The 214,236-nt window shown below is 42.0% G+C and overlaps 5 protein-coding genes and 2 pseudogenes across 16 annotated transcripts; 4 read left to right on the top strand and 3 right to left on the bottom strand.

Moving 5' to 3' along the window:
- Nucleotides 1-404: 404 nt before the first annotated feature.
- SEC23B (SEC23 homolog B, COPII coat complex component) lies at nt 405-50,002 on the bottom strand. Of its 3 annotated transcripts, none has more exons than XM_007961169.3 (20): nt 49,531-50,002; nt 46,237-46,471; nt 45,007-45,064; nt 41,224-41,310; nt 39,224-39,460; nt 38,846-38,931; nt 37,937-38,081; nt 37,342-37,500; nt 36,259-36,374; nt 32,714-32,837; nt 30,701-30,781; nt 27,682-27,771; nt 21,711-21,817; nt 20,950-21,103; nt 17,798-17,875; nt 15,065-15,226; nt 12,427-12,513; nt 8,447-8,602; nt 8,010-8,075; nt 405-880 (listed from the first exon to the last, which is right to left on the bottom strand). In XM_007961169.3, the coding sequence occupies exons 2-20, from the start codon at nt 46,455-46,457 to the stop codon at nt 791-793; spliced, it is 2,304 nt and encodes a 767-aa protein (XP_007959360.2). In that variant the 5' UTR covers nt 46,458-46,471; nt 49,531-50,002; the 3' UTR covers nt 405-790. The 3 variants fall into 3 exon arrangements, with proteins under 3 accessions (XP_007959360.2, XP_007959355.2, XP_007959356.2); XM_007961164.3 differs by having other exon boundaries at nt 49,513-49,991; XM_007961165.3 differs by having other exon boundaries at nt 49,474-49,582.
- A 2,889-nt stretch (nt 50,003-52,891) lies between these two features.
- LOC103214974 (small ribosomal subunit protein eS19 pseudogene) lies at nt 52,892-53,760 on the bottom strand (annotated as a pseudogene).
- Nucleotides 53,761-60,213: 6,453 nt separating this feature from the next.
- RBBP9 (RB binding protein 9, serine hydrolase) lies at nt 60,214-70,562 on the top strand. Its single transcript, XM_007961159.3, has 5 exons — nt 60,214-60,402; nt 61,586-61,628; nt 62,740-62,845; nt 66,933-67,018; nt 67,422-70,562. Exons 1-5 carry the CDS (start codon nt 60,304-60,306, stop codon nt 67,646-67,648), a joined length of 561 nt encoding a protein of 186 aa, XP_007959350.1. The 5' UTR covers nt 60,214-60,303; the 3' UTR covers nt 67,649-70,562.
- Nucleotides 70,563-73,022: 2,460 nt separating this feature from the next.
- Nucleotides 73,023-91,797, bottom strand: POLR3F (RNA polymerase III subunit F). Of its 4 annotated transcripts, XM_037993975.2 has the most exons (10): nt 91,190-91,797; nt 89,677-89,794; nt 85,804-85,871; nt 85,248-85,315; nt 83,169-83,281; nt 77,842-77,985; nt 77,518-77,625; nt 76,219-76,410; nt 75,057-75,112; nt 73,023-74,189 (listed from the first exon to the last, which is right to left on the bottom strand). In XM_037993975.2, the coding sequence occupies exons 2-10, from the start codon at nt 89,731-89,733 to the stop codon at nt 74,132-74,134; spliced, it is 864 nt and encodes a 287-aa protein (XP_037849903.1). In that variant the 5' UTR covers nt 89,734-89,794; nt 91,190-91,797; the 3' UTR covers nt 73,023-74,131. The 4 variants fall into 4 exon arrangements, with proteins under 4 accessions (XP_037849903.1, XP_007959289.1, XP_037849902.1 ...); XM_007961098.3 differs by lacking the exon at nt 75,057-75,112 and having other exon boundaries at nt 91,203-91,797; XM_037993974.2 differs by lacking the exon at nt 73,023-74,189 and having other exon boundaries at nt 74,245-75,112; nt 91,203-91,797.
- DZANK1 (double zinc ribbon and ankyrin repeat domains 1) lies at nt 91,656-193,199 on the top strand. Of its 7 annotated transcripts, none has more exons than XM_007961145.3 (22): nt 91,684-91,763; nt 93,182-93,357; nt 93,721-93,837; nt 99,438-99,591; nt 105,497-105,611; nt 107,051-107,147; nt 108,126-108,250; nt 112,901-112,986; nt 121,406-121,523; nt 129,333-129,446; nt 135,642-135,734; nt 154,749-154,871; nt 155,677-155,841; nt 157,387-157,594; nt 178,211-178,314; nt 180,293-180,367; nt 182,482-182,578; nt 183,022-183,122; nt 186,399-186,479; nt 187,028-187,155; nt 191,469-191,543; nt 191,994-193,199. In XM_007961145.3, the coding sequence occupies exons 3-22, from the start codon at nt 93,729-93,731 to the stop codon at nt 192,157-192,159; spliced, it is 2,334 nt and encodes a 777-aa protein (XP_007959336.3). In that variant the 5' UTR covers nt 91,684-91,763; nt 93,182-93,357; nt 93,721-93,728; the 3' UTR covers nt 192,160-193,199. The 7 variants fall into 7 exon arrangements, with proteins under 7 accessions (XP_037849899.2, XP_007959336.3, XP_037849898.2 ...); XM_037993970.2 differs by having other exon boundaries at nt 91,693-91,763; nt 93,293-93,357; XM_037993971.2 differs by lacking the exon at nt 93,182-93,357 and having other exon boundaries at nt 91,656-91,763.
- On the top strand, nt 141,330-142,949 carry LOC103214914 (beta-1,3-galactosyl-O-glycosyl-glycoprotein beta-1,6-N-acetylglucosaminyltransferase-like; annotated as a pseudogene).
- Nucleotides 148,041-154,394, top strand: LOC140709504 (endogenous retrovirus group K member 21 Rec protein-like). Its single transcript, XM_073008629.1, has 2 exons — nt 148,041-152,427; nt 154,043-154,394. Exons 1-2 carry the CDS (start codon nt 152,206-152,208, stop codon nt 154,097-154,099), a joined length of 279 nt encoding a protein of 92 aa, XP_072864730.1. The 5' UTR covers nt 148,041-152,205; the 3' UTR covers nt 154,100-154,394.
- Nucleotides 193,200-214,236: the final 21,037 nt, after the last annotated feature.

The following is a 214,236-nucleotide window of genomic DNA, read 5'->3' as shown; positions in this document are numbered from 1 at the left end:
GTGAGCCACTGTACCTGACCCAGAATATAAATTTTACCAATCTTGATAATATAAAAATAAATAATATATATAAAAATAAAAATACAAAAATGACCAAAGGTATAGCTGGAGGGTAGAGAGAAAGGTCTTACTATCTTGATTCTTTGAAAATGGGAATTGAGATATGGGCTAAAATTAAATACATCAAGAACAAAAATCTTGTAAGGAGAGGTTAAAAGCAGTTATCTTCAAAAAGTAGGTCTGAGTTTATAGAGTGGAGGTAACTTATTTGTTATAAGTTCTTTAGGATAAGGTATTTGTTTCATTTTGATCCTGCGTATGTATTGCTTTAATTATGAGGATTAAGTTCAGGAAACACCTCTTAAGGAAGTCACTTAAAACACATACACACTCACACAGAGACCTCAGGAAATAACATTTGTATTAGCAATATTTTAGCCAGTACTTTCTGCATCTGGATTTATTTTCTTACGATCATTAAGATTCTCACTTAAACAAGTTGCCAAAATACATTACCTCTGATTTTATTTAGATTCTAAAAGTTAGGATACAAAAAGCACATAAACATCTACAAGTACCAAAACATTTATGACCTTATAATTTTATAGTGCAAGAAAAAGGACAAAGACAGGAATACAAATAAATTATAATCTAAAGAGTTACATACAAAATTTCCTTGATTATTTGTTAAAATCTGCTAGAAAAGTAACAGGAATGTTATTAAGCCTTTCTAGACATTTTGAACACGATCTGACACCGTTCTCTTCAATTTCCTGGTTGCATCCTCAGCTTAGCAGGCACTGGAGACAGCCAGCTTCTTCAAATGGTCCATGAACACCTGCAGGCTAACATCATCAGTTAGGATGGGTGCTCCAGTTTCCTGAAATGTAATGATAAAGATTAGTTGGCAGATATCTTAGAAGCTGGTTAGAATTCATGAGCTGTCAAGCACCTTACCTCAGAGTATTCACAGGTGTTGTCCCCTCTGCTAGGAGTACTCCCATCACCCCATCCTCTGCCTCACTAACGACTTCTTTTGACTAAAGCACAGTTTCCTCACAAAATCCTTTCCTGGTATGCTGAGATCAGGCCGCCACCACCTGCTAGTTTTGAACATCAGGACTTCTACTTTACCCTCTTCTCCACAGTCCTGATGAAGTACCCAGGGTCTAGCTCCCCACCAATGTGAGCTCACGGAGTCCCACATGCCTGCCCTTCCTCTTAAATGCTCTGCTTACTACAGAAGCTGGATAATGGTGTACCCATGAACAAGTGAACTGGTATCTCCACTGAACAGATAGATACTTCAAATATCAGAAAAAGCTTATAATTTTATTAATGTTATGGGAAAAAATTGAATAGAAACCTCAATTTGTAGTAAGATTCCAATTTTGTAAAGACATTAAAAATATATATATACATACACACACACACACAATAATATACTTTATATTATGTAGAAAAAAGCTGGAAATAGTTAACTCTTTAGAAAATGATTCTAGGTAATTTAAATTTTATTTTTTAAAACATATTCACATTTTCTAAAATGAAACCGTGCTGTTCTAATTAGAAAAGTGTAAGCATGATCAAAATGTTTTCAGAGGATTTTGAGGAAGAAGGAGTAGAAGACATACTTTTCTCTATTCCTCCCACTAAGTACAACTGAAAACCTTGGGCATCTTATATAAACCAAGCCTAAGACGATGTTTAAAGGTGGAGAGAAGACAGAAGACACACTGAAGACCTCGGGATGCAAGTAACAACATGACAGCGAGTCCTCGGGCTTTCTTTTATTTTATTTTTTTTTTGAGACGGAGTCTCGCTTTGTCGCCCAGACTGGAGTGCAGTGGCCGGATCTCAGCTCACTGCAAGCTCCGCCTCCCGGGTTTACACCATTCTCCTGCCTCAGCCTCCCGAGTAGCTGGGACTACAGGGCCCGCCACCTCGCCCGGCTAGTTTTCTTTGTATTTTTTTAGTAGAGACAGGGTTAGCCAGGATGGTCTCGATCTCCTGACCTCGTAATCCGCCCGTCTCGGCCTCCCAAAGTGCTGGGATTACAGGCTTGAGCCACCGCGCCCGGCCTTCCTCGGGCTTTCTTATGCCTCATACACTCCGAGTTTGGAGCTGAGGAAGCTGGCAAATTGTCACTGAGCGCAGACTCAAACAAAACAAAACAAAACAAAACAACAAAAAGCACCCACTTTCTCTAGCCAAAGGACTAAAGCAGCCTAGCAAGACAGAACAATCTTAGATAATAACCCCTGTACTCCGGGCAAAAATGAGAGGAAAAACTGTGGCCCTGACCCACCTGAACCAGCAAAGGCTGGGTGGGCAGCCAAAATTTCTACCCTCACAAGGCAGTAACAAGGCACCTCAACACTCCCACCAAGATGGTGGCAGAGAAGGCTAAGTATGGAACCAGGAAGTTCATCCCCAATGGCCAACTAAGAAATTGTCCTACCCCTGTGGTGTCAGTAGAGGCCGTGTGGGGAGCCTGGACTTCCACCCCAACCTGGCCAAAATATATGCCCCTCCCCCTGCTTACTGGGGTGGCATCAGAGGCCTGGTGGAGGGTCAGGACTTTCACCTTCACCCAAATGTAACAAGGCCAGCTCCACAGCGGTGTCATTGGAGGCTATGGGGGAGCTGGAACTCCCATTCCCACTAAGCAGTAACAAGATATCACTAGGCGCCCCCAGGTGTCAACTGAGGCCAGTGGAAAACCTGGACTTCTCCACCTCCACCTGGCAGTAATGGAGCCCACCAGCACCCCCCACACCCCCACTACCACCTTCCCTATCAGAGTAGTGTAAGAAAACATCAGTGAAAAGTAGCAGGTTTAAGTAAGATCCAGGGTCTCATACAAACACTCAAGTGTCCAAGTTTCAATAAAAAAAAATCACTTATACAAAGTGATTACCAAGACCTCCAAATGAATTTACAAAGACAATTGACAGGTGTTAACACTAAGTTGACAACAATGTTAAAATCACCTGACAAAGATTTTAAAATAGCCGTGATAAAAATGCTTCATGAGCAATTACAAACACACTTGAAACAAATGAAAAAACAGGAAGCCTCAGCAAAGAAACAACAAGGTCCCAGGAAAGAAGTGGAAGACAGGGAGAACCAAAAGGAAATTTTGTAACTGAAAAATACAGTGACAAACAAAAAGCTCAGCGCATAGGTTCAATGCAGAAAGGGAACAGAAAAAAGAATCAATAAACTGGAAGACAAAATAATAGAAGTTACCCAAATGAACAAAAGAAAGAAAATACATGGAAATGTAGTACCTGGGGTACTGCAACAGATCTAACATTCATGTCACTGGATGTCAAAAAAGAAAGAAAAGAGAGCAGGTGACAAGGCATTCAAAGAAATAATGACCGAAAACTTTCCTATTTGGCAAGAGATACAAACCTACAGAAGCAAAAAGCTGAGTAAACCAAAACAGGATAAACCCACAGAAATCCATGCCAAGACATGTCGTAATTACACTTTCTTCTCTGCCCCTGCCCATCCACCCTGAAAACTAACAACAGAAAAAGACTACTGGAAGCAGCCAGAGGAAAATGACACCTTCTCTACAGGGGAAAACACAGACTGACAGTGAACTTTTCATAAGAAACCATAAAGGCCAGAGGAAGCGGCACAATATTTTTCAACTGCTTAAAGAAAAGAGCTGTTAGTCAGAATCCTATACGCAGAGAAAATATTCTTCAGAAAAGAAAGGGATATCAAGACATTCTCAAATAAAAGAAAACTAAAAATCTATCACCAGCAGACCTATGCTAAAAAGACTGGCTAAAAGTAGGCTGGGTGTGGTGGCTCATGCCTGTAATCCCAGCACTTTGGGAGGCTGAGGCAGGCGGATCACCTGAGGTCAGGAGTTCGAGACCAGCCTGACCAACAAGGAGAAACCCTGTCTCTACTAAAAATACAAAATTAGCCAGGCATGGTGGTGCATGCCTGTAATCCCAGCTACTCGGGAGGCTGAGGCAGGAGAATTGCTTGAACCCGGAGGCCGAGGTTGTGGTGAGCTGAGATCCCGTCATTACACTCCAGCCTGGGCAACAAGTACAAAACTCCGTCTCAAAAAAACAAACAAAAAAAAAAAAAAAAGAAAAAAGAAAAAAAGAATGGCCAAAAGATCTTTAAAAATAAAGAAAACATAAAAGCAACCATATAGAGAAATATAATAGGTTTTCCTTTTTAAGACTTATCAATTACGTTTGATGCTTGAAACAAAAACTATAACATTGTCTGATGTGATACTAAATGTATGCAGAGGAAATATTTAACATAATTATATTACTGATGGGGGAGAGGAAAGTGATGGAAGAGGGAGGGAAGGTCTCTAGACTTCACTTGAACTGATAAAAAACACCAGTAGACTGTGATAAGTTACGCATATATGATGTAATACCTAGGGTCTGACCAGGTGTAGTGGCTCATGCCTATAATCCCAGCACTTTGGCAGGCTGAGGTGGGAGGATCGCTTGACCTCAGGAGTTTAGGACCAGCCTAGGCAACATAACAAGACCTCATCTTAATTAAAATTAAAAAAACCTAGGGAACTTAGGAGCGACCACTTAAAAAAGCTAAATAAGGAGATACACTCAAAAACATTACAAACAAGTCAGAAGGGAATCCTAAAACATGTTCAAATAACTCATGGGAAGACAGGAAAAAAGTACACACAACGAAGGCAGGAAAAAAGTATACAAAACGAAATGAAAAAAGAAAAGCAGAAAACAAAAAATAAAATGGCACACTTAAGCCCTAACATATCATTAATTACATTTTATATATAAATGGTCTAAATATACCAAGTAAGAGAGCTCAGCAGACTGCATTAAAAACCATGACCCAACTATACACTGTCTATAATAAATTCACTTCTTTTTTTTATTTTGTTTTTCAAGATAGAGTCTTGCTCTGTCACCTAGGCTGGAGTGCAGTGGCGCGATCTCGGCTCACTACAACCTCCGCCTCCTGGGTTCAGGCAATTCTCCTGCCTCAGCCACCCGAGTAGCTGGGACTACAGGCATGTGCCAGCACGCCAGCTAATTTTTATATTTTCAGTAGAGACAGCGTTTCACCGTGTTGGCTAGGCTGGTCTCGAACTCCTGACCTCGTGATCTGCCTACCTTCGCCTCCCAAAGTGCTGGGATTACAGGTGTGAGCCACCACACCCAGCTGGAAGAGTTTTTAAAAACCTATTGCAACCAGGAGAGAGGAAATAATAATGACTAGAGCAGCAACCAATGAAATTGAAAATAAAAAGATAATAAAGTCAATGAAATGAAGAGCTGATTCTTTGAGAAGATCAATAAAATTACCAAACTCTAGCAAGACTGACAAAGAAAAGAAAAAACAGAGATGACATAAATTTATCAATATCAGGTATAAAACGGGTATCGCTGCAGACTCTACGGACATCTAAAGGATAATGAGGGAATCCTACAAGCAACTTTATATGCGTAAGTTTGACAGTGTAAACAAAATGGAACAATTCCTCAAAAAAAAAAAAAAACAACTGCCATAACTCATCCAATATGAAATCAATAATTTTAAGAGCCCTATAACTATTAAGGAAGTTGAGTCAGTAATCTAAAAACTCTCAAAAAAGAAATCTCTAGGCCCAGATGTCTTCATAGAGAAATCAACCAAATGTTTGAAGTATCCCCAATTCTACACAATCTTCCCCAGAAATTGGAGAGAAGGAAATACTTCCCAATTCATTTTATGAAGCTAGTATTATCCTGATACCAAACCAAACAAAAACAGGAGAAAAAAAATGAAAACTACAAACCAATATTCCTCATAAATATAGATGGAAAAATTCTCGAAAAAATATTAACCAATAGAATTCAGCCATATATACAAATAATTATATGCTAGGAGTAAGTGAGGTTTATTCCAGGAATGGAAGTCTGGTTTAATATTCAAAGAATCAATGCAATTCACCATATTAAAAGGCTTACAAAAAAAAATCACATGATTGGCCGGGTGCGGTGGCTCACGCCTGTAATCCCAGCACTTTGGGACGCTGAGGCGGGTGAATCACAACATCAGGAGATTGAGACCATCCTGGCTAACATGGTGAAACACCATCTCTACTAAAAATACAAAAGAATTAGCCGGGTGTGCTGGCAGGTGCCTGTAGTCCCAGCTACTTGGGAGGCTAAGGCAGGAGAATTGCTTGAACCCGGGAGGCAGAGGTTGCAATGAGCCGAGATCCCGCCACTTCACTCTAGCCTGGACAATAGAGTGAGACGTCTTCTCAAAAAAAAAAAAAAAAAAAAAAAAAAAAAAAAAAAAAAATCACATGATTATACCAATGGGTACATAAAAAACATGACAACAGTAAAAACTTATTCATGATTTTAATACTCTCAGAAAAATAGCAGTAGTGGGGATCTTCCTCAACTTGATAAAAGAGCTACAAAAAGCCCACAGCTCCTGTTATACTTAATGGTGGAAGACTGAACACTTTTCCCCAAAGCAGGGAACTAGGCAAGGGTGTCCAGTCTCGCCACTCTTATGCAATATAGTGCTAGAAGTAACCATCAGTAAAACAGGCCAAGAAAATAAAGTAAAAGTAATTCAGATTGAAAAGGAGAAATAAAACTGTCCCTGGCTTGCAGATGACATGATTGTCTAAGTAGAAATTTTGGAGAAATTTACAAAAAACTCCTAAGAGTTGTGACTCAGGAAGGTCACGGAATCAAGATAAACATACCAAACTCAATTGTATTTCTATATACAGCCATCCCTCAGTATCTGTGGGGGAATGGTTCTGCGACCTCCTGTGGATCCCCAAATCCATAAATGCTCAAGTCCCTAATACAAAATGGTATAGCATTTGCATATAACCTATGCATACCCTCCCATATACTTTAAATCGGGGTCCCCAACTGCAGGCCACGGACAGTACTGGTCCATGGCCTGTTAGGAGCCAGGCCACACACCAGGTAAGCAGCAGGTGAGTGAAGCTTCATTTGTATTTACAGCTGCTCCCCATCACTCGCATTACCGCCTAAGCTCCACCTCCCATCAGATCAGTAGCAGTACTAGATTCTAATATGAATGCAAACCTTATTGTGAACAACGCATGTGAGGGATCTAGGTTGCGTGCTCCTTATGAGAATCTAATGCCTGATGATCTGTCACCATCTCTCGTCACCCCCAGCTGGGACCATCTAGCTGCAGGAAAACAAGCTCAGGGCTCCCACTGATTCTACATTATGGTGAGTTGTACAATTATTTCATTATATGTTACAATGTAACATTCATAGAAATAAAGTGCATAATAAATGTGGTGATGGAAATGCCGCACATCTTGACCTTATCAATCTCAGTATCCTGGCTGTGATACTGTATTATAGTTTTTGCAAGATGTTAACACTAAGGGAAAATGGGTAAAAGATACAGGTGATCCCTCTGTATTATTTCTTATAACTATATGTAAATTTACAATTATCTCAAAAAAGTTTAATTTTAAAAATGTTATAAGAAAACAGAATGAAAGGAAAGACTCATCTGAGAGAGACATAAATGCTGGGAACAGTTAGATAAAGTAGTAATTGGTGGGGGGCGGGGCGGGGTGGGAGAAAAGGGAAGGAATTAGGCTGGAAAGTGAGGAGGCGGCAAAATCGATGGTGAGAAGTTGCCCTGTGTTCTTGGCAGAGAGAGGACTAGGGGCCACGCTGCTGTGTGACGAACGAGACCCCCATGGAGGCCACAGTACAGTGCTCTGTCCCCTGGCCTGAACCTGGTATGTTATGCTGTATATTGTGGAAGGGGACCCGCCCAGGGAGCCCCCTCAAGCTCCGGCCCAGCCATGTTATTCAAGTTGATTCGCTGCCTGCTACTCCCCAGCAAAATACCCAAGTTATGCAGTTATTCTGTCTCCAGGCCAAAAGAGATCCAATTGGTAGAATTTTAAAACAAGTTTAAAAAAAAACTAGCTTGGCATCCTCCCCAAATACCTGAAAATTTCTTACCTGGCCCCAAGCATAGAGGTTATTGTGTGTCTGAGATGGGTTCACTTTGGACAAAAGGAATCGAGCCTTTAACAACAAAAAGGTTTAAAGATTAAAAAGTGACATTAATATTAACGTAACAGAAAAAAGATAATTTTTTACAACATTTCTTTGGTTAAATTAGAATTGTTTTACTGCACAGTAATCTATTTCTTTAGCTTAAGCCCAGTGGCTCTCCATTTAAGGATCCTAAAACATAAAATGTATATTTTATCTTGGCAATCCCTTTACACAAGTGTATTTTGACCACTCATTTAAAAAGAAGTCATATTTGGAAGATTACCTGTGTGTCAACTTATGTCATCACATAAAATATTAACCATCCTGTTTGGATGTATAGCAATAACAATCTATCATAAAACGAACAAACCACTGGAGCTAGAACTCAGCTCGCTCACCTGACTGCCTCCATGCTCCGTGTTAATGTAACGTGGCATCGGGAAGCGTGCTTGCAGAATTTCTTGAGCATCATCCAGTGGTGCCTGCAGAAGGTGCTTGAAGTTTTCGTACTCGGGCATGTCCTGGTAGCCAGCTTTACGCCATTGGGCTATGGTCTACACAGAAACAAACCAACCAAAAACTATTGTGGAAACTGTAACAACAGCCTTCACTGACACTGACATTCTACCATGGCCACCCAGAGCTTGTTTCCAGTGAAGAAGTGTAATGTCAAAAATGACAAGCTTCAGAGGGAGAGCAAAGCAGAGCTACCAGCAGGAGGAGAAGCAGGAGTAAGAAAAATGGGTGCATCCAGGACACCCCTGCCTGCACATTACCCCAGGAATGTCAGGCATCACTCATGCCTCCTCTCTTCTATATCAACTAGTTAACAAAGCCTGTGGATTACTCATCCCAAGGAGCGGCGGCCTCCCTCCTTTTCCACTTCCACTGTTTTCACTCAGTCTAGCCTCTCATCTCCACATATCTGGTAAGGAAAGGGCTTTGTTGGCTGCCCACACAGACTCCACTCCCCTGTCTCCTTTCCTAATGGCACACATATTACACTCCTCCTCCAGTAAGCAGTAGTCATACAGACTTGGGTGCAACAGACTCATCCCTATCCTCTGCTCCCCCTGGGCCCTGAATTGAGGTACCTTTGGCAAAGGAGACAAGAGCTGTAAGAATCAAAGTATGAGTGTTGATCAGGCAGTGAAGAGAAGCCATATGCTAAACTGTAGAAAGCAGACGATCTGTCTCCCTGACTAAGCTACACATTTTATCACCCTTCCTTCTTTTATACTCATCAGCAACTGCTCTAGAAAATATCTTGTATCGCCGGGCGCGGTGGCTCAAGCCTGTAATCCCAGCACTTTGGGAGGCCGAGACGGGCGGATCACGAGGTCAGGAGATCGAGACCATCCTGGCCAACACGGTGAAACCCCGTCTCTACTAATAAATAAAAAAACTAGCCGGGCGAGGTGGCGGGCGCCTGTAGTCCCAGCTACTCGGGAGGCTGAGGCAGGAGAATGGCGTGAACCGGGGAGGCAGAGCTTGCAGTGAGCCGAGATCCGGCCACTGCACTCCAGCCTGGGTGACACAGCAAGACTTCGTCTCAAAAAAAAAAAAAAAAAAAAAAAAAGAAAATATCTTGTATCACAGGAAATCAAGAAACATTCATTAACTGATTCATATACCTTTATAAATAAAGTGAAGTGCTTTTGCATGTTATTTAGGGGAACAAGAAGACAATGGACAGGAAAAATGGAGGAAGGCTACAGCAAGTGTGCAATGTGTCTTAACAGAGCCATTAACATGGCTCCAGGCAGAGGATTCTCATCAGATGCCTCCTTCTGTAGCCTGCTCGCTTCCTCTCAGAGTGGCAGTTACCGTTTTCCAGGTCTAAATGCTGTGATTGACAGTTGGCCTATGGGAAATGCCCACAAGCTCACTAGGGGCCAGGGGTTCCTAAGAACACTTGCATTCAGCACACTCGGGGCTTTGGGAAGGTGACAGCAGTGTCACTGTCTTTATCCTTAGAACCCCTCACTTGCACAAGAAGGTGCTCAATAAACAAGTGAATGAACAGCATCAGGGGTTACAGAAGAAATGTCGATAAGGGGTGAGCTTAGGGCAAAGAATGTTTCATCATCAGTACAGTCGGCCCTCGGTATCCACGAGATTGGTTCCAGGACTACTCCTCCCAATACCAAAGTCCATAGATCCTCAAGTCCCTCATACAAAATGGCATAGTATTTGCATATAACTGACGTACATCTTCCCATATACTTTAAATCATCTTTAGATTACTTATAATACCTACTACAATGTAAAGAGTATAAATAGTTCTTGTGTGTTTCTTTTTTTTTTTTTTTTTTTTTTTTTTTTGAGACAGAGTCTCACTCTGTCGTCCAGGCTGGAGTGCAGTGGTGCAATCTAGGCTCACTGAAACCTTCACTCCCCGAGTTCAAGTGATTCTCCTGCCTCAGCCTCCCAAGCAGCTGGGATTACCGGCGTCTGCCACCACGCTTGTATTTTTGTATTTTTAGTAGAGACAGGGTTTTGCTATGTTGGCCAGGCTAGTCTTGAACTCCTGACCTCAGATGATCCGTCTGCCTCGGCCACCCAAAGTGCTGGAATTACAGGTGTGAGCTACCACACCTGGCCTGTGCTATACATTTTATTTGTATTATTTTTTATCATTATTTCAAAATTATTTTTAACCTGCCATTGGCTGAATCTGCAGAGGTGGAACCTGTGGATACGGAGGGCCGACTATACTGATACCAAAGGACCCAGTGGGAAGAGCAGCTGGTCATCCGGCTCTCAGTCTAGGACTATTACTGACAGCCTAGCACTTGTGTGCAAGTGGCTAGCAGACTGGGTGTTAATATGCTGAAAAAAGTTTACAGTTATAAAATACTTAGGAGTATTAGAAAACAAATACTTCCTAAGTTACTAAAGGAATCCCGAAACACAATTTATATCTTTTCACGATATCAGAAATCATTTCTAATGGTTGGCCAGTAGGAAACCAAATCAATAGCCAATATTATGAAGGTAGAGAACATACAATAGAAGAAAAAGCATCACTGAATATAAATATCACCATCATCTCCATTAAAGGATTTTTCCATAAAGATGCAAATAATTCAGAGAAGCTATTCCCTTTCTCAGGGCATGAGCCCCACTGAGAAACCCCACAGAGTCTCAGAATTTCTTTCTGAGAAAGAAATGGACTGAAAGCTATCCACAGCCATCCTAGGGATCCACAGACATAGTGTGAAGTTCCCTGGGCCATGTCATTTCATCAAAGCACAACTTTAGCTCTAAACGCTAACTCTGAAAGAACAGTAGTATGTATAAAATATTTACTGAGGAGAATAAGCTAGTTTTGCCTAACTTTGAAGGTAATGATTTACAGTGATTTAAAAGAACCGGCCAGGCGCAGTGGCTCACGCCTGTGATCCCAGCACTTTGGGAGGCTGAGGCGGGTGGATCACGAGGTCAGGAGATTGAGACCATCCTGGCTAACACGGTGAAACCCCGTCTCTACTAAAAATACAAAAAAAATTAGCTGGGCGTGGTGGCGGGCACCTGTGGTCCCAGTTACTCGGGAGGCTGAGGCAGGAGAATGGTGTGAACCCGGGAGGTGGAGCTTGCAGTGAGCCGAGATCCGTGCCACTGCACTCCAGCCTGGGCAACAAAGCGAGACTCCGTCTCAAAATAAATAAATAAATAAAAATAAAAAAAGAACCACCTGAGATTTTTTTTTTTTTTTTTGAGACGGAGTCTCGCTGTGTCTCCCAGGCTGGAGTGCAGTGGCGTGATCTTGGCTCACTGCAAGCTCCGCCTCCCGGACACCTGAGATTTTTTTACGGCATATATTATTATTTATTATTTTTTGAGACGGGGTTTCACTCTGTTGACCAAGCTGGAGTGCAGTGGCGTGATCTCAGCTCACTACAAGCTTCACCTCCCGGGTTTAAGTGATTCTCCCACCTCAGCCCCCCAAGTAGCTGGGACTACAGGTGTGTGCCACCGCACCTGGCTAACTTTTGTATTTTTAGTAGAGATGGGGTTTTGCCTGTGGTCAGGCTGGTTTTGAACTCCTGACCTCAGGTGATCTGTCCACCTTAGCGTCCCAAAGTGCTGGGATCACAGGCATGAGCCACTGTGCCTGGCCCATATTTACAGCAAATATTATTAAAATTAATAAATATACAAATACTCCAGAGACATAAGAAAAGGTTCTATTCACTAGAATAAAAGCCACTGCGCTTTCTAAGCCCAAACTGTTGTTACAAATGTCATTAAAAACCTAAATTAATAAATAAGAAGAAAACAAAAACCAGTTAAGGACAATAATTCTCCTTGTGTGCACAATTAAATAAATGTGTATGCCTTTTCCCCAATTTAAAAACAAAAAATATCATCTTACCTCACCAAGATAAATGACAATTTGAAAGAAAGTATCCATCAGCAAAATTCTGTCAGCTAGAATGCTGCTGCTATCCAAGAGTACTGGCTGAAGAAAAAGAGAAAGATGGCATTGGTTTTCCCTGCTCCCCACACAGCCACCACTTCCACCCAACCCTGACCCATGCCTGGTATCCACAGCAAAGGCTATTTACAAATGGTGCCCAGCACAGTGGCTCCCCACTTTTCTTCCTCACACACTTCCACTTTCTGCTCCTGACTCATTCTTGACTTTGTAGGAAAAAGAGACTCCAAATAATTCCTCATCAACTGAGAAGGGAAATTAATACCTTTTTTTTTTTTAAATTAAGAGTCGGGGTGTTGCTCTGTTGCCCAGGCTGGAGTCAAGTGATGTGACCCTGGCTCACTGCAGCTTCGACCTCCTGGGCTCAAGTGACCCTCCCACCTCAACCTCTAGAGTAGCTGAGGCATGCCACCATGCCCAACTAATTTTTTATTTTTTGTAAAGACAGGGTCTGACACTATGTTGACCAGGCTTAGTAATATCTTTTGATCTTAGAACGAAAAATAATTCTGAATATTCTCAGTTTTGTATGTATTTTAGCAATCAGAGACACTCTCTGTAGATGAGACAGAATACAGATGCCTATATGAAAAATAGCATTTAACACAAATTTTGAAGTTTACTACAAATTATATATTATGGCTGGGCATGGTGGCTCACGCCTGTAAACCTAGCACTTTGGGAGGCCAAGGCAGGCAGATCACTTGAGCCCAGGAGTTCAAGACCAGTCTGGGCAACATGGCAAAACCCTGTCTCTACCAAAAACACAAGAAATTAGCTGGGCTGTGGTGGCACGTGCCTGTGGTCCCAGCTATTCAGGAGGCTGAAGTGGGACGATCACCTGAACCTGGGAGGTGGAGGTTGCCGTGAGCCAAGATTGCACCACTGTACTCCACCCTGGGTGACAGAGTGAGACTCCATCTCAAAATATATATATGTTTATTATTTATTTATAAGTAATATTTTATATATTATATAAATAATTATATAATTTTTATATCAGTAATTATTATCATTATTTTTCTTTTTGAGAGGGAGTGTTGCTCTGTTCCCAGGCTGGAAAGCAGTGGTGCAATCTCAACTCATTGCAGCCTCTGCTTCCTGGGTTCAGGCGATTCTCCAGCCTCAGCCTCCTGAGTAGCTGGGATTACTGGTGCCATGCCCAGCTAATTTTTGTATTTTTAGTAGAGATGGGGTTTCACCATGCTGACCAGGCTGGTCTCAAACTCCTGATGTCAGGTGATCCACCTGCTATCTTAGTAATTATTTCTTTCTTCTTTTTCTATTTTTTTTTTTGAGACGGAGTCTTGCTCTGTCTCCCAGGCTGGAGTGCAGTGGCCGGATCTCGGCTCACTGCAAGCTCCGCCTCCCGGGTTCACATCATTCTCCTGCCTCAGCCTCCCGAGTAGGTGGGACTACAGGTGCCCGCCACCTCGCCCGGCTAGTTTTTTTTGTATTTTTTTTAGTAGAGAAGGGGTTTCACCGTGTTAGCCAGGATGGTCTCGATCTCCTGACCTCATGATCCACCTGTCTCAGCCTCCCAAAGTGCTGGGATTACAGGCTTGAGCCACCGCGCCCAGCCAGTAATTATTTCAATAATAAAAGTAAGTTGTACTCAATAAAGAAAATTTGAAAATGTGTACCCAAGTATAACAAATATTGATATTTTGGTTTTTTTCTACATAGTTCTTTATTTTTGCAGGGAATATTTTAAAAAGTTTCTATTTTGACTTTTTTTCATGTAACATTTTTACGTAAGGACTTTGTATTTTATTATGTTACATACATTTTGTGAATACTGTTGGCCCTCCATATCGGTGGGTTCCACATCTGAAAATTCAACCAACCTTGGATTGAAAATATATGAAAAAAATATGCATCTGCACTACACATGTACAGACTTGTTTTCTTGTCATTATTCCCTAAACCATAGAGTATGACAATTATTTACATAGCACTTACATAATAGGTATTATAACTAATCTAGAGATGACTTAAAGTATATAGGAGGATGTGTCCAGGTTACATGCAAATATTACACAATTTTATATTAGTAACTTGAGTATCTAAGAATTCTGGTATCTGAGGGAGGTCCTGGAACCAATCCTCCATGAATACTGAGGGTCAATTGCATTTCTCAGGTTACTTATTTATTTTCCTATATTAAACATTCGGATTGTTATTTGATTCTCTATTATAGTAGTTCCTTTACTTTTTTTTTTTTTTTTTTTTTTTTGCACAAAGTCTGTTCTGTATCTAGGAGTCTTTCTTTCAGTTACAAGACATGGAATTGCTGGATGTAAGTATACGAGCACAAGGAAAAAGAAAGCAACCATGTTATTTCTTAGAGTTTTTTACATTTATTCCTGCCTTCCACAAATAATAGTTTTATATGTCTTTGACATTTTCCTAAAGGTATTTTTTAATAGAAATTTAAATTAAATTTAATTTAATAATTTAAATTACTATAAAAACTCAAAGTTTTATTTTTTTACAGTTCTGCTCTCTAAGTAAATTTGCTTAAAAAAGCATAGGTGATTCCAATCCTCAGGAAAGCACTCAGGTAGAGCCTTACCTCTGGTGGCCCATGAAAGGAGTAAGAGTAGAGAATGGGCTGGATCATGATGAGGGACTGGGTCAGGTCTTGCCGGGCAAAATGATGTCTGTAATATGACGACTCATCAGGACTATTGTTAAACACTTGAAGAAATGGAGATCTCCTCAGATGGAACATGAACTGCATTCACAAAGAATGAAAGAGAAATGCATATAGTTGTAACCTTCTTAGATACCCACAGAGTAGATCTACCTCAGGGGTCTGAAATAGGAGAACCCAGGAAAGGGCTCTCTGGGTTCACAGAACAGAAAGCATAAGGTGGTACCAGGGGCTGGGGAAAGAGGAAAACTGGGAGTTGTTGCTTAATGAGCACAGAGTTTCAACTCTGCAAAGTGAAAAACTCTAGACATCAGTTGCTCAATAATGTGAATACACCTAACACTACTCAACTGTATGCTTAAAAATGGTTAAGATGGTAAATTTTGTTATGTGTGTTTTACCACAATTAAAAATTAAATTATTTTATTTATTTATTTTTAAAAAGGGCCTCTGGCTGGGCGTGGTGGCTCATGCCTGCAATCCCAGCACTTTGGGAGGCCAAAGCAGGCAGATTACCTGAGGTCAGAAGTTCGAGACCAGCCTGACCAACATGGAGAAACCCCGTCTCTACTAAAAATACACAATTAGTGGGGCATGGTGGCAGGCACCTGTAGTCCCAGCTACTCAGGAGGCTGAGGCAGGAGAATGCTTGAACCCAGGAGGTGGAGGCTGTGGTGAGCCAAGATTGCGCCATTGCACTCCAGCCTGGGCAACAAGAGCAAAACTCCGTCTCAAAAAAAAAATTAAAAATTTATATATTTTTTTTTTTTAAAAAGGGCCTCTGGGTATGTCAGAGCTTCCACAGTTAAAAAAAACGCCAAAGAAACATTTCCAGAGTCACTGTGCCAGGCAGTGGAGACAGAATATCTGCTCTCAGAGAAGTCAGACGCAGTGAGAAAGGCACACTTGGGGCTACGAGTTATGAGCCAGAGTACAGGATAGCACTGGGGAGGTGGGGGTGGAGGGCCAGGAGGAGACCTCCTAGAGCTCTGGGGACTGACGGTGCACCCTGAGAGACATGGCTGAGGCGGCCACAGCGCCAGGGGGAAGGGGATTCCAGGCACAGGAACAGCAGGTGACGGCTCAGGACACAAGCTGGGATGGTGAAGTACGGGTGCAGGGGAGAAAGGGACAAGGGATGACATTGCAGCCATAGGTTCTCACCCTCGAGGATGAGAAGGGGTGGGGACAGACTTTCAGCTCACGTTAAAGAGTTGCCAGAACATGAAAATGAGCTGTCTTGTGAAGTATAAAGCTTCCTGAGACTCCAAATATTGAATCATAGGTTCCTAAATAATAATCAAGGCTGACATTCAATACATCCTATATGCAAGGCACAAAGCACTTGACAAGAACTACTTAATCCTTCCAATAAGCCCATGAGGTAAGTTATCTTACCATCCCTAGTTTACAGGTGAGGAAACTAAGGCACAGAGGGGCGAGCAACTTGTCCAAGGTCACCCCACTACTGAGTGTCGCAGCTGGACTCTACACCAGGCCGCCTGGCTCTAGAGACTGGGCTCTTGGCCTCTTTCCTAGAATGCCTTGACAGAAGGAATCTGAGAAAGCATTTCATCTGGTTTTCAAGCTGTGCTCTTAGAGTCTTCATCAAGTCCTCAGGGGCCCAGGGATGAGGGCTCTGGTGGGACCCACCATAGGGGTGGTACATGGGCACAACCGGAGAAGCACCAACTCTATCTGCTTTATGTGCTGGCTTTTAAGGGCAGCTCCTCAAAGAAAGGATTCCATGACTTAAAAAAAAAACAACCCTGCAAACCACTTCACCAGAGCAACTCCCTACTGCTAGAGGTGGGAAACCAAATTCTACAGGGCTCTGGAACTTCCTCTAAAGTCAGCCCAGCGGGGCCAGCACTGGAACCTCACCCTGACTCTGGCCGGTCCAGGACTCTTCCCACAACACAACACAACTTTAACCTCTCACACATGGGCACCTTAGAGTCCCAGGCACCTGCTATGGAGCTAGGTCACATTTAGTGCTGAACAGGTGACTGGCATTGTGCTAAATATTTAATACTCAATTGGCCTCAGCTCCTGCAATCCTTATAGACACCTATGAGTTACACTCTATTTGCTAAATTACAATGGAGATGGAAATTCATCTACTCTTCCCGCTCCTCTCTCTTGTCCAATGGCTTCCAAAGGCTTTGTTTAGGCTTTGTTCATGCAGAGTGCAGTTACTTTCAGGAGCTGCTTATTGCTCACTCCTGGTTATGATGCACATAATAACCACAGACATATTATTAAATATTTGTTGCACTAACTGTGGTTTTGTTTTGTTATATTCATCTCCATGTGTGCTCATTTTCTTGGTTTGTTGCTGAGGTAGCTGACTGTTTCCCCAGAACTTCTACACATCAGAGATATTTTTTATGGCCTTATATCAGTGATCCTATTTTGCCTGTTCATGAAAATGTATGCATGAGTTTCCTCCCCTCTGCATGTCATCTTTATCTTCTATAGGGCTTAGGGTGCGTCTTGCCTCGACACACATTCGACTCGGGTTGAACAATCTCTGTCACCTATAGACTGAGTCTCAAAACATTAAAAAGGCTTCAGTTTACCCTGAGAATAAAGTTAATTTCTATCAAAATGTACTGTTCTGTAGTTATTTTAGAAACATATATTACTTACCTGAGGATACAGAGAAAAGGAATCTGATAACCTAAAAGAAGTGGGGTCTTCTTTGTTATACTGTCCAAACTTTTGACACTATGGAAAGAAAATACCAAAAAATACACACACACACACAAAGAGAGAGAGAAAAATCTAAGTTAGCATTACCTGGAAATATTCTTGGACTAAGTTACATCCAGTCTGAACTCTGCCACTTACTGTAAGTCCTAGACTAGTACTTCTCAAGCAGGCAAATGACCAGGGGGGTCTTGTTAAAATGCAGGCTCTGGCCAGGTGTGGTGGCTCACACCTGTAATCCCAGCACTTTGGGAGGCTGAGGTGGGCGGATCACGAGGTCAGGAGATCGAGACCATCCTGGCTAACAAGGTGACACCCCGTCTCTACTAAAAATACAAAAAAAATTAGCCGGACATGGTGGCGGGCGCCTGTAGTCCCAGCTACTCGGGAAGCTGAGGCAGGAGAATGGCGTGAACCTGGAAGGCGGAGCTTGCAGTAAGCCGAGACTGCACCACTGCACTACAGCCTGGGCAACAGAGCGAGCCTCCTTCTCAAAAATAATAAGAAGAAGAATAAATTTTTTAAAAAATGCAGGCTCTTGGGAGAAATTGAAAATTCTGCATCTCTAATCAGCTCCCAGGCAGTCCTGGCCTGAGGACCGCCCTGACCAGAGAAGCTAGGTGAACTCTTCCAGGCAACCGTTCCACATGAAAACCCTCTAACACCATGAAAACTAACAATTACAGTTACGCTTTGATGTTCTCTCACACTAAAACTCAAATTTATTTCTCCCAATGGCAGATTTCTGAACCACAATGTTTTATCTTCCTGCCTTTATTTCTGCTCACACATTTCTGGTCACTAAAGAATTGGGTTATTCACCATTTAAAGAAACCACATTTCTAACAATAACTTTCTTCCCACAAAATCTGGGGTCCTTCCACAGTTCTCATCTTCTTGAATTTCCTAGCAGCGTGAGCCAGGTGACTGCCCAAACGTCTTGAAACTTTCTCCTTCAGCTGCTAATACATCACTTTCCTACTTCTCATAATCTCTCCAACCAACCCTTTTCTGCCTTCTCCAATGGTTTTGTTTTCATCCTCCCCCTAACTGTGGACTCCTTGGGGGTTAGTTCTTGGCCCCCTCCTCCTATCCTCACTGCTTTGGGTACAAATGAACACTACAGCCAGATGGATGTCATCCAAATCCACCCTCCAGTGTCCAGTGCTGACCTCTAGCCTGAGCCCCAGTCAGGACATCCACCCAAATATGGGAGTTTTCGTGAGACATACTTCTGCAAGTTCACATTCAATTATCAAAAATAAACTATTACATTAAAAAAAAGAGATTCACCTTCTCGCACCCTAAAATTGCACTCCTTTCCCATCTTCTGCCTCACCACCACTTATGCAGCTACCCACGTGTGAAATATCACTCAATGCTGACTCTTTGGTTTTTGACTTTACAAAGAATCATTTCATCAAGTTTTATCAATTCTTTCAGTTTACATCCTGATTTCAAACCTGCTTCCTCCATCTCTACTGCCACTACGCTGGTCTCCGCACCATTGAGCCTGAAAAATCCTCCAATCACAACAATAGCCTTTTCTCCTTGCAATGTACCTCACATGGTGATATTAAACGTAAACACAAGCATCATGCCGATGTCACACCCCTGCTTAACAATCACACCCAAGTCTCCCTTGCTCCCTAAAGTTAAGGAGCTCCCCAGTCAAGGTGTACCTTCCCTGACTCTGTTCCCCACTGCACAACCTGGCCTCATGTGACACTGGTTTCTTCAAAGTCCTCAGCATAAGCTAAAAGACCCAGCTAGCTCCCGCGGGCTCGTTGCTGCTAGCCCTCCACTCAGCAGGCCTTGCCTTCTCCTCTCCAATGAAGCTATTCTTTAATAAAAAACCTGACTCAAGGCTCATTTCCACAGGAAGTCCTTGTTAACCACCTGGGCCCTCTGCCCTTTGAAATCTTAAAGCAGCACTTTTCAAATTATGTTTGAAATGTTGACACTTCCTGAAAAATGGTTCCATGAGATAGCAAGGGCAAACAGAGGGCTGAACAAAATGAAACAGTTTCCTTACTGGGCCTTTCCATGGTGCCTTTGATCACAAACACAAGCTGTGACTCTCCAGGAAGGTAAGATTATCGTGTGCCAATTATTGATTTATTGCCTTGTGCTGGCTCCACACACACCCCCTTTGCCTGCTGTGCAATGGACATGGGCCCTTTCACTACCTCTCGTTTGCCAGCTGGCACGATATCAAGCTTTGTCAGTAGAGTGCGCTGGAGGTGTCAGCTTCGGGCACCTGAGTGCTCACTCAGCAGCTTCCTGGGCGCCAGGTCCTGCTGCACCGTGGCTTCCCCAGTGCCGAGTTCTTGAAGAACACGGCAGCCAGCAGTTAAAGCAGCATCCCTGCATGCCTCCAATGAGACATTTTCCGGTACACAGCTTTCCCTGGCACCCTGGAGGGTGGATTTTCTTCAAATTCTAGAGAGTGAATTTCTAGCAAGTTCCCCTGGCACAGCACCAGTCTCTGCAAAAGACTCACCAAGGCATGGCCATGCCATCACAACTAAGTCTGGAACAGCCCTGGGGAGAGGGAGCACTTCTTTGGGTGCTCTATCTCAGCCCCAGAAGTAGTGGCTGCCCAATTCTCTATACTTCCTTCTAGCCAGTCTCTCTTCTACTCCCTTATTGTATTCTTTATAAAAGACTTTCCCTGTTTAAATTACAGTGTTACTTCTCTCATCTTATTAAACCCAGACTGATACAAGACATCTCCCTAAACTCACCAGGCCTGGATCCCTATTTCTAAAACTACTTTCCAGATTTAGAAGAAAAATACAAGACCAGAGCATTCACAAAACGACTCATCTAAGTCAACTCAACCCACACAGATTTGTATCACTCCCCAAATGCTCCATGTGTGTTGTTTCCTCCCCAACTATAATGTAAATCTCTGAGGGGAAAATGCACATTTAACACGTCTTTACCAGAATGTCCAGTGTGTGGCATAAGGTAGGCAACTGATAAATTCTTGCTGATTCACTATATAATAATAATTAAGTGACAATTTTCTTCTCTCGAAAGTAAAGCAGAAACCAAGACTGAACCTAATGCCACTGTCCCCAATTTACCAGTCGGATGAGTTGTCGGTCCAGCCACCGGAGCACATCAGGTCCCTCCTCTGACTCCGCTCGGAACACCCCAAGCCGTGCCATCAAGACTGCTGCAGCCTCCTGGTCAAATGCTGCTTCTATGTGCCTGAGCTGACTCTGTACATCTGCCCAACTGACAATTCCAGAGTTAGTGCCATGCTTATGGTTAGGAGAGAACAGAAAGCCAGACATCCATTCAGATAAAGAAACATAGGCTAGGTGCAGTGGCTCATTCCTGAAATCCCAACACTTTGGGAGGGCGAGGTGGCAGGATTGCTTGAACCTAGAAGTTCAAGACCAGCCTGGGCAACATTGTGAGATTCCCATCTTGCTACAAAAAGTAAAAAAATTAGCCAGTTTTGGTGGCAGGTGCCTAGGGTCCCAGCTACTTGGGAGGCTGAAGTGGGAGGATCACTTGAGCATGGGAGGTTGAGGCTGCAGTGAGCTGTGATTGTGCCACTGTACTCCAGCTTAGGCAACAGAGCAAGACTGTCTCCAAATGATAATAAATAATAAGTTTTAATCTATATTTCCTACAGAGAGATGATGCTTCTAGGCAAGTATTCATAGACCCAACTGGGTTAGCCAAAAATGCCTCCTCTTCTGATCAAATAAGCCAATGAGGTCTGGTGAGAACCATTCAATGGAATCAAAAAGGCAGACTAGCAAATGTTAAAGTATCTCTTCAAGGGAAAAATGTCAGTCAGTTGCTCAACAGAAAGGAAACCGGGGCTGCTTACTTTCGGGCGATGGTGGTCACGCGGATGCGTCTCTGGGTGCTGGAGTGCTGATAATGCGTGACAAACTGGATGGCTCCTCTGCCTCCCTGGGGGATCGGGGCATTGTGCTGCAGGATGAGAGGCCATAACCTTGTCTGTTATGGGCACGACTCAAACACGGTGACAGAGCCCACTGTACTCTTCTAAAATGACTGACACAGCAATGATGGGAAGGTTCCTGACACATTTTGAAGGGCACACTTAGGATTTGCACATTTCACTGCATATAACCTTTATCTCCAAAAAAGATGAAGAACTACATTCAACACTGAACTTTAAGTTAATGATATACCTGCTGAAGCGTTTAGGCATGAAATACGTGGATGACTGAGGCTTGTTTTGAAATGCATCAAAACGAAGATGGATTGATGGATCACAAACTGGACAAGTTATTACTAATGAATTGTCCAGTCTGTGATGGACTGTTAATCATTAAACAAACACAGGCATCCCTCACTTATTTGCAGATTTTTTAACAAATTGAAGATTTGTGGCAATCATGCATCAAGCAAGTCTATCAGCGCCAGTTTTCCAATATGTGCTCACTTCATGTCTCTGTGTCGCAGTTCAGTAATTCTCACAATATTTCAAACTTTTTCATTATTATTATATATCTGCTGTGGTGATCTATGATCAGTGATCAGTTACCATTTTAATTGTTTTGGGGTGCTACAAACTGCACCCATATAAGATGGCAAACTTAACTGATAAATGTCGTGTGTATTCTGGTCACTCCACTGACTGACCTTTCTCTCATCTCTCTCCTCCTCCTTGGGCCTCCCCTATTTCCTGAGATACAACAATATTGAAATGTGGCCAACTAATAACCCTACAATGCCCTCTAAATGTTCAAGTGAAAGGAAGAGTCACCCGTTTCTCACTTTAAATCAAAAGCTAAAAATCATTAATCTTAGTAGGGAAGGTACGTTGAAAGCTAAGATAGCTGAAAGCTAGGCCTCTTGCCCCAAACTGCCAAGCTGTGAATGCAAAGAAAAAGTTGTAAATTAAAAGTGAACACATGAATGATAAGAAAGTGAAACAGCCTTATTGCTGATGGGGAGAACATTTTACAAGTCTGAATAGAAAATCAAACCAGACACAACATTCCCTTAAGCCAGGGCTTAATCCAGAGCAAGGTCCTAACTCTCTTCAATTTATGAAGGCAGAGAGAGGTAAGTAAGGAAGCTGCAGGAGAAAAGTTGGAAGCTGGCAGAGGTTGGTTCCTGAGGTTTAGGGAAAGAAGCCATCTTCGGCCGGGCGCGGTGGCTCAAGCCTGTAATCCCAGCACTTTGGGAGGCCGAGACGGGCGGATCACGAGGTCAGGAGATCGAGACCATCCTGGCTAGCATGGTGAAACCCCGTCTCTACTAAAAAATACAAAAAACTAGCCAGGCGAGGTGGTGGGCGCCTGTAGTCCCAGCTACTTGGGAGGCTGAGGCAGGAGAATGGCGTAAACCTGGGAGGCGGAGCTTGCAGTGAGCTGAGATCCGGCCACTGCACTCCAGCCTGGGCAACAGAGCGAGACTCCATCTCAAAAAAAAAAAAAAAAAAAAAAAAAAAGAAGCCATCTTCATAGCATAATGGCACAAGGTGAAGCAGTATGTGCTGATGTAGAAACTGCTGCAAGTTATTCAGATTAGCTAAGATCACTGATGACGGTAGCTATACTAAACAATAGATTTTCAATGTAAAGGAAGTAACTCTTCTGTTAGAAGAAAATATCATCTAGGATTTTCACAGCTAGAGAGAAGTCAATGCCTGGCTTTAAAGCTTCAAAGGGCAGGTTGACCCTCTCGTTAGGAATTAATGCAACTGGTGACTTTATTTTGTTTTTCTAAGAAGGGGTCTTGCTCTGTCACCCAGGCTGGAGTGGAGTGGCATGATCTCAGCTCACAGCAACCTCGGCCTCCCAGGCTTAAGAGATTCTCCCACCTTAGCCTCCCAAGTAGTTGGGACGACAGGCTTACACCACATCTGGCTATTTTTTGTATTTCTGGTAGAGGTGAGGCCTCACCACATTGCCCAGACTGGTCTTGAACTCCTGAGCTCAAGCAGTCCACCCACCTGGCCTCCCAAAGTGCTGGGATTACAGGTGTGAGTCACCGCACCCAGCCGGCTGGCGACTTTAAGTTGAAGCCAATGCTCATTTACCATTCCAAGTATCCTAGGACTCTTAAGAATTGTGCTCAATCTATACTTCCTGTGCTCTACAAAAGGAACAACAAAGCCTGGATGACAGCACATCTGTTTACAGCATGGCTTACTAAATATTTAAAGCCCACTGTTGAGACCTGCTGCTCAGAAAAAAAAAGACTCCTTTCAAAATACTACTGCTCATTGACAATGCACCTGGTCACTCAAGAGCTCTGAGGGAGATATAAAGGAGATCAACGTTTTCATGCCTACTAACACAACACCCATCCTGCCTCCCATGAATCAAGGAGAAATTTCGACTTTCAAGTCTTATTACTTAAGAAACACATTTTATAAGACTATAGCTGCCATACATAGTGATTCCTGGGATGGTTCCAGGCAAAGAAAATGAAGAATCTTCTGAGAAAGAGTCACCATTCTAGATGTCATTGAAACACTCATCATTCATGGGAAGAGGTCAAAATATCAACTTTCACAGGAGTTTGGAATTTTACTCCAATTCTCATAGACAATTTTGAGGGGTTTGAGACTTCAGTGGAGGAAGTCACTGAAGATGTGGTGGAAGCAGCAAGATAACTAGAATTAGAGGTGGATCCTCAGCTGGGCGCGGTGGCTTACGCCTGTAATCCCAGCACCTTCGAGGCCGAGGCAGGTGGATCATCCGAGGCCAGGAGTTCGAGACCAGCTGGGACAACATTGTGAAACCCCGTCTCTAATAAAAATACAAAAATTAGGTGGGTATGGTGGCAGGCACCTGTAATCCCAGCTACTCGGGAGGCTGAGGCAGCAGAATTGCTTGACCCTGGGAGGCAGAGGTTGCAGTGAGCTGAGATGGCACCACTGCACTCCAGTCTGAGCAACACAGCAAGACTCCGTTTCAAAAAAAAAAAAAAAAAAAAGTGGATCCTGGTCAGGTGTGGTGGCTCACACCTGTAATCCCAGCACTTTGAGAGACTGAGGTGGGAGGATCACTTGAGCCCAGGAGTTTGAGACCAGTCTGGGCAACAGAGAGAGACCCCATCTCTATTTTTTTTTTTTTTTTTTGAGACGGAGTCTCACTCTGTTGCCCAGGCTGGAGTACAGTGGCGCAATCTTGGCTCACAGCAAGCTCCGCCTCCTGGGTTCACACCATTCTCCTGCCTCAGCCTCCCAAGTGGCTGGGGATACAGGCACCCGCCACCATGCCTGGCTAATTTTGCTTTGTATTTTTAGTAGAGATGGGGTTTCACTGTGTTAGCCAGGATGGTCTCGATCTTCTGACCTCGTGATCTGCCCGCCTTCGCCTCCCAAAGTGTTGAGATTACAGGCATGAGCCACTGCACCCAGCCTTTTTTTTTTTTAGACAGAATCTCCCTGTCTCCCAGGCTGGAGTGCAGTGGCGCAATCTCGGCTCACTGCAACCTCCACCTCTCGATTTAAGCGATTCTCCTGTCTCAGGCTCCTGAGTAGCTGGGATTACAGGCGCGCGCCACCATGCCCAGCTAATTTTTCTCGTATTTTTAGTAGAGACGGGGTTTCACCATTGTTGTTTACGCTGGTCTCGAATTCCTGACTTCATGATCCGCCCGCCTCAGCCTCCCAAAGTGCTGGGATTACAGGCGTGAGCCACTGCGCCTGGCCTATTTTTTTTTATTAAAAAGATAAAGAAGTGGATCCTGAAGATGGGCCTGAATTGCTACAATTTCATGATAAAACTTTAATGGATTCAGAGTTGTTTCTTATGGATAAGCAAAGAAAGTGGTTTGTTGAGATGTAATCTACTCCTCATGAAGATGCTGTGACATTGTTGAAATGATAAGAAAAGACTTACAATATTACATACACTTAGCTGATAAAGCAGCAGCAAGGTTTAAGAGCATTGATTACATTTTTGAAAGAAGTTCTACTGTGGGTAAAAAGCTATCAAACAACACTGCATGCTACAAAGAAATCTCTCCTGGAAGGAAGAGTTGACCAAAAATTTCATTGTTGCCTTATTTTAAGAAATTCCCAGGCCGGGTGCAGTGGCTCACACCTGTAATTCCAACACTTTGGGAGGCTGAGGCAGGTGGATCACTTGATATCAGGAGTTCAAGACCAGCCTGGCCCATGTGGCAAAAACCTGTCTTTACTAAAAATACAAAAACTAGCCAGGCATGGTGGCAGACACCTGTAATCGTAGCTACTTGGGAGGCTGGGGTGGGAGAATGGCTTGAACCTGGGACGTGGAGGTTGCAGTGAGCCGGGATCACACCACTGCACTCCAGCCTGGGTGATAGAACGAGACTTCGTCTTAATTTAAAAAAAAAAAAAAAGAAGAAGAAAAGAAACTGCCACAGCCACTCGCCCTACAGAACTACCAACCTGATCAGTCAGCAGCCAACAACATCAATGTAAGACCTTCCACCAGCAAAAGATTATGACTCGCTGAAGGATCAGATGATCATTAGCATTTTTTAGCAATACAGTTGACCCTTGAGCAACACAGGTTTGAACTGTACGGGTCCACTTGCATGTGGATTTTCTTCTGCCTCTGCCACCCGAGACTACAAGACCAAGCCCTCCTCTTCCTCCTCCTCCTCAGCCTACTGAACATGAAGACGAGAGTATGAAGACTTCGCGACGTCCATTTCCACTTAACAAACAGTAAATATACTTTCCCTCCCTTATGATTTTCTGAATAACATTCTCTTTTCTCTAGCTTACTTTATCATAAGAATATAGGATATAATATATATTACTTACAAAATATGTGTTAATCAATGGTTATCAGTCAGGTTTCCAGTGAACAGTGGACTACCAGTAGTTAAGTTTTGGGGGAGTTACGGTTGTATGTGAATTTTTAACTGTGCAGTGTTGGCACCCCAACACTACTCAACAGTCAACTGTAAAGTAGTTTTTTAATTAAAGAATGAACAGGCCGGACGTGATGGCTCATGCCTGTAATCCCAGCACTTTGGGAGGCCAAAGTGGGCGGATCACGAGGTCAGATTGAGACCATTCCGGCTAACATGGTGAAACCCCGTCTCTACTAAAAATACAAAAACAATTAGCCAGGCGTGGTGGCGGGCACCTGTAGTCCCAGCTACTTGGGAGGCTGAGGCAGGAGAATGGTGTGAACCCGGCAGGCGGAGCTTGCAGTGAGCTGAGATGCGCCACTGCACTCCAGCCTGGGCAACAGGGCGAGACTCTGTCTCAAAAAAAAAAAGAAAAAAAGAATGAACAATGTTTTCAAAGACATAACACTATTTAACACTTAACACACTATAGTGTAAACATTACTTTTATATGCAGTAGGAAACCAAAATATTCACGTGACTTGCTTTATTGCAATATTCACTTTATTGTAGTAGTCTGGAATTGAACCCACAGTATTTCCAAGGTATGCCAGTACAGTAAAATGCTAATTACAGAATCAAGTTGATGGGTGCACCTAGGTACTACGTGTTCACTGCAGAATTCTTTCAATTTTTCTGTATGTTTGGCATTTTTCATAATAAAATATTAGAGAAAGAATCGATGCACTCAAAAATTCACCAACATGATGATGACTAGTAAAATCCATTACACTTCTAATGACCTTATCAATTCAACAATCTAGGGACAAAAGTAATTTGCTGCCTGACTCCGAATAAACCCTTGAAGGAATAAATAAGAGGTCATGCCAGACTATCATCAGGCCTAATACAATACCCAAGGAATATCGGTTTGTGAAGAAAGTAACCAGAGACCACTGGTTTGAGATAAATCACAGAACAGGACACTAAGACATGAAGACATGTGAAGAAATCCAACTCACCTGATTGACAACTTCAAAATAGATGCCAAGTGTAGATGTTGGATCTAGGCCACAGATTTTCCACTGACTCGTGCCACCAACACCAAGCTCCTAGGGGTGGGAAGAGGAATGTAAAAAACAAAACCAGAAAACCATCCCTATGGTTAATCGCTAATGAAAAGTACTGACTGAGTAGGGCAGGCTACTTAGAGTATCTTCTTTTAGGACAACATTTCAGTTGAAATGAAATCTTCTACTGAAAAGAGAACAACTGCAGACCAGACGAAGGCTTAATATTTGCATTTATACTTTAAAATTAAGCTTTTTATATTGACATTCTGACTAATTTTTATTATATCACGTATACTACACATATATGTTGTTTATATTTATTTATTTTGAGATGGTCTCTCCCTCTGTTGCCCAGACTGGAGTGCCGTAATACAATCACAGCTCACTGTAGCCTCGACCTCCTGGGTTCAAGCAATCCTCCTGCCTCAGCCTCCCAAAGTGCTGGGATTACAGGTGTGACCCATCGTTCCGGGTTTACACATACATTGTGTGTGTGTGTGTGCACGCGTGTGCTGGGGGGGGGTGTCTCCGCATGATACATAACACTGAAATCCACAAATAATCAAGTCAGACTCTTAAGAAAGACTCAAAGTGAAATCACACAGCAGCTCTAAGGTGGAGAGCGGAGAGGGTGTGCTCTGTTCTGTCAGTACTTCCTAAGCTAGATAATGAGCTAGATGGATTCACGGGAGTTCACCTTCCTTGTAGTGGCCTTTTCTAAAGGAAGCAGGTGTTTATTATCTGCTGGAAGGTAAAGAGCTGTGCTCAGGAAAAAGGCCAAGAAGTCAAAGGAGCATTCATGCCTCCTCTTCTTGCCTTGCTAACCCCATTCTAAGCACCAGACAGATGACGGCTCCTCCAGAGCTCCAAAATATCAATGTCTTACTGATACACAAATTCCTTACTTAAGCATTTGCTCTTTAGATGCCTTTATTGGAGAAACAATAAAGACAATTAGGAAACAACCCTTTTATAACCCTCAAAGAAATAAACTGATTTGCGTGAAGATCAATGGATGCTAAAAACCATTAGGCTATTGGCAAACAAGATTTTCATATTGTGCTACACACTCTCATTCAAAAGACTGCCCGCTCATGGCAAAGGGGGAAAGTCTTCCCTTGCAGTAGAAAGGCAGTGGGGCAGTCACCACCATCACCGTGCGATCTAACTCAGCACATCTCACATGGGACAGCAGACATAGTGCCTCTGGAGGTGACACAGCATGAAGTACACACTGCCAAGGAAGAATGCTTGGCAAAAAGGCTTCACCTGAATCTAAACACACCTTTAACCATAACTCTCACTTTACAAAGGCTATAGTATCAAATGCAATGCCGGCTGGGGGAAAAACAGCTACAAAGGGCATCTGGGGGGAAATTAGGGAAAAATATGACTTAGATATTAGGAAATTATTATTTTCTTAAGTTTGATAATGACATCGTGGTAGGAGAACATCCTTGTTTTTAGAAGATGCATACTGAAGTGCTTAAGGACTGTCATGATATCTGCAAATTATTTTCAAAGGTCAGTAAAAAAAAAGTTGATAAGTCAAATGTGGCAAATAAATGACAATCAGATAAAGCAAATGTGGCAAACAAGACAATAGAGCAATTATGGCAAAATGTTAACAATCAATGACTAAATGGTAGGTATACAGAAATTCATCATACTCTTCTTCAAACTTCTCAGTATGTCTGAAAATTGTATTTTCCTATTCTCTGCATCCTCATTCCCCAAACAAAACTTTCATGGCTGAATTCTACTAGAAAAATTAATTAGCTTGTACTAATTCATAAAAATGCCTTCTAAAACTATTTCAGGAAGTCTTCAGCAGGCAGATTTTAAGTCCATGAAAAATATTTTATAACAAGGAAGTCTTCCAAAGCCTTGCCAGGAAATAGGGGTACAAGCCCCTTAGTACTCTGGGAGTAACAAATGACTCATCAGATGGGCTTTAGGGCAGCAATCTGCCTCACTCAGAAGACTACAGGAATATGCTCTCAAATCGCCTTGCCTCTGCCAAGCTCAATAAAAGTTGAATCTAAGTGGTCACTCAGGAATGTTTGTTGCTGACAACATGAAAGAAGACCCACACTTCCAGTGTGCCAGGCATGAACTTCTTCACCTGAACCAACTCACTTAAACCTCCTAACAATGCTGTAGAGTAGGCACTGTTATTATCCCCATTTGCCACATAAGGATACTGAATCACACAGTAAATAAGTCCTTTGCTCGGGTCAGGTGTGGGGTGTAAACCTGCACCCTGGATCCACATCTGTTTCTATGGTCTACCCTCCCACTAATGATGACAGTGAGGGAAGAACATGACTGTGTAACCTCAGCCCAGGACCACCCTAGAGAGGCCTTGCCAAACCCAATGGTTTGCCTCCTAGCAAGTAAAGTGTAATCAGAGGAAGTGGACAATAAGCAAAGCCACTCATTCCAAATGGTAACTAAACTGTTCTCAAAGTCTATTACAAGAGAAAACAGACGTCTGCACACACAGCAGTGTCACCCACTTCCACACCAACTCATGGTGGTCTCTGTTGTAAAAGGCTTGTTATTAGCTGAGTGAGACAAAGGTATCACCTCTAAGGGCAATGAGCAATAGGCTTACTCTGGAAGGACTGTGCTGAATGTTTGCCTTGTGCTGAACAGCATGGCATGGCTTCGGCACAATAACCACGGGCAGTGGAGTCACGGACGATTGGGCTCTAGCTCCTGCATGTCAGTTCTGACCCTGAGCAAGATACTGAACCTTTCTGAGCCTCAGTTTCCTTCTCTCTAACCCTTTAGACGAACAGATGGAAGAACAACACCTCTCCGAGAAAAGTCATCAATGAGGGTTAGCCCTTCTGTCACTGCAGACACATCCGACAGGTGACACATGTGAGATCATCATGCTCTGACACTTCTGACAGGTTAAATCCAGGGCAGGAGGTGAGGGTGATGGGGTTGTTTTCCTTACATTTTCCGACACACATGGTCCTTTCACATTCAGAGATACACATGGACCAATGGCTCCTGCAATCTTCAGTTCCCGAGAGGTCTATAATAAATACATGATAGTGTAAAGTTAAAGATCACTTCAATCTACCCTGCTCTCATCATGGCCACAATGAAAGCTTAGAGGAAAAATATAACACTACTATTCTGCCAAGAGAAAACCCCACATGGATCATAACTACTTAGACCTACAAACTTCCCCTCAGCCACTGAGATTAGAACTTTAATAAAATCCGCCCTTAGACACACGTGAAACATGAGCTTTTTCAACTCTCACAACTTACTTTTTAAACTTTGAAATTACTGTACATGTAGATAACAATTCTAACAATACTACATTCTTTTCCAATCCCTTGTATAAATATATTCACATTCATGTATATCCATAATTATTTGCATATTCCTAATCAGAGAACATACTATTTTGTGTTGCTTTAAAAATACTTAATTCATGAACTCCAATATAATGACAAGGCCAACATACCTAGATTTTTTAAATGTGAATTCATTTCAAAAGTCCATCTTTAAAAGAAAACCCTTAAACATTTAAGATTATGGTTTAAAGTTTAACCTAGATGATTTAATAATTATCTCTAATTCTCCAAGTAATAATTCCAATTATATCTTCTAATGGTGGCCCCCTACCTGCCCGCCAACCTGCGACTCTGTTACCCACACTGAGTGCAGTGGCACAATCATAGCTCGTTGCAGCCTCAAACTCCTGGGCATACGTGATTTTCCCGCCTCAGCCTCCTGAGTAGCTGGAACCACAGGTGTGCACCACTGCATGTGGTTAATTTTTTTTTTGTAATCATTTATAGAGACAGGGTCTTGCTATGTTGCCCAGGCTGGTCTGTAATTCCAGAGCTCATGCAGTCACCCCACCTTGGCCTCCCAAAGTGCTGGGATTACAGACATGAGCCACCGACATGAGGTCTAACACCCTCTTCTAATGTTTTCTCAATGACTTAGAATCAGCTGTATCGGGGCCAGGAGTCCCTACATGGGGGGAAAAAAATCTCGCTATGCTGTCTTTTTTTTTTTTCTGAGACAAAGTTTCACTCTTGTTGCCCAGGTTGGAGTGCAATGGCACGATCTTGGCTCACCGTAATCTCTGCCTCCTGCATAAGAGCAATTCTCCTGCCTCAGCCTCCCAAGTAGCTGGGACTACAGGCACGCACCACCACGCCGACTAGTTTTGTATTTTTAGTAGAGACGGGGTTTCTCCCTTTTGGTCAGACTGGTCTCAAACTCCCAACCCCAGGTGATCCGCCTGCCTCAGCCTCCCAAAGTGCTGTGATTACAGGCATGAGCCACTGTGCCCAGCCCAATGCTGTCTATTTTAGGGCACTCTGGCTATTCTTCAGGAAGGCATTAAACATAACCACTCTGTTATGGCATTAAACATTGCACTCTGTGCAACGCACTGAGCCATGCTGATGGCTGAGTGGATGCAGACCACTGTGTGGCTGCCCCTGTCCTCAGGCCACAGTGCTGCTCATAACACCCACCCTACTTCCTCTTCTATCTCCTACTGCCTTGAAGCAGGGTGGAGCAGAGCCTGCAGGGGAATCAGGCAGGCTCTGATTCCCCTGCAGGCTCTGAAACATAATTTATTTACGTTACTTAGAACATAAATAAATATATAGGTCATACTCAAGAAGAAAAGTGATAAAGTGAATAACATGCTTTGTAACAGCCATTTGGTTGAGATCCTCTTAATTGGCTTTTACACACCCGTGTCCAGCAGGTAGGGGTTGCCAGAAGTCTGGATGCTGATTGAAAATGTAAGAACACTATAATTCCATTGAAGTTTTAAAAGTATGGCCAGGTACAGTGGCTCATGCCTGTAATTCCAGCACTTTGGGACACTGAGGTGAGAAAATTGCCTGAAGCCAGGAGTTTGAGACCAGCCTGGGCAGTACAGTGAGTCTACATCAAAAAAAAAAAAAAAAAAAAAAAAGGTCTACTGTACCTTTACGTCCAAAGTAGCACCAAATGCCATTCGGAAATCTCCATTAAAATCTTTAGTAAAGATTCTTTGGAATGTCTGCTTGAAGAGAGAAGTGTTGAAAGAATCTCCCATTACCATGTAGCCTCTAGGTAAGAAGAAAACAATCAAGTGAATATTAGGAAGATTGAAAGCCATTCAGATGCTCACTCAGTATTTACAAAAATAATTTAAAGAAAAAAAGAAACCAGGTCCCCAAAGGTGCTACTGATTAATTTAAATATAAAAAACAGGCTGGGCACAGTGGCTCATGCCTGTAATCCCAGCACTTTGGGAGGCCGAGGAGGGCGGATCACTTGCGAGGAGGGCGGATCACTTGCGGTCAGGAATTCAAGACCAGCCTAGACAACATCGTGAAACCCTATCTCTACTAAAAACACAAAAATTAGTAGCCATAATCCCAGCTACTCAGGAGGCTGAGGCAGGAGAATCACTTGAACCCAGGAGGCAGAGGTTGTAGTGAGCCAAGATCGCACCACTACACTCCAGCCTGGGTGACAGAGCAAGACTGCTTCTCAAAAAAAAAATAAATAAATAAATAATAACAACAATAAATAAGTAAATAATAAAATAAAATAAATTAAAAAAATAAAAAACAGCATGTTCAATTCACACTTAGGAAAGAAACTACTTTTAAAGCATTAAACAGAATAAGAACAAGGCTAGTTCCTCTCAGTTCTTTGGTATGGGAAAATACCCAGCCCTGTGGGATATCCTTTTCAGGTTAATTTACTGCCTCAAAACACTGAATTCTTGACTTACAAGAATTATTTTTTCCAACTCATGAGTATTAACACTAATCCCTTAATGAAGTTAGAGGAAAACATTGTGTAAAATGTCAGCATTTCATGCATTTGCACAGAGAAGTACAGCTTGATGCAAGTTATGCCTCTAAATGTCATTCATAAAACAAGATCTCAGAATCTGGAAGAACACAAGAAAGATCATCTGGTCCGGCCATCTCAGAGCATCTGAACCGTCTAGTGAGGAGTCAGCTATTTGGCAACAAATATCTACCTCTTCCTTAGTTTCCTGGAGCAATGACATTTTCCATCCTGCCTTGTCTGTGGCCATGTGCCTCTGTTGGCGTGTGAGTTCTGCCTGTTACTGTGTCCTTTACGTGTGGAGTGTGCTCCTCCAGGAAGAGCAATCCTTCTCTGATCTTTCCTCCTGCCTGCTGCTGTAAATGGCTAGAGCTCCAGCAACTGTCTTGAGCCATCAATGGCATATGAATGCGGCAGAGCAGCTGAGTAGGAGCCTCAGCCCCTAATGACGATGAAAGCAACATACTAGCCCCGGGCTGCCCACCTCCAGAGAAATAAACTTATTTTGGGTTTTCTGTGACATTCACACAATTCTAATACTAACTCTCAACCAACCCCTCTACAAAATACCTGCCAAGTTACATCCAGACTAGGTGTGAACTCCTCCAGCATCGGGAGCTTCCTCCCTGAGCTGTCCATTCTGTGTTTGAACAGCTCTGTTAAGGCCCTTCTTGATATTGAGTGAAATTTCTTTTGCCAGCAGCTTCCACCCACTGGTTTGGTTCTAGTTCTACCCTTTGGTCACATACAGAACAAATCAGATTCCTTCACAGGAAAGTCCCTCAACTATTGAATACAGTTCTCACACCCCACGTGTCTTCAGCTTAATCTTTTCCAGCTCCTTCAATCATTCCTCACATGACAGTTTCCAGGACTTTCCACCACTGCTCTTCTTCAAACATCTCCAGTTCATCTCCTATCGCCCCTTGAAATTGCAATGCTCAGAAAAGAAAACAATATATTTGGATAAGGTGTGACTAGCACCAAAGAAACCAAGAATATGGTCTTCCCTGAAGATAATCTCCTCCTATAGCGCAGCCTAGGAGGTTTAGCCTCCTAAACCTTGCCTTTGCTGGAAGTCATCCCACACTGTTGGCTCACCTTGAGCTGTACTAACACATGTATGCACCAGATGGTAATTCTTCACAGAAAAAGTTCACACAAACTCTAGTACACAATCTAAGGGTGTTCACAAATACACTAAAGCTTTTCTATGGACATTCTTGAGTCAGAACTCCTGGAAGGCCCTGGTAGGAGTTCATACTATTAAATGTGGATTACTGAGATAGCTATATCAGTATCATTTGGGACCCTAATTCTATCACCTAACTCATCTCTAGGACAATTCCAGCTGATTCTGGTTCTACCTTCTATTCCCTTTACTCACTGGGGACCAGCAGCATCACCCGGGAGCTTGTTAGAGAGGCAGAATCTGGCCGGGCGCGGTGGCTCAAGCCTGTAATCCCAGCACTTTGGGAGGCTGAGACGGGCGGATCACGAGGTCAAGAGATCGAGACCATCCTGGTTAACACGGTGAAACCCCGTCTCTACTAAAAAATACAAAAAACTAGCCGGGCGAGGAGGCGGGCGCCTGTAGTCCCAGCTACTCGGGAGGCTGAGGCCGGAGAATGGCGTGAACCCGGGAGGCGGAGCTTGCAGTGAGCTGAGATCCAGCCACTGCACTCCAGCCTGGGCGACAGAGCTACACTCCGCCTCAAAAAAAAAAAAAAAAAAAAGAGAGGCAGAATCTCAGGCCCATTCCACAGCTCTATGATGCTTCTCAAACTTCTGTGCATGCAAATCACCTGGGATACTGTTCAAATGCAGGTTCTGATTCAGGTCTAGAGTGAGGCTCAAGATGCTGCATGGTTCTCAAACTCGGCTCTATGTTAGAATCATGGGAGAAACTTTCAAAATGCTGATGCCCAGGCTACACCTCATGCTAACTAAATCAGAATCTCTGAGGACAAGACCTAAAGAAAGAGTAGTTTTTAAAGCTTCCCTGAAGATAACAATCGGTAGCCAGCTTCAGACCACTGCTCATCAGCGGTTCCTACACTTTCATGTGCCCCAGAATCTCCTGGAGAGCCATATTCCTGGGGTTTCCGGTTCAGAAGGTCTGGGTAAGGCCTAGAAATATACAGTTCCAATCAGTTCCCAGGAGCCCCTAAGGCTGCAGGTCTGGACACCACCACCTGTTGAGAACTACTGCTCCTCACTCTGGCCTGTGAATGTAATACTGAATTAGGCTCTGTGTCAGTACAGCCTCTAGGTTGAGTGCACTTGGAATTAGCCACGAAGTATGGCCACTTAGCCAGGTCAAGTTTCTCCTAGTTGCTGCAGCATTCAGACCCTGTTTTCCCCACTTCTCAAAAGGAAGTGCCCTGATGAGGGCCAGATAGTCCATACTGCTTGCTTTCCTGGCCTGGTCTCTGTAAAAGTGTTAACAACTCTAAGGAAGAAATGAAGTTACTCTGAAATGACTTGTTTGTAGTGAACCCTTAAGCCCTCCTACTAATCACTGCTTCCTTCTCCAAGGAGCCCTCCCCAGTCACTGAAACCACAGCCCAGAGCTACCTGAAAGCTTCTCCAAGTTGGCCATGCCCATTCCTATGGCTCCATCACTAATTTCTCTTTCCTTAAAATAACACTCTCACTCTGCCCAGGTTTTTGCTGTCAACATACCCAGTAAGATTTGCACAACATTTCATCTCCAAAAGTCCAGTTTGATCAAGGGCACAAGCATAAATATCAATGCAGTGACCATTTGCAGCTGTTCGATTAGCAAGCATCTCATAGTGCTGTGAAGAGAGGAAAGCTATCATTAGGAAACACTGACATTATTCCCAAGGTATACCTGAATACACCAAAGGAGGTAATCAAATATAAAAATATGTAAATCATTTTCTTTTCTCTTTTTGTGATGGTCTCTCTCTGTTGCCCAGGCTGGAGTGCAGTGGTGCGATCTCCACTTCACAGGTACAAGTGATCCTCCTGCCTCAGCCTCCCAAATAGCTGGGATTAAAAGCATGCGCCACCATCCCCAGCAAATTTTTGTAATTTTATTTTTATTTATTTATTTTTTGAGACAGAGTCTCATGCCGTCACCCAGGCTGGAGTGCAGTGGCACGATCTCAGCTCACTGCAACCTCTGCCTCCCAGGTTCAACGGATTCTCATGCCTCAGCCTCCTGAGTAGCTGAAATTATAGGAACATGTCACCACACCCAGCTAATTTTTGTATTTTTAGTACAGACGGGGCTTTCACCATGTTGGCAAGACTGGTCTCAAACTCCTCTCCTGACCTCAAGTGATCCGCCTGCCTGGGCATCCCAAAGTGCTGGGACTATAGGCGTGAGCCACCACACCTGGCTTAATTTTTGTACTTTTAGTAGAGATAGGGTTTCACCATGTTGGTTAGGCTGGTCTTGAACTCCTGACCTGAAGTGATCCACCCCCCTTCCAAAGTGCTGGGATTACAGCCGTGAGCCACGGCCCAGCCTGGAAATCATTTTCAAAAATATCTGAATAAAATAAAAATATAATTTTCAATCTCAAAACCCTTTGAGTAGTTTTAAGGCCACTCACTCTAATTAAGGTCTGAAAGTAGGAGCAATAATTCAATAGCAGCTAGGATCAGAAAACAGCTAGGATCTGAAACAGCGTCTTGCTGACCATGACACAGGACAGCAAAGTAGCTGTCACTCCAGAGCAGCCCAAACCTGACAATGGGCTTTCAGAATTACAGCCCGTACCCAAGAGCACCTACCTTGGTTGCCTTTTTCATGAATCGTGCATTATCTTTCTCAATATCATGCCAAGAACGAATAGGAATCTTTAATTCATCTCCAACCACCATGCCAGGCCCTTGGGTAGGAGGACCTCCAGTAAACAGCATGATCCTGGCTCCCGTGTTTGGAAAAGTGCCCTAAAATAGCAAATGGCAACATGTTAGAAGTATACAGCCCCACCTCAGAGTATGGTTTCAATTTCCCAATAGAAATACTCTGAAGATGCATTCTCTCCAGCTGTTCTAAAAAGTGATGATACTGCAGAATACAGATGATAATGCAGAAAAGCAGCACTTACCTTCTTCCAACCTGATGGGTTTGCACGCTTTTATGAACTCGCTGTGAGTGCTCCCCACTGCTCTAATTATCTTAGTTTTTCACAAAAACTTTTGGCATTTTCAAAATGTTGAGGGGCTCCCTCAACATGAATGATAATGATGCCTGAAATGCTTTCTGATACATTAACACACATAGTTGACTTAGATCACAAGTGATTTTCAAACAAAGCCAACGAATATATTTTCTGAGAGCAAGTTTGTATGATTTGAGAGGTCCTGGTAAATTCCAAATTACCTCCAGCAAGCCAACAGCAATGGACAAAGCAATGCCAGTGGATCGCAAAGGTCTCTTCCCCTGAGTTACTGGCCATGGGTCCCTCTGTAGCTCCCCAAGAAGATCAGTGAGGTTCATATCAATCTTGTGAACAGGTTGCAGAAATCTGCAAGATTTTGAACAGACACATCAACGCAGATTGAATAAAGTACTATGGTCTTCAACACTAGATGCCACACAATTACTGCTCTCCAAGATAATTATTCGGAGTAGTAAATGACTGGTAATTTTTTGTTCAAAGCTATCTCTCTACTAACACAAAACAATTTAAAGCAGTTTTATTGAGGGATATAAAGCCCAATACTTAGCAATTTATATATGTTGCATGGAAAAAAAATTGTCTTGAAAAGGAGCAATTCAGTTTAATTAATTTTTAGGCAGCAAAGAAATCCTAAGGACGTGCCTAACACAAGTTCAGTCTATGTGAGGTCCATTTAGGTGGACAATCGTCATCATTCCTCATCATTCTAATCTGTGCTTCTCTTAAGCCTTGAGAGTAAGAGGTTGTCTTCAGCATGTCGGGCAATGCATTTTATCGAGCCTGTTAGCCCAGTCTAGGGCAGCCCCAGGCGCTCAATGGGCTGAGTGAAGTGAATACCCGGTCTTAAGTATGTTTGAGGACACATGAAAGAAGTCTTTTCAGTTTTTCCAGTTTTACTTAAGCATCAAAAAGGACATCAGATGTGGAATGTCTAAGCACAGCGGTCTCAAAACCTTTTTGACAAAACACTGAATACTGATTAGGCTTAATCATTTATCTTTTTCTTTAATAATAAGAAAATAAAAGTTCTAATATTTTTCTTTCCTTACTTCCGTGGATCATCTGCCTGTCCATCATAGTACATGTAACACTTCATGTTGGGATCTCACCTGGTTGAAGCAAAAGGGTGCTCCTGTGGTTGCACAGGTCGTGCTTGCTGCATGGGCATGGCTGGCTTGGTCAGGCCCAACATATCCTTAAAAAAAAAGGCCAGAAAGATTCATTTCCAATGACACTAAAAGTGAATGACTAATTTTTAAGAAATGTCCTCAGTTGGGTGTGGTGGCACGTGCCTCTAGTCCCATCTACTCAGGAGGCTGAGGTGGGCCGACGGCTTGAGCCCAGGAATTCAAGGCTACAGTGAGCCATGATCACACCACTGAACTCCAGCCTGGGCTACAGGCTCTTTTAAAGAGACCCTAGTCTCTTTAAAAGAAAAGGAAAGAAAAAAGTCCTTGTCCCTGCTCCTGTAAAAGTAAGGTACAAACCTGTATTTGCTTTGCAGTTAAATCTTTGGTCCCTCGGAAGACATAACTTTTGGAGATTCCTTCACAGCTTAGTTCATGAACCTGCACCATCCTTCCAAATGTGATCAGACCCACCAGAGCATCTGGAGGAAGAAGACTCAGGGACATCTGCAGGGACTCTTTGAGTGCTTGAAGGTCATCTTCCTCCAGGCATGTGTCAACCACATAGAGAAAGATCAGAGGGGACTGAGCACCTCGCTTTGGGCAAAGAAAAACAGTATAATGATCAGTATACAAATAGATTTAACCAGCACTTTTTAAGGCAAATTAGGTAGGAAAATCGTAAGTCTTCATCTATATTTAGTTTTAGGAGACAAGGACATCTACACAAAGCTCTAATTAACTCATTAAATGACTTAGATTCTATTAAATCAAACTAAACATAAAAACTATTTGTATCCAACAACTTACTCAACATTTTTTAATACTTCCTACATGCCAGACATTGTTCCAGGTCCTGGGACACACAGTGAACAGAAAGAACAAAGACTTCTACTTGCCTCAAGGAGCAAGCTTTCTGGAATGGAGAGGTTAAGGGAGACTGCAAACACCAGGAGGAGAGGCAGAGGGCAGAGTCAACTGTTCAACAGAGAAGTCAGGGCAGACTCATTTAGAAAGTAGCATGTGAGCTGGGTTCATGCCTGTAATGCCAGCACTTTGGGAGGCTAAGATGGGAGGATTGCTTAAGCCCAGGAGTTCAAGACCAGCCTGGCAACATGGCGAGACCCCGTCTCTAACAACAACAAAAAGTATAAAAATTTAAAAATTAGTTGAGCATGATGGCACATGCCTGTGGTCCCAGCTACTCGGGAGGCGGAGGCAGGAGGATCCCTTGATCCCTTGAGCCCAATTTGAGGCTGCAGTAAACTATGGTTGCGCCACTACGTACCAGCCTGGGCAACAGAGCAAGACCCCATCATAAAAAAAAGAAAAAGAGGGCCAGGTGCAGTGGTTCATGCCTGTAATCCCAGCACTTTGGGAGGCCAAGGTGGGTAGATCACGAGGTCAGGAGTTCAAGACTAGCCTGGCCAACATGGTGAAACCTCGTCTCTACTAAAAATACAAAAATTAGCCAGGCATAGTGGGGTTCACCTTGTAATCCCAGAAACTTGGGAGGCTGAAGCAGGAGAATTGCTTGAACCCAGAAGGCGGAGGTTGCAGTGAGCTGAGATCATGCCACTGCACTCCAGCCTGGGCTACAGCACGAGACTCTTAAAAAAAAAAAAAAAGAAAAAAAAGAAAAAAATGTTTGAGCAAAGCCTGAGGGAGGAGAGGGAAGGAGCACTACAGATACAGGCGAGAGCTCCAGCCTCAGGGAAAAGCTAGAGCAGAGGTCCTCAAGCAGGAGTGTTAGCACATTTGAGGAGAGTCAAGGAGGCCCACTGGGCTCAATGAGGACACTAGCAGATACTGGGGTTGGAGTGGTAACACACAGGGTTTTGAAAACTGTCTTTTATCCTGGGTAAAGGAAAGCCATTTTCACCACTGAGGTTTTCTGAACAGAGAAGTAACATGATTTGTTTTTAAAGAGTTACTCTGGCTGCTGGGTGAAGAATAATGTATAAACAGGCAATGGTAACATTAGGGAGAACAATTAGGAGATTCAAGTAAGAAGCAGTGACTGGCCCAGGGCAGCTGGTAGTAGGGAGGGGGAAGTGGGTGGATTCTGGATAAATTTCTAATAGAGTCAATGGGATTTTCCAGTGAATTAGATATGGAACATGAAAGACAGAGGTCAAGGATAAGTCTAAGGTTTTGAAGCTAAACAACTAGATGATGGGGTATAATATCAGGACTTGAAAACAATGCCAGTAAATGCACACACATCAAACCTAAGGGTTAGGATCCTGCTGTCCTCACAGCTTTAAGTCCTTGGTCAGGTAAGAGACATGGTAGACAAAGGATTTCAAGAGAAATTCAATATTTAACATTGCTCATTAAATGCACAACAAAGAAATTACCTGTATCATGTACTCAATTGTAGAAAATTGGGGCATCAATTCAGCAGGCTGATTCACCTCAGATATGCCTCCATAAGCTGGAGGAAACTGAAAAGAAGGAAACAATTTTATTAGGGCTGGCATATCTATATCACACTTTTGATTTTCCATGTGTAAAAATGATGATGCCAAGACGAGGGGAACACTGTAGCCCAGGAGCTTGAGACTAGCTTGGGTAACACTGTGAGACCCTGTCTCTATACAAGAAATAAAATAATTAGTTAGGCACAGTGGTTCGTGCCTGTAGTTCCAGCTACTTGGAAGGCTGAGGTGGGAAGATCACTTGAGCCCAGGAGGTTTAGGCTGCAGTGAGTCATGATTGCGCTACTGCACTCCACCCTAGGAAAGAGAGCGAGACCCTGTCTCAAAAAAGAAGAAAAAAACGGTAATGACCACATATTTATTCTGAAAGCACAAAATACAGGACATGTTACAAAAATATAAAAATCAGCATTTAAAACTTCTAACTCTGCCTTATATTTATATCATTTTCTATCTTCTTTAAAAAATATTTTTTAGAGCAGTTTTAAGTCATTGTTACAACTTCCAAATGTTTAAAAACACACTTTATGTTGCCCAAGCTGGTCTTGAACTCCTGGCTTCAAGTGATTTTCTCGCCTCAGCCTCCCAAAGGGCTGGGATTACAGGCATGAGCCACCATGCCTAGTCAAAAACACACAAATGAACACCATTTCTTAAGTTTTGCCCTGCAAATTAAAGGTTGAGATTTCACCTATTTCATCAATAGTCAATAGTCTAAATAAAGCCAAAGACTTTATTTAGGTTTATTATTTTGGCTATTATCAATAAAGTAATACATATGCAATGTAGAAAAATTGGCAAGTCCAGGAAAATAGAAGCAAACAAGGGAGGAAATTCCCAAAATCCTATCGCCTAGAGGCAGCTACTGTCAATCTCCTGGCATATTTCCTTCCATACTTAAGCACAGTTGAGAACATCCCATATATACAATGTGGAACTTGTTTTATCCAGTCAACATAATGCCACAGGCATTTCCTTTTGTTTTTAAAACTCTCTGCAAATGTTTTAAATTCACAGCTTGTGGGTTGGTTTATAATCCAAATAGTCTTTAGCTTTACATTAAAAACACAAGTTTAGGTCCATCTCCCCAAGTTGAGCAGATGATCATGCCAGGCCAGTGACCTCAGAGTGACCAAATATAAGTGCTGCTGAGGAGCTGACAGGCAGCTTTAAGGGGCCTCTGGTTGGGAGAGAGGGGTACAACTAGGCATGCGAGCCCCAGCAGGAATCTCAGTCAGAGCCAGCAGAAGACTCTAGCCCCATCCTGGCCATGACTGCCCACTGGCTGCAGCTCCCAGCAGGGTAAAGCTCGATCGATGATCGATGACTACAGACACACCAGCCACCTTCCAGCAACCTAGAGAGGCCCTATTCACCCACCCAGTCAGCCAGTTGCACAGAAGGGAGCAAAGGAGACCGAGATCACTCTGATCCTTCCATCTTCCAGCTCTATATTCATTTAGAGCTAGAAAACCCCCATACTGTCCAGCTAGGAAGGTTACAAAAGATTATTTCCACTGAGGACACATAGATTTGCAGATCATACTTGTAAATTGGCAGGTGACGATCTCAGGTAAGCATAATAATATCAAATATTTATATGGCACTTAACCATGTGTCAAGCACTGTTCTAAGTCCTTTATACTCACTCAGTTTAATTCTCACAATAATCTCGTGAAGTGACTATAGGTATACTAAACTATCATCCTAATTTTAAAGACAAGGAAATGAAGGCACAGGCAGTTAAGTGACTTGCCCAAAGTTACACAGGAAATAAGTGGTAGATCTGAGAGTCAAACCCATGCAGTCTAGCTACAAATCTCTGGCTCTTTAGCCACTATGCTACCCTGCCTTAGAATTTTTATAATAAATTATACTAAACAGAGACATTAATCCCAAATGTAATAGGGAGCAGATATGCTTTTCAGATTTGTACAACTTCTTTTTTTTTTTTTTTTTTTTGAGACGGAGTCTCGCTCTGTCAGCAGGCCGGAGTGCAGTGGCGCAATCTCAGCTCACTGCAAGCTCTGCCTCTTGGGTTCACGCCATTCTCCTGCCTCAGCCTCCCGAGTAGCTGGGACTACAGGCGCCCACCACTACGCCTGGCTAACTTTTTGTATTTTTAGTAGAGACGGGGTTTCACCATGTTAGCCAGGATGGTCTCGATCTCCTGACCTCGTGATCCGCCTGCCTCGGCCTCCCAAAGTGCTAAGATTACAGGCGTGAGACACCGCGCCCGGCCAAGATTTGTATATACTTCTGAATCTCTCATGAAGATACATTTTGAATGACATTTGCTTATAGTTTCTGAACCTATAGTCAGTCATCAATTGCACACTGTTCTCTTCATCACTAGACTTAAGTGCTGCATCTGAGAATGAGTAATTGTAATGATGATCAAATATATGAACAAATGCATGTGAAGAGCTTAAGATCTGTTAGAACAGTGTACACTACACTAGACACAATTTTTTTCTAACAACTTTATTAAGGTAGAGTTTACATAAAATTTCACTCGTTTTAAGTGCACAAGTCAAAGATTTTTAGGAAATGTACAGTTGTGCAATAATTACCACAATCCAGTCTTAGAACACTTCCACTACAGGCAGTTACTTTTTTTTTTTTCTTTTTTTGAGACAGAGTCTCACCCTGTCGCCAGGCTGGAGTGCAGTGGCGCAATCTCGGCTGACTGCAACCTCCACCTTCCAGGTTCAAGCAATTCTCCTGCCTCAGCCTCCCAAGCAGCTGGGATTACAGGGATGTGCCACCACGCCCAGCTAATTTTCTTTCTTTCTTTTTTTTTTTTTTGAGATGGAGTCTTGCTTTGTCACCAGGCTGGAGTGCAGTGGCGCAGATCTCGGCTCACTGCAACCTCTGCCTCCCAGGTTCAAGTGATTCTCCTGCCTCGGCCTCCCAAGTAGCTTGGAGTATAGGCGCCCACCATGCCAGGCTAATTTTTGTATTTTTAGTAGAGAGGGGGTTTCACCATGTTGGCCGGGATGGTCTCGATCTCTTCACCTCGTGATCTACCTGCCTCAGCCTCCCAAAGCGCTGGGATTACAGGCATAAGCTACTGTGTCTGGCCTAATTTTTGTATTTTTAGTAGAGATGGGGTTTCACCATGTTGGCTAAGATGATCTTGATCTCTTGACTTCGTGATCCACCCACCTCAGCCTCCCAAAATGCTGGGATTACGGGCATGAGCCACCGCGCCTGGCCGCACAGTTATTTTTATGGACAAATCTCTCCTGTGACTTGTGAGCTCCTTCTAGTTTGGTACTTTAAAAATTTTTAAATCAAAAGCAGCTCAGCACTGATACCTGGACCCTAAAACTTAGAAAGATCAGAAAATGAAAATTTAGTGATGTACACTATCCAATTAGAATACACTGAAGTCAAGAGAAATATGAACAACAGGTGCTTTCTTAGGGTCACAGATTCACTGCCTACAGAAAATGTGTAAAAGGGAATTCAATGAGCGCCCTGCCCCCAGTCCCAAGCAAATGACAAGGACTCAAGAAAACCATTCAACAGAATAAACCACAAATGTTCAAATTCAATATTGTGCTTACCAAAAGCTAGCACCCTGAGTTCAGCAGAAACTGCTCACTGCCAGTGTAAACACAAATTCAATCTAACAACTTTTTTCATAATACAACTAAAATAAAACATATAACATATTTTGTTAAATAATTCACATACCTGATTTCTCTGAAAACAGAAATTACAGGCCCAAAGTTTTGCTCGATAATCAACCTGACTGTGAGAAAGATAAATATTGTAAGTAGGTACCACTTTTATTTTTAAGGTAGAAAGCGTTTATTTATAAATTTCAAGTTCAGTAAATCACACAAATAAGTGTTTCTATGTGTATGCTAAGTAAGTACAAGTACGCAATGTTCATGGCAGTTAGAATTCTGGCTAAGTACACCAAAATTTCCATCAAATAGCCACAGTGAAGAAATACTAAATCTCTTTTTCTGTTTCTCAATTTCCTAATTTTTTAAATGTCATGATTTATATAAATTATAGGTTATTTCCCTTTTGCCTTTTATCTTAACATACTCTTCATGATTTTTTTCTAACATCTTTATTGTCCAGCTATGTGAAACTACTAAATCCCAACATTAAGAGCATATTTCACACACAGGAAAATGTTTCTAGATTTTAACCTGACTTAGACCACTTGAAGAAAAGTTGGGCAAGCACATTTCACTTCCTCGAACTGGTTCAAGATAACGCTTCAGTTACTTTTCCCCTTCTTTCTACATGGAGAAAATTAATAACCAGTGGCTACAATTTTACATCAGAGCAGCACTCATATATTGGCACATTAAATAAAAGCAATGGGAATGAAGTAAAAAATGTTCCCTCATATAAAAATGTTATGACACTCTCCACCTGTTTAAAAATCATTTCAAATAATGTCCACATTTAAAAGAAATAGGTCACTATATCAGGCACACACACACACAAGAATTACACTTAACAAATTGTTAAGAGCTAAAATTTCTTCTGCCTGCTACTTCTCCCTGCCATATGGCATCACTGTACCAGGGAAGCATGACAAGACAGTCTAAGCTTTTGAATTCTTTTGGGAAATTAAGAGGAATCAATAAAGTCTACAGTTAAGCCAAAAGCAAACTGATTATCAGCAAAAAAAAAAAAAAAAAAGTGAATTACAAATCCTCTCCCTCTACCTCTACCTCTACCTCATTCCTGTAAGATTCCAATTTTATCTGGAATTATCAGGCCAGGGAGATTTCTACAAATATTCACCACTTACTACTCACCACAAGAATCATTAAGAGTTTCACTACTGCTCATCACAAATTTGATGACTTGCCCAAATTTAATGACTTTTATGAGCATCACATAAAAGTCATAATATATTGTATTTATCATTTTTACCAGTTTCAAAAGAATCCATACCAAAGTGGGTTGAGAACAGCTTTACAAGTTGGCCTGCTGCAAAGCACAGGTTCATATTGTACAGGAGGTAGGTCTGGACGTTCTTTCAAAGGAGTAAGGAGACAAGCTAGGGGTACAACCATTCTTGTAGCCTCCAGCCGGCTGGAAGGCCACACATTCCAACTAAAACGCACACCATCCCGTTCTTCATTCTGCTGGATGAACTCCAGGTATGTCGCCATAGTCTAAAAGGGAACTGAAGATAAAACGTTAATAACCTTAATGGTATGTGAAATTCTGAACTAAATGTCAAAAAAAGAAGATGGGCCACGTAACACAGTGTTACAGTGCTTCTTTTTTTTTTTAATCCCAGCTTGGCTCACTGCAGCCTCCACCTCCCGGGTTCAACCAATTCTCCTGCCTCAGCCTCCCAATTAGCTGGGATTACAGGCATGTGCCACCATGGCCGGCTAATTTTTTGTATTTTTCATAGAGGTGGGGTTTCACCATGTTGGCCAGGCTGCTCTCAAACTCCTGACCTCAGGTGATCCACCCACCTCAGTCTTCCAAAGTGCTGGGATTACAGGCGTGAGCCACTGTGCCTGGCCCATCAAACACAGTGTTTCTTAAATACTCTGGAAGAAACTGTTGCTGTAGAGTGACAGCATTTTTTTTCCTTCTGATACCCAAAAGTTGGTTAACCACACAGTTATTGCTGACCACTGCTCCTTTCTCAACTCTCAAGCACTTAAAAATCAATCAGTGGGAGGTTTACAATCACCTGATCATCCCCAAACTACATGTAGTTAAATACTACGACTTCAAACCTCCTCACAGATCACATATCCTATCACATATCCCCTCGCTCAAGGAGAGAGTCTTGAACCCTGTTCAGCACCCAGCTATCTTCCTCTCTAATCTCCTTCCTTTCCTTCTCCATTAAATTTTACATTCCAAGTGATTTTTTTTTCGGTAGCGGGGCGGAGTGCTTGTTCCCTTCCGTACTTGGTTAACTTTGGAGAAAAGAGCTGGATACTGATCTTTGAGTTTAATTAATAATGGGAACCAGTTTTGAGCTAAATTATTTCTACTTGGTATTACCAAAATTACTATTATGCTGAGTCTCACCAGAAGCTCTTTCCTCGCCACGGTTGCTCACGTTCATGCCTTGAAAGGCTGTGGTCAAGGCCAGGTGCCGTAGCTCATGCCTATAATCACAGCACTTTGGGAGGCCAAGACGGGTGGATCACGAGGTCAGGAGTTCAAAACCAGCCTGGCCAACACAGTGAAGCCCCATCTCTACTAAAAATACAAAAATTAGCCAGGTGTGGTAGCACGTGCCCACAGTCCCAGTTACTCGGGAGGCTGAGGCAGGAGAATTGTCTGAACTCGGGAGGCGGAGGTTGCAGTGAGGCGAGACGGTGCCATTGCACAGCCTGGGCGACAGAGCCAGACTCTGTTTCAAAAAAATAAAAATAATCAAGACCATCCTGGCTAACACGGTGAAACCCCGTCTCTACTAAAAAATACAAAAAACTAGCCGGGCGAGGTGGCGGGCACCTGTAGTCCCAGCTACACGGGAGGCTGAGGCAGGAGAATGGCGTGAACCCGGGAGGCGGAGCTTGCAGTGAGCCAAGATCCGGCCACTGCACTCCAGCCCAGGCGACAGAGCAACACTCCGTCTCAAAAATAATAAAATAATAAATAAAAATAAAAAAAAAAAAGACTGTGGTCAATAAAACTGTCTTACAGGCTGAACTCTCAAACCCAGATGATCCCAACTTCATCGGGTGCTTATACATCCTGTTCATATACTAAGATCTAGGGTAACACACAACTCAGCTATTGGGGTTCAAGGGAACAAGCCCCTCAAGAAAAGTAGTAAAAAGGCAAAATAAAGAGTTTATCACATTAAAGTGGCCTCTCGTGCTCACTTCCTTCAATATGGATAACAACCATCTCTGTTATTTTGGGAAGTACCAAACTGTAAATAATTTTGATTAAGGCAATAATATTGCATGGCTAGAAAAGCAAATGAATTAGTCTACTACATGGACCCCAGAACACAAGAATTCCAGTGTTTGCTCCAACTGAAACGCTAAGAAATCTGCTATTTCTAGCAACGGCAAGAACCTGAAGCACTGTGTCAGCACTCTGGAGCTTCATGGGAAGCAAAGGGATAACTAAAGTCGGAATGAAAGCAAGTTCTAATATCACAACTCTCAGCAAATATGTCAGCAGATTTCATTAAATAACCGTCTCTCTCTCAAAACGTTCTTTTAAGGTACTGGCCGCCAGGCGCAGTGGCTCATGCCTGTAATCCCAGCACTTTGGGAGACCGAGGCCTGTGGATCACCTGAAGTCAGGAATTCAAAACTAGCCTGGCCAACAAGGCAAAACCCCGTCTCTATTAAAAATACAAAAATTAGTTGGGCGTGGTGGCAGGCGCCTGTAATCCCAGCTACTCGGGAGGCTGCGGCAGGGAAGATTGCTTGACCTCGGGAGGCAGAGAGGTTGCAGTGAGCCGAGATCGCGGCACTGCACTCCAGCCTCGGCGAAAAAAAGAAACTACTGGCTCCCTCTAATGGTTTCCAAGTATGTACAGCCTAAGACCTGCTGCTCCCTCCTTTTCCCACTGCCTGTTTCCCTCACCCTTGTAGGGTCTGGATTCTTAGCACTGGACACACAATCCAAGGGGACTACAGAAGGTCCACGAATCCTCTGAAGTTATGCGCATGAGGGAATGTGCCTTTCTTCTAGGGAGATGGGTCCACAGCTTTTAACAAAGTATCAACGGGGAAGCTATCTGAAGAGCTAAATAACTGAAAGTATGAATTAGTGAATGAATGAAAGGCCTGGAAAGATAACAGGAGAATATGCCAAAAAATCTGAACCACCCTTATCTCGCCAACTCGTAACTTCTCAGGACACAGCGACCATGTGTATACAAGAAAAAATGAGGTTTAATCCTTGAAGGCAGTCCAAGGACCTGGGTTCCAGTTCCAGCTGTCATGAAGCAAAAGTCGTTTCACTTGTCTAAGTCTTGAGTTTCTCAACTATCAAACGGGGGTTGGGTCCTTCCAGCTGTGCGCACCCCGCAATTCTGGGGAACCTGGAGCCAGAAATCGGTGCCAGCCTGGTGCGGGATGACACCCTCAGGGGACTCCTGGATCATCGATTCCCCCCGCTACCCCAAACTGTCAAGAAAAGGCCTCATCCCAGAAGCCGCCCACCTTCGCCCCCGGCAGAAACTCATACCCGTGCCCTCGGACTCCGTCACCTGGGCGCCACGCTCACCTGGCCGGAACCGCTCACCTAGCTAGAGCCGTCCTCACCCACAGCTGCTACAGCCAGGCCCCGGCTCCCACCGCCAAGTCCAGCTCAGCTCTCAACCGATTGGCCAGCGCCCCAGCGCGTCATGCCACGACGCTATCCACTGGCCAATCAAAGAGCGCTTCTCCAACGGACTGGCGGAAGAGAGAGACTCAGAGAAGCCCTGCCACCATCTTGGAACAGGGCAAGACAGGTGTATCGCACTTCAAAACCACAGTTCCTCGGAACACGTTTCCACACCCCTAAACGTTTCTGTTTCGGAAAACCCCGGCGCCTGCCGCACCGTGGCCTAAGCGCAGCCAGCGCTCCTCAGAGGTTCGCCCTGATACAATATAACATCCGCCCGTCTCAGTGGGAAGTCCCGCTGATCGCCTTAGCTACCGGAAAGCGAGAACGATGACGTACGCTCGGGGAACAGGGCGCTGCACCGGTTGGAAGAAACTAAGGCTGCCGGAAGAAGGCGTCAGCGGGCGGAAGGGGCGGGGCGGAGGGGCGTGGCGGGTGGTGTGCGTGGCGGCGCTTAGACACTTGCTGGTTTTGGGATTCCGTCTCTGTGGCCAGTTGAATTTGAAGTACAGCGGTGTGGTGGTGCTTCACGTTACAAGCTCTCCTCCCTCGCTTGCTGCAATGTCTTGGCGCTCTCAGCGAGTCCCTATTATTCTTCTACATGGAGATGAATAATTGAGAACTGTAATATTCAAGCATTTTTAGAGAGTAAGCTTATAACTACGTAGAACATAACTTTCTTTTTTAAAATAATTCCAACTTTTAGATTCAGGGGGTACACTGCATATTTGTTACCTGGCTATGAGGTTTCGGATTCGAATGATCTGGTCACCCAGATATTGAGCATAGTACTCAATCTTTTCAGCCTCTGTCTGCCTCCCTCCCCGCCTCCCTCCCCACTCTAGTAGTCCCCAGCGTCTATTAATGTCACCTTTGTGTCCATGTGTGCCCAATACTTAGCTCCCACTTACAAGTGAGAACATGTATTTGGTTTTTGTCATGCGCATCCATGTGAAGAGACCAGCAAACAGGCTTTGTGTGAGCAACATGGCTGTTTATTTCACCTGGGTGCAGGCGGCCTGAGTCCGAAGAGTCAGCGAAGGGAGATAAGGGTGGGGCCGTTTTATAGGATTTGGGTAGGTAAAGGAAAATTACAGTCAAAGGGGGGTTGTTCTCTAGCAGGCAGGAGTGGGGGTCACAAGGTGCTCATTGGGGGAGCTTTTTGAGCCAGGATGAGCCAGGAAAAGAAATTTCACAAGATAATGTCATCACTTAAGGCAAGGACCGGCCATTTTCACTTCTTTTGGGGTGGAATGTCATCAGTTAAGGCGGGGCAGGACATTTGCACTTCTTTTGTGATTCTTCAGTTACTTCAGGCCATCTGGGCGTATACGTGCAAGTCACAGGAGATGCGATGACTTGGCTTGGGCTCAGAGGCCTGACAGTTTTCTGTTTCTGCATTCTTTTAGGATTATGGCCTCCAGGTATCCATGTTACATCCAAGTTGCTGCAAAAGGCATGATAGAACACAACTTTATACAGCCACCACAACCGTTTTTACACACTGCCAAGTGGCAAACATGAAGACATTCATTACTGTGACTCAGAGTTGTAGTTTCTGCAGCATATAAAAATAAGCAAAACAATGTAGACGTAAAATTATGCAAGAACACATCTAGGCATCCAAGAAGTATCCATTAATTAGCTCAGTTTAATACTAAGTTTTAAGTTATCTACAGATCAAATAAATTATTAATAGTTTAAGGCACACAGAAACAATTATTGTTAAATGTGAGAATGATTCAGTTTTGTTGAACATATTTACATTTTTCAGGATCTTAAACATGTAATGTTAATATTAGCTTATCAATAGCTTTTATACATTTTATACATATTAGCTTTTATACATTTAGGAAGTTCAGATTAATTATTCTCTCTGTAAGGAAACAAACTCAAGTAAAATGTACACATGTATAATACTTAACACTGAGAAAAGACATAGCTGGGATTTTTTTTAACCAAAAATTAATATTATTTGCCAAAGATTTGCCTTGATTATTTGAACCTGGATTCTTTCTGTACTAGCAAATTCTGTAAGGATTGTTATAGGACCATCAGGTTCAATTGCCCATTGTGCGGTAAAAGAAAGAATAGGAGTTGCAGCAGATAAAGAGTTCTGTAATCAAGTGGCAGCCAAATGAAGAGACAAGAGGACTCCTCATATCTACCTCCCCAAGAGATTAGAGATGGCATTTTTAAGAAGTCTGGAGGGTCAATGGGCTAAAGTGTGGGGATTTCTGATTGTTCAGGAAGTGAGAGGTGAAGTCATGGGGCAGGGAGATGAAGAAACTTCATTCCAGTACTGTTCCTTGGTGGAGGTCTTTATTTATTTAAAAAAATTTGTTTTTGTAAAGCCGGGTCTCACTTTGTTGCCCAGGCTAGTCTCAAACTCCTGGCTTCAGGCGATCCTCCCGCCTTGGCCTCCCAAAGTGCTGAGATTACAGGTGTGAGCCACTGTGCCCTTCCTGGTGGGGATCCCTAACCAGTTTGGCATCAGCTGTTCTGCGGGAATTCAGGATCTGAAAAACACCTTAAGCAATTCCTGGGTACGAAGATCTAGTGTCAGAGATTCTGTGGATAGGAGCAATCAGGGAGCAGGTGATCGGTGTGCTGCAAGGCTTTTGGTTAGTTAGCAGCTGCAGGGAAGTGAATTGAAGTGCACCAATGCACCCTGGTCAGTGCCTAACTAACCTGCCTAAAGCCTGACTTGTAATCTTGTTAACCCTGTGAGGATGGTTTCAGCATTTTTAAGAAATTTTGCATGCATAAAGTATTAGAAGTTTAATTTACTTATTTTCTGGAATTTTAGGAATAGTTGATTTACATGTGTTTATTTCCATAAGTGAATTATAACAGAGCTCCTTTAAGACATGAAATAATCTAACTTATTAAAACTTTACAAAGGTAGCAAGATATTTTTTACCCCCACAACAAGAGGGGAAGGCCTTTGTTGATTACAGCCGTGAAAACACATAGACACATAGCATATTGCTTTGGTTCTACGACTTTGGCCACAGGTCAAAATAAATTCAGAAACATAAAAATTCAGTGGGCTAGATAACAAAAAGCTGTTCTCCTTCCCAGTGGGCATGGAAGTCTTAAGTGATTTGAACTCATAAATAGACAAAAAGGCAAACAAACAAAGAGACTAACAAACCAGATTTTTCGTCATCTCTTATCCAAAAGAGAACAGATCTCTAAAAACTATTAATTCACTTAAAGAGATCACCAGATGTTCAGAATGTTTAAACCTAGTTCCTTTTTTTTTTTTTTCCCCCGAATGAGGCAATATATTAACCCAGCATGGTTTGTTCTAATGCTTCTTGTTGGCAGCTTCCACTTGTCCGGCAATTCTGTCCAGATCTCTCTGTCCCTGAGGTGTCAGTTTGCGGTCCCCATCTTGGTCCTTTTCCACTATTTTCAGCCCCTCCAGGGCTTGGAGGACCTGGCGGAGGACGCTGTTGAAGCCTCGGCTGAAGTGGCTGGGCATGATGCCGTTTCTCTGACGTCCCCCGTAGATCTTGGTCATGAAGCCAACCCCAGCGCCACCACGGAGGTACAGGTGCCGCGCTGTGGAACCAGCTCCTATGTAGAACCAGTTCTCAACGTAGGGAGCAAGCTCTTTGTGCTTGACCAGCTTGACGGTGTCCACCCACTCAGGGACTTTCAGCTTCCCGGACTTTTTGAGAAAGGCTGCCAGAGCTCTGACGAAGTCCCGCTGGTTCACGTCTTTTAGAGGAACTCCAGGCATCGTGCGGCTTCTGCTCTGCCAGCTAGAGGAAAGGGAGCCACGGGGTTTCCCGCAAGTTCCTAACTGTTGTTGCCATTCATGGGGAAAAATCCACCAGCTGTGGGCGAATCACAAATAAAACCCAAAAGCAGTAAGGAGGAGAAAGAAACCTAGGGAGAAAGTCAGCAATGCTGTAGTACTATTGCTACTTGGTGTTCACTCAGAGAGCCAGGAAAAAGTGTGCTTGGACTTAGAGCCCCATGGGGTGTTCTTCAGTAATGTGGTTTACCTGGTTCTGTCAGGTGAATCCATTGGGATGTTGGTGAAAGCTTCAAAACTGTTAAAGTGTTTCAAAAGGTAAAGTTATGGCCTTCATGCAAATATCAAATGAACATGTTCCAAAGATCTTACTTAACTCATTCATTGACTTTAATTAATCCCTACAACCAGGAGGGATGTTCAAACTGGTTCCAAGACGAATTTGGTTTATAGTGACATATTTTCTATCACACAAAATAATGATTTGTATTGCTGTGGACAGGAATAGTTTACATTGTTATGGGCAGGGAATATTTGCATTACCACTTCCTGTAAGTTAATTTCTATCTCTACAGAGTTGTAAAAGAGCATACTCAAAGGCAGAGGTACATGGCCCCTACAGCAAATGACCCAGGGATGTTTTGTTTTTTTGTTTGTTTTTGAGACGGAGTCTCGCTCTGTCGCCAGACTGCAGTGCAGTGGTGCCATCTCAGTTCACTGCAACCTCCACATCCCGGCTTCAAGCGATTCTCCTGCCTCAGCCTCCCGAGTAGCTGGGACTATAGGTGCACCACCATGCCCAGCTAATTTTTGTAATTTTAGTACAGACAGGGTTTCACCATGTTGGCCAGGATGGTCTCAATCTCTTGACCTCATGATCCGCCTGCCACAGCCTCCCAAAGTGCTGGGATTACAGGCGAGAGCCACCATGCCCGGCCCCCAGAGAGTCTTTTAAAAATGCACAGCATTCCATGGGAAGTTCACCCAGTAACTTCTTTTGACTATTGCAAAATCTTTCATAATTTTTCTGACATATTATCATCATCTATAGCCTGACTCTAAATTCTTTTATTTATTTATTTTATTATTATTATTATTATTTTGAGATGGAGTCTCACTCTGTCGCCCAGGCTGGAGTGCAGTGGTGCGATCTCGGCTCACTGCAACCTCTGCCTCCTGGGTTCAAGCAATTCTCCCATCTCAGTCTCCTGAGTGGCTGGGATTACAGGTGCCCGCCACCACACCCGGGTAATTTTTGTGTTTTTAATAGGGGTTTCGCCATGTTGGCCAGGCTGGTGTCAAACTCCTGACCTCAGGTGATCCGCCCACCTTGGCCTCCCAAAGTGCTGGCATTATAGGTGTGAGCCACCACGCTCGGCCTAAATTCTGTATTTCTGGGTCAGACTTTTCTACCTAACATTCAGATTCATATATTCAGCAACCTGCTGGGTTCTGCAAAGCGTGTTTAGTGTGCACTGGTTACCAGTTCAGTTCACTGCATCTTGGACTGTACTTCTACTACCTGCCCGAGCCTGGTGAGCCAGAACACTCACATACACAAGTTACATGAAGTGGATTTATTACTCACAGAGAAGCAGCAAGGGACAGCAGAAGCCTAGGATTTATGATGAGCTGGTCTCTCAAGACTCAGGAAAGCCGCACAGTGCAGATCGAGTCTCGTCTGTGCATGTCCACTTGTACTCCAGCTGGGAAAAGCCGTAAAAGCATTGAAGGACATCTTGTTTTTGGGGAGGCTAGAACAGAGCCTGAGCTGTTCTGGCTATTTCCTCCTTATCTCAGAATATTATATTCCCAGCACATCGGAATTATTCTTCAGAACTACAAGCAAGAAAGTGGGGAGAACTGGGCCAGTCCAAGACCGCCTGGAGAAATATCCTGCAGACATCACTGGGTGTTCTTGCACATCTCGATCTTAATATGTCCTAAACTGAATCCATCATTTCCCTGGCTCCCAGTGAATCTTCTGCCTCTTGTACTTTGTTTCACTTGAAGATGCCATTCTTTTCTCAGTTACTGAGTCTAGAAAGTAGGAAGTTATCCTTGGCTCTTCCTTATTTCTAACCCCTCCACCTCGAAGGTGACACTGAATCACTTGGTCTTGTTAATTTGTTACTCTAAATATTTCTCAATTTCATCTACTTGCTTAGTTCAGGCACTCATCCTCTGATTGGATTACTGCAACAGTCTCTCAAATGATTGCTTTGCCCAAATTTGCCAGATCCAAAAATCACATTGGTTGCTGGATATTTTTCTCTAAATCACACATCTGACCCTACTATTCTCTTGCTTAAAACCCTACATAGTTTTTCCATCACTCACAGTAATGAACTACTGTCCTTCTCAGCCCACATGTACTGTTCGTTGTTTTGGTGCCCATGTGCATGCCTTCCTCTCTGCCAAGAACAGCCACTTCACCCCTGCTTTCTTTCCCAGGAGCTCCCATGTGTTCTTCAAGACTTTGAAGAAGGCTTCCATTGACCTCCTTTCTCCTCAAGGTGGCAAAACCAAAAATCAAAAAAACAAGTAAACAAAAGCAGTGGCAGAAAGGAAAAGTAACCACAGAAGAGAGGAGAATAGGTTTAGACCGTGAGTTTGAAGACTTAGAGACAAACTTCCCACAGAAAAGATCCTGACCTGAAAAGAAAAATCCAGGCAGAGGAAGATTATTCAGCAGGAGTGCCTTAGTGGAGGATGAATGATCCCTTTAGAAAGAGTGAAACTGTCTCAGCAAGTTCTTGAGACTAACTTCTTCAATATTAGCAAGTGAGGTACCAAATATAAAGGTGCATTTTCAGATTTTTAAAAATTCACAAAAATATTGGCTTTCAGCTTTGAAACCAAAGCTATTTCTTCTTTGATAATGATAAGCTCAGAAATTGTTTGTATAAGAGATTAAAAAGTAGAAAACGCCGGGCGCGGTGGCTCAAGCCTGTAATCCCAGCACTTTGGGAGGCCGAGATGGGCGGATCACGAGGTCAAGAGATCGAGACCATCCTGCCTAACACGGTGAAACCCCGTCTCTACTAAAAAAAATACAAAAAACTAGCCAGGCGAGGTGGCGGGCGCCTGTAGTTGCAGCTACTAGGAAGGCTGAGGCAGGAGAATGGCGTGAACCCGGGAGGCGGAGCTTGCAGTGAGCCCAGATCGCGCCACTGCACTCCAGCCTGGGTGACAGAGCGAGACTCTGTCTCAAAAAAAAAAAAAGTAGAAAACAAAACGGATGTATGTAATTATAATCTTCTCAATTATTTTCGGCATAAACCTAAGATGAGAGTTAATGTCACTGCCTTTTTTCTCCTTCTAGAAGAAAGAGGTAATAAATCTTCAGGAAAGCTAGATTGCTAGATCCTTTTTCAACCCCCAGTTCCTGATTAGGGAGTATCATTGCTTCTCGAACTAAAAACTACTAAGCAAACAATTAGTTGGTTACAGGAATGTCTCTGCTTGTTTTATGTTGAAATTGTATTCCTTTTTTTTTTTTTTTGAGGCATAGTCTCACTGTGTCACCCACACTAGAGTGCAGTGGCATGATCATAGCTCACTGCAGCCTCCCATGCTCAAGCGATCATTCTACCTTAGCCTGCGGAGTAGCTGGGACTACGGGTGTACACCACCATGCCTGGCTAATTTTTAAAATTTCTGAAGACATGAGTTTTGCCATGTTGCCCAGGCTAGTCTCAAACTCCTGGGCTCAAGGAGTCCTCCTGCTTTAGACTCCCAAAGTTCTGGGATTACTATCTTTAAATTTGAAAGAGCTATATTAAGGTATAATTGATGTACCTTAAGCTGCACATATTTAAAATGTACAATTTGTTAAGTTTTGACACCCATCACCACAATCGAGATAATTAACATATATATCACCCCCAAAAGTTTCCTCATGACCCTTTGTTAATGGTGGAGGGTGTCCAGTTTCTTGGCGTCTTGAACAAACAATTGGACAAAACGCACAAAGAAAGGAAGGAATGAAGGGTTTCATTGAAAATGAAAGTACAGTCTACATTATGGGAGCGCGCCTGAGCATAAGGGCTCAAAGTTCCCATTATGGAATTTTTGGGCATTTAAATACCCTCTACTTGGGGTACACCCTATGTAAATGAAGAGGATGAAGTAAAGTTAAGTCATTTACGTAGCCTACGCCATGTGGAGAGGATATTTCCTGTCATAACTGAAGTGTGAATCGGCCTTCTATTCCCTGCCTCCAGACCCTATTGTCCTGCCTCATCTCCCCCTTGAGAGATGTGATCCCCATAAATCTCCACAGGAGGCAGAGGGACTGATGGTCTTTTTTCTGTAACTGCTTCATGCTGGCTTGGGGTGTAGTTCCTACCTATTGGTGATCACGGAACTCGCCCTGCTTTATCTAGTGGAGGCAGGGTAGTTTCTTGACGGCTGGGGTGGTGTCTTCACCTGGAACTGGATGGAACCTTTGTTGCATGATCATCTGAAGCTTGATGGTCTCTAGATGAGAGGAAATGAATTTGGTTAAAAGATTTAATGGGGACTTTAGCGGGTGGATACCTACGCTGTCGGAGATGTTTGTTATAGAGACTTGCAGAAGAAAAAACAAAACCTAGTCTGTTCTAGAATCTATGTTTCCTTGAAGTCTTAGCACAAGCAACTCCATTTTGGTTTGGTTTGGTTTGTTGGGGCCTAGTGCATGAGCTTAGTCCAAAACAATGGCCTCCCAAAATTTTGTGGAAAAAATTCCCCCTTTTTGGTCAGGTTCTCACTTAGGTGACAGTGTGACCAAAACTTAGGGCCTTAGCGCCACTCTCAGTTACCATCATTTTGGGTTTCTGGTCTCAGCACATCATTTATAGGTTTTGGTGTTTTCATGGTTGCACATTTCTTTCAGCGTTTGTCATTCCAGTTGAAGAAAGAACATCTGATATTCTAGAGATGGCTGCATGCAAACATTTAAAACCTTTGAGAGAATACAGCGCACCAGGGAGACTATTATTATAACTGTTGGGAGGATAACAGCAAGAGTTTGGAGTATGCTCCTAAACCCAAGGCCCCCATAAACCAAACCTCCTAAAATCAAATGAGCTAAACAGTTTACTCACTTGACTAAGCAATTTCTTCATTAATCCCCTACCACTGAATTTCTTTTTTTTTTTTTTTTTTTTTTTTTTTTTTTGAGATGGAGTCTCACTCTGTTGCCCAGGTTGGAGTGCAATGGGACGGTCTCGGTTCACTGCAACCTCTGCCTCCTGGTTCCAGCGATTCTCCTGCCTCAGCTTCCTGAGTAGCTGGGATTATAGGCACCCGCCACCATGCCCAGCTAGTTTTTGTATTTTTAGTAGAGACGGGGTTTCGCCATGTTGGCCAGGCTGGTGTCAAACTCCTGACCTCAGGTGATCTGCCTGCCTCGGACTCCTAAAGTGCTGGGATTACAAGCGTGAGCCACGGCGCCCAGCGAATGTGGGATACATTTCTAATCATTGCTTCTTTTACTTCAAACCATGGTAAAAGGACCTAACAAATGATGCCTTTCTAGAAGAGTGAAGGCCTCCTGGCAATGTTGGCAATGTTTTCTTTAACCCATGATGTGGGTTAGAGGAGTGAACCAATGTTTTGTTTTTGACTGATTATGAAACAACGTGGGTACCATTAAAGTTTCTTACCTACATTGGGACTTCATTTTTTATCTATCAAAGCATAAGGTTATCCATGTATAAGGCTGGCTGCAAACTCCTTCACAAATAAAACTATATCCCATAAGTGCACATAACAGACCCCTTTTCCACTTCCATTGTTTGTAGAGGCATAAGCAAAAAAAAAAAAAAAAAAAAAAAAAAAAAAAAAAAAAAAAAATCAAAGCTGAGAGTTTTATGATAGTAGAAGTCTTAAGCTGTGAACTTGGGAAAAGCTGTTCACATCAAGCATGCCATTTTCTTCTTGGGAGAAATTTCCCAGGGTAGCTTTACCTCAAAAGTTCCAATGCAGGCACAGTTCCAAAAGTGTGGAGGGACCAATCTCAGTTGCCAGACCATGAACCCAAAGCCCAAGGTCCTTAAGTTTTGTTGTGTCGATGACAAGGACAGTCTTCTCCATGTTTCCAGAAAATTCAAACCATACAAAGCTTTCTTTACCTGGTTAAAATACACTGTAGCATAATAATCTACTGTTATAACATCAGCCCCTTGTATGGGAAAGTTTTTATACAACCAGAATGACAAATTGGAATTCAAATAACAATTAAATGAAATCCTTTACAAAATGTTTAAATGGCCCACCAGGTGACCAAATGTACATGAAGCTTTAATTGTCTTTCCAGGAATATGGGACTAAACATTGGTTATAAACTATTTTAAACAATTTTAGTATAGCCGGTTTAATATGAAAATCTGACGAAGTATTTTCTTGGTATTTAATTAAAATTTTTTTTGGTTTTACTTGGGTTAGTAGCTTTACACAAGGAAACTTCATTCAAAGCAATGAAAAACAACAACCAGGACTGATACTGACTACTAAAAATTGTTTTAAAATCAGAAGGAAAAATAATATGGATTTCAGGCGTTCCCAAGTTATAAATGGGTTTTCTGCATGTTTGAAACCAAAAACAAACTTTCCTATAGAAATATCAGTAAATCTAGCAAAGAAATAACACACCCCAAGCATGTCATAGCCTGTCTTAAATAAGGGGAAAACATGAGAGCACTAGTAAGAGGCAAGTAAACGGTGCTTTGCTTTACAATTGAGGGACGCTCGCAGGCTCTGTTCTTGGCTGCCCCACGCAGGCAGTGGAAGGCAGGCCAAGAAGGAAAGAGCCCGGCCTCCCGGGTCCCCGCAACTACAACTCCCAGGATGCCGCGGCGCAGGCTCCCGGCCGGTGCAGGCTGGGCTCAGCTCTGCTGGAACCGCGCTGAGGGGACTCTGGCCTCGCTGCACTCATGGCTTCTCCTAGCAAGGCAGTGATTGTTCCCGGGAATGGAGGCGGGGATGTGACCACCCACGGCTGGTATGGCTGGGTGAAAAAGGAGCTGGAGAAGGTAAGCGCCTAATGCCTCGCTGCTCGGTGAAGTCAGCCTGCAGCGAGGGACGGCGGGAGGGGACTGAGAGTTGAAGTTTGAACATGCGTCTAATCCCCTCCAGGAAAGCCCTGTGTGTTTTCCTTCCTCTCCCCCGCTGCCTTCTCTTAAACTCTAGAGCTAGTGGTCGAATTTTGGTTGGTAAAACTGCCTGGAAGACTTCTTTGAGGGCTCAGCCGTTAGAGTTGAAGGAACCCCCCTTCTTAGAACTACCCAGACTGAGCCCCGAGCCCCGCCCCCCGTATCTGCTGCTGGTTCAGATTTGGGACTTCCCAGATAATTTTACATCTTCACTGCTCCTCGCTTCAGCTTAAAAAAAATTAAATATTCTATACTTAATATATACAAGGGATATATGTAACATGCGTCTACATTATGAGGCATAATGTAATGAATTACTAAACTAAAATCTGGGACATTGCCTATACATCGTCTTCCAAACGACCCGTATGGCTACCCATCTCAGACCCGTGCCATCCTGAAGTTTTTTCGTCTGCTTCTCTTTTTAAAATTAAAGTACTTTTCAACCTATGAATATACCCTTTAAACAATAGACCGTTCAATTTGGCTTCTTGGTGAGCTTTATAAAAATGGCATCTTACTGTAGGCTGCCCTGTGCCGTTTGATTTTTATTTTTTAACCCTCTTCTGTAACCAGGGGGTAGGTCGGCTCCCTGGGTTGCCATCCTCCAGAGTAGATTGCAGGGCTGTGGCTGAAAACCCTGGTCAGAGCTACAACCCCAAAGTTCAGGGCTGGAGCTTCTGAGAGGATGCTGTCTCCAACTTTCTGTATCACGTTCCTATGCCACGTTTTACCTACTGCCTGGCCCACGGTCTGTTTGGCTCCAAGTCAGTCTGTCTAGAACATATTTGTTCATGCCTCTCTATAGATGGAGGGCTGTAGAGGCAAATATGGGTGTACAAATGCAGATATAGGTCTCTCTATAGAGGTCAGCAGAGCTGCCTAGATACAGAACTACAGATGGAGTTCATGGGAAAGGATGGTCACTTAACCTACTTCATTTCTTAACACAAGTTAATACTGAATTGGTAACGATCATATCAGGTGCTTCATTTCTTATTAGCAAAGTATTAGTTGTAATTAAGCTCTTTATTATAGCTTTTTCTCCCCCCTCATATCATAGATACCTGGTTTCCAGTGTTTGGCTAAAAACATGCCCGACCCAAGTAAGTTTTAAACTTGTTTTTAAACAGCCTCATCTTGTTGGGTTTTGATATTACCATGTTTGTGGTAGAGAACAAGAATATCGTAGTGGAGAAACCAAAGATGCCTATATACCTAAGAAAGAATAAGGCAAGTAGCTTGGGGAGGAGGGTGTGAACCAAAAGCCATAGAAAATTCTAGTAAGGATCAGGAAAGCACCTGGGCATGGTAAAATTTAATTTTCAACTTTGCACCAACTTGATCTTTCCCTTCTGTAAGTCTACAAATATTTTCAGGCAGAATTTGTGGGTATTACATTTGAGGCATACGTATAAAACTTTACAGCATGTGTTTGAGATCCTAATGTTTAAACATGTCATATTGCTACTTTTGTTCTGGGTATGCCTATGACTTGTCTCAGGAATCCCCTATTTGGAAAGAATGAATAAATGTGTGTGAATTTTAGAATGTTCCAAGAGTTTTTTTTTTGTTTTTTCTGAGATAGAGTCTTACTCTGTTGCCCAGGCTGGAGTGCTGTGGCGTGATCTCAACTCACTGCAACCTCTGCTTCCTAGGTTCAAGTGACTCTTCCTGCCTCCTGAGTTCAAGTCAGCCTCATGAGTAGCTGGGATTACAGGCACACGCCACCATGCCTGGCTAATTTTTTTTTTGTATTTTTAGCAAAAATGGGGTTTCACCATTTGGTCAGGCTGTTCTTGAACTACTGACCTCAACTGATCTGTCCACCTCGGTCTCCCAAAGTGTTGGGATTACAGGTGTGAGCCACTGCACCTGACCAATAGCTTTTTTTTTTTTTTAAGTTTGAAAGTTTACATTAAAATTTCAGAGTTATATTTTATTATTTCCTTAGTATTTTCTTACAAGAACATGGTAAACAAAAAAAAAAAAAAGAGAGAGAAAAGAAAAACTATTTGTCAGAACTGTGGACTTGGGTCTTTCAAGTAGTAATATGTAAGCCTTTGGCTCTGTTAACACAGTCCTGTCTCCTGCTGTGGTCCTGCAATTTTAAAAGTTGTGAATTGCTGAATAGTCGTCTGTTAGAAAGGTGGGGCAGCATTGGATTCAGACTGCCACTATCAAATGACAGACTTTTTCTTTACCCTGAACCTTAAGTTACAGCACGAGAGAGCATCTGGCTGCCCTTCATGGAGACAGAGCTTCACTGTGATGAGAAGACCATCATTATCGGCCACAGTTCTGGGGCCATCGCAGCCATGAGGTGCGATCTTTGTTAAACTGTATCCCCTTTGTGGGCTCCAGCCATGCTTGCTTGAGATATACCTTGTGTATATCTTAAGTTTCTATTGCAGAGGAAACAGTGCTGACCTCTAAAGTGGTAACGTAATCTGTCCTAATTCCTTCCTGGTTTTGCTAGTGGATTGAAAAAAAAAAATCTGCTCTTATTTGGATGCAGTGATCCTTTTAAAGCGTAAGTGGCTGCAAACCCCAGTGGCTTCCCATCAGTCAGCTCTGATTCTGTCTTTACAGACTCTCCTTCTCTCCTCCCAGCCAGGTTTACTGACCTCATTGCGGTTCCTGGAACATGCTAAGTACACACACATCTTAGCCTGCTCTCATCTTTCTACCTGGGACACTCTGTCCCTAGACATCTGCATGGCTTTCTATTCCCCTTGAATCTCTGCTCAAATGTCCCCTTTAGGTGAGGCCTTCTCTAATCACTCCATGTGAAACGGCTTCCTCACTCTACTGGCTCCTATCCCTTTTATATCTTATTATCTGCAGCACATTTTTTTGTTGTTGTTGTTGAGACGGAGTTTCGCTCTTGTTGCCCAGGCTGGAGTGCAATGGTGCCATCTCAACTCACTGCAACCTCCGCCTCCCAGCTTCAAGCAATTCTCCTGCCTCAGTCTCCCGAGTAGCTGGGATTACAGGCATTCACCACTATGCCTGGCTAATTTTGCATTTTTAGTAGAGACGGGGTTTCTCCATGTTGAGGCTGGTCTCGAACTCCTGACCTCAGATGATCCACCCGCCTTGGCCTCCCAAAGTGCTGGGATTACAGGCGTGAGCCACCGCGCCCGGTCTATCTGCAGCACTTTTTATCATCTGACATCCGGTTTATTTCTTGTCTGTCTCCTGCCAATAGAATGTAGACTCCAGGAAGGCAGGGCTTTGTTCATTCTGGCACTGAAACCCCATTGCCTAGAAGAGAGCCTGGCATATGGTAGATTGTGTCTGCAGTGCCACTCACCTGCGAATCCCCGGTCCTTAGGTTCATGGGCACATCCCTACTGCTCATTAAGAATATTATATCTCCCCTTTTAGCCTTATAAGGCCTAGTGGGTAGGGACTTAGCTGGCTGACTAAGCTAAGTTTAGCCTATAAGGGTTGCGTTTCTTTCATATTTGCTAGGCAAAATGACAAAGGATAATAGTTTTTATTTGTCCCAAGCAGTCACTTAGGATGTCACATGAATTGCATGTCAGGGAATCTTGCCAAATTTCATAACCTTTCAGCCACACTGATTAAAGTTACAAGAGTATTTCAGGATGGAGCTACAAAATTATGGTACACTCCTAGTGTGAGGATGTTTATATGCTGCCAGGGGTTGTCTGGAAAACGAAGAGCTCCTTGTATTATTGAATTCTATCCCAGCTCAAGGCAAACTGCATTTTTCTCAAGCCATTGATTAGTAAAGATGTGCCTGCTTTTAAAGATGCTTGAACTCACTGCAGGATTATTAGCAGCCTTCTAAGAATTGACTTCTAAAGTTAAGGGAGACAAGCAGAAAAATGGATGCCAGAATGATTGGGTTAAGGTTGTAGAATTTCCTATTGACCCAATCATAGAGGACTACCCTACAGATGATTGTAATCATGAAAGGGAAGTTGTGCCTTTACAATGGAGAGATCACGTGGATGTCACCTTAAGCAAATGATCAAACTTAATCTCACCAATAATAGACTGGCATCATTTGTCCCCTGATGTGATGGTGTGGGAAAGACATAGCATCACCTATGTAGTATCCTTGCCAGAAATGTTTACCTCAGTCTAGTTAGGAGGAAACAGACGATCCCATTTAGAGGATAATGTACAAGACAGGCCTAAACTCTTAAACAATGTTAATGTCATTTAAAAGAAAAAATTTAAAAGTGACTGAAGAGCCATGAAAATAAAATGCAATGCATAATCCTTGACTAGATCTAGGATTGTAGAATGTTTTAAAGGACGTTTTTGGTATAGTTGGGGAAAAATAAATACAGATAATGTTGCTGTATCAATGTGAAATTTATTCGGTGTAATAGTGGTACCATGGTTAAGGGAGTGGCCTTCTCAAGAGATACATGCTAAAGTAAGGGTGAAATGTGACAAAATTAATGAATCTAGGTGGTGCTTGTTCTTTTTTTTTTTTTGAGACGGAGCCTCGCTCTGTTGTCCAGGCTGGAGTGCAGTGGCACAATATCGGCTCACTGCAACCTCTGTCTCCCAGGTTCAAGCAATTCTCCTGTCTCAGCTTCCCGAGTAGCTGAGACTACAAGTGCCATCCACCACACCTGGCTAATTTTTGTGTTTTTAGTAGAGAGGGGCTTCACCATATTGGTCGGGGTGGTCTTGAACTCCTGACCTCAGGTGATCTGCCTGCCTTGTGCTGCCTCCCAAAGTGCCGGGACTACAGGCATGAGCCACCACGCCCAGCCTAGGTGCTTGTTCTTTAAACGTTTCTGTAGGTTTGATATTTTTCAAAGTAAACGGGGAAAAAAGTTTAGACCCAAGAACAAAATACCAATGCTAACTCTTTCTTGGCACAAAGGTCTCTTGAAATTATTACTATGTGTCTTTCCTTATCCCAGTCTTTGCTGAGGGATACTGCTGTCTGCAAATATTATAATTCTGGTTTTTGCCAATAAAGGAGCCTCACTCTACTTGCTCCTATCCTCTTTGTATCTTATTATCTGCAGTACTTTTCACCTACATCTAATCAATCCTAGATCTAGTCAAGGATTAGGCATGGCATCTGACATCCTATTTATTTCTTGTCTGTCTTCTGCTTACTTTTAATGGCAAAAACTGCAATGACTTTTGTACCAACCTAATAGTTAGCTGGGTGTCTACTTGCCAGGCACTGTAATGGGCACCAGGAACGCAAAGATAATAGGACTCATATCTGCCCTTAAGGAGCTGACAGTTTATTGAGAGAAATTTACATAAGACGACACAAATGAATAATACAAGGCAATGTGGAGTGTGTGGTACCAAAGGTACATTTCTGGTATTGTACAGTGTTTCTTAAAATACAGTTCACAGAACACTTGCATTAGAGTCATCTGGGTTGAAGGAGGGATCATGCCTTAAAATGCAGATTCTAGGCCTTAATCCCAACTTTCTGAATCAGAGGCTCTGGGTCTGAGCCTGAGAATCTGCATGTTCACCAACCAAGTGACACTGAAGCATACTAAACGTGGGTGGATTACACATTTTTTTGTTCATTGGGAAAGGTTTGCACAAGTTTGAACTACCTTGAGAAATGAGTAGGGGCTGGGTGCGGTGGCTCACACCTGTAATCCCAGCACTTTAGGAGGCCGGGGTGGGCGGATTATTTGAGGTCAGGAGTTCAAGACCAGCCTGGCCAACATGGTGAAACCCTGTCTCTACTAAAAATACAAACTTAGCTGGGCATGGTGGTGCATGCCTGTAATCCCAGCTACCCAGGAGGCTAAAACAGGAGAATCGTTTGAACCCAGGAGGTGGAGGTTGCAGTGAGTCAAGACTGTGCCACTGCACTCCAGCCTGGGTGACAGAGTGAGACTCTGTCTCAGAAAAAAAAAAAAAGGAAAGAAAAATGAGTAGAAGCTCATCCAGTAGCCAGGGTTGGGCTTGTAGTTCTGCAGTTTCCTTGCTATTTTTCACATCGACCTCAACAGCAGATAGCACATGCTTTCTGTAGCCTACCACAAATGAGTTTTTAAGTAGTTTATTGACTTTTTTTTTTTTTTGAGACAGAGTCTCGCTCTGTCGCCCAGGCTGGAGTGCAGTGGCCGGATCTCAGCTCACTGCAAGCTCCGCCTCCCGGGTTTACGCCATTCTCCTGCCTCAGCCTCCCGAATAGCTGGGACTACAGGCACCCGCCACCTCGCCCAGCTAGTTTTTTTTGTCTTTTTTAGTAGAGACGGGGTTTCACCGTGTTAGCCAGGATGGTCTCGATCTCCTGACCTCGTGATCCGCCTGTCTCGGCCTCCCAAAGTGTTGGGATTACAGGCTTGAGCCACCGCGCCCGGCCGGTTTATTGACTTTTTGGTGATCACAGGTAACATTTATATTAGCTGACATCGTTTTTCTTTCTCCAGGTATGCAGAAACACATCGAGTATATGCTATTGTATTAGTGTCTGCGTACACATCGGACTTGGGGGATGAAAATGAGCGTGCAAGCGGTAAGTCCGAAGGTAGAAATCTGAGCAAAGCCCTCTCGAGACATGGGGCTGTCTGTTCAGGTTGTAAAAACAGTGCTGTCTTTCAGATATGCCAAAACATTCTAATAGCATAGGAGAAAGATTTACCACCTATCTTTGGATATAAGTTCACACTTTGATTTCTTCCCAAGCCGTAAGTCTAGAATTGAACCGTAGAGGCCTGGTTTTAGTTGAACCATGTACCACCTCTTCATGAGTAACTGTGGTATCAAGCCCTACAGATTTGAAAACAAAAGAATTACTTCTAACTCACACGTAGGCTCTGCTCCTTTGTGTCTCTATGTGGGTCGCCAGTAGGTATTTTAGAATATCTAGAGGGAGATTATCCATGGGCACTGAAAGACTGTTTTTTTTTTCCCCATAGGATACTTCACCCGCCCCTGGCAGTGGGAGAAGATCAAGGCCAACTGCCCTTACATTGTGCAGTTTGGCTCCACTGACGACCCATTCCTTCCCTGGAAGGAACAACAAGAAGTGGCCGATAGGTTGGAAACCAAATTGCACAAATTCACTGACCGTGGCCACTTTCAGAACACAGAGTTTCATGAACTGATTACTGTGGTAAAGTCTTTGCTGAAAGTACCAGCATAGACTATGATTTCTGCTATTTCACATCCCAATACAGGGGTAGAATAATATCTACTATCAGCCGATTACTAGACACATAAAACATCCAGTTAAGTTCCAAAAGTGCCTGAAAAACAAACACAAGTTTCAACGTTCAATCTAAGTTACCAATAGCGTTTCCGTTTTCCATAGACTCTAAAACTCCCCAAATTGCTATGAGCTACCGCAGTATTTTCCTCATTTGGTAAGAAACATAAGGACAGCTTAACTGCCCTTCTCTAACCAAAGTGAGTCAGAAATAGCACCCAGGTTTCCTGATTCCCACTCCTGAGTAAAACTAAACAGGTTTTATGTATGTTGCAGGCGTCACACACTTTGCCTCTTTAAAATCAAACTTTTCCGTTTCATTGGGGAAAGAAAACATGACTGAAAGTCCAGAGTGTTAGCTTAGAGCTCAAATCAAGCTGGCCCCGGACATTAAACCCAGACTAGGGCCTACACCTCTGACACTTGCCCCTGAGTCCTTCAGACATGTTGAGAGAGACTGAGACAGGAGTCTTCCAGAGTCAGGAAGGAAGGAGAAGCACAGCAATATACATACATAATATATGTACAACTGACTAGATTTGTTTGAGACAAGAGTGGTGGGATCAGGGCCATGTGGAGAGCTCATGGCTGTCTAAATTGTTGCCATGTGGAAATGGGGCAGAGTGTTACCAATTTTCTGATTTTTTGTGTGGAAAAAAATGTCCAAATTATGGTTTTTAAATTTGGGGACTATATATATATATACACACACACACACACACACACACACACACACAATCCATATACATATGAGTATGTAAGTTGGCAATAAGAGTATACATCAAGAAATTTACGAACACTGCAAGACAAATAAAATCCAAGCCATCCATTTGTGACCACAGTGATAAGCATTAACTTAGCCAGGGGCTTTTAGATAATTATCTGTGAAGTCTGAGAAAAGACTAAGATAACCGAAATGAACATAATGTCAAAGGACGATATCACGGGGACAATTTGGATTTTGTTCCGAAGTCAAGTGTGTTTAAAAAGAACCTGTCCATACTTCGTGTTCTGTTTTATAGAGAACAGAACTTCCGTGGCCCTTTAGAGCTCTTTCAGGCACATTCCATTTTCTTCTGATCATACTTCCTCAAAAAGCCTTTCTTTGGCTGGGTGTGGTGGCTCATGCCTGTAATCCCAGCACTATGGGAGGCTGAGGTGGGTGTATTGCTTGAGGCCAGATGTTTGAGGCCACTCAGGGCACATAGCAAGACCCCATCTCTACAAAATATTAAAAAATTAGCTGGGCATGGTGGTGCACACCTGTAGTCCTAGCTACTTGGGAGGCTGAGGCAGGATTGCTTGAGCCCAGGAGTTTGAGCCTTCAGTGAGCTACGATCCCATCACTGTACTCCATCCTGGGTGATGGAGCAAAGAACCTGTCTCTAAAAAAAAAAAAAATTTAAATAAAGAAACCTACCCTTTTTCATTTCCCACCATTTTTTGGCTATTATGATCTCTAAGTGTTACTTCAAATAATCTCCAGTGAATCCACACTTGATGTTGCAGAGCCTGAGTTTGCTGCAGAAATATAATTTCCTATACTTCATGCCTAAAGGAGATTCAGAGCTATCACTTAAAACTAAAAGTCTTGGTTTTTAAATGTGCTTAGACAAAAAAAAAAAAAAAAAAAAAAATCAGGAAAGGTACCCTAATCGTTTAACAGCAGTCGTCTTTGGGGAATGGGCATTTTGGTAGGTACAGTGTGGTGGACGTCCTTCTTCTTCTTTTTTTTTTTTTTGAGACAGTGTCTTGCTCTGTCACCCAAGCTGGAGTTCAGTGGCACAAATCTCAGCTCACTCTAACCTCCGCCTCCCGGGTTCAAGTGATTCTCACGTCTCAGCCTCCCAAGTAGCATGAACTAAAGGCATGCTCCACCACGCCTGGCTAATTTTTGTATTTTTAGTAGAGATGGGGTTTCACCATGTTGGCTAGGCTGGTCTCGAACTCCTGGCCTTAGGTTATCCACCCACCTTGGCCGCCCAAAGTGCTGGGATCACAGGCATGAGCCACCATGCCTGGCCCCTTATTTTACTTTATCTTCCTAAGAGATTATTTGAATTTGTTACACTAAACATGTATTTTATAATAAAAAATAATTAAGATTTAAAACAATGTATTTGACTACTAAAAAGCAAATTATATAAGTCAGTTGAATAATAATGTTGTTAAAGAGGCTGTTTAGCACGAATTTGACCAAATCTGTAGTCAAAGTTTGATTCTACTTGAATTTTTTGGAAATTTGCTGTTGTGTTTCTTACTCTTTGTCTTGTTCTCTGTGAAGTCCTTTCGTAAAAAAACAAACTTACACAATTGAGTTCACAAAACTTTGTTGACCTCTCTGTAGAAATGAAAACTAAATATATGTAATTGAGAAATAATTCTGATACTCTTCATTCCTATAAAAGTAATCTTAAGATAGACCTATAGGATTGTTGATCTTTGCTGCCAAATATAACCAGTAACCACAGCTAGCTGTAAAATTGAAAATTCAGTTCAGTCAAAATAGCCATATTTCAAGTACTCAGCAGCCACTGCGGGCTATTGGTTACCTTACTGACCAGCCGATGTAGGCTATTTCTGTCATTATAGAAAGCTCTATTGGACAGCATTGGTCTAGGACACATATTTTGTATTTTCCCCTCATCTACCATCCAATACTGAGTAATAGTTCAAAGTACAAGTGACTTAATTTGAAATGACTTCTGTTTGGCTATTTCTGTTTTGCTCAGCTGATCACCACCACCATCATAGGTCTATACAATTTACTAAATCACCTAACTAAGATCGAGGGTGTTTCATGGGAAAATCCACACAAACTATCATTAAAAACCAGAGTCATGGACTGGCATGATTTCTGTTTGATTTTTTGTGGTCACCATTGAATATACAGGGGTCTCTGTACACTCTGGGGAGTATCCATTCTCAGGTGAGCAAAATACCGAATACTGAATGGAAATCAACTGTAAGTATTAGGACTTCATATGCAACTTGAGTTTTTGATGCTGTCAGGAGTCTAGAGCCCCACAGTAAGTTTTGGTTACAGTTTATCCCTGTAGGATAAATGATCCCTTTAACTATTCATCAGAGGTGCTGTATTTTTAAATAGTCTCTTATTTCCTAAAGTTAATTTTCAGAATTGAAAACATGCCGTGAGAAAAAAGTTTGAAGGTTCTCTTTATTGGTGAGGTAAGGAATACTTTTGTTTTACCCATTGAATGTTAAGCTCTAAAAACCAATCTTTAGCTATAGAGACATAAGACAAAGCCTATATTTAAAACATAAGCTGGTTTCTTCTCATTTCTAGCTCTCTTCCAAGTTCATTTTTCTTACTACATAAAACTAGTGCCTTTTTGATAGGCCAAGTCCCAGGAAGGACAGACATTGTTCTTACCATTCCAACTCTCACTGAGGGTAGAAGAGAAACCCTCTGTAGTTCCAGATTCCCAAATCCTTCATATATATACGTGTGTGTGTGTATATATATATGTATGTGTGTATATATATATGTGTGTGTATGTATGTGTGTGTATATATATATATTTTACAGTCCAGAGGTCTTTTATTAACACCTATTATGCCATGAATTCATAGGGAATAGGTTCCAGCAGCTCAGGTTCCTTCCCATTGGTTCTCACAAAGTGTGCTTCTCTGGGTGGAGCAGGCTGGCGCTTCAGTTGAACCCAGGTAACTTTCTATTTTTTTCTGGAGGCGGAGTCTTGCTCTGTTACCAGGCTGGAGTGCAGGGGTGTGATCTCAGCTTACTGCAACCTCTGCCTCCCAGGTTCAAGCGATTCTCCTGCCTCAGCCTCCCGAGTAGTTGGGACTATAGGCGCGTGCCACCATGCCCAGATAATTTTTGTATTTTTAGTAGACACAGGTTTTCACCATGTTGGCCAGGATGGTCTCCATCTCCTGACCTCATGATCCGCCTGCCTCAGCCTCCCAAAGTGTTGGGACTACAGGCGTGAGCCACTGTGCCCGGCGAACCCAGGTATCTTTCTCCTGGGCTTCTTTCTTTTTCTGATCATTTTCCTTCACGCATTTCAGGAAGCTATCTCGGCTCTTAGAGTGCTTAATGTGCTCAATACACGCATTCTCTTGGCAAGAATCTTGCCCTTGCTTGTTTACAATAGTGCGAACAGCATGCTGGCAAACATTGTAGACTCTTCCAGTTTTGCCATGCTAACACCTGTGGGGCATTCCTTTCTGAACAGTACCCATTCCTTGGATGTCTTCAATATCACCTTTCTTTTTTTTTTTTTTTTGAGACGGAGTCTTGCTCTGTCGCCCAGGGTGGAGTGCAGTGGCCGGATCTCAGCTCACTGCAAGCTCCGCCTCCTGGGTTTACGCCATTCTCCTGCCTCAGCCTCCTGAGTAGCTGGGACTACAGGCGCCCGCCACTATGCCCGGCTAGTTTTTTGTATTTTTAGTAGAGACGGGGTTTCACCGTGTTAGCCAGGATGGTCTCAATCTCCTGACCTCGTGATCCGCCCGTCTCGGCCTCCCAAAGTGCTGGGATTACAGGCTTGAGCCACCGCGCCCAGCCAATATCACCTTTCTTATAGATTCGCATATACATGGCCAAAGGAACAACTGCATGTTTTCTAAAAGTCCTAGAGAACATATATCAGGTGCCACTCCTCTTTCCCTTTATGTTCATCATTTTGGCGAATTACTGGAAGATGGGAGTTCTGGCCAAAAGGCTATATATCTTATATAGGTATATATATCCAATACTTGAAATAATTTTTGTTACAAACAGCTAGTGTCATCAAATGCTAATTTGTAGAGTTGGCCAAAGAATATATTGGACAAAAATTGGTTACTGAGCTGAATTTTATTTTACTGATACCATTTATCTTAAAATAACTCTTCTGATGTCCACTTAGAGCATCTCCAAACTGGTGTTAGAACCCAACCGTCAGTACTAGCAGAGCTTGAATTCCTTTCCATTGGGTCCCATGTTTTTGGCTTGGATACAGAAACTTCTAACTGGAGCTACAAAGTGAAAATATGAAGCTAAAATTCTAAAAAGTCCTACAGTCAACTTCTGTGCAACAATACATCAAATAACCTAGTGTTTGCTATGTGGCTGATGATAGGAACTGAAAGTGCTATTAGAACTGAGGACAATTACGGCTTTCTGCTTAGACATATCACACTATAATTTTCAGAACAGAGTAAGGAAGGGAAATAAATCTAAAACAGAACAAGACAAGAATGTTATCCCCTCCCCCAAAATAAAGTGTGAATGGAGGGCATGGAGTATTTTTAGTTTTAGTTAATGCTAGAACAGAATACCATAGACTGGTTTATCAACAATAGAAATTTATTTCTCATAATTCTGGAGGCTGGGAAGTCCAAGATCAAGGTGCTTACAGATTTGTTTTCTGGTGAGGACCCACTTCCTCATTTGTAGATGGCTGTCTTCTCCGTTTCACATGGCAGAAGGGGTGATGGAGCTCTCTGGGTCTCTTTTTATAAGGGCACTAATCCCATTCATGAGGGCTCTTACTCTCCTGACCTATCACTTCCCAAAGGCCTCACCTCCAAATACTATCACATTGGAAATGAGATTTCAACATTAGAATTTCGGGGGCACACACAACATTCAGTCTACCGCAGACATTAAATAAGAATCTAGGGTAAATTCTAAGAAAGAATACATTTGAGTTACAGAGTGAAACATACGACTTTAAGAAAGAAGGAACAGTGAAAATATTCTCTTTAGGATGAAAATGATAATATTTATGTACTGAAAATATATCCTTGACAGTAGCCATTGGGTTTGAAGTAAGTATGGTAGCACAGTCTCCTAAAAGAACATTTCTGATATAAAAAGGAATAGTGTGTGGAACAGGCATGTTCCACTCTCCCCCAGTCATACCCCAAGTTTGCATACACTCCTTTGCTATTCCTGTCTTTAACCACTTCTAATTTCTTTTCAATGAAACCACTGAGAAAGCAGAAAACAGAAATGGTGGTAGTGAACCAGATATGAAAAAAACTTCCAATGAAGAACTTAATAAATAACTTTAAAAAGAACATTTTTATACTCTAGCCCTTATCATAGTACTTGGTAAATATGGGTATGTTAGCATCTTTTTCCTTGGCCCATCAGGAGTCTTGAAAGATGTGGTCCTCCAGAGTTTCAAAGTGTTTTTTTTCTTGAAGAATGAATTTCACTACTAACCTTATTTCTTTCATATTCTACTGGCTATTTTACTAATATAAATTTAGTCTTCATAAATAAAAACATATGTTTTCATAGCAGCAAGTCTATATCCATTATTATGAAGTTTGCTTTCAAGGAGATTTGATGTTCCATCATGAATTAAATTATCTGCTCCCAAAGTAACTTCATTTGCAAAATGTCCATTAAGTTCATAGCTCTCTATTAAAATTCGAGCCACTCTGTCATGTAAATACAGTTAGATGGTGAAATCTCACCACCTTCATGGCAGTCATCAAAAACCTTTCAAAAAGAAAAAAAATTATATTCAAATTAAAGTTTTAAAATATCTAAGACCCAACCACTTATTTAAAGCAAGATTAAAAACAAAACTTTCTTTTTTTTTTTTTTTTTTTGAGACGGAGTCTTGCTCTGTCACCCAGGCTGGAGTGCAGTGGCCGGATCTCAGCTCCCTGCAAGCTCCGCCTCCCGGGTTTACGCCATTCTCCTGCCTCAGCCTCCCAAGTAGCTGGGACTACAGGCGCCCGCCACCTCACCCGGCTAGCTTTTTTTTGTATTTTTTAGTAGAGAGGGGGTTTCACCGTGTTAGCCAGGATGGTCTCGATCTCCTGACCTCGTGATCCGCCTGTCTCGGCCTCCCAAAGTGCTAGGATTACAGGCTTGAGCCACCGCGCCCGGCAAAAACAAAACTTTCAAACTGAAAGGGATTAGGACTGTATTTAAGAACACACTATGGCCGGGCATGGTGGCTCACGCCTGTAATCCCAGTACATTGGGAGTCCAAGGTGGGCAGATCACAAGGTCAAGAGATCGAGAGCATCCTGGCCAACATGGTGAAACCCCATCAGTATCTACTAAGAATACAAAAATTAGCCAAGCGTGGTGGCAGGCACCTGTAATCCCAGCTAGTTGGGAGGGTGAGGCAGGAGAACTGCTTGAACCCGGGAGGCGGAGGTTGTAGTGAGCCAAGATCACGCCACTGCACTCCAGCTTGGGTGACAGAGCAAGACTCCATCTCTGCAAAAACAAAAACAAAAACAAAAAAAAACAAAAAAAAAAGAGCATACTATAATAGGGCCCACTTTGTGATCATCAAGTTAGGAGTAGAAGAGAGGCCTTTTACTGTGGCATTAAGATAACCATGCTCACCTGTCTGCTGGGCAAAAGGTCATCACCAGGTAACACAGGAAAACAGGCAGGGAGACCTATACATATGAATGACTTGATTTTGATTAACCGAATGTTTCATGTTTAGCTACCTTTTTGTGAAGGGTGCAAAATAGAATTCCTAATATGTTAGCCTTTTGTCTACAGATTGAAACCAGGGCAGAGAGAGCTTAGGCTTATAGACAAAGGCTGATATAATGAAATAAAACACACACAGGCTCATGACTATAAATGCCATGAGGACTGGGACAGTGTCTCATACTTTCTCTTGGATCCTTAGTGACTAGAGCATAGAGCTGGCACTTATAAAATTTGGGAACGAATGAAGGAGGAGTGCTGGGGCATGCTGCAGGGTAAAGACATGATCTCTGGGTTTGAATCCCGGTTACTTCTAAGCTGTAGGCCCCTAGGTCTTCCTAAGCCTAAGCTCCCTCACTTTTAAGGGGAAATAACACCACGAGCTTCAAGAAGGTAAGGAGGATTAAATGAGACCACCTATGGAAATTATCAAGGACACACCTGGCCCAAGGTAGGTTCTCAACAAATCTCATTTTCTGCCCTATTTAGGTGAAATGATTAGCCCTCATCAAAAAGTGTCCATTTCAAGGCCAAGAGCAGAAAACGCAAATATCCTTAATGTGGTTATTCCAAGAAAGAATGTAAAGCAGGAGGCTGGATGTGGTGGCACATGCCTGTAATCTCAGCACTTTGGGAGGCCGAGGGGATCACCTGAGGTCAGGAGTTCAAAACCAGTCTGGCCAATATGGTGAAACCCCATCTCTGCTAAAAATACAAAAAATTAGTTGGGCATGGTGGCGGGTGCCTATAATCCCAGGTACTCGGGAGGCAGGAGAGTCGCTTGAACCTGGGAGGTGGAGGTTGCAGTGAGTCAAGATTGTGCCACTGCACTGCAGCCTAGGCGATAGAGTGAGACTCCATCTCAAAAAAAAAAAAAAAAAAAAAAAAAGAATGTAAAGCAATGATTTGTTCATTAAAGGTCTGTTCATCAAGGTTTCATGGAGGTTTGAATAGCTCTTGGTCAACCCTAAGAGTCTGAGAAAACTGGGGTGTGCTTGCTCTGTTTCTTAATGTGGCACTTGCACCCAGGGGCAGTCAAGTGTAAAGTGAAGCCACTGTAACTCACCGGGCAGAGTCCACAGGGTGCCCGGACCAAACCCGTGGGAGGGATGATTGGACTGACTGCCCTGTACAGTTTCATGTGTCCGTCTACACTGCCAACTGTGCCTTCTTTTGCAGCGATGATCGTCATCTCCACTTTTCCATCATAAATGAGTGTATTCAGGATGGTTTCGATGTCCTCCATGGATAACTCTACCTAAAAAAGGGATACATCAGAAAGGACACAAATAGGACAGGGAGATATCCACTTGGAGGGTGTTAAAACAGTAAACGGTTGCTGGGCGCGGTGGCTCACGCCTGTAATCCCAGCACTTTAGGAGGCCGAGGCAGGTGGATCACCTGAGGTCAGGAGTTTGAGACCAGCCTAGCCAACGTGGCAAAACCCCATCTTTACTAAAAATACAAAAATTAGCTAGGTGTGGTGGCGGGCATTTGTAATCCCACCTACTCGGGAGGCTGAGGCAAGAGAATGGCTTAAACATGGGAGGCGGAGGTTGCAGTGAGCTGAGATTACACCACTGCACTCCAGCCTGGGCAACAAGAGCGAAACTCCATCTCAAATAAATAAATAAAACAGTAAAGGGTCACAATTCTTCTGTGAAATGGAAGAAACATTATGCTGGGGTGGAGTAATTTGAAGCACAAAGAGGAGGAACAATAGTCCAAGTTAGCACAAACCACTGAAATGCCAGGGACAGAACTCTAAGCACATGCTGAGTTTGACACTTTCTGGTATTTTTTACTTCTTAAGTAAAATCTAGAAATCTTATAAAAAAGTAGCATTTCTTTAGCAGGAATTTATTGGAGATTTATAAAATGCTTGAGCAGAAAGGCACTTTAAACATCAAATAGTCCAAGTTCCTAGTTTTTATAAATGAGAAATCTGAGGCCCAGGAAATTAAAATGAAATGTCCAAATGGCCACTTCTTCACTGTGAAAAGCATCAGTGTCCTTAAAAAAAGAATTTCAAAAGGCTAAGGTACAGTGGCACTTTGGGAGGCCAACGCAGGAGGATCACTTGAGTCCAGTAGTTTAAAACCAGCCTGGGAAACAAAATGAGACCCTATTTCCAAAAAAAATTTAAAAAGCATCAGTGTCCCAAGCTTAGTGTCAGTTCAGACAATGCCCAATGGCAGCGACTGCCTTTGCTTCAGATACAGGACAGTATTTTCCCAAAGTGGATTCTGCAGAATGTTCATAGCTATCATCCCCCAAAAAACAGTCTGGGTCAAATACATGTTTGGAATACACTGTATGTGATGAAGAATATGTTTTAAAAAATAAGATGAAATTCAGTTCTGACCTTACTGATTCCCAATTCACAGATATATTTCCACACTTCATGTGATGAGGCAAATGAACTATTTCTTTGTATCATTGGGTTCTGTTTGCTTTCTCGTGCAGTTTCTGCCTATAAGGATTGAAACATAAGAAATCTAAGCAAGAATATTGGTGTGTTTTCTGAATACACTTTATACTGAGTCAAACCAACAGCAGAACATATTTAGTTTAGTAAAAATTACCAATTTCAGGTTTTTAATTCCTATAAAACATGACAGATTAAAATCCTCTATGAAAAACTTTTTACAAGAGGGTTTGCGGTGATGTTTCTCCAATCATACCTCACCTTGGATTGTAGGAATTTAAAACACTGTTGGTTCAGCACCTCTACAAACTCAGATTCAAAATCCTGGTCACTATACCAGGCTCCGCCAGTCACAGACCGGTCCGGCTGCAGGTTATAGAGCATGTATACCTTCTTTTTTGAGGCCTAGGAAAGAACACGCACAGTTCATGTGTTTATAACAATTTCCAAAAACGAAAAGAAAAACACCTATATTTTGGAACAGTTTAAGACGTACAGAATTATTGCAAAGATAGTACAATGAGCTCCTATATGCTCCACATTGTCTCACCTATTTTTAACGTCTTGGATTAGTGTGGTACACTTGTCACAATTAATGAACTAATATTGATAAATCATTACTAACTAAATGCCGGACTTTATTCAGATTGCATTAGTCCTAATGTTCCTTTTCTGCTCCAGGATTCCATCCAGGACATCATACTACATTTAATCATCTCACTCAGGCTCCTTTTAGTTGTGACAATTTCTCTTTTTTTTTTTTTTTTTTGAGACGGAGTCTCGCTCTGTCGCCCAGGCTGGAGTGCAGTGGCGCAATCTCGGCTCACTGCAAGCTCCGCCTCCCGGGTTCACGCCATTCTCCTGCCTCAGCCTCCCGAGTAGCTGGGACTACAGGCGCCCGCCACTGCGCCCGGCTAATTTTTTCTATTTTTAGTAGAGACGGGGTTTCACCGTGTTAGCCAGGATGGTCTCGATCTCCTGACCTTGTGATCCGCCCGCCTCGGCCTCCCAAAGTGCTGGGATTACAGGCGTGAGCCACCGCGCCCGGCCAGTTGTGACAATTTCTCAAACACCATATTTCTATCACTGTGGACTCATGAGTATTTTTCTTATACTTTGAGTTACATTCAAATACTTCATTGTTATTCCCATATTGGAAGCTTTGGAATGCTTTGGGCATTGGAAGCTTTTCACTTGGTTCCTGTATCCCTTTGATATGCTCCCATCATTGTGTTTGTGTGTGTGTGTGTGTGTGTATGTGTATTTTAGCACTTTCTTTTTTTTTCTTTTTTGAGACAGGTCTTGCTCTGTCGCCCAGGCTGGAGTGCAGTAGTGCGATCTCCATTCACTGCAACCTCTGCTTCCTGGGTTCGAGTGATTCTCCTGCCTCAGCCTCCCAAGTAGCTGGGATTACATGCATGTGCCACCATGCCCAGCTAATTTTTGTATTTTTAGTAGAGACGGGGTTTCACCATGTTGGCCAGGATGGTCTCGATCTCTTGACCTCGTGATCCTCCTGCCTCGGCCTCCCAAAGTGCTGAGATTACAGGCGTGAGCCACCATGTCCAGCTATTTTAGCATTTTCTTACTTTCTAGCACTACAAGATGTCAAGAGCATTTCCTTTTTTTTTTTTTTTTTTTTTTTTTGTGACAGAGTTTCGCTCTCATTGCCCAGGCTGGAGCCAGGTTCAAGTGATTCTCCTATCTCAGCCTCCCGAGTAGCTGAGATTACAGGCGCCTGTCACCATGCCCAGCCAGTTTTTTGTATTTTTAGTAGAAATGGGGTTTCACCATGTTGGTCAAGCTGGTTTCATTCCTGACCTCAGGTGATCCACCTGCGTTGGCCTCCCAAAGTGCTGGGATTACAGGCATGAACCACCATGCCCAGCGTCAGGAGCATTTTCAGTATGTTCATTTTATTGCATGATAGTATTAGAAACCAAGACTTGGGCACTAGATGTGTTCATTGCCATCGGGATGTCATCACTTCTAGGACTTCTCAGTTGGCAGCACAAGATTTATGTGTGCATATTAACCCTTGTATATATACATAGCTATACTCAATATTTCTAAATTAACCATCTATATTATTTATATTAAATTACCCAAGAGTCCATACTGATGTTTTCAAGTCTAATCCATTGCTACATGGATCATTCTAACTTCCTTTGTTTGTCTGTAACTGCTCACTCCAACACTGAGGAACCCAAATTTCACTGGGTTGTAAACATGAAGAATTTGGGCCAGGCACGGTGGCTTATGCCTGTAATCCCAGCACTTTGGGAGTCTGAAGTGAGTAGATGTTTAAGTCGAGGAGTTCAAGACAGGCCTGGGCAACATAGTAAAACCCTGTCTCTACAAAAATACAAAAATTAGCTGAGCATGGTGGCATGTGCCTATAGTCCCAGCTACTTCGAAGGCTGTGGTGGGGGGATGGCTTAAGCCCAGAAGGTTGATGCTGCAGTGACCTATGATCGTGCTACTGCACTCCAGTCCGGGTGACAAAGCCAGACCATGTCTCAAAAAAAAAAAAAAAATTTGGCTAGACTATGTCCCTTTTTCCTAGGAAGTAACTTCTACATTGGAATTTCCCAATAGGCCTTGTTATTCATGGTGAATCCCTTAGATCACACCTGGGTTTATGCTAACAAGGTGACTCCTGATAGGACCCTAAATAGTTTCAGGATAGGAGGTGTCCATGCTGGAAAGACCAACCACATGATTAGAGGGTTGGGGCTTTGGGCCACGTGACATCAGTCCAATCTCTTGGGAGGGGAGAGGAGCTGGAGACTGAATTCACTCACATGACCAAGGATTCAATCAATCATGCCTGTATAATGAAACCCTAATAAAAACTTTGGACAGCAAAGCTTGGGTGGGTTTCCAAATTTGGTTAATGCTTCTGTCATATAAAATAATTTCACCACCCTAAAAATATTTCTCATGCTTCACCTATTCAACTTTCCCTACCATCCCTGGCCTCACCCCTGATCTTTTTAGTTTGTATAGTTTTGCTTTTCCAGTATGTCATATAGTTGTAATCATATAGTATGTAGCCTTTTTGGACTGGCTTCTTTTACTTAGCAATATGCATTTAAGATTTACTCATATCTTTTCATGACAGCTTATTTCTTTTTATAACTGAATAATATTCTGGTTTGTTTATCCATTTATAACTGAATAATATTCTGGTTTGTTTATCCATTCACCTATTAAAGAATACCTTGGTTGCTTTTGATTATGAATAAAGTTGCTGATTGCAAATAAGGCTGCTATAAATATTCATGTAGTTATGTGGACATAAGTTTTCAAATCAGTTGGGTAAATACTTAAGAGCTTGACCTTTGGACAATGTGGTAAGACTGTGTTTAGTTTTGTAAAAAACTGCCCAGCTTTTTTACAAAGGGGCTGTACCATTTTGCATTCTTAGCAATGTATAAGTGTTCGTCTTGGTTTGTATCTTGTCAGCATATGGTATTACCGATTTTTAGGTTTTAGCTATTCTAATAGGTGTGTAGTGGCATCTCACTACACTAAATTTTATTTTAATTTGCAGTTCTCTAATGAAAAATAATGTAGAGCATCTTTTCATATGCTTATCTGTCATCTGACGTGAGGTTCAGATCTTTTGCTCATTTTTAGTTGGATTATTTGTTTTCTTTGTTTTTTGTTTGTTTGTTTGTTTTGAGATGGAGTTTTGCTTTTGTTGCCTAGGCTGGAGTGCAGTGGTGTAATCTCGGCTCACTGCAACCTCTGCCTCCTGGGTTCAAGCAATTCTCCTGCCTCAGCCTCCCAAGTAGCTGGGATTACAGACACGTGCCACCACGCCTGGATAATTTTGTATTTTTAGTAGAGACAGGGTTTCACCATGTTGGTCAGGCTGGTCTTGAACTCCTGACCTCAGCTGATCCACCTGCCTTGGGCTCCCAAAGTGTTGTTTTCTTATTGTTGAATTTTGGGAGTTCTTTGTATATTTTAGAGACAAGTGCTTTATCAAATATGTGATTTGCAAATATCTTTTAGTATGTAACTTGTCTTTTCATTCTCTTAGCAATGTCTTGCAAAGTTGAGATTTTCAAAAAATTTTGATAAACTCCAACTTATCAACATTTTTTTTCATAGGCTACTATTGGAGTTGTAGTCCAACAATTCATTAATAAAGCCAAGGTCATGTAGATTTTCTGTGTTTTCTTCTAAAAGTTTTATAGTTTTGCACTTTACACTTAGATCTAAGATTATTTTAACCCTTAAAAGGACACGGAACTTCAGCAACGGATGAATGAACAAAAGGTGATATACATCTGTACAATGCAATTTTAATTGGCAATAAGAAGGAATGAAGTACAATATGGATAAACCTTGAAAACATCATGTTAAGTCAAAGTAGTCATACATAAAAGACTACATCTTCTATTATTAAATAGGCAAATCTATAATAAAGACAGAAAATAAACTACTCGTTGTTAGGGACTGTGGAAAGAGGGGCTGGGAAACAAATACTAGTGGCCACATTTGGGGGTGACAAAAATGTTCTAAAATTAGGACACTGGTGATGGTTGCACAACTCTAAGATTATAGTAAAAACCAGTGACTGTAAATCCAAAGATTTTATACTTTAAAAGGATGAATGAATCCTGTGGTATGAATGATGAATTATATTTCAGCAAAGCTATTATTAAACATAAAGATGTAGAAGGAAGACTGGCAAAATGAGGCTAGGTGATGGATACACAGGGATTTATTATATGATTTTTTTCTACCTTTATGCATATTTGAAATTATCCATTAAACAATGTGGAAGGGAAATGTTATTCTAAATGAGAAGTGGTACAGCATAAATATTTGATAAATAAAATCACTAATAAGCATCAAATTCTTATAACTGATGTTACAGTTCTTACAATTCTTGTTTTATTCAAAAATAAAAACTTGAAGCAACATATGTAAGTGGATATTTGAGGAAAGGTCTACTCACTGCCACAGACTTAACAGCTTGGAAATTATAAAATTTGAATTATAGCTTTAATTCTTATGAAATGTGTATTGAAGCAAACTTTATTCTAGGGGAATCTCAGCTCCTCTGATGTCTAAATCAGTGAGATTAGGGGCAGATGTCCCTGAGGGAGCCAGCTCTGGAGCAGGGGTGGGACAGGACGAGGAGCAGGAAAAACACACGTGTACTAGAAGAGAAGCTCCACCAAGGCAGGGATCTTTCTACGACTTGTTCATTAACGTATCCCAAGCACTCAGAACAGTGTCTGGCACACAGAAAATACTCTTTGTTGAATGAGAAAGTTAATATGTTGGGATAAAGTAAATTATCTTACACACCACAAAATCTAGGAAAAATGTTCACAGTTCCAAAGATTCTTCACTGAAGACAGTAAAGTAGTTTTAGATCTTTGAGTGGGTGAGATACCAAGAACTAACTGTGTAGGGATAAGTCTAAGCAGTATCTCCAAACCAATCCAACATGAGCTAAATTTTTAAGTCTTTTTGGACCAGCTGTTCTAAACCATGACATAACTTCAAGAATTAAAACTTGAAGCAACATATGTAAGTGGATATTTGAGGAAAGGACTACTCACTGCCACAGACTTAACAGCTTTGATAAGCTTTTTACTTTCCAAATTCTTCAGGATTTTGTTGATTTCTGTTAATGGCAAATTACTTTTATAGCGGATATCTCTGCTCCATATTCCTATGAGAAAGTAAAGTAAAATAAGTTGAGCTATGTTTTCATGGATTTTTAATTTTATTCCTCTAACTCGTATCTCATTCCAAAGCTAGCAGTATAAAGCTAACGGTAAAAATGAAATGACTTAGAGGTAAGAACCTTGGCTAAAGTAGCAAAAGTATGCCAAACAATAAATAAGTCTAATGCTTTATAATATTTATTATAATGACTTATAATTTCTAACCAGAAATTTCTTGGAATCCCAGTGTGGCATACTTTTAAAAATTTTATGGAAAGGGCCAGGCACAGTGGCTCATGCCTGTAATCCCAGCAATTAGGGAGGCCGAGGCAGGTGGATGACTTGAGCTCAGGAGTTTGAGACCAGCCTGGCCAACATGGTGAAACTCTGTCCCTATTAAAAATACAAAAATAATTAGTCGGGCCTGGTGGCGTGCACCTGTACTCCTAGCTACTTGGGAGGCTGAGGCACGAGAATTGTTTGAACCCGGGAGGCGGAGGTTGCAGTGAGCCAAGGTCACGCCATTGTACTCCAGTCTGGGCAACAGAGCGAGACTCCGTCTCAAAAAACAAACGAACAAAAATTATGAAAAGGACATTTTTATAATGGAAGGAAAAATCAAGGATGCAACAGAATTAACTTATATCATCCGTACCCTTAATTCTGTTTTCTGATATTTTCATTTTAGATTGTAAATGTGAAATACAAACTTAAATTTGGGTCAAGGTCAACTGCCATCCTCAAGTGGGACAAAAACACTTTAGATGAGTGTCTGCATGCATGTAATCCATTATTTATACAACATTGTATTTGTGAGATGGAAAAAGGAAGCCTAGGGTTCCTATAGGTGCTAAAAGCCCTGTGTGAGAAGCAATGATTTCTTTTTTTTTTTTTTTTTTTTTTGAGACGGAGTCTCGCTCTGTCGCCCAGGCTGGAGTGCAGTGGCCGGATCTCAGCTCACTGCAAGCTCCACCTCCCAGGTTTACACCATTCTCCTGCCTCAGCCTCCCAAGTAGCTGGGACTATAGGCGCCTGCCACCTCGCCCGGCTAGTTTTTTGTATTTTTTAGTAGAGACGGGGTTTCATCGTGTTAGCCAGGATGGTCTCGATCTCCTGACCTTGTGATCCGCCCGTCTTGGCCTCCCAAAGTGCTGGGATTACAGGCTTGAGCCACCGCGCCCGGCCGAGAAGCAATGATTTCTTTTTCAAAGAAGGAAATAAGTGTTATATATGGAAAGAGAATGTATGTAAATATTTTGCTTTATTTTCTTCCCAATGTAGTGGCATAATGAGACAGGAAGATAAAAAAAATATGCAGAATGGCTTTCTCATAGGACTATTTTTAAAAATGTTAATTTTAATAAATATAAGAATTAGTTATATAATTTCAGATTACATCTCAATTTTTCAAGCTACTATCAATGACTCAAATAGATCCTGAATTATTGTAATTGAGGATTGCAATCTAGATACAGTTCTTCAAGATGGGGTAGAAGAGGAACTATAGCGCTGAGGGACGTCCATTAAGACACTGCTACACAACACCGGCTTTCCTTTAGCTCCTTGCAAAAACGAGAGGTGTCAGCATCCACAATTTATAGGTAGATGAAGAGACCAAAGCTTACAAAATTTAAGTAACTTGTCCATGGTCATATAGCTAGAAGGTACAGATTTTTTTTTAAAAAAAACTTAAATTTGATTTATTTTGAATAGATAATACATTCATGTGACTCAGAATTCAGAAGTCTTTTTCCATCCCTGGCCATAGCCCTCTAGTTCTTGTCTCTTTCAAGGCAACAATGGTCTTACTCTTGGGTGTCCTTCAAGCACATGCATGTTATATTTGTATGTTCTATTCCCTTCCTCAATATACTCTGTTCACCGAGCTCTACCCTGGGAAGCTGAGATCTGGGTCCCTATATTTAGCTCCAAAGACAATGTTTTTTTCTGCTTCATCCTTCACATGCTTACCTTTATTTCCTGCATCCTCTATGATTTGATATACTAGTTTTTCTTGGTTATCTGACCCCTTCATTTTACTGCAGGGGAATAAAGTAAAATTAATAAGGTAAAGACTATAGGATAATCTAATAATCTACATCACTACTTAAAATTAACAGACAAGTCATCACAGTGACATATTTACCAAAAGAAAGGCTTACCTTAAAAAGAATGAGACAGAGCTGAGTGTACCAACATGAAAAGATGTCCAAGATATAGTAAGTGAAAAAAACAAGTTGCAAAACAGAATGGATAGCATGATTTCATTTTTGTTAAAAAAAAAAAAAAAAAGAAAGATTATATATAAATATATAATCATCTACGTGTATTTATATATAGCTAGAAGAAAGGATATATATACTAAATTATTAAGAGCAGTTACCTCTGGGAAATGGAATATATCATAGGAGGTGGGGATGATACACAGGACAGGTTTATGTAATTTTGTATTAGCTTTATTCCGAACACATACATTACTTTTGCGATAATAAAAATTTTCTTAAAATTAAAAAAAACTAGTACTTACCCAGCATTCTGAGAGTCCTTTATTCTATATAAAAGGCCTGTATTGCTCCTTAAGAGATCCAACTGACCCTAGTTTTTAAGACAATAGAAAACAGGAGTCAATTATTTTGGAGATATGTCAAATGACAAATGTTGATATATTATTTAACATTCTTAATTTTTCAAAATCTCTTTAATCTCAAAATTTTTCAAAATATCAATACTAACAATTTCCTGTATGCTAGATCTTGGCTTGGTTATATGACCAATGCATAAAGAATTTTTAAAAAGCAGCTTGAGAATAAAAATCTATATTCAAAATCAAATAAATCCAAATTACATATATAAAATAAATACAATAAAAATATAACTTATATAAAGAAAAAATTTAAATAAAGACTAAATAGGGATATTCTGTTGCACAGTAAAAAATAAAATTTATAAAGTTAATGGCTGGGCATGGTGGCTCACACCTGTAATCCCAGCACTTTGGGAGGCCGAGGTGGGTGGATCATTTGAGGTCAGGAGTTTGAGATCAGCCTGGCTAACATGGCGAAACCCTGTCTCTACTAAAAACACAAAAATTAGCCCAGTGCAGTGGCAAGTGCCTGTAATCCCAGCTCCTTGGGAGGCTGAGCTGAGATCGCACCACTACACTCCAGCCTGGGTGACAGAGCAAGACTCCATCTTGAGAAAAAAAAAAAAAAAAACCCAAAAAAAGTTAATACTGGCATTTACTGATGTCAGCCAATGAATAAAAGGACTAGAGTAGTGTTGTTTTTACATAGCAATTCAGAAGTAAAATAAAGTATGTTTGTCATGCTCCTGAATTTCCTTGGGTCCGAACTTAAGAGAACCCAGATAGTTATAGCACTAGGCTCTGGCAGTACTGGAAAGCCATAGTTGAGAGAAAGGCCATTCCCTTGTTTTATTTATTTATTTATTTAGAGACAGAGTCTCACTCTGTCACCTAGGCTGGTGTGCCGTGGCATGATCTTGGCTCACTGCAACCTCTGCCTCCTGGGTTCATGCGATTCTCGTGCCTCAACCACCCAAGTAGGTAGGATTACAGGTGTATGCCACCATGCCAGGCTGATTTTTGTCTTTTAGTAGAGACAGGGTTATGCCATGTTGGCCAGGCTGGTCTTGAACTCCTGGCCTCAAGTGATCTGCCTGCCTCAGCCTCCCAAAGTGCTGGGATTACTGGCATGAGCCACTGTGCCCGGCCCATTCCCTTGTTTTAAAACAGACACTCATGACTTGGAAATGGATTTACATACTGAATGAATGGTGACACACTCCCTCTGTTCCCTGACCCCATGAAGTGGCAAAGTAGGACTACAAGGCCCAATCCAGAGGCTCTATTTGGTCATTTATCCAGCTTATGAATATTTACTGAATACTTGTACTGTGCCAGGTGTTATGATAGGTGTTTGGGGGAACAACATGAATTCTAAAAGAGAAACATACAGCTGACTTCAGTACCCATCTGGTTGGCATTAAGATAGAGCTAAGTAAAGCCACCCTGAACTCCCAGGTTGGGTACTCGGAGAACAGGCTGTGGCCCAACCTGGGGATAGGGGGGAGTTCAGTGACTTCCTGGAGACAATGGCAGAGCTGAATCTTAAAGAATAAAGAGTTAGTCATCTGTAAAGAGTAAGAAGAACCGTCTAAGCAGGGGGAACAACATGAGTCCCAAGGCATGAAACAGCATGATGTGGCAGGAAACCAAAAACAGTCTGCTCCTCCTGAAACCTAACTTTTGAGGTACAGTGGTGGAGATGAGGCTGGTGAGCAATGCAGGGACTCAGTGTGGTAAACCCAGGAGTTTGAACTTCAATCTCCAGTATAAACAAATTGTAGGTGGTAGAGTGCCTTGGTCAGACCTGCATTTAAGACGGATCGGGGGCAAGGGGCAGTGGCTCACGACTGTTATCCCAAATCAGGCTGGCTTCTCTGAGACTGATGGAGTCATGGAAGCCAGTTAAGATACTACTGCAGCTGTCGAGGTAAAAGCCATGAGCCTGAACATAGTGTGGTACCAGGGACAGAAATGGAGGGGGTGTGAAGAGCAAATTTAAGAACTGTTTTTAAGGGCTAAAATCAGAAACACTACATGATTTATTAATTATCACTTCATTTCTTAATATCCTTTGATAGCTCTACTACTGCCTACATACAACCTATAGCCAATAGGACTCGCAGTGGGTGGGTGGTAGCAGAGGTGGTAAAACAGAGGTGCTGAAGATGATTTTCAGTCAGAAGGAAAGAGCTGAAAGGGCGATCAGAGGAAAAAAGGAATTTTTCCACTGCTACAACCTCCCAGAATCCCTTCCTCTATGCTTCCTAGAGCTGAAGACCTTCGCCACAGTGAAATAACTAGAAATCAGCAACATTCCTTTGTCCTTGGGCTAGAACAGGGGTCAGCAATCTGCTCCACAGCTTGTTTTTATAACTAAAGTTTTGCTGGAACATGGCTGTAGCCATTTGTTTATGTATCATCATCCATGGCTGCTTCTTGCTAAAATGACAGAGTAGTTGTGAAAGAAATCATATGGCTCACAAAGCCTACAACATATACTCTCTGGCACTTTATAGAAAAAGCTTGCAAACTCCTGAGCTAGAAAATTGATGGGAAAGGTTTAAGAAAAGATTCATCTGACCCCAAATCTCCACATCCAGAGTCCTTGGAGATCCAATAAGGCTAGTGGATTTAAAAAACAAATCAGTCATTCAGATGATGCCTTGGCGTAGAACTCTTTAACCTAACTGCTACTAAAGCCAAACTGAAATGCTCTCAGGAAAAGTATGTTTTAATGATGAGGGAAAGTAAAGAGAGATTTAGAGTATCCGGCACCACTAGGGGATTTTTAGACAGTCTTGCTTGTTTGTTTCTGGACAGTTAGAGAATAGCTTCAATGATATATTCCATTGCGATGTCACTGGGGCCTAAGGCTGCACTTCCTCCCCAAGGCCCAGCATTCTTCGTTCAACTGGACTCATTCTTGCTTCCTGAAATGCTCAGTGACAATGTGGAGAATGAAACCCTGATGACTGGGCTCTGTGACAACTCACAGAAAAGTCGGGGGTTGGAAGGGGGTGGTATATTTTATAGGAAATGGTCCAACACCAGTAGTAGGAAGTGAACAGAAGGTGAGAACAGACTAGACCTATGTACGGCAGTGGCAATTAATAATACAACAGTTATAACATAATACATTTATTTCATTTGTCTTATAACACATAATTATTTCTTTTTTCAATTCAGGCAGTTTGAGGTATTTCCTGGTTTAGAGTCTTATCAGTCAAACCTAACATACTTTCTCGTTTTATGACTGCTGTATTAGGGTTCTCCAGAGAAACAGAACCAATAGGATACATCTCTCTCTTGAAAGATTCCTCAGAAGGTATTTGCTCTGTGATTATGGAGGCTGAGGAGTCCCATAATCTGCCCTCTGCTAGCTGGAGACCCAGGAAAGTTAGTGTTGGAGATCAAAGGGCTGACAGAAGAGAGCTCAGAGTGTAGATGCCAGTCCAAGTCTGAAGGTCTGAGAACCAGGAGTGCTGAGGGCACAAGATCCATAGCCCAGATCAAGATTGAATTCAAAGAGTGAATTCAATCTTCTTCTGCCACTTTGTTCTATTTAGGCCCTGAATGGATTGGATGATGCTCACCCACACTGGACCCACATCTACTTTACTGGGTTCACCAATTCAAAATGCTAACCTCTTCCAGAAACACCCTCACAGACACTCCAATAAAATGTTTAACTAGATATCTAGGAATCCTGTATCTTAGTCAAGTTGACATGAAATTAACCATCACAACTACATAATAACAACCAATGATAATCAGCATATCAGTAATTATGCAAAATAGTTAGATTCACCTTACCATAGACAACAACCTATTGATGGCTACTGCCCGCTGCTGGGCCTCTATATGGGGCATTTCATTCTGAATTACTTGGTCTGTGATTCCATGAGGGAACTGGTGACATAATTCTATAATCCTAGAAACAAGGGTATTAATGTTATCCTTCATGGTTACCTGTTTCAAGAGACAGTAGGGGTAAAAACACAAGTAAAATAGTTTGAAATTATGCCTTTTTCACATTTGGAAGACAATCTGGGTTTCTGCGATGGTTTTGGATCAAAGCATTTTAAACACTGAAGAAGATGATTTCTAAATACATGATTACAGTATTATTGTTATTTAGGAAGAATATTTCTTTTCCTCACTAATAACTTTAAATTAGAGCAAAAGTCTAATGAAATCACAGAAATAATATTAAAGCTGAGACTTCAATTTTCTCAGGTGTAATAAGTATGACAAAGTTAAGCCATAAATCTGCAAGCAGGAGGCAAATGCAGACGTTTCTGGTGGGAAGCCAAAATTTATGACAATTCACCAAAATGGGGCCTGTTTTGGGAATTATATCTACCAAACGAAATAGGTCAAAATCTTCACCTAGTCAACATCAACAAATGTATTATTCCTAACAGTTTGAGAAAGTTACGTCTTTTAAAAGTACGTGATAATCTAAGAGTGGCAGTGCCTCGGTAAAAAATATAAAAGGCGGTGGTGGCTCACGCCTGTAATCCCAGCACTTTGGAAGGCCGAGGCGGGCGGATCACGAGGTCAGGAGATCGAGACCATCCTGGACAACATGGTGAAACACCGTCTCTACTAAACTACAAAAAATTAGCTGGGCGTGGTGGTGCGCGCCTGTAGTCCCAGCTACTCGGGAAGCTGAGGCAGGGGAATCGCTTGAACCCAGGAGGCGGACGTTGCAGGGAGGCGGAGCTTACAGTGAGCCGAGATCCTGCCACTGCACTCCAGCCTGGCGACAGAGCGAGACTCTGTCTCAAAAACAAACAAACAAATAAACAAATAAAAATAAGACTGGCAGAGGCTTTGGGTATCCTAAAAGTCTTGAGTTCAATACTGCACTGAAACTACCTGACTTAATGTTGCTTCGTAATCACCAACTGCGCCCTAACTCCGCCTAAACGTTTTGACATAGACGTTCCCTTCGTGACAAGAGCGATCCTGGATCAGAACAAGCATTCACAAGTGTTCTAAAGGGAAGGAAAGCCGAGGGTCTCCTCTCAAAGCACTGATCACGTCAAAGTAGGAAGGCAGCGCATCATCACAACTTCCCCAAAAGTATCAGGGCAAAGCCAGTCAGCTACACAAAGTTGCAAGCTGTCAAGCCCATTTTGAACTACTTGAGTTCTGCTCTCCCAGGATGGGAGGTTAGAAGTGGATCCAGAACCTCGCAATCGTTTTCCCGCGTGCTCACCCAACCCGCTCCGGCCACTCCCGAGGGATCCGGGTGAAGGGGTCCGGCTGCCCAAATGCTGGCCGCCTGATGGAGTCCGAAGCCGGAGCCTCACTGGTTTACCTGTTTGGTTTACCTGTTTTCTATTTCGACCGGATCCGCGTCGGGCGGCTGCACCTTCACCTTCACCTCCGCCATGAGGGAGCAGTTCCTGACGCCTGGGGGAAAGATGCACGGAGCGGCCGGGTAGTAAGCGGGAGAACCCTGGGAACCAGTGGAGGATAGAGCATAGCGGAGAACGAGGGGCTTTTTTCCTCGTGTCGCAGAGGTCCTTCCTTGCCTTTCGGCGGGAGGTGGCCAAGTCACGCCTGCTCCGGTCCACTAACAGGCGCCGCTACAGCTTCTTATCCTTGTTTTTCAGAATGTCAATGCCCATCGGACGCACAAGCTTGGTTCCTTCATTCTGAGTTGGGAAGCCAACTTTTAGCACTTTGCAACTCTGTAAAGGAATATTCTTAGATGCCTATGGGAAAGCCCTGGGAAAGGAGCTCAAGGCGGGTACCAGGCTCCCTGCGGTGCGGCAGGGGCGGGGCTAGTTGCTAAAGAAGCTGCGTTGCCGCCAATCATCTGCCCGGCGGGGCGCGGCTCGCAGCGTCTGTGGTAACCCGGGCGGCGGCGAAGGAGGAGGCAAGAGGCGGTGAGAGGCCGGCGACTGGGTTGGGAGCTGCAGAGATGCATTAGGGGTCCCTATCCCAGGTCCCCCGGTTAGAGGAAGAGGAGGGCGGCTAGAGGAGGGGAAGAGCTTGCCTTACTCCAGCCGAAAGGATGCAGGTGTCCTTGGCAGCCCCTGACGGGCGGGGACAACCAAACGGGGTTCCGGATCCGGGTTGCGAGGGGACGGTCCACTTTGGGAGAGTTGAGGGGTCTGGGGATCCTGTTGACTGCTGCACGTTGCCATTTGGGCCTGGCGGATCCGCCTTTTTCTTGATTCCCTTTGCGTGGGGCCCACTGGCCACCCCAGCTTCGTAAGGGCAGCTGCTAGTTGATGCTCGCGAATTACCTCCTCTCCTACATATTTTTTATTTAGAATTAATTTTTCAACTATTTTTATTTTATCTGCCTTTCACTTGAATGGAAGTGCGACTATAGGCAAGTCTCAAGTCCAGCTACACTCCTGTAGGAGCTATTGCTGTGCTGTAATATCTGCAGTTTATATTCTTGGCCCTCGATCTGGAACTATCCAACGAGGCATTAAGTTCACCCCTTAAATTAGTTACCCCACTTTTGAAAATACAGTCTGTGACAAAGCTCAAACTGCAGAGATGTTCAGATCAGCATTATTAGAACTGCAGCAGGCGGCCGGGCACGGTGGCTCACGCCTGTAATCCCAGCACTTTGGGAAGCCGAGGCGGGCGGATCACGAGGTCGGGAAATCGAGACCATCCTGGCTAGCACGGTGAAACCCCGTCTATACTAAAAATACAAAAAAAAAAAAAAAAAATTAGCCGGGCGTAGTGGCGGGCGCCTGTAGTCCCAGCTACTCGGGAGGCTGAGGCAGGAGAATGGCGTGAACCCGGGAGGCGGAGCTTGCAGTGAGTCGAGATCGCGCCCCTGCACTCCAGCCTGGGCGACAAAGAGAGACTCTGTCTCAAAAAAAAAAAAAAGGAACAGCAGCAGGCAAAACTAAAAAGAAACTAGAAATAGCCTAAAAGGCCAGCCCCAAATGGATAAATAAGTACATGAAAAACGAAATAATACAGTGAGAATGCAAGAAGTAGACTATAAAAATGGAATGAATATGTAGATTATAATTGAGCAAAATCTGTGGATTCTTAATGAAATTTGAAAAGACAATACAGAGGTGTAAATGGTTGCTGTGTTAAGGAGAGCGTTTTTTCTCCCTGAAACCTTCTGTGCATTAAAAATTATGACGGCCTTCCTCCCCACCCTCACCTCCAAAAAGACTAGTAAGGCTTTCATACTGGTAGTTAATTATTAATACCAGGATTTATAAATACAGTAGATGGAATGGGAGGCTTGTGTTTATTGGTCACTGTTTATATTCTTGCAAACGTCCTTTTCACTAACAACTAATACTCTGCAGTCCTTCTAAAGTGTCTTTGCAGCTTTCAAGTACTAGAACTGCTCTGGTGAAAGTGGCAAGGCTGTGAACTTGGAGCTTTCCCAAAAAAGTTAGCTCTGACTAACGTTTTGTGGTACACACAGAGTTACTTTGGTTCCCCTTGTATGACGACTTGCCCTGAAGCCAAGAGAGGTGACACACACCAAAGGTAGGAAAAGGCGAGAATGATTTAGAGGGAACTCAAGTAAAAGCATTAGTGATAGTCTCTGTTTTCCTTACTCATTTAATTTACCCTTTTAAAGTAACTTCTTTCCCCGGTCTCCTGATTCATGCTCCTTTCTTGGAAGTGAGGTATTTAGATAATCGAAACCCCACACAAGACTTCAACAGCAAATACAGCCATAATGTAAATATTATTTCAATTAAAAAGGGAATAATATTTGTAGTGCCATGTTAACAGTATTCTCTTTTGTTTGAACTAGTTTTGCTGCATTTAAATTAAGTGCTTCTCTTCAACTTTTGTGTACAGCTATAAGTGCACAGTGGAATTTATTTTTTTTCTATGTATAAGGAGAGAAAATGACTGCTGGTTCAGTGTGTGTCCCTCAGATCATACCACTACGAGTGCCTCAGCCTGGAAAAGCTAACCATGAAATTGATAACAATACACTTTTAGAAATGAAATCAGGTAAGCATCACATATGTTTGAAATTGTTTAAAATAACATTGTCATATTTCTTGTGTTTATCTGGTTGCTGGTTTATCTCATTGCATGCTTTCTCACTCTTTGCTCAGCTCTTTGGGAAATTTGTAAAACTTCTAAAATTTGAAACAGTGCTGTACATTGATGGTTTATAGAGTGGTATACATTTAGATTAAAATGGTTAGCTTTGACCAACCTTTCATTTGTATAGTTTCAGCAATGTCTTGACTTACCTTAGCCAAAGTAAGATATCCTGGTACTGGCCAGGGACAGTGGTTCATGCCTGTAATCTCAGCACTTTGGCAGGCCGAGGCAGGTGGATCACCTGAGGTCAGGAGTTCAAGACCAGCCTGGCCAACATGGCAAAACTCTGTCTCACTAAAAATACAAAAATTAGCCAGATATGGTGGTAGGCTCCTGTAATCCCAGCAACTCAGGAGGCAGAGGCAGGAGAATCACTTGCACCTGGGCGGTGGAGGTTGCAGTGAGCCAAGATCGCACCAGTGCACTCCAGCCTGGTCAACAGAGCGAGACGAGACTCCGTCTCAAATAAAAAAAAAAAAAGAAAAATTTCCCGGTGCTTCCCCAAAGTTTTCCAACATGCTCATTATTTAGCTGGCATAATAAATTTGACCTGCTAATACAGGCTTTCCAGTCAGACAGGTTGGAGACTTAATCCCTGCCTTGACAACTTCTAGTGACCTTGGGTACATTACTTAGTCTTTTCGAGTCTCAGTTTCCTCACTGTAAGACACGAATAATAATACATACTTCTTAGAGCCATTGTGAGGATAAATAGGTTTGTGTATGTATGAGGTGCACAGGGTTTGGCATGTAGTAATGCCAGAATAAATCTCAACTGTAATTACAGAAATAAAGCAGTGAGGGCCAGGCGAGGCGGCTCATGCCTGTAATCCCAGCACTTTGGGAGGCCAAGGCGAGTGGATCACCTGAGGTCAGGAGCTCGAGACTAGTCTGACCAAAATGCTGAAACCCTGTCTCTACTAAAAATACAAAATTAGCCAGGCATGGTGGCCAATGCCTGTAATCCCAGCTACTCGGGAGGCTGAGGCAGGAAAATCGCTTGAACCCAGGAGGCGGAGGTTGCAGTGAGCCGAGATTGCGCCACTATACTCTAGCCTAGGTGACAGAGCAAGACTCCATCTGAAAGAAGAAAGAAAGAGAGAAAGAAAGAAAGAAATGAATGTATATCCTGCCAACATTTATTCTTCAAATTCTTAAATATGTGTGTATATGTACACATATACATATATACACATACACATATATAATTATCATAAGGAAGGAAAGTTTTATAGGTAAAACATATGCACAAATATTTGTGTAAAAAAGACTTTGAAATTACAATTTTTGCCTTTTAACCAATTATGTATTTTAATAACTGAAATATATAGAAACTATCTGCATTTATGGTATGGCCCCATGCTGCTTAGACCAAGAGTTCTGACTAAGAATATGTATTATTTTCTGTGTTCTCCTTTAGCTTAAAAACTGATACAATTTTTTAAACTGTCAAACCAAATTAAACATTTTAATATATGTGCTCATAATTCTTAGGAGAAGTTGGGTGATTATTGACAAAAGATGATATGAATGATAGGGTATCAAAATTCCCTGATACGTAAATATCAAATAAATAGTTTTCACAATTCAGTAACAAAAAGAACAATAACCCAAAAGAAAAATGGGCAAAGGACATGAAAAGACCTTGTTTTGTTTTTCCTTTTACAACTTTTATTTTAGTACCGGGGGTACATGTGCAGGTTTCCTACCTGGGTATATTGTGTGGTGCTGAGGTTTGGGGTATGATTGAGCCCATGACCCAGGCAGTGAGCATCGTTGTAGGTTTTCAGCCCTCCCCACCCTCTAGTAGTCCCCAGTGTCTATTGTTACCATCTTTTTTTGTTTTTTTTTTTTTTTGAGACAGACTCTCACTCTGTTGCCCAGGCTAGAGTGCAGTGGCGCGATCTCGGCTCACTGCAAGCTCCGCCTCCCGGGTTCACGCCATTCTCCTGCCTCAGCCTCCCCAGTAGCTGGGACTACAGGCGCCCACCACCACGCCCGGCTAATTTTTTGTATTTTTAGTAGAGACAGGGTTTCACTGTGTTAGCCAGGATGGTCTCGATCTCCTGACCTCCTGATCCGCCCGCCTCGGCCTCCCAAAGTGCTGGAATTACAGGCATGAGCCACCGCGCCCAGCCTATTGTTACCATCTTCATGTCCATTTGTACCTAATGTTTAGCTCCCATTTATAAGTGAGAACACATGGTATTTTGTTTTCTGTTCCTGTGTTAATTCACTTAGGATTATGACCTCCAACGGCATCCATGTTGCTGCAAACGACATGATTTCATTATTTTTTGTCACTGCATAGCATTCCATGGTGTGTATGTACCACATTTTCTTTCTCCATTTCACCATTCGTGGGCACCTAGGTTGGTTTCATGTCTTTGCTATTGTGAATAGTGCTGTGACGAACATATGGGTGCATGTGTCCTTTTGGTAGAACAATTTATTTTCCTTTGGGTACATACCCAGTAATGGGATTGCTAGGTTGAATGGTATTTCAACTCTTCTTTTTTTTATTTTTTATTTTTTATTTTGAGACCGAGTCTTACTCTGTCACCCAGGCTTGAGTACAGTGATGCAATCTTGGATCACTGAAACCTCTGCCTCCCGGGTTCAAGTGATTTTCATGCCTCAGTCTTCAGAGCAGCTGGGATTACAGTCGTGTGCCACTACGCCCAGCTAATTTGTGTATGTTTAATCTGCCTGCCTGGGCCTCCCAAAGTACTGAGATTACAGGTGTGAACCACAGCACCCAGCCTCAACTCTTATTTCTTTGAGAAATTTCCAAGCTGCTTTCCACAGTTGCTGAATTAATTTACATTTGCACCAACAGCATGTAAGTGTCTGTTTTCTCTGCAACCTCACCAACATCTGTTAGTTTTTGACTTTTTAACAAAAACCATTCTGACCGGTGTGAGATAGTGTCTCATGGTGGTTTTGATTTGCATCTCTTTGATGATTAGTGATGACGAGCATTTTTTCATGAGTGTGTTGGCCACTCGTGTATCTTCTTTTGAGTAGTGATTAAAAGACATTTTGTAGGAAAGGAAATATAAAGGTCTCTTAAACGTAGGAAAATGTTTCTTCTCCTCACCCTTCTCCCTACCCCTTCAGCTGCTTGCTGAGCAGACCTTATCCCTGCTTCACCTATTCCAAGCTCTTAATCACCACCTGATAAACTGTATTTCCTTGTTTATTTACTGTTTCAGTGTCCTTCCTGAAACATAATCTCCATGAGAACAGGGACCATTCTAGGTACAGGGGATATGCAAGGAGACCCTCGAATATACTTTTGCATATCCCCTATACCTAGCACCATGTCTGGTACATAATAGGTACTCAGCAAACATTTGTTGCAATGAATTAGTGAGTTTTACTCAAAATGCAAGAAAGATGAGTTACAGGATAGTATTTTTTTAACCTAGGAAATTAGGAAAACTAAAAGAAAACTGGGTAACACACTATATGAGGAAGATTGTGGTCAAATAAGTACTTTCATGCATTGCTGATGGCAGTGTAAATTGCTTAACCATCCACGGAGGGCAGTTTGGAAATATTAATCAAGATTACAAATGCGACCAGGCATGATGGCTCACGCCTGTAATCCCAGCACTTTGGGAGGCCAAGACAGGCGGATCATGAGGTCAGGAGATCGAGACCATCCTGGCTAACACGGTGAAACCCCGTCTCTACTAAAAATACAAAAAATTAGCTGGGCGTGTTGGCGGGCACCTGTAGTCCCAGCTACTTGGGAGACTGAGGCAGGAGAATAGAGTGAAACTGGGAGGCAGAGCTTGCAGAGAGCCGAGATTGCACCACTGCATTCCAGTCTGGGTGACAGAGCGAGACTCCATCTCAAAAAAGAAAGAAAGGAAAAAAAGATTACAAATGCTGGCAGAGCACAGTGGCTGATGCCTGTAATCCCAGCACTTTGGGAGGCCGAGACAGACAGATCACCTGAAGTCAAGAATTCGAGACCACCCTGGCCAACATGGCAAAACCCTGTCTCTACTAAAAATACAAAAATTAGCTGGGCATGGTGGTGGGCACCTGTAATCCCAGCTACTCAGGAGGCTCAGGCAGGACAATCGCTTGAACTCAGGAGGCAGAGATTGCAGTGAGCTGAAATCGCACCACTGCACTCCAGCCCGGGCAACAAGAGTGAAACTCTGTCTCAAAAAAAAAAAAAAAAAAAAAAGATTACAAATGCATATATTTTTGACTCAGCAGTATTCGTTTTACATATTTGTCTTACCCATATATTTACAGAAATAATTCTTTACAAAATTATTCTTACAGTGCTTATAACTGCAAAAGAAACAAAGAAAAGGAAAAAAGAAGGCAGCCTAAAGATCCATCTGTAGGGAATTGGTTAAATTATTGTTTATCTATATAAGAGAATGTGGTGCAGCCATAACAAAGAATGCAGAAGCTCTTTTTTTAAAAAAATTGCTGTTTATTTCCTAGGAAGCTCTTTATGTACCAATAGCAGACATATTGATAAATGAAAAAAGAACTGTGTAGAACAGGGTATAGTATGCCATCATTTGTGGCAAAAGAGGGGAAAATAAGAATATGTACATAAATGCTTGTATGGATATAAAATATTTTTGAAGGTTACTCAAGATCCCATTGATAGTCTCTGGGAAGCTGGTGTCACAGGTCAGGCGAGACTTTTCACTGTATACCCTTTTTGACCTGTTGAATCTTGAATCCTTGTTTGTATCAGTGCCCTGTTGGAGAGGCAAAAGAGCACAGTGGTTCAACAGCATGGGCTGTGTATCCAACCTAGCAGAAGTCAAATCACAACTCCTCTATTATTTAGCAACTTTATTAATCTCTCTGGGACTCAGTTACCTCATCTATAAAATGGGTGTAAAATAGGATCTACCTCATAGGGTTGTACAGATGAAATGAGCTCATTCATGTAAAGCACAGTTCTGGTACAGAGAAAGAACTGCATTATTGCTATTACTATTCATTTCCATTATGTGTATATAATAACCTATAGGTCAGTTATTTAAGTTGATTAATGCAATCTTAAATCATAACTTTAAATCTGAACTTAAATCACAACTTTAAATCTTAAATCACACACTTAAATTTTTTTTTTTTTTTTTTTTTTGAGACAGAGTCTCGCTCTGTCCCCCAGGCTGGAGTGCAGTAGCAGGATCTCGGCTCACTGCAAGCTCCGACCCCCGGGTTCACCCCATTCTCCTGCCTCAGTCTCCCCAGTAGCTGGGACTACAGACGCCTGCCAGCATGCCTGGCTAACTTTTTGTATTTTTAGTAGAGATGGGGTTTCACCATGTTAGCCAGGATGGTTTTGATCTCCTGACCTCGTGATCTGCTCGCCTCGGCCTCCCAAAGTGCTGGGGTTACAGGTGTGAGCCACCGCGCCCGGCAAATCTCAAATCTTAAACTGACCTGTAGGCATTATTCAGGGACTTGCTACTTTGGTGTTAATTATAGTTATCCTGTTTTGGATTTTTCAGACACTCCAGATGTCAACATATATTATACTCTGGATGGCAGCAAACCTGAATTTCTAAAGAGAACTGGCTATGGGGAAAATAACACATTTAAGTATATAAAACCTATTACTCTGCCTGATGGAAAAACACAAATTAAAGCTATTGCTGTCTCCAAGTAAGTTAAGAGCATGGTGATTAAATTAATTTATGATATAATAACATTATATTCTAATTTTATTCATTTTTTCCTATCAGAATCAGTGCTGCATTAGAAGGACACTACTGAAATGTTATTTTAATTTCGGCTTACATACGTAATATTTGTGTTTTACTTGCGTTTCCTTGAGGCATACTGTAAGATGCAGAAATCATAAGTAGACAGCTCAGCGAAGCGTTATGTATATGAATACTGTTTTTATTTTAAATTCCACATTGAGGTTTCAGGAAGGAAGATCCTTTCCAGGACTGGGGGCCTCTGAAGAGCTCCATGTGGCTCTGAAGGAAATACTGTGTTCACAGAGTGCGTCTTTCATTCCCCAGGATGCAGCCTACAACCACCGCCATCATTCTCAATTTCATTTTGTATCGACTTAATTGGCCTTCAAAGCTACTGTCATTTCAACTTGTTGGATATTAGCTACCATACTTTTTTCTTTATCCTTTTTTTCTTAATGACTTTTTCCCATTTTCAAATATAGAAACACTATTTAATTTGGAAACCTTCACCATGTGTGATAGGAAAAAAAAAAAAAAAACTCAAATGCTTGGCAATTCTGTGTGGCTGTGATATAGGAATTATTTTTCTAGCAATGCAGGTTTGACCATATTTTGGGAACATTTAAAAGCCCCAAACTGGCCGGGCATAGTGGCTCACCCCTGTAATCCCAGCACTTTGGGAGGCCGAGGCGGGCGGATCACGAGGTCAGGAGATCGAGACCATCCTGGCTAACATGGTGAAACCCCGTCTCTACTAAAAATACAAAAAAATTAGCTGGGCGTGGTGGCGGGCGCCTGTAGTCCCAGCTACTTGGGAGGCTGAGGCAGGAGAATGGCATGAACCCAGGAGGCAGAGGTTGCAGTGAGCTGAGATCGCACCACTGCATCCAGCCTGGGTGACAGAGTGACACTCTGTCTCAAAAAAAAAAAAAAAAGCCCCAAACTAAATACAGTACCGGGCTAGCCCTGTTACTTTGAAAGGACTCTAGCCCCAGACCCCACTGACTGAATTACTGCATGGCTTTTTGAGGAGAGCTACACATTCCACAGCAAACATGATTGCTTTGGCATCTGAAAATTAAAACAAATACAATGAAACAAAACAATCCCTTTATGCACATTATTATTGTTTTTAAATGGGTTCTGCAAATGGAGTATGTGCACGTTATTATTCTTTATAAAATGTTGGAACATGTAGCTTTTTCTCACTTGCCAAGCCACTTCTATCAAGGTAAGTCATCTCAATTATTAAAAATTAAGAAGCTTTTTAATGATTGCCATTCTAACTGGTGTGAGGTGGTATCTCATTGTGGTTTTGATTTGCATTTCTCTGATGATGAGCATGAAACAACAGGTGCTGGAGTGGATGTGGAGAAATAGGAACACTTTTACACCGTTGGTGGGAATGTAAACTAGTTCAACCATTGTGGAAAACAGTGTGGCGATTCCTCAAGGATCTAGAACTAGAAATACCATTTGACCCAGCCATCCCATTACTGGGTATATACCCAAAGGATTATAAATCATGCTGCTATAAAGACACATGAACACGTATGTTTATTGCAGCACTATTCACAATAGCAAAGATTTGGAATCAACCCGAATGTCCATCAGTGACAGACTGGATTAAGAAAATGTGGCACATATACACCATGGAATATTATGCAGCCATAAAAAAGGATGAGTTCGTGTCCTTTGTAGGGACATGGATGCAGCTGGAAACCATCATTCTCAGCAAACTATCGCAAGAACAGAAAACCAAACACTGCATGTTCTCACTCATAGGTGGGAACTGAACAATGAGATTACTTGGACACGGGAAGGGGAGCATCACACACCGGGGCCTATTGTGGGGAGGGGGGAGGGGGCAGGGATAGCATTAGGAGATATACCTAATGTAAATGACGAGTTAATGGGTACAGCACACCAACATGGCACATATATACATATGTAACAAACCTGCACGTTGTGCCCATGTACCCTAGAACTTAAAAGTATAATAATAATAATAAAAAAATTAAGAAGCTAAACACTCTGGTGGCCAAATGCTGTAAGGCAGGCCTCCTTAGAAGCTACAAGTAGTAGTAAAATGAAGAAGCAATTTAATGACTGACTATGCAGTTTGAAGGAGTTAATAAGGCTTTCGAGAGAGAGTAAAAAATAAGGTCATTCTTTATGCCTCTCACCGTTCTGCTCTGTGCCCTCTAAGTGTCTATTCTGAAAGGTACTTAACAGTACTAACGTATTTCAGATGTGCTCAGCTTAGGGAAAATATTTATATATTTATATAAAAAATTTATATATTTATATAAAAAACATTTGAATTTTCAGCTCAAAAGGTGAATGCCTTAGCTGGTTCCCCAAGGAAGGGCCAGCTGGGGTGGGGGAAACAGCCTGGATCTTAGAGGGTGGAATAAGTGGATAAGAGCCAGGCCTCTACTCATGTGACCTCATGTGGGGTTGTAAGTGTGCATTCTGGGAGCCTCCCGACCATCCAAGATTCAAGTGATTCCTGGATGGAGAGGCTTGTGATGTCTGCGAAGTGTGTGCTAACAGGAAGGACAATTGGATCTTGGATGACAGGCCTGGGGCCGAAGGTTAACATGCAGACGAGATGGATGCCGAGGCGAATGAGTTAAGCAAGTGATTCATGTAAAAGATCATCTATATCTGTAACCAGATTTGTGAATCTCTTTAACATTAAACAACGTAGAAGTTTTAAGCTACCTTTCTAGAAGATGGAGAAAAAAATTCTAAGAAATATACAATTCGTCTAAATAGTCACTACCTATCTGTGAGTGACAGTATTTAGAAATAATGTCTCAGCTTTCTGTGATCAGAAGACACTCGCATGTTCACTGGCTGGAGTGACTCATAGGTGGCTAAATTTCCCTGTTTAAATCTCTTCTTTAAAAAAAAAATAATAAAACCAGATTTACAGATTCATAAATCTTCCCCTCTAAGATCCAGGGATACTTATTTACTTAAAGGTTCAAAAATTTTAAGAAATATAAAAATTGAGCATGTAAGAAATCTGAGCAGTTGCTGAAGAAATGCTAATGAAACAGACAATATGTATTAAAGATCAGTATGAAAATGAGTAAGGGCAAAGCAGACAAAAAACCCTGAAGAAAAAAGATAATTGGAAATATAAAAAGTATCAAGAGTCTGGCCAGAGCAAATAGAAACACGGGCTGTGGTAACCAGTGAGCCGTAATCACAGAGAAAGGATAACACGGGAAAGGTGAGCTTTCAATGCAAATGAGGAGGGGTGAGAGTTAAAAACATCAAATAAATATGCCAAGTGTGGTCATGATGATGTGGGAGAGGCTGCTGGATGTCCCCCAATATCTGTTTTTCCCTTTAATAATAGGGCCCATGATTTTTAGCCAGGCACGTGGTTGCCTTGAAGATACTTCCCAATCCCTGTTGCCCTAGTTAGAGATGTGTACCGGGCTGTGGCCAGTGGATACACGTACAAGTGATGTGTTCAACTTTAAGATTGTACCTTTAAAGAGAAAGGGTGAGCTTTGCTTCCAATTGGCTGGAATGTAGATGTGGTTGGTCAGTCAGGTTGGGCCATGAGGATAAATGCAATGTCATAGAAATGATGGAGTAACAAGGTAGAAACTTGATATCATGTTCCTGTCACCATGACACCCCTATACCAGCTCTAGACTGCTTATACCCTATGACTTCTGTCTTGTTTAAACCTCTATTTGTTAGTTTGTTTGTTCGTTCGTTTATTTTTTGAGACAGGGTCTTGCTGTGTCACCCAGACTGGAGTGGAGTGGTGTGGTCTTGGGTCACTGCAACCTCCGCCCCCTGGGTTCAAGCAATTCTTGTGCCTCAGCTTCCTGAGTAGCTGGGATTACAGGTGTGTGCCACCACAGCCAGCTAAATTTTTGTACTTTTGGTAGAGACAGGGTTTTGCTCTGTTGGCCAGACTGGTCCTGAACTCCTGGCCTCAAGTGATTCACCTGCCTTGGCCTCCCAAAGTGCTGGGATTACAGGAGTGAGCCACCGTGTCCTGCCTTAAAGACACTATTGTTTTGATTCTGTGTTACAGCAGCCAAGCCTATATCTTGATAGACAAGGGACACATATCAAGCAAATACCTACAGAGAACATGATTGAGAGTACAGGTCATCAACAAGGCTGACAATATCAAGTGTCAGCAAGTATGTGGAGAAGCTGGAACCCTCAGCTAATGTTGGTGGGAATGTAAAATGGAACAGCCACAGTTTGGCAGTTTCTGAAAATTAAACACATACCTGCCATGTGACCCAGCAATTCCACTCCTCGGTATCTATTGAAGAGAAATGAGAACATGTCCACATAAAGACTTATGTGTGAATGTTCATAGCAGCATTATCCATAATAACCCAAACCCAGAAATAATCCAAATGACCATCAACTGGGAAATGGACATAAAAATCGTGATATATCTATAAAATGGAATACTACTCAACAATAACAATGAGTGAGTTACAACAACATGGATGAGCCTCCAAAAAAAGAGATAAATAAAAAATCCAGACACGTAAGATGACTGCATATGTATGATTACATTTATGTTAAATTTCTAGAAAAGACAAAACTATAGAGATAGGAAACAGATCAGTGGTTGCCTAAGATAGGTGGTGGTAGCGAGGAGTGACTGCACACAGGCACAAGGGAATTATTTTGGATAATGGAAATGTCCTAAACATTTCCACTGTGCTGATATTCGCACAGTTGTCTACACTGACTGAGTCCCATTGAACCAGTTGCTTAAAATAGATGAATTTTGTGTCATGTAAATTATACCTCAATAAAGCTGTTAAAAAGTAGAGTATAGGTGAGCTACTGGTACTGAAATAAAATCACCACTAGTTTTTAGTCATGGGCACTGCTACATTGTCTTCTCATGAAATTCTTATTGCATCAGAGAACAAGATGAATTGTGAAATATTATGAATGAATGGAAAACATGATAGTATTTAAGTTACAGAATCTACCAGCGCAGCATATATTACACTGCTTACAGCTGAGACAGGGAAAATGCTCTTGATTCATGTGGGATGACCTAGGTAACACATTTTTTGTTTTAGAATAGTTTGAGGCTTATGGTCTGATATCTTTATGATGAATGTGGTAGATAGCCTTCAAAAATGGCCCATGATGAACTATGCCTCCCAGTATTTATGCCCTTTTGTAGCCTTTGCTGGCATTGTGACTTACTTTTGACCAATAGAATGTTTCAGAAATGATGCCAAGCACTTCTGAGATCACAAGAAGTATTGTAGTTTCTGCTTTGGTTTCTCAGGACAAAAACACTAGCAGGGGATTGGGGTAGCCAGGTACTGTGGAGGAAATCTGACTACGTGAGTCTTCCATACTGTGAGGAAGCCCGAGCTAACCACGTGGGAGAGAGAGGGAGGGACAGAGAGATGGAGATTGAGTGAGAGCGATGAGTGGTGAGCCCCTAGCTCTTCCAGTTACCCCAGCCCAGGCTTTGCATATTTGAGAGAAGTCGTTTTGGACACCCAGCCCAGTTGAGCCTTCAGTTGACTCCAGCCCTTGCTAATGTCTGATGGCAGCCACATGAAAGAGTTCAGATGAGACCTACTCAGTGGAGACCGTGAATCCATAGATCCATGTTTTAAGGCACTACCTTTGGGGTGGTTTGTTACACAGCAGTAAATAACCCAAAAGGATGTAAGTAAGGAAAGACTATAGAAATTACATTTGATTTCTTCAATTTGAAATGCAATAAATTTAGTAGCTAGACTAAGGTACTTTAATAAAATCATCTTAATAGCCACTTTTTTTTGAATCTTTGTGTAACACAGACTTTTTTCTTTTTTAATAATAATTTTCAGAGACTGCAGACAGAGTGGCATTGTGACAAAGGTGTTTCAGGTAGGCTATGAACCACCGAATGTAGTCTCTCCTGAAGACAATGTTGAAAATGTTCTCAAAGATTCTTCAAGGCAGGCAAGTAATGAAACCATCATCCATTCAGATTGTCACTGTATTTTGGTTCCTTCTTTCTCAGTGAGCAGATCTTGCCTTTTGTTACCTTACCTCTGCTGATAGTCAGATCCTTATAATTGAAGTCATTATCAACCATTGCAAAGCATCTTCACTGATTTCTCAGCCTTTCGTCAGTCTTCTATCTACCCTGAAGATGAGAATACCTGCTGAGCACTGGGGTCCATGCTCCAGCGTCTTCAGTGGCTCTCTCTTACCTACTGAAAAAACCAGAAACCTTTAGCCTTCCATCCAAGTCATCACTTTCTGCCCTTGGTCGGCCTTTCCTGCTTTGTCTGTGAACCCCCTACATATACTCCAACGAAACTGAACTGTGTATGCTATGCCCTATCACTGCTATCCTGGCACCCAGGCCTTCTTTTATAAACTGCTTTGTGCATGTGATTACTTTGTTCCTTGTTTATCTTGCCTATGCATTATAAGCTCCAAGGTGGCATGATTGCTATACTCATTGCCTTGCACAGGGCAGGTAGGAGAGGGTGGTGATTGTGTAGCTGTTGAATAGATGCATTGGGTAAGTAGAAGTCCTCAGTGGGCATAGAATTCTTTTATGTTGAAATCTTTATTCCCAAATATCTGCAAAGCCTCCCCACTGTGAAAAGTCAATTAGATCCATCTGAGAAGGATGTGTGAAGCTTCAGGCACTGGGTGTGAGTATCAATGAGAAACATTCAAGGAGCTAGGCCAGAGAATGGGCTAGCCTACAGTAAGGCAGCCAACCCAGAGGTCTTGGTCACAGGGATGTTGTTGGGATTGACAGAGGAAGTTTATAGGGGTTTCGCTTAAGCTTGACCATAAACCTGAGGCTGGAGAGGAGGTTGTAGGACCAAGCAGTGGATGCAGGCATGGGTTGGGCTCAAGTGTGATCAAGGCAAGGATCTACACTGGGCAGGGGCTACCTGCGGGGGCTGAGCCCACATATATCAGCAGGTGCTTAGGCTTGAATCAGGTGTGAGGGACCAAGTCCGTGGAGAAAGTCCAGAGAGAAGAGTGTTTAAGGACTGTGTGTGCGCAGGTCGTGTACAGAAGTCTGATTTTGGTCTGACCCTACCCTGCCTTTGCCACTCTGGACTTGGTGGTCCCTCTGTTGTTACCCAGACTCCTACAGTTGTAGTATCCTGCCTGCATGTGCTGCTCCCTGCCTCCTGCCTTGGCCGCTTCACCTGGTGAGGCCTACATCCAGACGTGCTGCCAACTGAGCAGCCCAGCCCAGATACAAAGCTGCGTGTTTCCAGAATAAAGTGAAACAGGGATTACTTCGTGAAAACAACCATAAACTCTTTCAAATAAGAAATGCACACCATGACCCTGTCTCTATCGTGCAGCTTTAATTCTCACATGGGAATAACCAAGTGAGTGATATGCAGTCTCTTCATTCTTAGGAATTCAAAAATGGATTTGTTGGATCAAAACTAAAGAAGAAATATCAGAACTCTGAAAATCAACGCAGCTGGAATGTTAACCTCAGAAAGTTTCCAGGTATGATGTGACAGAACAAAAACAAGGTTTTGTATTCTGAACCCACCAAAGAGGTTCGTGGCATGTTCACTGCATGTTTTCTTGTCTGGAGAAGTGCTGGAATAAGAAACACTGGGGCAGGAAAATATGCTGTACTTTGAGTTTTTATACCGTCCTTGCTAACAGCTTAAGATCATGAAGGAGGATCAAGCAGTCCAACCAAGTCAGATTTCTTGACCCACCACAGGGAGCCATGGGGGCATCTCACCAAAACAGAGGAGACACTGGAGTTATAGAGTTTGGGGGAAGGGTGGAGTTTGGGTGAAATATAAATGAAAGCAGAGTTTTGATAGGCTCAAAGCGAAGCTGGTCTGGGTGTGAAGGGATCAGCATCAGGTATTGACTGGGAAGGGAACCCAGGGTTCTGTTGCCTTGGAAATTACAAAGATACACGGGGAATACTGTGTTCAGAAATGATTATCTTTGCACCAGGGTTGGACATGGAGGCTGCTTCTCTATGGCAAAGTGGCCTAGATTCCTCAGGCAAGAGTTAGATGTTTCATTCTTACTGAGAATTTCAAACAGCGAAGTTTCTGATAATCTGTGATTTTAGAGAACAGGGTTTCTCAGTGAGTAAGAAAGACTAGTCATGCAAAGAGGGGGCTGTTAACGACATTTTACAGCTGCAGTGTGTTCTTGGGAGATATACTATTTCCTGCTAACTTTGCAACTGGATTGATCTGTCCGTTTTCCAAGCCTGATGTGGACTATTATAGAATGCAGCGGGGAAGACAATCTTCTCAGTCTGGGCTTGTTTTTTCTTTCTCACTTCTAATACATTGAGTGTGTGGCGGGAGCTCTTTACATAATTATTACTTCTAGGAAAGCAATGTGGTAACAGTGGTTCTTTATTAAAAGGTTTCCCACTGTGAAGACATCTTTGCATGATTATGTATAATTACAGATGCTCAAAGAGTGATGTTTTTAATATCATTGTAGACCTCCAGGGAGGTGAAAGAACTGACCCTAAAACTTTGAAAGATCTTCGCTTTTCAGAGAGTCCACTGGAAATCCCAGCTCACAGTGGAGGATCAGGTTCGAGACCACCCACCCGCCAGTCCCAGGTAACTTCTAAGGACAATCTTTAGGGTATTCAAATACCTCTTATATTTTTAATGCTTCCCATGAAATACTTTAAGACTGCACCTCCCCCTCTTTTGACCATGTGCTAGGCACTGTTATAGTGCTGGGAATACTGTGTTTGACAAGAAAAGTCCCTGTATTCATGGAGCTTACCTTTTATTGGGCTTGGGGGCAGACAGATAATAAATAAGTAAATAAACAGAAAATTTAAAATGGTGGTAAGTGTCATGAAGAAGATAAAATGGTAATGAGATACAGCAGTGGTTCTCAGAGGCGATCCCCAGACCTGCAGCATCAGCATCACATGGGAACTTATTTGAAATCCACATTCTCAGGCCTGATGAGCAAAGTGGGAGATGAGGCAGAAGATGGCTGGGGCCAGAGTGTCTAGAGCTGTGGTTCTCAAACATGGCTGCACCTTAGAATCACCTGAGGAGGTTCAAACCAATCCCCAAGGTTTAGCGTCAGAAATTCTGATTTAATTGGTCTGAAGTGGAGTTTGAGCATCATTAAAAAAAAAAAAAAAAAAAAAAAAAACCCTAAATGATTCTAATGGTCAGGCATGGTTGAGAGTCATAGACACTAGTCTGACCGTAAGAAGTTTGAATTATATTCTAATTGTAAAGGGAATCTGTTTGGCAGACAAGACACAGTCCCATTTACATTTAAAAGTTTTCTCTTTGGCCACAGTATGGAGATTAGGCCATGGAAGAGGAAAGAGAGAACATTATTTAGGGGGCTTTTGTTCCAGGTGAGAAATGACAGTGGCTTGGACCAAGGTTGTAGAGGTAGTCAGGATAGGAGGTAGGCTTGGCTGAGGGATCCAATAGCTGGAAGGGAAGGCGAGGAGCCAAGGATGCCTCTCAGGGTTTGTCCTGAGTATCTGGAGATGATGGTGCCATTGACAAAGCTGGAAAAGATGAGAGAGGAGCAGGTGTCCAAGGACACATTAGACATCCAAGTAGAGGTGTTGAGTAGACTGTTGGATATGCAAGTTCACACTCAGGAAAGGTCAGGGCTGGAGATACGTACTTAGAAATATGGAAATATTCAATATGTTGATGGTATTTGAAGCTTAGGTCTGAATGAGATCACTAGTCAAGGCTGTACAGAAAATGAAGAGAAGGAAAATGAAGAAAGTCCTCAACTTAGAGGTTGAGCAGGGGAGGAGGAGCCTGAAAGTAGAAAGAAAGCCAAAAGAATATGTTGCCATGGAGACCAAGAAATGGAAGAATTTCAAGGAGAAGGTCCTCTATGTCATATGTTACTGCAGGTTCTAATTAGATAAAGACAGACAATTGGAAATTCCCATTGGCTTTGCCAAGATAGAGGTGACTTATGACCTTAATAAAAGGCATATCAGCTGGGTGCGGTGGCTCACACCTGTAATCCCAGCACTTTGGGAGGCCGAGGTGGGCAGATCATGAGATCAGGAGTTCAAGACCAGCCTGGCCAATATGGTGAAACCCCGTCTCTACTAAAAGTACAAAAATTAGCCGGGCCTAGTGTTGCATACCTGTAGTCCCAGCTACTCAGGAGGCTGAGGCAGAAGAATCGCTTGAACCAGGGAGGCAGAGGTTGCAGTGAGCCAAGATCGTGCCATTGCACTCCAGCCTTGGCAACAAAGTGAGACTTCATCTCAAAAATAAATAAATAAATAAATAAATAAATGGCATATCAATGCATTCTTACTACTATAACACAAGAAAGATGCTCTTACACTAGTTGCCTACTATTATAGTGCTTTGATTTTTCAATGTTTATAAAATCCAATTTGGACTTTTGGCATCTAAGGGCAACCCAGGAGCCCTTGTTCTCTTCCTCCTATTTGAGTGCCAAGTTTAATGTACCTGGAGTCACATTTTCTGTGTAACCACAACTGCTTCTTGTGTGCCCATGATTTAATGGCTGCTCACACTTACCATCAAGTATAAAGGAGGCAAAAAGCATGGTTTCCAAACCCAGTTGCATATCACAATCACCCAGGGGAAACTTTAAATATGTATCAAGTCCCAGCTATGCTCCCTGCAATCCTTCTAGATAGTCAGAGTCCATAAGCCTGGGATGGAGTCCACAGATGACTTTGTTGATCAGCCCACACTGAGAATCACTGGCCTAGAAGACCAGTTATCCCAAGGTCAAGCTCTTTCCTTCACTTCTAGACTCTAAGGCCAAGGTATAACTCAGCCTGACCTCCTAGGTTCTTTCATCTGCCCATTCACTATATTTTTTGGAGAACCACAAAGCCCAGGCAAGAGGACCAGACCTGGGAAGGCCCGCTTGCAAGGCCCACTAAACAAAAGGGCAGCCCCCCTACATGGAAGATTGCCTCTCCCAATCTTCTGGAAAGAAGGGTTCTCTGGTTATCAGATGGGCGGATGAGCACACTCAGAATCCGTGGGCAGTGCACACCGGCATGACCCAAATAAGAATACTGCTTGTGAGGTAAAACATACCATTTTGAAGAATGAATGACCATATATGATAAAACACAGGAGCTATTTTAGAAAAGCAGTCTCATGTGGCCATAACTATTTGTAATGTGCCTAGAAATATTTTCTTTGTGCATAAAATATTTGGATTACCTTGCCCACTTGGTTGTTTGAGTTGTTTACAAGGGAAAGATAAAATAATATTTAAAGATTCCAAAATTTAGAATCCCCAAAAACTAGGAACAGCAGGACAAAGACAAAGTTTAGGGAATTTGACCAGAGTTCAGAAAGCCAGGAAGGCCAGGAGAAGACCACAAAACTTTTTTCTTCCACTCTTTTCCTTCATATTGGTAAGAGTCTTCTCAGTATTTCAGCTGAATCCCATCTGAAGCATACTTTAGCATATATCCAAATTAATGACACTGGTGGGTATCACCACATTTCAACAATCCCAGGGAGACAAGATGTCTCTGAGCTCAGCATCTGGCCTGAGGGAACCTGCAGGGGTCAGGCAGCAGAGTAAATGCATGATGCAGCCTGGGGTAGAGGATAAATGACAGCTGACATCTGGCCATAGTGTAGGAGCATGAGAGCTGCAGGTTCTCTGACAATGTGAAGTGCCCCAGCCAGTTAAAGGAATCACTTTACCCAGCCTCAGGCAACCATTAGCAAGAAGGACTGAAGGCTCAGTGTTGCTACATCCAATGAATTTGCATGAGAAGCCAGAAACTTACATCTTTATGTGTAATAACATAATTTAAAGTTTTGACAATTAGTTCAAATTTTGAAACACTATGGGAGCCAATGCCAAATAAAACTCAATGGCAGGCCAAATTTGGCTAATAGACTACCACTTTGAGACTCAGGGTCTAGGTCATGTTATGTTTTTATTTATTTCTTTTTCTTTTTGTAGCGATGGGGATTTACTATGTTGCCCAGACTGTTTTTGAACTCCTGGCCTCAAGCGATCCTCCTGCCTCAGCTTCCCAAAGTATTGGGATTACAAACGTGAGCCACTACACCCAGCCTAGGCCATGTTAGATGTGGCACAAAAGCAATGAGAAACCTCTGACTGCTCCCCATTGCCTATAGGATAAAGCCTGAAGTCTTAAGTTCAGTCCTTTGAGTTTCCTAGAGATACAATTTTTGAGAAAAATAGAGACTAAAGTTTATTTATGTATTTGTTTGAGATGGAGTTTCACTCTATTGCCCAGGCTAGAGTGCAATGGTGTAAGCTTGGCTCACCGCAACCTCTGCCTCCCGGGTTCAAGCGATTCTCCTGCCTCAACCTTCTGAGTAGCTGGGATTACAGGCATGCGCCACCACGCCCAGCTAATTTTGTGTTTTTAGTGGAGATGGGGTTTCTCCATGTTGGTCAGGCTGGTCCCAAACTCCTGACCTCAGTTGATCTGCCTGCCTCTGCCTCCCAAAGTGCTGGGATTACAGGCGTGAGGCACTGCACCTGGCAGAGTTTATTTACTTGTTTATTTTTCCTTTTTTTGTATGTTGTGTGTGTGACAGGGTCTCACTCTCACCCAGGCTGGAGTGCAATGGTGCAATCTCGGCTCACCACAACTTCTGCCACCTGGGTTCAAGCGATTCTCCTGCTTCAGCCTCCCTAGTAGCTGGGATTACAGGCACCCGCCACCACACCCGTCTAATTTTTTTATTTTTTTATTTTTAGTAGAGATGGGGTTTTGCCATGTTGGCCAGCCTGGGATACTAAAGTTTTTAAATCCTAAAATCTGGTCTGATGGAAAATTCAGGTATCTTTTATTGTAAACTCTCATTTTTAATGAAATATACATATATGATTGTGAATAGCACTTTAATTTAGAAATGTTAGATACTAGAATAATAATTACATTACTCCTCATAATGATTTTTTATTTTTATAATTTTTTGTTTTTATAGATTTAGGGGATGCAGGTTTGTTACATGTATTGTGTAATGATGAGGTCTGGGCTTCTAGGGTACCCTTCACCTGAATAATGAACACTGCACACAATAGGTAATTTTTCAGCCCTCGCCTTTTCCCACCCTTCCCACTTTTAGAGTCTATAGTGTCTACTATTCCTCTTTGTATGTCTATGTGTATTCACCCGTAATGATTTTTAATGGAATTTTACTATACCATAGCCTTTACTATGTTATTTTGACTATATGACTCTCTCTATATAACTATATTCTTAATTTTAGTCTCCCGGTTTTGCACATATAAGTGGCCTGAAGTGTTTGACAAGCACGGAGATAATGAGAATTCAAAGGGAGACAGACTTTCTCAAGTAAGTATCACATTCTCTTTACTCTGTCTTAAATTCTACGAAGATACATCATGGTCAAAGAGAATTTAAAGGTAGGACATTTTTGCCCACCTCCAGCTTTTTTTTTTTTTTTGAGACAGAGTCTTGCTCTGTTGCCCAGGCTGGAGTGCAGTGGTGCAATCTCAGCTCACTGCAATCTCTGCCTCCTGGGTTCAGGTGATTCTCCTGCTCCAGCCTCCCAAGTAGCTGAGATTACAGGCATGTGCCACCACACCCAGCTAATTTTTGTATTTTAAGTAGGGACAGGGTTTCACCATGTTGGCCAGGGTGGTCTTGATCTCTTGACCTCGTGGTCTGCCCACCTCGGTCTCCCAAAGTGCTGGGATTACAGGTGTGAGCCACCGCACCCGGCCCCAACTTTTTAAATTAAATATTTACAGTCTATTAAAAAGTATAATTGACATACAACAAACTGCATATGTATTTAGAGTTCGTTTGACTCTGTATGTATGTATGTAACCATGACACTATCACAATCAAGAAAGTGAATAAGTTCATCCCCGCCAAAAATTTCCTACATTGTACACTATTTGGTAACCCCTTCCTTTCACCCCCGCATCACAGGCAATTATCGATCTGCTTCTTGTCACTATAGCTTAACTTGCATGTGATTCCATATGTCAATGACATGATTTAGTCTCTACTCTTTTCTGGGGGGGTTTCTTTCACTCAGCATAACTATTTTGAGATTCATCCATGTTGTTCCTTGTAACAACATCCATTTCTCTTTATTGCTGAAAAACAGTTCATTTTATGGATATACCACAGTTTGTTCATCCATTCACTTATTGATGGGAATTTTGAGCTATTACAGATAAAGTTGCTATGAACGTTTGTACAAAAGTTATTGTATATACAAAAGTGAGCCAGTCTCATACCTAGTGTCTAAATAAATAAATAAATTTATAAAAATTAACAAGTATAATAAAATAATTTTTAAAACCCCGAAGTCATTATGTATACACATGTTTTCATTTCCCTTGGGGCAAATACCTTGAAGAGGAATATAATCGGTATTTTTTTTTAAGAAACTGCCAAACTGCTTTCCAAAGTGATTGTTCTATTTTACATTCTCACCAGCAGTGGATGAGAATTCTCTATATCCTTACTAACTTTTATTTTTAGTTTGTTCATTTTAATGAGATTGTAACAGTATCTCATTGTGGTTTTTATTTGCATTTCCCTAGTGACTAATGATGTTGAGCCTCTTTTCATGTGCTTATTTCCATCCATTCATCTTCTTTGGTAAAGTGTCTGTTCAAACATTTTGCCTTTAAAAAAATGCATTATAGGTCAGGTGCAGTGGCTCACACCTGTAATCCCAGCACTTTGGGAGGCCGAGGCGGGCAGATCACCTGAGGTCAGGAGTTCAAGACCAGCCTGGCCAACATGGTGAAACCCTGTCTCTACTAAAAATACAAAAAATTAGTTGTGCATGGTGGTGGTCGCCTGTCATCCCAGCTACTTGGGAGGCTGAGGCAGGAGAATTGCTTGAACCCGGGAAGTGGAGGTTGCAGTGAGCCAAGATCATGCCACTGCACTCCAGCCTGGGTGACAGAGCAAGACTCTGTCTCAAAAAAACAAAACAAAACAAAAATTTAAAATGTGTTATACACCTTCTTCTTATAGAGTTTTTTTTTTTTTTTTAAAGGATAGCTGTTTGTCCTGATATAGAGTTGTACATGTTCTCCTTTGTTAGACGTTTCATGGGTACATTTTTGCAAATATTTTCTCCCAGTCTTTGGCTTTTCATTTTCTTAACAGTGTTTTCAAAGAGCTAAAGTTTTTTTAATTTTGATGAAGTCCAATTTATTTGCTTTTCTTTTACATTTTATTTTTAGTTTGTCATACTTCAGAAATCTTTCCCAAACCCAAGATGTATTCTATTCACTCAGATTTCCTCCTATGTTCTCTTCTAGAAGTTTTTCAGTTTCATCTCTTATACTTAGGTATACAATCCATTTTTAATTAATTTTTTCATATGGCATAAGGTAAGGATTGAGGTTCATATTTTTACATATGAATATTTAATTATTCCAGTACAAATGTTTGAAAAAATTATCTTTCCTCATTGATTACTTTTGGAATATTTGAACATTAATTGATGGTATTTGTGTGGATCTAGTCATGGACTTTGTATTCTATTCCATCAATGTTTCTCTATATTTATTCACTACCGTACTGCCTTGATTATTGCAACTTTATAATAAGTTTTAAAACCAAGTAAGTTGTAAATTCCTCAGCTTAGTTGCTCCTATCAAAGGTATTTTGGCTATTCTAGGTCCTTTATGTTTTCAGATTTAAAAATCAGCCTCTCAGCTTTTACAAAATATCTGCTGTGGTTTTAATTGAGATTGTATTGAATCTATATATCAGTTTAGGGAATATTGACATATTAACAATATTGAGCTTTACAATCCATAAGGATACTATATCTCACCATTTATTTAGGTCTTCTTTAATTTCTTTCGTTAATGTTTGTAGTTTTCAGTTCACAAGCTTTACACATCTTTTTTCAAGTTTATCCTGTTGTAAATGCTTTTAAAATTTCACTTTCTCACAAAAAGATAAATACTGCATGATTCCACTTAAAGGAAGTATCTAAAGTAATGAAACTCACAGAAAGTAGAATGGTACTTGCCAGGGGCTGATGGCACGAGGAAACAGGCAGTTGTTGGATTAGTATAGAGTTACATTCAGGCAAGGTGAAAAAGTTCCAGAGATCTTTTTACGACAATGTGTATGTAGTTAACAATACTGTAATGTACAATTAAAAACTGTTGAGAGGAATTTATATTATATATTGTAACATTATAGATACTTTTTTGCTACAATAAAGCATTTCAATTTCTGATTATTCATTACTAAAATATGAAACACAATTGATTTTTGTTTAGTGGCCTTATATCTTCAAGTCTTATGAAATTCACTTATTCCACTAGCTTTTTATAGATTCCATAGGATGATCTCTGTAGGAGACTGGGCAGCCTGCAAATGAAGAGTTACCTTTCTTCCTTTCCAATTTGGGTCCCTTTTCCTTCTTTTTCTTGACTTGTCGCCTTGGCTACAATTTTGAATGTAATAGTTTCGAATAGAAATGGTGAAAGTAGACACCCTTGTCTTACTCTTCTTTAAAATTAGTTTTATTTAAAATTTTTTTTTGTAGGCCAGGCGCGGTGGCTCAAGCCTGTAATCCCAGCACTTTGGGAGGCCGAGGTGGGTGGATCACGAGGTCAGGAGATCGAGACCATCCTGGCTAACACGGTGAAACCCCATCTCTACTAAAAAATACAAAAAACTAGCCGGGCAAGGTGGCGGGCGCCTGTAGTCCCAGCTACTCGGGAGGCTGAGGCAGGAGAATGGCATAAACCCGGGAGGCGGAGCTTGCAGTGAGCTGAGATCCGGCCACTGCACCCCAGCCTGGGCGACAGAGCAAGACTCTGTCTCAAAAAAAAAAAAAAAAAAAAAAAAAAAATTTTTTTTTGTAGAGGTGGGGATCTCACTGTGTTGCCCAGGCTAGTCTTGAACTCTTGTCTTGAAGTGATCCCCCTACCTCAGCCTCCCACAGCGCTGGGATTACAGGCATGAGCCACTGCACATGGGCCCTTGTCTTATTTTTGACCCCAGTGGGACAGCATTTATCTTTCAGCATTACATATGGTATCAGCTGTAGGTTTTCCACTGATGAGCTTTGTCAGGTTGAGGACATTTTCTTTTCCTTTTTTTGAGATGGAGTCTTGCTCTATTGCCCGGGCTGGAGTGCAGTAGTGCAATCTTGGCTCACTGCAACCTCCACCTCCCAGGTTCAAGTGATTCTCCTCCCTCAGCCTCCCAAAAGCTGAGACTAGAGGCATGCACCACCACGTGTGGCAAATTTTGAGGTTTATTTTTTTTTTTTTTTAGTATAGACGGGGTTTCACCATGTTGGCCAGGCTGGTCTTGAACTTCTGACCTCAGGTGATCCACCCGCCTCAGCCTCCCAAAGTGGTGGGATTATAGGGGTAAGCTACCACGCCCAGCCAAATTGAGGAAATTTTTACCTGTTTCTAATTTGTTGAGAGTTTCTTTTTTATTTTATTTATTTTATTTTATTTTTATTTTATTTTATTTATTTATTTATTTTTGAGACGGAGTCTCGCTCTGTCGCCCGGGCTGGAGTGCAGTGGCCGGATCTCAGCTCACTGCAAGCTCCGCCTCCCGGGTTCACGCCATTCTCCTGCCTCAGCCTCCCGAGTAGCTGGGACTACAGGCGCCCGCCACCTCGCCCGGCTAGTGTTTTTGTATTCTTTAGTAGAGACGGGGTTTCACCGTGTTAGCCAGGATGGTCTCGATCTACTGACCTCGTGATCTGCCCGTCTCGGCTTCCCAAAGCGTTGGGATTACATGCGTGAGCCACCGCGCCCGGCCGAGAATGTCTTTTTTAAAATCAGGAATAGATGTTAGATTTTGTCCAAAGCATTTTTTCTATTTATTGAGAGGATAATTTAGGTTTTTTTTTTTTTTTTTTCTGTTCATGCGGTGAATTACAATGATTGGTTTTCAAATGTTAAATCATCCTTTCATTCCCGAAATATATCCACTTGAAGTGTCATCTATTTTATATAATGTTGAATTTGATTTGCTAAAAGGGTTTAAAGAATTTTTTTGCCAGCTTTTGCATAAGGGATGTTGGGGGATTTTCTTTTCTTGTTAAATGTCTTTGTCTGGTTTTAGTATCGGCATAATTCTAGATTCACAGAGTAAGTTGGGAAGTATTCTCACGCCTTCGACTTCTGAAAAAGTTTATGTGAAATTGGTGTTATTTCTTCCTTACATTTTACACAAGTGAAATGATTAGATCTGGATTGTTCCTTCAGGAAGATTTTTTTTTTCAGGAATTTTTTTTTTTTTTCTTTTGAGACGGAGACTTGCTCTGTCTCCAGGCTGGAGTGCAGTGTCGCAATCTTGGCTCACTGCAACCTCCACCTCCCGGATTCAAGCAATTCTCCTACCTCAGCCTCCCAAGTAGGCATGCACCACCACGCCCAGCTAATTTTTTTGTATTTTAGTAGAGATGAGGTTTCACCATGTTGACTAGGATGGTTTCGATCTCCTGACCTCGTGATCCGCCCACCTCAGCCTCCCAAAGTGCTGGGATTACAGGCGTGAGCCACCATGCCCGGCTCAGGGAGATTTTTAACTACATGTTAGATTTCTTTAATAGATATACATTTATATTTATTAATATTTCTTTTGGAGTAAATTTTAGGTTTCATTTGTTTTGTTTTTAGTTTCTTTAATGGGAACATGAAGTTACTGATTTGAAGCCTTTCTTCTTTTCTAGCATAGGCGTTTAGAACTATACATTTCCCCCAAATACTTTTTTCTTTTTTTTTTTTTTTTTTTTTTTTTTTTTGAGACGGAGTCTCGGTCTGCCGCCCAGGCTGGAGTACAGTGGCCGGATCTCAGCTCACTGCAAGCTCCGCCTCCCGGGTTCCCGCCATTCTCCTGTCTCAGCCTCCCGAGTAGCTGGGACTACAGGCGCCCGCCGCCTCGCCCGGCTAGTTTTTTGTATTTTTAGTAGAGACGGGGTTTCACCGTGTTAGCCAGGATGGCCTCGATCTCCTGACCTCGTGATCCGCCCGTCTCGGCCTCCCAAAGTGCTGGGATTACAGGCTTGAGCCACCGCGCCCGGCCCCAAATACTGTTTTACTTGCAGTCTCGGAATTTTGATATACTGTGTTTTCATTTTCATTCAGTTCAAACAGTTTCTAATTATCCTTGTTATTTTGTGGGGAGGACAATGAGTTAGTTAGAAGTGTTTAATTTCCAAATACTGGAGGATTTTCCTTGTATCTTTTGGGCCTGTCTGCCTTCTTTCCTTCCTTCCTGCCCTCCCGCCCTCTCTCCCTTCCTTCTTTCCTTTCCTCCTTTCTTCTTTCTTTCTTTCTTAGGGTCTTACTCTGTCACCCAGGCTGAAGTGCAGAGGCCCAATCATAGCTCACTGCAGCCTCAAACTCCTGGGTTCAAGGCATCCTCCTGCCTCAGCCTCAGCTCAGTCCCTACAGCTGGGACTATAGGCATGTGCCACTACACCGGCTAATTAAAAAACTTTTTTTTTTTTTTTTTTGGCGGGGCTGGGCGTGGTGGCTCATGCCTGTAATCCCAGCACTTTGGGAAGCCGAGATGGGAGGATCACTTGAGGCCAGGAGTTTGAGACCAGCCTGGCCAACATGGCAAAATCCTGTCTCTACTAAAAATATACACACAGAAAAAAAAATTAGGCATGGTGGTGCACTCCTGTAATCCCAGCTACTCGGGAGGCTGAGACACAGTGATACCTTGAACCCAGGAGGTGGAGGCTGCTATGAGCCGAGATCATGCCACTGCACTCCAGTCTGAGCGACAGACCAAGACTCTGTCTCAAAACAAAACAAAAAACCTTACTTTTTTTTTTTTCTGGTGGGGGTAGGGGGGAGTTCTCACAAATTTGCCCAGGCTGATCTTGAACTCCTGGCCTCAAGTGATCCTCCCACCCCAGTCTCGCAAATTGTTGGGATTACAGGTATGAGCCAGTGCGCCTGGCCTGGTCCTTATGTCATATTTATTTACTTTTGGTCAGAAAAGATATATGATTTGATTGGTAAATATTCTATGTGCACTTTAAAAGAATGTGTATTCTGCCAGAATGAGTGTACTGTAAATATCAATTAGGTTAAGTTAGTTGATGGTATTGTTTAAGTCTTCTCTATCTTTACTGATTTTCTCTTTATCATGTAATCAATTATTGAAAAAGTAATATTGAAATATATGACTGTAATTACGAATTTGCCTATTTATTCCTGCATTTCATTTCTATCAGTTTTTCTTCATGTACTTTGACACTCTGCTATTAAGTACATAAACATTTTGGATTCTTATGTCCTCTTCCTGAGTTGACCCTTTTATCATTATGAAATAAACCTCTTTAACTCTGGTAATATTCTTTGCTCAGAAACCTACTTGTTCTGATGTTAATGTTGTCACTCCTGCTTTCTTTTGATGTGTGTGTACCTCCCTTTATTGAATCTATTTATGTCTCTATTTAAAGTTGGTTTCTTTTGAGCAGCATAATTAGGTCTAGCTTTTTAAAAAAACATACCTGACAACTCCTATGTTCTAATTGGAGTATTTAGAGTATATATAGAGTATTCTAACTGATACCTCAGTAAATATGAATTTTTTTCCACTTTGGTTGGTGTAAGCATGAGCTTCCCAGCCCTATGTGGATCCTGAAGATTGTTTTCTCTGTTCCCCTTTGGTGTTTACTTTCTAACCTTGAGTGGTTTCTTCCATCACATGCACTTATCAGTATACCCAGGTAAAGACTTGAGGGTGACCCTCTGCAAAATTCTGAAGCTCTCCCTGCAGCTCTTCTCTGGTATTCTTTCCTAAAAACTCCAGTTACCTTGACCTTCTGAGATCCCAGCTCTATGCCCTCAATTCAAATCAGAGGAATGAGATAGTCAGATTACACTTCATGAGCTTTGGGTATAGAAAAGAGGGAACTGTTGTTGCCCTGGCGGGTGGGCCCATGCTAGAGACATGGTGAAAACTTGGTGTCATGGTACAGTAATGAAGGACTACATAGGATAAGAGTGTGGGAATGAGCTCAGCTCCAACGTGGAGACTAGTGCGGGCAACCAGGCAGTCCAGTGCACAGTATCCAAGCCTTCTAGCTGCTGAGGAGCTGTTCAGATCGATAGGTTACAGGATCAGGAGCCAACTTGTCTGGAAAGGCATGGTAGTAGCAGGAAAGGAATTAGGGCAGCTGAATTCCAAGAATGCTCTCACTTTGGCAGATAGCCAGAACCCATTTAGATGAGTGGGAGCTAAATGATGGGTCCAGCTGAGCTGCCTAAGAAATGGGGTGAGATGTTGCTGGGGCAGGGCCTGAGGACTCTAAGCTAAAGTGGGCAAAGAGAAAGGATGGGTCTGATGCACGAGCAAGAAGGCCTGTCCCTCAGACTGGGCTCAATGGCAGAAAGTCAGAGAAGCATAATGTAAAAATTACTGGAATACCCAGGGCTCACCCTCATACACATCAAATCCAATGTGACAGGACAAGCCAGAGCCTGAGCAAGAAGTGGGGTCAAGGCTGCTGATAAACTTCTTGCTACAATCATGAAGTTAAATGGACTTGGCCTACGTGGAAAGGGCACCAGAGGGTCCAGTTGCAAGGCCACTATTCAAGTAAAATGACCTAGAGAAGTATTTCCTGTCTTGAACTTGTTCCATGGCCGTTGAGAGCAGTCTGCTTTTGTTTTGTGTTTAAAAGTGTTTGAACGCTTTTAGATTTTTGTCAGTCTTCCTAATGTGGACCCAGCAGAACATGGCCAATCGGGAACCTGTTTTGTTGTAGGTGTGCCCACTGCCTTGCCCCCCGCCCATCAGATCCCTTTGCTCGCTTCTGTCAAGAATGTGGCTCTCCTGTCCCACCCATATTTGGCTGTCGTCTCCCACCCCCGGAAGGAGCTCAGGTGAGCAGCAGAATTATCAAAAACATCTTTCATTGGCCAATCTGATCTTTATTTGCAGTAGTAACACAGTGCTTGGTACACATGAACCGCACATATACATACTTGTTGAAGAATTACTGGCTGATTGAACTCTTACACGCTCCTACTTACGCATGGAAAAACTTATTTGCAATGCTGTGTCTTTTGTGTGGCCTGCCAGAGGCACAGGCTCAAAAAAGATTAGAATCTTATTGTTTTAATGAGGCATGCACGGATAAATAAATATTTCCTACTCATTTGATAGCTCTGCTCATATTCTGGGTATAATAAGGAAATATATTCTAGAAATAAATGAAGAGAAGTACCAATTACTTTGTGTCTCTATATATCTGTAAGATGCATCATTCTGTCCAAAGAATCTATAGATTGATCTATGTATTGAAATGTAAAAGCTTTGGCTGGTTAAGGGTAGATAATAATTGATATTATCTCACTACTAATTTTGTAGATAGTTAAAAAACATACTTGGCTTGCTAAAAATTAAAACCTTCACCAAAATGTGTTCATCTTTTAAGCACTTGATATTTTGGGGATTTTTTTTTGGACTCAGAATAAAGGGATGAAAATGAAATAAAGAGATCTGTGATATTGAGTGAAAAATTACAATTTTTAAAAAGATAGTTACTAAGAAAAAGTTACTAATTGAGTGAGTTCCAAGTCCAGAGTTTTAGATTCGAGTTATGCCTCAAGCAAGGGGTCAGGTATTAAATGGCTGTTTTAATATTCTTCTAATATATTGCTCAAGATTTTTGTAGAAGTTAATTTAATTTACTTCAGTGATACATTTTAAACTCCTTAAAGATTTTGCTAATATATAATGGCAGAATCTTAGGGAATAAGTGTGGGAGTCGATTTTAAATAAAAACAGACTCTAACACCAAATTGGGCCAGATTCATTGATATGTGTGCAGCTTGTAGAGATTCTGGACTAAACGTGTTAGTGAAACAGGACGATACAGAAAACAAAATATGAACAAGTCCCGTTGGTCTGATTTTTTCTCTGTTTATACTAATTGGTGTAATACCCAAAATTATTTTCTACTTGCTTGGAAAGGGATTTTCACAACTAATTTCATTTTTACAGGGAGGAAAGGTTATTGGTGATTATAAATGTTTAACATTATGAACTTTAAAACATCTAGATTGCCCCCCAATTATATTTCTATTAGTGCAACAATAGGCTATAATGTATAACAGCTTTGTAATTTAAACTAACAACCATTTATGGAGTACTTACTGTATCCTGCTCTGAGCTGCACTTCTAGGATTCAAAGGGGCAGGATCCTACTTAGACCCAAGACTCTCAGAGAGTCTCAGTAAAGAGATGCAGAGGTACGTGCTTTCTCGTCTCTTTGCCCTTGCAATGTGAGCTAACGTGTAGGACACGCTGAACCCTGTGAATTTCAGTGTTGTCCCATGGACGCTTCTCAGTGAGTTCCACTGGCACCCCAACCAGCTTCCCAGATAGTCTCTGGGGCATCCCAGTAGCAACTTTCCAGCAAGTTCCAGCAGCATCTCTGTATCTGACTTCCCAACATGTTCTGCCAGTTCCCTGGATGGGGAGTTCCTAATGAGTTTCACTGGATCCCAGCGGGCGACTTTTTCCTTGCGGGCTCTGATCTGTGTCACCTCAGTGAACTTCTCTGCCATCCAGTGGGTGACAACCACACTCAATTCAATGAAGTCTGATTTCAGCCTTGGGTATGGGGCAAAGTAAGTGCCTCTTCCAAATTTGTTCCTCCTTAGGCTGTCTGTCTCAGCCACAGAGGTAGGGGATCCTTCCTATGTTTGGAATTTCTGTATATGTAGAATCTGCTTTACCTATTAGTATTTAATCCCTGGCTACCAGTTAAAAATTATTTATATGAATTTTTCCTGTTCAAATTACTTGTGGTTTCTATCTCCTGGTTGGACTCTGATACAGAATTGGTACTGGGATTGGTCCCAGGAAATAAACCTGCAAAAGGATTTTGGAAGTGGTTTGGTCTTGTCCTTTGCTTGGGAACAGTGCCGAGCTCCTTGCCAATGGGAAATGGGACACTGGTGATCCATAGCATGCGGGGGCATCACAGTTAATCAGGCTGTCACCTGTGGCTGATTGTGATGAAGTGCCAGCTGAAGCAAGTGTCTTGAGTGGCTAAGTAGCTGCTTCACTTGACTCTATGGCAGTGACAATGACTACAAAAACTGTGGCGGAGGATGTATTCTCCTGAGTCCATGGGAGCTTTCCAGAAAGAAAACGATAAGCTCAGGACCATTAAGTCATGGTGCAGGAACCAGAGAGCTCCTATGACAGCCCAAAATAATATATTTCTTGTAGCTCTGGGGTTATATTGATGAAAATCAAACAAAAATTAGATTGTATATGTTGGGGACTTATAATGTCTGTTAAATTCACATGATCACCAGATTTCTTATGTGAAAGTTAGGCCATTGATTGGGAAAGGATGGGATCCTGAAGCTCAGAGATGGCAGGTGGGACCCAGATGAAACTGACAGTCTGGTATCCTTGTCACTCTGTGCCTCTTGGCCAATGGATGTAGTTTGCCCTTATGTCTGAGGATGCTCTTCTGTCTGAGGATACCAGCCTTCATTTGCTTGAAATGTTTGTGATAACCTCACCTGGGCAGATGGCTTGAAAGGGGATGTTTATTTTTGATGCAAAATTCATATGTTGAAATCCTGACTCCCAAGGTGATGGTGTTAGAAGGTTGGGTTTTTGGGAGGTAATTAGATCATGATGATGAATGCCTTATGAATGGGATTTGTGCCCTTATAAGAGAGGACCAAAGGAGCTTGTTTGCCTTCCACCATGTGAAGACACAGCTAGAAGGCACCATCTGTGAAGCAGAGGGCAAGCCCTCACCTGATACTGAATTTGCTGGCACCTTGATCTTGGACTTCTCAGCCTTCAAAACTCTGAGAAATAAATTTCTGTTGTTTACAAGCCACCCACTTTATGGTGTTTTGTTACTGCAGCCTGAACAGACTAATACATTCATATACACTTACAATTGCTCTATCTTCCTGACTATTGACCTTCTTATCATCAAGAAATGTCTCTCTTTGTCTATGCTAATGTTTCTTGTCTTAAAATCCTTTATTCTCTGATATTTATGTAGCTACTCTCTTTTATGGTTACTGTTTGCATTGTAAGGCCTTTTCTATGCTTTTACTTTCAATCTGTTTGTGTCTTTGAATTTAAGGTGTGTTTCTAGTAGACAGCATGTAACTGGGCCTTGCTTTTTTATCCATTCTGAGTAACCTTGCCTTTTGAATGTGATGTTTAGTCCATTTCTATTTAATATCATTACTCATGTGGTTAAATTTACATACACCATTTTGCTATTTGCTATTTGTATCATGTCTTTTTTGTTCCCTTTTCCCTCCTTTACTACTTTCTTTTGTGTTGTTTCTTTGTTTGTTTTTTTTTTCTTTTGAGACAGAGTCTTGCTCTGTTTCCCAGGCTGGAGTGCAGTGGCACGATCTCAGCTCACTGCAAGCTCCGCCTCCCTGGTTCACGCCATTCTCCTGCCTCAGCCTCCTGAGTAGCTGGGACTAGAAGCACCAGCCACCACGCCCAGCCAATTTTTTTGTATTTTCAGTAGAGACGGGGTTTCACCGTGTTAGCCAGGATGGTCTGGATCTCCTGACCTCATGATCCAGCCGCTTCGGCCTCCCAAAATGCTGGGATTATAGGCATGAGCCACCACGCCCGACCTGTTGTGTTATTTCTTTTGTGTTGCTTTTAGTGTACCATTTTAATGCTTCTGTTGACTTTTTTGTTATTTTTAAAGTTATCTTAAGCTCTACAAATTACAATATGGACCTCAATATATCACATTCTATTTTATTTAATTTTGATTTTTAATTTTTGTGGATACATAGTCGGTGTATATATTTATGGGTACATGAGATGTTTGATATAGTCATGTAATACATAATAACCACATCATGGAAGATGGGGTGTATCACAGTCCAGTTTAGAATAATTTAACTCAATTCTACTAAAATATAGAAACTTCACTCCTTTCCCCTTCCTTCCTTTCTTTCTTATTCTTTTCTTTTCCTTTTTTTTTTTTTTTTTTTTTTTGAGACAGAGTCTCCTTCTGTCATCCAGGCTGGAGTGAGTGCAGTGGCACAATCTCGGTTCACTGCAACCTCTGCCTCCTGGGTTCAAGTGATTCTCCTGTCTCAGCCTCCTGAGTTGCTGGGATTACAGGTGTGCACTACCATGCCCAGCTAATTTTTGTATTTTTCATAGAGATGGGGTTTTGCCATATTGGCCAGGCTGGTCTTGAACTCCTGACCTCAAGTGATCCGCCCGCCTCGGCCTCCGAAAGTGCTGGGATTACAAGTGTGAGCCATCGTGCCCGGCCCCTTTCTTTCTTAACATTGCTTAAGTATCCTCTTCCTTTCTTTATCTTTTATGTAATAACCGTAAATATTGCAACTATATTTGTTATGAACTGAAAAATGCAGTGTTATACAATCTAATGTCATTTAAAGAAGATGAGATAAAAGGTGTATGGAGTCATTTATATCTGCTCTCATATTTATTATATCTGGTCTTGTCACTTATTCCTGGGAACTCAAGTGATCATCTTGTGTCATTTCCTTTCAGCCTGAAGAACTTCCTTCAGCTCTTCTTGTAAGGCATGTCTGCTAGCCATTTCTCTCTGTTAGCCATTTCTCTCTGTCTTTGTATACGTCAGAATGTTTATTTTGCCTTCGTTTTTGAAGGATGATTTGCTATAGGTGTAATTCTGGTTTAGCAATTATTTTCTCTTTCAGCCCTTTGAATTTGTCATTCTACTGCCTTGTGCCCGCCATTGTTTTTGATGCATAGTTTTTTTCTCTTGCTACTTTCAATATTTTCTCTGTCTTTGACCTTCAACAGTCTGATTATAATGTGTTTAGGTGTGGGTTTCTTTGTGTTTGTCTTTCTTGGGATTGATTGAGCTTATTGGATCTGCTGAGTATTGGTTTTCCTCCAATGTGGGAAATACTGGCCATTGTTTCTTCCATTGTTTTTCTGTTCCTTTCTCTCTCTCCCTTATACATATGTTGCTGTGCTTGATTTTGCCCCATAGGTTTTTGATGTTCTGCTTATTTTCTTCAGTCTTTTTTCTCTTTTCTTCAGATTAGATAATTTCTGTTGAGCTATTTGTTCAAGTTCACTGATTCTTTCTTCTGTTTTCCAATCTGCTGTTGAGTCCTTCTGGCAATTTTTAAAATTTCAGTTACTTTACTTTTCAACCCCAGGCTTTGACTTAATTCTTTTTTTTAAAAAAATAATAATTTCTGTCTCTCTATTGAGCTTCCCTACCAGTCAGATCATTGTCATCATACTTTAATTTTTATCAAGTGCAGTTTCCTTTAGTTCTTTGAAGAGTTTTAAAAAAATAGCTGTTTTGAAATCTTTGTCCACTAAATCCAGCATCTAAAGGCACTCAGAGATAATTTCTGTGGACTATTGACTATTTTTCCCCTGAGTGTAGGTCACTTTATTTTTTGCATGTCTCATAATTTTTTTCTTGACTACTTCAGGTAGTATATTCTAGCAACTCTGGATTCTGACTTTCTTCCCCGAGGGTTGTTGTTTTGTGTTTTGTTTACTTGGATTAAATCTTTAATGTCTGTCTCCCCTGCAATGCATGGCCACTAGTGTCAGGCTTTTTGTTTGTTTGTTTGTTTATTTGTTTCTTAGAGAAGTAAAGAAACAAAAGAATGGCTACTCCATAGACAGAGCAACAGCTTTTTTTTTTTTTTTTTTAATGAGATACATGTACAGAACATGCAGGTTTGTACACAGGTATGCATGTGCCGTGGTGGTTTGCTGCACCCATCAACCCATCGTCTAGATTTTAAGCCCCGCATGCATTAGATATTTGTCCTAATGCTCTTCCTCCTCTTGCCCCCCACCCCCCAACAGACCCCAGTGTGTGATGTTCCCCTCCCTGTGTCCATGTGTTCTCATTGTTCAACTCCCACTTATGAGTGAAAACATGCAGTGTTTGGTTTTCTGTTCCTGTGTTAGTTTGCTGAGAATGATGGCTTCCAGCTTCATCCATGTCCCTGCAATGGACATGAACTCATTCTTTTTTTATGGCTGCATAGTGTTCCATGGTGCATATGTGCCACATTTTCTTTATCCAGTCTATCATTGATGGGCATTTGGGTTGGTTCCAAGACTTTGCTATTGTAAATAGTAGAGCAGCAGCTTTTTCTTTCTCTTATAGTTAAGCCTGATGTCACCTTTGGGTCAGATATCTTAGTGTTCAATTGGCCAGAGATTGTACGCAGGCAGCTCCATCCAGGAAGGCCTCCACTCCCTGCTGATGGATCTGTATGTTGGCTGGGTACATTCAAACTTGAGGCTGTTTTCCAGTCCCAGCTTTTACTCTATGCCGAGCTCTCTTGCAGTTCTCTATGTGCAATTCCCATCAGCCAGGGCTGTGTGGGTGACTTGGGCCTACTCTGGTTTATACTGCTTATGTGCATAGCCTCCAGTTGGCTAAGGCTATATGGAGAGCTATCAAGCCCCTATCATTGAATTACATCCTGGAACTCCATGTTAAATCCTTGGCCAGTTTGCCAGTCGGTGCATCGATTACCCCAAACAGGCTCATTATCTCAGACTAGGGCACCACTCGTCTTCCTTGTTTGCTTGCCACCAAAATCGTCACCTTAACAGTGCTCCAAATCAAGTGATCCCTGCCCATCAGCAGCCACAAAACTTGTTTTCACAGCCTGCCCTGCCCTGGTGGAGCTACCATACTGACAGAATTGGCGGGGGGGGGGGGGGGGGGGGGGCAGCCCACGCAACAGCCACCCAGAGCTTTGTGTTCTTTTCTGCAGTTCAGTCATTTTCAGGAACTTCTTAGTTTGTTATCTGCCTTTCAATGACTTTTAGGGTGCTGAAGTGGTTGCTTTTTGACAGCATTGTCTGACTGTGTGATTTTTTTTTTTTTTTTTTTTTTTGAGCAGGAGCCTCACTCTTGTCACCCAGGCTGGAGTGCAGTGACGCGATCTCGGCTCACTGCAACCTCTGCCTCCCGGCTTCAAGCGATTCTCTTGCCTCAGCTTCCCAAGTAGCTGGGATCATAGGCGCCCACCACTACGCCTGGCTAATTTTTGTATTTTTAGTAGAGCTGGGGTTTCACTATGTTGGCCAGGCTGGTCTCGAACTCCTGACCTCAGATGACCCACCCACCTCGGCCTCCCAAAGTGTTGGGATTACAGGCGTGAGCCACCATGCCTGGCCTGTGATTCCTTTTGGGGAAGAGTATTTATAGACCTCCTAATTCCATCATGCTATAAATTAATTTCCTATGGATATTTTTCTTTTTTTTCAACATCTCTCTTTTCTACACTGAACATGTTTTTACTCTTATTAGGAATAAAATAATAAGAAATGTAATTATTGTTATTTTGCTTTCTATTATTTACTTTTTAATCAACACATAATAATTGTACATATTTATGAGTTACATAGTGTTATTTGATACAAATCATGTGTAGTGGTCAAATCAGAGTAATTGGCATATCTATCATAAAGGTAATTATTTAAAAATTGTTTTACAAAAACAAATCAAACTTTACATTCTTCCACCAAGTACTAACCAAGGCTGACCTGCCTAGGTTTTGAGATCAGATGAGATTGGGAATGTTCAGGGTGGTATGGCCGTAGACAAACCTTACATTCTAAGATCTATTCATACCTTCGGTTTTTACATGCAAGATAAACCGGACCTTTTCCTTATGCAGATGGGCTTATGTGCAGAATGCAGAAGCTTGGTGCCCATGAACACTCCCATCTGTGTGGTGTGTGAGGCCCCTCTTGCTCTACAGCTGCAGCCACAGGCAAGCCTCCACTTGAAGGTAATGAAGTGTGATTCTGTAAAAACATGAATGAAATACATAGTAATGTTTGAACAGGTATATGTCCTTTTTCAGCTGGTGGGATGGGGTAACAATTTTTTTTTTTTTTTTTTTTTTGAGACAGAGTCTTGCTCTGTCACCCAGGCTGGAGTGCAGTAGCATGATCTCAGCTCACTGCAACCTCTGCCTCCTCGGTTCAAGTGATTCTCCTGCCTTAGCCTCCTGAGTACCTGAGACTATAGGCATGCACCACCACGCCTGGCTAATTTTTATATTTTTAGTAGACACGGGGTTTCTTCATCTTGGCCAGGCTGGTCTCAAACTCCTGACCTCAGGTGATCCACCCACCTCAGCCTCCCAAAGTGCTGGATTGAGCCACCGTGCCCACCAGGATGGGGTAACACTTGATAAGCTAATATACGTGAACAAAATCCATTCTCATTTTTGGTAAGGTATGCTGTCCAGGAGTTTAACTTGCCAATAGGATCTATAATATTAAGAGAGATACGTAGGATTGTATTCCCTGAATAAGGATTTGGAGGGCAAATTGCACTACAGCTAATGTAGACAATTTTTTACTTCATATATTTAAACTCCAACATTGCAATTAGTATTGATTTATAATTTTGTCCTTAAAGTGACTTCAGACTTTTGTTTGCTTTATTTAATTATAGGTTCTTATTATGGAGAAAAAGAATGACTGGAACTAGTCACATGGAGGAAAAAGTTATGTATCATCACTTACATCCAAAAACTTTGCTAGAAAGATGATATCATACTGTGAAAAATTTTTTCATATAATCATTAAACATACAACTAAATCTTTTCTCCATCCTTCAATTTACAGTCCCATTTACCTCCTCTTTAATCCCAAGTAAAGGTCACTGGAGGATAAAATAGATTTAATAAAGGGAATTTGGGGGATTAAAAAACCAAGAATTTTTAGCAATAAGGGAAATGCATGGCATTATATACAGGCCATAACACTCCTAAAATGGCCTGTGGGTTGTATATGGGCAAAATGTATTCAGAGAAAAGATAAGTCCACTTTTTCTTCCACCTTCAAGCTGCCTTTAGCATGAAGAGTTCACAAGTGTCCAAGACTGTGTGAGCCTTCAGAAATGAGATTTTTGAAAAACTGGCCAGGCCAAAGTCAGGTAGAGGAAAATTTACCAATCTTTTTGTTCAATGACTATTTTCAACCTTAAGATGCTTTAAGATGCTGCAGGAAGCCACTATACAGCCCTGGAAGTCTGTCTCCAGACCTCTTATATATGGGAGAGAGAAATCTATTTTTCTCTTGTTTATTTAAGCCTGTGTTATTTTGGGTGTTCTGTCAATCACAGCAAATCTATTCTTATTAATACATTTATTCAGGATGTTTGAAGATAATATCACTGCAAACTCTTTGGACTATTCAGAACAGGAAGAATAGGGGTAAGTGTTAGTTGTGACCCAAACTCAATATATATAATATCATCTTCAGTATTTGAAATCTAGAGTTCTTCCCATTTTATGGGAAGGCAGAGAGACACAAAGGTACATGTAAGTAATTTTTCCCGTCAATTTGTTGTAAATCCTATACTGAGAATAAACACAGGACTTCTGCAGTGATAGGTAGCATCAAATCCAGGAACAGCCTCTTTCTTGCAGGGCAATTTTTATAAGAGAGATTTTTATAACTTATAATAAGTTATAATAGGAATAATTTTATAACTTATTTCTACTCCATAGGTGGGCCAAAGTTAGAACATATAATGAGGAAATCAATAATGAATTCAAAGATGAGATTTAGAAAATGTGCCTCAAAACTTTGCAAGGAGTTTGGTTTTGCTGGGCTGCAACAATGCTGGGGTGCTGTGGGTTATGGGAGATGGCACCTTCTCTACCAGACTTAGTAGCTCAGATTTCTCCCTGTGGGCCCTGAAGGTTGAAAGTGGGGACAGGTTTTAACCAGACTTGATTTGTAGAGAGACTTTCATCACCATAACCTCTGATCCTGGAGAGAAGTGTGTGACTTTTTATGCCAATCACTATTACTGCTTCTACTCACAGAAGGACATCTGTTTGGAAACCCCGGCCTGACAATCTTCATTCCAGTGCCTCTCCCAGATGTCATAAGGGTGACAGGTTTTGAGATAACATTCTCACCCAGACAGCCACCTCTGAAGTTGGTGGGAATACTCATGTGAACTGCTCAGGGAAGCCAGCAAGCCTTACCTCCCGGCAGGTGGCAGCATGCCATTGACAGCTCCCGTCCCCTTTCTTCGTTGGTCTCTAGCTCACTCCACTGAGCACACAAGCACAATTGGCGCTCTTCCTTCTGTGATGAAGACAGATTCCATGGCAGTTGCAGTTGCAGTCTTGTCTTGTGTGCATTTAAGGCGCTGTCAATGCTGAAGAATTTTGCTCTATCAGAATTTTTTTTTTTTTTTTTCTGCCAGGATTAGAACATACAGTAGCAGAAGTTTCTGTATTTGACCTCTGGCAAAGACACCTATTTCAGAAGAAGAGAGGATTTTACAACTTACTTCTTTAAAATAATTAATACCTAATTTTTGGTAACAAATAATCCAAAGATATACCAAAAAGTGTATAATTTCTTCACTCTACCTCCATTTCTATTTCTCTGAAATAACCAGCGTTAGCAGCTTAGAGTGTCCTTTTATGTATTTTTCTAGATTCACAGAAACATGTTTATGTATATTCATACATTTAGATTTGGTTTGGTTTTGTTTTCTAAACAAAATGAAATCATGTTATATACTTTTCCTCGCAACTTATTTATTTCACTTAACAAATGCATCTATTGGCCATTTTCTTTTTTTATTTTTATTATTATTATTTTTTGAGACAAGGTCTCACTCTGTCGTCTAGGCTGGAGTGCAGTGGCACGATCATGGCTCATTGCAGCCTGACCTCCTGGGATCAAGTGATCCTCTTACCTCAGGCCCCCAAGTAGCTGGGACCACAGGCATATGCCACCACACCAGGCTAATTTTTTTATTTTTTGTAGAGATGGGGTTTCGCCTTGTTGCCCAGGCTGGTCTGGAACTCCTGGGCTCACATGATCCTCCCACCTTGGCCTCCCAAGGTTCTGGGATTACAGGCGTGAGCCACCGCACCTGGCCTCCATTGGCCGTTTTCTAAAGTTGAAACTAATTTTTGCATCCCTGTTCACCAGAAGATGTTAACTCAAGGCATTTATCAAGAAGAGCTACTACAGTTTCCTTTGGGATTTTATGAGCAACATACAATGTACCTCCAGGACTTCAGTCATGTTTGTGGTTCTTAGAATTTGTGAGGCTTAGGTCTGGGATCATCCTGAAAAGATCTGATGATTCCTGTGCCTGAGGCACAGGTGCCTTCAGTGAGTGCCAGCCTCTCACACTGTGATTTGGGGTTAAGGCCAGTGTAACCACAGCTCCACATCAAGCAGAACTTCAGTGTAGTCAGTTTTGAGATTAAGTTTGCAATGACCTACTAGTTCGTTTTCAATATTCTTCCTTTTTAATTGTGTCAATTAAAGCTTATCACTTGGGAGTCTGAAAATTGTTCTCCTCTTCCAACTACTTTAAAAGGAAAAGTTTTATTCCAGTGACTAAGCGGCTCTGTTAAATAGCTTAGAATCTTTCAACTAGACAGTATGTTGCAAAGTCTGTGGATGAAATGGCAAATGAGGATATTGACTTTTTAAAAGTGCTCATCATAGGTGTTTGCCATCCCCATTAAGGCCATCTGATGGTGGCCTCAATTCCAAATCACCTCCACAGACATCTGTGAATTTATGAGTGTAGTGGATTGTGATATAAAATGATTTCTAACTGTGGGTCATGGTCACTGCTCTAGAAAGAAGTGAGCCATGGCACGGTGTCAAAAGTCTCCACAAAAAAAAAAACAACAACAAAAAAACCAACACATAGAAAAACCCATCAACCAAGAAAACTATGTTTAATAGACCTGATGCAGTAAGGTAGACCATCACTTAGACAAGTTCGTAGTAGTATCTCAGAAGAAGGAAGTCAGGACAAGGTATTTGAAGGGAGTTAGTGCTGGACCCTAATGTCAACCATAGGCTGTGGGTGATAATGATGTGTCAATGATGTTCATTGATTGTGAAAAATGTACCACTTGGGTGTGGGATGTCCATAGCGTGGGGGAGACCGTGTCTGTGGAATGGGACAGGGTATACGAGAATCTTCTGTAATTTCCACTCAATTTTGCTGTGAACCTTAAACTGTTCTAAAAATAAAGTTTAAAGTTTATTAAAATTTTAAAAAACAGAGTTTTGCAAGGCGGGGCGGGGATTGGACAGAGTATGCACTGGGCAAAGTTGTGATAAGCAGTTTTGGATTATGAGCCCCCCAAGGTGAGGTCTTGAAGGAAGCTGTTGGACTTGAGAAGTAAGCAGTTTTCGTTGTTCTCCAGTTTTCTCTTCCTAGAGGAAGTATTTTCTGCAGCACACAGCAAGACTACTTTTATTTGATCTCAGTGTTTTTTAACATGGAGACAGGAAATTTGTCTCATTTCTCAATGGGTTTCACCAGATCTTTCCTGAGGCAACATCTTCAGGAAAGTCACAGCACTAAATCTCATAGATAAATGCTGGCCAATTGCTGATTATGCTGTGGCAACTTTAAGTAACTTTGAAGAATGTTGGCCCCCAGGGAGTGTCAGGAACCATTGAGAGCAAGACTGTGATTCTCTACCATTTCGAATAGCAGTCAGTTGGCCTCTGCCCTTTAGGAGTCGTTTAGATTGGCAACTGTGGTACATTGGCTCAGTTCCTAGGAAAACTTTGGAATCCTCCACTAAAATGGAGTTAACCAGACTTTGACAGGCTGGGACTCCATAGAGCTACCTGGTGGTATTGGAAATAAACCCCCTGGAGTTGGGCTTTCTTTTTCTTGATCATCCACTTTACCTATGCCAGCTTCTGAACACACTGTTGGATATACTAGTTTCGGGACACCTAGGGACCACAGCGCTGGACTAGAAAGGAACACTTGAGCACCACTGGTCATTGACAATGGAAAAAGATTGTATCCTGAGAGAATAGAGTGGTCAGTAACGTGTTAGAAAACCTCTGAAAGCTGAGCTGTAGACTATTTTTACCATCATTTCTTTGTCTTTTGTTTTTCTCTGTGTTGCAACTTAACCCCAAGGTCCTGTCTTAGAAAGTTGTACTTACGGCCAGGCATGGTGGCTCACGCCTGTAATCCCAGCGCTTTGGGAGGCTGAGGTGGGCAGAACACAAGGTCAGGAGTTCGAGACCAGCCTGATCAATATGGTAAAACCTCGTCTCTACTAAAAATTCAAAAATTAGCCAGGCATGGTGGCATGCGCCTGTAGTCCCAGCTACTTGGGAGGCTGAGGCAGAGGAATCACTTGAACCCGGGAGGTAGAGGTTGCAGTGAGCTGAGATCACGCCACTGCACACCAGCCTGGGCAACAGAGTGAGACTCTGTCTCAAAAAAAAAAAAAAAAAAAAGGAAGTTGTACTTACCACTGTCTGTCTTTGGCAGTCTTTTCACTTCTTCCATTTCTAAGTAAAAACTACAGAGCAAACCTAAAATTCATATTTAACATGAAGCCCCAGAAGGTAAACCCCAGTCCAAGAACCAGATTACTTGTAAACACACAGATAATCCCTTGCTGGTCTAGGGTCTTTCTGTTTACTGTTTAAGCTGTGAAATGGAACGTCTACTCAGTGTCATGGTTTTCACACTGGAGAAACACACACACACACACCCAACCTTACATATAACCAGTGCAGAATTTCCAACTTACCTTTTGAAGACCAAACGAATACTCTTTTCAGTATTTCCTTGTTGGTAGTTTTGTTTCTTTTAAAACTACATTCAGGCTGGGCATGGTGGCTCACACCTATAATTCCAGCACTTTAGGGGGCTAAAGTGGGAGGATCACTTGAGGCCAGGAGCTGGACACCAGACTGGGCAACACAGTCAGATCCTATCTCTACAAAAACAAATGAAAGAAAACAAACAAACAAAAAAACCCTACAGATATTTGTCTGACACTATTTACAGTAACTCCTAAACCAATCTAATGTTCAGGGCCTGGGTGCAATAATAGGGCCTGTAGCTGAATGACTGACAGAAAAGACTGCTTGATGATTTCTTTGCACAGTTGTTTGCTCAGAGGAACATGTATTTCTTATGTTTTGTTGTTAAGGAGAAGGTAATTTGCCAGGCCTGTGGTACAGGAAATCCTGCTCACCTGAGATACTGTGTCACCTGTGAGGGGGCCCTGCCTTCATCACAAGAGGTAGGTTGATTGCATGTGCCAATCCTATATTTAGTGGCTACTATGTCAATGTTAATGATAATAGAGAAACAGAATCTGCTGAGGGGGTTGGGGAGACAGACGCAAAAAAGCTTCTCTTGGTAAACTGAAAGCAAGATTTCCATATGTAGGGAGAACTTTATATCAACACAAAATTATTTTCAAAGTCTTAACTTCAAGAGGATTGAGTAAAATCAATAATTTTGTATGATTTTGTTTAATAACTTTGCATGGGAGGCTGGCATTAGCCTGTGGGGAAGTGAACTCATTCCCATTTCATTACAGACAGGTATGTCTTTGTCGTCCCCTCCACCTTCCCACACCCCATAGTCCATTGTTTTCATTGACTCTGTATGCACACTGCTTTTTGCAATTGAGAACATTGTAGCCACCTATTTCTTGGGTTTCCTGCCAGCCTATTTTGAATGTTGGAGTGAAGGAATAGGAGTATATGCACTTTAAATACAGTGATGATCTATTTATGTTTATAAAATGTTTCTGATGAAAATTAAAATTACTTCCAGGTGACTCTTGCTTTGTGCCAGGAAGAAGCTGGCATTTACTAGCCAACTTAGAAGAAAAAACTTGCTTCTTCTGGGTTGCTGTGTATGTTTTTGATTGTTTGTAGTGTTTGTTCTCATCTCAGAGAGATTCCTCATGAAACTGGACATTGTGGTTAGTTGGTCTACAGCAGCGGTCCCCAACCTTTTTGGCATCATGGACTGGTTTTGTAGAAGACAATTTTTCCATGGACCTGGTTGGGGGATGGATTCAGGATGAAACTGCTCCTCCTCAGATCATCAGTCATGAGTTAGATTCTCATAACCTAGATCTGTCACGTGCGCGGTTCACATTTGGGTTCGCGCTCCTATGAGAATCGAATGCTGCCGCTGATCTGATAGGAGGTGGAGCACTCACCTCCTGCTGTCCGGCCCAGTTCCTAACAAGCCGTGGTTCCATACAGGTCTGTGGCCCGGGGCTTGGGGACCCCTGGTCTGCCTGATTAGTATCAAATGGGTGTGTACTAGTTTCCTAAGCACCATCAACTAGGTGGCTAACAATGACCGAAATCTATTGTCTTACAGCTCTGGAGGCTAGAAGTCTAAAATCAAGGTATTGGCAAGGCCATACTCCCTCTGAAGGTGCTGAGGAATGAACTGTTCCATCTCCTCCCCCAGCTTCTGATAGCCTCAAGCTTCCCTTGGCCTCTAGATGCAGCACTCCAGTCTCTGCTTTTGCCATCCCGTGGAGCTCTCCCTCTGTGTCTGCCTGTGTGTGTATGCCACTGTGTCCAGGTTTCCCTTTTTCATAAGGACACCAGTCACACTGGATTAGGGCCCACCCTAATGACCACATTTTAACTTGATTACTTCTGTACAGACCTTTTTCCAAATAAGGTCCCATTCTGAGGTACTGGGAGTTAGGACTTCAACTTATCTTTTTCTGGGCAGACAGAATTCAACCTGTAACAGTGGAGTTGGACAAGATACCTTTTTTTCTTTTGAGGTGGAGTCTCGCTCTGTCACCCAGGCTGGAGTGCAGTGGTGCAGTCTCGGCTCACTGCAACCTCTGCCTCCCGGGTTCAAGCGATTCTCCTGCCTCAGCCTCCTGAGTAGCTGGGATTACAGGTGCATGCCACCACACCTGGCTAATTTTTGTATTTTTAGTAGAGACGGGGTTTCACCATGTTGGCCAGGCAGGTCTTAAACGCGTGACCTCATGATCCGCCCACCTTGGTCCCCCAAAGTGCTGGGATTACAGGCTTGAGTCACTGTGTCCTCTGACAAGATACCTTTTAATGTCATCTAATCACGGACAGTCTAAGAGTAGTTGATTTGAAGGCACTTCTTTTGTTTCCAGCTTTATTGAGATATAATTTATATGCAATAAAATTCACCTATTTTAATTGTACAGTTTGATGAATGTTGGTAATTATATAGCCATTTTAACCACCACCACAATGAAGATATTTAGCAGTTCCATTTACCCTGAAAAGTTTTCTCATTCTTCTTTCTAGTTGAGCCACTTCCCTGGTCACCAGACCCAAAAATTACAGATCTGTTTTGACACTATCATTTTGTCTTTTATAGAAGTATGTAGTTTTTTGTGAGTGCTTCATTTCCTTCACTTAGCAGAATGTTTTTGGGGTTCATTCATGTTGTTGCATGTATTAATTTTTTTTTTTCATTTTGATTGTTGAGTAGTATTCCTCAGTATGGATATACTGGTTGATTCATCCACAGGTACTCATGCTGTTTCCAGTGCTGGCACATTATGAATAATGCTGCATTACATGCAAATCTCTGTGTGGGCGTAGTTTTCATTTTCCTTAGGTAAATACCTAGGGGTAGGATTGCTGGGTCCTATTTAAGCGCATGTTTAATTTTATAAGATACTGACCTATATGAAACTGGAACCTTCATATATTGCTGGTAGGAACACAAGTGGTATACCTTCATATATTGCTGGCCTATCACTTGTATTTCTACTAGCAATATATAAAGGTTCCAGTTTCTCTACATCATCTTCAACACTTACTATCACCTGTCTTTTATTTTTCCTTCCTTCCTTCCTTCCTTCCTTCCTTCCTTCCTTCCTTCCTTCCTTCCTTCCTTCCTTCCTTCCTTCCTTCCTCCTTTTCTTTCTTTCTTTCTTTTTTGTCGTTGTTGAGACGGAGTCTCACTCTGTCGCCCAGGCTGGAGTGCAGTGGCACAGTCTTGGGTTACTGCAACCTCCACTTTCCGGGTTCAAGCCATTCTCCTGCCTCAGCCTCCCAAGTAGCTGGGACTATAGGTGCCTGCCACCATGCCTGGCTGATTTTTTTCTTGTATTTTTAGTAGAGAGGGGGTTCCGCCATATTGGCCAGGCTGGTTTCAAACTCCTGACCTCAGGCGATCCGCCCGCCTTGGCCTCCCAAAGTGCTGGGATTACAGGTGCCCAGCCAGCGCCTGGCTGGTATCACCAATCATTTTAATCATGATATTCCCTTTTTACCATTTTAATGTATGTAGGATCTATAGTGATATTATTCCCCTCTTTCATGCCTGATACTTGTAATATGTGTGTTCTTTCTTTATCATTCCCTCTCTCTCTGTCTGGCTTATAAATTTTATTGATCTTTTCAAAGAACTAGCTTCTGGTTCATTCATTTGCTCTATTTTTTTGAATCCTATTTTTTTTTTTATTTTGCTCCTCATTATTTTATTATTTTTTCTTTGGATTTAATCTGATTTTCTCATTTTTAAGGTGAGAACTCAAATTATTAATTTCAAATTTTTCTTATTTTCTAACACAAACTATAAATTTCTAAGAACTTATTTAGCAGCATCCTTATGTATTTTCATTATAATTCAGTTTAAAACGTTTTCTCATTTATCAATGATTTCTTTTTTGACCTATGACTTATTTATTTAGTTCCAAAACATATGAGCTTTCTCTGTTTATCTTACTCTTATTGAGGTCAAATTTAATTCCATTAATGGTCAGAGAGCACACTCTGTATAATTTTCGTTATTTTAAATTAATGAGGTTTATTTTATGGCCCAGCCTCTAACTTGCAAAACATACCAGGTGCATTTGAAAAGAATGTGTGAGTGGAGTATTCTATAAATATCAAATCAATGTGGAGTGTTGCACAGATATTACATATATTTGCTTATTTTTGTCTAGTTTTTCTAGCAAATAATGAAAAAGAGGTATTGGAAAACTCCAACTATAGGAGGTGAAAGACTTGTACATTAAAAACTAAAAAACATTGATGGAGGGAATTGAAGAAGACACAAGTACAGTCATGCATCACTTAATGACAGGGAAACATTCTGAGAAATGCATTGTTAGGTTGTTTCATTGTTGTGCGAACATCGTGGCATGTACAGTACTTCACAAGCCTAGATGGTATAGCCTACTACATACCTAGGCTATCTGGTATACCCTATTGCTCCTAGGTTGCAAACTTTACTCAATACTCTAGGCAATTGTAATACACATCGCAAGGTGATAGAGGTTTTTGGCTTCTGTAAAGTGTGATGGGGCCCACTGTCATATGTGCAGTTTTTCGTTGACCAAAATGTCATTATGTGGTGCATGACTGTAAATGGAAAGATATCCCATGTTCATGGACTGGATGAATTAATATTGTTAAAATGTCCATACTCTATCAAAATTTTGCTGACACTTTTCACAGAAATAGAAAAAAATCTTAAAATTTGTTTGGAACCACAAAAGACCCTGAATAGCCAAAGGAATTTTGAGAGGAAAAAAAAAAGAAAACCAGAGATATCACACTTCCTGAGCTACTATAAAGCTATACTGGCTGAGTATCTCTTATCTGAAATGGTTGGAACCAGAAGTATTTGGATTTTAGGTTTTCCGTACTTTGAAATATTTGTGTATTTATAATGAGATATCTTGTTGATGGGACCCAAGTCTAAACATGAAATTCTTTGTTTCTTATACAAGTTATACAAATGGCCTGAAGGTAATTTTATATAATATTTTAAATAATATTGTGCATGAAACAAAGTTTTGACTGCATTTCAACTGTGACCCATCACATAGGTCAGTTTGGGTTTAGGAGTATTTTAGATTTTAGATTTTCAGATTAGAGATGTTCAGCATATAGTAATCAGAACAGCATGGTACTAGCATAAAAACAGACATGTAGACCAATGGACCAGAACAGAGAGCCCAGAAATAAATTCATGCAGCTACCATCAATTGATTTTTCAACTAAAGTGCCGAGAACACACAATGGGGAAAGGATAGTCTCTTCAGTAAGTGGTGTTGGGAAAACTGGATATTTACACACAGAAGAATGAAATTAGATCCTTATCTCACACCATATACTAAAATCAACACAACATGGATTAAACTGAAAAACTTCTACCAGAAAACATAGGAGAAAAGCTCATGACATTAGTCTGGGCAATGATTTTTTTGGATATGACCCCCAAAGCACCGGCAACAAAAGCAAAAAATAGACAAATAGAATGACAACAAACTAAAAAGCTTCTGCACCGCAAAGGAAACAATCAACCTACAGAATGGAAGAAAATATGTTCAAACCATACGTCTGATAAGGGATTAATATCCAATACATATAAGGAACACAAACAACTCAATAGTAAGTAAACAAATAACCTTATTTTAAAATGGGCAAAGGGAGCAGTCCTGCATGGCTTCTGCTAGCAGAAGCTGCATGGTAGGGCAATCTCCTGTGCCCTGGGGCCAGATGACACTCTAAGGTGGATGAGGCACCTGTAAATCCAGCTGAGCATTGCAGGCCACCCAGGGAGAGATTTTTTTAAAGCCTATTATTCCTGGATGCCTGGTACATTTAAGATGCCTGACAGCATGAAAAGTACTTGGAATAAGTGCAGGATGTCACCTGGAATCAGAGCCCTAAGTGATCTGGACTTTCCTTAATTCTAAATGCAGCATTCTTCATTTCAAGATGCCTTTGCGCTTCTGATAAATGCAAACTGACAACCCTCAAAGCCACAACGGAGGGGAAATAGTTGGTGCTTATAGCCTAGAAGACTGCCCTTAACAAAGCAAAGTCCCTGATTGGCATTTGAAATGCTGAGGTAGTTGCTGTGGAGGAGACATTTTTCTTATCCCACTAAGTATGACTTTGTGGTTCTTATTTTTTCCCTAGTCACCACTGTTTTAAGGATTCATCAAAAGTCCAAATCTGTAAGCATCACATACATGGAGCTTGTTGGAGAGAATCCTAATAGTCATATTAATTGCACCAAAATTTTATAAGAGGAGGTAGATGAAATCCAAAAGGTAAAACTTGAGATGCTAACAGTGAAATTTACAAAGTGCCCTCCGTGTATACCTGACGACTGTATCAACATGACCGGTTATGTACTTCTTCATGTACTTCTTTCATCAAGAGATGCAGATATATTGTAGAACCCCTTAAGAAGGAAGAGTTCTATATTGTAGAACCCCTTAAGAAGGAATATGCTATTGGGCCAATAGCATATTCTATACTGGTTCATTACAAAATTGAAATGCTTGACAGGCTCCGAAGAGCCATGTATATGTCTCAGAATTTCTATTGCATTCATGTGGACAAAAAAATCAGAGGATTGCTTTTTAGCTCCAGTGATGGGCATTGTGTCATTTCAGTCACATCTTTGTGGTCTGTCAGTTGAAGAGTCTGGTTTATGCCTTGTGGAGTCGGGTTCTGGCTGACCTCAACTGCGTGAGGGACCTCTGCACAGTGAGTGCAGACTGGAAGTACTTAATGCATCTTTGTAGTATGGATTTTACTGTTAAAACCAACCTAAAATTGTTAGGAAGCTCAGGTTGTTAATGGGTGAAGACAATCTCAAAGCCAAGAGTATGCCATCCAATAAAGAAGAAAGGTGGAAAAAGTGGTATGCAGATGTTAATGGAAAGCTGACACACATGGCGACTGTCAAAGGGCATCCTCCGCTTGAAGCACCCTTTTTTTCAGGCAGTGTCTATTTTGTGGTCAGTAAGGGAGTATGTGGGGCATGTGCTAGAGGATGAAAAAACCCAAAAGTTTATGGAGTGGGTGTGAGGCACAGACAGCCCAGGTAAGTATCTCTAGGCCATCATCCAAAGGATCACTGAAGTCCCTGGCTCATTCACTTTAAACCATAAGTATGAGTTGTCTGGCGTGCATGCGGTTGCTAGGTTTGTCAACTGGCAGTACTCTGAGGATGATGTTTCCAAGGGTGCTCCTTACCCACCTGTACTGGGGTCTCCATGTACTCAGCATGCATTTTCAGAGCCAGCAACTTGAATTGGATGCTGTATAAGCACCTATGGGTGCAAGCCCATACGTTTGATATGGATGTTGACCTCCTTGCCACTCAGTGTTTGGATGAGCATCTGAGGCATAAAGCTTTGGAGACTTTAAAACACTGACCATTATTAGCAATTTTGGGAATAAGAAGAAGGATGCACAAAATGCCGACTATCTCATTCCTCTTCCTTGTCAATAAGCATCAGAAAAGTTGTTTGGGGTCCTGTTTGGGCCAGGGACTCTGAGTCTTCATGTCAGAGAAGCTGCATGTTTTCTGCAGAGCACAATTAGCTAGAAAGGTGTTATAATTTCTACTTTAAACAATTATAAGGGCTTGAAAGGGAATTAAGAGGAAAAAACCAAAAAGATAAGGCTTTTTTTTTTTGTATTTACACCAATATTTATTTTTACCATTTCTGATGTTCTTTTTTTTTTTTTTTTTTTTTTTTTGAGATAGAGTCTCGCTCTGTCGCCTGGGCTGGAGTGCAGTGGCCAGATCTCAGCTCACTGCAAGCTCTGCCTCCTGGGATTACGCCATTCTCCTGCCTCAGCCTCCCGAGTAGCTGGGACTACAGGTGCCTGCCACCTCGTCCGGCTAGTTTTTTGTATTTTTCAGTAGAGACGGGGTTTCACCGTGTTAGCCAGGATGGTCTCCATCTCCTGACCTCATGATCCGCCCGTCTCCGCCTCCCAAAGTGCTGGGATTACAGGCTTGAGCCACCGCGCCTGGCCTCTGATGTTCTTTACTCTTCTCTGTGGACCTGAGATTCTCTTTGGTTTCATATCCCTTCACACAGAGGAGCTCCCTTTATCACTTCTTAGAGTGCGGGTCTGCTGGCAGTGATTTCTCTTTGTTCTCTTTTACCTGAAAATGTCTTTATTTCAACTTCATTCTCAAAGAGTATTTTTGATGGATATATAATTCTGGGCTGACAGTTATTTTCTTTCCAAACTTTAAAGGTGTTCCACACTCTTCTGGCCTCCATGCTTTCTGCTCAAAACTCAGATGTAAATCAAATTGACATTTTCACATATGAGATGTGTCATTTTTCTCTTGCTGCTTTTAAGGTTTGCTCTTTATTGTTGGTTTTCAGCAGTTTGGCTTTAATGTGCTTTAGTGTGAACTTACTCTGGTGGTGTTCATTTAGAATCTTGTAGCTATAAATTTCTGTCTTTCATCAGATTTGGCAATTGTTTGGCCATGACTTCTTTAGTTTTCCACTCCACTCATTTTCTACTTTCCATCTGGAAGCCCATGTACACACCTGTTGAATTGTTTGAGATTATCTAATAGGTCCCCAAGGTTCTGTTCTTTTTCGTTGTTGTTTTTTTTTTTTTGAGATGGAGTCTCGCTCTGTCATCCAGGCTGGAGTGCAGTGGTGCGATCTCAGCTCACTGCAACCTCTGCCTGCATAACATTCCTCAACATACTAAATACCAAGAAAAAAATTTGAGGGGAGGAGGGACAGAAAGTTTGGTCTCCATTCAGATATTTTGTCTTTAGCTGAGCTGCTTCAAGCCTGTTCTGTACATATGTTGTTCAGGGATTGGTAAGAGATCTGAATACACAGAAAAGATCTCCTCTCTGTCTTGTTTCTTTCTGGGAACTCCTTGCCTCTTTAGCAGCCAAATATTCCCCAGCTTCAGTTTTCTGGTTCTCCTGGCCAGAAATATTGACTTGTGTCCACCACTTCACATGTGCTATGTAGACCACCCTTAGCTCCAGGCTGAAAACCATGACAATGGGAACTGACTTTGTGTAACTCCCCTCCTGCTTGTATGTACTTGCTGCAACTTAACCTGCTTCTGTTCATTCTCCACTGCCTTCATGTATTATCAGCAGAATTTTTTTTTTTTTTTTTTTTTTTTTTTTTTTTTTTTTTTTTTTTTGAGACAGAGTCATGCTCTGTCGCCCAGGCTGGAGTACAGTGGTGTGATCTCAGCTCACTGCAACCTCTGCCTCCTGGGTTCAAGTGATTCTCCTGCCTCAGCCTCCCAAGTAGCTGGGATTACAGGCATGGGCCACACCCAGTTAATGTTTGTATTTTTAGTACAGATGGTGTTTCACCATGTTGGCCAGGCTGGTCTCAAACTCCTGACCTCCAGTGATCCACTCACCTCGGCCTCCCACAGTGCTGGGATTGCAGGTGTGAGCCACTGCACCCAGCCTATTATCAGCAGATTTTATAGTTATTTTCTGTGTGGGAGTCATTTGTTATGGTCTTATGCTATCATTACCAGAAGGAAAAATCTGTAGCTTTTTTTTTTTTAAAGACGATTTTTATTATATACGATGTGTTTCTTCTTCAGAACTGAGACTAAAAACCAACTAATGAGATGGTGAATTTCATCAGAAAACACATCCATTTCCAAATCAAAGCTGGTGTAATTTTAGGGTTGTCTTTTGTTGAGAGTTGTTTGTCTATTAATGTGATTTTAGACTTGATATCACTCTCTCATCATAAAATGACACTCTATAATTTTTTTCCAAGGCACCAGAAGAAATAGTGAGATTGGGACAGCATAAAAATGGGAAACAGTGGAACTTCTGGAATTCTTGGAATATTCTTACAGATAGATTTCAGTAAATTGCAAGCAAAAGATTTTCTCAGACATCCTTTCCTCAGGCATTCAGGACTTCTTATGTAAATAATAAAACCATTTAAATTGATTTTATTAACTGTCAGTGATGTAACTGTTTCAGAACAATCCCAAAATTGAATTTGTTCTAAAACTTGTATTTCTATCTGAATGGCATATCAGAGCTTAGATGTCACAGGATAATACTTATCTCTGTAGTCCATAGAAGTCACAATGCATGTTCATTCTGATAGCTTTATGTCTTTTCTTTGTTTAGCAGCATTAATATGATGGGGTAAGGTAACTTTTCTTTCTCTTCATTTTTTTGTTTTGTTTTTTGATCAGTAAGACTACCAGAAAGATAACTTTTCTTTCTTTAAAGGAATGTTGTATTTAAAAGCCACTAGAACAGTCAGTACATTTCCATGAAAAGTCTGAAGGCTTTGTATTTAGAAATCCAGGCCGGTAAGCTTTATGCCAAAATCCTGTCTTAAGGATAGGACAATTGAAACGTAAGTTCTGAAGCAAAAGTTTGCAGAGAATTTCTCTTTGATTTACCTGAAGGAGTTTCCCTCTAATTGCACAGAAATGAAGGCAAGTGCACACAAAGAGGGCCTCTGTTCTCGGGTATCTGTGGATGCTGGGGGTTGATGTGGCCTCTCTTGGATAGGTTTCTATTCTAGAAAACAGAGCAGTCCCTGAAGAAAAACAGGATATAGCTGGGCAGATAGAGTGAACTAAAGTGTGTGTCTTTAGGGAAAAGTGCCCTTAGCAAATAGTGTCCCTGGTGTGCGCAGTCTTAGTATTGTGGCAATACACATATCCAGTTACCAATTGAATCAATCATTCATTGACTCAGTAAAACCATTTGAATGACTCCCATGTGCCAAGATATCAGGACTGTCCTAGTGGGGGGAATAAAAGTGAAATTATAGTCCTTTCTCCTGAAGAAATCAAGTTCTAGTGGAAAGCAAGGTGGGACAGAAAGGAAGCTGGCTGGTGGAACTTGGCCCAGTGCTAAGCATTCCTATCCCCTTAACTGTGGGTAATTGTCTGAAACTCCCTACAGACCTGGGAAGAAGCTATTGTATTGAAGGGGCTGTATGGAATTAGGGAGAGAAGCCAGGCTTTAGAGTCAGATGACCCTAATCGTGCTTCTCACCCTCTCTGTGTCCCCGTGCTCTCCCTCTGTAAGATGGGGACAGTGATGGCTCCACCTCCCAGGTCTGCCTGCCGGGACTGCCGGGACTGCTGTGAGGGTGCAGGGCAGTGTGGGAACAGAGCCTGCACATGGTGGGTGGTCAGGTAGCAGCCACTGTGCTGTCACTCCCGTTTGGGAAGTGAGCAAGTCTCTTACCAGGCAATAGTGAGGAAGCAGCAGGAAGAGATTCTAATCTAGGTTTACCTAACATAGGCCCAGGAATTCTCACGAAACAATTCTGCCTCTGTCCCCAATATAAAATAATTGTTCTCATGTGTCAAGAGTGGGAAATCAAGTCACACTTTTCTATGGAAACCAAAACTCCAAAGGGTAGAAGATAAGCCTCAATCGTGGCCCCTCAGGTAGTTTAGCTCTCTTCTTCCTTCATTAATATTGTTCTGTTAAATCAACAGTAGGGCTTGCTATCCCTTGTAGAGGACTACGTGCTCACAAAGGAGATGTTCCCGATAAGTCCTGCTCTTGCAAACAAAGCAGGACGTTCCTTCCCTGCAAACAGGGAGGACAAAGGAGTCAGCTGCAAACAGCAGACCCTGGGGACTGGTTTATGTGTAAACATCTTGAAAAACCAGAAAGTCAGGGAAAGGTCAGAAAAACAACATGTGTCTTGTGACTTGGCAACATTCCACAAATGACTGTATAAAATAAATCAGAGCATGCCGTTTGGGGCGGCCGCCATGTTTGTCTCGTCTTGTTTTGTCTTGTGTGTTCATTCCTTTGTCTAGGAAACACGTGGACCCCAACATCTGGCACAGTGAGCAGGGTCCGTGGCTCCACGAGAGCAAGGAACTGGAGGGGGAACACCCCAGGTAAGTAAATAAAGAAGGGAGACCCACGGGAAAATTATGGGGAATTCCACCTCTCTGGCCTCTGAATACTTGCGGTTGCTCCAGGGACTGTGGATGTCTATAGGAGTAGAAGTAAAAGAAAAGACTTTGAAGTGATTGTTTGCCCATGTTGAGTAACATTGTTATTGGTTTCAATATGAAACTAAAGTGCAGCTAAATTGAAAGGAATGGTTACAAGTAGTTAAAGTCCTGCCTCGAGCTCATCAGCAAGGGCAAACGATGCCTCTGACTTTGTGGACTTTGTGTAGTTCCATTACTCAAGCATTAGAATTACTTGAAACTGACTCAGAACATGGCAATACTGCCACATGAGGTGAGGCATCTGAAGCTTTGGAGAGGAATGATCTTAGAGAGGAACATATTTACGCCCCGGTTGCTGAGGATAAAGAATTGGAAGAAAAGCTAATGCCTCCTTCATCTGAAGGAAATTCTGACTTGCAGCGCATTTTAGATATGTTACAACAGTTGTTAAAATTACAAGGTGCTGCTGCTCCTGTTTCTCCTATTCCTCCACCACAAACCTTCCCTGTTACTTTCCCTTCTGCTCCTTTGGAGGAAGATTTCCCCTTGCCGCCACCTCCAACTTCTTTGCCTATGTCAGGTCAGGTTTTTTCTGTACCGTTTCCTCCTGTAGGAGAAAAGTAAGAATCGAAGGTAAAACATGATTTTGAAGAATTAGATTTGTTCCCAATAACACGAGCTGCTTTTGGCCCCAGTGCTCAGTTTCCAAACGGTGGCCATAATGTGACTTTTACAGCACTACAATTTAAATTTTTGAAAGAAATGAAAGCTGCAATTTCCAATTATGGACCTCAGTCACCGTTTGTTCTCGGCCTTCTCGATTCCTTTTCTTCAGAACATATGATGATTCCTATTGACTGGGAAACGCTGGGAAAGGCTGTCCTTGACTGCTCTCAATGGCTTCAATTAAAAAGTTGGTGGTAGGAGGAGGCAAGAGTACAAGCTAGAACAAATGCTACCGGAAATACCCCAGGACCTACTGAAGAACAGCTTATGGGTACTGGACAATATGCCACTCTTAATGCTCAAGCAGGCCTAGATGATATTGCCCTCACTCAGATTAAAACTTTGTTTTTAAAAGCGTGGACTAAAGTTGAGATAACAGGTAAAACTTCTTTATCATTTGTAAAAATCCTGCAAGGAGCCAATGAGCCGTATCCAGATTTTGTAGCCCGTCTTCAAGATGCTGTATTGAAGACTGTAGACGGGGATCCTGCTTCTAAAATTCTTCTGGATACGCTGGCCTTTGAAAATGCTAATCTTGAGTGTCAAAAGTTATTAAGACCTTTAAAAGCCAGTGGAGCTAATTTAGATGAGTATATTCGGGCTTGTGCAGGCGTTGGAGGAGCTATTTACAATGCTCATTGTTCGCTGGAGCACTTTCTAAGGCCTTAAAGAGTAATTCTAAACAAAGTGTATGTTTTCAATGTGGGAAACCCGGCCATTTTAAGAAAGAATGTCAGGAAAAACTGGGCTTCCCGACCGCAAAAGAGAAAAAGTTACCCTCTGGGGAGTGCAAATGATGTGGAAAAGGTCGACATTGGACAAATGAATGCCGTTCAAAAACTAATAAGAGTGGAAATTTATTGTCACCCCTCCCAGGAAACGGGAACCAGGGCCCGCAGGCTTGGGGCCCCAACAATTACAATGCAGGTCTATCACAATACCCAGTGAGCGATGGCTTACAACATCAACGAGTGACTTCGAGTCATCCTTAAGGATATCACCCCTTACCCCCATTTCTCAGCTTTATGCTGCCACTAAGCAGAGTGCTGCTGCTGACTTGGCTATTACTCAACCTTATACTTTTTCTCCTAATGGAGGAATATATAAGTTAGCTACTGGAGTGTGTGGCCCTTTGCCAAAGGGACATGTAGGACTTTTGTTAGGTCGAAGCAGCAGTGCTATGCGGGGGTTAATGGTGGTTCCAGGAATCATTGATCCTGATTTTACTGATGAAATCCTTATTATGGTACAGGTTTCACAATTTATGCACCTAGAGGCAGGGGAATGTATTGCACAATTGCTTTTCTTGCCTTTTTTTCCCTTTCTGTCTAGAGACGTGTCTCGTCAAGGAGGTTTCCGTAGTACTGGGAAAACTGTTTTCTGGGAAACTTTAGTTTCTGATCAAAAACCTTTATGTTCATTGCAAATTAATGGGATACTTTTTGAGGGATTTGTCGATACAGGAGCAGATATATAAACTATTTGCTTGGCTCAATGGCCTGCTCATTGGAAAAAGAAACAAGTATCGGTTACTCTATCTGGCCTAGGTACTGCTTCTATAGTCTACCAAAGTGCTGAGCCCCTGAGCTGCATAGGACCTGAAGGATAACAGGGAAAAGTATCATTTTGTATAGTTCCCATTAACATTAACCTTTGGGGCCGTGATCTTTTACAACAATTTGGTGCCTTTCTAAGCATTCCTCATATTTCTCTGGCTGCCAAAAATATGATGTTCATGATGGGCTACAATCCTCTAAACTCTTAGCCACTGTCCACAAGCCTCAAGCTTTACAATTGAAGTGGAAAACTACAACTCCTGTTTGGGTGGAACAGTGGCCATTACCTAAAGAAAAACTTGAGGGTTTAAAGAATTTAGTTAAGGAACAACTGGCCGAGGGGCATATTGAACCAAGTACTTCTGCATGGAATTCCCCTGTGTTTGTCATTAAAAAGAAAAGTGGAAAATGGTGCTTATTAACTGATCTTAGAGCTGTAAATGCCTGTATTCAACCTATGGGGACTTTACAACCTGGTCTTCCTAATCCAGCCCTCATCCCACAGGATTGGAAATTAATGGTCATAGATCTTAAAGATTGTTTTTTTACTATTCCATTATCACCCCAAGATTGTGAAAAATTTGCCTTTACTGTTCCTGAATATAATAATAGACAGTCTACTCCAAGATATCAATGGAAAGTTCTCCCTCAAGGTATGCTTAATAGTCCTACTCTTTGTCAAGAATTTGTTCATAGAGCTTTAAATCCTGTTAGATGTCAATTTCCTACTGTATTGATATATCATTATATGGATGATATTCTATTAGCAACTCCAGATGAAGTCCTGCAAAGTCAAGTTTTTCATGCTTTACAACAGCAATTAACTCAATATAATTTACAAATTTCTCCTGAGAAAATACAAACTCAATTTCCCATTCAATATTCAGGATACCTTTTAGCAGAAAAGCAGATTCGGCCACAAAAAGTTCAAATTCGAAGAGATCAACTTTTGACTCTTAATGATTTTCAAAAATTGCTAGGAGACATAAATTGGCTTCGCCCCATCTTAGACATACCTACTTACAAATTGCAACATTTATTTGCTACCTTAGAAGGGGATTCAGATTTAAATAGTTCCTGTCAACTATCCCCTGCAGCAGCAGAAGAGTTGTCGTAGAAAATAGAATTAGTGAAGCTCAACTTAATTATATTGCACCCAATCTTCCACTCTCTTTATGTCTTTTTCATACTCCTCACTTGCCAACGGCCATTTTACATCAAGATAATAACATTCTGGAGTGGCTATTTTTGGCTAATAAAACCATTAAAAAAATTCACCCATACATTGATAAATTGGCTGAATTAATTATCAAAGGACGACATCGAGTTCGTCAATTGCTTGGTACTGACCCTATTAAAATTATTACTTGATTATCTAATCAATACATTGAGTCTCTATTGGAAACTCATGAAGGTTGGCAAGTGGTTTGTGCTGAGTATACTGGCTCTTTTTCTCAGCACTACCCTAGCAATAAATTATTTGCTTTTCTACAACAATATCCTTTATTGCCATATAATCCCATCTCTTACACCCCAGTTAAAGGTCCCACCTTTTTCACTGACGCATCTAGTAACGGAAAAGCTGGATATTGGACTCAGGATAACTTTAAAATTTCTCACTATCCATTTGAATCAGTGCAACAGGGAGAACTTTTTGCCATTCTTATGGTACTGCAGGACTGGCCTCAAACCCCTTGTAATACAGTTAGTAATTCTCAATACGCTGTATACGTAACTAAATATATTTCTCAAACTTCTTTGCCATTATTTCCCAAAACTCCTTTATAAAAATTATTTTCTTTATTATTTATGGCTCTTACTTCTCGCACTGCCCCCCTTTTTATCACTCATATTCGTTCTCACTGTACCTTGCCAGGACCTTTGACTTTTGGCAATAGTCAAATTGATTCCTTACTTATTGGCAGTGTCCAACGTGCTCAGGATGAGCACCAATTGCATCATACTAGTAGTTTAGGATTACAACGGCAGTTTTCTATAACATGCCGACAAGCCCGAGCTATTGTCAGAGCCTGTCCATCTTGTGCTCCTATTATTGCACCTTTTCTAAGTCCAGGTACTAATCCTGAAGGCACTCAACAAAATCACATTTGGCAAATGGATGTCACTTATGTCTCTTCTTTTGGTCGTCTAAAATATGTTCATCATACAGTTGATACCTGGTCACATTTCCAATGGGCTACTCCATTACCCTCCGAAAAGGCTGACTCTGTTATCACTCATTTACTTACTTGCTTTGCGGTTATGGGAGTTCCTGCTGAATTAAAAACTGATAATGCCCCTGCTTATCGCTCTTGTAAATTGGCTGCCTTCCTTTCTTTATATCATATTCACCATTCCACCAGTATTCCATTTAACAGTCAAGGCCAAGCAATTATTGAAAGAGCCAATGCTACTTTAAAATTACAACTTTCAAAACAAACAGGGGGAAATGGGCGAGATTCCCGAAAACATCAAATTCTGAAAGCCCTTTTTACTTTAAATTTTCTCAACCACTGGTGCCAATTACAGCAGTCGGCAGCAGTGAAACATTTTCAACAGCCTTTAGAAAAGCTGCAAAACAGTAATCTGTGGGTGTATTATCCTTCATTACTAGGGCAATATTTAAAAGGAAAAGTTTTACAGTAGGGCCGAGGCTATGCTGTTGTCCGTACAGGTGCCGGAGACGAGTGGTTTCCATCTCGACAGTTGAAACAGTGCCATGGCGAAGAGGAGTCGATCCGAAGAGTTCCTTAAGGAATTTCAGGAGCTGAATCTGAGTGTTCAGAGAACATTCACCTTCGGGACTCGACATGCGGAGCCCCCGACATGGGGTCTACTGAAAAAGCTTACTCAGGAAGCTGAAGGGGTTGTTCAACAAGCCAGGCAGCCCAAAACCCCACTGACTTTATTCCTGGCTATGCTGGCTGTAGTGAATTGCCAGGTAACGACTGGAGAATTTACATACTGTGCTTATATTCCCTTTCCACTCTTATATCAAGGTGTGGCCTGGGGAGACAAAGAAGTCCCAGTATTTACTAATGATACTGCTTGGATGCCATCACCTTTTTTAAACCAGGATCCTGAACTAGACACTGGCACAGTAAATAATTCATATCCATTTGGAGTTGAAGGGTTACCCATATATCTTGGGAGTAGCCCACATTGTCTGCATCCTTTTCATGAGGCTTGGGCTGTTCACTATAACCATAGTCATATATCTGCCTTTACTATGATTATTGTGGCTCAAAGTTTTAAGTATAATCATACTGCATTACTTAATGAAACTCTGCCAAGTACATTATCTTTATGCCCTGTCCCTGATGTGTCCGGAGGTGTTTCCCAACTAGAGTGGACTGGATGTAGAGGTAGTGGGCCACGATTGTTGTTAGAAGTAAAAGGGAAGAGTTGTAAATACCTTGTTACAGATTGGAGTGTACATGGAGATTTTCAAACTAAATTCAGCCATGTCAACCTGTGTTGGCATAAAGGTAATCACAGCATTTCTGCGGATGGCAATGAAACTATTATTTGGCATGATGGTGGTCTATCACCCCCTATGCCACATTTGGCTAATACCTCACAAATACAAAGTCATATTTGGAAGTTGCTAGCTGCTGGTAAACCAATGTTCACTTTCACGGGAAACATGTCCTTAAATCTTACTAATATTGCTAACCCTTTCCATATATCTTTGCATCAAAATACTTCTAGATATGTTATTGCATGTGTAAGAAAGCCTTACTTGTTGTTGACAGGAATTATTAAATAGGATAATAATACAGGGGTAGTTAACTGTACAAACAATTGTACATTCTTAAGTTGTATAAATACTACTTGGTGGAATAATAATTGGAATGAGTCTCATTCCGATTTATATATACTAAGAGCCAGAAAAGAAACCTGGCTACCCATGAACTTAACACATGCCTGGAGTGAATCTGCTGGGGTTACTCAAATTTACAAAGTAATGCAAGATCTTGTCCACCACAGCTGGAGAATGGTTGGAGTCGTCGAAGCAGCAGTGGTGGGACTTGTAGCAATTGCTTCCACCACCACTGTTGCTGGATTAGCTCTACACCAGAGTATACAAAATGCAGAATTTATGCAACAATGGCATGAACAATCACATTTGTTGTGGCAGCAGCAATGAGACATAGATGCTCATTTGACTGAACGAGTGGATAATCTGGAGCAAGTGGTTTCTTGGTTAGGAGATCAGCTAACAGTGTTGAATACTCAAGCTTTGTTAAAATGTGATTGGAATACTACCCAATTTTGTATTACTCCTGTTCCTTTTAACAGCACTGTACATAATTGGACTGAGATAAAGAGACTTTTAATTGGCCATAATAATCTTTCCTTAGAAATACAAGAATTAACACAAAACATTTCTGAAACATTTCACAATCAGTTACTGTTGCTGACCGGAGCAGATTTGATGACTGGTATTGCAAAAAGCTTGACGTCTTTAAACCCTATGAGCCCTGTAAAAACTTTACTGACTTCTGTTTCTAGTAATGTATTGATTGTTGTTCTTGCCTTTGTCATTTTCACAGTCTGCTGGAGACAGTGCCAAAGGGCAAACACCGAATCCCAGCGAGCTCAACATGTGATGATGGTTTTGAAAGAAATTCAAACTTGTAAATAAAGAAAGGGGAAATGTAGAGGACTACGTGCTCGCAAATGAGATGTTCCCGATAAGTCCTGCTCTTGCAAACAAAGCAGGACGTTCCTTCCCTGCAAACAGGGAGGACAAAGGAGTCAGCTGCAAACAGCAGACCCTGGGGACTGGTTTATGTGTAAACATCTTGAAAAACCAGAAAGTCAGGGAAAGGTCAGAAAAACAACATGTGTCTTGTGACTTGGCAACATTCCACAAATGACTGTATAAAATAAATCAGAGCGTGCCATTCAGGGCAGCGCCTCATTTGTCTCGTCTTGTGTTGTCTTGTGTGTTCATTCCTTTGTCTAGGAAACATGCGAACCCCAACAATCCCTGATATTGAGAAATATTAAGATGTGCAAGGCATCAGTTTCATTGACTTTCTGTGATCTCCATGAAGGAATGTGTGCTCTGTGTACTAATTTATTAACTGGTGAAACCTATCATAGCTGTACTCCTTTGGGCAAAAAAAAGAAAAAAAGAAAAAAATTGTATTTCCAGGGCTCATATTGTCTGGGGGCTTTTTATCTTTTTTGAATTGGGAGAGGGATTAGAGAATTAGTACTGATCCTGCCTTTAAATGCTGTTTCATTCACCAGTCGATATGCAGTGGGGATAAAGCTGGTCCTCCGCCCACTCAGAAAGGGGGGACCATCTCCTGCTCCAGATGTGGTCGTTGGAATCTCTGGGAGGCGTCCTTCTGTGGCTGGTGTGGAGCCATGGTGGGTATTTTAAAACAGATTCTGTATACTGAGCACCTGGAGAGAGCCAGGCACTTCTCCCATGGCCTTGCAGAAATCACTTCTTGTGATTTTGCCACTGGTACCTACAACCTAAGAATCTGGAGATAGGGATAATTAATTATCTTACATTGAGAGCCATCTCTGGTGATGGTTTTGATTTCCTTTTCTTTGAGGTTAAACCTTTTCACTAATTTATTGACTGCTGGCATTTTAAAAAATGAATTCTGTCTGCTTGCCTGTATAATAAAACACTCAAGACTATGTATTTATTCATTTTTCTAAGTATCACATGCAAATAATAAGAAAGTTTTAGAGCGAAGGGTTAATCTCCTTTCTAAGTCCCACAGTTCTCCTCTCAGAAGCAATTGCTCATATCCAGTTCTTGAGATGTTCTTTCAGCTATTCAAGGCATGTATAAGTAAACTGGTGCTATGAACACTGATCCAATTATTTTCACCTAGCAATATGTCTTGTTAATAACCTCTTCATTCTTTCCAGTGGCTTCATAATCCATAGTTTGTATGTATGTACTGTAATATATTTAGACCATTCCTATTGCTGGACATGCCTGTTGTTTTCAGTGATTTCTTTTAAAACCACAGTGCTTTAGGGGTTGACCTGAAGTACACTTCTTTCTGTACTTGACCATCTGTAGGATAAATTCTGGAAGGTAGAATGGCTGGGCCAGAGAGTGTGGGCATATGTTAATTTGTATGGGTATGACAATAATTTACATGGGGAAATTATAACTCTAATATTCATCAAGGTATTTTCTATCCTCTAGCTTGGCATTCCTGCTGGCTGCTCTGTTTGCCCTAAATGTGGGGCCAGCAATCACCTGTCTGCCCGATTCTGTGGCTCCTGTGGTATTTGTGTGAAGTCCTTGGTGAAGCTTAGCTTGGATAGAAGCCTGGCTCTAGCTGCTCAGGAACCTCGCCCTTTTTCTGAGGTGAGGCCTCCCCTGTAGTAAGAACTGGTACCCAGGAAGAGGCTGTAACTCTGAATGTGTGTGCTCTACCCTGTGAATCAACCCGGGGAAGAGACCCAAAACTTTTAGAACTTTCACATGGAATTTCAACTAGGTGTGTAAATAAATGCAGTCAATTTAGATTTTAAACACTCAAATGATTTCTTCAGAAATCAAAGATCTAAGTGGGCATATTTATGTGTAGTAAACTGAGGTCTATGCCGTTGCATTTGTGGACATAATGCCACTTTAGTGGCTTTAAAACACATGAGATAGAATGCACTTCTCTTGAATTTCTTATGTAGCATTCTGAGAACTTTTCCTTCCCCTTGTTTATATTTTAGAAAACTTAGGTATATAAGATTGCTTTTGTAATTTATAACAGCTGGGCATAGTTTGAGGAAAATCTCACCAGGTTATTTTCAGAAGTACTTAAGCTTTAACAATTGGCTTTGTGTTAGATTTTTATAATTATTTTATAAATTTCTCTAAGCTGGATAAAGACTTTTCATGTTTCCTCTTATCTCTTTATTATAAGAAGTTAAAGATTGATAATTATTAGAGGATGCACTCAGCACTTTGTATGCAGTTTTAGGGAGTTCATGACCTTCTTTTGTGAGATGGAGTCTTGCTCTGTTGCTCAGGCTGGAGTGCAATGGTGCAATTTTGGCTCACTGCAACCTCTGCCTCCCAGGTTCAAGCGATTCTGCTGCCTCAGTCTCCTGAGTAGCTAGGATTACAGGCACATGCCACCATGCCCTACTAATTTTTGTATTTTTAGTAGAGATGGGGTTTCACCATGTTGGTTGGGCTGATCTCGAACTCCTGACCTCATGATCTACCCACTTTGGCCTCCCAAAGTGCTGAGATTACAGGCATGAGCCACTGCACCCAACCGTTCATGGCTTTCTTAACCTAGTTTGAAAGATTTAAATCCTAGACTGCCACTAGCTCTTACTCCTTTGTGCAAATGAAACAAAGGTGTTCTTTTCTCAAGACACTTGACTGCCATCTATTGGAAATTGCTTGTAATATACTGCTTTTTCTACTAGAAAAATTATCCTAATATTCAAATATATGATGTTCACCATGTGAATGGTACTACTTTGAATGCAGTGATGTTGTGCAGTGCACAACCTTTCATGGTAGTCCTCTCAGGTCCCCAGGAGAGTATGTTAGAGAAAATGTTGGTGACCAGTGGCCGAGTGTGGATGAGTAGTGAAGTCTATGCTCTATTGCATTATAGAGCTGAAAAGGATAGATATCTTCCAGGCATCAAGCAGGCCAGCGAACACCCCTGGATTTGTTGAATTTTAGGTAATAAATGGCTAATCATGGATCAGGCTGGAAGTTGCTGGGAAAGACAGGAGCAAGGAAGATGAGCCAAAGACTGGAAAACTCTTTTAGTTCAAAGTACAGTTTTTTTTGAGATACTTTTTATTCTGATTAAAAATGTTTTCTATAAGTAAATGCAAGATTGATTAAATCATATTCTAATTTAAAAAATGTTTTCTGCCTCACTTATAGCCCCAATGTGCCTGGCAGTCACTGAATATTCCTTTGCCCAGATCTGATGCTGGGACTAAGAGGGACATAGGCACACAGACTGTTGGCCTGTTCTACCCATCCGGCAAGCTGCTGGCAAAAAAGGAACTGGAAATAGCCTCTCAAAAGCAGAGGCAGGAGAAAATGAGTGACCATAAACCGCTTCTCACAGCCATCAGCCCAGGAAGAGGTAAGGGGGAGATGTCCTTTCTTCTGGTCAGGAGGGAATTCACTCTTTCTCGGAAAGAACATTTCATTTTCTCTTCGTTTTAATTTATTTGTATATGTAAGAAGTAAGTTTCTTTCTTTTCCTCTTTTTCAAGGAATTTTCTTTGTATGGGAAAAAAGAAGCTCTTCTGTAAGCTCTTTCTTAAACTGTCAGTACTCTGATGTTTTAGCTCATAGCCCTGTTGTCTGGCTCCTTAGTCACATGGTGCATGTGGGTTTCTTTTGTCGTGGTAGTGTGTTGTTAGTGTACAGTGTTATTGCTATCTGCCATTATCCTTTTTTTTTTATTGTGGTAAAATTTATGTAACATAAACTTTACCATTTTGACTATTTTTAAGTCTATAATTTGGGCCAGTTGTGGTGACTCATGCCTGCAATCCCAGCACTTTGGGAGGCCAAGGCTGGAGGATCTCTTGAGTCTAGGAGTTTGAGACCAGTCTGGGCAACAAAGTGAGACCCTGTCTCTACAAAAATTTTTTTTTTTTTTAAGCAGTCATTCGTGGTAGTGCATGCCTGTGGTCCCAGCTAGGTGCTTCAAATTTCATTCTGAAACTTAATCTCCATTATGGTGGTATTAAGTGGCAGAACGTTTTGGAAACTGATCATGAGGATAGAGCCCTCATGAATAGATCAGTGCCTTATGAAAGGGCCGGAGGGAATGAGCTAATGCCCCTTTTTGTCCTTTGGCCCTTCCTCCATGTGAGGACACAGCATTCCCCTCCTTTGGAGGATGCAGCAATGAAGCACCATTTTGCAAGCAGAGAGACCAGGCCCTCCCCAGAGACCTAACCTGCAGGGACCTTTATTTTGGACTTCTAGCCTCCAGAACTGTGAGAAATAAATTCCTGTTCTTTATAAATTACCCAGTCTTAAGTATTTTGTTTATAGCAGTGCAAATGGCCTAAGACATTTTGCTAGTATTTTGTGGAAGACTTTTGTGTCTGTATTTATGAGATATTTGTCTGCAGTTTTCTTCTTTCCTTCTGCTGTCTGTCTGATTTTGGTATCAGGATAATGGTAGCCTTATAGAAACACTTCTTTCTTTTTGAAGTGGTTATGAAGAATTGATATTAACTCTTATTTAAATTTTGGTAAATTACCTATAAAGCTATCTGGATCTGATGTTTGTCTAGTGGGCAATTCTGATTACTCTTTACTTTTTATAGGTCTGTTCAGATTTTCTATTTCTCGCTGAGTCAGTTTTGGTAGTCTGTGGTTTTCTAGATATTTGTCTTTTTCATCTGATTAATTTATTAGCATGCAGTTGTTTGTGATACTCTTTTATAATCTTTTTTATTTCAATAAAGTTGGTGATAACATCTCCTATTTCATTTCTAATTCTAGTAACTTGAGATGTCACTTTTTTTGGTCAATCTTACTAAAGGTTTGCCAATTTCATTGATCTTTTCCAAGAACCAATTTTTGGTTTTATTGATTTTCTATTATTTTTATTTCTGTATTTCATTAAATTCCACTCTAATCATGATTTCCTTCTTTCTTCTTACTTTAAGTTGACTTTACTCTTCTTTTCCTGGTTTAAGGCCAAAGATTAGGGCGATGATTTTGAGATCTTTCTTCAGAATGTGAGCATTTGCTGCTATAAATTTCTGTTTGAGCTTTGCTTTCACTGCGTCCCGTAAGTTTGGTGTACCTTCATTTTCTTTCTTTTTTTTGAGATAGGGTCTCGCTTTGTCACCCAGGCTGAAGTGCAGTGGCACAATCATGGCACACTGTAGCCTTGACCTCCTGGGCTCAAGTGATCCTCCTCCCTCAATTTCCTGAGTAGCTGGGAGCACAGGCACAAGCCACCACACCTGGATAATTTTTAAATGCTTTTGTAGAGATGGGGTCTCACTGTGTTGCCGGTGTTGGCCAGTCTCAAACTCCTGGGGTCAAGTAAGCCTCCCACCTGAGCCTCCCAGAGTGCTAGGATTACAGGCATAAGCCACTGTGTCCAGCACCATGAATCCAGGTTTTTTGTCCATTCTGACAATCCCTATTTTTTTTTTTTTATTGGATCGTTTCATCCATCTACATTTAGTGTTATTATTGATAAAGTTGGACTTACCATTTTCTTTTTGTTTTCCAAATGTTTCTAAATGCCTTTTTTGTTCCTCTGTTGCTCCTTTACTGCTTTCTTTTGCATTGCATGTTTTCCAGTGTAACATTTTGATTTCTTTAATGACTTTTTCACTACATACTTTGAGTTATTTCCTTAGTGACTACTATAGGGTTTTCCTCATACATCTTAACAGACTATACTTCAAGTTTATACTAACTTAATTCCAATGAAATATAGAAATTCTACCCCTATAATCCAATTCCCTCCTCCCAACTTTTGTGGCATTGTTTTCTAGTATAACATTATGTTTATGTTTACATATATGTTATAAACTTTCAAAACACTGTTATTAGTTACAACATGATGTCTTTTAAAGATGCTTAAAGAAAAAAGAACTATTATATATTTATGACTTTTGTTACATTAGCCTTCTTTTCCCCCATTTATAGTTCTCTTAATTTATTCCTTTGGATTCGTTTCCTAAGCCCAATGAAGCTTTGCTCTTACCCACTTCCTTTTCTTTTTTTTTTTTTTGAGATTGAGTCTCACACTGTTTTTTTTTTTTTTTTTTTTTTTTTTTTTTGAGATGGAGTCTGGCTCTGTCGCCCAGGCTGGAGTGCAGTGGCATGATCTCAGCTCACTGCAAGCTCTGCCTCTTGGGTTCATGCCATTCTCCTGCCTCAGCCTCCCAAGTAGCTGGGACTACAGGTGCTCGCCACCACACCCATATAATTTTTTGTGTTTTTGGTAGAGACGGCATTTCACCGTGTTAGCCAGGATAGTCTTGATCTCCTGACCTCGTGATCCACCCACCTTGGCTGCCCGAAGTGTTGGGATTATAGACGTGAGCCACTGTGCCTGGCCTCACCCCTCACCCATCTTCTTTGTGTTGTTATTGGTCAATATATTTTATTTCTATATGCTATAGGCCAAACATTATAATTCTATTCATATTGTTTTACATAATCTCTTTTTGAATCTGTTGAGAAGAAGGGAAAATAAATATGTATTTGTAATGTCTTTTATAATTACATCATTACCTTTACTGGTGGTGGTGGGCTGTGTGTGTGTGGGGTGGTGTGTGTGTATTCATATTACTCTCTAGGGTCATTTGCTTTCAGGTTAAAGAACTTCGTAAGTATTCTTATAAGGTGGGTTTGCTAGCAATGAATTCTGTTTTTGTTAAACTCTACTAGCTGTAAGATTCTTGCTTTACAGTTGTTTTCTCTGAACACTTTGAATACGTCAATCTACTGTCTTCTGGCCTCCATTATTTCTGATGAGAGTTCTGTTGTTAATATATTGGGGATCCCTTGAACCTTAGGAATCACTTCTCTTTTACTTCTTTCAAGATTCTCTTCTTGTCATATTCTTTCAACAGTTTGATAATGTGTCTTGCTATGGATCTCTTTGAGTTTATCCTACTTGAAACTTACTGAGCTTCTTTTAAAAAATTTTTTAAACATTTTATTAAAAAAATTTTTGTGGCCGAGCGCGATGGTTCAAGCCTGTAATCCCAGCACTTTGGGAGGCCGAGACGGGCAGATCACGAGGTCAGGAGATCGAGACCATCCTGGCTAACACGGTGAAACCCCATCTCTACTAAAAAAAATACAAAAAACTAGCCGGGTGAGGTGGCGGGCACCTGTAGTCTCAGCTACTCGGGAGGCTGAGGCAGGAGAATGGCATAAACCCGGGAGACGGAGCTTGCAGTGAGCTGAGATCCGGCCACTGCACTCCAGCCTGGGCAACAGAGCGAGACTTCATCTCAAAAAAAAAAAAGATTTTGTGGGTACATAGTAGGTGTATATATTTATGGGGTACGTGAGATATTTTGGTAGAGCCATGCAATGCATAGTAGTAACACTGATTGCATAAACAAACTTGCAAAATGAAAACTAATAAAAACTCTAGATGTAATCCCTCCCGCTTTTTAACTTTTTATTTTTTCTCTTTAGTCTTATTGTACTGTCTTAAAAAGTTGTTGTAGTTATTATTTTTGATTGGTTCATAATTTAGTCTTTCTAGTTAAGTCAAGAGAAGTCCACACACCACGATGACAGTGTTATGCTATTCTGTTTCTCTGTGTGCTTACTATTACCCATGAATTTTGTACTTGTTGGATAATTTCTTCTTGCTCATTAACATCCTTTTCTTTCAGATTGGATAACTCCCTTTAGCATTTCTTGTAGGACAGTCTGATATTGATGAAATTCCTTAGTTTTCGTTTGGGAAGATCTTTGTTTCTCCTTCATGTTTAAAAGATATTTTTTGCCAGACATACTATTCTAGGGTAAAACTTTTTTTTTTCCAGCATTTTAAATATGTCATGCCACTTTCTCCTGGCCTATAAGATTTCTGCTGAAAAGCCTGCTGCTGAACAAACGTATTGGAGCTCCACTGGATGTTATTTGTTTCTCTTCTCTTGCTGCTTTTAGGATACTTTCTTTATCCTTGACCTTTTAGAGTTTAATTATGAAATGTCTTGGGGTAGTCTTCTTTGGATTAAATCTGCTTGGTGTTCTATAACCTTATTATACTTGAATGTTGATAGTTTTCTCTAGGTTTGGGAATTTCTCTGTTACTATCCGTTTGTGGTTTTTTTGTTTGTTTGTTTGATTTTTAAGATGGAGTCTCACTGTGTCGCCCAGGCTGGAGTGCAGTGGTATGATCTCAGCTCACTGCAACCTCCACCTCCTGGGTTCAAGCGATTCTCCTGCCTCAACCTCCCAAGTAGCTGGGATTAGCAGGTATGAGCTACCGCGCCTGGCTAATTTTTATATTTATAGTAGAGATGGGGTTTCACCATGTTGGCCAGGCTGGTCTCTAACTCCCGACCTCAAATGATCCACCCCCCACGTTGGCCTCCCAAAGTGCTGGGATTACAGGTGTGAGCCACTGCTCCTGGCCTGATACTATCCCTTTGAAGAAACTTTCTACTGTTGTTTCTTTCTCTACCTCCTCTTTAAGGCCAAATACTGTTAGATTTGCCCTTTCGAGGCTATTTTCTAGATCTTTTAGGTGTGCTTTATTGTTTTTTATTATGTTTTCTTTTTTGTCTCCTTTGACTGTATTTTTGAATAGCCTGTCTTCAAGCTCACTTTAATTCTTTCTTTTGCTTAATCAGTTCTGCTGTTGAGAGACTCTGATGCATATTTCAGCATGTCAGTTCTATTTTTCAACTCTAGAATTTCTACTTGATTCTTTTTAATTATTTCAAACTATCTTAAATTTATCTGATATTTTTCTGAATTTATTTTCTGTGTTATCTTGAATTTCTTTAAGTTTCCTCAAAACAGCTATTTTGAATTCTCTGTCTGAAATGTCATTTAGCTCTGTTTCTCCAGGATAGGTCCATGGTGTCTTATTTAATTCATTTGGTGAGGTCATGTTCTCCTGGATGGTGATGATGCTTATAGATGCTCTTCAGTGTCTGGGCCTTGAAAATTAGGTATTTATTGAGGGCTTCACAGTCTGGATTTGTTTGTGCCTATCGTTTTTGGGAAGGCTTTCCAGGTATTCGAAGGGACGTGGACCCCAAGCCACATAACACGGTGATTTTTGCAGACTTGTAGAGGTACTGCTTTGGTGGTTTTAGATAAGATCCGGAAGAATTATCTGGACTACCAGGAAGAGATTCTTGTTCTTTTCCCTTACTTTTTCCCAGACATACAAAGTCTCTCTTTATGTGCTGAGCCACCTGGAACTAGGGGTATGGCAATGCAAGCACTCCTGTGGCCACCACTGTTGGGACTGAGTTAGGTCATACCTGAAGCCAGTGTAGCACTGGGCCTTGCCCAAGGTCCTTCCCTTCCAGGTAGTAAGTTCTACTAGGCCTTGAGCATGTCTAGAGATGCTGTTGGGAGCCAAGGGTTGGAGTGAAAAAACATAATTATTTACTTGATGTTCTATTATATTGCGGCTAAGCTGGCACTCAAATCATGATAGAAAGTCTTTCCTGATTTTTCCTCCCCTTTCCACAGGCAAAGGAGCCTCTCCCTGTGGCCACCACCACTACTGGTCCACAGGTCCACAGGGGATTCTGCCAGGCCACCGCCAATGTTCACTTGAAGCCCAAGGGCTCTTCTGTTAGCTTGTGGCGAATGCTGCCAGGCCTGGGATTCATCCTTCAGGGCAGTGGGCTCCTCTCTGGCCCAGGGAAGATCCAGAAATCCTGTCCAAGGCTCTGGGCCTAGACTTGGGGACCCCAAGCGCCTGCTTGCTCCTCTACCCCACTGTGTTCAAGCTGGTACCTCGGGTGCAAGATGAAGTCCCCTTTACTTTTCCCTCTGCTTTTCTCAAACAGAATGAGTCTTGCACCATAGCCATTACAACTTGGAATGTGCTGGGTCTCCCCTGAAGTTAGCACATATCAGAGCACAAGGCCCACAGCATACTCCCTGTGTATTGCTGGTGGTTATTTGGGCCCAGGGGCCCTTTAGTCAGCAGATGATGAATCCTGCCAGGACTGGGGCCTTCCCTTCAAGGCAGTAAGTTCCCTTCTGGCCCAGGGTGTGTCTAGAAATGTCAGCTGGGAGCTAGGGCCTAGAAGGGGGGCCTCACGACTCTGCCTTGTGATCTGTCCTACTGTGGCTGAGCTGGTATCCAAGATACAAGACAACGTCCTCTTTACTCTTGCTCTCCTCTCCTTAATTAGAAAGGAGTTGCTTTTGTTGCCATGAGCTGCACTGCCTGGAGTTGGAGAATGGATATTATAAGCCCTCCTTAAACCATGCCAGCTGATGTCTCCCTAGATCATGTGCCACCCTAGTTTACTGCCTCTAAGCCTAGGCTAGCGCTAGGAGTTGCCTAGGAATTTCAGTCTGTGTTCTAGACTGCCTTTCAAGTTTACCTATGATCCCAGAGCACCTTGGCCCGCAGTGGTGAGGCTTGCTGAGAAATTCAAGTTCAGACCACTAGGATGAGCAATTTCCCTCTGGCTAGGGTTGGTCCAAATGCTCCCTCCATGTGTGGGCACTGGCTGAGCTTTATTCTCAGCTGTGACAGGGCAGTACTGAGTTCAATGTAAAGTCCTCCCCATCACTGTGCTTTCCCTCCCCAAAGTGCACACATTTTCTTTCCATGCTGTGTAGCTGCTGCTGTGGGATGGGGAAGGATGTTATCAGTGATTCAAGACCGTCTCTCCTGCCCTTCTTGATGCCTGTTTCCACAATATGATGTTAAAACCAGGTATTGTGATTGCTTACCTGATTATTGGTTCGTGTAATGGTGCTTTTCTGTGTGCAGATAGTTGTTAAAATTTGGTGTTCCAGCAGGGGGGATGAATGATGTAGGCTTTTTCTGCCATCTTGCTTCACCTCTAGCTTGTTGAGCTTCTCGGATGTATACATTCATGTCTTTTATCAAATTTGGGAACAGTTTGGCAATCATCTCTTCAAATATTTTTTTCTGCCTCATTTCTCTGTCTCCTCTCCCTCTGGGATTCTCACGTAGATGTTGGCACGCTCGATAGCTTCCCATGGGTCTCTTAGGCTCTGATTTTTCTTCATTCCTTTTTCTTTTTTTTACATTGTATAATATCTATGGACCTATTTTTCAGTTTGCTGATTCTTTTTAATCCTACTTCACATTTACTGTAGAGCCCTTCTTGTGAATTATCTATTTTAGTTATTGTACTTTTCTGCTACATATTCTTATTTGGTTTTCCTTTGTTGTGTTTATTTATATTCTCTTGTTTTAAGAAGAATTCTTCGTTATTTTTTATTTTTATTTTTTATAGGCAGAGTCTTGCTCTGTTACCCAGGCTGGAGTGCAATGATACAAATCACAGCTCCCTGCAATCTCAAACTCCTGGACTTGAGCAATGCTCCAACCTCAGCCTCCCAAACAACTGGGACTAGAGGTGCACACCATCATGCTTGGCTAATTTTAAAAAAATTTTTGTAGAGATGGCGTCTCACTATGTTGCCCAGGCTGGTCTCAAACTCCTGGCCTCAAGCAATCCTCCCACCTGAGTCTCCCGAAATGTGTCATAATTTCTTCTATTTTTTTAATTTTTTTTAATTTTAATTTTAATTTTTTAATTTTTATTTATTTTTTATTTTTTTTATTATACTTTAAGTTCTAGGGTACATGTGCATAATGTGCAGGTTTGTTACATTATGTATACTTGTGCCATGTTGGTGTGCTGCACCCATCAACTCGTCAGCACCCATCAACTCGTCATTTACATCAGGTATAACTCCCAGTGCAATCCCTCCCTTCTCCCCCCTCCCCGTGATAGGCCCCAGTGTGTGATGTTCCCCTTCCTGAGTCCAAGTGATCTCATTGTTCAGTTCCCACCTATGAGTGAGAACATGCAGTGTTTGGTTTTCTGTTCTTGCAATAGTTTGCTGAGAATGATGCTTTCCAGCTGCATCCATGTTCCTACAAAGGACACAAACTCATCCTTTTTTATGGCTGCATAGTATTCCATGGTGTATATGTGCCACGTTTTCTTAATCCAGTCTGTCACTGATGGACATTTGGGTTGATTCCAAGTCTTTGCTATTGTGAATAGTGCCGCAATAAACATACGTGTGCATGTGCCTTTATAGCAGCATGATTTATAATCTTTTGGGTATATACCCAGTAATGGAATGGCTGGGTCATATGGTACTTCTAGTTCTAGATCCTTGAGGAATCGCCATACTGTTTTCCATAATGATTGAACTAGTTTACAATCCCACCAACAGTGTAAAAGTGTTCCTATTTCTCCACATCTTCTCCAGCACCTGTTGTTTCCTGACATTTTAATGATTGCCATTCTAACTGGTGTGAGATGGTATCTCATTGTGGTTTTGATTTGCATTTTTCTGATGGCCAGTGATGATGAGCATTTTTTCATGTGTCTGTTGGCTGTATGAATGTCCTCTTTTGAGAAATGTCTGTTCATATCCTTTGCCCACTTTTTGATGGGGTTGTTTGTTTTTTTCTTGTAAATTTGTTTGAGTTCTTTGTAGGTTCTGGATATTAGCCCTTTATCAGATGAGTAGATTGCAAAAATTTTCTCCCATTCTGTAAGTTGCCTGTTCACTCTGATGGTAGTTTCTTTTGCTGTGCAGAAGCTCTTTAGTTTAATTAGATCCCATTTGTCAATTTTGGCTTTTGTTGCCGTTGCTTTTGGTGTTTTAGACATGAAGTCCTTGCCCATGCCTATGTCCTGAATGGTATTACCTAGGTTTTCTTCTAGGGTTTTTATGGTATTAGGTCTATATTTAAGACTCTAATCCATCTTGAATTAATTTTCATATAAGGAGTAAGGAAAGGATCCAGTTTCAGCTTTCTATTTATGGCTAGCCAATTTTCCCAGCACCATTTTTTAAATAGGGAATCCTTTCCCCATTTCTTGTTTTTCTCAGGTTTATCAAAGATCAGATGGCTGTAGATGTGTGGTATTATTTCTGAGGACTCTGTTCTGTTCCATTGGTCTATATCTCTGTTTTGGTACCAGTACCATGCTGTTTTGGTTACTGTAGCCTTGTAGTATAGTTTGAAGTCAGGTAGCGTGATGCCTCCAGCTTTATTCTTTTGACTTAGGATTGTCTTGGAGATGTGGGCTCTTTTTTGGTTCCATATGAACTTTAAAGCAGTTTTTTCCAATTCTGTGAAGAAACTCATTGGTAGCTTGATGGGGATGGCATTGAATCTATAAATTACCTTGGGCAGTATGGCCATTTTCACGATATTGATTCTTCCTATCCATGAGCTTGGTATGTTCTTCCATTTGTTTGTGTCCTCTTTTATTTCACTGAGCAGTGGTTTGTAGTTCTCCTTGAAGAGGTCCTTTACATCCCTTGTAAGTTGGATTCCTAGGTATTTTATTCTCTTTGAAGCAATTGTGAATGGAAGTTCATTCATGATTTGGCTCTCTGTTTGTCTGTTACTGGTGTATAAGAATGCTTGTGATTTTTGCACATTAATTTTGTATCCTGAGACTTTGCTGAAGTTGCTTATCAGCTTAAGGAGATTTTGGGCTGGGACAATGGGGTTTTCTAAATATACAATCATGTCATCTGCAAACAGGGACAATTTGACTTCTTCTTTTCCTAACTGAATACCCTTGATTTCTTTCTCTTGCCTGATTGCCCTAGCCAGAACTTCCAACACTATGTTGAATAGGAGTGGTGAGAGAGGGCATCCCTGTCTTGTGCCAGTTTTCAAAGGGAATTTTTCCAGTTTTTGCCCATTCAGTATGATATTGGCTGTGGGTTTGTCATAAATAGCTCTTATGATTTTGAGATACGTTCCATCAATACCGAATTTATTGAGAGTTTTTAGCATGAAGGGCTGTTGAATTTTGTCTAAGGCCTTTTCTGCATCTATTGAGATAATCATGTGGTTTTTGTCTTTTGTTCTGTTTATATGCTGGATTATGTTTATTGATTTGCGTATGTTGAACCAGCCTTGCATCCCAGGGATGAAGCCAACTTGATCATGGTAGATAAGCTTTTTGATGTGCTGCTGGATCCGGTTTGCCAGTATTTTATTGAGGATTTTTGCATCGATGTTCATCAGGGATATTAGTCTAAAATCCTCTTTTTTTGTTGTATCTCTGCCAGGCTTTGGTATCAGGATGATGTTGGTCTCATAAAATGAGTTATGGAGGATTCCCTCTTTTTCTATTGATTGGAATAGTTTCAGAAGGAATGGTACCAGCTCCTCCTTGTACCTCTGGTAGAATTCAGCTGTGAATCCATCTGGTCCTGGACATTTTTTGGTTGGTAGGCTATTAATTATTGCCTCAATTTCAGAGCCTGCTATTGGTCTGTTCAGGGATTCAGCTTCTTCCTGGTTTAGTCTTGGGAGAGTGTAAGTGTCCAGGAAATTATCCATTTCTTCTAGATTTTCTAGTTTATTTGCGTAGAGGTGTTTATAGTATTCTCTGATGGTAGTTTGTATTTCTGTGGGGTCGGTGGTGATATCCCCTTTATCATTTTTTATTGCGTCTATTTGATTCTTCTCTCTTTTCTTCTTTATTAGTCTTGCTAGCGGTCTATCAATTTTGTTGATCTTTTCAAAAAACCAACTCCTGGATTCATTGATTTTTTGAAGGGTTTTTTGTGTCTCTATCTCCTTCAGTTCTGCTCTGATCTTAGTTATTTCTTGCCTTCTGCTAGCTTTTGAATGTGTTTGCTCTTGCTTCTCTAGTTCTTTTAATTGTGATGTTAGAGTGTCAATTTTAGATATTTCTGGCTTTCTCCTGTGGGCATTTAGTGCTATAAATTTCCCTCTACACACTGCGTTAAATGTGTCCCAGAGATTCTCGTATGTTGTATCTTTGTTCTCATTGGTTTCAAAGAACATCTTTATTTCTGCCTTCATTTTGTTGTGTACCCAGTAGTCATTCAGGAGCAGGTTATTCAGTTTCCATGTAGTTGAGCAGTTTTGATTGAGTTTCTTAGTCCTGAGTTCTAATTTGATTGCACTGTGGTCTGAGAGACAGTTTGTTATAATTTCTGTTCTTGTACATTTGCTGAGGAGTGCTTTACTTCCAATTATGTGGTCAATTTTGGAATAAGTGTGATGTGGTGCTGAGAAGAATGTATATTCTGTTGATTTGGGGTGGAGAGTTCTGTAGATGTCTATTAGGTCTGCTTGCTGCAGAGATGAGTTCAATTCCTGGATATCCTTGTTAACTTTCTGTCTCATTGATCTGTCTAATGTTGACAGTGGAGTGTTGAAGTCTCCCATTATTATTGTATGGGAGTCTAAGTCTCTTTGTAAGTCTCTAAGGACTTGCTTTATGAATCTGGGTGCTCCTGTATTGGGTGCATATATATTCAGGATAGTTAGCTCTTCCTGTTGAATTGATCCCTTTACCATTATGTAATGGCTTTCTTTGTCTCTTTTGATCTTTGATGGTTTAAAGTCTGTTTTATCAGAGACTAGTATTGCGACCCCTGCTTTTTTTTTGTTCTCCATTTGCTTGGTAGGTCTTCCTCCATCCCTTTATTTTGAGCCTATGTATGTCTCTGCATGTAAGATGGGTCTCCTGAATACAGCAGACTGATGGGTCTTGACTCTTTATCCAGTTTGCCAGTCTGTGTCTTTTAATTGGAGCATTTAGTCCATTTACATTTAAGGTTAATATTGTAATGTGTGAACTTGATCTTGCCATTATGATATTAACTGGTTATTTTGCTCGTTAGTTGATGCAGTTTCTTCCTAGCCTCGATGGTCTTTACATTTTGGCATGTTTTTGCAATGGCTGGTACCAGTTGTTCCTTTCCATGTTTAGTACTTCCTTCAGGGTCTCTTGTAAGGCAGGCCTGGTGGTGACAAAATCTCTAAGCATTTGCTTATTTGTAAAGGATTTTATTTCTCCTTCACTTATGAAATTTAGTTTGGCTGGATATGAAATTCTGGGTTTAAAATTCTTTTCTTTAAGAATGTTGAATATTGTCCCCCACTCTCTTCTGGCTTTTTGAGTTTCTGCCGAGAGATCTGCTGTTAGTCTGATGGGCTTCCCTTTGTGGATAACCCGACCTTTCTCTCTGGCTGCCCTTAAGATTTTTTCCTTCATTTCAACTTTGGTGAATCTGGCAATTATGTGTCTTGGAGTTGCTCTTCTCAAGGAGTATCTTTGTGGCATTCTCTGTATTTCCTGAATTTGAATGTTGGCCTGCCCTACTAGGTTGTGGAAGTTCTCCTGGATGATATCCTGAAGAGTGTTTTCCAACTTGGTTCCATTTTCCCCGTCACTTTCAGGCACCCCAATCAGACGTAGATTTGGTCTTTTTACATAATCCCATACTTCTTGCAGGCTTTGTTCATTTCTTTTTCTTCTTTTTTCTTTAGATTTATCTTCTCGCTTCATTTCATTCATTTGATCCTCAATCGCTGATACTCTTTCTTCCAGTTGATCGAGTCAGTTACTGAAGCTTGTGCATTTGTCACGTATTTCTCGTGTCATGGTTTTCATCTTTGTCCATTCGTTTATGGCTTTCTCTGCATTAATTATTCTGGTTATCAATTCTTCCACTCTTTTTTCAAGATTTTTAGTTTCTTTGCGCTGGGTACGTAATTCCTCCTTTAGCTCTGAGAAGTTTGATGGACTGAAGCCTTCTTCTCTCATCTCGTCAAAGTCATTCTCTGTCCAGCTTTGATCTGTTGCTGGCAATGAGCTGCATTCCTTTGGAGGGGGAGATGTGCTCTTATTTTTTGAATTTCCAGCTTTTCTGCCCTGCTTTTTCCCCATCTTTGTGATTTTATCTGCCTCTGGTCTTTGATGATGGTGATGTACTGATAGGGTTTTGGTGTGGGTGTCCTCCCTATTTGTTAGTTTTCCTTATAACAGTTAGGACCCTCAGCTGTAGGTCTGTTGGAGATTGCTTGAGGTCCACTCCAGACCCTGTTTGCCTGGGTGTCAGTAGCAGAGGCTGCAGAAGATAGAATATTGCTGAACAGCGAGTGTACCTGTCTGATTCTTGCTTTGGAAGCTTCCTGTCAGGGGTGTACTCCACGGTGTGAGGTGTGGGGTGTCGGTCTGCCCCTAGTGGAGGATGTCTCCCAGTTAGGCTACTCAGGGGTCAGGGACCCACTTGAGCAGGCAGTCTGTCCCTTCTCAGATCTCAACCTCCATGTTGGGAGATCCACCGCTCTCTTCAAAGCTGTCAGACAGAGTCGCTTGCGTCTGCAGAGGTTTCTGCTGCTTTTGTCGTTGTTGTTGTTGTTTAGCTGTGCCCTGTCCCCAGAGGTGGAGTCTACAGAGACTGGCAGACCTCCTTGAGCTGCTGTGAGCTCCACCCAGTTCGATCTTCCCAGGGCTTTGTTTACCTACTTACGCCTCAGCAATGGCAGACGCCCCTCCCCCAGCCTCGCTGCTGCCGCCTTGTGGTTAGATCGCAGACTGCTGTGCTAGCAATGAGGAAGGCTCAGTGGGCATGGGACCCTGCCGGCCAGGTGTGGGATATAATCTCCTGGTGTGCCCGTTTTCTTAAAGCGCAGTATTGGGGTGGGAGTTACCTGATTTTCCAGGTGTTGTGTGTCTCAGTTTCCCTGGCTAGGAAAAGGGATTCCCTTCCCCCTTTCTCTTCCCAGGTGAGGCGATGCCTCGCCCTGCTTCAGCTCTCGCTGGTCAAGCTGCAACAGCTGACCAGCACCGATTGATCGGCACTCCCCAGTGAGATGAACCCAGTACCTCAGTTGATAATGCAGAAATCACCTGTCTTCTGTGTCACTTGCACTGGGAGCTGGAGACTGGAGCTGTTCCTATTCGGCCATCTTGCTCTGCCCCCCTTTTTTTTTTTTTTTTTACTAAGAGTCAGGGTCTTGCTCTGTCACCCAGGCTGGAGTGCAGTGGTGCAATTATAGCTGACTGCAGCCTCCAAATCTTGGGCTCAAGAGATCTTTTCACCTCAGCCTCTCAAGTTGCAGGGACTACATGTACCTTCCACTACTCCCGGCTCTTCTTTTGCTCCTTTTAAGCATGATTTCCTTTAGTTCCTTGAGCATATTTATAATGGCTGCTTTGAAGTCTTAAATCTTCAACATCTAGTTGCTATCACAGGCAATTTCTGTTGCATGTTTTTCCCCCTGTGTTTGGGTCGAGTTTCCTGTTTCTTTGCATGTCTCATGATTTTTTGGTTGGAAACTGGATGTGTTAGATAATACATTGTATCAACTCTGGGTACTGACCTATCTTCCAGACTTGTTGTTGTTGTTTGTTTGTCTATTTATTTAATGACTAACTGGATCATTTTAGTGAACTGTATTTCACCCCCACAGTATGAAGCTTCTGATGTGACTCCATGGAGAGTGTAGCCTTGACATGCACCCTGTCACCACAGGATGATGGTGCTTTGGCAGGGCTCTCTTTGTCTCTTTCCTGACCACACCTAGCCATTAAGCTCTACTTATTGTTGGATGATTCCTCTATTGTTTTAACCATGACCTGGGGCATAAATTGCTTCACTGACTGTTTTAATTAAATTTGGCATCCTTTACAGCAGGGGTGTCCAATCTTTTGGTTTCCCTGGGCCACACTAGAAGAACTGTCTTGGGCCACACATAAAATACACTACGGCTAATGAAAGCTGATGAACTTAAAAAAAAAAAAAATCTCATAATGTTCTAAGAAAGTTTACAAATCTGTGGCCCAGCGCGGTGGCTCACACCTGTAATCTCAGCACTTTGGGAGGCCGAGGTGGGCGGATCACCTGAGGTCGGGAGTTTGAGACCAGCCTCACCAACATGGCAAAACCCCATCTCTACTAAAAATACAAAAATTAGCTAGGCATGGTGGCAGGCAACTATAATCCCAGCTACTTGGGAGTCTGAGGCAAAAGAATCATTTGAACCCGGGAGGCAGAGGTTGCAGTGAGCCGAGATCGTGCCACTGCATTCCTGCCTGGGCTACAGAGTGAGAATCCATCTCAAAAAAAAAAAAAGAAAGAAAGAATGTTTATGAATCTGTGTTGGGCTCCATTCAAAGTCATCCTGGGCCGCATGTGGCCTGTGGGTTGGACAACCTGGCTTTACAGGGATAGTTTTTTAGGTCAGTGTTTGAATATTTTTCTTACCTCAGGAGGGCTCTTCTTAGCTGTTTATTTCCCTGATCCTCTGAGGTAAACTGGCTGGTCTATTTAGCTCATATCTCTAATGAATCTTCTAGTCTTCTTTTAACTGCTTTTTAACACACCCTCCATTGTTTTGAAAGCAGCCTTAGGCTTGAACTTACCCACACTTTGTTGCAAATGAAGTCTGTTTCTTTGGGGAGAGATTCTGAACTCTGTTTTTTGACCTGCCTCTTCCCCTGGGCAAAATCTCTGAGCCAATGCTCTGGATGGAGACAATGGCATGTTTTTTTCAGTGTGACAGCATTGCTTTAGGGGCTGGGTAAGCAGCAGAGCAGGTGCAACCGTAGCTTTTGTTCTTCATGACATGCTTCTCCCAACTTTGGACTTGTGCTGAATGAGCCAGGAATAGGTGGTCTGGACCCCAGTATTCTCAGTGTCCCAGATCAAAGGTAGAACATCCATGCCATGAATGGTAACTGGGCAGAGAAAGGGAGCCCCCGTCTCTTGATCACACTTGGCCAGAACTTAGCCTGTGCAAAGGGCAACTGGGACAGGATGAGAAATACTGAAGTCCCTGACCTTCCTTGGAAGATACTACACCACTTTGGGAACTCTGAGGAGAGGGAACCCTGTGTACTCAGCTGCACCAAATGGAGTGGAGTTTCCATCATGCTCAGCTGAGAAGGAGTAGAAGGGAATGGCCCATGGTTCAAACATCACAGACTCTCATGATTCTGAGTTTTGGTATATTTTCATTAAATGTTTGTTTTCTGTATGGCTTTAGAACCATTTCTAGATACTTAAAATACTTGTGATGGATTTTGCTGTTTTTAAAAGTAGTTTGTTAGCAGTGACGAATTTGTACAGGTCTGCAGCAACCTCAGTTCTTGCTTCCAAGGAGGAAAGAATTTGGCCGAGAGGCATAAGGCAGAGTGAGAGACTGAGGCAAGTTTTAGAGCAGGAGTGAAAGTTTGAAAAGTTTTAGAGCAGGAACGAAAGGAAGTACACTTTGAAGAAGGCCAGGTGGGTGACTTGAGAGATTCAAGTGCTCTGTTCAGCCCTTGACGTGAGGCTTATACATTGGCAAGGTTCCAGAGTTTGCATTACTTCTCCCCAGATTCTTCTTGGTGGGCACTCCCCATGTGCAGTGGCCTGCCAGTACTTGGGAGGGACCACATGGGCCGTATGTTTACTGAAGTCGTGTGCTTGCTCACTTGAGGCATTCCCTTATCCATTGAGTGTTCCTGGAGAAAGATCATGTGCCAGTTAAGCTCTGCCATTTTTCTTCTTAGTGCACATGTGTGAGCCCGCTTGCCCAACTCCTGTGATCTCGTTGGGAAGCTACTGATCACCAGCTTCAGGTGTTTTCTATATATTGGGAGACCGCTATCCCCTGGCACCAGCTGCAGCCAATTGTTATTTTAGAGAAAGTTTAACAACTGCCTGACCATCATCTGATGGTCACCTGACATTTCTGGGGGTCAGGGGAGCCTTTCCTGCCCTGCTCATGTCTCCCTAGCTAACTACTCTAACAATTTTACTGGAGAGTAGGTCCACTCAAATCCCTAGGCTGCCATGCCCGAAGTTGGTCATTGCCAGCTCTTCCTTTGCCCTGTGGATGTGCTTAGTAGGAGTCAAAACTCAGCCCACAGTCTGACTGAACTCTTCCAGATATAAATGTCATATCAGACCTATGGTAGATTGTCTGCAGAGATGACCAGAATCACTCCTCACATCCCCCCTGTCCTTCGGAGGAAGAGGCTATTTCTCTTCCTTTGGAATCTGGACGAACCTTGTGACTTGCTTTGACATAGAGAGCAGTAGAAGAGACACCATGATAGTTCTGGGCCTAGGCCTTATGAGAGCTGAAAGCTTCCACTTAACTCTCTAGGAAGTCAGCACTGTGTAAAGAAGTTCAGTATAGATTACTGAATTAGAAGAGATGCCACATGAAGGAGAACAGAGCACCTGAGCCAGCACCCAACCCAAAGACTCCAGACATTTGAATGAGTGCAGATGAAGGCTGAGCCATCCCAGACAGCTCCCAGTAGTTTGTGCCATCTTCACTGAGGCCTTAGCCTTGTGGATGAGATAATCTTCGATCCCATAGCCCTATTTGAGATGGCTCAACTGACACCATGTGGAGCAGAGATGAACCGTCCCTGCAGAGCACTGACCATATTCTTGACCCACAGAAGTATGGGCAGTAAAGTGGTTGATGTTTTAAACCACTAAGTTCTGGGGTGTTTTGTTTGGTAGCAGTGGATAATAGAAACAGGTTTTCAGTTTCCTGTGGCAGAAGCTAGTCCCTTCGAATCCCCTTGTTCAGCCTGAGCTGGAAGGGCATAGATCTCACCTCCCCATGGGGACTCACAGTCTTACAATGACCCTTTCCAAAGGACTTCCTCACAAGGTCCTTGCTCAGTGCTTTTTTGAGAGTTGAGATTTGATTTTAGAAATGTACATCTAGGCCAGGCGCAGTGGCTCGTGCCTGTAACCAGAATACTTTGGGAGGCTGAAGCAGGCAGATCACCTGAGGTCAGGAGTTTGAGACCAGCCTGGCCAACACAGCAAAACCCCGTCTCTACTAAAAGTACAAAAATTAGCCAGATGTGGTGGTGGGTGCCTGTAATCCCAGCTACTCAGGAGGCTGAGGCAGGAGAATGGCTTGAACCCAGGAGGTGGAGGTTGTAGTGAGCCGAGATCATGCCACTGCACTCCAGCCTGGGCAACAAGAGCAAGACTCCATCTAAAAAAAAAAAAAGAAATATGGAGGGCAAGAACTCTGTTCACTTCTGTATCCTAGCCCTAGAATAGTACATGACCAATGGTAGGTGCCCAGTAAATATTTGTGGGATAAATGGCTACTTTGTGTCAAACAGTGCACTAGGCTCAGTATGATCTCTAGTGTTGTCTCAGTTACTCATAGTGGACTCTCCAGATGCGCCAAGCCAGATCTCACCCTGCCTGTTCTCAGTGCAGCTGTGATAGATGGTTTCACCCATCGTTACTAGCATGCCTCACCAATTGTGCCCCATTCTCTCTCTTGCTGTTTTATTTAAATAGTTGTACGTCTCTTGACTTTGCTGCCTCCAGCTTCAGAACAGGAGAAGGCTGCCTATCCACGCACAGATGCAACCCTGAGGCACTGGGAGTTAACGTTACTTGGGCTGCCCTCACTCATGGGCAAAGGAACTGGGGAGCAGATCCCCTAGCTTCTCTGTCCTTCAGCGGACAACTGTGAGACATGTTCTCCATGGTCCCTCATATCCCCCAGCAAGACTGGGCCCCAGTTGCCCAAGGTATTAACCAGTTTTTAACACATTCGTTCTTCCTTCCCTTCCCTGTCTTGCTCTTTATACTCCATCACTTGCATGTCCCACGGTCACCTTCCAAAGAAACCACCTGTCCTAAGTCTTTATCTCAGGTTCTGCTTTCAGGGGAACACAACTAAGAACACTTAGGTTCTCTTGTTTAATGTCACAATAACACATGAGGTAGGGGGTATTAGTTCCATTTTATTAGATAAGAAAAGTTAAGGCTTAGGGAGATTTAAGTGTCTGGCTCAACATCACTAAGCTAATAAATGGTAGATTTAGGATTTAAACACAGGCTTGTCTGAACTCCAAATTATGTGCTCTTTCCACTGAACTGTGCTGCATGACCTTGGAAAATCCCTCTGATTGCTTTCAGCTTAGTGTCTTCATTTGGTAGGTGGGATCCGATGTGGGTTTGCAGAGTTGAGTGGCCACAGGGCACAGCAGGGGCTGTGGCCAGCTGGAGAGCCTGTGCCCTGTACAAAGCAGCCAGCTGCTCCTTGGCCTCAGGTGGTCAGCCTGTGTGGGAAGGTGAGCCCAGCACCCCTGCATCTTCCGCCTGCATGTGGGAAACCAGGCATCATACTCACATGAAATCTGTCAAGTTTTAAATGGTGGCAACTAATTCAAATGTGTCTTAAACCCTATGCAGACTGGAAAGGGGCCTAAGAGAACTTTTTAGAGTGATAGAAATGTTTTATATATTGATTGGGGTATACATGTTTGGCAAGCACCAAATGGTACATTTAAAATATTGTGTAAGGGCTTGGTGCAGTGGTTCACACCTATAATCCTAGCACTTTGGGAGGCTGAGGCAAGCAGAACACTTGAGCCTAGGAGTTTGTAACCAGCCTGGGCAACGTGGTGAAACTCCATCTCTATAAAAAATACAAACAGTAGCCAGGTGTTGTGGCACATTCTTGAATTCCCAGCTACTTGGGCGGCTGAGGTGGGAGGACCATCTGAGCCCAGGGAGGTCAAATCTGTGGTAAGCCATGATCACACCACCGTACTCTAGCCTGGGCAACAGAGTGAGATCCTATCTCAAAATAAATAAAATAAAATATTAGGTAAGTTATTATAGGTGGGATAGAATCATAGAAAAAGAAAAGACCCCATGTGTGGCAATCAAAATATGTTCTTTTGAGAATTTTTTTTTTTTTTTTTTTTTTGAGATGTAGTCTTGCTCTGTTGCCCAGGCTGGAGTACAGTGGTGCAATTTCACCTCATTGCAACGTCTGCCTCCCAGATTCAAGTGATTCTCCTGACCCAGCCTCCTGAGTAGCCGGAGCTACAGGTGTGCATGCCACCATGCTCAGCTAATTTTTGTATTATTAGTAGGGGCAGAGTTTCACCATGTTGGCCAGGCTGGTCTCGAACTTTTGACCTCAAGTGATCCACCTGCCTCAGCCTCCCAAAGTGTTGGATTACAAGCGTGAGCCACCACGCCCAGCCTCTTTTGAGATTCTATAATAGTCCGTGATTAATCACATGTAACAAACAGTTATGGGGAAAAATGGAACTTGTTTCAGGACATAGATGAGGTTTACTAAGGAGAGTCCATCACAAAGTTTGACAAAGGAAATCAACCTCTCTGAGACCGTATGTTCCATGCTAGCATTTTTCTTTCTTAGCCTCAGGAGAATCATCCAGATGGCTGGGTTTCTCTTCTTTCTTAGGGTACTGGAGAAGACAGCTGGATCACATCTCTGCTCACCTCAGGTGTTATGCTCAGAACAACCCTGAATTCCGGGCCTTGATTGCAGAACCCAGGATGGGAAAGGTGGGTGAGAAGAAATTTCTACTCCACAAGTGTCTATGGGATCAGGCTGAAGGAACCCTCCATGGACTTCTCCTGAAACTGCATCTTGCCTGGCTCCTTTCCCTTTCCTGTTCTGCTTTCTACACATTCTTACTCTTCTGCCTTGTGAACTCTGCTCTAATAAATCATTTGCACATGAAGATTGTCTCAGAGTCTGCTTCTGGGACGCCTGACCTAAGACCTGAACATCTCGTGCTCAGACGCCACATTGGAAATTCTAAGAGTCAGAATGAAAGGTCCTAGAACAATTTAATCCAGCCAGATTGTGCACTTAAATCATGCACTGTTAATATATAGCCATAGTAACATAACAGCTGCCATTTTACAGTGCACCCAGCATCAGCATTGTATTCATCATTCTCGTCTTCACAGCAAACCTGCAAGACAGGAGTATTACCTTTGTGATCACTTTTTAAAAAAATAACCACAAATTTCTTGACTGTCTTCCCCTCACATGGTAGAATCTGTGTCCCCTCACCTTGATTCTGGGCGGGTCTGTGACTGTTTGACTAATGGACTATGGTGGAAGTGATGCCATGAGACTTACAGGGCTTGGCCACAGAAGGTCATGTGGCTTTTTCTTGCTTGGCACACTCACTTCCAACACTCCTTCTTGGAGCTCAGCCACCCTGCTATGAGAAGCCCAAGCAACATGGAGTGGCCACATGTAGGTGCGCCAGCTGAACCCAGTCCTCGAGTCATCTCTGCTCATGAGCCACATGGGTGACCAGACTCTAGATGATTCCAACCCCCAAACATCCAACCACCTCTAGCCATTTGACTCTTCTAGCTGAGGCCTCAGACATGTGGAGCAAAGACAAGCTCGTCTGCTGTGCCCTCTCTGAATCCATAGCATAATAAAGTGGTGGTGGTTTAATGCCACTAAGTTTGGGGTGGTTTTTCACACCACAGTTGATAATCAGAAGAAGCCTTATTTGACACCCAGGAATATTGAAGCTCAGAGAGGTTTGGTGACCTGCCCAGGACTACACTGCTGGGTCTCATGGGGTTCAAGATTTGAAGCAGATCTGTCAGACCCTGCCAGAGTCCCATGTCCTTTCTTTGATATTACATTGCCATTATAAAAAGACTGCTCTGTGAGAAGACCTTTCCTCTGTTTGTTGCAAGACTAGAAGGAACTTTATGAAATAGACTGTGTACTCTTCTGCTGCCAAATAGGCCAATATCGAGATGATCTCATTTTCAAGTATTGCCCAATTTCCTTTGATAATCTATTTTGGTAGTTTATGAATTCTTCGGCCTAATCCAGAGATCTGCAAACTATGGCGGTTGGGACAAATCTGGCCCACTGCCCAGTTTTATAAATAAAATTTTATTGGATCACAGCTGCACCCATTCCTTTACTTATGTGGCTGCTTTGTGCTATGACAATAAAGTATTCACGATACAGAACATATGGTCCACAAGACCTAAAATATTTACTATCTGACCCTTCATGAAAACATTTCTTGCCCCTTGGCTGAATCTAAATTCCTATTGCTACTTACAGAGAAAGCTGCTCAACTGTGATACTTGTCCCTTAATTGCCAAGCCCTGTCCCCACCCCCTACCAGGATACATTTTCCAAGGTGATGACATCTAGTCATGTGGTTTGATTAAAGTTCATCTCTTGAAGACTGTATGTATAGATTTGGATCTTGCCTTTTTATTCAGTTTGGCAGTCTCTTCTCTTTAATTATTTAGCTTATTTATAATTAGTAGAATTTAGATGTGGTTGGATTTGGATCGCCATTTTCTTCTTTGTTTTCTATTTATCTCATCTAGTTTTTGTTGCTCTGTTTTTCTTTTTACTTTCTTCTGTGTTATTTAAATATTTGGTTAAATTTAGAGTTTCACATCTCAGAATTTCTATGGTGTTACTTGAGGCAATGAGTCCTACACTCACAGTTATGAATTCTCTCTACAACTCTTTTAAAAGCTTATCTCTGCTACTGTCCACGAAGACGGTTGTGAAGTTAGCATCAGACTGAATTATAGTCAAGTCTCAAACAAGGTGAGTAAGCCTCCAGAAGTTATTCATTTGAGAATTGACTGATGTAGTAAATTGAGACTTACAATTTATAGAAATGCTTCTGTGTGATACATAGAAAGGAAAAGTTTCAAATATTATGAAATGCTCCTAGAGGCAAGCAATTTCATAGAATTGGATAAACAAGTTAAACCTCAGACAGACACATAAAGATATAGTGAGAACAGGAGTTGTTCTGTAGTTCTCAGGCTTACTCAGACTCACTGAAGTCTGATGACATGTCTGTGATACAATTGATTTGGGGAAAGACTAACAAAAATATTTGCTGATATGCACTTTGACATATTTTCTTCCATAAAATAAACCAAACTCTGTGGCCATGTGTCCTTGATCTTCCCTTTTATATGGTGACTGAGGCATTGCCACAGAGCCTGTGTGTTTCGAACATTAATTGATTGACATTAGCAGCTTTAGTTTCATTGGACAAGAAGTCAGAATAATTAATCAGTCCATTAAGAAACCAAGGAAAAGGAGGAAATTAACATTTATTAGGCCCTGGCAAGGTGCTGATGGTGTTGCTGAAATTGGGATAGAAACATGGGCCGTGTCTAATTCACAGGGAGGCTGCGAGTATCTAATGGGCTAATGCACATGAATGTGCTTTGAAACCAAATAAAGCTCTAACTGCTGTTTTTAATTGTGTGGCTAGAGCAGAGCTTGGGTCAGAGAGGAACTTTAGGGGAAGGGAAGTGAGAAAAGCAGGTCAAGGCAGGGGAAGGTGCTGAATAAGCAGGTAGATAAAAGCAAAGCTGAGCTTTAGCTTGATCCAAGGGAACCTCTGGAGGATGAATTACACCACCAAGTTGCCCCCAGTTGAGTCAGGTAGGAGAGGGAGCATAACCTCTAGGGCAAGGCAGCATCCACCTCCTGAGGGCACTTTGCTGGAGAAGGAGGTCCAGCAGTGAACTCTTAGCAGCTACACAACAGCTGGGGTGAGTAACCTGGCCAGCTAGTGGGAACGGGGTGGGCCGCTAGAATTGGAATAACTGTTCCCAGGTGATTTTTTTTTCTTTTTCATTTTCTTTTTTTCTTTCTTTCTTTCTTTCTTTCTTTTTTTTTTTTTTTTTTTTTTACAAATTCTTGCTCTGTCAACCAGACTGGAGTGCAGTGGCACAATCTTGGCTCACTGCAACCTCCACCTGCTGGGTTCAAGCAATTCTTGTTCCTCAGCTGCCTATGTAGCTGGGATTACAGGCACATGCCACCACACCCAGCTAAGTTTTGTATTTTTAGTAGAGATGGGGTTTCACCATGTTGGCTACGCTGGTCTCGAACTCCTGGCCTCAAGTGATCCACCTGTCTCAGCCTCCCAAAGTGCTGGGATTATAGGCATGAGCCACCGCACCTGGCTCTTAGGTTTAATAAATCTTTTCTTGGCCTGTGTGTTCTAGTGTTCAGGAAGTAGCAGGCTATTGCCTGGGACAAGAGCAGGCAGCCACATGAGGGTGCAGGGGGATTAGTTCGGGTGTACACAGACTTCTGTGTCTGGCCTCATTATAGAGATGCCCCTTTTACCGCATTTTGCTTTTACAACATGCCATTGAGGTAGCTCATAGTATTTCCGCTTTCCAGGTGAGGAAACTGAGGCTCAGAGAAGTTAAGCAACCTGCTTCTTCCAAGGGCACTAAGTTAGTAAGTGGCAGACCCAGGATTCACACTTGGCAGCCTGGGACCTTCATCATGATACCGTAATTCCAAGACACTGAAGGACTTTAAGCAGAGAATTGACACAATCACTTATAAAGGGTATAAAACGTGACTGGGACAGCCACATGCAGGGAGGCTGGCAGACCCCTGTGGAGAGGCTATTGTGATGGTCCCAATGTGAGCTGAGGGGGCCAGGGCTGCAGTGAGGGAGAGGAGGAGGGGCCAGACTGAGCCGCTGGGTAAGCAGCAGAATGGACAAAGCATCCTGGGGGGTAAGGAGGAGTCAGGAAGGACCCCAGGTCTCAGGCTGGACTGTCTGGGTAGGTAGAGCTGTCCTTAATGAGGAGGAGCAGGTTAGCAGAGAGATCCTTCTTTCTAGTGGGACAAAGCAGCCTCATCATTCCTGGTGTTTGAATGTTTTCATTGGCCAGAACCTCTACCTGAACAAGGCGGTGAATTTCAGCGACCACCTTCTGAGCAGTGCTGCCGAGGGTGATGGGGGGCTGTGCGGCAGCAGGTCCAGCTGGGGTGAGTTATTCCCTTCTGGCAATTTTAAAACAACTAACCAGGAACACATGGACTTGGCGGGGATAGCAGAGAATTGCTAAGAGTTTGACAGCCCAGTCACAGACCTTGCAACTATGTTCCAGTCATTTTATTTCTCTGGCTTCTCCGAACTCAGAGGTGAGACCTTTGAATTCCTTTACAGGGCTTGGGGAAATTCATTTGTGGGGTGCACTTTTGGAACTAAAAACTGAAGTCCCTTCTTTTCCTCTGCTTCCCACCCTTCCTCTGGTTCCTGGACAGCGGAGTGGCTCCAGGAGTCTCTCCTGCCAAGTTTAATCAAATAGAAATTTCTATGAAAGCCATTTTGTCCTCTGACTTTTGAGGGACATGGGAGTAAGAAATAACTCTTTGTGTGGGGAGTTGGGGGAGGGGCATCATTTTTTTCCCCAACTGTGTCATTTCAGTGAGTGACTACAGCCAGAGCACCTCAGATACTATTGAAAAAATCAAAAGGATAAGGAATTTCAAGACCAAAACTTTTCAAGAAAAGAAGGAGCAGCTTTTAGTAAGTGTCTTTTTTGGTCCTTATGGATATTGTCTTCAGTCTGTGATTTTCAGGTTTTATTTGACTTTTTTAAAATGGAAGAATAATTTCTCATTTTCTGTTCCTTTTTTTAAATAAGGGCTTCTATTTTGTAGAGGTAGACTTCTTTAAAATAGCTCAAGATGATGAATTAGAGTTATTTCAAAGTTCCCATCAGTTCCCTGAATCATCTCTGTGTTTCCTCTGGGGTCAGTTCTGTCTGCCTATCTTTCTCTTTCTTGTCTTTGGTTTGCCTCAAATATAGATCCTTAGTTATCTGGTCATTTGACAAACGAAGACTAGTTGGGTAGCGCAGATGCTGGCATGGTGCCCAGCATGAGGATGGGCCCTGAAGTCCCTGTGTGAGTGGATGGGCATGTTGTGGACAGACGTCCCTGGAGGGTGTGTGGGCAGGGAGCAGGAGAAAGCCTTCAGATCCTCTGTGTTGCTGGCGGAAAAGGTCTTCCTCTGGTGGTGAGGGTGTTGGTGGTGTGAAGCGTTCTCACAGGTTTCAGTTTGTGATGAAGCTTTTTTCCTTTCCCTCTACACCCTCCCCTATGTCCGTCATGGAGGTCTAGGCTCTGCCCTTCTCCCTTCTTGGGCCCCATTGCACCAAATAGAATCCTTTGTTGGGCAAATCTTATACTTTCTGCAAAATAGTTATCAGGGCAAAGACCACAAGCCTCCTGCCCTTCTTACATGGGGGAGAAGGGGTAAGGCACCAGAGATCTCAGCTATTCACCATAGAGCCCTTAGTAATCTACTCATGCATTCAGGCTGCACCCAACACCTAACCTCCATATTGATTAATTTAAGCTTTTGCAGGGCTGCCCTGGAGAGAAAACACTCCTACCTCTGGTGTCTTCAGCTGGATTTTTGTTTGTTTGTTTTGGTTTGGTTTCCCTGTTAGTCAGATTTCATCTACTTTCAGTCTTCTTGGAATTTCTCAAAATTACTAATTCACTGATGGTTAGTACCCTTTCAGAGTCTCCCATATCTTTTAGAGTTTTGTGTTTTAAAAATATATGCCAAGAATAATTCTAAAAGGGGCTTTGGAGAAAAGAGCAGTGGATGCCCCCTGCTCCATCCCCAACCTTGCCTTTTAATTGGTCCTCCTTGACTGCGATGCAAAGAACAGATATGATTAGCAGCAAGCCCCAAGGCCCGGGCCCAGGCCCGAGCTAGACACTTGCATGATGCCGGGTGCTTCCCTCCATGTGTGGTTCCAAGGCCAGGCCCTCAACGGGACCTTGTCAGTGCAGGCACCAGCTGCCCAGCTTGCATCCTGATTCCTCTGGAGGCGGGGACTCTGTTCTTTATCTTTTTTTTTTTTCCCCCACCACATGCTTTGTATGTAACAAACACCAGTATATTTGGAAAGAATATGTTAGAATTGTTTTACCTTTTATTGTTTAGGACTTCTTGTACTCACCACCTTCTCCCAGTTTGAAATATTGTTAATGAGTATAAAAGAAGCATAGAGTTCCATAAACTGAACAGCTTACAATTTGGGAGACTCTACCTATTTACTCTGTGTATAACCTGAATCTCCCACTGTGTATGCCTTTTTTTTTTTCTCATTTGCATTTAGGGGATACGTATCAGAAGCTATAACTTTTGTTCACTCATTCAGTTATGATTTTTGAGCACATGTGTACCAGGCACTGTTGTACGTGTTGAAAATATAACCTGAACAAAAGATGTAAACCCTCACACCTCCTGAAGCTGATAGTCCAGTGCATTCTAGTATACTTTTCCATGAGGAATGGAAATCAGTGTAAACAAGTGCTCCCCAAGATCCCTGCTGGGGGTTTACTGATTAGAGCACTTGGTTCCAAGCTATTCATTGGTAAGATGGGGACAGCGAGAAAGGAGGCGGCACCGCCTGGACCAGGCATCATCTTCAAAGGCTCAGAGGCCTTGACCAGTGTCCTCATGGCCATGGCTTCACAGGAGCAAGGACAGGGAAGGTTTTATTTCCACTTTACAAATGAAAATGGTGGTCCTGTGACCACCCCACAGCCATGTCCGGGATCCAGAGGCAACATACTAAAAGCAATGTCTCTTGCTTTCTAAACAGCTTCCTTCAGTCTTCCAGCATTTGAAATTCTTTATATATAAAGATGAATATATGGCATTTAAAAACATAAAAAGATAAGTTCTTCAGTCAGGCCCAGTGGCTCATGCCTGTAATCCCAGCACTTTAGGAGGCTGTGGAGGGCGGATCATGAGGTCAGGAGATCGAGACCATCCTGGCTAACACGGTGAAACCCCATCTCTATTAAAAATACAAAAAATTAGCCAGAAGTGGTGGCACATACCTGTAGTCCCAGCTACTCGGGAGGCTGAGGCAGGAGAATCACTTAAACCTGAGAGGCGGAGGTTGCAGTGAGCCAAGATCATGCCACTGGCACTCCAGCCTGGCGACAGAGCGGAACTTCATCTCAGAAAAAAAAAAAAGAAAAGAAAAGAAAAAAAAAGATATTGAGATTTCTGAGAGCTTTTCTTCTGTGCTTTGTTTTGTTTTGTTTTTTGAGTCAGAGTCCCACTGTGTTGCCCAGGCTGAAGTGCGGTTATGTGTTCTCATCTCACTCCAACCTCTGCCTCCTGGACTCAAGCAATTCTCCTGCCTCAGCCTCCCAAGTAGCTGGGATTATAGGCATGCTAACACACCTGGCTAATTATATTTTTAGTAGAGACAGGGTTTCGCCATGTTGGCCAAGCTGGTCTCGAACTCCTGACCTCAAGTGATCTGCCTGCCTCGGCCTCCCAAAGTGCTGGGATTACAGGCGTGAGCTACTATGCCCAGCCTTTTTTTCTAAAGAAGTCAATGTATTGGCTCATTCATTCCTCAGGGGAGTACATTTTCTGAACTGTCATACTTCAACTGACCTTGAACACTTTATAAAGTATGCAAAATAAATTTTAGGACACACCTGATTGCTTTTCCTAGAGCTAGTCATAATAAAATTAGTGTAGAGTTTCTGGGTTTTGTGAGGTTTCTCATGGCATCCTTGTCCTTAATATAAGACAGTGTCCATGCGGTAACCTTGCCTGAAGCAAGGTTTTGGAGCAGCAAGATTGACATTAGATGTGGATATTTGTGCTGTGGGCTATTTGAAGACCACACACACACTCTCATGCACACACTCATAGTCACCTGCCCTTGTGACTTAGAATTCAACGTTGGAAAGAAAGTGTTTGCCTTGAGTGAATATTTTGAGGCGGGGGAAATGACCACATTCTGTAATCCTACAGCCTGAAAACAGACTCCTGCTGAAGGAAGTTGGACCCACGGGGGAAGGAAGAGTCTCTGTGATCGAACAGCTGCTGGATGAGGTAAGTGTCGCCAAAGGAGCAGGTCTCTCTGAAGAGGTCAGCCTGGCATTCCGCCTCTGTCTCCTTCAGATGGAAGTTTTGTTCAATACTGTGAAAATTACACTGCCCTTTGATTGAAAACTCAGGGTGCAGTGAATGGCTAGTCAAAAGCTTGATATTAATTGTTCCCCGTTGCTAGTTTTTATATCAGAGAAAATAGGCAGAGAAGCACAGATGAGACCAAGGAACATGCATGAAGCTGGATAGAATCTCTGGCCTGTGACCCCATATTACCTTTATCCTGGGTTTCCTGAAGAAGCAAGTTGTCAGGGTGCTGCCCTCCCCTCCCCGCCCGTGCTGGGAACAGAAGTTTTGTCACCTGGGTCACTTTGTAGCTCTGTTAATTGTAGATCTGGTCTTGAGGTTCCTGATTCTCCTCTCCTTTGATCTGAAAGCACTTTCGTTCCATCAGCTCTGTAAAGCACATCTGTTATACCTCATACGGTGGCGACTGGATGCTGTTGAGTGCAGGGTTTTTTGGCGAGTTCGTCCTTTTCCATTTGCTGCAGGGAGCAGACCCCAACTGCTGTGATGAAGACAATCGACCCGTCATAACTGTGGCTGTTATGAATAAGCACCATGAAGCGATTCCGGTTCTCGTGCAGAGAGGAGCAGACATCGACCAACAGTGGGGGCCGTAAGTGAAACACATTGACAGGAGAGCTAAGGTAGCAGCAGGCTAACTGCTTGGAGCTCCACTGTGGCAGAAGCAGTCTACACACATGCCCTGTTCAGTTTCAGCCACTTGAACCATTTTAACCTATTTCAGCTTTAATAAGAGGCTTAACGCCTTCTGTTTTCCATAGCTGGGTAAAGCGAAATTTTAAAAATGGACTATTGGGTTGCCTAATTTAGTGGCTTTTATAAATGATGATACATTTTGTTAATTCATAAGCTTATACTGTATGGGGCCAGTGAATCCTTAGCCCTTGGGGTGTTAATCAGTGTTTTCATCATGAATCATGATAACACCAAGGGAAGACACACTTCAGTGTATTCCCCATGAAGTTAATGCGGAAAGAAAATGTCATACGGTTGTCTCCAGATCTCACGCACTGCGGGGGAGACTGGCACATCTGAGGCTACCACGTGGTCTCCTGCTGCCTTGCTTTCCCACCCGTGATACAAGACAGAAAGGTACCAAGTCCTGTTACTTACTGTCCTAGTCTTGGTCCACTCCTGTCCCATAACCTTCTCTTCCAGCCATATGCTTCTGTTGTTCTCTTGAAAATTACTTTGAAAATGTGAGGTGAAAATTTCCTCGAGCATGAGTCATTCATGTTAACTGCTCATATCTTGCCGACCACGTTGTTGACGTAAGTCTTCTAGGGACATCACAGGCATCTAGCACTCCTGCCTCCTGAAGTCTTACTAAGGCAAGGTCAAGGTCCGTGTCAGTGGAACATTCTTCTGTGTACTTCATGCCACCGCAGAGGCCAAAATTTCAGTAGCTTTGCTTGTTATTCTGTTTCAGAATTGTCTCTAGTGTTAGTGTTCAAAATATAATCCTGTTAATTTTTCTATATGCATTTTACTAATGTCTGCATTTTAATAGTTTCTACCCCCTTTTTTAGTTTTATTTTACAGCAGAATATTTGGTGTGTTGGTGTAAAGCTTTGATGGTTGGAATTTATTTTCTCAAGTTTGCTTAGGGTTTACTGTGTCAACTTCTTTATTTATCCTACACTGTTGTATTATTGTCTTTATTAATAAAATGGTGCTACCTTGTTTTGTGTTAAGGCATATTTTATATTTTTATGATTCAGAAAAGCTTTTTTAATAGCATTTAAGTATGTTTGTGATTGATACAGAAATTACTTGAGCACATTTTGAATTGAAGTGTAAGCTGCATGAGTCCTGGCTTTATGAAGAGTCCAGCTAAGAGGAGGAAAGTGCCCTGGGCATTGAACAGATTGCCTTTTTATTTTGCTGTGCCTCAGCTTCCATGTTTGCTTCATCACCATTCTACAAATTGGCCTCTATCGACATGTGATCTCATCGCATGTCTGTAAAGTCTGACGCTGCGGTTACACCTGTCTATCTGAACGGTGTGTAGTAGCCTTTGTCACCCCCCTGCAGGATCATGGTGACTGTGGCCAGTATGTAGCTCACATGGTTGTGGCGAGGAAAGCTAGAGGGTTGGCCCTCTCTGAAATAGAGCACAGGGATCTCTTCTTCCTTTCCAGTGCATGCCAGTGGAGGACAGTAGCATTTCCCACTAACACCCACATTCTGCCAAGTCTGGTTTATATCTGTTAGTTTCAAGAGTTTGGGCCTGGAGCTGGACCTCTGTAAACCCAGGAACATGACCTCGACGTTCCATCCATCCTATTGCTTTTAGGCATAAATCATCCAGAGGTCTGGTTTTACTGTAAAAGAGGCTCAGAGAGTTGTTCCTTAGCAAACAATTAAAATGCTCTCTCCCATCCGAGCATGTTTGGCTAGTGGAGCCTAAGTGGTCTCTACACCAGATAACTTCCATTAAGTAGCTTGGCAGGTGGCGGAAAGCTCTTTCCTCATTTCCTAGTTCCATGTTTGTATCATTCCTACCAGAATGAAATCATATTCAACACAAGGGAATGGCTAGGAGAAATTCACATCCTCCACCAAAGCTCATTCCTCTTACTAGCAGATTTCAGAAACACAGATTCAAGATCTCACTAGGTGAGAAGCCCAGAGAAATGCTGTTTGCTTTTGGACAAGAGTTGCCCTTCTTCACTGCACTGGCAATTCGAAACGTGCCATCCCCTGGCTCTGTCCCAGTAGCCAGGTGAGGAAGATGCAAGCATCAGTCTACTTCTTAGAGGTTCAGCTGTGGACACTTATTCCATTAGGTAATTTAAGGAGAGAATGTACGTTAATCTACCATGATACTTAGATTTGAGTAAGTAGTTTGAATTGTTTGTATATTAATAGTAAAGTTTCTTTAAAGTACAAATTCCATGGCAGAGTCACCATTCAGCATTTTCCAAAACCGAACTGTGGATCCACAGGAAATAGCCAGCACAGAAAATCTAACCACCAGCAAACCCCCCATGCAATACATAGAATGAATCCTCTGCTCTCAATTTGGAGAGAATTGTGAAGAAAGAAGATTATAAGTCTACATAGGAGATGTGGCAACCCTATGAATATATCCCAGTTCAAATGGTAAATGCCTCATAAAGGCCCAAGGAACTGTAGGGGTGAAGTGACAGACAGTTAAGCTCTATGCCACCAGCGAGGAAGAAAGAATGAAAGATAAGGAGGAAATGGAGTCTTTTCCAGACTAATTCCAGTTAAACCTCTTTTTTTGTGAACCGCCCAGTCTTGGGTATGTCTTTATCAGCAGTGTGAAAATGGACTAACACACTAGCACACAGCATAGCCCATGAACATTCAATGGCAAATTCTTCATTTGTGACCAGTTTGTTCTTTCTGAAAGCATTTATCCTTGATGTTCTGAAATTTCACAAGGGTATTTTTAGATGTGCTGTTTTTGATTCACCCAGTTGGCCTTTTCAATTTAAAAAGTCTTATCTTTCTTTAGGTTAGGAAAAATTTGTTCTATTATCTCTTTGGCATTTTCTTCCCTCCATTTTTCTATTCTCTTTCTAGAACTGTTAGTTGGATGGTGGACTACTTGAATTGATTCCCTATGTCTGTCTTTCTTTTGTGTTTTTCCGTAGTTTCATCTATCTTTTTCTCTTCCATCTTTTGAGAGATTTTCCTAACTTTGTTGTCCATTCTTCCTATTGAATAATTGTTATTTCAATAATCGCATTTATTCTTTCTAGGAGCTACTTTTGTTCTGATTGTTTCTTTCTCATAGTTTCATATTTTTGTGCAACATTGTCTTGAATCATTCTGCAGATACCAGTTAGATTTTTGTCTTGTTTTAAATTCCTCGTGTTTGTGTATCTTGGTTTTCTCTTTGATTCTGCAGGATTTTCTCAGATGTCTATGAGCCTTGGTTGTCCATTCACATTTGAGAATGGAGTTTGCACTAGATGACTGGTAACTTTGTATATAAGAGAAGGGCTTTGTCAACCAAGAGGCTTTCTGGGTAGGTGGAGCTACTCCCACGCTGGGACCCCTGGGTGCCAGAAAGTGAAAGGCTTCCCTCTGATTCTCACCAGAGGCTCTCTTTATCTTCCTCAGAGAAGAAGCCACTATCCTTTTTCTCCATAGGGATAAATGCATGGCTGCAGGCACATCTGCAGGTGTGGGGGATGAGGGTGTTGGCATCAAAGGAAGGAGCAGGGGCAGAGAGAGTTCAGACATTCAATGCCTATCTCATTTCTACTTTCAGTCATGACTCTTGCCCTCCTTCACTCCTGCCACCTCTGCATAGGAGCCTTTCAGGAGTCCGGGTACCACCCTGACCTCCATTTCAGTTGCCCACTCCTCCCTCACTAGGTCAAACCTGACCAGGAAATATGAACAGAAACCCTGGCATTGCAGCAAAATATGCTGTGTCTGACCTCTCAGGCCTGCCCCCTGGCTTCTAAGATTGGTGTTTATTTTCATGTCATGTAAGCCTAACTCACTAGAGCCAAGGCCATTTTCCCTACACAAAAATAGGAGCCTCAGCCCTGAGAAGCTACTATCATGCCCGAGGGGTCCAAGCCAAAGTTAAGACTATGTCCAATATGTTGCATAAACTCTTGCAGGCAGTTTAGAACAATGGTATTTATTAGCATTTATTAAATCAACTACCAACCATATCCTGTGGGTTTCTCGCATTAAAAAATGAATGTGTTTATAACCTTTTCACTGTCTAGTATCAAAGCTTACCCTCCATCACAGTATTCCTCCAAGAGAAGGGCAGAGAGAGGAGACTCAAAAGGTTTCCCAGGTTAGTTAAGTAGGTCGATGAAAAAAACAAGGACCTTGGGTCCCATGCATCCTCTCCAGTTTCCTGATGATGCTAACTAAGGATTTATCCAGGATTTTTTTCCCCCTAATTAGGCTCAGAAATACAGCTCTTCACGAAGCTACTCTGCTTGGCCTTGCAGGAAGAGAGAGCATCGCCACTTTACTGGGGTATGTCCCCTGGTCTCTGATGGATACTTTTGAGGGCCACAGGGATCTCCCTAATGGCCTGTGATGATTTTAAGAGAGGCCTTGGTTCCTGAACTGCTGTCCCTGTCTGTGGGGACCACCATCCCACCATGGTTCCCTGGGCACTAAGGGCTTTTCAAAGCACAATGAAAATGTTGCCCCCATTAAACATACTTGGTTGTAGGACTTTAATGCAATGGGAACCAATGGCCAGGGTTAGCAATTGGACATTTTGAAATCACAGGCCTCTTTAAAGGTTTCAGGGTAGAGCCACCTCTGAGAACTGAAGTCACTGTGACCTCTTGAGGACAGGTTTGGGGAGGTGGGAGCAGGAGGGGCCCAGACTGGCCTCCGTGGCAGGGAAGAGTCAAGCTCTTAGGGGCACATGCTCAAGTCCTTCAGTGCACCTCCATTTCTCCATTTCCTTTGCAGATGCAATGCAAGCATCCAAAAGAAGAATGCAGGAGGCCAGACAGCGTACGACCTGGCTCTGAACACTGGAGATGACCTCATCACCTCACTCTTTGCTGCCAAGTTTGGCCAAGGACTCGAGGACCAACTCGCCCAAACTAGGAGCCTCAGACTGGATGACTGTTAGACCTGAGGCCTCCCTGGGACTTCATTTAAGAATATGTGCAGTGGCTGGCACGGTGGCTCATGCCTGTAATCCCAGTGCTTTGGGAGGCTGAGGCTGGCAGATCACCTGAGGTCAGGAGTTCAAGAGTAGCCTGACCAACATGGAGAAACCCCGTCTCTACTAAAAATACGAAAGTAGTTGGGCGTGGTGGCGCATGCCTGTAATGCCAGTTACTCGGGAGGTTGAGGCAGGAGAATCACTTGAACCCGGAAGCTGGAGGTTGCGGTGAGCCAAGATCGTGCCATTGCACTCCAGCCTGGGCAACAAGAGCAAAACTCCGTCTCAAAAAAAAAAAAAAAAAAGAATACGTGCAGTTCTGGCTATTCTTTAATCATGTCTTTTTAAAATGTGTATTTGAGATTAGAAATTGAGGTTGAGAGGAACTCAGGGGATTTTTTAAAAAAATCATATGACAGTATAAGCCATCAGTACTAAATGGACAGCTCCCAGTATACTGTGGGCTGTGATCAACTGAATGTATGTTTTTTAATGGTTTATTGCTGCAGTTTTTTTGTGTATTTGATTTTTAGTTTTTGACTTATTTTTCAATAGGTAATAATTGCACATGGTTCAAAGCTAAAAGGTATGAAGTATTATGTAGGGATGTGTCCCTCCCATCCTGTCCTATAGCCACCACCTCCCTCCTCAGCCACCAATGACACCAGAGTCAACTTGCCTTTCCAGGGGTTGTGCAAAGTTAGATATGCACATACACGTGGTATAAGCACATGTACATAAAAGTACACATAGAATATAAACATGTCTGTAGCACATATATATTCTTCCCCCTCTTCTAAAACAAACGGCAGCAAACCAGCCACACACTGTTCTGCATCTTGTTCTTTTTGCCCGATACGTCTTGTAGGTGGCTCCTAATTAGTATGTAAAGATTGACCTTATTTAAACTTTTTAATGTTGAAATCATCAATATTCCCATCATTATGGTTTGTTCTTTGGCTGACAAATCAGCTGTCAATAAACCACTTTGCAGGAATGTGTAATTTTGACTCATTCCTTTCTTCAGGTCATTATTTTCATCTTTGGGTGGTAATGCTGCAGTTGTGAAGTCCCTAACTAGTTTATGTTAATGTAGGTAAATAGAATATGTATTAATTTACCATAATTAATTCAGAACAATAAGGGCCTTGGGGTGGTTACTGTTATCACTACCTGCACTTTACTCCCCCAGACTGGGCAGCTGTCTGTGGGAGGACAGAAGGTGCAAAGTCGTGGGAACACAGGCCCCTGGGCAGGCACTGGCACTGTTCCTGCCCCATCAGCCCCTCAGCCACCAGTGTAAGGGAGGCTGCTGCGTGGTGGCCAGTGTCCAGGGAGACTGGGGAGTGCGATCATCTCGTTTAGGGGGGGTGGTTTGCCCTGTGTCAGCTTGACTGGGACTACTTTGCCCAGAATTTTCTTCCCCTATGGTTCTCTTCAGGGTTGGCCCCAAGAAAAACTGCATGACATTCAGAAGACAGAAGAAAAGCAACAGCAGTCATGCTTGGATGGTGGGTAGAGGGCACCAGGTGCCTCTGCCACTCACATCCTGCGTGAAGGAAGGGATAGAAGTGCTTGCCACAACCAAGCAGCAAGCCCTGCCTTTGGGATGGAAGAGGATGGATGTTTATTGGGATCAACACTTGCGAAAAGATGGTACAGAGGGAGAAGTCGAGTGGGGGCTAATGGGGTTCAAGGCCATTTTTCCTAGACCTCAGGGAGCGGAGAGGGCCTCATGGACCCGTGGGTTCTAAAAACAATCGCCTTGGGGTTCTTGGGGGGATCTTTTGTGTCCTGAGTGCAGGAACAATGCTTTTAACACCTCTTGGGTTTTCCACACTCCGTCTTAGAGGATCCTACCTTCTGAAACCAAGAGGCCCTTCCAGTGCCAGCTGGCCAGACTCAGGAATCGGTAAAGCACACATCTGACGTCTCATGCTAGGGTCCTTTCCTTTCCCTAAAGCTCACAGCCTAGACTCATCACCCTTGAATTTCACTCTTTCAGAATCAAACCTCAGTTAAAATAGGACTAAAAACTGAAAAGGTAGCCTAATATTTAACAGTTTCTGATGAAATCCTACAGGGTCACATAAAATGTTGTATTGGTATTAAAGTATATGTTTTCAGGAAAATTAAACACATTTTAAGGCAGAACATTTCTGATGTCAAAAATCGTGGGTTTTTTTTTTTTTTTTTTTTTTTTGTCTTTTCTAAAGCTTTCTTTTTCTTTTCCTAATGACAGGGCTTATTCAGGGAGCAGAGCCACTTTAAGTGAAACGGAATGAGATTTTAAAAATTTTTTATTTTTCAGAGACAGGGTATCTCTGTGTCACCCAGGCTGGAATGTAATGGTGCAATCATAGCTCACTGCAGCATCAAACTCCTGGGCTCACGCGATACTCTCGCCTCAGCCTCTGGAGTATCTGGGATTACAGACACACACCACTGCCCTCAGCTAATTTATTTTATTATTATTATTATTTTTTTTTGGTAGAGACAGGGTCTCCCTGTGTTGCCTACAGGCTGATCTCGAGCTCCTGGGCTCAGGTGATCCTCCCACCTCAGCCTCCCAAAGTGCTGGGATTACAGGTGTGAGCCACCATGCCCAGCCTGGAACAAGGGATTTATTAAAGGAGTTATACCCTCTGTAGTGCTTGAGCTGGTAAGTTTGATGGTGGGCCTGAAGTTGCTGTATCTTGGTTACATTCAGGAAGCACAGGCGAGCGTGAAGGGGACGAGCAAGGACAAACTGGAACCCATGGGGACACATCTCCCTCCTCCATCTTCCTGGTCACAGGCAACTTGCAGGAGACGTGCCCTTTCCCATGAAACTTGCCCCAGGCTGGGCTCTCCAGAAGCAGATGCCAAGACAGTTTGGGATGGAAGAGGATGGATGTTTATTGGGATCAACTCTTGTGAAAAGAAGGTGGAGAGGGCAAAGTCAACTGCTATGTGGCCCAACAGTGCCTCAGCCACCAGTGGTGCTCCCATGAGCCATATTTGCCCATCATGGTGTCCACTGTGCTTTTGTAGCCCGTCTGGCAGACGGGAGCTTCCCCAGAAGGGACGGGACCTCAGGCAAGGCAGCTCTCTGAAGTTGCTGATAGCTGGAGGCCATCTGCTGCCACACTCACTACAGCCAGGGCAGCAAGCCCTACCTGGAAAGGGGATGTGGGTGGTACATCTCTGCCTGCCATAAAGCTGCATAGGTGCCCGACCCAGGTTGCAGGACAGCTGAAGGCAGAGATCAGGGGGAGCTGGTGAAGCCACGGGCCTGGCTGCTGCCCACACCTGCCAGATGAGCCAGGGGTTAGTGACTGTGTCCTCCCTGGATCTGGTCCTGAGGCCATGTCCTCCCAAGGCCTGGCTGCTCTTCCTGGAGGGGCTGTCTCTGCTTTGCAGGCTTGTCCTGTGTTGCCAGTGGGCTTCGGTGGGCTGGCTTGCCATGCCCTCCGTTCCACTGAGGTGAGTTCCCATGCACTCATTGCCCATTTGGGTTTCTTCTATTTTTCCTATTGACTTAGAGAATTTCTTTACATCCTCTTGAATCAGAGTATCTTCTAGAGTCCAGACATCACTGCCTTTAATAGAAATACAATCTGAGCCACATACACAATCATAAATTTTCTAGTAGCCATACTTCTAAAAGTACAGAAAAACAAGTGAAATTAATTTTACTGGGATACATTGCAAAAGAAGACATACATGTGGCCAGAAAACATATATATATATTTTTAAAAAAAGCTCAGTATCACTGATCATTAGAGATGCAAATCAAAATCACAATGAGATACCATCTAACACCAATCAGAATGGCTATTTTTAAAAAGTCAAAAAATAACATGCTGGTGAGATTGTGGAAAAAAGGGAATACTTATACACTTTTGGTGGGAGTGTAAATTAGTTTAACCGTTGTGGGAAACAGTGTGGTGATTCCTCAAAGAGCTAAAAAGAGAAACACCATTCAATCCAGCAATCTCATTATTGGGTATACACCCAAAGGAAAAGAAATCATTCTACCATAAAGACCCATGCATGTGTATGTTCATTGCAGCACTATTCACAATAGAAAAGACATGGAATCAACCTAAATGCCCATCAATGACAGATTGGATAAAGAAAATGTGGTACATATACACCATGACATACGCTATGCAGCCATAAGAAAGTACGAGAGCATGTCTGTTGTGGGAACATGGATGGAGCTAGAGGCCATTATCCTTAGCAAACTAACACAGGTACAGAAAACCAAGTATCACATGTTCTCACTTATTCATGGGAGCTGGCCGGGCATAGTGGTTCACGCCTGTAATCCCAGCACTTTGGGACGCCAAGGTAGGCAGATCACCTGAGATCAGGAGTTAGAGACTAACCTGGCCAACATAGTGAAACTTCCTTTCTACTAAAAATACAAAAATTAACTGGGCCTGGTGGTGGGCGACTGTAGTCCCAGCTACTCAGGAGGCTGAGGCAGAATTGCTTGAACCCAGGAGGCAGCGGTTGCAGTGAGTTGAGATCTTACCATTGCACTCCAGCTTGGGTGACCAGAGTGAAACTCCATGTCCCAAAAACAAACAAACAAACAAAAACAGGGGGAAGCTAAATGATGAGAACAAATGGACACAAAAAGAGGGACAACACCAGCTGGGCGCGGTGGCTCACGCCTGTAATCCCAGCACTTTGGGAGGCCGAGGCGGGTGGATCACAAGGTCAGGAGATCGAGACCATCCTGGCTAACATGGTGAAACCCCATATCTACTAAAAAATACAAAAAATTAGCTAGGCGTGGTAGTGGGCACTTGTAGTCTCAGCTATTCGGGAGGCTGAGGCAGGAGAATGGCGTGAACCCGGGAAGCAGAGCTTGCAGTGAGCTGAGATTGCGCCACTGCACTCCAGCCTGGGTGACAAAGCGAGACTCCGTCTAAAAAAAAAAAAAAAAGAGGGACGATACCCACTGGGGCCTCTCAGAAGGTAGAGGCTGGGAGGAGGGAGAGGATCAGAAAAAAGAACGATTGGGTACTAGGCTTAGTACCTGGGTAACAAAACAGTCTGCACAATAAACCCCCGTGATGTGAGTTTACCTATGTAACAAACTCTGAATCGAAAATAAAAGTTTTAAAAATATTTTACTAGAATAAATATTATTTCAATTTATAATTCATCTAAATTGTTAATACAAGTCTATATATTTTATGTTTTTTCACACCAAGTCATTGAAATCTGGTGTGCATTTTACCCTTACAGCACATCTTAATTCAATTCACCACATTTTAAATGCCCCCTACCTGCGCATGGTGGTTGACTACAGCATAGTTCTAGAAGCTTCTACCTGTGTAATAACACACATTGAGGTCATTGCATTCTGATTCCCGCTAGGATACTAGCACCACAGATACACTCATTTGAAGCTTGCATCTTTGTGGTTGGTGGGTTTTCCTTGTCTAATCCAGGAAGAGTTCCTCCCCATCACCTGTGCTAGGCCACAACTCCAGGTGCTCTGGTCAAGGTGCCCAGTAGAATAAAGAAAATTTACAGGGTCATTTATTTCTGTTGTCTCCAAGACATCTCTTCAGAGGACCTCAAGAACGCACATCACTTGCTTCTTTTCCAGCTTCGATTTCTGACTGCTTCGGAGCCAGGTTTTTGCTTTTTCCTGGACAAATAGAAAATAAAGAGCATCTCTTGGATTCTCATCCACTTTCCCACTCTTCAAGTAATTGCAAACCTAGCCTCCCTTTGTGGTTTTCTAAGGGTAGGGCCTTGTGGGAACATAGAACAGACAAGGTAAAGTGACCCATTCTCTGCTCTCCCCTCCTTTTTCATTGTAGATCCCAAAAAGAGAGCCAAAAGGCCACATATACCTTTGTCCCTCAATGAACAGGAAATGAAGTGTGTTTACCTTCTCAGATGCACACGCGGATGCAGTTAACTGCCGTGTGTTTTTCTGAATGGAAGGAAGAGGGGCCTGGGCCAGCAGAGCCACCTGGGAGCTGCTTCTGCGATGGAGAGGAGTGCCCAGGTGGCTGCTGTTTCTGCCTCTCCTCGCTGCTGCTTCTGGTCCTGCTGCTGGAGGCCAGACCTGGGAGAACTGAGTGCTGGGAATTCAACTCAGAGTCTAGATTTAGACGGCTAAGTATGTCCACAGAGTTCCCGAAATAGAGCAGCACCTGCTTCTGGAAGGCAGAGCATTTGGACATTCCTTGGGAACGCTCCTGAGATGTCTTGGTTCTTGAATTGCCAACAAAAACACAGTTCCATCTCTCACCTCTTCCCTCTCCTTCCCGCATCTCCTCTTCATCCCCTCTCCCTCAACTGCTTTTCCGACCATTTCCCCCAAATCCTTACCCGACCCCCAAAACTCCCTCCATTACAATCCCTTTCCTTCCCCCAGGCCCTCCTTTCCTGTCCACATGGTCTCTTGGCCTTTCTTTCTCTCTTGGGAAGTGATGGAAATGCATGGTATTATTTACCTAAATTAATTGACTCAAATTTTCCCTTTCACCTTCAATGAGCCCTACTCTTTTAATGAAGTAGTGACATTTTCTGTTTACCTAGACTACATAAATTTTACTTGTTGTATTTTTGTTAGTAAGGATATAAATCTCCTAGCTTTAATAGAACATTGTAATTATAAATATAATACTAGTTTTTGTGTGTGTGTTTTTGTTTTTGTTTTTTTTTGAGACGGAGTCTTGCTGTGACACCCAGGCTGGAGTGCAGTGGCGCGATCTCGGCTCACTGCAAGCTCCGCCTCACCTGTTCACAGCATTCTCCTGCCTCAGCCTCCTGTGTAGCTGGGACTACAGGCGCCCGTCACCACGCCCAGCTAATTTTTTGTATTTTTAGTAGAGATGGGGTTTCACCGTGTTAGCCAGGCTGGTCTCAATATCCTGACCTTGTGATCCACCCGCCTCAGCTTCCCAAAGTGCTGGGGTTACAGGTGTGAGCTACCACGCCTGACCAATACTAGTTATTTTTAAATCTTTATTTTATGCATAAAACTGGAATAAAATTTTATAGTGAAAATTAAGAATAACATTTTGAATATTGTACAAAAAAGGGAAGTCCCGTTTCTGTGGCTCTCATAATCCCCAGCAGTAACCACTGTTAGCAGATGTGCAGGCCGGGCGGGGTGGCTCACACCTGTAATCCTAGAACTTTGGGAGGCTGAGGCGGGCAGATTGCATGAGCCCAGGAGTTCAAGACCAACCTGGGAAACATGTCAAAACCCCGTCTCTAAAATAAAAATAAAAATAAAAAACAGCATATGTGCAGCCTTTGGAAACCTTGATCTTTCTCTGCAATTTAACCCCATACAAAATATATAGTTTCTTAAAGTTTGAATACAACGTAATTATTCTGTAATTGATTTTATTCATTTATACATGTTGAGGACCTTTCCATTATTTGAGAATTGACTTAATTCTTTTTAAGTGTTTTTTTTCTAAATATAAAACATAGACATACACCATTATTGTTTTAACAGATTAACAGAGCTAATCAACATGTGTCAATATTTTGTGAAGACAATATTTTGTGAAGACAGAAGAAAGTAAAATCACTGGGTTTAAGACTGTGCATATTTGGAGTTTTGAAAGATATTGCCGAAATTTCCCTCCTAAGAGTTGACAGTCCCACCAAAGTATACCTTTCTCCACACCGCCCCAATTTTGCAGATCAAACACACGTCATTGCCGTTAGTTTGTTTATTTATTTATTTAATTTATTATTTTTTGCCTGTTCCTGATTTCTTATTAAGACTATCTCTTCCTGGATTAAGCATTTGTAGGTACTTCATGACTCACTCATCCATGTGCTTTGCCATTTTTTTTTGGATAATTTTTCACGGGATAATTTTTATTGGATAGTTTCTCATTGCTATAATGTCAGATTTCTTTACATATTCCTTACATATTCTGGATAATACAGGTATCTTGTCTTGCTTGCCTTTTCTTTATACATACTGTCTACTGTCTAATAAATGCTTTATAGATTTGTTTTGTCAAATATATTAGTTTTTTTTAAGGACTTCTGAGATCTCCGACTTGCTGAAGTTCTTCACTATTCCAAAATCAAAACATTTTCTTATTATATTGTCTTCTAATATGTAAATACTTGTTTGCTTTATTTAGCTTTTTAGTTTATTTGGCATTTATATTTCTAAATGGTAAACCGACTGAAGTTTACTTTTCCCAGTGGGCAACCATCCCGTGTGCCAATACAGTTTTGGGGTCACTCATCTTTTCCACACTGGTTGAAAGGCCACCTTTGTTTAGCATACCCTGAAATCTCTTGTGTACAGAGGTCTGGCTTGATTATTGTAAGATGTTCTATAAATATCTTTAAAGTAGTCACTCCTATTGTCCTGCTTCAAAAAATTCTTTACTATTCACGCATTTTCTCCCCTCCACAAACTAGAATTAGTCTATGAAAACTCTTAAAATTCTTTAGATTTAATTGGGAATATCATGGAATTTAGACATATATTTGAGGGAGAACTGAGACTTTATTAATCAAAAACCATGATAATCTTTCTATTTATTTTTGACTTCTTTTATAGTCTCAGTAAAAATGTTAATTTTCTTCCTGTAAACACTATGTGTTTTTTTGTTCAGTTAACTTTTAGGCTCTTAACATTTTTGTTGTCTTAAATAATATTTCCCTTAGTGATATTTTCTTTTTTTTTAATTTTTAACTTAGCTTTTTAAATTTAACTTTTAAGTTCGGGGTACATGAGCATGTTTGTTGCATAGGTACACTTGTGTCTTGGAGGTTAGCGTACAGATTATTTCATCACCCAGGTATTAAGCCTAGTATTCAACAGTTATTTTTCCTGATCCTCTCTCTCCTCCCATCCTTCACCCTCCAATAGGCCCCAGTGTGTGTTTTTCCCTTCTATGTGTCCGTGTGTTCTCATCATTTAGCTCCCACTTATAAATGAGACGTGTGGTATTTGGTTTTCTGTTCCTGCATTAGTCTGCTAAGGATAATGGCCTCCAGCTCCATCCACGTCCTACAAAGGACATGATCTCATACTTCCTTTATGGCTGCATGGTATTCCATTTTATGTAGCGCATTTTCTTTATCCAGTCTATCATTGATTGGCATTGAGGTTGACTCCATGTCTTTGCTATTGTGAATAGTGCTGCAACAACATATGTATACATGAGTTTTTATAATAGAACGATTTATATTCCTTTGGGTATGTGCCTAGTAATGGGATTGCTGAGTTGAATGTTTTTTTTTGTTTGTTTTGAGACAGAGTCTTGCTTGGACTGGAATGCAGTAGCACGATCTCAGCTCACTGCAACCTCCGCCGCCTGGGTTCAAGTTACTCTCCTGCCTCAGCCTTCCAAGTAGCTGGAATTACAGGCATGTGCCACCACACCCAGCTAATTTTTGTATTTTTAATACAGACGGAGTTTCACCATGTTGGCCAGGCTGGCCTCGAACTGCTGGCCTCAGGTGATCCACCCACCTTGGCCTCCCAAAGTGCTGGGATTACAGCCGTGAGCCACTGCACCCGGCCTGGTGGTTCTGTTTTTAGGTCTTTGAGGAATTGTAACACTGTCTTCCACAATGGTTGAACTAATTTACACTCCCACCAACAGTGTATAAGCATCACCTTTTTTCTGCAACCTTGCCAGCATGTTTTTTTTTTGACTTTTTAAAAATAGCCATTCTGATTGGTGTTAGATGGTATCTCATTGTGGTTTTGATTTGCATTTCTCTAATGAACATTGATGTTGAGATTTTTTTCACATGATTGTTGGCCGCATGTATGAAAAGTGTCTGTCCATGTCCTTTGCCCACATGGGGCTGTTTTTTCTTCTTGTAAATTTATTTAAGATTTTTATAGATGCTGGATTTTAGACTTTTGTCAGATGAGTAGTTTGCAAAAATTTACTCCCATTCTGTAGGTTGTCTGTTCACTTTGTTGGTAGTTTCCTTTGCTGTGCAGAAGCGCTTTAGTTTAACTAGATCCCATTTGTCAACTTTTTCTTTTGTTGCAATTGCTTTTGATGTCTTCATCATAAAATCTTTGCCTATTCTATGTCCAGAATGGTATTGCCGAGGTCGTCTTCCAAGGTTTTTATAGTTTGGGTTTTACATTTAAGTTTGTAATCCATCTTGAGTTCATTTTTGTATATGGTGTAAGGAAGGGATCCAGTTTCAATCTTCTGCATGTGGCTAGCCCCTTAAGCACCATTTATTGACTAAGGAGTCCTTTCCCCATTGTTTGTTTTTGTTAGCTTTGTCAAACTCAAAACATATCAGTATTTTTTTGACTGTATTTTCTCATGTGGCTCCTTGCTGAAAACTCTTTTTTGGTGCTAACAATTTTCTGAAGTTTCATAATTACTGAGAAAGTAAAAATTAATTCAGGCTGAGAAAGTAAAAATCAGTCTGGACATTTGTCAAGCTGGGATAACAGACACAGATAAAGCTAGCTGCAAATTTAGAGGAGACAGCTTGTCTTCTGTGAACAAACCACAGCTGTGAAATGCCATTAACAACCCCCTCTTTGAGTGAGTACTGCTTTCTTACTACGGAGGAACTTTGTTCTCGAAAATTATACACTGCCAGGAGCTTTGCTATTTGAAATTAAATCAGTATGAATGAAACATCCCACTCTTGTCTCTTGTCTGGGAGATGGAAGTCACTTTGACACAGAGAAGCAGCCTCAATTTCCAACCCTGGTGCAGAGCTTCAGAACAGTGGTTTACAGACACAACATTTTACATCTCTTTTAACTTTGTAATTTCCAAGGACATAAAACCCTGGGCCCACTTTCCAGTCCAAACATGGTGATGACCTTTTATACATAGCTCTGCTTTATTTTGAGCCCATCAAAAACCTGCTGTGTTCAAATTTTGACTAAATTTCACCCTTCTTCAGAGTCCTAGAATTATTAAATCTTTTCCTTTGTTTTCCTGTGAATGGACTCCTTGTTGCAATGAATCAAATAAACCTGACTTTGTGAGACTTCTGGTTAGGCTGGGACACTGCTTTGACTTTGTTCATAAATCATCTGAAAAAATGAAAAAAAAATACATATATGTTGACTCTTGTTCACTTTAATATCATGCCTCTCATTTATCTGTAATCCTGGAAGCACTACAGCTTCTAGTACATCACTAAGTAGAAATAAAGGGCATCTTTTAACTAATTCTTAAATTGTATTATAAATATTTCTAAAGTTACTTTATTTAGTAGAATATTATTTAAAAATTCTGGCAAATACTTTTTTTTTTTTTAATTGAGATGGAGTCTTGCTCTGTTGCCCAGGCTGGAGTGCAGTGGCGTGATCTCGGCTCACTGCAACCTCCACTGCCTGTATTCAAGCGATTCTCATGCCTCAGCTTCCCAAGCAGCTGGGATTGCAGGCGCATGCCACCACATCCAGCTAATGTTTTTGTATTTTTAGTAGAGATGGGTTTTCGCCATGTTGGCCAGGCTGGTCTTGAACTCCAGACCTCAGGTGATCTGCCTGCCTCGGCCTCCCAAAGTGCTGGGATTATATTTTCTATTAAATTTAATTTCCACTTATTCCAGACTTACTGTTGGGAATGAAAGCTGTATGTTAAAAATGATTTTCAGGGTCTATTAAAATAATTTTTTTTACCATTAGTGTGTTACACTAATAGTATATATGCTTTTGAATCAAGCTTCCATTGCCAGGATAAAAACAACTTGGTACAAAATATTCTTACTGATTTCTACTGCTACAATTTATTTGGTAACAATCCATTGAAGGTTATTATGTCTTTTTAATAAAATTTATCTATACTTATATTTTAGATATTTTGTGGAACTAGAGTAATGCCAGACTCGCAATGTTAGAACGTTTTAGTTTTTCCAATATTCTGGAGTGCTTTAAAAACAGGAAGTTAAACATTTTGTGCAGATTTCAAAGAAGATTTTCATTATAACTCAAAGCTTAATGATTTTTAGGCATGTTTGGTCTCTGTGTCAGTCAGGTTCAACCAGAGATATAGGACTGCTGGGAGATGTCAAGAGACAAAATTGCAACAAATTTAGTTACACATCCAATGGCCTTTTATTCATGATTCATAAATCTCTCCCACTGGGGCAATGGCAGAATCCACAGGGGAATGGCCAGTGGGTTTTTTGAGGCGGGAACAAGGAAGCAGCAATAGAAAAAGCGCTGCTTGCTTAACATTAGGTTCCTTGTAAGTTAAAGCACAGGGTACCTCCTGATTATACTGACTGAGGTAGGCTGAGTTTTTTCTGATGGGTTGGTGTGAATCTTGTTTTCAGGAAAACCTGGTTGGTTTGGGGATCTATCTGCTTCCTTAATGTTTTCATTTGATTACGTGACACTTAGCATGAGTCGCTCCATTTTGGTTTGGTCTGGTCTGTTGAGCAGGAGCTCAATCCTCCCATATTTTTAGTTTAACAGATATATAGCAACAGATTTATTCCTAGGTGAAGGCTGGAACACCGTAGGCACAGGCTGAAGCTGCTACTCATGTGTGACATTTCTTCAGGGAAGTTTCAGTTCTGCATTTAAGGCCTTTCAACTGACTAAATCAGGCCCACCCAGATTACTTAGGATAATATGACTTACTTAAAGTCAGCTGATTATGAACCATAATTACACTTACAAAATCCCTTCAAAGCAACACCAGAAAAGTGTTTGATGAAATAACTAGGGACTGTAGCCTACTCAAGGAGGCACATCAAAACACCGTCACAGTTTCTATTACAATACTACTGCTTGTTAATTTATTCCTTTTTCTATTACCACTTGAATAAAATTAGTACTGTGCACATATATATATTTTTCCCTGATTTCTATGAGGCTATAACATTTTTTCTGCATGTAACTTTTGCCCAATGCATAGGTTTTTGGTTCATATGCTTCTCATTATCTTCCTTTCATTGCATGATTAGAATTTGATTTTTTTTTTTTTTTTTGAAAAGGAGTTTTACTCTTGTTGCCCAGGCTGGAGTGCAATGGCACGCTCTTGGTTCACTGCAACCTCTGCCTCCCAGGTTCAAGTGATTCTCCTGCCTCAGCCTCCTGAGTAGTTGGGATTACAGGCGTGCACCACCATACCTGACTAATTTTTGTATTTTTAGTAGAGATGGGGTTTCGCCATGTTGGCCAGACTGGTCTTGAACTCCTGACCTCATGTGATCCGCCTGCCTCAGCCTCCTAAAGTGCTGGCATAAATACGGGCATGGTGGTGGGCGCCTGTAGTCCCAGCTACTCCAGAGGCTGAGGCAGGAGAATGGCGTGAACCTGGGAGGCGGAGCTTGCAGTGAGCTGAGATTGCGCCACTGCACTCCAGCCTGGGTGACAGAGCGAGACTCCGTCTCAAAAAAAAAAAAAAAAAAAAAAATTCATCTCGGTATCACTATCAGACTACTAACTCTCCAATAGGCTCCCGCCCAACGTAGGAAGTTACTTTACGTTTTGTTTTATTTTTAATTGACAAATAATAGTTGTGTATATTTATGGGACACAATGTAATGTATACATTGTGGAATGATCAAATCAGGTTGATTTACATTTATCATCTCAAGTACCTATCGCTTTGTTTGTTTTTGAGACGGAGTCTTGCTTTGTTGCCCAGGCTGGAGTGCAGTTGTGCCATCTCAGCAAACCGCAAGCTGATTTTTGTATTTTTAGTAGAGATGGGGTTTTACCATGTTGGCCAGGCTGGTCTTGAATTCCTAACGTCAGGTGATCCACCCACCTAGGCCTCCCAAAGTACTGGGATTACAGGTGTGAGCCACTGCACCTGGCCTCAAATACCTATAATTTTGTTGTGGTAGGAACATCTAAAGTCCACTCCTCTAGCAATTTTAAAATATACAATACATGACTATTAACTATAGTTGCCATCTGTGCAATAAATCACCAGAACCTATTCCTCTTATCTACCTGAAACTCTGTAATCTTGGGCCAAAGTCTCCCTTTTCCCCAACCACCTCTGTAACCTCACACCCTGATAACCACCATTTTACTTTATTCTTCTATGATTCTATGAGTTTAACTTTCTTTTTTTTTTTTTTTTTTTTTTTGAGATGGAGTTTTGCTCTTGTTGCCCAGGCTGGAATGCAATGGCACGATCTTGGCTCACTGCAACCTCTGCCACCTGGGTTCAAGCGATTCTCCTGTCTCAGCCTCCCAAGTAGCTGGGATTACAGGTGTGTGCCACCATGCCCGGTGAGTTCAACTTTTTAAGATTCTACGTATAAGTGAGATCATGCAGTATTTGTCTTTCTGGGCCTTGCTTAAAGAAATTATCATTTTTTGTGTGTAAATTTAAGGGATACAAGTCCAGTTTTGTTACATGGTTATATCACGGAGCAAGGAAGTCTGGACTTTTAGTGTAACCATCACCCAGATTTGTACATTATACCCACTAAGTAAGTTCTCATCCCTCATTCCTCTCCCATCCTCCCACCCTTCCAAGTCTCCAGTGTCTATTATTCCACTCTCTATGTCCACATGTACACATTATTTAGTGTCCACTTAGAAGTGAGAACATGAGGTATTTGACTTTCTGTGTCTGAGTTGTTTCACTTAAGCTAATGGCCTCCAGTTCCATCCATGTTGTTGAAAAAAACATGATTCCATTCTTTTTTACAGCTGAAGACTATTCCATTGTGTGTGTGTGGGTGTGTGTGTGTCATATTTTCCTTATCCAGTTATCCATTGATGAACACTTAGATTGATTCCGCATCTTTGCAATTGTGAATAGTGCTATGATAAGCATATGAGTGCTGGTGTCTTTTTGATACAATGATTTATTTTCTTTCGGGTAGATACCCAGTAGTGTGATCACAGGATCAAGTGATAGCTCTATTTTTAGTTATTTGAGAAATCTCCATACTATTTTCCATAGAGGTTGTACTAATTTATGTTCCCACCAACAATGTCTAAGCGTTCCTTTTTCTCTGCATCCTTGCCAACATTGGTTATTGTTTGACTGTAACCAACAGCCATTCTAACTGGTGTAAGGTGATATCTCATTATGGTTTTAATTTGATGATTAGTGATGCTGAGCATTTGTCCATATGCTTTTTGGCTATTTGGATGTCTTCTTTTGAAAAATGTCTATTCATATTCTTTGCCCACTTTTTAATAGAGTTGTGAGGTTTTTGTTGAGTTGTTTGAACCTCTTGTAAATTCTGGATATTACTATCCCATTGGATGTATAGTTTGCAAATATTTTCTCCTGTTCTGCAGGTGGTTTGTTCATTCTGTTGATTATTTCTTTTGCTGTGCAAAAGCTTCTTAGTTTAATTAAGTTTCGTTTGTCAATTTTTGTTTTTGTTTCCTGTGCTTTTGACGTCTTAGTCAGGAATTCTTTGCCTTGACCAGAAAAGTTTTCCCCAGAAATCTTATAATTTTTTTAGTTTCTGCTCTTATATTTAAGTCTTTAATCCATCTTGAGTTTTATTTTTTTATTTCTGAGGCAGGGTCTTTCTCTGTCACTCAGGCTTGAGTACAGTGGCAGGATCACGACTCACTGCGTCTCAACCTCCTGCCTCAGACTCCTTATTAGCTGGGAATATATAGGCTTGAATTTATTTTTGTATATGGTGGGTATTAGGGAGTCCAGTTTCATTCTTCTGCATGTGACAATCCAGTTTCCCCAGCCCCATTTATTGAAAAGGGTGTCTTTCCCCGCAGTGTATGTGTTTGTCAACTTTATCAAAGATCAGTTGGTTTTAGATATGTGGCTTTATTTCTGGGCTCCTTTTCTATTCCATTGATCTGTGTGTCTATTTTTATACCAGACCATGCTGTTTTGGTTAGCATAGCCTTGTAGTATAACTCAGGTAATGTGATGCCTCTAGCTTTGTTCTTTTTGCTTAGGTTTGCTTTGGCTATTCAGGCTCATTTTTGGTTCCATATGAATTTTTAAATTGTTTTTCTATGTTTGTGAAAAATGACATTGGCATTTTGATAGGGATTGCATTTAATCTATAGATTTCTTTGGGTGGTATGGTCATTTTAACAATATTAATTCTTCTGATCCATGAGTATAGGATGTTTTTCCATTTGTTTTTGTCATCGACAATTTATTTCATCAGTATTTTGTAATTTTCCTTGTAGAGATCTTTCATCTCCTTGGTTAAATATATTTCTAGATATCTTTTCTTGTAGCTATTGTAAATGGGATTGACTTCTTGATTTGATTCTCAACTTGTTAGTGGTGTGTAGAAATACTACTAATTTTTATATTTGATTTTGTATCCTGAAACTTCCCTGAATACATTTATAAAATCCAAGAGGCTTTGTGGGGGGAATTTTTAGGGTTTTCTAGGTATAAAATTATATTATCAGTGAACAGAGAGAATTTGACCTCCTCTTTTCCAATTTGGATGCCTTTTATTTTTTTCTCTTGTCTGATTGCTCTGGCTAGGACTTTCAGTACTATGTTGAATACGAATGATGAAAATGGGCATTCCTGTCTTGTTCCTGTGCTTAGGGGGAATGCTTTAGACTTTTCCCATTCAGTATGATGTTGGCTGTGGGATTGTCACATATGGTCTTTATTATTTTGAGGCATGTTCCTTCTATGCCTAGAACATACCTAATTTGTTGAGGGTTTTTATCTTGATAGGATGCTGAATTTTGTCAAATGCTTTTTCTGCATCTATTGAGATGATTGTATGGTTTTTGCTTTTACTTCTATTTATGTGATGAATCACATTTGTTGATTTGTGTATCTTGAACCACCACTGCTTCCTGGAAAAAAATTCACTTGACCATGGTAATAAAACTGGAAATCAATACCAAGAAGAGCTTGTGAAACTACACAAATACATGAAAATTAAACAACACACTTCTAAATGATCTTTGAATTAATAATTAAATTAAGATGGAAATTTTAAAATGTTTTGAAACAAATGAAAATGGAGACACAACATAGTAAAACCTCTGGAATACAGCAAAAGTAGTGCTAAGAGGAAAATTTATAGCATTAAATGCCTACTTCAAAAAAATAGTTCACTCTGTAATCCCAACACTTTGGGAGGTCAAGGCAGGAGGATTGCTTGAGCCCAGGAGTTTGAAATCAGCCTGGGCAACATAGCAAGACCCTGTCTCTAAAAACAAAACAAAACAAATTAACAATCCTAGTGTCACTTCTCAAGGAACTAAAAAAGCAAGAACAAAGCAATCCCAAAGCTAGCAGAAGAAACAAAATAACAAAGATCAGAGCAGAACTAAATGAAATTGAACCAAGGAAATTGCTCAGAAGTAGAGAGTTATTAGTTCATTCATTAATTACCTTGATTAAAAAAAGTTTAGCAGACATGAATTCAATATTTATTTATTTTAATTTTTATGAGTGTCAGTTCCCAGGCCCCTGATTTGATGGGTGGTGATAAATGGCTCAGTTTTTAAATTAATCCTTCCCAATGTAGTGAGAGCCTCAGAAATTTTACTACTGATGCAAACAATACTAGCAATTCTTTTCCTCTCCATCCTCAGCTTCCCCTTTCTCCCCTTCATCTTGCCTCTCCTCAGCAGAAACTTCCTCCCCACAACCCCATCAAACAGAGAAGAGAAAAAGAGGAAATTTGGGATTTGGGGAAACGTTTCCCAAACATGACTGAATCTCCAGCAGGGAGAGGCATTCTCAAACTTAATTTTATATAAACCAAGCTTGATCTACACTCAAGCTTGATCCACAATCCCACTGCCAGCGGTTGTGGTGCTTTAATTATTTTTTCTTGCTAGTTCCATCCTCAAATTTTCTTTCCCTTTGTCTCAAAGCTTGAAAAAAGAAACTGATAAAATCTGGGCACTTACTCTTTCCTTTTCTGAGTAATGACAAAGACTGTCTTCTTGACTAAACTTTAGTTAGGCTCATCTAAGTCCTCTAGGTCTCAACCTGGGCTTTCGTCCTTCTTGGGCCTGCATTGCTGAGTTTTAGTGAGAATCTTGCTGAGTCAGTTTAGAGAGATATTCCCCACCCCTCATACCTGATCACTCTCAATATCCAGTCAAATTCCTCATCCTCCAGCATCCCCCAGGTAATATGTGATCATCCTGGCCTGCCTTCAGCAAGAATCCTGTTGAAACTGTTTAACCAGGAGGCCCCTTTCCTCCGATGTCTTCTTAGTAATTTCCCATCCACTGACCACCACCCTGCTCCTGGCTTTTTCCCACTTATCCTCACTGTGTTCAGAATTGAGCCCAGTTCTGTAGTGTGATCTCTCTTCCCCTGTTGCAGTCCTGAACAAAATCTGTTTTTACCACTTTAACTACTGTCCAGCTTTGGTTTGCTTTGCCAGTATGCAGTTGTTAGGGAGGAGTCACCATTACAGGGACATTTGAGTATTTTGTTTTGGCAAGTGTATCCCCTCCCTCAGTTGTTTTGCCTTCATATTTGGGAAAATATTAGAGATTTTTAGAATTTGACCTTTCACATTCTTCCCCTAGGCTGCTTTGATGAGGGAGGTGAGGTGTTAGCCTCATGGGGTATGAGACACGTAATTTCTAGAAATGTCTGTTTGCCTCTGAACACCTCCTACTTTAATGTTTGAATAGAGTGGATTGTTTTACAGAATAAAATTGTATTAGATTTAGTGGGGAGGGGGTTGGTCTGAGCTGGTTTGATGCCACCGTCTTACCCCAGCAGCCCTATATGCTCAGAACATCTAGACTCTTCTCTCACTGCTCCAGCTGACATTTTCACCAGAGCCTTCACAGCTCACCCAATGACACTCCACTTCAGAGACGCTATACCAGCAGGGAAGTTGCCATCTCTGTTCTTTCTCTATCTAGACCCAGGCCTGGCAAACAATAGGTCAGTATATATTTAGTATATTAGGTATTTATTGTTGCCTAACAAATTAAAATTTCATTGTTTAAATTATAAAAAATTATTATCTCAGTGTCTGTGGATTAGAAATTCAGAAACTGCTGAATTGAGTTGTTCTGGTTTGGAGTCTTTCATAAGTTTCAGTCCAGATGTTGGCCAGGGCTTTGGTCATCTGAATGCTTGGCCAAGGCCAGAGGATATGTTTCCAAGAGGACTTGCTCACACGGCGCTGGTTACTGTCAGGAGGACTCAGTGCCTCCCAATGTTGACCATGGGCTGCTTGAGTGGCCTCACAACATGACGGCCTGCTTCCCCTCAAGTGAGCCATTCTAAAGACAGCAAGACAGAAGCCACTTGTGTTTTTGTTGTTGTTGTTGTTGTTTGTTTGTTTTTTGTTTGTTTGTTTTGAGACGGAGTCTCGCTCTGTCGCCCAGGCTGGAGTGCGGTGGCGCGATCTCGGCTCACTGCAAGCTCCGCCTCCCGGGTTTATGCCATTCTCCTGCCTCAGCCTCCCGAGTAGCTGGGACTACAGGCGCCCGCCACCTTGCCCGGCTAGTTTTTTGTATTTTTTTAAGTAGAGACGGGGTTTCACTGTGTTAGCCACGATGGTCTCGATCTCCTGACCTCGTGATCTGCCCGTCTCGGCCTCCCAAAGTGCTGGGATTACAGGCTTGAGCCACCGCGCCCGGCCACCACTTGTGTTTTATCACTTTACCTTGGAAATCATTAACCATCCTTTCTACCATATGCTATTGTGGTCAAGTCCATTCAGCTGAGAGGCAACCACATGAGGGCACACATGCCAGGAAGTAAGGATCACTGGGAGCCATTTTGGAAGCTGACTATCACAGTGAGTAAATAAATAGAATGAATAAATTGGAGTCAATTAGTAGATTATCTAGAGAATAAAGGGTTTGCATTCCATGGTAATTATCAATAAACTTCAGAAAACGTGGTTTTTACTTTTTCATAGTCGACTACCTGAAACAGAGTTATTATGTAGATAAATATAAAAATATAAAAAGCACATAACAGTAAAATGTGTAAGTCTGTGTCTCTCCCAGCACTTTCATACTTCACACATGGCAGAGAGAGTGGGGTAGGAATTAGATGAGATCTGAGAATATCAGCCAAGGCTCTATGGACATGCACAGAGAAATGAAGCTTCACATGCGATTTCCTATATTCCTCATCCTAGCCCTTCCGGCACCTCACCCCAGGCACCACACCCCTCTTTTGAGAATCTGCTTTAATTTCTTGTTTTTTCTTTGCTATTCCAGCCATATGTGCCCTCTCTTATTTTTCCTTCAAACTGGGTATACAAAGTGGTAAAGTCCAGATGTGGTTGGCAGAATTCGAGGATGCCTCTCAGTGAGTCACACTCATACATATCCCTCCTCCCATCCCTTCTTTTCCATGAGGGGCCTGTGAATATGAGATGTCATACCTGTGAGTAGGTTATGTTATATGGCAAAGGAGAAGGGATTTGGGATATAAAGCAAGTCCATAATCAATGTACTTTAAGTTAAAAAAAAGGGAGGTTATCTTGGGTGGGTCTGACCTAATCAGGCGAGCCCTTTAAAAGGGCATCTAAGGATTGGAGACTCAAAATGGTGAGATTCTCTTCTGTTCATCTTGAGGAAGCAAACTACCATGTGTGCAGAGAACTATGTTGCAGCAACTGCCAGGCAGCCTCTAAGAGTTGGAGGCCTCCATTCTATAACTTCCAGGAACCGAATTCCACCAACAACCGGTGAGCTTGGAAAAGAATCTGGAGCTCAAATGGGATCACAGCTCCAGCCAGCACCTTGATTGCAGCCCGGTTAAACCTTAAGCAGAGGACTCTGCTAAGCCATGCCAGACTCCTGACCCACAGAACCTATGAGATAATAAGTGTGGGTTGTTTTAAGCAGCTAAGTTTGTAGTAATATGTTATGCAACAGTAGGAAACCAATATACCATGGCTCTTCAAAAGGAGGTCTGTGTAATGTGTTTTGTCAATAAACTTGATTCCATGTCAAAAAGTTGAGAATCTTGTTTTAGAATGTGGAACAACCAAGTCACAAGTGCATGCTTTAGTCTTGTTGACTTTGCAACAAAACTTTCATGATCAAGGAAGTAGAGAGAAGGTTCTGCCAAGAGCAGGAGGTCCATGTGGCCTCTCCTCTTGCAGACCATGGTGGAGAGGGGGCTGTGGTTGGTGTATGTTCCCTTGGAACCCCTCCTGCCTGAGGGGTCTGGAGACACTGGATTCCTTTGCCTCCCACCAGGTAAAAAGTCCTGCTCAAGCTGCCTTGACCAGTCACTAGCATTCACTCCCTGCATGATGAGATAAGCATCTCCCTCTCTGCAGCATCATTCTGCACCTCCAGGCTTAGGCCTGCCAGAAATTCCTGCATGCTTTCAACCTAGCTGAGGAGCCTCTTCCTCTGCTGAAGTTATTCCTCTACCCCTAAGTCCTGTCACCTTCCCTGTGGCCAGGGTTGCAGCACGTGAGAGTTATTGGGTTAGATCAGGTGTCCCCAATCCTTGAGCCATGGAGTGGTCTGTCGCCTGTTAAGAGCCAGGCTGCACAGCAGGAGGTGAGCAGTGGGCAAGTGAGTGAAGCTTCATCTGTATTTAAAGCCGCTCTCCATTGCTTGCATTACCGCCAGAGCTCCGCCTCCTGTCAGATCAGTGGTGGCATTAGATTCTTGTAGAAGCATGAATCCTATTGTGAATGGCGCATGTGAGGGATCTAGGTTGTGCATTCCTTATTAAAATCTAATCCCTGACGATCTGTCACTGTCTCCTCTCACCCCCAGAGGGGACCGTCTAGTTGCAGGAAAACAAGCTCAGGGCTCCCATTGATTCTACATTATGGTAAGTTGTGTAATTATTTCATTATATATTGCAATGTAGTTATAATAGAAATAAAATACACAATAAATGTACTGCACTTGAATCATCCTGAAAGCACCCCCACTACAAGCCCCTGCACCTGGTCTGTGGAAAAATGTCTTTCATGAAGCCAGTTCCTGGTGCCCAAAAAATTGGGGACTGCTGGGTTACATAACTTCCACCTCTAGGTGTGGATCAACACTGCACAGTTCCTATCCTTAGGGTGAGTGAGTGTATAAATCAGTGAACTTACCACTTTTACTTCTTGTGTTGTATTCTCTTGCCTACTACCTTTTGGTCCTACCTTGGTAGGCTTTCATTTAACTTTGCTCTGCTCTCCACG

The sequence above is a fragment of the Chlorocebus sabaeus genome, chromosome 2, assembly GCF_047675955.1.
Source record: "Chlorocebus sabaeus isolate Y175 chromosome 2, mChlSab1.0.hap1, whole genome shotgun sequence".
NCBI lineage: Eukaryota > Metazoa > Chordata > Mammalia > Primates > Cercopithecidae > Chlorocebus > Chlorocebus sabaeus.
Note: the sequence above shows the minus strand (reverse complement) of the source record. Positions and strands in the feature narration are given on the sequence as shown.

What these genes read in the sequence shown, in the direction of transcription:
- SEC23B (XM_007961169.3), bottom strand. Translation starts at nt 46,457, where the DNA reads ATGGCGACATACCTGGAGTTCATCCAGCAGAATGAAGAACGGGATGGT. An exon ending in GACCATGTGTGTCGGAAAAT is followed by an intron (nt 27,772 to 30,700) that starts GTAAGGAAAACA and finishes TCCCACCCCTAG; the next exon opens with GAGCTTGGTGTTGGTGGCAC. An exon ending in TTGTCATTTATCTTGGTGAG is followed by an intron (nt 8,603 to 12,426) that starts GTAAGATGATAT and finishes GTTTCTGTGTAG; the next exon opens with ACCATAGCCCAATGGCGTAA.
- RBBP9 (XM_007961159.3), top strand. Translation starts at nt 60,304, where the DNA reads ATGGCTTCTCCTAGCAAGGCAGTGATTGTTCCCGGGAATGGAGGCGGG. An exon ending in TAAAAACATGCCCGACCCAA is followed by an intron (nt 61,629 to 62,739) that starts GTAAGTTTTAAA and finishes CTGAACCTTAAG; the next exon opens with TTACAGCACGAGAGAGCATC. An exon ending in GGGGCCATCGCAGCCATGAG is followed by an intron (nt 62,846 to 66,932) that starts GTGCGATCTTTG and finishes TTCTTTCTCCAG; the next exon opens with GTATGCAGAAACACATCGAG.
- POLR3F (XM_037993973.2), bottom strand. Translation starts at nt 91,264, where the DNA reads ATGGCGGAGGTGAAGGTGAAGGTGCAGCCGCCCGACGCGGATCCGGTC. An exon ending in AAGGACTCTCAGAATGCTGG is followed by an intron (nt 85,316 to 85,803) that starts GTAAGTACTAGT and finishes ATTCCCCTGCAG; the next exon opens with TAAAATGAAGGGGTCAGATA. An exon ending in AAGCTGTTAAGTCTGTGGCA is followed by an intron (nt 77,986 to 83,168) that starts GTGAGTAGTCCT and finishes GTTCTTTCCTAG; the next exon opens with GCCTCAAAAAAGAAGGTATA.
- DZANK1 (XM_037993971.2), top strand. Translation starts at nt 93,729, where the DNA reads ATGACTGCTGGTTCAGTGTGTGTCCCTCAGATCATACCACTACGAGTG. An exon ending in ACTTTTAGAAATGAAATCAG is followed by an intron (nt 93,838 to 99,437) that starts GTAAGCATCACA and finishes TGGATTTTTCAG; the next exon opens with ACACTCCAGATGTCAACATA. An exon ending in AGCATCGCCACTTTACTGGG is followed by an intron (nt 191,544 to 191,993) that starts GTATGTCCCCTG and finishes TTTCCTTTGCAG; the next exon opens with ATGCAATGCAAGCATCCAAA.
- LOC140709504 (XM_073008629.1), top strand. Translation starts at nt 152,206, where the DNA reads ATGGCGAAGAGGAGTCGATCCGAAGAGTTCCTTAAGGAATTTCAGGAG. An exon ending in TGGCTGTAGTGAATTGCCAG is followed by an intron (nt 152,428 to 154,042) that starts GTAACGACTGGA and finishes TCATTTTCACAG; the next exon opens with TCTGCTGGAGACAGTGCCAA.